Genomic DNA, 288,358 nt, shown 5'->3' with positions numbered 1-288,358 from the left:
CTCAGTACTATGACTTCGCAATAGAGCTGCTATTGTCTGAATAAATATTGATTTGATGAGAGGTATTGACATTAAAATAATGAATAATAAATTTAAACTTACAAAAAAATAGGAAAAAGGGCCGGGGATATATAGCTCAGTCATAGAACACTTGCCCAGGGTACATAAGGCCCCAGGTTCGATCCTCAGAACTACAAAAATAATAAGAAGAACAGAAGGAATTAACAACAGGAGTGGTTGGTTGCATTTGACTGCCCTGGGTGCTCATAAGTCTGTCTACTTCTCCACTGTTTCCCTGGATAGCTGTCTCTAGGAGGATTGCATAAGCCATCTCCCTGTTTATACCAAGAGTGTAAATGCCATCCTCTAGTGACACAGAGTCAAATTTAATTAAAGGGATAAGAGGCAAGGGTGCATGTTATTTTAGAAATAAACCTTTCTGTTTGTTATACCACTAACTTTATTTACAACATAAAACACTTACTAGATTTGCAGAGTTTGTTCTTGGAGCAAGCCACCTGTCACCTGAAGAAATCCGTCTGCATGAAGAAGAGTATGGCCTTGGCGGTGCTTTCTTGGAAGAGCAGCTCTTTAACCTACAGACTGACAGTCTACCTGCAAGTTGACTTCATTCTGGCAAGGAAGTGAGTAAAGGGTAGGGATGCAGTTAAAGTTGGGCAAAAGGGTTTTAAGGAACAGTGGAAAAAGTATGTGTTGTGGAGAAAAGCCATGCTGGAAAGGAAGACTAACCTATCTATATTAAAGGGAACTTATTTTCCTAGTAAGTTCTGCTACTTATTGTACTGTAGGTAGCCAGCAAGATTCTGTGACAGTTCATTGCCACTTACCTTGAAGTCTTTCATTAGGAACAAGGGAATCATGTTGTTCTTCAAGGGACCAGTAATTATGAACAGGTGACTTGTCAAAACCAAGGCACTAAATTCTTACTCCGCTCAACCTGGGCCAAAAGACTATTGTTCTTCCTGCATTCTATCAATACCAGTGATGGAAGAGACCTGAGATGTACTGGGCCTGTGCTTTCTAAAGTGTGATCCACAGGATAGCAACAAGTGTTTTAGTCAGTGAAAGGATTCTGAGGTTAACTAAGATTGATACAAAGTTAGACAAATATATTGTAGGGCTTCTCCAGGGCCTTTAATAATACTAATGCACATTGTGAATCTCCTAAACAAGGAGAAATTGTGTAGCAGTTTCTGCCTTAATTTGGTCACAGAACCCTTTTTTATGAGACTAATATTCCTTAGAACACATATTTGTAAAATGCTAATGATGGTAGAATTGAGGTTTGAGGAGGTTATATAACTCATCCAAGACCACAAAGCTATTTGAGGCAGTGCTGGTAGAGCTCCAGCCCCAGTATGTCCTGACTCAGAAGACTTCTTCAGACACAAACTCAGGGGCCTACAGTCTAGTTCTCACAATGTTGACATCTTTTTTATTTTTAAATAATGTACCTATTTAATAACTGTGATAAAGATAAACATTTAAAGTTTTGATAAGATTTAGATATATGTGTGGATTAGAAATTACTTTCTGTATTTTTTGTATGTTGAAATTGAAGAAAACCTTTTGTGAAATTTGAGATTCATTTTTAAAAATTGTTCAGCTGTATACATTTGTAATAATTTTGTACAAACAGATTTGTAATATTTTTTACAGAGAGCAAATGTTTGTTTCTTGATTCATGATGTTAAACTCCAGAGTGAAATGAGCAACTAACTAACTAATCCTTGACCCTAGCGGAATGATGCCAAAACAAGTTTGAGATTTTTAACACAGCAAAATAATTTATGGGTTAAGATGTTGATTCTCTTAAAATCAAACTTTGGCCATTTTTACTGTGATGAGATTATCAGGAAAAGGATAATAGGGAAGAGACAGAGAATTTTGTTACTGTAACTTTAGTAAAGCTTTTCTAAATTATCAAGTAAGAATGTAGCTATCTATTTGGAATTTTCTAGATCGATTTTCAAATGATATTTCCTCTGTGAGGCAGTATGTCAGTGTTTACAGGTCTGTTTTTGCCAGACATCTTAAAATATTAAGAACTGTCTCTTTAAAAAAAAAAAAAGAAAGAAAGAAAAAGAAAACTAGATTCAACTTGTGCCTTTATATAGACTTTGATTTTTTTAAAACTAAAAAACATATCCATTCTGTTTTATGATAACTATTTATAAGTATTAATAAGGTATAAAAATATTTTTTGTTAGTTTAATCTTATTTTTTATAATTATATTTTATTGATGATGTATTACAAATATATCAGATGTATCAATTCTTGTGCTCACTTAGTTCACCTCCCAAGAGGCAGTTTTTATAGTACAGAAATGTGTGTGTGAATCACGAACATCTGCTGGGGCTGCCAGGGCACGTCTCAGCTGGACAGCTGCTGGGCCCTTCCTGAGCCAGGTTGGAGAGAGGCTTCACTGGGAAGAAGCAGCTCCAAGTGGGCCAACAAGCCTGGGTAACCATCACAATAAAACACTACTAACAAAAGAGAAAAAGAAAACAATAATCTTCAGGATATTGTTCTTCATGTTCACTTTTAGAGGAAATTATGGATTTGTCAATTTCTGTAATGTGAATACTGTGAGAAGCTAAACAATTAAAAGTATTACTTGTGATATTTTTGGTGTATTTATGTTGTTTTCTTTTACTTTGGTGTTTTATAGTAATGATCACAATTTTAATTCCCATAAAGCAATGTACAGGTTTTTCTCTCCTTTCCTTCCTTCCTCCCTTTCCTGTCCTATCTCCCCTCCTCTGTTTCTTAGGAAATGTCCCTAAGGATAATGCAGTTGAGCAATGACTATATCTGTTGATGTTCTGAATTTGCCAATTTTTGTCCTTTGTAGCTATGTATACTGTAGACTATGATCCAGCTTGGTGCTTCTCAAAGTGTCTGCCCAGTTCATCATAAGTAATACTTATGTAAGATCCACCAAAAATAAGTTATTAGAAAAATGAAATCATCTTTTAAAAAAAAGACATAAAATATGAGGCCAACAACCAAGTGCCAGGCTGTCATGATAATCTCAAATTGCTATACATATTTTGAAATGATTTTATTTTAGTCAGCTTTGCATCACTGTGACCAAAGTTCCTAATAAGAACAGCTTAGAGGAAGGGAAGTTTATTTGGGGCTCATGGTTTCAGGGGTATCAATCTATAGACAGCAGAGTCCATTGTTCTAGGCCTAAGTTGAGGCAGGACATCAGGGCCAAAGGGTGCAGTGGAGAAAAGCAACTCACCTCATGGTGACTAGGAAGCAGAGAGTAAGGAGAAAAATGGAGCCATGGTAAGAACCACCCTTCTAGGGAACAACTCCAGTGACCTACCTCCTCCAGCCATGCCCCACCTACCTACAGTAAACACCAATCTGGACTGATTAGGCCACAGCCCTCACAATTTCATCTCATTAATATAGAAAGTAGCTTTTGGGGGACACTTCATCTCCAAACCTTAATGGTTTAATAGCTTTAATAGCTTCAATTCTGTTTTGTCACATACCAGCAATACTTCAGATATAACATCATCCCTAGCACTGGTCTAGATGTTATTTTTCTGAGATCCCATTGATGTTTTCCATTAACAAAAATTCCTTACCTTTTTGAAATATAAGTTTACATTATAAAAGAGTATCATCCTCGGATGACTAGTGGAGAAAACATGGTACATAACTTTTTAAGTGATTATACAGTTTTTGTTTATTTTGTTGATACCTCTTAAGAAAAAAATGGAAATTATGGAGCAAATGTATTATAACCTACTCCTTTCTGCAGACCTTGCATATTATGCAGTGTCATTACCTGTCATTTTCCCATCCTCTTCAACTTGTGTTTTAGTTAATTTTATCTTTTAACTAAGTCATATCTTTGACATTTAGTGTTTACGATGTATATCAGAACTGAAAGCTTTATTGTACAGCTTACTACATGTAGGTAAATATATTTAGCATGGTACTATATATTGTTTGAAGGAACATAATGATTATAGATTTAAATGTCAACAAAATACTAAAAGCAAGGCCCTAGAGAAGGAGACAGTACTCCTCCTTCCCAGGCTGTTCGTCACACAGTCATAATGGTGTTGTCATGGAACATACATTGTGTCAGGGATCTCTTTTAAATATTGGAACAATCTATAAAGCAGACTAATTAAAATGACCCCAGTTTTACAGAGGAGGGCCCTGGGGCCCAGAGAACTTATGTATGTATTTATGTATGTGTGTGTGTGTGTGTGTGTGTGTGTGTGTGTGTGTATTATATATGTTAAGTCCTCATTGGCAGAACTGGGACTTAATTCCAGTCATTCTGGATCCAGAGTCCATATTCCCAACTGTAGCATTATAAGGTCCCTGAATTGCCATGTAAAAACTGGGACTTTCTTAGAGCCCTGTGGAGCAAGTAGTCCTGTGTTAATTAGCTGCCCAAAGTGGAGAGGAACCAGGTGAGTTGGGTCCAGAGTGGGTGTTTACTGCTTCACATTTCCCATCCAGGACAAGCAGTGTGCTTCCAGTTACACACTTACCAGAAGCCACAGCTTGTTCTTGTATAAAGTACATTACTTTCCAATTTGAGGAAACATGCCCCTTTTCTCTCACCTATTTTGTCCCCTTCCAAGCATTGGTCTTTCTCCCAAGTGCCTAATGATTCAGAATTCTTGAATCAGGTATTCTTAAAGCTTCACTGAAATAACACAGAAGTGGTTTAGGGCTTCAGATAGCCTTTGTATATCTGATATAACATAACTTTATATATCTGATATAACATAACTTTAGGGTCAGCCTCTCATGCAGAAGTTGAGGAAACTGAGGCCCACATATCTCCCAAAGGTGATCTCTTCCTGTACTGTCCAATATGGTATAAATCTAATTCCTCAAATGCACTAGCCACATTCCACCTGCTTAATAGCCACATGAAGTTCACAGTCACCACACTAGACTGCACAAATAGAGAATTTATCATCTTCCTAGTAAGTTCTACTGGACAGAGCCATTGTACAATACCACTGTCACAGGATGTTGATCTGTGTATGTATCCGCCCTTACTGGCTCCCACGGCTCTGGTCTGGAGAGTCCCTACCAACCTCTGGGTTTTCTCTGTCATTGACAAACCATCCAGAGTGTAAAGGACTGGGTGTCCTCATAATTAGCACCAGGAGTTTGAAGATGCTAGATTTCTGGTTATCTGGAAATATCTAGAAATCCTTAAATAGAAATAAAACCACACACATGTATGTTTCAGGCACATGTGGAATGGTTCAGGCCAGGGCTGCTTTAGGCTTGCTCTACCATAACATTAGGTGGGGAATGGCCTCCCAACCCCCTGGGATGGAGGAAGGTGCTGGGTGGACCAGGACTTTGACATTAGGAGGATCTGACTTTGAATCCTAGTTTTGTGACTGTAATCCTATCATTTAAGCTCTGTTAGCTTCAGAATTCTCATATTTAAAATGAGGCCAGTGATATGTACCACAGAGGAATTTTGTAAGGACAAAATAATAATTTCTTTAGCACCTAAGAAGCACCCAATCACCATGGATGTGGCTCCTCTTTTCCCAGATTGACAGCTTAACCTCAGATTGGCTGAGAGGAATATTGCTTAAACAGTGGCCCCAGCAGCACTAGAAGTACTGAAAGGAACTGCAAAACCGTGGGAAGCTTTCAACTAACTGCTTCTTGGGGCCATGGCAAAATTCACAGGCCAGTAGAGGAGCACTGTCCTCCCTATGAGTCCTTAAGTTTTTCAGGAAGTGACTGCCATTGAGATGTATTATAAGCTATTATTCTGTTTAAGGCTTTGAGGACTAATTTAATAATTAGCAACCAGCCTCTTTGCATCCAGACGAACTCAGCACCCTGGGGTAATCTGCTATTTCTATGATCATAGGGGAAAAAGTAGAAAATAAGTCATTAAGGCAGTGATTACCAGCCTGGGTTTTGTGACACCCCTGAGTATTTCTAGGGATCTCAAGGGGGGTTATAAAATTCTCAAATCAAGATTTAATTTGAATTCACTTTAATGTTTTTTAAAGATGGCACTTTGAAGACAAGAAAAAGTCACAAAGTCCACAGACTCATGAAGGTGTCAGCTCAAAAGGCTGGAAATTACTGCATTATTGGATCAGTTCCCACAGTAAACATTTCATGACAAAGGTGTGTTGCATTTGGTCTCATTCATTACAGAGTAAAGGACTTTTACTTGTTTGGTCACATCTTTATCATTTAAGAAATATTTAAAAATGTGTTTTATTTTTACTTCAACATGTCCACTGTGCATTTCCAAAACAGCAGGCTTTTCAAAGAAATAAATCAGAACTGTAAACACAAGATACAATATAAGTTTTTGACTTCCTACAGTCAGTTTCACAAATCCACATACTGTACATTCATAGGCGAGGTTCAGCCTGTCACCCACTTCTTTATTTCTGTAATTACACAAGCATAATAAATACATCTGATTTTAAAGGTCACTTAAAATGAGTCATGATAATTTACAGTACAGTACGTTTCAGTTCAAGTGCAAAAATAACTATTTGCTTAACTCTATTTCTTTTTAAGCTATGTTTTGTGGTGAAGCTAGATATCCAAGTGTACAATTTCTTCTCCCAGATAAAGTACTGGGCAGAGCTGTGTCATGGGGAGGCCCTGGCTTTACCATGATCGTGTATGACCAGAGGCTAAGGCGAGAGCTGGCTTCTAACTGTTCCTTCCTCTCTCCCAATTGCCTTTCATTCAGCTGAAGCAGTGGCTCTCTCTCCCTAGTCCTCCACTTTCATTTTTAGCAGCAAGCGTTATGCATGATTCACCAAACCATTGTTCTGAAGATAGCTGAATATGTACAGTCTCATACCCAGATCTAATTGTCCAGTGTCTGACTATATCTTCTTGGGAAAGAGCACACTGAGATTTGTTTCTTTATTCTTTAGAAAGTACCTCTTGTTACACCCTTTCTATTCCCAATTTCTTATTTACCACCTCACAAACAAAACTGACCTACTAGGTAAGTTTTAAAAATTGTATCCCTCTCCCAGGCACTTAAATCTTATACTGTTCTTTGTAAATAGTACTGTGTAATTAAAGGAACCTTAGGAATCCAGTGATTTTTGTTTTATTATATAAGCTAACTAGAGCCCAAATCCCTCTAAAATAGTAAATAGTGATGGAAGCTATTTCCAGTATAATATATTTAGTAAACCCTTACCTGTTAAGCCACAGGATACTGACTTGGTCAGTTTCTTTGAAATATTCCCTCATTTCTAGTCATTCTCAAAGCCCATTTAAAACAAAAGGCATTTTAAAGCTCAATTTAGCTTGCAGTAGTCAATGACAGCTTTTGCTGCTCAGTACTATTTTCAATATATACCATACGTATATAAAAATATATTTGTTGAGATATGCAAAGCTTATGATGAAACTTAACTTTTTAAAATTTTAAACAAAAAAGTATAATTACTACTTTCATCTGATTACCTTTTAATATATCTTACAATTTTTTAAATGGTTCTCTTCTAGAGAAAAAAAATTATAGATGTACTCTATTTCTTTACAGTGGGCATTAAGAACACAATAATTAGAATAAATAATCAGAAGAGGGAAATTATACCAATATTCACCTTGAAATACTTGTGTTCCCTCTACTTAGTGTAACAGCTGGTTTCCAGCCTTCCTGCATTGGCAGAAATGTTCTGTGGTCATTCACCTAACCAACCAAGAACGGAAGTCCTCACTGAATGCTATTATCTTTCTGTGACTCCAATGGGACTATGGAAGTTCACCTTCTCTTGCCATATGTACTGTAGCTCAGGTGTGTGTGTGTTTATGTGTGTGTGTTTTCCATGTTAATGAGTTTAGATATTTAGAAGCGTATGCGGTGCTGGCTCCTCCGCAGGAGTTGTGATGGGGTCTGGCCAAGGAACCCAATTCCATGCAGGGTGTGAAATGAGCAGGACACGGTCCCTCAGCGTCCTCCAGTGGCAGGCCGAGTGTGCTGCTCCCCACTCTCCTCTGCACGTGGGTCCACACTGGGGTGAACAGAGCTAATCTGCGTCTGAGATGCTGCTGCGTCAGGGGATGGCTGGTTTCTAGGTGGGTCAGGGTGAGTCTCACGCGGGACAGGTTGGACTCCACCAGCTGGAGAATTTTCTTGATTCTCACTGGTCCCCTGGGAGGAAAAAAACAGAAAGAATGTGAAACCAACCCTTTATATGTTTTCAAGTAAGACACAGCAAACGTGGGGAGATCATCGTGAAGTGCCCAGGGACCAAGTAATAGAGGAATAAGTATAGAATGTCTTACCTTTCATTTCTTTTCCTATGTGCAACTGCCAGAGCCGCATGAAAAACACAAACACTATAAGCAGACATATCTTGTGGATAAAGGAACATTTTTACCAAAACACCCATCACTACTAGGTAAACAATTTACATCATCAAATATTTTAATGACTCCCCAGTCACTGTAAATCACTGGATGAGTACCAAGGAATAAGTGAAAGGCAGGCCACTTGCTAAGACCAGGGTGTTCAAGAGCTAGAAGATGTTTTGTCAATATTAAGTTAATGAGGGATTTTTCTGTAATGAAAAATCCTAATGTATATTTGCAATTTCAAAATAAAAATAATCACTAAAAGTTAAATGAGAAAGAACTTCTACATAAAAAAGGGACGTGTACTTATGTAACCAGTGGTGGGTAGCAATAAGTATGTGTACTCACTCCAGTATGTTTTGGTAAAATTCCATATTAGTTTTCAGGTCAGGAAACATGATTTTTTTTTTGTAGTTATAGATGGACAGAATGCCTTTATTTTGTTTGTTTATTTTTATGTGGTGCTGAGGATCGAACCCCAGCCCAGGAAACATGATTTTTAAAAAGGGTTACTTCTAATAGCTGAATAATAAAAAAAAGTTTCATTTTTGTTAATTTTGAAATATATGGGGAAAAAAACCCTTAGCACAATGACTTTTTCATAAGAACTACACCAAACCTGCTAGTTCTTGATCTCAACAGACACCAGAAAAAAAAAAAAAATTAGTGCTGCGAAACCCTCATGGGCTTCTGTGAAAATGAGGCTGAGCACAGACATGACAATGCTACGCCCTTGGCGGCAGACTCAGCTGCTCTCCCGCTCCCCTCCCTGCTGTAAGGTACAAAATCCTCCCTGTGCTCCTCCCACCCCAATGTTGAGTTCAGACCTAGCAGAAGATTCATATGAGTTTATTATCTTAAGGAGGATCATGCACAAACTGGCATGCATATGGTTATTAGTCAAGAATCAGATTTGCATGAATTATATAAAGATTTTAGGTTTGCAAAGTCAAGATACATTTAATGAAGGTAATTCAACAGATTTTATAAAAAGAAAATACCCAAATTATCCTTAAGTCTTTCTCCTTTATTTCTTTGTTTCTTCTGGGTCCTCTGAAGCTACTCTAAATATGGAGTTGACATAACTTATCAAGTAAGTGGGAGAGATGAATATAAAAAAGGGAAGAAAATTCATTCCTTTGGTCAAACTGTTTGTAGAAGTCATACTCATTTTCCAAAGTCTGGAAATAGCTTTTAGTTACACAGCTATTAACTTTATCAGCATGGTTTGACTTTTCTCAGGAGAGATCACTAGAGATTATCTAGGGATAAGAATAATTGCACTTTCTATTTTTCAGGTGAGGCCACTGCAGAACCATCATCCCCTGAGTTGGGGGTCCTGTCAGACCCATATAGTGGCTCGGTTATTAGTTAATTAATTCAACAGATATTTATTGCATTCCTATGATATGGCATGACCACTAGAATGTTGCAACTATAGAGCTTAGTAAATACAGTCCCTGAATGCAAGAACAATATACTCTTGCTGTAACTGTTATCCATCAACACTGAAATTTTCAAGGAGTATATAAGATTAGAATTTATTAAGAATTATCATCCCCTTTGTAAAGCCTTCCTAAACTTCATAAGGCAGAATTTTCCTTCTACGGGACCATGTACATATGCCATAACAGCTATCAGAGTATTGAAATTGTTTGCATGTCTCTTGTTTCCCACCAGTTTTTCGATAAATCTTAATGAATGTAAAATGAATAATTAAAATGAGTGAGCCCACTTGAAGTGTCTCCAGCAAAGGTGACATTGCTAGCCCACTGGAGGAACAATACCTGTAAAGGCTGTATCTCAGAAGCACGGTTGTTTCTTGTCAGTTGCATCATCTCTTTAATTTGGTAGAGTGCGTAGACCAAAGTCACCCAGGGGGAGGAGCTGACCCCCCAGGCTGGTTTGTTCACATCTTCCTGTTCTTCCTGGTGCTTGGTTTTCTTGGGTGGAAGTCTGGGCTCAATGCGTGGCATGACATCTTCTGTCTGTTGCTGTACCAAGTCGATGGTTGCTATGGGAACAGGACTGGAGGGAACAGGAATCCTTTCTGCCAACATTGTCTTGTCTGGAGAGAAAGTAATGTTTAAATTATTTTTCAGTTTTCTACATATTTAAATAAAGGCAAATAAGCCAGGTGCAGTGGTGCACAACTATAATCCCAGCTACTTGAATGGCTGCCTTGAGCCCAGGGGGTTGAGACTAGCTTGGGCAACAGAGTGAGACTCTGGCTCAACTAAATAAGTAAACTGACAATTCTATAAACCCATTCTAATTTGTTTAGCAACATTAATAAATTTTTGTTTACCAAGGATTTCTTTATGTGGTGCACGACTTCTTTGCTTGGTCTCCTCATAGGGCTTAATAGATATTAACTTATATTTATTTAAGAAATCTAGTTTTCAATTTAACTTAGATATAACATTGTATGGAGCATAGGTTACAGTTAATGTGCTTTAGGTCCCCTTGTAGGATTGCAATTTTTTTTCCTTTTTTTTTTTATTGATTATTTAAAGCATTACATAGCTCATGATATATCATCTTTCATACATTTGACTCAAATTGTGTTTTGAACTCCCATTTTCACCCCAAATACAGATTGCAGAATCACATCTGTTACATATTCACATTTTTACATAATGCCATATTAGTGACTGTTATATTCTGCTACCTTTCCTATCCCCTACTATCCCCCCTCCCCTCCCCTCCCATCTTCCCTCTCTACCTCCCCTGCTGTTGTTCAATTCTCTCCCTTTTTTTCCTTCCCCCTTGCCCCTCATAACCTCTTATAATTTTATGCATCATTGAAGGTCTCCTACTATTTCCATGTGCTTTCCCTTCTCTCTCCGTTTCTCTCCCCCCATTCGTCTTTGTTTACTGTAGTCTTTTCCTCATGCTCTTCCTTCCTGTTCTGTTCTTAGTTGTTCTCTTTATATCAAAGCAGACATTTAGCATTTGTTTTTTAGGGCTTGGCTAGCTTCGCTTAGCATAATCTGCTCTAATGCCATCCATTTCCCTGCAAATTCTATGATTTTGTCATTTCTTAGTGCTGCATAATACTCCATTGTGTATAGATGCCACATTTTTTTTATCCATTCATCTATTGAGGGGCATCTAGATTGGTTCCACAGTCTAGCTATTGTGAATTGTGCCGCTATAATCATTGATGCAGCCGTATCCCTATAGAGCGCTTTTTTAAGGTGTAGGATTGCAATTTTAAAGGTAGCATCAAAACAGCAAAAGCTATCTGGAAGCTTTTTACTGAAGGCTCAAACTGAGACTTGTAAGAGGTATGATCCATATGAGATTATAAAGAACAAAAGTAAGAAACCCAATATTGCTCTTTTTTTCTGAATAACTCAAAGAGATTAAAATCAACCTATGAGGTTTCTGTAATAAGTAAGTTTTTGTCCTGACAGAAGTACTTTGGATACTTGAAGCCAGGGCTCATGGAAGGATAGGACAGCCAAAGAAGACTATCCCTGCACAGGGACCAAGGAGCTGAGCAAGAGTTATTTGTATTCTACTGGTTGACCCTTTTCATTAAAAAGTTGATTTAAGCTGGGTGTGGTGGCACAAACCTGTAATCCCAGTGGCTCAGGAGGCTGAGACAGAAGGATCACAAGTTCAAAGCCAGCCTCAGCAAAAGCAACTCAGTGAGACCCTGTTTCTAAATAAAATACAAAACAGGGCTGAGGATATGGTTCAGTGATCAAGTGCCCCTGAGTTCAATCCCCGGTCCTTCCACTGCCAAAAAAAAAAAAAAAAATGCTTTAACAAGTGGTGCATGCCTGTAATCCCAGTGACAAAGGAGGCCGAGGAAGGCGGATCGCAAATTCCAGGTCAGCCTGGGCCATTTAGCAGACCTTATCTCAAAATAAAAAGAGCTGAGGACAGATCAGTGGTAGAGCGCCTCTAGTTTCAATTCCCAGTACAATCTCCAGTACTGCCATCTCCTTGTCCCTGACAAAAAGATTGATTTAAATTCTCATCTATACATTATACTTGACAAAACAATTTTACTAAAGGCCATATATATCTAGTTCAGGGAAAACTTCAAATTTCAGGTTTAGACTTTCATTTTCTTCAAATGAAGGTAAAGGCATAGATAGTAATACCACTCCCTACCCCTAGAAGTAAAATTACTATAGCCTTATATGTATTTGACTATTGAAATCCCTCCAGAATACCAGGGAAATTTAAAACCAGTACCATAAAACAAAACAAGAATGTTCAAGCTTCCTAATATAATTCTTTTTAGCAGAGAAGGAGGCTTCTCTCTAACATGGCACACACGAGTGCATCGGTACACCACTGAGGAAATCCACCCAGGTAGGCCCATTGTATACCATTACTACTTCCGGGTTTCTGAGGGGCACCTGTGGAATTCCTCATGGTCTGGACCATTAGCAACATCAAGAAAGAATGGAAATGTTTACCTTCTTCCTCATCTGGCACTGCCAGCCACTGGATCAGGGCAAAGAGCAGGAGGATCACCAGGCAGGCCATGCCAATGCCTCGGAAGGTTGCAGCAGCCCCTGTGAAAACAATCAGAGGACCGTAGAGAAATTCCAGGAAAAGCAGATAGCCCTCCTCCCAAACTGTCAGTGTTCTAAAGTTCAGGCACAGGAAGCACAGCTTTCAGTGAATCAGAGGACAGTGCCCTTCTGATAGCTTTTCCTAAAGGTGCCCCTGGCGCTGGCACTGGTTCTGTTGTTTGTCAATTATAAAACTGCATTTTTAAAGGATTACAAGGGATTGTTTTTCACTGCCTTCCATTGTAACATCTAATATTAATGGCATTCTCTTCTTTGTAAACACCATTTACCTACCTTTTTACTAACAGCCCTATTAATCTGTAGTGGGATGGCAGAGCTTATATAGTGTTATAAACTCACATGTCTCTGAGCCCAACTCACCATGACTGAGCAGTCACAGTCCCTAGAGCAGAATAATCTCATTTCCACCCTGGCCTCTATATTTCCAATAAAGGAGATCTGATGAGGCAGACAGGCTGTGTTAATACAGATGTACTAACATGATCAAAGTCAGTATACAGTTAGTTAGACTCTCCTGGTTCAAATGATGAATTTTCTTTTCTTTAGCTTTATCATCATCAGGTTTGGGGTACCACACTGTAAACCAAAAACATATGTGCTTATTCATTTTTTTTTTTGGCTCCTTTGAAGAATCTATGTAGCATCTCATTAAACTGTTAGAGGAGTGTGCACAATTATAGGCTGCCTTTAATCATCTTAACAACCTAACTACATGCTTTAGAATTATAACTAACCTGAAATTTAGAAACAGAATACAAATACTAGAATTTAGCTTCTGGCAATATTCAGTAATAATGTGAGTATTCATGAAGTATTGCTGAAAAATTATGTTTTCACCAAAGGAAAAAAGAAAGTCCTTTTTACCAAAATAATTGACTAACACGCCTCCAATCATGGCACCACATCCTCTCCCCAATCCCAGGTGAAGGCCCTGCAGGATGCCCTGTGCAGACGTCCTCAGCTCCGGGGGAACAGCTGCACTAAGGTAAGAAATACATGCTGCCCAGATGGCCGCGTGTGTCACTCCTGGAGAAGGAAAGAAACAGAGAAACAGGAGGCATCAAATGTCTGCTTAGAACTCCTTCAGTTACCCCATTTAGAATGTGAATTATTTAAATTTTAAACACATGCATTCTCTCTCTCTCTCTCTCTCTCTCTCTCTCTCTCTCTCTCTCTCACACACACACACACACATTCTCTCTCTCACACACACACACACACACACACACACACACACGTACATTGGTAAAGTATCCATAGCAAAAAGTTCACCACTTTAACCATTTTTATACATTCGGTTCAATGGAATTATGTACACTCACACCGTTCTGCAACCATCAACAACACCCATTTCCAGAACTTTTTCACCTGAAACAAAAACTGTACCATTCTATAACCCCTCCCCTTCAGGCCTTGGCAACCCCTTTTCTTTCTATTTCCATGAAGGTCATTACTCTGGGTATCTCATAACTAGAATCATACAGTATTTGTCCTCTTTGTTTCTGGCTTATTTCACTTAACATAATGTCTTAAAGGTTCATCCATGTTGTAGCAAGTTTCAGAATTTCCTTCCTTTTAAAGGCTGAATAATACTCCAATATATGTATATATCACATTTGCTCATGTATTCTTCTATTGGTGGACATCTGAGTTGTGTCCACCTATTTTGTTTTTTCATTTTGGGTACTGGGGTTTGAACTAATAAGGGTCATTTAACCACTGAGGCACATCCCCAACCCTTTTTATTTCTTAGTTTTCTCTCGTTTGGGAGACAGGGTCTCACAAAATTGCTTAGGACCTCGATAAATTGCTGAGGCTGGCTTTGAACTCATGATCCTCCTGCCTCCACCTCCCCAGTCACTGGAATTACAGGGGTACACCACCACACCCAGATATGTTCACCTTTTAAAGGCTAGTGTGACTAATGCTACTATGAACATTGGTATACAAGTACCTGTTTGTATCCCCGATTTCAATTATTCTGGATATACACAGCTCAAAGCAGAGCTTCTGGGTCACATGGTCACATGCTTAACATTTTGAGGAACCACTGAACTATTTTACACAGTAGTTGCACCATTTACATTCCCATCAGATAAGAACAAAAGATCCAATTTCTCTACCACTTATTTTTGGATTTTTTCCCTCTTAATTAATAGCAATCCTAATGAGTGTGAAGTAGTATTTTGTGTTTCTGATTTGCATTCCCCTAAATACTAATGATGCTGAGCACTAGTGATGCTTTTTAACCATTTGTGTATCTTCTTTGGAGAAATGGCTATTTGAGTCCTTTGCCCATTTTTAAATTAAGTTGATTTCTGCTGTTGAGTTGGAAGTGTTCTTTATGTTCTGTGTATTCATATCTTAGTGAGCACCTACTCTGACATTAAGATTATTTCCATTTTCCCCATTATGATTAGCACCATAATTTACAAAGCTGGAGATAAAGCTTTTTATGTACCTTAGATTATTTACACTGGCTATAATTCCACAATTGAGGTTAATGGTTAAGAGGATATGACAATTTGGGGGAGGGGAGTACCAAGGATTGAATTCAGGGGCTCTCAACCACTGAACTACATTGATTTCTCAGTCCTATTTTGTGTTTTATTTAGAGACAGGGTCTCACTGAGTTGCTTTAGTGCCTTACTATTGCAAAGGCTGGCTCTGAACTTGTGATCCTTCTCCCCAGTCACTGGGATTACAGTTGTGCACCACCACACCTGGCTGGAGATGACAATTTTTATGCTTGTGAATATACAGTTTTAGTTTTCCAAAAGAGTGTAGAGACAACTTACAATGCCTCATAACAACTGTATTTTAATTTCATTATCTGTTGGAGAGAGAGAGAAGTAACAGGTTTTTAAAAAGTAATTATTTTAATATATGGTAACTTCGCATTATCTGAATTAAAATATTAACTGAGACATTGCTTTAAGTGTGATTTTAAAAAATATATTATCACAACAGATTTTATAGCTAGAGAGATTAAGAAATCAGCTGGTTCTGCCTTGATTAAGTCAGGAGCTCCTTCCCTAAAAAAATGATCTCTTTTGGAGATAATATCTTCAGAAACTCACCCTAAGTTTTAGACTATTAAACTACAGAGTCAATATTCCTTTAAAATTTGATCTAACTTTTGTCTGCTTCTGACCAGAATGGATCAACAGGGTGTAGACTTACTCTCTTTCCTGAAATAACTGAAAAGCTATACAACATATATAAAGTGATGGTTCTTGAGACACTGTGCATCATCAACAAAACCAGTAACACCTGAGACATGAGAAATAAATGAGTAGCCCCAGCTCAAAGCCTGAGATATTCTGAGAGGTACAGGCACAGAGAAGAATCACCGAGTTGAAGATTCTAGCCAGGAGTCTAAAGAGACAAGGTGGCTGGTGTGTTGGGGCAAAACACCAGAGAGGAGACAGCCTTCAAAGAGAAAACTCCAGAGATCTACAGAGGGTTCCCAGCAGAGAACTAACTGTTCAACAAAAGCATGTATAGAAATTTTTCAAAGCCAAGGAAATAACCACCCAAGAGTGTGATAGAGAACATTCTGGAAACCATATGAGGTTGGAAATAGTACCTGCTTCCACCAGCCAAGGTGGAAAACCTCAGGATTTCTGGGACTTGTCAAGTACTCAAGAGGGTCTTGTGTTAGTAATAATCCCTAAACACTACTCTAGTCTCACCTGAGTAATCTTAAAAGCAAGACCCCAAAAGATGATACTATTTCCAAGTAACTGAGCTATGTCCCAGAACAAAGCTCAAGCTTGTTTCTAGGAATATGAAAATATCCAGCACTCAAAAAGGGAAAAGTCACAAGTATGCCATACAATAAAAAAATCACTGGGATAATCTTACTTACGTAGATCCATAATGCAATAAATGTCATTTTTACTGGGCACATTATCTCACATGTCTCATAATTGACTAAGAAACATCTAAACAATTTTCCTATCCTTTATATATGCCTCAGTCATCATTTTAACTGTTTTTTTTTGTTTGTTTGTTTTGTTTTGTTTTCCTAGTGCTGCAGATCCAACCCAGGCCTCCCACAAGCTTGGCAAACACTCTGCCACTAAGCTATATCCTAGCCCTAACCAGACTATTTTTCAACTAAAAAGTCAGACTAGATCATCAGTGGTAGCATGCACACTTAATTAATTTCCAAAGAAGTCAAATAAAGTATTTACTTTAGCTAAACAATTGCAATGCTCTCTATATAGTGCCACATTTCTCAGAAATGAATCATGTCTGGATAGAGTCTTCATTGTGAATGTTGATGCAGAGGTACACAATGGGAAGAGTTTCATTTATATCGTTAAAGGTGATGTTACTTCTATTTCTTTTCAAGATGTACGCTAGAATTCCACTAACACTAAAATAAAATTCGGAAGTATTCCAACACATACAATTAATTCATTCAAAATTGATTTGATTCAATAACAAAATCCAAATTAGTGATCCATCTTTAAGAAGTGGTTTCCCAAGACTTGAAACCATATCACATGGTTGCACATTAACTGCAATCAATTGCAGGATTTACAAGTAGACAAAGATGAGCCTCTTTGTGTATGGGACTGTATTAAAATATACTTTTTGGTTATAATTTAGATCAAATGTATTTGATCTCATTGATATTTTAGATTAAATATAATTCTTGAAGTTACTCTCAAGTGTGAAGGCTTTGGCATACACAAAATCTTGCAATAATAGGGCCTCCCTCTTTACACCACTTCAAAATTCTAGGTGTTGTCTAAAACTTAGACAACAAGGTAATCTAAGGTAATCAAACCATTTTCCACCAGGGTGACTCCAGTCTGAAGGCTTTTAAACTATTTTTAGAGCTGGCTGGCTAGTATTATGTGGCAGTTCTGAAATTCTCCTGAGTTAGATTTCTAGAGTCTCCTTATTGTTTTTAGATAATTGGGAACTACAGCCTTTAAAGTAACTAATGGCATTAGCTGAAGGGAAAAACAGTAAAGTGTACAATAAAAATGTCTTCTCTGGTACTAAAGATAGAAAAAGGAAAGCCAACATTTTCTAGGGAAGACGAATTGATTTCTCTCAAAAAAACAAACAACAACAACAAAAAAAAACTATTTCTAAACATCATGGCAATGGAAGAATCAATTAAGCCTACCCCACTTCCTAGAAAATAAACTAGCAAAACTAAGCAATCCATAGAAGGGACCGGTTAGTAATATCACCTTAAAGGCATTTGTAGAGCTATGGTTCTTATGCTTAAATTTGAATACACAACTCTCCAGTAATATTAGTAATCTCAAACTCTGGCCAATATGTTTATTACAATTGTGTTCTGGTCCTCTAATTTCAGAATAATATAAAAAGCTACCTTAGAAATCTAAAAACTTTCCACCATTTTCCATATTTATACGACAAGACTGAAGAAGCCTTAGCAATTGTGCTACCTAAAACAACTCTCCTGTAAAATTTAGGAGGTAAAATACTATCATAAACTAGGAAAAGAAAATATTTCTACTTTCTTTACTTTTTATTAGAGATCTGTGCAAAAGAGTAGATGATTATTCTTTATGTGATGAAATAAGAACATTTATTTTGTGACATGGGTAAATGTGTACAGCAGAGGTACAAAATTTCAAACCCTTAAGTATGAGATAATTATGTTGGAAGAGCCAACGGTGAAAATCAAAAGATGTTACCCCTGACTGCTAACAGTGAACACACAAATTGACACCTAGCCACACCTGTTAACCCTTCCTTAGTCACTTGTCATAAATCTATCGAGATGCCTTCAGTAGTCATTCATCACCAACTCACTAATAGGTGCTCAACGAATACTGCTACTGCGTGACTCACAAAGATCAAACAGGTCACATAAACTTAGTGTCTCAGTCCTCCCTTACTTCTAGTGAGGTTCATCAGCATTAGCTTTGAATGTGGGAAAGCATGAGGATGTAATATATAGTGCTGAGATACCGTTTGGATAATCTTGAATCACTAAAAATAATTGTTATTAATAATAAATTTTTTTATTAATAATATAGTATCATCACAGCAAATTATTCCACAAGGAATTGTGCTATTTTGCACAGCTTATTTCCTTTATTCTTGGGTAGCATGTTTTTCTTCATTTTCCAAAAAGGAAACTAAGGCACCAAGAGATTAGAGTGCCATGTTCAAGGTCACAGAGACAGGCAGTAGTAGGACATGGTATGAATCTTGGATATCCACATTCAGAACTTAAGTGCTTATGTGTTGCACTGTATGTCCTCATAACAACTATTTCAGTATTCCTCAAAAAATGTAGTTGTCAGCTTTGAGAGGTTTTGTTGGTATTTCCAAACATGCCCAACAATCTACCTTCTTGAAAAAAAAATTCCTATTCCTTCTTCCTTTTCCCCCTCATTCCCTAAAAGCTGATTTATTACATATAACATCAAGTCTTTCATATACCCTAAATGACTCTTTACCTTATAATATTCAACACCGGTATCTCATTCTGCAATATGTATTTCAAAACTGTTCAGTCCTGGCCCACAAGAGTGCTCTATTACAATAAATGGCATGTATGAGCAAGAAAAAAAAATCCTTTCTTCTCAAGAAGACAGCTATTCTTTGTTAAATGTTGCTTGGCTTGGGGAAATCACATCATAATGGCTGGGAGGAGAGAGAACTGACAAAGTACTGAGAACTAGAATTGTTTTGTTTTTCTTGTTTCTACCACTGATGTATTGCTTACCAAACAAAATATAATTATCCCTTTAGCACCAGCACACAGAATTAGCTGTCACAAACCTTTTCCGTGTACAGACCAAAGTTTACATTTCAATTACTTCATTGTACTTCTCATGCAGGGATGAAAGAAGCTTCTGAAAGATAAAACTTGTGAACATCCGTAAGACTGCTCTCCCTAAATAAAGGCCTCCACTGGGTAGGCAGTAAGAGGAGTCTGTATCAGTTAAGGTAATGCTAGCTGTAATAGATAAGCCTCAAAATAATACTGATTTCACACAGTAGATACTTTCTTGATCATAAATGAAGTCCAACTAGCAGGAGACGGGAGGAGTAGCAGCTCTGTTCCATACACTCATTCAGGGATCCAGGCTGCAAAGACTCTCCACTCTTCAATGCCTGGTACCCTAGGTTTCAATACCCAGGGGAAGGAGGAGAGGCAATCAAAGCACACAGGAAATTTTATGGGTCAAGTTTAGAAGGGATATACATCATTTTTTTGCTCCTATCTCACTGGTCAGAACCAGTTATCCAGTCATACCTAACTGCAAGGGATATTGGAAAATATAATCTAGCTGTATGTGCAAGAAGAAAGCCAGATAGCAGATGAACTATAGCAGGGAGCCTGGCTTGTTATTATCCCTCTTAGACTTTCCAAAAATAGCAGAGAATCTGACAGAGTAATGTACTTAGCAGAGGTGGCATGGAACTTGAAAGAGATTTTTTATAGGACAGGCAACAATTATTATTATAGGCCAACATTTCCACTTCTACCAGCACACAGCACTGCAAGAATCTCCTTCATGCCTCCACTTACACTATCTGTTGATAATGTTGATGTCTATACTATGGGCCAGATACCTTGTAGGTTCGAAGAATATGAAGATATCTAAGAAATGTCCAGTGGGTCAAAAGGGTGAAGATTTACCTGAAGAAGGAGCAGACTGAGCTCCTTGTGGAGAACAGACCTACCCAGCATCCAGCACAAAGCCTGACATCTAATGGCAGCTGAATAAAAGGATGATGAATTCAAACTAGGCAGGAAGTGGTCTGTATGCTGGCATATGAGAAAGAAGGCATTTATGGATAAAAGGTATTCTAGATAAGGCTGGAGAGAATTTCCAAATCCCATGTTGTGTAAAAGTAGAGAAGAAACAAATCTCTTCTATAAACTTTAGTTTGTATGTTTAAAAAAAGTGAGTTTCTAGAAAAATCCATATCTGATGTAACATTGTTTTTGGAGCCCTCATGAATTTTCTATTATGCTTTTGGCACATTTCAAACAAGTTTAAGGAGACTACCACCTAACACTGAGTGTGTTTAATGTCAAGACTTGGCAGCACTGTATATTATATCCTCATGCTTTCCCACATGAAGCTGCACACAGGGGCTAATTTTATATCAAAGCCAGTAAAAAATATCCCTTCCCCAAAGATGGTCCTGATTCCGCTATGTTTTGGTCATCAGGCCTCAGGTTCTAATTTATAGCCAGACTTTCATGTATAATTGCAGATTAACCTCCTAGGATAGAATCTTTTCAATTATATTTCTTCTGGTACTTGGGTTTGTTTGTTTCTAATTTACCTTATTGTTATTGTTTTTTATCTAACATCCACTGTACTCTATGTGTCAAATACTGTGCTAAATACTTTGCATAAATTAGTTTATTTAGTACTCATATTAATCTTTTCTATAATTCAAGTCTTAAGCTTAGAGAGATTAAGCAGCTTGCCAAAGACATGGAACTTACAGTCAGGGAGCTGGAATTCAAACCCAGATGGTCTAAGTCAAGCCTAAGTACTTTATGGTTTCCAGGTTATTGTATATTTTTGTAAACTGCCTCAACAAGCCTATGGAATGAGGTGGGAGTGTAAGTGAGTAAATGATTAAAATATATCAGTGTTTTTACAGATATGCCACAGATGGCAAGATGTTATTCTAGAAAGAAATATGATATTGAAAATATAGGATTTAAGTTTTGTTTTCAAAACCTCTTCAGATATTTATAAATTTTCAGATAGAACTTCATTATTCACAAGGGTTAAAAACTGGAAAATATCAAGTACAGTACCAGATACAGGGGTAATAAATCACAAGCAGTTATAACATATCTTTGTATAAGCATAACTCTTAGGAGAAATAAAGTGTAAGGCGTTGACTTTGTATTTAAGGGGTTAAACAAGGCAACAAAACTAGTATTTGCAAAATGACTTGAGTGCTATTAAGTGCTAACTTACACAACATAGTCCATAAATGTGAGAACAATTCAGAAAAGAGAGCTCAGTGGAGCATACAGATGCCAGAAAAGGATTGGACCAGAAGACATTTCATCAAATGAATACTAAATGGAAAAAATAATTTCTTTTTGAAGAAAAAGTTTTTGTAACTGTTTTAGTTTTATCAACTATAAAACAAGGGCAACAAAGAATAAAATTATTAGCTGAGTGTGGTGGCACATGCCTGTAATCCAAGTGGCTCAGGAGGCTGAGGCAGGAGGATCTCAAGTTCAAAGCCAGCCTCAGCAACTTAGCAGGACCCTGAGTAACTTAGCAAGAAGCTCTCTCAAAATTAAAAATATATCCATATATATGTACATATACATAATGTCATAAAAATTATATTTTTTATTATATATAGGGGCTAGGGGATGGCTCAGTGGTTAAGCACTGCTGCATTCACTCCTTGATACCAAAAAAAATCATTAAAATTTGTAAGACTATTCTGATTAAAAGTTAATTTTAACAGTAATACCAATGACTTTTGTGTGCCAATTATCAACTGAAATGCTTAACTTAGAATATTTGTCTATCTTAGGTATTCATGTAGCAAACTACTGTGTTTTTTTTTAGAGAGAGAGAGAGAGAGAGAGAGAGAGAGAGAGAGAGAATTTTTTTTAATATTTATTTTTTAGTTATCGGCGGACACAACATCTTTGTTTGTATGTGGTGCTGAGGATCGAACCCGGGCCACACACATGCCAGGCGAGCACGCTACCACTTGAGCCATATCCCCAGCCCAAACAAACTACTGTGTTTTAAGGGTTAAGCCACACAGAAAATTTTCAACCTGATAATAACAGATTGGAATCATGTCTAGAATTCCTACTGTCAGATAAGGACTACATAGTAATCCTCTTATAATTTTTCTATGTTCTTCAAGAACCTAAAAGGAAGGAAAACATGGGTCTTACTTGGCGGAAGAGGCATGCTATATAAACAGAATAAAGCTTCATAAATGTCATCTCAGGCCCTCCTACTGGTGACATTAAAAAACCATCTTTCATAAAAAATGTAACCCAACCCTCACTGGCAAAATATCCTACAGAAAGGAGATGACCTGGATTTCATTTCTATCTGTCAACACTAAAGTCATTAATTCAAGTAATTCAAAGTAACCTTTTAGTTATAGCAGCTCCCTGGGGTGGACTTACTCTCCTTAAATATATTTTAATAACCAGAATAATTTTGATCACATTCTTTTCTGAGTTTTGCAAATATTTACTATAAAATCAGTACCCACATAGAAAAGAAGTATAACAAATCTGAGCTTTATTTTTATCAAATGTTTATATTCCTGATCATAACCATAAATGTTCAAACGTTTCTTATGCAAAAGTAAAGGTAAAATTTCCATGAATTTTTAAAATAAGATCTTGAAAAACAAAAAACTAATCCTGCCACCTCTGGGATGGTACTTAGATCCAACTTAAAAAACAAAAATATAGACTCCTTATGGGCAGGAAATATGCCTTATGCCACTAGTTGCCTACTGAATAACATGTTAGCTGAATTGCTAAAAGGATAAGGCTGCAAGATAACACTGGCCACTGAATGTGAGAAAGATTAGAGAAAGAAATGACCTCACATTTCCATAATGGTCATACCTTGATCCCCAAATAGATCTGCGCAGCCTCTTCCCTATGGGTCTAAAGAGGAGAAATTTCCCTTTTTCTGCATCCCAAATGCTAATTAATGTTAATATAGCCCAATGAGAGAATGTTGACAGGATGATTAAGAACTTCAAGAAATCAAGGAAAACAAGGGATTTTTCTACCATGAGTTTCATGCAACCCCAAAGAGGAATAGATGGGTAGCTGGTGATACAGAACACAGTACAGCTTTTGTCTTCTCCACTTCAGCTGCGCATTAGGCAGAATTAGTTTTCATGTTGTTTTGGGGACTTTAATGTCATTTGGACAAACAATGTAAAGGCAACATAATCAAGACCACTCAAACAAATCTTTTCAGTCAGAACTGTATCCTGTGATGCAGGACTGACTCCACAGGGATGATCCACTGCTTTCCATGGGTGGGCATGGGTCAAATAAAGGAAGGAATTTTGGTTTTGTTGTACAGCCAAATACTCAGTATTCAGTCTGCCAAGGAATGAAATGATCTCCTCCAGTTTTAGAAACAATGAGCTCTGTGGAAACTGGTCACAGAGCCCTCTGTTGGAGGAGGAAACTATGCATTTACAGATCTCCTTTTTCTCTTGCTTCAATCAGTAACTAAGTTTCTCCTGGAACAAGAGAGAATAAAATGAAATATGTAAGTATAAACTGTAGCTGGCGACACGAAGCAGAATTCCTGTTTAGATTCAGAACATGGCCAGCCCCCCAAATCCTGAGATGACACACCCCGAGGTATTACAGGCATTGTAAAAACACAGCCCAGGTCTGCAGTTTGGGATGATAACTCCATGGAGCCCTAGCTGTGGCACACCACCTGTGCTCCTGAGGTCCTGCTGTGCTTTCTACTTCTGTGTTTTGGCATACAGCACTCTTCCCTATCCCAGAATGCTGGCTTTCTTTAGGCTACCGGGTGGATTCCTACTAGCTCTTCAATCCCCAGCTTGTATGTGATTTCCTTAGGGAATTTTTCAATAAAATCCTCATCCACCCACTCTCGACTTCACAAAGCCAATTATTTCCTCCACCAAGCTCCTTGTCTGTTACCTAGCACTTTTTTCTATGATTCCATCTAACACACTGTGTAGTAATTATATGTTTACACATCTGGCTTCCAGAACAGATGGTAAGTCCTTGGGGCATGAGTTAATTTTTTTTTTATTACATTCCTAGTACCCCACATGCTGCCTGGTTCCTAGTAGCCATTTAATACATCTGATAAATTAACAGGAAAAGAGGTTTTAAGTTCAAAATAGCATTTGTTTTTCCTTCTTATAAAATTCTTCCATGCTCTTTAAACCATTTCATGAATGCTCTTTTTTCTTCAGTATCTTATGTAAACTTTTCTATCTAATTCATGTTAAATTAAAAGGAGAAAAAAGCATATACATAGTTATTGCAAAATATATTTTCATAGGCACACAGATCTTTTTATAGAGTCTGTACACTGTGACATACCAATAAACAAAGCAATGAAGACAGACAAGGAGAGAACAGGAAATAGAAGTGAGATACTAAGAACTGGGTTGCATATAGCTTGTTATTGCAAGATTCTTTCCTGTAGCTCATGTTTAGCTCTTTGTTATTCTTCAATGATATAATACAAGTATGCCTCAAGACCCTTCTAGAATTCTAGTGATTATATATGATAATTCCTTATATGCTCAACTTTCTATATATTTATATATAAATTTCCTTTCACCAATTATACCATAGAAGTATAATTTCCTGAGTGAAAAGCACCTTTAAAATTTTGGGGTTTGGGGTTTTTTTTTTTTTTTTTTTTGGTACAGTACTGGGGATTTACCCAGGTCCTCATGCTTGCTAGGAAAGCACTATACCACTGAGCTACATTCCCTATCCTTAAAATATATATATTTTTAAATTTTATAATTTTAATATAAATATAAATTATATCTCATTTAAATTGGGATGTTCTTTTCTCATTGCCATGGTGTAATCTGATGAATGAGTGAGTTTACTTTTTTTTTTTTTTTTTTTTTTGGTACCAGGGATTGAATCCAGGAGCTCTTAACCACTGAGTCACATCCCCAGCCCTTTAATGTTTTATTTAGAGACAGGGTCTCACTGAGTTGCTTAGGGCCTCACTAAGTTGCTGAGGCTGGCTTGGAACTTGAGATCTCCTGCCTCTGCCTCCTGAGTAGCTGGGATTACAGGTAGGTAACACCATGCCCAGCACATTTTATACATTCTATTTAGACATACAGTTGTAAATCTTTCATCTTAAAAGATCAAAATCATGAAAAGAAATTAATTATATTAAAATGCATTTACATCCTTCAAGTTAGGAAAAAAGATAATGGAAATCTTTAATAAAGCTAACGAAATTATATATAACCCCATGCTGTCTAGTCCAATTACTGATTTAGGAACCTGGGCTGTCACAGAAGACTCAACTCCAAATGATCTTGTCTTGAGCCTGTATTTTAATCACAATGCCAATCAATAAATAGGACAGCCAAGGTAATAACAGTGGTTTTCAGAACATGTCAATGAGCCTCCTAGAAATCTTTTCAGTTCTATCTTGATAGGAAACAGTGTAGTGAAGCCAGGGAGGAACTCAGGTCAGGATATCTGAGCAAAGATTTAGGAGGTTCATGGAAAAACAATAATGTGACTATAAAGCTTTAGACATAAACCACTAGATATAATAAAAATAATGGAAGAGATAAATAATTATGACAATATTTTTTCAATAAACATAGTTAACTTAAAAAAACAAAAACACCTAAATTTTTGAAAAATGAATACTTTTACATTTTAAAACCACCTTTAGATGCCTGTGCCTAACAATTATATATAGGATTATTTTCTAGAGTTCTTCTTTCTTTGTTTAGTCACAAGGGTGTGGGTCAAATCCAGATCTGTTTGACTCAATGCAGCACTGCACTCAGGGTAACTGAAAAGCCAGCCCTTTGACGTCATCTCTTCCTTAACAATCACTTCAAAATCATATAAAACAGCAGGTCCACCCTTCCTTTGTAGAGTCAGATGCTGAAGGCCACATTGCTTGGTTAAGTAGAGAAATAATTCTAATTATAGCAGTTAACTTACCTTGAAGAACTTCCATGGGGAGGACAGTCCAGGCATTTTCCAGGTAGGAAATATAAATATAGCGAGCTGTATTGCAGGCCAGGCCAATGTACAGAACCCTATAAAAAGCAAAGGAAAGTTAATTAAGCCCCAAAGACTAAACACAAAATCTACAAATATTACCTACTTTTTACCCTCCATCATTGAACAGATAGGGTTCCAAACCTAGGGGAAGGTAAGCTATAGGACAATTAAATTTACCCATGATTTAGGAACAAGAATACTGCTTCTAATATATCTGTCTTCAGCCTTTCCCAAATGCTTAATATAAAAGCGAACATCGCCCTTCCTAAAACTTTAATTAGTAACAGAGACAATGTTTTTTTTTAAGATAGCCTGGGCACACTCCCATCTGTAATGACATTACTGGCTTCCTTCCAGGTGGCTGGAGGGTAAATATGCCTGGGATTGTAGCCACTTCACAACGACCGGAGAAAGAACAGGATAAAAATCAGAACATGTGAACATGATTGTGGTCTCACTTATAATACCCAGGACATCAAGCAGTGTCACAGGGAGACTCTTAAGGTCACTAAAAATGATCGTCTATTGATGGATAATAAACTATTTGGAAATCAAATATTTTTCCTGTCAGTTCAAGTGATAGATGTTCACTACTTTAAAAAATATCCATGACATCACACACTTACAAAACTAATATATATTAATCTCTTGCCTCCCCCACCCCCGTTCATTATTACTACAAAAAATATAAGTAAAAACAAAATAAGCAAAGGACTAAAGTGGTGCACCCAAGCATAAAGTTACACTCTCTCCCATTCTGAACTGGGCAGGCTGGTTTGGAAGCAAATGGTTCCTGCTTCTCTGTACTAAACAAACAGCCTGATGAGGAATTTCTCTTTCTCCGTCTTTTTTCATTTTCCTAACCTTAATGCTTTTCTTGTTTTCTGATGCCAACATGACAGTCAGTGGTATTTTCCTAATCCTGCTCTGCTAACTTTTTATATTACAATCATTTCTATAAAAATTGTCCTCTTTTTCCCATCCTTGAATCAATCACAAGACAGACTATGCTCTCAGGTGCCCAGCTGGGACTGATTTTAATTAAATGTGGAACAAAAGGATGGGGAAAAGACAAAAGAAAAAAAAAGGATTGGGTTTGAGGAGGGCTAGGAAATGGATATTAGAAAAAACTTAGGAGATCCTCCGTGAATTATTAAAAAGGCCTGGGTCACTTAGTTCTATGAATATTATATTCTTTATACTTGTGTGGTTTGATGAAATAAGTATATTTCAGTTCTGTTTCATAAAAATTTTGTTGAACATGCTTGCTACTGATCCATCTATCAAACTCCCTCAACTAGGCAGGAAAAAAACCCACAGGAAATTAAAATGCAAAATGCACTACAGAAACACAAAACAAGATCCAGGAACCTCTTTTTGCTCCTTTTTAAAGTTCTAAACCAACTCTAAGTTAGGCTAAGAGGATAGCCTCTACTTAGCCTAACTCAGGGGCCAGCAACATTTTCTGTTAAGGGTCATAACCTCTATAGTTTAGGTTTCCTGGGCCACATGGTCTTTATAACAACCACTCAACTCTGCTCTGCTGGTGTGAAAGGAGTGCAGATAATATGTAAGTAAATAAGCCTGTCTACACTCTAGTAAAATTTAATTATGAACACTGAAATTTAAATTTCATATAACTTTTATGTGTCAAAAAATATTATTCTCCTTGTGACTTTTTTCAGCCATTTCAAAATGTAGAAATGATTCCTAGTTCATGAGTCATACAAAAAGAGGCAGCAGGCCAGATTTGGTCCTTAGGCCATAGACCTAACCCCTGGCCTAAGTTGTTAATTCTTAACCTTGGCTATGTATCAGGTTTACTCTGGTAATTGTTTAGAACGACAGATGTCAAGGCCTACCCATCTCAATAAAGATCTCTAGGCTGAAATGCAGATATGGTGCTTCTGAAAGCTCCCCAGGTGGTTCTGATAACTGAGTCAGCCAGGAGAATCACTGGTGTAACTCATTCCAACCTGTCTTCAGTAACACTTTCCCATAATCCTATCATACAGTATATTTGGTAATCCACCTTCCTAAGGTTCACATTGCCTGTGTTCAACCTTTCTTTCAAGCCTGACTCTGAATCAGAGTTGCCATGACAACTGCTATGCAATCCAATGTGGGCCATAATACAAAGCTCCTGGCTAAAGTAACCCAAAGTCAATTAACCCATTTTAGGAAGTAGAGGATGCTTTGCCTTCAAACCTCTACCCATGTGCAATTCACTCACTGGAGCTACTGATCCATAGCTTCTGGGACTCTTAGGTCTCAGACTGCCACCAAGAGCTTGCTATAGACTTCACTTCTTTCCCACATTTCTAATGTCAAAACTGATATTCCTTTAGCACCAAACAGGTGCCCTAAAAAAGAAAAGCAAAATAAGAAGTATCCACAGCAAGGTACTCTCTCTCTGACACTCAGTTTCCTCATGTCTCAAGTAGGATAACAGTATCTCTTCTGCAAATTTGTGGAAACACTTATAATACAATGATTCACCCAAAATAATCACTCAAGTAATGATAGTATTTTCATTATTTTAGAGAAAAGTATCCAAGAAATTCCCTTTGGTTTTCTAAAAGAACTTTATCCCAGAATTGCAAAAGAGGAACCTGTTAGTATTTGAATCGCAAATGTCCCTTAAAGTCTCATATGTTGAAGGTGTGGTCCCCAGCTGATAGCCTTGTTGGGAGGTGGTGAAACCTTTAGGAGATAGGGTCAAGTGGAAGGAAGTTAGGTCATTGAGGACCTGCCCTTGAAGGGAATATTAGGACCCTGGCCCCTTCCATATTCTCTTTGCTTTCTTATTGCCATGAGATAAACACTTTTACTCCGTGGCCTGCTCCCTACCATGACTGCTTTGCTACAGGCCAAAGCAACAAGGACAACATGGACTGATATCTTGAAAACTGTGAGCCAAAGCAAATCTATCCACCCAACCTCCTACCCCCACCTTGTCCCCTTCAATGTTGGGGATTGAACCCAGAGCCTTATAATGCTAAGCCAATGTTCTACCACTGAGTTATATCCCCAGTCCAAACTTTCATCTTTTGATTTGTTATCTCAGGTATTTTGTTGCAGTGACAGAAAGCTGACTAATATACAGCCCAGCATTCTTCCTCACCAACTATTTTGGGGAGACCATGGTTTCAAGAAACTAGCACAGATAAAATTATGAGCATAAAGAAAGGCAGCATTTGGATCTATGAAAAGGCAAAGATAAAAAAAAATATTTATTCAATAATCATTGAAAAGTGCAACTAAAGAATTTTTTTAATATCTGAACTTAAGCTGCCATATTATTCCATTTTATAGACTGAATTTTGCCCAGAATTCATAATTCCTAACCTCTAGAATCTCTGAATATGACTATATTTGGAGATAAAGGTTTTGAAGAGGTAAGGTGAAATGAGGTCATATTGGTGGGTCCTAATTCAATGTGACTCATGTCTTTAGAAGAAGAGAGTAGGAGACAGGCATGGGGGAAAGCTGTGAAGTCACTGGAAAATGAGCCACAGGGAGGGGCCTTCGAAAGAAATCAACCCTGATGACACCTTCATCTTGGACTTTGAGACTCCAGATCCATAAAGAAATAAATTTCTGTTTTTTTAGGCCACCAAGTCTGTGGATTTTGTTATGGCAGCCCTAGAAAACTAATACATTCACTCTCACAAAATTAAGGATTTGCTGATAAAATGAAATTTATAATGTGTTTTACTAGATCATCTTATAGATCACCAAATGCTTCTTTATGTGTGGTGTAGAGCACATGTTCAGAGTCCCAGAATATCCCTGGGCTCTAAGGTCTGGAAACACAGATGAACAACCTAAAAAATGCTTCTCGATAAGACACAGATACCTATTAAACATCTGTAGTGATAAAGGTCAGTAATAACGTCACTCTTTTCCTTTTTCATAACAGGAAGTCAGTAATAAAAGTAGGCAAGAAACAAAGGCAATTTTAAAACAAGTGGTTGGTATAAGTAAAGTTATCTACAAAGAGGAATACAACTAGTAAGAGGGGATATATAACTATACCATGGAAAACCTAAATCGCTTGTTAGATATCTTTATTCTATATTTGTGCAAACTATAAAAGTATGAGAAAAGGTACTTATGAAATTCTAATTTCTTATACAACCACAGTTCACAGTATTAGCAGTTGGTTGGTAATAATCTGATAATAAAACTGATACTTTTAAAAACAGTCTTCAAGAAGTAGATAACAATTAATTGTGAAGTCACTCTGGAATTTCTTACAGAATGTAGGTTAGACATAATGCCCTATTTTTCTAAATTTAACCAACTATAGTGTGGCTGAATGCCCCATAAGAACCATACAGAACTATAATGTGTATGAATTTCCTCAAAAAACATTTATTGATACACCACTATATGCTAGTATACATTGTACTGGACCCAAGGGGAATAAAAATGAAGAAGAAATCTTCCTTGCCAGAAGAAACAGTCTACTGGGGAAAAAAAGACACATAAGCAGGAAAGTTAAATACAAGTAAAATAAAATATGCTAAGAGGGGGTGGGGTTGTGGCTCAGTGGTAGAGCGCTCTCCTCGCCCATGTGCGGCCCTGGGTTCGATCCTCAGCACCATATAAAAATAAATAAATAAAATGAAGGTATTGTGTAACTAAAAAATAAATACAAAATAAAATATGCTAAGAGTACATGGGAACACAAAGATCAGGCCCTTAGCTTACGGGAGTTCAGGGACACCCAGGGTAGGAGCAGCTAGAGACAGAAGATGGGGAATGCCCCAGGGAAGTGTAAACAAAGTGAACAGAGGTTAACTATAAAGCCACCTGGGTCTACAGCTAGAGAGGGGTTTCAAAGATACAAAAGGGGTCCTAAGCTAAGGACTGAAGAAGAGGTACCAGTGAACGATTCCAGTCCAGGCCCATTCTGGAAATTATTCCAGAGACAGCACAGGGTGTAAGCAGCAAAGAAAGGCCTAAGCAGGCCCTCCCTACAGTGCTCATCTGCCTCTTTCCATTCTCAGGGAAGGAACAGAGGTCATCACTGTGTTTCAATAAGCAGACAAGTAAATAAGGAATGATGCTGGCTCTCCAACCCAGTAGGATTATTATCTGGTTTTCTACTTTGTCTTTAAAATTGTGCAACATCCAACTAAATTCATATTTAATATCATTCCTGTATTAATAATACATTAGGAGGGAACTGGGGTTGTGGCTCAGTGGTAGAGCACTTGCCAAGCACATGTGAGGCACTGGGTTCGATCCTCAGCACCACATAAAATAAACAAAATAATACATTAGGAGGATGGATGTGAGTAAACCGTGGTTATCCAAGTAGTTTTCAAAGGCACATGACATAACCAGTGATGCCTTAATCATTTTCATTCTAGACAAAGAAACTGATGGCCTTTGGAGACAGCTTAAGGAAAGCACTCGTTTGCCACACAGATCATTAGAAAGCATATGTAATACAATGGGGCATCTGGATTTATAAAAACAAATGCTGATACACACAAGATTCTATTCTAAACCATCCTTCCTTGCAATCTATCTGGCACAATGCTCTGCCTAGCAACCTGTCCTCTGGCCCACGTGAACGCCAAAAGGACCCACTGGCACACAGTGTCCTAATCCTCCTCCAGCCATCACTCAGCTCCATCTCATACCAGGTCTGTGTCCTTTACCTGTGATCACTGCATCACAGGTTTGCCACATAACACTTATCTCCATTGTGACTACACATCCACAACCTGAAAGCATTTCCATGGAGGGTTCTATGTTATATCCATTTTATCCCCAGTGCCTGACACACAACAGGCAGTCAATAAAATATTCAAGATCTAGAGGGAAAATATGAATGCTCTAAATAAAACACCAGTTAACAAATATGTAACAAACACAATCTGTGCTAAGTGCTAGGGATACAGTGGTGGAAAAGATATATACTATGCACATATTGTACTTACAATTACATGTGTGTATTTATTTTAAGATTCCTAGTTATGGTACAGGAATAAGTTATGAGTTTGTGAAAGAATGAATTGACTTAATTCATTAAAAAAAACAGATGTATACAATTGGCAACATTTTTGACTAAAGTTAATAGACTTTGTTGAAGATAAACATGGTAGTAATTCAATGAAGAGCTGGCTATGGTTTGCTTTTTTGGAACATCCTGAAGCTCCATGCAATGTGCAAAAAGCAGATAACAGAGTTCTGTTCCCCACAGGCCTATCTCACCAAAAGAAGAAAAGCTAGCATACAAGCCACAAAGCATAGAGTCAATGGCATGCTCCTGGCACAACTGAAGGGATCTCCACTAGAGTCCTCAGAGGCCATCAAGCTTCTATTACCAACGGGTATTGCTAGCCACTGAACCACCCTTGTAAAACTGAGCATAAGAACCACAAGGTCTACAAAAGAGTAAAAGGGAAAGACACAACAGCCATTTAGCTATGTGTGTTTTTTGTATCTATTAATCGCTCCCTCTATTGTTCCTACTAGAAACCAAAAAGATAAAAGTGAAGCCTGAGTCTCTGATGCTCTTAACTCATTCTTTATTTTGCTACCTTCAGAAATCTCCTCTCTAAATGATTGACAAACTAAGAATATAATTATTGTCACCATCAGCATGGTCATTGCTGGTTCCCTGACATAGTTACATCTCTCCATTATTCTTTTAATTTATCTGTTTTCTTAGGGTGTGTCCATCATCCTGGTATAAAATTAATGATGTTGAAAAACAAATAAAACCTTGACTAATGGAACAGAACCACTTGGAAAACAGAATATGCTATTTCATTGTTATATTTTTCAATTAGGTGAAAGCTGAATGACTAAAAACATAACTCCCCCCCCCCAATTTTCTTTAAAAATTGTTCATGATAAGGCCTAAGTACACATACATGGACACTTGGCATAGCAATTAATTTGAAGAAGGCCTCAAGAGTTTCAGCTGCTCCTAAACTAAATCTGAGGGAACTAAATAAATTCATTAAAATTCAGGCTGAAGGGGGCTGGGGTTGTGGCCCAGTGGTAGAGTGTTTGCCTAGAACGGATGAGGCACTGGGTTGGATCCTCAGCACCAAATAAAAATAAATAAATAAATAAATAAAAATAAAGGTATTGTGTTTATCTACAACTAAAAACTATTTAAAAAAAAAAACAATTCAAGCTGAAAGAATATCATGACCAAATCAAAAAGTGACAATAATCCCACCATCCTGACTTTGGCCAGACCATGGCAGAAGTGAATACAATTAAAGGCACCAGATTTTAAGAGATCACTGACAAAAAGAAAGAGAGAGAGAAAAGAAAAAAGCCAGAATATAGAGGGGAAAGACAATAGAGGTGCTGAATAAGATGATCTAGAAGAAATCCCTGAGGGAACTGGGACCTTCAAGATAGTGAGGGGCCTTCCTGCTAAAGATAAGTTGGGCCCACAGTCACACCTGGGAGCAGGCAATACAGTAGAAGCTACTATCTTAGCTGCCTCTCTTTTCAGCTGAACTTGAGCCTGGAGATTCCTGGGACCTGCAGCACAGGCCTGTCCTACAGGAGAGTAGGTTATTAGAAGGAAGAACCCAGGGTCTGGTTATGTCACTTGAGACCTGGTTAAAGCTGCACCTAAGGCCATGTGCTGCATTTCTCAATTAGACAATATATTCCCTGTTCTGTTTAATTCACTTTGAGTAAGGTTTTCTGCCACTTCAACTGAGAGTCCTAAATGATACAAAATCCTGGTTGCCTTGGGAGGTAGCAAGTTCAATATCACCAGAAGTAGCCAAGCAAAGGCTAGGTAACCATGAGTCAAGGATTAGAGAGAAGGGAAGATAAATAGGAATGGAGCTAGTCCTGCATGACTGCATGAGTTTGCTAGGGCTGCCATAACAAATAGCATTCACTGAGTGGTTTGAACAACAGGAATTTATTGTCTCACAGTTCTGGGGCTAGAAGTGCAAGATCAGGGTGTTAGCAGGGTTGGTTTCTTCTTAGGCCTCCTTCCTTGGCTTGAAGATGGCCATCTTTTCCCTGTCACCACAAGGTCTTCCCTCTATGCTTGACTGTGCCCCATCTCCTCTTCTCATAAGGTCCCACCTAATTACCTCCTTTTAACTTAAACATTTCCTTAAAGGCTATAACTCCAAATACAGCCATACTCTGAGGTTCTAGGGGTAAGGACTCCACCATATGAATTTTCAGGTGACAAAATTCAGCCCATAAAATGTTCCCCAAGGTCACTTTTGACCCCAACATAGAGCAAAATTTAGTAAAGAGCTATTTACTCCATGGACTACCCATCAAGGATTGATAGCAATGGTACCTTCCCTGGGCCTCTGCAGTCAGACTGAAGCTGTATCTTTAGTGGAGGATTGTTCAGGATTTTGCACAACCTAATCTAGTCACATTTACTCATTTATTTTATCTGGGGGATTGCTATTTACTTTTCCAGTGGTTGATACAAAACAAAAGGCTTGTACAAACATGACTAATGAATGCCTTTTCACAATGAGCAGCACTGTGACATTGCTGCATTGGGCCGAGGTGGTGGAATTCAAGGCACCCTTGAAGTGGGCTTCGCTTAGAAGTGGTTATAGCTTTTCTGCTTATGAAAAGTTCAAGTTAGCACGCAAAGAAAAATTACAAAGCCTTGTACAAATGCATAAGCTACCATTAAATAAAATACAGCTATTTCAGCAAGAGCAATCATGCCTTTTACAAGTTCTGCCTGAGCCAGTACATAGAGAAGTGCCTAAGATTTGGAGGCCCCAACTTCCATTCAGGTCAATTAATTAAAAAAAAATTTGTACAGCAATCCAAGCACTGCTATGATAAATCACATCCCCTGTCACTGGCTAGACTGCTGTCACAGCATGGCATAAATAAGTTTGCATGGATGGCTTTGTGCACATTTTTGATTTAGCAGCAAAAACCATTTGAAGTCTGAGTACTGGGGTAAAGGGTAAAGGTAGGCAGGGAGTGGGAAGGTTTGATGGATGGTTTTTCACATACTAAAATCAAATAAAGCAGAAAATTAGATTACTGGAGACAGAACTAAAAGAAGCCATAGCATTACCTCCAATCCTCTCGTTTCATAGCTCAAGAAAAGAGAGGCCACAGTGTTAGACCAGTGGAAGATCCAGGTCCCTGTCCCCCTTGCATCACAGCACTCTATTGGAGGTAATAGCAATGTGCTATTTTTCTTCTCTAAGGTAGGGCCCTATTGCAGAAGACTGGCATCATTAGTGTGGATATACTTCTGGACACAGCTGTGCATTTGGATTAAGGATGCTGGCTGGATGTTCGTGTTGGCTTTAGAACATGGCTAACATTTTAAACTTTGATGAATCATTGCAAAGACTGGGCTAAGAGGAAACTAGAAAAGCAAGTGCCATGCAGCAGCTGTCTAATATCCTGGATCTCAAAAGAAAACCTTACCCAAAGGCAAAATTATGTGTTATGAGATGAAATGGGCCAAAAGACCATTTCTGCTGAAGTAGCCACAGAAATCACAGGTGTCAATGCTGAGCCAGAATAAAAGGTGGGCCAGGGTTTCCACCCCTACCTGCAGGCCAAATGGGGGCTGCATCCAGCAGGTGAACTTTGAGATGAAATAATCGGAGTTGACTGCATGGCTGGGAAAGAAGCAGAAACCAGGGACACTGCTTACATACACATAGCCAAGGGAAGAGTATTTTTCTTCTCCAAGGTAAGGCCCTATGCAGAAGACTGGCAGCATTAGTGTGGATATACTTCTGGACACAGCTGTGCATTTGGATTAAGAGTGGCAGAGGCAGGGTCTGATAGGAGTCTCCCTAACCACAGGTGCAGGCTGCATCCATCATCTAGGTCTTATAGGCCTCTATAGCAGGCTGGGAAGTAGCTTGAGCTGGGCTCACCCCTCATTCCATCAGGGGACTGAAAGGAGTCCTGATCTCTTCCATTCCCTGATTCCTGATGCAGTTCCACATGACTCACTGTGAAGAGTCTTAACTCCCCAAAGGCCACACTGGGTATTGAGTCACCTCCTCTTTTTCTTGAACTTGCTCTAGTTTTCAAACTTAATGCAATCCTAATTATGCTAAACATATTCTGTCTGAAGTACAATTTAAGGTGTGCATTTTTCAAGTAGGAAAAAATATAACATAATAAACTCCTACCCTAAGCCTGTCAATTAGTAAACTTTTATAAGAAATTCTGCTCTTATTTTTTTTAAATAGGAACTCCAACTGAATAAATTTTGTTCAAAGCATTCCTGTCCCTCTTTTTGTAACATTACAGAGTTATAACCCTCATACCAATATTTCAATCTTCTATCATATTCTCCTTTTTTTAAAAGCATTTTCCCAGTTAGTTCCCTGTTTATTCCTGTGGATAATCTCCTGGAAGTTTTATTGCAGAGGAAATTAAGGTCCTGAAAAGTGAACCAAATTTCCAGAGTCATGTAGCTAAACATCACAGAACAGCACAGCTGGGTCTTCTGCTGCCTTGTCCCAGGCCTCTCCACCACTGGCAAAGCCTTCCCATCCTGATCACAAGCCTTTAGGGAAATTTAAAAGGTGATCTTTTTCTTATACATTAATGATCACTTTACCTTAAAATCTTGTTTCACTTAGATTTGCTATAATATTCTACCTATATTTGAAACATATTATATTTTTACAAAAAATCATTAACAGAGCCAGGAATAAAATAATTAATAGTAATGAATTAATAGTAATTAATATTAATTCAACTAATAGTAATTAAATAATAATGATACTAGTCTCCATGTACTTCAATGACACTAATATAAGTGTCTGATACCTATAAAAGACCATGAGATTTGTAAGCCAGAGAACCTGAGCCGATATCCCACTTTCCTCTCAGAAAGGTAAATTTTGGACAAATTATAGTAAATTGGTTCTTTCTTAGACTTGCAGGGTGGATGTGCTCAACCAAGGTGCATGCTACCAGAAATGCACACACATGCAGGAACAATTAAGGATGGTCCTGGATTCACTCCTACTGGGTTAAGCCACAGGTTCCTATGCTAGTGACCTTTGACTCTAAGAATATTTGAGAATCCAAAGGCTCTACACCCACTTTAGCCTCTTCTTGCTGACTCTCTGTTTAGAGATGTATATTAGTTTGCTTGGGCTGCCACAGCAAGAAACCATAGACTGGGTGGCTTAAACAACAATTATTTCCCAAATTTTCTGGAGCCTGAAAACCAGACAACAGGGTGCTAATATGGTTTCTGTTTTTTACCATAAGAAAAGCAGAGTAAGCCAAGTGCATGCCTTACTGCAGGTGTGTGAGAGTTCCTCTAGTCTGCTGGGTTTCTGTTCTCGAGACTAAAAGGCTCAGGGTTTACTCCAGTTGAACTGAGCTGACTGGGCTGCGCAAAATAACCACACAAGAGACACAAATACCTTTTTCTTGGGGGTCACTGTGAAGGCTCCTCTGACCTTAAGGGTCCACAGGAAGAGAGAGCGAGAGCACACGCTGACCCCTTTTATTGAGGAGAAGCTATTCAAATGAGGCAAGGGGTCAGGTTTCAGGGGGCTGAGTCTATCTTCGTGATGTCCACTGTCAGCAGGTTGACTGACACCTGGGTAGGCCACACCCAAGGGCAGAGTAAGAGAAGGGGACACACACAAGGCACTTCCATGGAAGATTCTATCCTAAACAGAACAAGGGGTTATATTACAAAGGAACAGGTGAGCATAGCTTCACCCATGGGCTATAGCAAGACACACCCATGCACGAGACACTGACCCTTGAACCCAAGAAGGGTGGGGAAAGCTCTGCCACATTTCTGTGACTGAGCGCCTCACCACCCAGCTGGGGAGTGTGACTCAGTCACATGCAAGGTTGGTCTCCCACACAGTCTTTATCTTAAAATGCAATTTTCAGGCCATAAGTAACATCCAACTTCAGCATCAATACAGACTGCTAAATTGGCCTCTACAGTGACCACCTAGGTAATGAATGTGTCAGAGCATCTTTGCTCTTGTCCAGTGCACACCTTGACCATCACCTTGGCCTGTTAGGGGCCCTTGTTAGAATACTTTCTTGGGGCAGTCTGCAACCACAAAAATGAGGACACAGGTGAAGTTAGTCCTGCTCTTTTTAACTAAGGGAGTTGCCTCATTGACCCAGAAATTGAAGATAAAGAGAAACCAAAAGTGACACAACTAACTAAAAGCCCTGGATGCAGTTGCACTGCCTGGCAACAATAGCCTTTTGTTCTGAGCTATGAATAACTCGATTATAGGTAGTGTTGTTATAAGTCATCCTGGTAGCTATGATATTATATGGTAATGAATTTCTTTGCAAAACTGTTCTTTCAAGGAACTACAAAGACCAAATTACTCACTTCAACTCCTGATCATAAATTCATCTATTTTTTATATTCCATGGTTTATAATTCAATAATAAGAATCTATACTTGAAATAACTCTAAGAGGCTTTTCCTATGAAAATGGGTATCAACATCTTTGAAGGTCAAGTGGGAAATAGAAAAGTAGAAATCTACCCACATATAAATAATAATAGCTACAATTACAATTATTTTGCATGTAAGCAATGACAGAGATGGAAGTTTATAGTCACCAAGCCCTAAGGAATGGCATTAAGAAATATATAAAGAGTTTAAGATTTTTTTTTAGTTTTAGATGAACACAATATCTTTATTTTATTTTATTTATTTATTTTCATGTGGTGCTGAGGATAGAACCCCAGTGCCTCACATGTGGTAGGCAAGTGCTCTACCACTGAGCTACAAACCCAGCTCCAACAGTTTGATTTTTATATGGCTTATTTTTATCAACAGACGTTTTCTTGATTTTGTTTTGTGCTATGATATAGACTACATGTGTGAGATATGTCCTACAGGAATTAATTGAGACAAAAATAATCCATAATTGCTTATATTTTAACAACTCTGAAGTTTGCCAGTTTGTACAAAATGAAAAACAAAATCCAGTGGTGATGAGCTCACACTGGCCTATCCTTATGTTCTCATCCAACCATTCATGTCTAAAAAAAGGCTGCCCATTGCACTTTGAGCTTTAAAAAAAAAAAAAAAAAAAAAAAGATCTTGTCACCAGCTTCATGTTCCGTAACTAGAAAAGCTCTAATCAGCTCCACTCTATAATAGTCATTGTGTTGACATAATAATTCCACCTCAGAGCTCTCTAAATGCATGATAATTTTTTATACTTTGTATGTCAAGACATCCTTTTGAGTTATTTTTTACTGTGCCTGTGAATCAGGGAGAGAGCAAGTGAACATCTGTGTAGTTTCTTCTGAAGTTTTCAGGACTGCATTAAACAGGAGGTCTCTTCACGCTTGTGGTGATGGCTCACAACCTGCCTTAGTGGCTCACACAGGCCAGCCATATATTCAGAGAGCAGTGCAGGGGGAGTCCCTAAATCCCCACCCACCTAAGACTCCTGGGTTCCAAAATTCCTCATCTCCTAAAACCTGGCTCATTTTAAATTTGAACCAGTACAGTCTACAAGTCACTCTAGGTTGCTGATATTTAAGCTCAGCTTTTAAGACACAGTATAAATGCCAAATAGACCAGAACCAATTATTTCTCTCTTGTACTCCCACCAATGTCAGTGGGTTGGGCAGACCCAGAAGCATCAATAAATGTCCTGCCGCTATAGCTTTCCTATCTTTGGCCAACTTGGAATTTCCAGTTCATAGTCTATTTCATTAGCTTCTTTATAAATGGAATGTACCCTCACCCCTCCTCAACTTTGAAACATCACTGGCATTGCCAAATAATTTTCTTTCAAACTTATACCCCAAAGAGCCACTGGGAATATTTTACTACTGATACCTACCTCTCCCAGTTAGCTCCACCATCTAGCTGGGTTGTTTTTTCAGGAAGCTAAGGAGCCAAACTATAGCTAGAGCAGTAAACAAAGTTCAATGTCTGTGTCTTTCTGAAGGGAAGAATACTCTGCTCAAGAGTCTAGAGTTCTAGAAGCACCCCTTAAACTAAAGCTGTGGCTCAACCTGGCTTTCCCTATTGATACAACAGCATATTCTTTAGAGTTTATAACAATTCTGTGATGATTAGAACTCAGATGAAGCTTCGTGATGTTAATCTCAGCCTGATCTCAGGAAGTAGATCTTGTCACAGGACAGGAAAATCTTGGTCTTTGGATAGTGGCAAAAGCAGTACTACTTCTGGAGAGTGTTATTGTGTGGGTGTTTTTATTTTAACTTAAGTCACAAAGAAATTTTAAAAATATTAAAATTCATACCCTTTGATTGATCAAGAGGGAGGCAGGATAACTATTTTTTCCCTGGCACCAGTGCTTAATATGTGCTCTATCTCCTTTGGCTAATTACTTACCCACTTGAAAAAGCAGGTTGTTTTGAAATATCAGTTCTAATCCTTACAGTTCAAAGGGAAAGAGGAAAAACAATCTTCCTTTTGTCCACACAGTCAATCAGTTATAGGAAGCATTAACTCCTTCTGTACTACCATGTTATGAATAATTGTAAGTTATCCTGATGAAAAAAGAAGGATTTATCATTTTTTTCCCAACTGACTCTGCAAATACAATTTCAAAACCAAGACACCAGGAGAAGAGTCAGACCTTACATTCCAAGTCATCCACCATAGGAAATGAACTATTTTCTCTTTCATGCATCCACATGGTACTAGTTATGTACCATCCTTGGAAGACTTGAAGAACCAGTTACTCAAACCATTCTCTGTGTTCTATGGTTCTGAGAAACATCAGTTGAGAAAGTCTGGCAGCACAAAAGAAAAAAAATTCTACTCCTTTAAATGGGGCATAATGTGTTGAAGGAGCATAGAACATATTGGAGTCTACTTTCAATACGTGAAATACATAGAGTCTACATTCTCTCAAATATTCTGATGAATTTAAAATAACTTGCATTCAGGGTTGTCAGGGTTATGGAATACCAATACCACCACCACCACCAAAAACAGCAGCAGTGTTTTTGCTAATGCCTGATTCCACCGAGCTTTCATAAATTCTCTTGAACTCTCTCTAGCAAGACTGCCCAATTTCAGTAAGTCCCAATTGTTGATTCTTGTTATTAACTCTTGTGCTATGGGTGTCCTATTAAGGAATTTGGGGCCTGACCCTACAATATGTAGATCGGAGCCAACTTTTTCTTCTATCAGACGCAGAGTCTCTGTTTTGATATCAAGGTCTTTGATCCATTTTGAGTTAATTTTTGTACATGGTGAGAGGAGAGGGTTTAGTTTCATTTTAGAGGTAAATAGGGAGCCTACATCCTGGGAACAAATTTTTACTCCTCACACTTCAGATAGAGCCCTAATATCCAGAGTATATAAAGAACTCAAAAAATTAGACAGCAAGATAACAAATCACCCAATCAACAAATGGGCCAAGGACCTAAACAGACACTTCTCAGAGGAGGACATACAATCAATCAACAAGTACATGAAAAAATGCTCACCATCTCTAGCAGTCAGAGAAATGCAAATCAAAACCACACTAAGATACCATCTCACTCCAGCAAGATTGGCAGCCATTATGAAGTCAAACAACAACAAATGCTGGAGAGGATGTGGGGAAAAGGGTACTCTTGTACATTGCTGGTGGGACTGCAAATTGGTTAGGCCACTTTGGAAAGCAGTATGGAGATTCCTGGGAAAGCTGGGAATGGAACCACCATTTGACCCTGCTATTGCCCTTCTCGGACTATTCCCTGAAGACCTTAAAAGAGCATGCTACAGGGACACTGCCACATCGATGTTCATAGCAGCACAATTCACAATAGCTAGACTGTGGAACCAACCCAGATGCCCTTCAATAGATGAATGGATTAAAAAAATGTGGCATCTATACACAATGGAGTACTATGCAGCAATAAAAAATGACAAAATCATAGAATTTTCAGGGAAATGGATGGCACTAGAGCAGATTATGCTTAGTGAAGCTAGCCAATCCTTAAAAAACAAATACAAAATGACTTCCTTGATATAATGAGAGCAATTAAGATTAGAGAAGGGAGGAAGAGCAGGAAGAAAAGACTAGCAATAAACAGAGACATGAAGGGGGAGGGAAAGGGAAAGAAAATGGGAATTACATGGAAATGGAGGGAGAGCCGCATTGTTATACAAAAATACATATAAGAGGCTGTGAGGGGAATGGGAAAATTAATAAGGAGAGAAATAAACTACAGTGGATGGGGTAGATAGAGAGGATGGGAGGGGAGGGGAGGGGAGGGGGGATAGTATAGGACAGGAAAGGTAGCAGAATACAACAGTTACTAATATGGCATTTTGTAAAAATGGGGATATTTAAATGATATGATTTTGAAATCTGCGTTGGGGGTAAATATGGGAGTTCATAACTCACTCAAAGCTTATGTAAGAAATATGCTATGTCAAGAGCTGTGTAATGTTTTGAACAACCAATAAAAAAAAAAAAAAAAAAAAAAAAAAAGACTGCCCAATTAAGTAAAAAAGCAAAGGCAGGATGGAAGCCAGGTCAAGGCTCCAAGACCAACCCTGAAGGGTGGAAGGCTTAAAATGAGGGTCTGAACTATAGTCTCTCTGAATCTATTTCAAATTAGCATGTATTTATCAAAATACATAGTATAGAAAAGAGAGAGAAACCATGGATATCACCTCTTTCCACTATATGATTTTGTACAAAAAGATCAGAACTTAAAACAGAACACAAAACACTGTCTTTTATCATACAACTCTTTTGAAAGATGACCTACTTATCATGCATGAATATTCCCTTTCAAAATTAAAACAACAGAGTTAATACATAACAATATAATTGTTAAGTCCTATAGAAATACCTGTCTGATAACCAATTTTGGGACTAGTATTGTGGCTTTACTTCTTTATTTATGCTTCACCGTACATTTTATATAATGAATGAAAAATATGCCAGAAATAAGAAAACTGAGTTGTGTATAATGGCAACTTCAAAGAACCATGAAGTGTCCCTTACACGAAAAGCAAAGACACAGTCTCTGTTGGTCTGCAATCACCCTCCTGAGGTCTTTCGGGTTAAATCCCAACCTGCTGCAAGAGAGCACTCATTCATTCACATCCTAAAAACCCAGACAGGTGACACTGTAGAGCTGACGCTGTGGCTCCACTGTATTCTATTATATATGACAAGAACAATCACATACTGAGTTTGAAGCCACAACCAATGACACATACCACTCTGGCAGAGCAGATAGGGGCCAGTGTGCCTCATTTCACCAGTGCTAAGAGTCTTCACATACCATTTCACTAACTAGCCAGAATACATCAAATCACCAGTTTTGGATACATACCATACAAATTCAAATGATAAAAGTACTGATTAACTAGACTAGATTAATCTTTAAGACCATCTTATGTTTTAAGGAGAATAAAACATTCTCTAATACAAAGGCTACACCAGGTAGCATGATTCCAATTAAATATAATCTCATTTAATTTGTCAATCTACATTTGAAAATCATTATAAATTGTTGGAGTGGGATCTCAATTTGCCCAAGATGTTTGTTGAGGGGGAATGCTGGGTATTTTGAAAACCTCAAATGACTTGACTTGGCAGCCTTAATGATTTATATACTTATGATATTGCTGTCATTTGTATCTTTATTAGATTCAATGGATCTTAAGTTATGAGCAATGTAATATATCAGAAGATTAACATAAAATAACCAAAAAAATTAGCTAAATTCCTAATATATGCCAGTCACAACAATTGCCACATTTTATCTCATTTAGTCTTCATAAAAAAAGGTAAGAGACAGGTATTAATACTATGCCTATTTACAGATGACAAAACAGAGATACAAAATGTTCTGTAAATTGTTGATGGCCACATGGTTCCAAGGTACAGATATGGACCCAGAACCAGGAAAGCCAGCTCTCAACCCATACTGGTGGACAAACAACGCAATCCCCCATTAACACTGAATATTCTGGAGCATAGTGATACGCTTTGAGTAATAAAGTACAGACCAATATTTCAATAAGACCAGAAACTTAGAATGCTATCTTGGAGATAACTATAATTTATTTCCCTCAACCCACTGCTCTTCTTAGCCCACAAAAGTTCCTTGCTGATCCTATACATGTTTGCAGTTCTAACTGTCCCAAATATGTACCCCCAATCCCACCTCTCCATTAAGCTTCAGGCTTATGTCAGTACATGCCAACTGTCTGCCAAACATCCCCCATCTGACCTCTCTAAATGTTTCAACTTCAAATTAACCTAACACTAAATACAAATCATTATATGCCCCTTCTTCCTAATCTACATCTCTTTTCTGAATTTCCTATGGAATAATGAAACTACCATACTTAAGTCGGAAATGTGGAAGTCTCTACCTCATCTCCTATATCCAAACTATTCTATGAATTTTAACTCCCAAATATATCCTTTCCCTCAATTTCTGCTGTTACTGCTATTGTTCAGGCCTGTACCACATGTCACTTGAACTATTTTAAGAATATTCTTTTTTTTATATATTTTTTTTAAGAGAGAGTGAGAGAGGAGAGAGAGAGAGAGAGAGAGAGAGAGGGAGGGAGGGAGGGAGGGAGGGAGGGAGGAAGGGAGGGAGAATTTTTAATATTTATTTTTTAGTTCTCGGTGGACACAACATCTTTGTTGGTATGTGGTGCTGAGGATTGAACCCGGGCGCACGCATGCCAGGCGAGCGCGCTACCGCTTGAGCCACATCCCCAGCCCACTATTTTAAGAATATTGCTGGGATTGTGGCTCAGTGGTAGAGCGCTCGCCTAGCACGGGCGGGATCCGGGTTTGATCCTCAGCACCACATAAAAATAAAGGCACTGTGTTGCATCCATCTACACCTAAAAAAAAGAAATTCTTTATATATATATATATATATATATATATATATATATATTATTCTGAATGGGCTCCCAGCTTCAAAGTTACCCTGCACACTGCACATGAGTGACCATCCCATATGAAAATCAATGGCCCTACCCTGCTTTGAGCCTTGCTATGACTCCCTACTGCCTCCAGAGAAAGTTCACTGATCCTAGCATCCATCTAGACTTCAACATCTCCTGTATTTTCCATTGTCCTTTTCTTTAGTGCCTATTCTCTGCATCCTATTAATCTGGGATTCTCTAGGTCTAAGTAACTGTTCAACAAAATTGAACAAATATGGAGGGTTTTGATTTTAAATAATGTGGAATAATATTTGTGTCTCTAGAGCACATGTAATTTAAAATTTACTATGAAAATTAACTCTTTCAAAACATTTTTCTAATGGGATAAAAATATTTTTAAAGAACTAATTCTCCTTTAAGAAATCAGAAGGGAAAAAGTTGTTTAAGGTCCACCATTGTTTTGTTTTCCTTGCAGTGCTAAGTTTTGAACCCAAGACCTCCCACATGCTAGGCAAGCACTCTACCACTGAGCTATATCTCCAGCCCTTTTTTAGTTTATTTTGAGACAGGGTATCAATAAATTACCCAGGCTTGCCTGGAATTTGCAATCCCTCTGCCTCAGCCTTCCAAGTAGCTGAGATTTCAAGCATGCAACACCACCCCTAGCTCGTTTTGTTCCCCAATAAATAATTGAGTTATTCTATTTCTATGCTTTGGTGTCACAGTGGCAACTGCCATCAGAAGTCTTCCTAAACAAGTAAGTGATGGTGCCCAAGTCAGCATCTAATCAGGGAAATAGTCACCAATCTGTCTCAATTCAGGGACTTGTTAAAGAGGTGACAAGAAAGTGGAGAAGCCAGGGTACTACTCAACAGCCTCTCTATGACACAAGTTAGCAGGACACTGGGAGGAGATGATGATCCACAGTGGTGGATCCACAAGCAAGATGTGGCAGCTCACAGAGGCTCTGCCTAATGAGGCTGAGAGGTCTCCTGAGTTGAAGAGTCAGGGTAGAGAGTCTGGGAAGCTGGAAAGAGTACTGTAGTGGAGAGATCCGAAGAGAGAGCTGCAGAGATCTGCAGGGGGTTCCCTTGGAGCCTCCAGGTGAGTACTAATCAACACATGGATGTGAGGAAACTGTACCAGAGATCAAGGAAAGAACCACCTGGAAGGATGAGAGGGAGCTGTCTCTGAAACTCATACAAATATGCTGCATGAGCTAGAAAGAGAAAAATGCCCTCGGTTTTCCCATCTCCCTCCCTCTACTCCTCTTTTCGCCTACGCCTCTTATTAGTTGGTGTTTCTCAACCTAGGCTGGGCACAGGAATCAACTAGGGAGCTTTAAAAAGTGCAGCTGCCTGGAGAGTGTGACGTAATTGGTCTGGGTACAGCCTGGGCATCAGGAGCCTCCAAAGCACTGCTGATGAAACTACATTAGCTGAGCCCAGGAGACCAAATCCTGGGAAGCTCCAAACACCACCACCACCACCACCACCACCACAAAAACTCAGACATGATCTTCTCTGGGTCCTTCAGGGCCACCCAGCTCAAACTGATCACTCTAGCTGTGGGGTTTCCTCCTTCTTCTAATGCTTTTTGCTATTTCTCCAAAGTGTATGCTCAGCTGAGCTGTAGCCCAGCAGCTGACTCTGCTCTGGGTCTGCCTGCAACGTCCCCTCAGCAGAGCCTGGTGCTCCTCCTCTTCTTGCTATTTGCATCATGTATTTCCCTCTTTCCCAAAATGACTGGCTAGTTTGGATACATAGGTACTATTAAGTAGTAACTTATGGCTAACAATGGATAATAAATATATTACTCTCTCTGGATAACAGCTGTAGGCAAAACTGACCTTAAATGTAAGAACTTCAGTGTTAGATTGAGTAGATTTATGTGTGTTAGATTTATGTGTGTCCCTTAAAATGGAAATAATTTTAAATCAAATAACATAAGTCATGGCCTAATCTTAGATAATAACAATTTATAAGTTTACAGATTGTCTATTGCAATTTGTTTTGGTCATGACCCTACTCACAGTTATTGAAATGTTCTGCAAGGTGAATACACCCTTAAGACACATTTATATCTCTAGTTAACCATCCTGACATATATGGACCTAAAAATAAACTTGCTGTAAATCCCCAAATATTGTGATTTCAAATACAAGAAATTTAGTTTTTTAGGGTAAATATATACTATCCTATTTGCTAGAAAAAGTCATTGTTTAGAGAGGGACAAAAGCCAAAGTCAAAATCAGAAACCATTGACTCTGTGTGTGTACGTGTGTGTTTAGACTGAAAAGTTATTCTCTGAAAAACTGGGCCTGAAATACTAAATGGTTCAAAAGTGTACATGCTGTGTTAAAAACTGTTTTATGATGTGGGTTTTTCTTCATTCTAAATCTATATTAAAAATTTTTATGAAAATAGATTTCTGACTATTCTGTCCACAAACAACTCACAAAAATTTTTTTTTTTTTTAGTTTAAACTGTCACCACTACATATTTAAGCCACCAAATATCAACAATCACCACCTGACTGGGCTCCCAAAATTGTTATCAAGAGAAGCATATCTGTTTTGCCTGAGTACAAATGTAGGAATAATCTTACTTTAGCAACCAGAATCTTTTAAATATATTTAAAATAATTAATATTACTTTAGTGAACAGAATATTTGAAAGAGGCAAATGACCACATATTGATGAAATCCTGGCAGGCTCTTGGAAGCAACAAGGTGACCACAGGGGCCACCTCCTGTCATCACATCATTGAGTAAGAAAAAAAGAGAGATGCTTTTGTGTGTGTGTGTGTGTGTGTGTGTGTGTGTGTGTACATAATACCAAATAATTAAGGTTATGTGCACTATAGGTTTTAAGTAAGAGTGACTAATACTACTCAGGAAAGGAAGACAGAAGTGTAAACTCACTAACAAATAGTAGTGAAGCTACTAGGGCTTTATCATGAAAATACACCTCAGACAAAAGGCAAAGGCTGCTGAACTGGGGATGTGGCTCAGTGGTTAAGCACCCATAGGTTCAATCCCCATTACCAAAAACAAAAAACAAACAAACAAACAAACAAACAAAAAAACGCAAAGGAGGAAAAGAACTGTCTTTTGTAGGCATGAGAAAAACTTAATATCTCTGAAAGTAGAACCTATCTGTATATTCTGTACCGAGTCTGTGCTCAATTGATGCTATTGACTGATTAAATAATATGCTATCTAGGAACTCCCCTTCTTGGTAACACCTAAATGGGCACTTTTTAAGGAACAAACCCCTGATTGTTTGAGGAGGGATACTAGAGTGCTCTACCACTGAGCTATAGCTTAGAGCTATAACCCCAGCATCTTTTTTTTCCTTAAAGTACTGTCTTGCTAAATTACCCAGACTGGCCTGGAATTTGCAATCCTCCTACCTTAACCTCCTGTGTTGCTGGGATTACAGGTGTGTACCACCATGCCTGGCAGATTTTTAAAATCCTATTAGAGGTAAGATCCATAGGCTGCAGAGAAGTATCTAATCATCATGGTCAATCCACACAGCTCAGAGAATGTAAACATGGCCTGGAAAAGGCTAAAGGACATTCCAAGTCCTTAATGTTATAAGGCTCTTTTACAAAAAGGTCCCACTGGTTGTGCCTCAGGGACTCTATAGGTCAGAGAATCATCCACACTGTGCCTTTGTTTAGTGACAAGAAAGGCATCAAAGGATTTGAGAAAGAAGGGACAGGATACACCTCCCAAAGCAAAACCAAACCACACAAGGGAAAATATTCACAATTGTTTGGGGGAAAGAATGATTCTAGGTTAGAACTTTAAATGAGAAAATATTTTCTTCAGTTAGAAAGAAAATGAAAGGAGTAAAGATTAATATTTTCTAAATCTTGTCACTGTTTCTTTTTAATTTCTTACAGAAAGAACAGGTTTCAAGACCATCATGGACACACAAACACATACAGTTGCTTTCTTTTGATTATGGTAACTTGAAAGTTTAGGGAGAGACATGTCATACTTTTCTACAAGGCAGTGGTTCAATGCAGCTGGTTCCATATTTTGGAGTCAATAATAGAGCAGAAGAACCTATAGATAGCAAGGTGCGATTTGATCAGCTTTAGGTAAACATCAATGGTGACAAACGCTACAAAACAAAGAAACTAGAGGAATTCATAGCTTTTGTTTGTTTGAATAAAAGGAAATCATGAACGATTTTTAAATAGTCCATGTCTTCATGGCAAAGATACAAAGATTCATGTAACAATTAGGAAAAAAGTTACATAAAGATTTACTCTGTGGAACATCATGGATTAGGGATTATGGTGGGTCATGTCATACTTTATTAAATATAATGTTTTGTTTTTTTTTTTTTTTTAACAGCACTAAACCTCAGCATGCTAGGTAATTGCTCTATCACTGAGCTACATTCCTGGCCCCTGTTTTTTGTTTGTTTTGTTTTGTTTTGTTTTGTTTTGTCACTGTAGTAGGACTGAAGGCCTTTATTTTGTCTATTTTAAAAAATATTTATTTTTTAATTGTAGTTGGACACAATACTTTTATTTGTTTATTTATTTTTATTGAACCCAGGGCCTCATAAGTGCTAGGCAAGTGCTCTGCTCCTGGGCTACAGCCCCAGCCTTATGGTCATCTTTACACACCACATATTCAAGCTTTACCTGTTGTCATTAACTGGTTCAGAATAAATGGAGGCTGGAAAAATAATCTACAGAAACTTTCCTATATAAATGTTTGATTCAGGTGGACTCCTCAAAGTCCATGGAACAGTATAGCTCACTAAGCTCCCACACCTGAAAACACTTATTTTGAGCATCTCTTAGCACACAGATAAACAGCCTACTGATCTTTCCAGAATGGTGGGCAAGGGGAGGCAGCCATTTTTTGTTTGCCTGCTTATCTATAATAATCCATCTAGGTTATTCCTTCCTGGCTTCCTTTGGTTTCCATTTTAAAGAGAAAGAGCAAAGGATAGCTTCCTTGCCAACCCAACCCTACCCCCACACCAAATCAGAATACCTTAAATATGTTAAAAGGAGCTCTAGACTATAAAATGACAAAGCTCCACTGCTGAGGGCATCAACAGTAAGCATTTTCTTACCTGATGTGGCCAATCAATTCAATAAGCTTGTGACTAAAAAAATAAGCTGTCAGCTCAGACACGTGACTCAGGACTGAACAGACCCCAAAGAGGGTTGTAGTTCCATTCAGGTCTTCCAAATGCCAGTAGAGAAAGGTGAACACGAAGCCATATCCAAAACCCATGAACCAAGCCACAAACAACACTGAGCCATACTGCACGCTGCAGAGCAGTTTGATTAAGTCCCAAAAGTTGAAGGTCTGCAAGTGGCTCGTGGTGGTGGGCGTCTCCTCAGAGGACTCGGTGGAGTTGTTCCTTTCCACCTGAGGGATCTCCACCTCTTTCCCCTTGCTATCACTGTTTGTGAAGTGGTTGTAGCGGAAACGGAACTGGGTAGCCACAATCAAGGCCATCGTCATGAGAACTCCGAAGACGATGAAGACGATCTGGTAGTTCCGGTACTCAGGGGGCTTACACCCCTTGCCATCCACAAGAACTTCCATGTGGGTATAGTCAATCCCGATGCCCACGGACAGCATCGCCAGGCCCCAGCCCAGGGAGCCCCACATGCGTTGCAGTCCATAGCGGTCTCGGTGCTTTCCCAGATACTGGAGCGTTACTGTGTCTACAATCGTGACAGAAGAGGCACTGAAAAATTCTCCGATTATGACAACTACCAAGATCACCAAGAATATAGCTTCAACTTCTTGCTGATCATAAACAAGAGTGACTTGGTCAGAAGGTAAAGATTTGGTGGTAGTGACAATAGCAGTGGTTGTCTCCCTGGTTACATTCCCCATGGGGGTAAGGGTTGCTGTGCTTGTATTCAGGCTCAAGTCTATAACAAGGTCAGTGATTTCATCTATCTGGGGCTTCAGAGTGGGTTCATGGATCTTGGTTGAAGCTGTCGTAACGATATCAGCATCTAAGACGTTGGGCCCCGTTTCTAACACTGGTGGCCCACTGGAAGGAAACAAGTCCCTTTTCTCACGCGTTTTTGGTGATATAGTAAGGAAAGAGATAGCAGAAGAATTTGTTGGCAAGACGGTTAACAGGTGACTTGCATTGGTGGGGTGAGCTGTTGGGGGAATCTTTGGTACACATCTCAAGGTAGCAGGTTTGACAAACCCAATGCCCAGGTTGAATAAAACCCAACACAAAAGAGAAAAGAGAAGGACAATTTTGCCTTTTTTGAAGCGGTCTGCAACCACACCCCAAAAGGGGGCACTACAGAATTCAATGAAGTATCTAATACCAACCAACAGTCCACTCTGGCTTGGCGACATTCCCAGCTGTTTATAATACACAGGCAAAAGTGGGTAAAGAGAGCCATAGGCAGAGTAAAAGAAAAAATAAAAAACCTTGGAAATGAGAAGATCGTTGTTTATTTTAACACAATGTTTTTCTATCCAGTCTATTTCCTCCTCAGGAATAGCAGATGTTTCTGTGGAGGAGGGCGTTTCATTTGAAGGTGGTTCTGGTTCCCTGGAAATTCCATTGAAGGGATCAGCAAGCACATATTTTCTCTTCTGCTCCTCCTCATCATCAGTTAAGATAGCAACTTTATCATCTGCCGCCATGGCTTACCACCACCATCAGAAGGCTTATGACTTTTAAAATCTTGACTGTTGATCTGTAAAGCAAAATGTTAAAGACAGCTTAGTCATGAAAATCATAACATGGAAGCATAGGACTTCATCATGCAGGAAGATGACTTTCACATTAGAGCTAACAAAATAACCAGAGAGAGAACTAGCATTTATTACTTACAGCCATATAATACTGGTACAGAAAGATAGCTTTAAAATTTTAAATACCCTTCATGGCCACTGACTCATTACATCTTTCAGTGGCAGGTTTATAGCTCAGGATCATTCTCAATCTTTTCACCGATTCCCAGGGAAAATGTACAAGTAATAGGGATTATGTTTAAACCTAATACAGGGAGCTGAAAATAAACACTATTTAGTTTCTTAGTTTTACAATCACTTGATTTACAAAACCACTGCATTATGGAGTCTAAAAATCTTTAGTAATTAAAGAGAGTTAAAAACCTTCAGTTTTCAGAGAAAAACAAACAAGTGTTTAATCACCAGGACAAACAATGAGAACAAAGAAGCCAACTGTGTTCTGTAATGGGAGTTGGTTACAAGGACCATGAGAAGACATCCCAGTAAGGAAGCGGTAAGCAGTAAGGAAGCATTGCTAATGTTACAGACATCAGTCCCAATATGCTTTTAGGGTTTGCAGTTTAAGGGAACATCATCAAAAATAGGTAATAACATTCATTGTGGGCCGGTAGCAGACATTTATTGAAGGCTGGTTCAGTAGCAGAGTGCTTGCCTAATATGCATGAGGCCCTGGGTTTAGACCTTACCACCATCAGTCAATCACCCAACCAACCATAGCAAATTCAATCTGCTAATGTTTAAAAAAGAACATTTATTGGACACTTTCTCTGTGCCAGGTAACATTTTAAGATCTTTAAATGCATTAATTCACATTCATCCTAACAGGCCTATCATTCTGTCTGTTTTACAGATGAGAAAAATAAAACCTGAGGAGTTTAATTAATAATTGGCAAGGCCAGGATTTGAACCTTGAGATTATGGCTTCAGGACACATGATCTAATGTGCCCAAAATGCCAAAATGCTCAATGACACATTTTAGATAATATTTTTAAACCTTTTTAGGACACAGTTGTTTCATATGAAAGATCAGCAATGTACAGTGGTATAAATTTATAGGAACTGTGTCATATTACACCAAAATTTCCACTTTCTTCTGATAGACAAACGGTCAAAGAGTCAAGAGGTCTTGCCTCACAAGTTGTGTCCTCTAGTTCAATGAACACTTCTGAAGTTAAAAGGCATATCCACTAAAGTTTTGTTAACTCCTTTTACTTTCTCTGGTAGAGAAATACCAATTTTACTTGCCAATCCTTGTAATATCTTGCCTTCTCTTTTCTCAAATGAATTAACATTCTGAAAATATTCCAGAATAATGCATGTAAACATTTTTTAATGTCTACAAAGCCCCTCAGCAGACAACAGAAACACAAGTTAATGAGGTCTGTATAATTAAGTCCAATTTATCTTATTCTCAGAAGTGAGTTGTCAAATAGTTTCTAGCTTTGAAAATATTCTTGCATTTTGGTAGTTTTTTTTTTTAATTGAGGTAAAATTCACATAACATAAACTCAACCATTTTAAAATAAACAATTCAGGGGCATTTGGTCTATTCACAGTATTGTACAGCCACCACTTCTACCTAGTTTCCAAATCTTGATTTTCTTTATGGTAAAAGGAAAAGTTCCCCACCCTGAGAAGACATGAAGAAAAGCAAAGTCCAGCTTCTGCTGCACAACTATGAAAGACAAGTTCTTCCACACTCTAAGGTGACTTGGCTTCCATCATCAGTGCCTCTACCTTCCCAGTTCATCAGCTCCAATTCCACTTTGTTACCTCAAAATGAGAAGTAATTCCCCTTTGAACTATTTCCTAGTTTATTTTATTTCTTGAGCTCAGAACCAAAAGAAATGTTTGTTGTGTTTCAAATTCATACAGTTTTATGGCATTTCTGGGTGAACTGGGCAGATTAAACACATCTAATTTGGCTCCTTCCCTAAACCCACTGAAAGGAAAATGTGCGTGTGCACACCTATACCTACATTATAATCATAACCTAAGCTAGGAAGAGTTAAGGAACACATAACATCAATGAAATAGAGATATTTTGTACACGTGATTTCTCACAAAACGGATCTCTTGTTTTTCCCTTTCTCAAGGTTATGTTCTAGCACACCAATGGAATAAATCAAGAGAGTAAGACACAGAATGCAGCAAATAAGAGCTAGAACCAGGAAGACAAGCAAAGGGTGCATAGGGATGATGGTGATTGAAGATCCCAGATGACAGCTATGTGCCAGACACGAGAGACAATGAATCTAGCTGGAACAGTGGGGCCCAGGACAGACCCTCAGCTGAATAACACTGGTGTGGAACACCAACACACCTCAGCAGGTCCTAGAGGGTAATTTAGACAATTTAGACAATTGATGCATTCAGGGATGAATCAGTGGTAAATAAAGTTTAAAAAAAAGTTGCACAAGAAAACAAAAAGTTGCACAGAAAAAAACAATCATAGTTTACTACACATCTCCCACTGTGATTATAGTCACACTATGTAAACAGTGAATACTGAACAACCCAAATCTGCCACACAACTACACTGGAGAGGCAGGAAATGAGATGGCTGGGCAGATAAAGCTCTAAGGGCAGGAAGGGAGTCAACTTCACACCTTCCACAGCAAGAACAGATAATCCTCACATCCAAAAGTTGAGAAACAGGAATATAAAGACAATCCCCAAACAGGTAGAAAGCAGCTCCTGGGAGGATAAACCAGAAGGGAAGGCACACAAGTCTGAAGGGCTTTTTGTTTTTCATGACTGGTTTGAGTCAAAGTTTGAAAAAAAAAATCAAACTTTGTAAACTGGTTCATTTTTAAAAACTTTTGTGCATGAATAACTCCCATTTAAAATACAAAAGTCAATGAATTGTACATTTTAAAAAAGTAGAAATATAACGAAAGTTTTCACCATAAAGAAATGATAAATGAACTGGGCACAGTGATGCACACCTGTAATCCAGGGGTTCCGGAGGTTGAAACAGAAGGATCATGAGTTCAAAGCCAGTCTCAGCAATGGCAAGGTGCTAAGCAACTCTGTGAGACCCTGTCTCTAAATAAAATACAAAATAGGTGCGGGAATATGGCTCAGTGATTGGGTGTGCCTGAGTTGAATCCCCAGTACAAAAAAAAGAAAAAGGAAAAAATAAAGGAAATGATAAATGAGATATATATGCTTGAACTAGGCAATGCACACAGGTATCAAGTGACCCAAAGTACTCATTGATATGTAAACATTTGTGTTGTTAAGGGTCAGTTAAAAATAAATTTAATTTAAAAAAGAAAAAGAAATCTCCAGTTATATGAGCTTTGGCCCTGCAAGAGACAAGAAAACCTTTCCAATAGTACATAAAATATTTTTCAGAATTGCACAAAATATCTGACTACATGAATTCTAATCAGGGGCCCTTTGGTGGCCTTTAATTATCCCTCATCAATCAACTGCTGAGACTTTACCAAGTAGGTCAGAGAAGGACACAAAGTTCTCGTAAGAGGCATAATTCCTTAAACAGTCCAAGTGGTGATGAAGAACTGAGGCCCAAATGCTCATCTGAAGCTGCAAGATACCTTACATTAGGAAGTCAGTTTATACCTTGACAAATGACATTCTCTCAAACAGTCTTTCCTCTCTACTTTCTTCAATTTGGCCATCACAGGGTTATTCAAGGTTTCTTTGGTTACAGAAGTCCAGATGTTAAGTTAGTTCTCAAAGTATCAACAATTGCAAAGTAATGTCCCGTAACATAATATTCAGTACTTTTTATATGAAAAGTCACACTCGGTAACTTTTATATGAATTTCAAATCCAAAAATACAAACAAAAACTCTTGAGTTTAAATTCAGGACATTAATTTTTAGACTTGATATTTTCACATTTAGATTTTAATGAAAAGGAATCAAAACATGGGGAAATCATATTTAAACAGTAATAAAATAAAGAGTAATTATAGTCACCCATATAATCACAGGACCAAGGACAAAAGAAACAAACCAAAAACATTTCTGTATTTTAATGAGACTAAAATATGTTCCAAAGTAGTTTATCTTTTGCTGAATTTAATCATAAAATTTAACTCGTCATGTCAAGTACAGATAAAGCAAGTATAAGGAATGGTAAAATATTTATATTCTGAACAAGATCCTTCACATGTTTACAAAATGGGGGCAGATTAAGAGGCTGATATAGGCTGAATGTCCATGTCCCCCCAAATTTATAAGTATACCAAGGTGACTTTATATGGAGATATAGGACCTTAGATTTTAAAAATGGTCTTAAAGGTGGGATCCTCATGATGGAATTAGTGCAATTATAGAACAGGAAGACAGACAGATCTCTCTTTCCACATCATTTGATAAGAAAAGGCCATGTGAGGACAGTGAGAGAGAGACATCTAACAAGTCAGGAAATAGGCCTTTACCAGGAACTAAGTAACTGGCACCTTGATCTTTAACTTCTTAGTCCCAGCACTCTGAGAACAAATTGTTGTTTAAGCCACCTAGTCCATGTATGGTGTTTTGTTAGAACAGCTTGAGCAGACTGATTCAATAAACATGAATCCATTCAGCTTGTATTTTAAACTTCTAATCATGAAGCTTAAAAAAAAATAAGCCTTAAAAATAGAAGACATTTCAAATATTCAGAAACCTATGAATCTCTCTGGGAAATCGCTATTGCCAATTTGCAGTTGAACCTAATTGGTAACAGGGACTTTGGTTTATTTTCTAGATAAACTGAAAAGTTTTCTCATCTAGCACACTTGAATGATATTCATCAACACCACCACTGTGAAAATAGAACACAGCCTTTTAAAACCTGAAAAGTCATCCTACCAGTACCTATTGTGAATCATTCAAATAGCAGGTATTTTTGAATTATTGATGAGAGACAATAAAACCATTCTTGTTCAGATTGATAGCTTTCTTCATTAGGTATTTAAATTAAAAATGACTTGAACATGTATTGTGATCCATAAATATATGAGTATAGAAATGGATTAAATCTTTGAAAGGAAAAAAAAACCCTTAGACCTGAATATGTTATTTAAAATAATAATTGCAAAGATCAGATTTACAAACATAATGATAACATGTGCTATGACATAGCAATGAGATAACAGTGATATAAAGGACACAATCCATGGGGAACAGAGAAGGGGCATTCTTCCTGTGCCTCTACCATCATAACTCAAATGTTGCCCATAACTGAAGCTGCAACACAGGGAAGACTATTTCTTGAACCCTAGGAGCTAGCTCTACCTTGCCAACCGTTACTGACCATTCTCAATGTCTAGGAGCAGTGTGAATCCCAGAGCAGGACTCTAACAACCACTGTAATTTATTATCAGCACAGACTATGAGAAATCACTGTAAATGAGCTGTGAGAGTCCTGGCATTTACACACAACACTCCTGAACATTCAGTTCAACCCCTAGCATTTTCTAGAACAGAGCTTTCTTCAGAGGTACAGAATGCAATATCAACCCCACAGATCTTTATTTAAATCAGGATTGCTTTAGCATCTGCTAGACATTTGGCTGATGTCATGAAAAAAATTAAAAATTGGCTTTATAACAGTCACACAGGGTACAAAGACATCAAAGTATACAAGTGGCTATTTTGGAATCTTCCTCTTCCTCCCAGGCATTGTCACAAGGCTTCTTTATGGCTGAGAGAAACTGTGAAGGGCAGAACTGGTCCTACTTCTGTCAGTCCAGCTTTCAGCCTGAGCCCTCCAGGCACTTGGTGCTGCCCGCAGACTCTCTCTAACTGCTACCAATAGCATTGTACTGGGACTGAAACTCCTCCCAGAAACAGAACCTGTCACACTTGTCACTCCTGGAGGACCTTTCCTAAGCTCCTAGTCAAACTTGTCTGCTAAATGACAAACAGATGACAAATATAATGTTGCTCCATTTCCACAATATATTTGTATTTTAATAAGGATTTAGTGCACTATTTTGCCATCATTATTATTACTAACTACAGCATAACACTTAACACCATGGGCTTAACAGATGTTAACTCATTTAATGCTCACGGCAGTTCCCCAGGGTAGATATGATTACTGTGCTTCATTACAGGTGAGGAAATAGAGGTACAGAAAAGGCAAATAACTAGCCTATGTTTATACTGGAAACAAGTAGAAGAGCTGGGATTCAAACCCATATAGCCTATGCTTTTAAAAGATACTACCTCTCTATGCACTGCACAGTTATTAGGCAGAGATGCCAAATACTTGGTCTGAGGTCCCAATGACTTGCTTTATAGTAGACAAGATGAATCCAAAATAGAAGGAAACATTTAATGATGTGGAAAAAGTTAAATCACTAGAATCAGAGGAATAATGAAAGAAGCCAGCCACTTAGCACTGTGTAATGAACAACAGAAAAAAGGTGCTTCAGACTGTGGGAACTTCTGGAGTTGAGTGAAGAGTCCATACTTCAAACAGGGGGTGGCAACAGAAAGAGGGACTTAGACTGACCTTGAAAGATGGAAAGGGTTTTCCTTAGGCAAGTAGGAGTGGGGAAATTATTCCAAGATGCGAAATGAAGAAGAAATAGTGCTTCTTTAAAAGATTAATATTAGGATTGTGGACCTCTGAGGCCACCAGACAGCCACAGATGACAGAGGGTCTGTCAGGCTGAAAGAGGATTCAACACAAAGCACAAAGTTAGTAACTTACACTGAAAATGAAGATTTTTTTTTAACCCAACAGCTATAAATGTAGCAATAACCATTAGATGGCATATGCTGTTGGTGACCCACAGTTCACAGGGCAAAGACCATGCAATCCCTACTCTCAAGCCCAATGGTGAGAGACTTGAAGGCAAAGAACCACAACATCATGCCGTGTGTTAAACCAGAAACGGACACTGTAGTGCAGAAGTCCCTGGGGTAGGATCTTGAAGAAGCCTTACAGGATGTGTAGAGCAACCCAGAAGAGGAATAGGGTGCTGATCCAGAGACCTGTGTAAATGCCGAGGGGTTCCTGAGACGTGGAAGAGACTGGCACAGACAGGAATCACTGACTAGCTTTGAGGTTCTGGAAAAGCTTTTAACATCTCAGTTTCCTCACCTACAGGTGAGGCTCATCAGAACACCTTTCCTTCTCGACAGCTGTGAGGGTGAAAGCATATCATGCATGTTGGACTCTTAGCACAGTGCTTGATAAACACTGAGAACCTGTAGGTATTCTTTATTTTGAGAGCAATGGGGAGCCACTGATGTGAATGAAGCAGGAGAAGAGCATGACCACATTTACAGAAAACAGACCGCAGGGTTTTGCTACTGCAACACCTACTAAGAATTCCCTCCATTCAAATTCTTATTTAAGTGTGTGGCCTTAATTCTAAAGGCAAGAAAAACTTCCAGAACTTTGTAATTCAGGGGCACTCAGCCACAGAGCCACATTACCAGCCTTATTTTGTATTTTACTTAGAGATAGGGTCTGAGTTGCTTAGCACCTTGCTTTTACTGAGGCTGGCTTTTGAACTCGTGATCCTCCTGCCTTAGCCTCCTGAGTCGATGGGATTATAGGCATGGGCCACCACACTTGGCCATTTTACAGATCTCTCTTATCCAACCAAAAAGATTATAAACTCCTTGAGAGAGGAATCTAGTGCTTTGCATATTTCCATTTACTTCTGTAAGCTCTTGCAAATATTGGTTATTTTTGGTAAGCATTTGATGAAAATATAGGATTTTTATTAAAGTTTAATGTGATCAGAGATTAATTTTAGGAAATAGAGGAGAAAGAAGTTTCAGTATTTCTCCTGGTCTTGACAGATCAGTTCCTCTTCAAGCTCCATTTTCCTCATCATAAAATGGTGATTAAAAAAACACAAAACTAAGTTAATTGACCCACAGAGAAATTCTGGGCTTAAATGAAATAATGTATGAAAAAGTGTTTTGTTAATTCAAAAGCAACATTTGGTGGTGGTAGTGGTCACTGTGGTTTTATTCCAGGATATGCTATTTATTTTGCAATTATTCCAAAAGTGTTCTCCCGAGGGAGTATTCTAAAATTCTTTGGCACCATCTAGCATCTGACCTGTCAATGCTCACAGATTTGTGCACTTGTCTATCTCCCAGTCCACAGCCCAGTGTGAGGTGAGGTCACTGGCTTGCTAGAGAACACACTGTTGTGTTATGAATTTGAATTATAGTTGAGTACCTCTGGGCCAGAAATAACTACTCATTTAAAATATAAACGTCTGTAGAAGCATTTTACTTACATTTGTAACATCACAAATCTGCAAGAAAGGAGTTGAAACCCTCCCTAACATTTCCCTTCAATCTGCTGAGAGAGTAAAAAGGAATGAACTGTTTTGATCTCTTAAGGCTGAAAGATAGCTTTTAAATGTAATGGTGGCTTTAGGAATAAAAGCCAAGTGGATTTTCACTTTAACTTTGTTGAAAAAAATAATCAAATGCCAATGTTAAAAATTACAACTTGGGCCCTTTAGACTTAATTAATCATCATAAACAGACTCCTATTTATTTATTTTAGGCTTCTGATTAAATATTGTATCAATATACCACAGTTTAAAACATAAATCTGGCTAGGCAAGGTGGCACATGCCTGTAATCCCTGCGGCTTGGGAAGCTCAGGCAGAAGGATAATAAATTCAAAGCCAGCCCCAGCAAAAGCAAGGTGCTAAGCAACTCAGAGAAACCCTGTCTTTAAATAAAATACAAAATAAGGCTGGGGATGTGGCTCAGTTGAGTACCCCTGAATTCAACCCCAGGTACCCCCACCAAAAAATACATAAATCTGAAATAGGCCCCAGAATCACATTTCTTTGTACTTTCAAATAAACTTCCTGTCTTAAAACAAGCCCAGCCTGAGGAACAAGAAATAGTTCCTATTATAACATGAAAAAAAAAATGTTTTACAAAAGATACCTCTATTGAGGCTGGGGATGTAGCTCAGTGGTAGAGCACTTGCCTAGCACACACCCGGGGTTCAATCACCACCACCACAAAAAAGGGAAAGTATTTATATCTTGTGAGTTTCTCTAGCCAAAAAAATTCAACAGATGTTTAAGATAGTAAATTGAATTTGCAGTTGATACTGTGCATGCATTTGTTGAAGATGGAAAACAATGTAGGGATTTAAGGGGCACACAGAGGCCTTTGTGAACGTAGAAGCAATGTATTTTCATCATCTGTTCCTAAACAAAGATCAATAGCCAGGTGGGCAATGAAATGGCTTTTCATGGTAACTAAATGAACAGGCAGGGTTTCAAAAACTCATTGTACTTCAAGTATTGAAGCTTAGAAACCATTTCCCCATTGAACCAATATTACAAATAATAGGAGTGCTCGGGTTACTGAATTAACAGTGTTAAGAACCTAAAGTCTATATAATTTTTAAGGGGAAATTCTTTCACTTTTCCATCTGGGATGCTACCAACACATCTCTCTAAGGCATCTCCACTCAGAGCTTGAGATTCTACTCCTTCCTTTCCAGCCAGGAGTCACAGCAGTGAGCCTGGGGTCACCAGCCACTTGCTTCCCCCAGGACGACAATACCAACCTGTGGCAGCCATGAATTATTGCCAGGGATCTCTGAAAGCCCTAAAAAAGCATATCTCGTGTTCACGTTCTATTTGTTTTCAAATGTTTATTCATGCTACCATCATATATTTATTTCTCTAATAAATGTTAATGCAAATCTTATTATCTTTCCACCATCATGTACTTTCTCAGGGGACCCTAGGAGAGCAACTATGATCACATGGAAAATCTACAGGATGCTGTCTTCAAACTCCTCACAGGTAATCAGACAGGCAAGAGGTTGGGAGAGGAAGGGGAAGGATGAAACCTGACCAGCACCATCAAAGGCCACAGCAAAACCAGGAGCCCAGCAAGTTTACAAGGACCATCTGAAAGTTGTCTCTATTACCAAATTATTTGTTATTTTAATGAATATAAATTTCTTTCTTTGCTAGTAAACTGACATGGAAAACCTTAGATTTCTTGTCTTTTTTTAAAATATTTTTTTAGTTGTAGATGGACCCAATATCTTTGTTTATTTTTATGTGGTGCTGAGGGTCAAACCCAGTGCCTCACACATGCAAGCCATGTGAGCTACTGTCCCAGCACCTCTTGTCTTTTCATAATATAAAACAAAGGGTTTTTTAAAGATTGGCATTGAAATTGAAAACCATTATTTAAAGTTTTACAGGAATACCTTCCTCAATAAGTTTGTTATATCTTAAAAGTGAAAACAATTTATATAGAATGTATATCTGTTTTTAAAAAAGACAAATTACAATTCAATTGAATGATTTTAGGGACTTTTTTAAACTCAGTTATGTGAATCCCTCTTTCATACACAAACACACAATTTTTTTCCTCAAATCTCTTCAGAAAAGGACTGACTTCAGTAAATACAATTACTATAAGACTATGGGTCCAGGTACACGAAATACTAGGAACATAGAAAATTTATACTGCAAAAAAATAAAAATTATAATGAGAAATAAAAACATAATTCTAAGTATTAGTAACCTAACACTAGGTTATATTACTACCCTACATATTATTATAATACTGTATTTATGATGGGTCCTTAATAAATGCTTGTTCAATAAAAGACAGGTCTTATCAGTTGATTCTTCTGATACCAGACACTGAGGAAGTTAAGAGGCTTAAGGAAAGCATAATCTACTCATAGGACAAGACATTTTATACAGAAATGTACAGGAGCTTTAGAAGAAAGACACAACTGTTATGAGTTCACCATTTAAATCAGAATATAGACTTCAAAGTTTAAAAACATTTTCCTATAGATATGAAGCTACTGTCAATGATCTTTACCTTCACTCCCTAAATACACAACAGTCTAAGAGAATAATTTATATCCTTAGAACATTCCATATGTGTAATCTAACATTGTTTAATTCTGTTTATTATGCTATTAGAGTTCTGATAAATTGAGAGCTGAAATGTGCTATCAATTCTAATGACATAATTACTTTCAGAAAAATGTTTTATTATGTAGCCTACTAAATAAAATATATACTTCAACATACATGCTATACTGGTACTTTTTAAAATAAAAGTATTCAGTGCTAATGAGGTTGAGGATTGACAGGTACCTTCATTCACTAAGAATAGAAGTATAAACTTTCTAGGAAGCAAAGATTCAAGGTAACCATATTTACCTTAAGAACCTTAAGGTTACAGACCTGTTTAATAATCAAAACTGAAACAAGTAAGCAATTAATAATAGGGGAAGTTAAATGAATCTTGGTAGATCCATATTAGAGAAAAATTAAAATCATATCTATATGAGGGGAAAATATAACTTAATTACACAGGAAAATGTATCACACTAAGTGAAAAAAGCAGAACACAATCCTCCATGTAAAGTGAGAGTTTATATCTGTAAATTTATGCACTGCAAATGAAATATGTTTTAAAAAAAAACTTGAAGAAATAATATAAAAATGTTACTAGGTGTTAACTCTGTATATTAAAACTAGAATTTATGTTAATATTTTTTATACTGGGTTGGATTTTTCTTCAGTGAGCACTTCTCTCTTTTAAAATGCATATTTAAAAAGTCATTGTTAAATATGAGACATCTTAGTGACATCTGGGACATCATTTATCCTGGAGTTCCTGGCTAAAGTGTGATTACTCACCAATGCCTTGTGGTTCTTAGTAGAAATGACTGAAAGGGACAGTTACAAAGGCTCTGAACTTTGCAAAGATCTTACACCTGCGATAGGGAGACTCATTATATGGATAATAAAATGTGTGTCATTTTTATCCTTTTGAAAATATCACAAAGTCTTTTATTTAAGCTTTCTTAAAAGGTGAATTGGGTTATAAAGGTTCCTTTATTATAAAGGAACACAATTTTTCATGAAATACAATTCCACAGACATTATTTTAAACAGAATTAAAGGCCCTCATAATAGCTAAAGAAGTGTGACTCTCCGGATCAAGTCCTGCTTATCAAAGCAGTGCATTTCTTAAAAGTTCCAAGTAGTGTGCATGCCACTTTGTATGGTCTGGCTTTATTTGTTTAGTATGGGGGCTTCCTGCTTTGCTCTATATGAATGGAACCTCATTTTTCTTGGGCCCTATTACAGTCTATCTGAACCTCTGTCCCTAAAAGTGTCCAGAACAGTTATGAGAAAAGAATGGGCAACACAAGTCACAAGGACCCACTCCTCCAAGGTAATTCTTCCCTCTTTACCCACCATGACAGAGGGGCTCAGGGTGCATTTAGTGCATAGGTTTACTGAAGCTGATGCTGCTAGCCATGTGGAAAGTAGAGGGCACCTGACTTCGCTCTAGTAACCCTACACAGGCAGCCAACTACTAGTCCAGACTCGTTACTCACTTTCCCTTGGCATGGTTAACCCACAAATCAGGCTTGTTCAGACAGCACCAGTTCCTCTTTCTAATTCTCCTTTTTATCTTCCACAAAGCCACACCAGAGCTTCCCCTGCCCACAGCTGACTCATGGTGCTCCCATCTCTCTGTCTGTTTCCCCAGTCTCACTCTTGGTCTCAGATCAAAACACTATTAAACAGTTTGTCAGCGTCATTCAAAGTTGGAATTTCCTATTTTCTATTTGCAGAATGTTTCCTGAATTAGTCTCCCATTCTCAAGTGTCAAGGATTCCTTGTTTTGGATTCCTCGAACAAGTGTCAAGAAAGGTGTCCCTGACCTCCTTAACTCAATCCTTTTCACCTCTTTAAATATGGCTTTTCTACTAGTGTGAATTTCTTCCATCTTTGGAATTCTCTCTCATTCCACCCTGGCCCCCACATCTAAAATGCAGCAGGACCACAAGGTCATGAGGTAACACAGAGCTCTCATTTACATTTCCAAATGTTAACCTGCTTTCCACACAATTGTCAGCATATCCATGGCTCAGTTACACTTACCTACTGGACCAAGGCAGATGGCTGCTCCTTTGAATGTACAAAACAACTGGCTGTCAGGCTTAGTTTCTGTTGGTGCTGAAGTAGAGGGTGTACATGTGCTCTTTAGAGACACAAACTAGCAATCAGAGTCGCAATATCTATAGCAGACACATATTAATACATATCACCTAAACTCTGGATTTAGTTTTTCCACATTTTTTTTAAAGAAAGTTTTGTTTTGGCCTCTGTACCAACAAATCAAACATCATGTGTCTTAGCAAATGACTAAGTTGCCCAGCCAATGAACTTGAGACAGTGCCACTTCACAAAACAATTGATATTTTCCAAATATAAAAATCCAAACACAGCTACAAAGCAAAGGTTTCTCAATCCAACAATGGAGCTAAGTACTGGATAACTTGTCATTCAAGATTTAGGAAAATAAGTCAAGCTGATACAAATCTCTTTCACCCCAAAAATGCCAGTATAGTAAATTCCCATAGACAGCTAATGTTGGATAACTAACCATGGAGGGATTTTAAATCCAAATCGAACACTCTTGGTGAAGGCACTAAGGTGATTTCATTGTCCCACAGAGAATTCATGTCAGTTGTATATATATTTCTCCTAAGAATCCAAAATGTTGTGCCCTGGGAAATGCCTTGGTAGTTTTGCTTTGAGGAAGAAAGTTTTACACAAATTGAATCTGTGCTAGGGTTGAATTGTACACTAGACCTACAGAGTTTCCTCAATCAAGGAATATCACCTCAAATTGTCAATATCTCCTCTGCAAAATAACTTTATAATTATCTTTCTCAAGACTCCTACTATGTTTATAATGAACCAAGTTTATTCAGATTTCTTTCACATATAAAATTCAAGAAGCATGTGTTTTCTTGGTTCTGGAAAGTCTGAATATATTTGGTTCTAGATTTCTAAGTCCCAACAGGGAAATGTATGAATTTTTAAGGATTCTAAGAATTAATTTTTTTTAATTATTTTATTGTTGGTTGTTCAAAACATTACATAGTTCTTAATATACCATATTTCACAGATTGATTCAAGTGGGTTATGAACTCCCATTTTTACCCCGTATACAGATTGCTGTGTCACATCAGTTACATTTCCATTGATTTACAATTTTTATTAATTTTACATAGAACTGGGCAGAATTATGGGATTGTATTAAATAAATATGTATGCATCAGACTAAATTAACTTGATAACTTGCTGCTCCTGAAGTTGTTAGTAAAATTACATCTAAAGTCATCTGGAGTGTCAATCTCATAAGATAACACAATAGGTAAACTGATTCCTCCAACTCATGCTTCCACTAGGTTGTTCTGTAGGGAACAATAATGCTCCCATGGTTGTAGCCACCAGCAAGACCAGGAAGAAAGGAATTCTTACCCGCTAGTCTTAAACAGATGAACTGTGGTATGCACCAGAGCATTCATACAGAGGAGGAAAACTGGGGAGCTGCAGGTATGCTACACTTTAGAAAAAGTAAAAATCAGTTATAAGACTCTTCACTCTTTGCTCCCACATCTGCAGTTCCAAGACCACTGTCTTCCACTTTGATCTCCTGAGATTCATTTCACTTGCTTAAATTATAGAATTTAGGCACACTCAATTTCCTCTCACTTTGGATTTTTATAAAGTGAACTGATGCTATTCTTTGTTTCCCTTTTTAGTTTATATAATAAAAGAACATACGATTATTTTAAAATTTTAAAGCCCAAACCTAAGTTTATAAGTAAAAAAGGGAAAACACCCTTTTATTCCACCCCATCCCACTTGCTTAAGGTAGCCACTCTTGACAGTTTGGGGACAAGGAGATATATATGTACCTATAAGCAGGTTTAAGTAAATGTATACAAATCTCTTCGGCAAGTTGCTTTCTTCACTTAATATATCTTGATTTTTCCCATGCCAATGTACCAAAGTGACTAGCATTTGACTATGCATTTATTGTATTTCTCCCTTTCCCCATAATGAGAATGTTCAATCAAGAGTTAATGAAAAAGGTGGGTGCAGTGGCACACTCCTGTAATCCCAGCGGTTCAGGAGGATCTTGAGTTCAAAGCCACCCTCAGCAAAAGCAAGGCACTAAGCAACTCAGTGAGACCCTTTCTCTAAATAAAATACAAAATAGGATGGGATGTGGCTCAGTGGCTGAATGCCCCTGATCAATCCCCAGTACCCTTCCCCCAAAAAAGAATTAATGAAAAAAATAAAAAATAAATAAATAAAATTTAAAAAGAATTAATGAATATCAAAAGAAGCAAGAAAAAACCCTACTGGTCTAATACTAAATTTTTCTCTGGCAAATTATTTTTTACATTGACTGAAGTCTAAAACTAGAACAAATGGTAAAATATACATGTTCTGATATATATATATATATATATATATATATATATTTATATAGATAGATATAGATATCTCCATTATAAATACGTAGATTATCCTACATGAATGTTACCATATGTAATATATGTATGTTGAAATGAAGTTAATTTTCAAAGGCAAGAAGAAAAGGAAAGCATTTGTCTAGGTAGTAAGGTTTAATGGTCCTGAGTAGGGAGAGACACCAAGTGGAAATTTCCCACACTTTGGAGCCAGGACACACAGGGTCCAAACCTAATTGCATCTCTTCCTGATTGTGGTTAGTATAGAATTACTTAAATTTTTTGAGCTTCCTTTTAGTTAGAGAAAAACATTTTACAGATATTTAGAAATAAATGGTGTTAAGATGGTGTGTTGAATATCAATACTCAAAAATGTCTTATTGCCAGGTGTGGTGGCGCATGCCTGCAATCCCTGCAACTCAGGAGGCTGAAGCAGGAGTATCACAAGTTCAAAGCCAGCCTCAGAAACTTAGTGAGATCTTAAGCAACTTAGTGAGACCCTGCCTAAAAATGAAAAGTAAAAGGGTTGGGGATGTAGCATAGTGGTTAAGCACCTCTGAGTTCAATCCTGGGTCTGGGGGGAAAAAAGTGCCTTACTACTGTTAATAATCCAGAAATTATACATGATGAAACTGACAGTCCAATATTCACATGACCAAATACCTGCAAACCTTACTATTTTGTCTTTTTGTTTCAGTTTGCCTTCATGATTTTATACTTACCTTATTTGTACACAGAAGGTACCTTAAAAATAAGTTATTATAAACATGCTTAGTCACTATTATTTAAATTTTTATTGAAATAGTCTATTCCCCCAGAGCATCTTGTTGCACTGGGCTCATTAACGTTCCAACCTTTTTCCAAGCAATGCTGAATTTTACTTATAAGTTGTGATAAATACCATCCAATCAACTACCACGAAATAACTGAAAACACTCCCCTTGTCTGCCAGTGACCAAGTATCAAAAGTCAAGCTTCCCATTGAAAACTCTAACCTCTCCTTTTGTTTAACAAGGCAGTCAGAGATACCTACACCTTTAGTTGGCTAATGCCCAGGTCTTGGGGAAGAGATGTTCTGCTCACATCTGGGACCTACCAAATAGTCATCTCTTTTCATAACATTCTGTTAGTCAACTATATGTCCACCTACTCTTTACATCCATCTACACTAAAAAGGTTAGATTAACACAATATCATGAACTTCTAGAAAAAGCAAAGGAAAATTTAGTCACTACACTACCCAACCATCTTTTTTTTTTTTCCCACAAGTGAGAGAAAACTGGGACCCAGAACCCAAGGGCATCAAACTATTTGGATTTGAGCCTTCACTCTTAAAGATTCTTTTCTATTACTCATAAGCCAGATATCATAGGTTCCAGTTGTACTTGTGATACTTATTAAACATCTTTTGATTAAAGGAAATGTTTGTTGTTCCTAATGCATGTGGGAGTAGCAAAATGCATTGTGTGCCTGCTTGAAGGGTTATTAATCCACCTGTGTGTGTCCATGTGAGGAGGGGATAAAAAAAGGGGGAGGTGCATTTGGAATTGTTTACTACTTAAATTTACAGGTAAATTACTGGGTATGAAATAAATAAGACTCACAAGAACTAGCAACCCCCATTACCATCTCAAAAGGGCTTCAGGGACATATCACTAAATTCAAGTACAGAAGGAAGCGCGAAGGGTAGAATTTCTCCTAGGTAGCAGGCCTGAGAAAAGGCTTTTCCCCACCCCACCCCACCCACCCCCCGTATATATTCACCTGGGGAGACTGACAATATCAATTTCCCCCTTCTGCCAAAGCAGGGCCATGTCCTTGTCACTGGGGCTGTGTGGAGGTTCTCATCTCCGCCTTTCTCCCAGAGACGTTTGTGCCAAGGACGCAAGTGGGGCTGGGCCGAGAAGGGCCTGGACACCCGGGCCCATCCCTCATCCCCCTTCTCCGGCGGCAACTGGCGTCGGGCGAGGGCTCCCTGGGCAGCGCCTTTGTTTTCCCGACTCCAATTACGTTTGCGGAAGTGCTGCCGGCGCCCGGCACACGGGGGGCGCTGACGGCAGCCTCCCCCAGCACCCTACAAAGATGACAACAGACACCCGAGCCCAGGGGAGGGAGGGAGCCAGCGGCTGGCGACCAGGGTGGGCGCGGAAACGCCCACGCGCGCTCCCTCGGGCCCCTTCCCAAGCCCCCTCCCCGACAGCAGGTGTGCGCGGGAAGGGTCCCCGCCCTCCCGCGCGGCGCGTCCCCGCGGGGGAGGCCAGGGCGGGGCCTCCCCCGCCGAGCGCGCCCCCTCCCCGCGCACCCGGCACCGACTCACCTGCTGCGGCGGCGGCGGCGCTCAGCTGCGCGGGGCGCGGGGAGCCCTGTCCCCGGGGCGCGGGGCGGCAGTTCCGGGCGCCGGGGCGGCGGCTGTCGGGGCGGTGCGCACCATCTCTGGAGAGTAGCTCGTTCCTGGGGGCTGCGGCGGGCGGGGTGGGGCGGGGCGCGGCGGGGCTGAGGGATGCGGGCTGGGTGGGGCGACCGACAGCCGGGGCCCAGCGCGCCCGCCGGGGCGACCTGCCCCAGCAGCTGCTCTTCTTGGTGCTGGGTCCTCACGGTCGCTGCAGTCGTTCACTACCGGCTGGACCCGATTCAGGGCCGAGCGCCGAGGACCGTCCGCCAGGTGCAGCGCTCCGCCTCCTGCGGCGGCGGCGGATGCGTCGGCCTCCTCCTCCCGGCCTCCCGCCCGCCCTGGCGGCCCCGGGGGACCCGGGACCCGACCCGGCTGGGAAGCGCACTAAGAAGGGGAAAGCGGACGTCGAGGTTCCAGCCCGCCCGGCCATTATCACCACCACCACCACCTACCCACCCACCCACACAGGCTTCCGACCGAGACCCCTTCTCCGTATGCAAAAAATTCAGGCCACGGCGAGGAAGAAGACTTGAGATGGGGAGTAGAGGGACGTCTGATCTGAAGATAGTACTGGCCATGATTTATTGAGCGCTTATTAAGAGCCAGACACAAGGCTAACACTATAAAGGCTCTATCACAGTGTCTCAAGTCACAGTCTTGATCGACTGTCCTCAGTTGACTTGGGAGAGAAGGGAGGGAAAGAACGTGGTGAGTTTCACGAACTCACAGAGGCTAAAACACCCTCCTAGCAAGGCACTGCGGGGTATCTGGCGCTTTGCTGAAGAGATCCTGGGTATCGCACTAAGAATGTAATTTAAATTGTATTTCTGGTTAAACGTACAGCGAGGGCGGAGAGTGTAGTCGATTGCATAAAGTATTCATTCAACAAGAATTTTTGTGTGCTTGTGACTGGCTCTAGGGGATGCCATATCCTGTTCTCAGCGTTTATTCTGGCAACAGCAGAAAATAATGGAAGCTAACATTTATGAATGTTTATATATGAAGTACTATTTAAGCTTTTTCATGATCTTATGGGTATAGGTAATGATATTCCCATTTTACAACTAAGAAAACTGAGGCTGAAAGTTAATGTAATCTATCCAAAATTACTAGGTAGTAAAAGAAAAAGATGACTTCTTTTAGATCCAGTTGTTAACTTCCTAACCATGAAATCATACTCATGAGAACTTTTTAGGTCTTGGAGCTTCAGAATTTGGAGTCCCTTTTGGGGGAGAATTAAAACAATAAGAAATACTAAGTTGCTAGACCCTCTCCAGGAACCCATGAAATGTGCCTGAAGCCTACAACACAGCCTCTTGATAGATCCATTTACAATATCGACACATAAAAGCAAAATAAAGGTAGTGAGTGCTAAAGTTTTAAATGAAAATGATGAAGGAGATTATTGTTCTAAGAATGACAGATTGTTGTTTGATGTGACCTGGAGATACCTGCTTACTACTGCATTATTTTAAACTAAATGGTTCATAGAGTGCACAGTTGGTAGCTGTCACAATAGAATTCTCATTTTTCTGATCTATCAAACTAGTAAATAAACAACTTTTTAAAAGAGAACATAAGGGAAAAAAGCAAACAGACTCTCTTCTTTCAGGTCCTTTCCTTTATGAGAAAAGACAACAGAAAAAAACTTGGAGAAATATTAGATAGATCTTGATCTATAAAGTCAGCCCCATGTTGAAAAGTGAAGCCATGTCATCCCAGAGATCAAAGCTGGTGTTTGTATTTCAAATAGGACAGGGTAGGCTCAAGGGTCAGCACAGGGAAAAGGTGTTGTTCCAATTGACCTTGTTAAGGAAGGAATTTTTTTCCTGACAGCCACAATCCTTTAAATATGTCAGGGTTTTTGGCTCTGTCTAGTAGGTCATTATTCAACTCATACACATACTAAAGATCACAAAATTTTAAATTTTCTTAATTTTTAAAACTCACAAATAAATCAATAATATAAGGAGAAAACACAAATATGGATGAAGAAATAGTGATCTGCTATTCCTTCCCACCTTCCCACTGTCTCTGAGCTAACCAGTGGGTGTGGTGTGGGAAATTAGCCTGCAAGTACATAACCAGTCAGGCTAACCCAGAGGTCATTGCGCAGAGAGACTTCAGATGTTGAAATCACAAGGCTATTGAAGAATGCACAGCATGAAAGCCAAGAGAGAGAGGATGGAGTACAAATGGGTGATATATTTATGAAATGTGCATAGCTTCATACTCTTTCTCCAGTCTCAGCTACATCATTCTTTACCGCTGATAGAATAGTTACAAGGATCAGAGTAGAGGTTAAACAAAGAGGCTTGGTAGACAGAAGGTGCCTGGTGCCAGACCCAACACATACTTACTTGCTCCAGGAGACATAGGACCAAGTATGCCTGGCTCTAGTTCTAGCTCACCAATTAATCTGGTAGTTGCTATGGATTTTACCTGCATTTCTCAAGCAGAGAGGAGTGAAGCCTGCATGGGTATCACCAGTGGGTGGTCCTTTTAAGACTTCCTAGATATTGATTAACTTATGAATATTTAGTATATCAAGAATATTTGGGGACTGGGGTTGTGGCTCAGCGGTAGAATGCTTGCCTAGCATGTGCGGGGACCTGGGTTCGATCCTCAGCACCACATAAAAATAAATAAGTAAAAGGTATTGTGTCCAACTACAACTAAAAAATAAAATATTTTAAAAAAACAAGACTAATGGTAAAGCTTGGAGAATTAGCACTTAAAAAAAAAAAAGAATATTTGGCCAGGTACAGTGGTGCATGCCTGTAATCTCAGGTGCTTGGGAGGCTGAGGCAGGAGGATCACAAAGCCAGCTTCATCAACTTTGCGAGGCCCTAAGCAACTTCGTGAGACCCTGTTTCAAAAAGTAAAAGCTGGGGATGTGGCTCAATGGTTAAGCACCCCTGTGTTCAATCCTGGGTACCAAAAAAAAAAAAATTGATGCCTACTTGGTCCTTCTAACCTTTCCTCTTTCCTCTTTATGTCCAACTCATATATTCACTACTTTTTCTCATAAACTACTTTCTTCTGCTTCATTTACCTTCCTCATAATGTTTTTTCTTGTATTTCCTTTGACAGAATTGTTTATTCTTAAATAAGAAAATAAACACATTACATTGGGCAATAATAATAACAAATAACATTTATATAGGACTCACCATGAGCCAGGCAATTTGCAGTATATTTATTCAGAAAACCCTCACAGTAATCACATGATTTTACCAACTGGTGCATATAAAAGTGAAACAACTTGACCAAGGTCACACCACTAGTGAGTGATAGAATCTTCATTCGATCCCACATAGTCTGGCTTCAAATTCTGGCTCTTATTCATTCCTCCTTGCTCATTTAAATACTTCAAGACATGTCTAATCATACAGAGGGGTTGGAATTTTTTAAAATTTTTTTTAGTTGTAATGAACAAATACCTTTATTTTGTTTATTTATTTTTATGTGGTGCTGAGGATTGAACCTAGTGCTTCACACATTCGAGGCAAGTATACAATCACTGAGCCACAACCCCAGAGTGTCAACCACTCAACCACTTCTTTCTTCACCTGTCAGGAACATTGGACACTGTTCATGGTTTCTTTTTCTGTCTTTTTTTTTTTTTTCAAGTTGTCAATGGACCTTTATTTATTTAATTAATTTATTTATATAAATTATATGGTGCTGAGAATTGAACCCAGGGTCTCACCTGTGCTAGGTGAGCACTCTACCACTGAGCTACAACTCCAGCCCCTGGTGTTTCCTTTTTAAAACTTTCTTCCTTGAAACTCACTCCTCCTCTAACTTCCATGACCCATAAGCCTTGTGTTTCCCTTTTCCCTCAGGCCACTCCCCTTTGTATGATCCATGTGTTTTTTTTTTTTTTTTAATTCCTTGGATTTTGTTCTAGATCTTTTTTTCTCCTAACTGCTGCTGTTGTTATTTTGGTGAATGCTCCTTCTCATTCTGTTAGCTTCAATCACAGAATGTTTGAACATAACCTAACATCCTTCTCTCTGAGGCAGCTTCTCTCCTGAGGACCAGATCCATATGGCCATTGTCCAGTGGAATGTGTCACAGGCATCCCAACCTCACTAAGTCCCACATCAATGCTTCATTATCTTCTGTTCTCCCCCACTCTCCTCCCCTGTTCTTACTTCAAATACCATCTATCTTTCCCCCTCTCCAGTACCCCCATACACAGTATATTTATCTCCTATTGCTGCTGAAACAAGTTACCATATTATCTTAATTTTGGAGACAGAAGTCCAAAATGAGTTTTAGTGACTGCAGGGCTGCTGTGTTAGTTAGCTTTTTGTCACTGTGACAAAATACTGGAGGTAAACAACTTAAAAGGAAGAAAACTTATTTTAGCTCATGGTTTCAGACGTTTCAGTCCACGGTCAGTTGGCCCTATTGCTATGGGCCTTTGTGAAGGCACAACCTCAAGATGTTGGCTGGGAATGTGGGGGCAGAGAAGTGGAGAGGAGAGAGGAGAAGAAAGGGGCTGAGGTTAAGATATGCTCTTCCTGGGATATGATGCAAGTGACCTATTTCCTCCACCTAGGCCCACCTCCTACAATTTCCACTGCCTCCCAATAGTCGGTCCAACTATGAACCCATCAGTAGATTAATTCGTTGATGAGATTAGAGCCCTCAATCACTTTCCAAAAGCCCCGCCTCTGAGCATTACTGCACTGGGGGCCAAGGCTTTAACACATAAGCTTTGGGGGGACATTTCTGATCTAGTCTATAATAGCTTCATTTCTGTACACTATACAGGAGAATCCATCACTTAGACTTTTCCCAATTCTAGAAGCTAGGCACATTCCTTGCCTCATATGACCCCTTCCTCCACTTCCAAAGCACACCATTCTAATTTCTGCTTCAGTTTTCATGGTGCCTTTTTTGACTCTGACCCCTTTACCCTCTTATTAAGAACCTCATGATTTCACTGGGCTCACCCTAATGACCTAGGAGAATCTCTTCCTTTCCAGAGCCTTAATCACATCTGCAAAGTGCCTTTTCGCCATGGAAGGTAGCATATTCATAGGTGCCTGAGGTTGAGATTTGGACGTCACTGGGGGCTTTGACCACACCAAGTCAAACGCCAAACTCTCCCAGATCCATCTTTTGAAATCTCTGGAGCCCATCCTCCTCTCTCTATCCCTGTGCTATTCTAACCCATGAGGTTATCTCACCTCTTCCTTGTGACAACCATTTCTCTGACCTATCTGCTTCATTGTGCTCATCCATTCAATTAATTTTCCATCCGCTGCCGCAGCCCGGCTGCAGCAAAATAACTGGGGGGTGACGAGCAACTTGTGTGGATTGATACAGCAGGAATGGGAGCCGTTTATTGTAGGACAACAGAGTGTGTATACATTCCACACAGCTTATCTTAATTAACATAAACTAGATACAGCAGTCAACCAATAAGAAATCTCCACACTTAATGGCTCTCTGGAGTTACTTCACAAACCACTCCCTCTGGCATTTTGTCAACAGTATTGGTTGACAGGCGAGGCATTACTATCCACCTCCACCACTACTTTTGAGTTCTGGAGCTACTTTGGAGTTCTCATGGGGATTCCCGGGGATTCCCCGAGAGTTCCCATTGGTTGGGGAAGTGCAGGAGGAGGGATTTCCGGGAGACATATTTCCTGCTGCGGGTTCCTGGACGAGCCGCGTGGTGTTCGGGAGAATTCCCAGGGAGCGTGTGTGAAGTGTTTTCTTGCAGTTCAAAAATAAAGTTTGTTCCTGTTTCAGTGGCTCGTGATTTGTGCCCAGCCAGACTGCAGCAATCCGCAACCAAAGTAATTTTTAAAACCATCTGGCCATGTAATCTCTTTGCCATCCTTCAGAGTTGTGTAACACCATGGGGCACTCTTCACATTGTATGGTGTGTCTGGGATGTGCTACCAGCAGACCTTGCTTCCTCTTCTTAAAACACATCCAAGACCTCATTTATTGTAACAAGGAGACTCAAAATTCCAGTAGTTAAATAGAACTAGAGATTTTTTTTCTCATTTATTCCTTAAGTAGATGAATAGTCCACATAACACAGGAATTCCATCTCTGGTCCAGGGTAACTGCTTCAGGTCTCACCATCCCCAGCACAGGGCATGTTGGCTATAAATTCAATCAGTTAGGAAAGCACTAGCATTTACACACGTCATGCCCATTCACATTCCATTGGCTGGAACTTAGTCACATGACCACATCTGAGTGCAAAGGAAGAAAATATGGGCTTTAGCTGAGTGGCTATATGCCTAGCTAAGTTCTAGTCCTACAAAAGAAAGGAAGAATGAATTTTGAGAATCAACTGGAAACCTTCAACAGAGGAAAAAAGTGGAGGAATGAGATTTAGATTGGAGGATAAGGAATGCTTCTATGAGGAAGTAACACTAAACTGAAACCTAAAAGCATAAGTAAAAGATAGCCAGGTAAAGGGTTCTGGAAAGTTCTTTCTCCACAAAAGGCATATCTTGAGGCAAGAAAGAGTTAGGATCCTCTGACCGGAGCAGAATAAGGAGTGAGCTATGGGGAAATTTGATGACTTTGGGTAAATAGGCAGGAGCTAGGTGAGGCAAATACCTGTACATCTTATTAAACATACGAAATTTTAAACTTAAATTCAAAGCAAACCACTGCAGAATGTTTAGGAGAGCTGTGCTTTTAAAATATCACCAAGGCCTGGAGAGGGCTCAGATGGTAGGGGATTAGGCTAAGTTAGAAAGTAGTCAGTGGAGGAGAGAATGGCTAACAGGCTTGGATCACAGTGGTAGTAGTAGGGTGCCGCAGTCTTGGCTGGGCACAGAATCACGAGCCACCACACAGCTTTGTAGATTCAAACAGCAATTCTTTATTCCCGAACTCACACCGCCTCCACACACGTTCTGGGGCAATCCCAGTTCTGCTGCCGCCCAATTCACCTACTCCACGAGGCTTATTTCCCAAAAATGCTCTCTGAATCTCAGGAGAGTTCAACAGGAGCTTAGGCAGCAGGAACGCCCTAATTCCAGCAGCAATAATCCTCAACATCGAACTTCCCTAAAATCCAAGGTCTTAAACTTGGAACGCCTTGTCTTAAACCGGGAACGCCCTAAACCCAAGGATTGGGATACTTCCTCAAACTGCAGGATACACCCTAATCCTGGATCCACCCTCGTCCTTGGGCAGGGTCACCTAACATGCAATGTCAACAGCGAAATTAACATGGGGTACGCTGGCAAGGAAATTTCCTACTTGGTAATGGCCCTCAGCATCTCCCTCCTTCTGATTAATTAAACAACAAGCAATGTGGCTTAAGGACCGTGCCTGGTAGGTTGTCCAATTCAACATATGGTTCTTACCCGTCATGGGAAAACTGACCTTTAGGCGTCAGCCTCCTGTCTTAGGTTGAATCCACTGCAATCAGATCAACCCGTCACTGACTACCGGTCCAGCATTCAGCCAAGCTTGTGGAAAGGCCTATGCACCAGTGGGGGGGTGAGGTTTCTTGCCTCACCTCTGTTGGCCCCCAAATATCCTTGGTGCCAGTGGGGGGGTGAGGTTCTTGCCTCACCTCTGTTGGCCCCCAAATTTTAGACCATCACTAGTAGAAGGGAGGAGGATACAGAAATGCCACGACACCAAGCCAATTGACGGCTCCTTTGGAAAAATTGCGTCACTGGTGACACCATCAGCAAAGATATGCCAGCATTACCACAATTAACATGGGGTGCGCTGGCAAGGAAATTGCATCACTGGTGACACCATCAGCAAAGATATGCCAGCAGTACCACAATTCGCTGCATCAGATGATATTTCACAATGCATGCAACTGATATATAGTCCAGGCAAGTTCTGCAGGCAGTTCAAATCGGAGGAGTCTATCAATATGTCCATTTCCTCCCAAAGTAAATCGAGTCCTTGATTGAGCATAACTTGTTGAGTTATATTCATTGATGCATCAGTTTATACAGTTACTGTGATGGCTATCATAGAAGCTGTAGTTTGGTTTTATCTTAGTCTTCACCGGCACTTGGATGGAGATGGGAATTCTGGCAATGATGCTAAAGAGACATTATCCTGAACAGAATTATTAAATATAATGAAAAGGAAAGGTGAAAGTAAACAAACAGATCTGTTAACCTCCTAAAAAACAATCCTTAACAGCTGTTTACCTAATTTAAATTAGTAAGCAAACAGATCTGTTAACCACCTTTAAAAACAATCCTTAACAGCTGTTTACCTAATTAAAATTAAAGCATTTAAATCACGTGAATAAAAAAAAATTCGGATCCATTTTTTCATGAGCGCTCCTTATATATGAAATATGGACATACACACATACAGACATACAACACAAAACAGAAATGTGCACACATAACATACAACACATAAGACAATAAAGGCCTTGTAGTTTTACCTAGGTGAAATCTCCATTGCAATGTTTAAAAACTCCACAGTCAAAAAATAAAACACAGTCAAAAAATAAAACTGATCAGAAAAACATTAACCTAGGTTTGTATGAGCTCAAAAATAAAATAGAACTTTACGATGTGGGAAAAATGCAATAATAAAATAGATATTGAAAAAAGCACCATGGTTAATCACTGTCGCAGATGTAAGAATAGCCAAACTGGAGCTCTGGATATCAGCTGTTATGGATTTGAGTCAAATCATCTTCTTTTTCTGTAGAAATTGCTTTAGTTAATCTCTCTGGAATCCAAATCGGCTGCTGTTCTCCCTGCGGAAAAACACAGACGGAACCCCCGATTCCAGACAATAACTGGATCAGGACCTTTCCATTGTCCTGTTAGAACATCTTTCCAAAGTACCTTAGGCTTATGTACATTTTTCGGATACATATGTCTTTCCGCAGCACTAAGTCCTGATGAATCCAAATTTAAAAAGTTTAGAGTAAAAAGGGTTATTTTAAGTTTATCTTTGGGGGATATATACCCCTTACCAATTCCCTCTTTTTGCTTTAATAGGTACGTTTTAATAGTTTGATGAGCTCTTTCAACTATGCCTTGTCCCTGTGGATTGTATGGGATTCCTGTTATATGAGTAATACCGAATGATGAGCAAAATTGTTTAAAAGAGGCAGATGTATAACCAGGACCATTAACAGTTTTTAACTGTTTAGGAACACCCACAGTGGCAAAATTTTGTAAGCAATGAGCTATAACATCTTTAGTTTTTTCTCCGGCATGAAGGGAGCCCATCAAAAATCCAGAAGAAGTATCAACTGTAACATGTAAATATTTTAATTTTCCAAATTCTGGCAAGTGTGTGACGTCCATCTGCCAAATATGGTTAGGTATCAGTCCTCTAGGATTGACTCCAAGATTAACTTGTGGTAGAAAGGTCACACAATTTTGACATTGTTTTATTATATGCCTGGCTTGTTCCTTAGTTATTTTAAAACGCTTTTGTAAAGTATTAGCATTGACATGAAACCTTTTATGAAAATTTGTAGCTTCTTCTAATGTAGAGAAAATATGTACGTCATGTGTAGTTTTATCTGCTAAATCATTGCCCAAACTAAGGGCTCCAGGCAATCCTGTATGTGCCCTAATATGTCCTATAAAGAATGGATCTTTTCTGTCCCATATTAGACTTTGTATAGTGGAAAACAAAGAAAAAACAGTAGAGGAAGGGGAAATCCTACCAGCATCTTCAAGGGAATTAATAGCATTAACTATATATTGACTATCAGAAAATAAATTAAATACAGAATCTTTGAACATCACAAAAGCTTGTAAAACTGCATTAAGCTCTACCTTTTGAGCTGATTGTTTGGGTACTAAAAATGTAAAAGTTTGATCAGGGGTAACTACAGCTGCTGTACCATTATTAGACCCATCAGTGAATATATTTGGAGCATTCATGATAGGTGTTTTCCTTGTCATTTTAGGAAAAATTACAGGATGCTTAGACCAAAAAGACAACAAAGGATTCGATGGCAAATGATTATCAAATGAAACATTAGATTTACACATGATTATTGCCCAAGTATTTAGCTCATTAGCTAACTCATCAATTTGATCCATAGTATATGGAGTAATAATTTTATTGGGAGAAATTCCAAACACTCCTTTTGCTGCTCTTATTCCTTTGAGTATTAATTGTCCTACAGCCTCAGGATACCTAGTAAGAATAGTGTTAGGAGAATAAGATAAATGTATCCACAATAATGGACCTTCTTGCCAAAATACTCCTGTAGGAATATTTTTTGTTGGTAGTACAATAAATAATAAAGGCAAACTTATATCAATTCTATCTAAATACATATTTTCCATATAAGTTTCAATAATTTTTAATGCCTTTCTAGCTTTAGGAGTTAACATTCGGGGTGAATTAGGATCTGATGGACCCTTTAGAATATCAAATAAAGGTCCCAACTCTCCTGTTGGTATGCCTAGATAAGGCCTTATCCAATTTATGTCTCCCAATAACTTTTGAAAATCGTTGAGTGATTTGAGTTGATCTACTCGTATTTGAATTTTCGGTGGACGGACCATGGTTGAGGATAATAGAACTCCTAAATAATTAATTGGAAAATTTAATTGTACTTTATCTATTCCTATCTCTAGATTATAATTTTTTAATAAGTTCGTAAGTGTGGCATAACATTCCAGCAATATGTTTTTATCTTTATGTGCTAATAATACATCATCCATATAGTGAAATATTTTTAGTTCAGGATTTTGATTTCTAAGTGGCTGGATTGCTTTATTTACATAGATTTGACACATAGTTGGACTGTTAGCCATACCTTGAGGGAGTACTTTCCACTCATATCTCTCATCAGGACCTTCATGATTTAATGCAGGGATAGTAAATGCAAAACGTGGACTATCCTCGGGATGAATTGGAATCGAAAAAAAACAATCTTTAATATCTATAGATAAAACATGCCACGTTTTTGGTAAAGCAGACAATTGAGGAATCCCTGATTGAGCAGGTCCCATAATAACCATCTCATTATTAATGGCTCTTAAATCTTGCAATAATCTCCATTTACCCGATTTCTTTTTGATGACAAAAATGGGAGTATTATGGGGAGATACGGAAGGTTGTAAATGTCCTTCCGCTAATTGTTGTTTGACCAGATCATGGGCTACTTGTATCTTTTCTTTAGTCAAGGGCCACTGAGGAACCCACACTGGTCTTTCTGATTTCCAAGTAATTTTGATTGTCTCAGTGGCCCTTTCTGAAAATCCGACCCATGTCTGTCTGTTCCTTGATCTAATTGAATTGGTGCTGCTAAACCTTGTTCTTGTTTTCCTAATCTTTTTTCTTTCTTAACACCTTGTCTAGCCCTAGTAGTGGGCGCATTAGAATTGATGTTATTTGTTAACATCAAACCTAGTTGATCCAGGACATCTCGTCCCCATAGATTAATAGGAAGGTGATCCAAAACATATGGTTGTATAGTTCCTTCACATCCTTCAGGATCCTTCCAATCTAATACCATAGAACTTCTATGGGGATTAGTAGCCACTCCTAGGCCTTGAAGCGTTTGAGTGGCTTGTTGTAATGGCCAATGTTTTGGCCATTCTCGACGAGATATAATGCTAAGGTCAGCACCTGTGTCCAGTAGCCCATTAAACTCGTGCCCTTGAATATTTAGTTTTAGCATCGGGCGAGAATCTAAATTTAAAGACAACATAGCCCAGTCTACACCTGTGGAGCCTAATCCCTTAGAACCTCTTTCTACATTATGACTAGAGAACTTATTATGTAGGCTGGGTATTATTAACAACTGTGCTATTCTATCTCCAGGTGAAATTACTGATATACCTCCTGGAGAACTAGCTATAATTTTTATTTCACCTACATAATCGGGATCAATTACCCCAGGACTTATCATAAGTCCTTTTAATGTAGATGAACTACGTCCCAATAATAAGCCTACTGTTCCTTGGGGAAGAGGTCCTTTTACTCCTGTAGGAATAATTTGAACTCCCATCTCTGGAGTTAATACTGCTCTGGCAGAGGCGCAGATGTCCAACCCTGCGCTCCCTCGGGTTTGTCTGATGAGGGATTTAATGGACAATGTGTCCTGGGCACCACCCTGATGGTGTTGCTGGGTTCCTCCACTGCCCCGTATATTTGTGGTTTTGGGCCCCGGAGCATTGGGCCCCTTACTCCGTTTTTTGGCAATGAAGCCTGATGCCTTTCTCCACGATATTGTGGGTAAATACCTGATCCTTGTCTGTTTTTTGATAACGGAGTACCTTCTATGGTGGTTTGAGAACGGCATTCATTAGCCCAATGTCTCCCTCTACGGCATCGTGGGCAAATACCCGGTATTCTATTCCTTTGATTTCTAGTTTTGTTAAAACCTCCTCTTATAGGGCAACTCCTTTTAAAATGTCCTGTTTGTTCGCAATTATAGCATGTTTCTGGCCTGGCATCTAAAGCCTGTTGTACTGCAGCTGCCAAGACTTGCCCTTGTTCATTAATATCTCTACATAGTTTAATATATGTATTTAAGTCTTCATGTCTCCATGGTCTAATAACCTCTCTGCAGCAACGATTCGCTTGGTCATAAGCAAGTTGTTTTATTAATGGCATTGCTTGATCTGTATCCCCAAAAATTTTGGCGGCTGTTTGAATAAGCCTATCTACAAAGTCAGCGTAAGGTTCATTAGGTCTCTGTATTACCTTAGATAGCTGACCTTGTGAATCTCCATGTCCTTGTAAAGTCTTCCATGCCCTAACTGCGTCTACAGCAATTTGTGCATATACAGCAGGATCATATTCAATTTGTTGCCGTTGACCCTCATAAGGTCCTTTTCCTAAAAGCATTTCTAGATTTCTTTGAGGGTAACCAGCTGCTGCATTTCGCCTAGCTGTCTCCGTGCAAAATTCCTCATTGGCAACTTTCCATAACAAATATTGTCCTCCATTTAGCACAGATTTACACATGCTAGCCCAATCTGCTGGCGTCATGTCCAAGTTAATAATGGATTCGACCATGCTTACCGTGAAGGGAGCTTGGGGACCGTAGGTTGTTACAGCCTCCTTTAACTGCTTCACTGTTTTAAAATCTAAAGCACGGTGAATTCGCTGCCCTCCTACCTGTTCAAGTACAGGGCATGCTAATCTTTGAGGTCCTGTCTCAGGATCCCACTTATCAACTACGGGGTTTGAGGGCCACTCAGCTGTTTCCATCGGTGGGGCTGTTGGTTGAATTACGCCCTCTGGTAATAAAACGGAGTTAGTAACAGTCTCTTGTTGTGGCCTTTTTCCTAATAACCCCTTTTCCTTTAAATTTTCTTCCTCTGTCTGACTAGCTCGAGAGACCTTCTCTTTTGCTTGATCTAAAATGTCTTTCTCCATGGTCTGAATCTCTAACACTTTGCTTAACACCTTTTCGGTTTCTTTTTTACTAATTTCTAATCTTCTATAAGAATAACGCAACCCAATAAGATAACACAGAACAAAACTGAAACTGAATGAAACAAAAACTGAAAAAAAATTCGCTGTTTCAATTTTCTCTTTCTCTGGGCTGACAAACTTCAAACCTTCAGCCATCCATTTTTCCCAGTTTGCCTGAGAAATTTCTAGGGACAGGCAGCTTGAAACAAAAACGAAATAAATCAAAACAAGAACACATTGTTTTTTAAAATAGTCACCCATTCTCTCGCCTTCCCTCAGGGGCGAGGAATTTCACTTACCTCCAAGTTTCAGACGTTCCCCGTACAGGCCACCAAATGCCGCAGTCTTGGCTGGGCACAGAATCACGAGCCACCACACAGCTTTGTAGATTCAAACAGCAATTCTTTATTCCCGAACTCACACCGCCTCCACACACGTTCTGGGGCAATCCCAGTTCTGCTGCCGCCCAATTCACCTACTCCACGAGGCTTATTTCCCAAAAATGCTCTCTGAATCTCAGGAGAGTTCAACAGGAGCTTAGGCAGCAGGAACGCCCTAATTCCAGCAGCAATAATCCTCAACATCGAACTTCCCTAAAATCCAAGGTCTTAAACTTGGAACGCCTTGTCTTAAACCGGGAACGCCCTAAACCCAAGGATTGGGATACTTCCTCAAACTGCAGGATACACCCTAATCCTGGATCCACCCTCGTCCTTGGGCAGGGTCACCTAACATGCAATGTCAACAGCGAAATTAACATGGGGTACGCTGGCAAGGAAATTTCCTACTTGGTAATGGCCCTCAGCAGTAGGGATGGAGAAAGAAGATGAATTTGAGAGAGTTTTTGAAAGCGTATGCGCACACTTGGTGATACATTGGATGTGGGAAGCAAGGGAAAGGAGGTGTTAAGAATGACTCAGATTTCTGGTTGGAACAACTGGGTAGATTGTGGTAACCTTTACAGAGAAGGAGGAGACTGTGGGAGGAGCAGGTTGGAGGGAATAAAGAGTTCACATTTGACATAAGTTTGAGATGGCTGTGAGACTTGAAGGTGGAGCTGTGAAGCAGACAATTAAATATAAGATTCCAAAGCTCAGAATAAAGGACTCGATTTCGCAATCATCAGTGCTGAGGTAATATTTACAGTCATGAAGAAAACTACTTAAGGATAAAATATATTGAAGGAGCCCTGAGAAAGGTCAACATTTACCAGTTGGTATCTGAGGAGAAATTTAGAATGATCAGTGATAAAAATAGGAGGAAATTAAGGAGGATGTTGCCCCTGCAGCCAGTTGTTGTTGGTGTGCGTGTGTGTGTGTGTGTGTGTGTGTGTGTGTTTCAAGGAGTGGGAAGTTTAACACCCTACTCCTTTTTCAGATCCCAGATAAACCATTGTATCTTCCACAGACTAGTCTTGTTGTCCCTCAGTGGCTTCATTTGCTGTGCTTCTTCTCTATCATGGCACCTACCATAGCTAATGTAATGGCTTGTTTGACTTCCATGTTGGACTGTGTATTCCTTAATGGGACTCTGCATACAGGGAATGTAGGAATGTTCATCATTCTTATTAGTTAGCTAAAGGATGGTCCATTGCAACAGCCCACATATAGTGGTTTAAATAAGATAAAAGAATATTTATCCCTCATATAAAATTGTAGGTTAATAGGTGGCTCCGTGTGTTGGGAACCAGGAATTATGGTCTCTTGATGCATCTTCAATATGAAGCTTCCATCTCCAAGTCTAATGAGGCATCACCAAAATGCAACATCCAGCTCTCACCATTGTGTGCACGGTTTAGCCATTGAGCTATGTGGGAAAGGGAAGGCATGTTCCTTTTTCTTAAAAACATAAACAGAAATTGTACATATCACTTAAATATTACTGTTCAAATTTCAGTGCCGGAACTTGTTTATATGACCACATCTCTCTGCTGTGATGACTGAGAAATGTAGTCTTTGAGTATTCATGTACAGATATAAAACTTTTGCTATGAAAGGAGAAGGGAACAGACACTAAGTGTGACTAACAGCCCTGACCCACCTCTGTTACTGCATCCCAGAGCCTGACTGCCCTTTTCTAGTGTCCTGGTTATCATTCACCTCACACAGAGACTGACTCTTGGAATGTGCTTCTTTCAGCATAGAGAAAGGTGTGGAAGGACAGCACTAGCTTTTGACACTGATTATCACATGTGGGAGGAAATGGAAGGGGCATGGAGGGAGAGTTATAAATATTTGTTGACTAAATGGATAATAATAAATGGATAAATTCAATGGTGACAATTGTAATGAGGATGGTTCCTTTTAATTCCCACTATCTTCCCTTCTTTCCTTCTTCAGCATTGGAAATAGGACTTAGCTATGGGTCCAAAACATGACTTAAGATGTAAATAGTAACAAAGAAGGCTAATTTATTTCAATCCTTTATTATGACTTATTTTCACTTAGTTCTCTTGAGTTTTCTAGGCAGATAATCACATTAAACGATACATAATGATATTTGCTATCCCTTTTGATACTTGTATCTATTTTAAAATTTTTATTTTTTTATTATTTTTTCATTTTTTATTGGTTGTTCACAACATTACAAAGCTCTTGACATATCATATTTCATACATTAGATTGAAGTGGGTTATGAACTCCCAATTTTTACCCCAAATGCAGATTGCAGAATCACGTTGGTTACACATCCACAATTTTACATAATGCCCTATTAGTAACTGTTGTATTCTGCTACCTTTCCTATCCCCTACTATCCCCCCTCCCCTTCCCTCACATCTTCTCTCTATACCCCATCTACTGTAATTCATTTCTCTCCTTGTTTATTTTCCCATTCCCCTCACAACCTCTTATATGTAATTTTGTATAGCAATGAGGGTCTCCCTTCATTTCCATGCAATTTCCCTTTTCTCTCCCTTTCCCTCCCATCTCATGACTCTGTTTAATGTTAATCTTTTCTTCCTGCTCTTCCTCCCTGCTCTGTTCATAGTTGCTCTCATTATATCAAAGAAGACATTTGGTATTTGTTTTTTAGGGATTGGCTAGCTTCACTAAGCATAATCTGCTCTAGTGCCATCCATTTCCCTGCAAATTCCATGATTTTGTCATTTTTTAATAATGTGTAATTCTCCATGGTGTATAAATGCCACATTTTTTTTATCTATTCATCTATTGAAGGGCATCTGGGTTGGTTCCACAGTCTAGCTATTGTGAATTGTGCTGCTATGAACATCGATGTGGCAGTATCCCTGTAGTACGCTCTTTTAAGGTCTTCAGGGAATACTCCGAGAAGGGCAATAGCTGGGTCAAATGGTGGTTCCATTCCCAGCTTTCCCAGGAATCTCCATACTGCTTTCCAAATTGGCTGCACCAATTTGCAGTCCCACCAGCAATGTACAAGTGTACCCTTTTCTCCACATCCTCGCCAGCACTTGTTGTTGTTTGACTTCATAGTGGCTGCCAATCTTACTGGAGTGAGATGGTATCTTAGGGTGGTTTTGATTTGAATTTCTCTGACTGCTAGAGATGGTGAGCATTTTTTCATGTACTTGTTGATTGATTGTATATCCTCCTCTGAGAAGTGTCTGTTCAGGTCCTTGGCCCATTTGTTGATTGGATGATTTGTTATCTTATTGTCTAATTTTTTGAGTTCTTTGTATACTCTGGATATTAGGGCTCTATCTGAAGTATGAGGAGTAAAAATTTGTTCCCAGGATGTAGGCTCCCTATTTACCTCTCTTATTGTTTCTCTTGCTGAGAAAAAACTTTTTAGTTTAAGTATGTCCCATTTGTTTATTCTTGTTATTAAATCTTGGGCTATGGGCGTCCTATTAAGGAATTTGGAGCCCGACCCCACAATATGTAGATCGGAGCCAACTTTTTCTTCTATTAGACGCAGAGTCTCTGATTTGATATCAAGCTCCTTGATCCATTTTGAGTTAACTTTTGTGCATGGCGAGAGAAAGGGATTCAGTTTCATTTTGTTGCATATGGATTTCCAGTTTTCCCAACACCATTTGTTGAAGATGCTATCCTTCCTCCATTGCATGCTTTTAGCCCCTTTATCAAATATAAGATAGTTGTAACTTTGTGGATGAGTCTCTGTGTCCTCTATTCTATACCATTGGTCCACCCGCCTGTTTTGGTACCAGTACCATGCTGTTTTTGTCACTATTGCTCTGTAATATAGTTTGAAATCTGGTATCGCTATACCGCCTGATTCACACTTCCTGCTTAGAATTGCTTTTGCTATTCTGGGTCTTTTATTTTTCCATATGAATTTCATGATTGCTTTATCTATTTCTACAAGAAATGCTGTTGGGATTTTGATTGGCATTGCATTAAACCTATAGAGAACTTTTGGTAATATCGCCATTTTGATAATGTTAGTTCTGCCTATCCATGAACAGGGTATATTTTTCCATCTTCTAAGATCTTCTTCTACTTCTCTCTTTAGGGTTCTGTAGTTTTCATTGTATAAATCTTTCACCTCTTTTGTTAGGTTGATTCCCAAGTTTTTTTTTTTTTTGAGGATATTGTGAATGGAGTGTTTTTTCTCATTTCCGTTTCAGAAGTTTTGTCGCTGATATACAGAAATGCCTTTGATTTATGTGTGTTGATTTTATATCCTGCCACTTTGCTGAATTCATTTATTATTTCTAGTAGTTTCTTTGTAGACCCTTTTGGGTCTTCTAGGTATAGAATCATGTCGTCCGCAAATAGTGATAATTTAAGTTCTTCTTTTCCTATTTTTACGCCTTTAATTTCTTTCGTCTGTCTAATTGCTCTGGCTAGTATTTCAAGGACTAAATTAAATAGAAGTGGTGAGAGAGGGCATCCCTGTCTTGTTCCAGATTTTAGAGGGAATGCCTTTAACTTTTGTCCATTCAGAATGATGCTAGCCTGAGGCTTAGCATAGATAGTGGACTCCAGCCGTCCAGTCGCGCGGGCAGCGGGCCGGCTGTTGACGGTGGGTGGGCGATCTCTAGCCACCCAGTCGCGTGGTCGGTAGCCGGCGGGCGGGCGTTCTCCTGCCGCCCAGTTATGCGGGCAGTGGGTGGGCTGTCGCCGGCGGGCCTGCGGTTTCCAGCCGCCCAGTCACCACAAGGGCCTGGCCTCTAGTCCCCTGGTTTCTCCTGTTAGTCTTGGTTTCTCCTGCTAGACCAGATTTCCCCTGAGTGATGGCTCTCGGCAGTTCAAACTGTACTCTGGGCCTGCCGTTTTTTGGATGTGGAGGGTGGCTATTGGGAACCCTGGCACTCTATTGTTTTGTTTCCGTTGTGGGGGATAGAACTGTACCGCTTCCTTCCCTGTCTGAAATCCTGTACTCAGCTCGGGGGTCAGTGCGGGCTCAGCCGGCGGGATTCCACAGAATCGCAGCCACTTTTCTCCCTGCTTGCTAATTAATCGCTTCTCTGCGTCGCCCTGCCGTCTGTAGCCCCTGGACAGGCCACGCAAATCAGTCAGCCCGGATCTCCGGTTGCACAGTTGGCTATTGGGATCCCCGGCACTCTATCATTTGTTTTTTTCTGCTTTCCCCTCCCCCAGCGCTGGCTAGACAGGTTTCGTTTTGGCTGCTGATGGGAGGGGGAGTTGAAGGTCAGGTGTCTCTAGTTTTCCCCGCATCTTTATGCAGGCTCACTCTGATACTCCCTCCCCCGGAAAGCCTAGGAGAGATTTTATGCGAATTCCCCGATGTATGGGGGATGAGCTGAGTGACACACATCTGTTTTATTGTTGCAGTCTGTCGGAGAGTGGTGGTGGTTACTTCAGCTCTCCAAGATGGTGGCCGCTGATTGCCTTGGTGCTGTTTCCGTTGTAGGGGATAGGACTGTACCGCTTCCTTCCCTGTCTGAAATCCCCTACTCAGCCCGGGGATCAGTGCGGGCTCAGCTGGCAGGATTCCACAGAATCGCAGCCACTTTTCTCCCTGCTTGCTAATTAATCGCTTCTCTGCGGCGCCCCGCCATCTGTAGCCACTGGACAGTCCGCGCGAATCCTCTTTTTTTGTTTTTCTAATTAGTTTGTTTCTCCATGATTATCTTTCCCCCCGCCCTCTGTCTTTACCAAGGCACTTCCCACTGATGGTTTTGGTTATTGTTTTTCATTTCTTCCTTGTGTAGTGTTTTGCTCAAGATGCTTTGCAATGCTGGTTTTCTGGCTGCAAATTCTTTTAACTTTTGTTTATCATGAAAGATTTTTATTTCGTTGTCATACCTGAAGCTTAATTTTGCTGAATACAGAATTCTTGGTTGGCATCCATTGTCTTTCAGTGTTTGAAATACATTCTTCCATGACCTTCTTGCTTTCAGCGTCTATGATGAAAAATCCGTTGTTAACCTTATTGGTTTACCCCTGAATGTAATATGCCTCCTTTCTCTTGTAGCTTTTAATATTTTCTCTTTGTTCTGTATATTGGATATCTTCATAACAATGTGTCTTGGCGTTGGTCTACTGTGATTTTGTGTGCTCGGTGTCCTGTATGCATCTACAATTTGTATATCTGTTTCCTTTTTTATTTCTGGAAAGTTTTCTGTCATTATTTCATTCAGCAGGATACTCATTCCCTTGGTTTGAATTTCTGTACCTTCTTCTATCCCGATGACTCGTAAGTTTGGTTTTTTTATGTTATCCCATAACTCTTGGATGTTTTTCTCGTGATTTTTTACCAGCCTTTCTGAGTTGGCTAGATTCTTTTCAAGATGATATATTTTGTCTTCATTATCTGACGTTCTGGCTTCTACTTGCTCCACTCTGTTAGTGATACTCTCATTTGAGTTTTTAATTTGGTTTGTCGTTTCCTTCATTTCTAGAATTATTGTTTGATTTTTTTATAATCTCTATCTCCTGATAAAGATGCTTAACTTCTTCTTTTATCTGTTTATGTAATTCGTTTTCAATGTGTTCTTTCACTGTTTGAATTTGCTGTCTCGTATCCTCTTTAAGGTTCCATTCCATCTGTCTAAGGTGTTCCTTGAGTTCTTTATATGACCATTTTTCTGATGACTCTAGGTCCTCCTGAATATTTAGGTTGTCCTGCATTGTTTGTACTCCTTTTCTTCCTTGCTTTTTCATGCTGCTCATGTTACTTCTTGTTCTGTTTGACTGCTGAGTTACTGTTTACTCCTATAAATTTATTTGATGCTTGGGAGGAAAGGTATTAGAAGGGAAGGGAAGAAGTCTCTAAAGAAAATGAGAGTAAGCAGGTAGAATTCAAGGAAGGGGGAATAAGAAAATTGAAAAGAAATGAAAAGACAAAAGAAGAAAAAAATAGAAAATAAAAAAAGAAAAATTTTTTTTAAAAAATAATAATAATAATAATAAAATAAAAATTAGAAGAAAAAAATTAAAAAAATTAAAAAAATTTTAAAGACAACAAGAAAGAAAAATGAAATAAAAAAACCCAAATCAAAAAAAAAAAGAAAAAAAAAACCAATCTAATAAATGCAGTCTTAGAGTTTGATTAACTTCTCTTCCAGTAGGTGAAGCTGTGCCCACCAGGCCAAGCTTCTCCTGTCAATACACGGGAACCAATCACTGTGCAGCAGTTCTTCCTCGCAGACTGGGCGAGTCTCCAATCCTGAGTGCCTAGGGCCTCCTCTTGTGTCTAGTCACTTCCCCATTTTTCCTCAAGCCAGACCCCTCTCACCAGTGACGCTCACCACAATACTGGCTACACGCCAGGTCTGCTGCTCCTGGGAGCCCTATTTTCATGAACGACTGGGCATACTCTCCCTGTTTGCCATTCCCTCAGACCCTAAGTTTGTAGAGCTTGGGGCTGAGAATCCTCAGCGAATTTTACTTGCCCTCGGGTAGCTACGCCCCCGGTAGCTGGTGCAAGAGACCTCAGTTGTCAGCACTGGTGGGAGCGGTAGCCATGAGTTTTGCGCCGCGGATCCCGCGCCACGTCTGATTCCCTCAGTCTGGCTGTCGCGCTCACGGGAGAGCTGGGAGGGGCCCTTATGGGAGAGCTACAGATGGCGGGGCGCCGCAGAGAAGCGATTAATTAGCAAGCGGGGAGAAAAGTGGCTGGGAGGGGCCCTTAAGGTTTCCCCGATGTGTGGAGAGAGAAGGCTAAGAAATTACACACCTGTAGCCACAGGTTTCAATGAAGTTATCTCTTCCGCCGAAGTCTGGTGATGTCAGTTCTCTGCCATGGTGGTATCTCTTGCAAATGGCGACAGTTCGTTTCCCTTTGCCAGGTGACCAATGCAACCGGTGGGTCCTTACTGTCTCTCCCAAGCCCCGTTTCAAACCTGTGCCCACTACCTATGAAGGCTCGGTTGGCATTTACCTCCGTAGGATCAGAAGGGTCGACCAGTTGTTTCAGCCGGAGGGATTACTGCTGAGTCACAGCTGTTTGTCTTCGGGAAGCAGGTGAACGGGAGCTTGAATTCAGCCGATCCGGGCTCAGAGTGTGTTCTGAGAGGCCCAGACTGTTCGCCCCAGATCCACGTCAGCTCAGCATTGCCTAGCGATCCTGAGCAAACAGAAATTAGACTGTTTACGACTCCCTATGCCTGCACAGCTGAAGAGGTCAGAGACTTGATCTCTCCGCGCCCGCCGCCATGTTGGATCTCCCCTTAAAATTTTTATACATTGCTAAAATAATGGTAAATATTTATAATGGCCAGCAGTTGTCCCTTGTGTTGTTACTTTCTTTGTTGACTGCCTTTGTTACTTTTCCATTGAGTATGAGCCTGACTGTTGCTTTGGCATAGATATTCTTCATTAGGTTAATAAAGTTTTCTACATATGATCTAATAAGGTTTTTAAAAATGAATAATAGATGTTTTAATATAATTTATTTCATGTATTTTCTAATATTTTTGTCTATTTCCAATCCAGTTCCTTATCATAATGTGCTTTTTATCTTCTAATTGTAGTCCTAATGATAATGAATCTACCATGTCAGGACAGAGAGTTAAGCACTGAAGACAAAAGGAAGTATAAAACCGGGTCCCTCCCTTATGAGAGGCTTATAAGTTACTAGCAAGGATATGGCTATAAATAAATCAATTATAATTAGTATAATAACAGAATGTGGCATATTTTATGAGTGATACACAGACTAATTTTACAAAGTAACATTTTTTTTCATGTTCTTCCCCTTCTAAGAGAAATCTATTAGATCATTATGGCCTAAAGTATAAAGTCCAAAATCTTTAATCATCTTCAACCAAACACTAACTTTGCCAGTTTTATCTTCTGGCATTTCTCTAATGTGTTTGATCTCACCCATCCTACATATCCTTACACACATCCCATGGAACTCAGGTCTTAATGCGACAGTCTCCATAACAGCTTTCGTATCCTCAGTCTCACATTTATCCAACACAAAAACATCAACAGTCTTGTATCTTTAATTTTTAAAACTTTTAATGAGAGTATAATAACCATTCAGAAAAGTGCACACATCAAAAGAGCACAGTTCAATGAGTTAATCATTGTGTAATCATTGTGTGATCATTCCAATAGCAAGAAATTGGTCATTACCAATATCCCATAAAGATCTCTGTACTCCTTTCAAATTACTACCTTCTCCTGCCCCAAATTACATCATTTTGATTTCTAACCTCACAGGTTAGTTTTGCCTAAATTTGAACTGTATAATGAATAAAATCAAACAGTATGTAATACTTTGTGCTTGATTTCTTCAGTTCAAAATTACATTGCTATGTGTAGTTATTCCATTTCCAATACACAGATTGCACATTATTTGTCTTTCATTTTTCTGCTGAGGAACACTTGGATTATTCCCAAACTTGAAAATTACAAATAATGCTGCCATAAACATCCTTGTTCTGATCTTTTAGTACTCATGTATGAATTTCTATCATATGTACCAGAAATGTAATTGCTAAATCATAGGGTATGCAGATTTTCACCATTATTAGTTAATACCAAGCAATTTCCAAGGTGTTTGCAAAAAATTATACTCCAATTGTCAGTATGTCTCTTTAATCTCACCAAGTCTGTAACAGCTCCTTAGTCTTGCCCTGTCTTCTATGATCTTGACATCGGATAAAGGATATTGGTCAGGTGGCTTGTAGAAGGACCCTCAATTTAGGTTAATTGATGCTTTCTCATGGCTACACTCAGGCACGCATTTCTTGGAGAAACATAACATAGGCGCTGTGTCCTCAGATCACACATTAGGGGCACACTTGTCATATGTCCTAGTATTTGCAATACGAATCGTAAGTCCCCTGATTGGGGTTCTATGTACTGGATTTCTCCACTGTAAAGTCACTGCTCTGGTTTGAATTTTGTATCCCTTTCAAATTTCATGTTGACACATAATCTCCTGCAACAGTATTAAGAGGTGGAGTGTTTAGGAGGTGAAGTCATCATAGCCTCATCCTCATTGATGGGCTTAAAGGAATGGGTTTGCCCCTTCCATCTCCTTTTCCTTCTCCATCCCTGCCACCATTGTGAGAATTCAGCTTTTGACCCCTCTAGAGTATCCAGCAAAAAGGCGTCATCTTTGAAAAAGAGAGATGCCATCACCAGACCTCAAATTCACTTATTGGTATTCTGTCCCTATAGTTTACCTTTTCCAGAATGTCATATAGATGGAATTATATAAAATGCAGCCTTTTGGGTAGGACTTCTTCCACACAGAATTCTCTGTTTAAGATTCATTGATATCATGGTATGAATTATTGTATATATTGTATGAATCAATGGTTTGGTCCTTTTTATTGCTGAATTGTATAGATAAAGCACAGTTTTTATCCACTTATTGACTGAAGGGCATCTGAGTTGCTTCTAGTTTTAGGCTATTATTAACAAAGCTTCTATAAACATTTGCACACAGGTTTTGTATAAACAAAAATTTTCCGTTCACTTGAGTAAAATACCTAAGAGCAGGATTACTGGAGCACATAGTAAGAAATTTGTTTAACTTTGGGTTGGGGATGTAGCTCAGTGGTAGAATACTTGTCTATCATGTAAAAGGCCCTAGGTTCTATCCCCATCAACAGAATAAATGTTTAACAAAATTCAACATCAATTCAACAATCTACTACAGAGTCTATTTAGTGTAACAAGGCAAATAAATAAATAAGTATACAGATGAAAAGGAAGAAGTAAAACTGTCTTTATTCTCAAATGACATTTATTTATGTGGAAAATCCTAAACAATCTAAAATAAAAGCTGCTAGACCTAACAGAACTAATAGGTGAGAGTGTCAAGTTTGAAGAGTACAAAAATAAATTTTAAAATCAGTTGTATTTCTCTGTATTGGCAAAGAAAAACCAAAAACTTAAATTCATAAAACATTACTATTTACACAGCATCAAAATGTAAGATAATTGCATTTTTGAACTATACATTAAAAACTACAAAAGGTGGCTTATAGAAATTAATAAAAATCTAAATAAGTGAAAGTGAGATTAGAAGTCTATATATAATGTTACTAGATTAGAAGTCTAAATATTGCTAAAATGTCAGGTTTTTTTTCTAATCTACAGGTTAAACACAATTACACACAAAGTTCTAACAAGCTCTTTTGTAGGATTTGACAAACCAATTTTAAATAATTTAAAGGGTCTCAAATATTTGAAACAACTATGAAAAAGATCAAAATTGGAGGACTTACATTATTTGATTTCAAAACTTATAAATCTAGAATAATCAAGATACTGTAGTATTGATGTAAAAATTGTCATAGAGATCAGTGGAACAAAATGTGAGTTCAAAAATAGGCTCATACACATAGCTAGTCAATTTTTTAAAAAAAGCAGTTTTATTTTATGAAAACTTCTTATAATATTATGGCTTAGATATGAGATGTCCTCCAAAAGCTTATGTGTGAGACAACACAAGAACATTCAGAGGTGAAATGATTAGATGATGAGAGGTGTAACCTAATCAGTGCATTAATCCACAATATGAGTTAACTAGACAGTAAGTATAGGCTAGTCAATTTCAATGAAATGACTTTCTTAGTCTGTTTTCTGTTGCTGTAACAAAATATCTGAGGCTGGATACTTTATGTGAAAGAGATTATTTCACTCACAGTTTTGAAGGCTATAAATCTATGACAGATGGCATCACAGTTGTGGGAGCATATGGACGAGATCACACAGCAAAACAGGAAGCTAGATATGGGACAGGGGCCAGTCTTGGTGCTTGATAACAATCTTCTCTCACAGGAACTAAATGGGTTCCCACAAGAACTTCCAAGGGCAATACCCTCCCTGACTTTATTACCTTTCACTAGGCCCAACCTCTTAAAGGTTCTGCTACCTCCCAACACTGCCACACTGAGGAAGAAGCTTCCAACACAGCAGCACACTTGAACCATGTCCAAACCATAGCAGCTACTAAGGCAATTCAATAGAAGGATCATCTTTCCAACATAGATGCATTGAATATCTATATTTTAAAAGTGAATCTCAGGATCTGGGCATGGAAACACACTCCTGTAAGCCCAAAGGCTCCGGAGGCAGAGGCAGATGGATCCTTAGTTCAAAGCCAGCCTCAGTCACCGTGAGGCACCAAGCAACTCAGTGAGACCCTGTCACTAAATAAAATATGTAATAGGGTGGAGGATGTGGCTTACTGGTTGAGTGCCCTTGAGTTCAACCCCCAAAACCTCATCCCCAAAAGTGAATTTCAATCTTACCTCAAACTATATATAAAAGTTAACTCAAAAATTAATCAAAGACCTAATTATAAAAGGTAAAACAATAAAAATTCTGGAAGAAATGGGAAATGTTTACCTTTAATTTGTCGGGATTTTTTTATGTAGGATAGAAAAATACAAATTATAAAAGAAAAGAATAAATTAACTTATTAAAAATTAAGAATTTTTGCTTTTCAAAATACAAGTTTACAAAAAAGAAAAGGCAAAAATCTGAGAAATTATTTTCAAACACATATCCAACAAATGACTTGACATCTAGAATATGTAAGAACTCTCACAACTCAAGAGTGAACAACTTTTTTGTGTGAGTTCTGTTGAAAATTTGGCAGTTATATCAACATTCTTCTATATGTTCTATATTTTAAAATAGTATGATATGGCACATAGAGAATGTAAGAGGAACTCTAATTCTATTCACCTTCACCTAGCTTGATTGAAAATTGACTCTACTAAATTTAATATTGCTAAAATAAAGTAGAATTAAAGTTTTCATCCTTAAATACCATGTCATCATTTTTATCATTGATAATGAATAAGTAATGAAATATCAATAATTGAGTAATTATTCAGTTAATATTTATTAGGCACTCAAAGTTCTGGTACAGTCCTTATTGAAATGGAATGATTCAGAGCACAGAAAGAACAGGCTTGGGTATTAAGAAGACTGCAACCTCAGCAGAGAAATATATTTAAAGCATATTTCAGAAGTTTGTTACTTGAGGAAAAGAACATGTTTATATCCAAACAATCCAGGACTTTTAAAATAGTCTTCTATAATACACATGCAATAATTCTTTGAAGATAATTAGACATAGGAGACTAGCTTCAGTGTCTTAATATTTATGTCAAAAATTTGGGTATATTCCATTCACTCATTCATTTAACCAATATAGTATTTGTCAAGTGGCTATTTAGTAAATCACACCATTCTTAGTGCTAGGAAGCCATATATAAAACAGATAAGGTCTACCCTCACCTAGCTTACATTCTAGAAGGTATATAACTTTAGCCCAAATATTACTTTTTTCTTAATGAAAGGTATCAACATTTATGTCATTGTTTTCCTTAGCTATAATAATAATACTGGAAACAAACAACCATAATATAGAAAATTAATATAATTTTGTAATCTTATCCCTTGGTATAATTACCTTGAATAGTTCAGTATATATACTTAGACTTTTAAAAATACTTTTTAAAATTTACAAACTGGACCACACTTCCATAAATTGCTTTTTTTCCTCTTAGTAGTACAGTCTACCATAATTATCTTTTGCATCTAGATCTAACTCTTTCTTTATATTGTATAACATGCCATTTTACATACAGACTACAATTTATTTCAGCCATATTCTATTGATAACTCATTGGAGTTATTTCTGTTTTTTCCTTTATGATTAGTGCTTTCAGTGTCTTGTTTAAGAAATATTTTGGGCTGGGGATGTGGCTCAAGTGGTAGCGCACTCGCCTGGCATGGGGGAGGCAATGGGTTCGATCTTCAACACCACATAAAGATAAAATAAAGATATTGTGTCCACCTACAACTAAAAAATAAATATTAAAAAAAGAAATCTTTTCCTAGTCCATGATATTTTCAAATTTACCTGTGGCGGGGGGAGAGAGAGAGAGAGAGAGAGAAATTCCAGGTTTTAGCTGTCCCACTGGGCTGGGGAGGCAGAAATTGTGCTTTAGAGATTTGGGACAGCTAAAATGAGGGTTTTAAATCTCAGAATAAAAGAGAAATGCAGAGTGGTGAACTTGGCACTTTGCATACAATTTCTCTTCAAAACTTTTCTGATTCAGAAGCTGAATGTGCTCACAGTGAAAGGCTGAGAAACCTAGCATAAAGCAACGAGTTGCTAAGAGGCTTAGATCTAAGGACTGATTTTGACAATCTCACCGGTTTTCTTTTTTTCTTCATTTGCAGTTTTGCAGTGGGGGAGGCAGGAAGAAGAGTTTGTGTGCCAAACTAAAGCCTGGTTGCAAGTTACCAGAAGGTTTTTAGGGAAAGAGGACCTGAAAATCAATACACAATGCTCTAGCATCAGAAGGGCTTCCTGCGACTGTCCTGCAATGAAGAGACTGCTCAGGGATTGAGTCCCACCCACAGTCACAGATCATCCCCATCAACAGAGCCAAGACCACTGGGCTTCCTTAGACTGCCACCAGTGCCCCAAAGCCCTATTGGCCATGTGTGTCCAAGCAGACAAGAAGAGGTTTGGTCAAAAGTGATGACTTAGATGTTGAAAAAAAAAAAAAAAGGCTGTTGGAAGACAAGAAATAGGGAAGAGCAGGGGAAAAGAGACAAGGATGAGAAAGGGGCCCCAGAGTTTCCTTCAAGAAAGGAGACAAAAGAGGAGATCTTCCAGATTGATTGAAGGAGTCTAATGGGGTTGGGGGGCAGGTAGAAAAATGTGCTTTCGGATCTGTTAAGAACATGGACTGGCAACACAAGGAGGGAGAAATGGCCAGCAGACCATTGGAATGTGAGTTTGAGATTAGGGCTTTTCCCTATTCAAATCATGCCTTCCTTAATTCCTTCCTTTTGTAAATTAAAGAATTAGATATACACTGTAGCTGAAGCTATAGAGATAGATGGGATCTTTAGGCAGAAAATGCATAAAGAAAATAATTTTTATGCCAGGTAAAGTGGTGCATGCCTACAGTCCCAGCGGCTCAGGAGACTGAGACAGGAGGATCTCGAGCTCAAAGCCACCCTCAGCAAAAGTGAGGCACTAAGCAACTCAGTGAGACCCTGTCTCTAAATAAAATACAAAATAGGGCTGGGGATGTGGCTCAGTGATAGAGTGCCCCTGAGTTCAATCCCCTGTATCTATCCCCCCACACACACACAAAAAAAAATTGAAAATAATTTTTACAAAGTATGGCACATTCGAATTTCACAGCTAAAAACCAAAACCCAATATAGGTACTCAGATTCACCATGAAAACTAGATGTCATGGCTGGAATCTCAGAAGAAGGATCATCTGGATTTTGCTTGACTCTGTAGAATGTCTGTAAGGATTGATGGTAATTAGAATGTAGTTCATTCTATAGCTGAGCATTTCAAATCCCTCAACAGCTTCTTGTACTTGCTTCTCCGTAATTTTTGCTCAATTGATTCTATAAGCTTCTGATACTGTAAAGTTTATCTATTTTCTACAATAAAATGGTGTGGGAAGCCACCCATTAATTACTTGAGGGTCTTCTTTAGGTATGGCTTCCAGGGAGATTTTATTTTTAACCTTGGGAACTATCCATGGCTCTCCCAGGCAATAGATTGCCCAAGGCACATGACCTTTATCTCTGCTCTACTAGGAAGATCTCTCGTAACAGCTCAGAAGATGGGTGTAATAACCCTTTGGAAACTGGACAGCCCACCTATAACATTTTTTTTAGTGAAGAACATTCTATGGAAGACCTTTGATGTTCCCTGATATAAATAAAGCAAGTGTGGCTCCATTTTGCTTTTTAGTTAGAAGCTTGATCTGTATTATCGGCTAGACCATCCCACCCCCGCTTTCTGAAAATACTTTCTGTGTCCTGTGGTTTTTTCCTTGTTCTGTTTTTCTTAGCTTTTATTTTGCAGCCAGCCCATTCCACCGAGGCGAACCCCATTTCCATCACCTACGGGGGACACGGGTAAGAAAATGGTACAATTTAAGAAACACATTAGGCTTCCTTAATAACTCAATCAACCATTGACTAATTTCATCAGTATACAGTTAGTTCTAAAGTAGAGCATAGGCCTCATCTTTTGATTAGGTCAATTAGTACACCTGTTTTGGAGGACCCTTTGACAGTTAAGCACCCAAGTTTTAAAATATGCTTTTTTAATTTAGTAGTTCTACTTCTAAGAATTTATCATAATGATACAATTAGAGAAGAGCTCAAATGTGCACATTCATCTAATATAGTCATTGACTCATTTATTATATTTTAAATTAATGATGAATAACTAAATATAGTAAATAGATAAATTTTAAGTGTATACATCATTTTTTTACAAAACAAACACTCTCACATATCTGCCATCAAGGAATAGAACACTACTGGAACCCCCTGAACTTTCCCAGTCATTATTTCCTCCAAGGTAACTGCTACTCTGACTTTGCAGTAGCAAAGGAGTTTTAGGGAAACTGTGAAAAAATCATTGTTCAATTGGGACCAACACTAGGAGGAAGAAAGGGAAAGGAGAGAAGTAAAATTAAGGCAAGGTGTAAACTGGACTAAATAGAATCACAACAAATTCTTCCACAGGTCTGCAGGGAGCTCTGAAGCTGGGGTGGTCCTTCACAGTTCTGGCAAACTCTGATGAGGGCCTTTATTCTCAGCCCCAGGGCTAGGGATGTAATCTTGAACTTGGCAGCTCTCTTCAACTAAGGTACTTCCCAGGAAGGCCTTCATTCCTTCAGGAGGATTTTGATAGTATGTTCCATTAGTTCTGCTGTGTATGTACTCTTGTGTGTGTCAATTCCATGTATGTGAGATGAATCTATATTTTTTCATTCCTTTTTAGCCTATCATAATACACTTATTCATTCTACGCAGTTAAGCCCTTAATTAGTTTTCAAGTGCTGGCTGGTCTGAATAGCAATGCTATGGACATTCTTGAACACGTCTTTTGATATATATTTACATGCATTTCCATTAAGTATATACAGAGAAAGGAATCATAGAATAAGTATATAGTCAGCTTTATGAAATCATGCCAAGCATTTTTCTAAAGTAGTTGTGCAAATTTATACTCCCATTAGCAAACAGAAGAGAATTTTAGTTGTTCCAAATTCTCACCAATATTTGATATCAATTGTTAAATTTTAGTCATTCCGGTGGGTGTCGTAGCATCTCTATATAGTATAGGTGCATTATTTCTTATATCTTGTGATATGCTTATTGGCCATTGGAATACTCTCTTTACAAAAGTAAAGAGTCTAGCAGTCATTTCTTAAAAACTGGGCTTTCTGTCTTGTTCTTGTTGATTTGGAGATTTTTATTTCTTGTGGATACAAGTCCCTTATTATATATTTATCATTAAATATCTCTCCCATTCTATGGCTCAACTTTTTATTCTCTTATGAATAGAATAAAAATAACCCTAGAGAAATTATAGTATTAACAGCAGTTGTGTCTGGAGTGGAATTTTCCTTCTTCTTCATATTCTCCAGTTCTTTCAGGCACATGTGATGATCAATTAAAACATAATGAAAAGAATGAGGTGTTTAGGAAGGTGCTTATTAAAAAAAAAAAAAAAAAGTAACCCTTGGGAAGAGTTTGGCCCCAACATGCCTGTAATGTCACATATGCCTGTGCAAATCTGCTGGAGACACCTGGTGGACAGTGTTGAGTTGACATCAAATGTGGGAAGTGCTGAATGTGCCACTTTCTTGCCAGGTGACTACTAACACACACCCTGGTTTAGTTACACCTCTGTCATCTCAGTTTACAAACAAATGAAAAGAACCTTCAGTTGGTATGAACCTAGATCCTCAGTGGGTGGGTTTGGGCCTGACTAGCAAATATGACAAAAATTTAGATGGAACAAAAGACAGTAAGATTAGAAGTAGAAATGGAACTAATTCAGGACTGGGTACATAATTTGTGGAGCTCAGTGCATAGTGAAAATGTGGGACCCTTTGTTTTAAAAGCAGGAGGAAAGTTGCCATTAAAGGTTCCAAAGTAAAAAGTTTTTCCCATTTTTAAAAAATTTTTCTGTTTTTGTTTTTGTGCTTTTACTACTTAATGTCATTCTGGGCACAGAGAAATTAAACATTTAAATTATTATCACTCATATTTATATTGTGTAATACAGATAAAGGAGTGTTTAACTTATATAAAAAATCACCAAAAAAAATACAACTTTTTCCCCTCCCTTTAAATCTTTTCTTTGATTGTTGTTTTTATTTTTGGTTTTCGTGGTGCTGGAGATTGAACCCAGGGCTTTGCACATGTACTGGGCTGAGCCATACTCCAGTCCCACAATTCATTTTTCACAGCTCATGCATGTATACATGTTTTGTTGTCAGAACAGTGTAAACACACTGCAGAAAACTAACTCAACTGTTTTCACTTTACTCCTTCCTCATTTCCATCTGCTTTCTCCACACTGGGTTCACTGGAAAGCAAGGACTAACAAGGAAAGAAGCTCTAAGTAGTCCTATCTGTCCCTTTCCTTCTGTGCTCCCCTTTCTAGCATATATGATTGTCCTTTATAGAAAAATAACACAAACAGGAAGGGATGTGATAGGGTTCCTTGGTTGTCCATGTTTCTTAGGATGCCATTGACTTCCTTTTTTTTATTTTTTTAGTTATCCATGGACATTTATTTATTTATTTGTGCTGCTCAGAATCAAACCCAGTACCTCACACATGCTAGCCAAGCACTCTACACTGAGCCATAACCCCAGCCCCTGCCATTGACTTCTATTTGTTTCAAGCAAGTTCTGGTTCTTGAGACTCTTGGTGACTCCACTTAGTCATAAATAGAACTCACTTATAATGTACTTGCTCTGAGTTTCATTGACCCCCACACACCACAGGTCCTCAGGGTGCTATGCACGGGGGGGGGGGGGGGGGGGGGCGCTCTGAGCCCAATGTGAATGGAATTGCAAGGATAGGCTCTCCTCTTCTGTATGGTTATAATACAGAGATAATCAAAGTATAATTTCACAAATCACATAATTGCTCCATCAAAAGAAATCCTTTTTCTTTTTACATTGTTCAAAGGATGAGAAAAATAATGAGCCAAAATCTCACAGGTAATACACATACTAGATAAGGTGCATTAGCCACACTGTGAGTTCTGATTTGGTTTAGAATCCAATGACTAAAGTCTAGTTGCTCCCTTAGGATGGAAGCAGGTCTCCCTGGATATAAAGTCAAGTTGAAGTTTGAGGATACCTTTGCATGAAAGCTTCTCAGGAGACAGGATTTAGCTAACACAGCAGAGATCCCTGACAACATGCAAGAGCCCTGGATGCTTATGCTCAGTGCCATGTTAGTCGGCCTCAGAAAATAGCTTTATAGCTGTCAGAGTAACCCTGCCACAGTCTGCTCTCAATCTGACAGAATCTTGGGTTTATGTGTGTGTTGAAGTCTAGTTGCTGAGGCCAATCACTCACATATGTGATCTGATAGATACAACGTAACATTCTGGTGAAGGAGGATTATGCTCTGTGTTCTCATCACAGCAAAACATGTGTCACGCCACATTTGAAATCATTTCAAAGCTTCCTAACACCTCCATTCATTGTACCTTTGACTTAACTTAAAAAACACAGGTTTGAAGATAACATTTTTGAGAATTTCAACATGGCCATAGCAGAACATTAGACCAAGCTTGGTGGTCTTCTAAAACTGCCCAGGTCACAAACCCTTGAAACCAGGTCAGGGATGGTTTGCTTTGTTTTCTTTTTTCCTTTACTAGGTAAAGGGAGAAAAGTCATGATCATGGCCATGTTAGGAACACTGAAATACAGCCTACAAAAGAAAAACTTTGTTTAGAATTACAGGTATTTTATTGGAACCAGAATTTTGACTAGCTTGAGTATCAGATAGAAATAATAAGCAAATAAAACCTTTTAAGAAAGGTGTCAGGGATCGAAATAGCTACTTCATTGGACCATTTTCACAGATCTATTTGCATGCATACCAGGCTTCAAGTTCCTGGCTAATCTTAAGGGACATTTGCAGTCGATGAACATGTTTTCATGATTTTCACCCTCACTACCAAGCCAGACACAAGTAGAGCTGTCAGCTATAGATGGGAAAGGTTACAATTTACTGTTTCTACTCCACCTCCCTGCTTTTTTTAAAAAAATTATTTTTTATTTTTATTTTTTTAATTTTTAAACAGTACTTAGAGGAAAAAAATGCAGACAAAGCTTGGGACAAAGAAGAGAATTGTTAGAAACTTTTGCTTCTTGTTTCTTCTTTTGGGAAAACAGCAAATACATGCAGATGAATTTTGTCTTTTCTGCCATTTTTGGTAAGGAAGCGTTGTTTGAGGCTGGTTACAGTGACACCCTCTAGGCTGCAGATGCAGGAGAAGGGGTGACGGCCAGCTGCTGTGCACTGGACTGAGTGAACAGACTCCTAAAGTGGAATGGCTGAAAAAGGTATGCAAAGCACACATTTGACGCTAGTTTATCTGCCTTCTGAGCAGTTGACAGACAGAGGCAGGGGTGTGGCTTGATAAGAGGAGGCAACAGGCCCAGAGTTGAGTTGCCAGGGCCAAGAATCTCAGAAATTCCTCACAGGTCTCAGGAGAGGAGTAATTGTACTGGCATTTGCCTTCTATTTCCATGATGTGTTTGTTGCCGGGAAGCCCTTTGTCATCTTGAAGGATGTATGTGTTTACGGCACTTTAATTCTTTGGAGGATGAAGTGGATAAGTGCATCATAAGTAGATAAGTGAGTGTGGCTATCTATGGGTTGGAATAACCCTACTGGAAGGCTTTGAGTCCTCAGCCATAAGACCAGGGGGTGTATGATCAGAGGTCAGGCTGAGCCCAGACAGCTCTGGTACCCTGACTGATAGAGCCTGCTAGTTGTCCTCTTATACCTGTTTCCCATCTTCTAGAGATAAGACTTCTGGCTTTTGGCTGGGTACATGGCTCCCAGAAAAGAGATGTTTTCCAATTTTCCTTAGAGCTATGAGTAGTCCATGTGACTATGTGGGATGAAAAATTACCTTCCTTACCCTTCTTTGTCTTTCCTTCTATTTGATGGGAGATATAGATGCACTTGGGTAGCTCAGAAAAAGGTTATAGTCTGGGGGTAGGGGGAGTAGTGGGATGAAAGAAACTTGAGGTCTTCAGGGTTCAACACAAACCTCTTCACTTCACTTTTGGAAGATAGAAATTTCTTCTCTCTTAAGCCATTGCTATTTTGGCATTTCTGCCACTCATTGTTAATCCTAATGTTTACTGCAATGTAGTATTACTGCAAACTTATTCTGGCAAGTTCCCTTCTCGACACGAGGGCTATCTTATGGAGTGTACACATGGGTTCAGTGGCCTGTGTTTTTTTTTTTAAATTTTTTTAACACATTATAACACAGCAGAAAGCTCTTTACAGAATACTCATCCGTTGGCACTTCAAAATATCATACAGCAGTATAGGTATAGCTTGGGGGTAGAGTGCTTGCCTAGCATGCACATGGCCCTGGTTGGCCCCAGCACTGCAGTAGCAACAATAATGATGTCTCATAGGAGGAGGCTCTAACAAAGGGGTCAGAAGTCAGGGCAAAAGATTGGCCACATACAAGGTACATTAAAAGATAATGCTCTTCAGGTCCCATACTCTATGTAGGAACCAATGCTTAGGAAGAGTTGGGCTGAATTAGAGGTGATGGTAAAGTGAATCAGGTAGCTGGTGCAAAGAATAACAGGTGAAAAGAATGGGTAGACAATGTATTAAAAAGTGAATTTGTTGGGCCTGGGGTTGTGCCTAGCATGTGTGAGGCACTGGGTTCAATTCTCAGCACCACATATAAATAAATAAATAAAATAAAGATCCATTGCCAACTAAAAAGTATTCTTTTAAAATGTGAATTGTTAAAACTTAATTAAGTTAGAGCTTTTAAAAATGTAGGTAAAATATTATCAGGCGAAAGAGATAGTGTTATGTCACTTTGACTCTTATTTTGAATAATACAATGCAGTTCAATATCCAACAGAATTTGGAATATACTGCTCCATATGTTAGCTATTAATATTTTTATTATATTATAATAAAATAATTAAGCCTATTAATAACTTGTCTGATTATTGACTAAATAAGGTGTGTTCTTTCTATTTATTTCATGATGCTTTTGTTTCTGATAAATTTTAGGTTGACTACATTAAACATGAGTAATAAAAACATACTAGCTATTTTAAGAAAGACCCCAGTAGCACTTCCCTCCTCTGCACAAACTACTGCAACACAGATGAACCTTGAAGACGGTATGCTAAGTGAAACAAACCATTCACAAAAAGGACAAATGTAGGATTCCACCTATGTGAGAGAAGTACCTAAAGTTGTCAAATTCAGAGTGACAGAATGTAGAACAGTGGGTATTAGGGACTGGGGTGAGAGGAAATGGGGAGTTTTATTATGGAGTTTGGGAAGACAAAAAAGTTCTGGAATGAAGTAGAGTATTTGCTTAACATGCATAAAGCCAGGTCTTGGGTTCAACTCCCAGAATTGGGGGTCGGGGATGTGGAACAAAGTGAGCAAGGGGGAGAGTTTTTAGTCTGTTTGGGCTACTATAACAAAATACCATAAACTGGGCAGCTTATAAACAACAAAAATTAATTTCTCACATCTCTGGAGCCTGGAAAATTTCCAGATCAAGGCAGATTCGGTGGAGGATGAGCACCTGCTTTCTGGCTCATAGACTGCACCTTCTTCTTGTGTCCTGACATGGTGGAAAGGGTGAGAGGTATCTGTCAAACCTCTTTTATAAGGGCACTAACCCCGTTCATGACGGCATCAGCTTCTTGATCTGAGCATTTTCCACAGGCCTCACCTTCTAATACCATCACCTTGGGAGTTAGGATTTCAACATATGAATTTGGCAATGGATACAAGCATTTAGACCATAGCAGAGTAAGAGCAGTTGACTTCTACTCTGTGGGTAAGTGAGAAGGGTGAATGGTGGGTGTTATGGGCTATGTAAAGAGAGCTGTAGTTACCTGAGAGAGTTGAAGAGCCATTTGGTGGGTTTTGAACAGAACAGAGACATATCTGATACTTTTGAAAAAGATCACTCCGGTTTCTGCATTGAAAATAAGGTGCATGGTGGCAAGTTAGCAGTTTATCCAAGTGAGGCATAAAGAGGGGCCTGGAGCAGGGTGAGGGGTAGGCAGAGTGGTGAGGAGTGGTGGAATTCTGGGTATATTTTGAAATTGGAACCAAGAGGGTTTCCTGAACAATTGTGAGTTTAAGAACACTACATGAAACAACATTTACTTGTATTCCCAGAGACTGAACATGATGTGCAGTTTAAGCTCCCATTTTACTACTGTTCATCAAAGTAACCTGGCAGATTAATCTCTACATCCATTCTCCTGTAAAACCCATGGATCATCACCAAGATACCTGACCTTGTGGCCAAGGGGTTCCTCTCTACAATACCGCCCCACCATCCCCCCACCACTCTTCTTCCCAACAAATGAGTTCTCTCTGAACCAAGAGTCGCTGACTTCCAAAACTCTATATCCTAATTTTACTTTTTACAATTAAAGATGTTAATTAAATATAAAATAATGGAATATGAGTTTAAAAGCGAAGAATTGAAGGTTTGGGTAAGGGTTGACTAAGGTGGAACTTAACAAATTACCTTATGAGTCAACTGTAAAAATAGAGGGAAAAATTACAAAAATACAGAATGAATATGTCCTCAGATTGCTTTGCAAATATTTTTAAGTTCTTCTTGTAAACAAATTAAAATTAGAAGTCCTGCTTACCTGTGTGTGGTTTATGCAAGAAAAACAATGACCTATCAGCAGACACAGGCTCAAGGAAGGGCTGTGGTTTTCCGTCAAAGATTGACAATGAACATATAGTTGTCCCTCAGTATCAGAAGGGGATTCATTCCAGAAACCCCTATGGATGCCCAAATCCACAGAAGCTCAAATCCCATATATAAAACAATGTAGTGTTTGCGAATAATCTATGCATAGCCTAGCATATACTTAATATTTCATATATTTAATATTTTCCTAAATTCAATATAAATACAAATTATGTGTAATACCTAAATTCAATGTAAGTGATATTTAAATAATTGTTATGCTGTATTGTGTAGGGAATGTTGGCAAGAATACCGGACATATTCAGTACAGATTAAAAATATTTTTTGAATATTGTCTAGAGAACTATGACAAGATTACTGCATTGAGGAACTGTCTGGATCTCACTGAAGATGGCTATTCTGCTGTGTGTTCCTGATTATTTACATGCTCTGTCAGTGATGTTGGAGTCAGCATATGTCACCATTTTCTGTTTCCATGCCGATTGCATTTGGGAGTGAGGGTTTTTATTTCTATTGAGTTTTGTGAAGAATCAACTGACTTTGACTTCAAATTAACCTTTAAAGTTAGACTGTCAGTTGCAAGATAAAACTTGACAGCCCACAACCATAGGGCACAATGTCAACTTCTAAAAACCAATCATTAAATAAATCATTTAATCTTTTATATGAAAAAAAGGTGTTTTACTAAGGAAATGTAATTTCATATATGTCAAAGGGATACCTGCACTCCCATGTTCACAATGTTTATGATATGGAATCAATTCCTGCACTGGACGGACAGATAAAGAAAATGTGGTGCTTATATACACAATGGAATACTATTTGGCCTTTAAAAAGAAGGAAATACTATCATTTGTAACAGTGGGGATGAACTTGAAAGATAGTATAAAGAAAAATAAGCCAGACACACACATACACACAAAAGCCCAATAATCTCACTTATATATGGAATTTAAAAAGGCAACTCATAGAAGCAGATAGTAGGATGGTGGTTACAGGGTTAAGAATAGTTGGGGTGGGTCATTGGTCAAAAGATAAAAAATTTCAAAGAGATAGTTAATAAAAATGAATTGTATATTTGAAAATTGCTAATGGAGGATATTTTAAGTGTTCTCAACATACACACAAAAATAATGACAATGCAAATATTAATAGTTTGATGTAGACATTTCAAGATGTATGCATATTCCAAAGCATTATTTTGTACAATATTAAACATATGCAACTATTAGTGTCAATTCTATTTCTTTTTAATTTAAGGACAGAAGAAAAAAAAAAAAAAAACTTTGGAGGAACATCCTTTGGCCCCCAGAGGGCGCACAGTGAACAGCGCCAATTGATTGATTGATTCCCTTTGGTAGGCACTACAGGGTCGACAGGGCAGTTAACAAAGACAAAAACGAAAACCTAATAACCATGGTTCATGTTCATATCAGAGAATAATCAATATGGGAACTGGTACACACAAAGCTACCTCTTGTGTAGTGAATATACAAAAGTCATAGAAATCTCTACTCCATTCCTTATGCAGAAATGTCTCTCTTGGGTCTCTGTGCATCTATGGTCCTTGCCCCTCTCTCTCAATGGCACTTCCTTTCTCTGCATCCTGCCACCTTGCATCTCTCCCACTCACTGTGAGGATTTCTATCTAATTCCTTTTCTCTAATCACCTCACTATCTCTGAGCAGGTGGGAGGGGGTCCACAGTGCTCCCAGCCTTTCCTTCTCAAGAGAAACAATACTATTGAAAGTACATGGATTTTGCTACATTTATGGAAATTTACAGTTCTGAATGTTCCACACAGGCAGATTTTGCCTTCAGGACAGGAAACAGAACCCATGCAAACCCCTCCTGTATTCTCCCTAATATTTCAGTGACCGTTCTTCTGCAACTTAGAGGTTTAGAGTAGTTCTGTGAATTGAATAGGATTTTTCCTCTTTCTTCAATATTTTATTGAATAAGTTTCAAGCAACATTAACACCATATTCACTGTAAGAATATCATACATCAATTTACTGCATGAATGTCATTAATTTACTGAAATTAACATTATGAACACATAATGGAAAAATATTCCTCAAAAGAGGAAGGCGAATGTTAGCCAACAATAGGACAAAACTATCTTCAAAAGATAGAAATAACAGTTGCAGTTTGGCTTATATGTACTTTGAGGCCAGAGACCTCTATGCCTGTGTCTCCAAAGGAGCTAGGTTTTGGACAAGGAGGCTCAGGAATGTCTCCAGCCGCTTCCTGGATCTGTAAGCAATGAGTCCTCCCTTGTTGGCCCATCGATCCACCCCAGTGGCACCTTCATTTTCCAGGTGGTACAGCAGCTGGGGCAAATCCAGCCCAGAGTCTGGATGCCTTTCTAAGCATTCTTTCATGTCCACTATTCCCCCGCCCATGGCCCTCAGGATGGCATGAGCAGCACAAGAGTCCCACTTGAACGTGGTATCTTCTGAAAAGATGTAAATGTCAACGAGGCCTTGGACAACACAGAGGCTCTTGTAACCAGCCCCTGCTGCCCGGAAGATCCTCTCTCCGCACACGCGGGCTAACGCGGCCTTGATGGTCTCCTTCTCACTAGTGCTGATGACTGCTGAAAAAGCAGAGGAGGACTCTGACTCAGGGTTGGAGTTCTCAGTTCGCTTTTCACTGCCATTTCTTTTAGAGATGGCCTGCTCAAGTGAATGGATGTTGGTCCCCATGTAAGAAAGGCCCCAGTAGCACTGTCCTTTCCACCTATGGAAGAAAAAGTTCAGTTGATAAAGGCGATTTGCACATTTGTTTTTCATGATTCGTATTGCCTTTTATTGTTTTAAGAAAATGAAAACAAAAACCCAGTTGATCCTAGCATCATGAGTTTTACCTCCCCTAAGCTTAGAAATAGATCTTAAGTAGCCAATTCATTTTTAAAAGTTACTCTTATGCATGCATCTGCCTGCTGTTGTTGTAGAATTAGGAATGTTTTCACTTTTATGGCTTTATCACATCCATCTAGGACAACACCAAATTATTTGTTTGAATTCCACCCTCCAGAAACTCTGCAAACTTTTATGGCCACTTTTGGCATTTAAAGTTCAGTAGGGGAAAAGATGAACAGGTAAATAAATCTTCAAATCTCTTACAATCTTTATAACAAGCTTTTGGTCTTTTGGTTACTCCTTTTTATTTTTTGATGTATCAGCTCCATGTTGGCTTCTAACACCAGAAAGATGGGGCTCAAAATGTTACTATTTGGGTCAACAACAACAAGGACAGTACCTTCCATTCATTTGTTCTTAACATATATTCTATGTTGAAAAATTCACTGTTTACAGACTAGGAAATAGAGGCTTGGGAAAATAAATAACTTGCTGTGGCCCACCCAGATTGTAAGTGGTACAATCTGCTTTCAAACCCAGGTGGTCTCACTCCAGAATCTGCAACACAAAGTACTTTGTTGACTACCTCCATTTCTAGGCCATGAGTATGTCTCATTCTGCCCCAATTCTTTTTAATTTCTTAATTACCTTTTAAAGATGACACAAACATACTTTGGGTTTGGAAGAAAGTGAAGGGAAAGTCAAAATATCAAAATTCCAGAGTTGTAAAGAGCAAACTATTCTTATCTGAAGTGACTCAAAATTCAATAAAAATAGGTAGCCCTATATAAACAAAAAAATATGATCTATTTCAATTAAAAAAGAAGAAAAAAAAATTTAAAAAGCCTTAAACTGCTTGTATTTGAATTCTGCCTGCCCTGGAGTCAACCCAAAGCACAGGCCATGAGTCAGAGGCAACTCATGTCCTGGCCACCCTCTATGCTCTGCTGGGGAGTCAATGTAAACGGCAGAGAGAGAGAGGAGAAAGAAAGAGAAATGATGCTGACAGAATTTATAAGGAGAGATGCCCCAGAGGTAGGTTCTAAGCCTGGCCATAACTGTCAATATTGTTATTGGACTTTTTCACGTTTTGTTTTAAATTTCTTCTAAAATTATACAAAAGTTCAACTGGCTATATAGTTACAACAGATGACATATATCTTGGTCCAAAAGTATTAGAAGACAATTTTAGCATCATTCTAATTTATTTACTTTGTGATACTGGGGATTGAATCCAGGATTCACACATGCTAGGTAAGTGCTATACTACTGATCTATATCCCTGGCCCTTTAAAATTTTTTTATTTTGTAAAAGTGTCTTGCTAAGTTCAAACTTGTGACCCTCCTGTGTCAGCCTCCCTAGTAGCTAAGGTGACAGGTGCATGCTACTGTGCCTAGCAGCACCATTCTATTAATCTGGTTCTGAGTGCATTCTAGAAATGGAGAATAGGGTTGAATATCCCAAATGTAAACCTATGATATTTCTAAGATAATATTTCTTTTAAAATTTCTACCTTGTACTTGGGCCAAATAAAATCATGCCAAATCCAGGACTAAAAGTAGAAAGAACAGTTTTTGTTTTAATTTTTTTTTGTAGTTGTAGATGGACCATATGCCTTTATTTTATTTGTTATCTTTATTGGAGCTAAGGATCGTACCCAGTACCTCACATGTGCTAGGTAAGTGCTCTGCCACTGAGCTACAGCCCCAGCCCAAATAGAAAGAACTTTTAATTCAAACTTGCATACTTTTAGTGGGAACACCAAAATGTATCATGGGAATATCATGTAGTAATAATCCTGATTGTAAGCAAAGCTGAGGGAGTAAATTCCAAAGACGTACTAGACCAAAAATGTTCATCTTTTTACCTGAGAGTGTTTAGGTCTTGTGACACAAAAGGTTGATTGATGACTCCCATGAGAGGCACTCCTGTCTGTATGTCATAGACACCAATTAAAATAGTGACACACTGAAGTCCAGAGGGGAATATTCCTTGGTTGGATTGAATATCAGTAGAACCTTTAATATACTGATAAGTTGAATCTGGAAAATTAAGTAAGTGTGTTAAGGTTCAGGTAAAGATTATTTAGAATATAATACTGAATACATTTATAAATTTTGCCCTATATAATCTCTTTTCTTCTAATTGGAAGTAGCAGGTTTTAACTTTTGGATGTCACCTGTATCAAATTGTTACTTGGCCTCCTACATTTCACTCTTAAGCTGCTTATGTTTCCTTCTCCTGGCTAATGAAAATGAAGGAGAGCACCTGTCTATAATTCCTGCAGCATCTAGTATATCATCTTGCATATAATAAGTGCCCAAATATTTGTCACAGGTGGAAAGCATTTAAAAGTTAACAACTCAGAATAATGGTGAGGTTATTTTAGAATTGTTATTAATCAGAGGACTAGTACAATGAGAGATGGAAAAGTCTTCTTCCAGCAATCTGCCAGAGACAGAATTTTCTATTATTGTTAGTATTATTTGGTTCCTGCAGTTCCAAGGAGGAAAGACAATAATGGTGGCATAAAAAGGAAGAAATTAATGGTGTTTCTGTGAAAAATAAATAGAAGAGCTGTTTCCTCTTCAGAGATGTATATATGAGAGCTGCCTGCCAGTGTCTGGGGGGTGAGCACTTAGTAAAGGGTGCGACTGGCAGAAGATGCAGAGAGCTAGAAAATAGAATCAAGAACCAAGAAACAACCCGATGTGATGGTGCATGCCTGTAATCCCAGGGACTCAGGAGGCTTAGGCAGGAGGATTGCAAATTCAAAGCCAGCCTCAGTAACTCAGCAAGTCCCTAAGCAACTTAGTGAGACCCCCATCTCAAAAAAAAAAAAAAATTAAAAAGGACTGGGGATGTGGCTCAGTTAGATGCCCCTGGGGGTTCAATTCCTGGTACAAAAAAAAAAAAAAAAAAAAAAAAAAAAGAAACAGGAGATCCTTGTCCTTCAGAAATCATAATTGATGTAGTTTACCCTTAAGTAATCAAAAATTTTGGGAAAGGCTTAATTTGCATATATAATCCATTGACTGAATATTATGTAATTCTCTGATTAAACCCCTATTTCTCTCTTTCTCTTTTTCCTTGATGAGGTCATACAGTGTAGTCCAGGCTGGTCTAGAACTCCTTGGATCAAGTCATCCTCTTGCTTCAGTCTCCCTGATGGTTAGGACTAAGGCATGCACCACCAAGCCCAGACAATTAAATCCATTTTTATAACACTGGAAAGTATGGAGGAGTTTGTCTGCTTAGCAAAATGTGTTGGATGGAATATCACAGGGAGGTGGGAAAAAATGGGGTGGGAGGCACAATACCTGGGGCTTGGTATTAGTGGCATCACTGAAGATAAGAACCACATTTTTAAAATGCTGAGCTACAGATTATCTTCCTACCACAATAAGACAAAAAACAATGGTAAGGTCTATACAGCTTATAAACTGACAGTTCATAAGACACATTTGACTGTTATGCTTGATCAATACTGTTTTTGATTATTGATTTGTTTAACTAAATTAGTAATCAATGGTTAAGAATTGGGAACTTTTTCTTAAGACTCTGGATTTTGCTTTTTCTGCCCCCACCAAAATATCTGAAGATCTGACCTGTACTCCCAGATGGCCACAATCGGTTGGAGCTAAGTGCTCTTTAAGTAGCATGTGTTCTCAATTGTTTTAACTACTATTACTTCATGTTCTCACTTATTTACCAGTCTGCCCCTTCTGTGGGCCTGTGTAGTATATACACACACCTGTTATAGACCTGTGTACAAAGGTACATATGTACATAGCTGTTTGTATATTACATATATCCATAACATAACACATCATAATACACCTCAACTCTTCACTTAGCATTTTGGAACTTAAAAATTTTAAATCTTCTAGGAGAATTAAACTATACTTTCAATGATTTTTATTTTCCAAGCCAAAAAAAAAAAAAGAAAAGAAAGAAAAAGGATTGTGCACGGAACAAATACACAGGTAACAGAGCAAACATACATACCTATGGGATCCACCCAAATTCCCATAAGGTCCTGTGGAATGTTGATCACTATGGAATCCAGAGCTGCATCAGCAAAGGTGACATCCTGATGAACAACCTTGGCTAGTGCTTCAGATGCTGATTTGTTACCATTAAGGACTTTGCTAAGAAGCTGGGCTGTTTCTTCCTCTGTTGAACACAGCTTTATGATAATCTTTTCCCCTAGAAAGGACAAACTAAAACCATTATATCTTGAGAGTTTCAGTGGAGAAATTACCGAGGGGTAGAGGGAAGAGAAAGGAGGAGGGAGGAGGCTGCAAAACCCGTGCACCTGTATTAAGTGAGGTCAACATATTCATGCCTGATGACCTCCAGAATCACACCAGGAGCTTCACAAAGTCACAGATGCCCAGTGGCCTCATGTCCTTAATCTCAGGGTAGGATACAGGAATTGAAAGACTGGTTCTCCAGGAAAATGTCCACATGGACACAATTTTGTGTCAATTTTAAGGGGGCTCACAGACCAGTTAAACAATCCTTTAATTCTTGATAATTAATCCTTATTTATTTTTGTCTTTTTTAAATTTATTTTTTTTTACAAAGGCAAATTAATAGTACAAGAAGAAACCTCAATGGAGAAAACAAGAAACTCATTTAAAAAATTAAGAAAACATGGCATTTTCAGATATATAGACACATATTCCTCACAACCCTATCTGATTTAAGGACCAGCAGATTCTGTTATCACCCAGGAGTTTGTCAGAAATTCAGAACCTCTCTGGGTGTGGAGGCTAAGACAGAAGGATTACAAATTCAATGCTAGCCTCAGCAATTGAGCAAGATCCTGTCTCAAAATAAAAAATAAAAAGGGCTGGGAATGTAGCTCAGTGGTAGAGCACCCTTGGGTTCAATACTGAATACCATACAAAAAAAAAAAAAAGAAAGAAAGAATACAAAACAGAACCTCAGGCCTTCCACCAGACCAGCCCTACTGGATTTGAACAAGATCCTCATTTGATGATATAATCAGTAAAGTTTGGGAAGCACAGTATGAATGTATTTACAATGACGACTTTTTTTTGTGTGTGGTGGTAGTAATTGAACACAGGGACTCACACATGCTAGGTAAGCACTCTACCCCGACCTACACCCCTAGCCCATAATGATGACTTTGAATCAGCAAGAAACACTTAAATTTAAATTCGAATTCAATTATACTATTAAAGTTGAGGAATAACAATGCTAATAAGTGCCACACACTGAACTTTACTTTGGGCTTACTAAAAGTTACAGGATCATTCAAATGAGTAAATTATACCATATCACTCCTTTGCTTAAAACAGGCTAGTGAATCCCCATCACACTTGGAGGGCAACCTGAATTCCTGCCAAGATTGCCTCCTGCCTGAAATCACACTATGCACCACAGTCTCTCCTCTTCCCTGCTCTACATTTCTTTGCCCTTTCAACAAACAGGAAAGTAGATGTGGAATGGTTTTGTGTTTCTATAATTCTGGATAAATCATGTACTGAAATAACTTTGTAAAGTAGTCAAATGTAGGATTTTTAATGAGGAATTCTTATGAGTTAATCATAGGAGTTATTTTTAACCTTCTGCTAGTTCTCTCTTCCTACTGAATGTCTATTATGGTTTAGATAGGCGGGGTCCCCTGAAAACTCATATGTGAGATAATGCAAGGATTTTCAGAGGCAAAAGGAACAGATTGTGAGAGATATAACCTATGTCACTGGATTAATCCACTGATAAAAATACACTGGGTGGTAATGGTGGGCAGGTAGGGTGTGGCTGGAGGAAGTAGGTCACTGGGGGCCTTCTGCCATGATGTTTTGCCTCACCTGGGTCCCAGAGCTGTGGAGTCAGCTGTCTATGGAGCAAGGCTTCTGAAACCATAAGCCAAAATAAACTTCCTACTCTACCTTGTTCTTGCCATGTCTTTTGATCACAGTGACAAAAAATGCTGACTAAAACAGTATTATAGAACCAAGGACATTTTAATATATTGCTCATGTAGGGGACTTAAAAAGATTATCAGACGCTAATCCAGAAACTCATGTTCTTCCTTTAATAAATGTGTTTCTCAATATTTGACTATCTGTCCCATGATCAATGTTTAAGATTCACTATTTTAGTCTTCTAATCTTAAACAAACAATAATCCCAAACAAACTAAAAATGAAAAATGTCTCTGAAAATAATCAGAGGTTATGGTATTTTCCCCTAAACTGCCATAGAACATGGAGGTCACTGAAGGGGAATCTGCCCATAGGAAACTACGTAAATAAGACTAAAATCTTGGCATTGGCCTAGCACTGTGGGGTGCTCTGGTATCTCCAGAATTCTGGAGTCTGAAGCAGAAGGCTCACTTAAACCCAGGGGTTCCAGACCAGTCTGGACAACATATCAAGACAGGACTCTGAGATTCTGTCTCAAGCAAAATAAAAACATACAAACAACAAACAAACAAACAAACAAAAAACAGGGTGGAACTAAGTTACTTCAAGTACCTTTACAGAGGTTCTGAAACCTTGAGAAATAATGGCTCAAGATCACCCAGGATTTCAGGGAGCCCTTGGGACTTAGACCTGAAATTGGACTTAGACCTGAAATTGTCTGTACATACATGTAGCTGTGCATCTTTCTGGGGGCATCATTTTTTTTTTTTTTTTTTGGATACCAGGGATTAAACTCAGGGGAACTCAACCATTGAGACACATCTCCCACCCTATTTTGTATTTTATTTAGAGACGGGGTCTCACTGAGTTGTTTAGCGCCTAGCCTTGCTGAGGGTGTCTTTGAATCTGAGATCCTCCGGTGTAAGCTTCCTGAGCTACTGGGATTATAGGCATATGTTACCACGCCCGGCTCTAGGGGCATTGATAACCTCCTCCACTAGGTTCCCAAAGGACCATAGAATTTTCCTAAAAGGTAATATTATTAATTATTTAAATGCTACAGATTTATATTTAAAATGATGCATGGACATGTTAAATTATTCTAAGAGATCACATCTCTCTCAATTTAAATAGCATGATATTATGAGGTAGAGATTGAATGAAGCTTTACATTCAAATATATATAATACTGTTGACATTGAAAGGTTTCCAAACATCCACTTATTTCATGGTGTAAGTTGGAGATCAGAATACCATATGATAATTAAGTTACAAAAATACATTAAGATTCTCATACTTACCCAAATCATTAGTAAATTCATTGGATTCTTCTCCAAAAATATTTTTTTCCAAGCCTGGAAACTGAATGATTCAGAATATGATAAAAAGTAAAACAACAACTAAAACCTACACACATGTTCAATTCCCAATAGATTTCCATCTTACATTTCAAGTTAAACACAATTACATCTGAATTTCAGAAATTTCCAAATGTACAAACCAAATCAAGTATAAAAATGACACCAGCTTGGTCAGGTGCTTAGTTCTCTAATATTTTCCTGTCCCTTTGCCTCTCTAAATCCAAATCGTGGTTGAAGTCTGGTTTTCTTATGTCTTGTTATCCTACTGTAGAAAGGCCCTAAAGCTAGGATGCTTGCAAAGGAGATACTGTAACTATCATCTTAAACAGCACCCTAGTACTTTATAAAAGTTAATATTATTGATCAAGTGCCTGAAATTATTGAGACTAGATAGAAGAGATAGGAGGGTAATGTTAGATTTTGTTTTTCACTTTCAAGTATGTTTCTGCTCCTGTTAGAAATACCGTTAGTTTTCAGGATAGGAAGATATAGGAAGGAAGGGGGGGGGGAATAGAACTTTATTGACTGATAATTTGTGCATCAATATAAAGTGAATAAATGGAGTCAAGAATCTTCTCTCATCTCTGTATGATTAGGAAACTTTCAAATATATTTTTCTTCTGACCCTCAGTAGTGAGGATAACTTTTCTCAAAATATTTGCTGAAGCATGCCTATAATCCTCAGGAGGCTGAGGCAGGAGGATGGCAAGTTCAAAGTCAGCCTCAGCAACTTAGTGAGACCCAAAGCAACTTAGCAAGACCTTGTCTCACAAAAAAACAAACAAACAAACAAACAAACAAACAAAACGCTGATGTGGTTCACTGGTAGAAAGCCCTAGGCTCAATCCCCAGTATAAAAAAATTAAAATTAAAAAATAAAAATTGCCTTGTGATGTGCATGATGTTCTTAGGGAATAAAAGTAAGGAGATGCTTTAAATACTTAAGCCCAGTCATCTGCAGATGTCCAAAAGCTTTAATAATGCCCAGAACCACTTGGAGGTTTATTTTTTTGTTTATTTTGTTTTTGCTTTTTGTTGTTGTTGTTATTTTTTTCTGTTTTGCAAGATGGTACAAGCCAATGAGGGCTGGCAACCATCCTATTCTTCAAGGATGGAAGCTCAGTCTCCAAGCCTGCTTAAACATCTGTTTCTGAGGGACCAAGGCATAAGGGTCATGAAATAAAAATATTTCATATAATTGAAAAGGAAAACTATTTGTTCATAAGTTCTGACATTTACTTCATAAATGAATGACTATCTGAACTTGTTATAATGCTCTGTGGCAAATATTAGTCCATAAACTAATCAATGTCGATACACATCTAATCCAACCATCATTTGTACTCATTTATCTTGAGCAGTAATAAACAAAAATAAGTTTGCTTCATTTATTTTATCTAAGCCAGATATAACAGATATTACAGGGTATAAGAAAATCAAAGTTGGCAGAAATTTCATGGCGTCATTGATTCTTATCACCTGCCTGTGGTTAAGATTTCACTTAAATGATGCCCCATATTTTAAGCACTTCTTAGAAAATATTCCAATAATTTAAAATGTTTTATGTCACAAAGTTCTATCCTCCCAAGCTAAACAGAATTATTAGATCATCATTTAAAAGGCAATATTACTATTGAACGTAGACATTGGAAGTTGGGTGCAGTGGCACACACCTGTAATCACAGTGGCTCCAGAGGCTGTGGCAGGAGGATCATGAGTTCAAAGTGAGCCTCACCTACTTAGCGAGGCCTTGAGTAAAATATTAAAAAGGGTGGGGATGTGGCTCAGTGGTTAAGTGTCCCTGAGTTCAATCTCTGTTACCAAAAAAAAAGGAAAGAAGAAGAATGTAGACTCTGGAGCCAGTTTGCCTGCGTTCAAAAACTTGACTTGCCATTCATTTTCTGTGTAACCTTAGGCAACTTACTTAAGCTCTCTGTGGTCCCTTTTTTCATTCACTACATTGGGATAATTGCTCTTAAGTCATAAGATTGTTACAAGGGCTAAATAAGTTACCCTTTTCAAAGCCCTTAAAACAATGCCTGTCACACACTTAGCATTTATAAGTGTCTGTTATCATCATTAGTATTATCTCTACTACTATTATTACTATTACTGCTACCACTACTACTATTACCACTTCTACTTATGAATACTGTTTTGTGATTCAGCTCAAGATACCCAGAATCATAATCACTGTTAGTTATGACAATGTTTTCCTAGTAGTAGAACAAAGGGAGACTTCATTCAGCTACAAACCCCATAAGCAAGGCAAATATTAGATACATGAGTAAGTCCAAAAGATGAGACTTACTATACCAAGTTTAAAAAATAAACCAAAACACAGGCTACAAAACAATGTGCTTTCATTTCTGATGAGATGAATGATAGGAGTCATGCGCACACATACACAAAGAAAGGAAACATTTTAATAATATTTAGCAAAACATAGTTGTGGTTTTTTTCTAGTTGCAGGATTAAGAGAGCTCAATTTTGTTTGTGTTTCAGAGAACATATATTATTCACTAAGAAGAAACTCATTAATAAAAGAAAGGTTTTTGTGATTATTATTTTCTTTTCTGTACTTTAAAGATTTTCTGCAGTAAACATTTTTTCCAGCATTATAATCCTATCAAGGGACAGGGGGACCCAAGATATTTATTGAATCCAAGATGCTAATATTCTGAAAAGGAATAAAAGTCATGCTATTCTATGGTGGTGGGGGGAGCCACAGAGGCAAGTATTTTACAATTACCTTGGCCATAACCTCTCTTACCTTGTTCTCCATATTCTGTTTTATAACTTCCTGCACCAGTACATCAGCCAGGGTCTTGAAATCAACTGTGAACTTCTTGTTCTTTTCTCCCTCCTTCTTTTCTTCAATGAGCAGCTGGAAGAGAGCTTCCTGCTGCCTGCATGCCCGGGCGATGTTGGCAGCTTTCTCTGAGACACGGAGCAGTTCCTGGAGGACCTCTGACATTTCTGAACTTTGGTTTTCAGTGGCAGCTTCTGGTGGAATCGGCTCCCACTCTCTGGGCTGTCAGCTGTAAAGTGCAAGAATGTGAAAGAGAAAGCAGTTCAGAGAGTGATGTCAGGGTGCCTCACACTACCAGCCACTTGGCAGGCAGTCAACCTGGTCAGCATTGCTGAACAGCTAGTAGATAACATAATCACAGCCTCAGAGTGGAAGGCTGTACCTATAAGCTGAAATTTAAAACTTAGTGTTTAAAATCTTGAAAAAAATGATTGCATTCTCAAAAATACATTATACAAAGAACTGAATTATCAGTCTGAGAAAAATCCTTGAATGAGAATCTATATTATCTTTACAGAGTCCCACACAGACAGGTAGACAGAGCACAGTGTTAAAGGAAAGCCAGATTCTTGCAATGACCCTAGTCTGAGCACAGAGACTCAACAGTAGGACTAAAGCAGTGTTCTTTTTCTCACCCTGAAGGAAGAAGAGAGAAGTGGGACAGACTTATGCTCTCAGTTCCAGGGCAACTTTCTCAAGTATTAAGTAGCAAGGCAGCAAGCACTGTTGTGTCCTGCAAGACTCTAAGGCCACTGCTGGGCTAGCAGCACAAGCCATCTCCTAGCCAACTTATCCCTGCCCCATTAAAAAAAAGAAAGAAAAAAAATCCTATTATCTATAGACTCCTCCTACCAACTGAAAGTCTAAACAGCAAAACACTGAGACTTGCAACTTGTTGGAACTTGAAAAGTCCTGGCTTCTAAAGTTTCAGGCTACCACGCCTTGATCTATCTCTTGGGCCTATCTTGCAATTAGAGAAAATTTTTCACCCCTTAATAGTAGCTACCTCATATTAAAAGCTTGAATAAGTCCCAGTTTCTTGTTGTGGGAATGACTATGAGGATTTCCTTCCCTATTCTACAGTTTGAGAAACGGAAGCTTCGGGAGGTGAAGTCACTTCTTCAGGGTTACAAAAGACAAACTGTACAGGGCTCAGCAGTGGTCATACCGACACTTGAGCCCTTTATCATCATAGGAGACAGTTTCCTTCATAGAAAGAAGTTTCCTGAATGGACTCCCAGAGACTGAAAATTAGAACAAATATAAAGATACTAATGCAACAGGGTTAACTGTGAATTGTCACAGTTAGTTCATCTTAAGTTTGCAAACAAAATATGTTCTCCTCGTTGTATGATTATGGGTTAACCAGCATGAGAAAATGTGTCCAACCTAGACAGTAATAAAAGGACAGTGGGTAAACAATGAGACATCTTCTTTCTGGTTTTATATGTTTTAAAGTTAACATTCACCCTTGGAGGAGGCACTGATGCACGCATGCTCACAAACAAGCAGGTGTCCAGAGGGCAATCAACAGAAGGGTATCAAGGTCCCTACAGAAGACAGCACATTTTTAGTCTGTAACTCCAATCTTTCCTTAATTTGGATTAAGGAAATGAGTTGAGTTAAAGTATTTCTGCACACAGTGAGTTAATATTATTTATAGTAAGAAAAAGTTGAAAATAATCTCAAACATTGGTAAAATATAAGATAAAATACTATGAGGTCAGAAAAATCATGTTTATGAGGAATACTGAATAATATGGAAATGTGCTAATGCTACAGTGTCAAATGGAAAATCACCTATGATCATATGTAGAGTAATAGTATATTATCAATATTTGTTTACACTGAAAGAGTGAGAAAGAAGAGAGAATAGTAGGTGGTGGTTGAATGATAGTTTTTGCCGAGTAGTGAATTGCATATGACTTTTTTCCATTAGGATTTTCTATAATTTTCAAATATTCTATAGTAAACATATAATGCTTTTATAATAAGCAATGACATTTAAAGTATCTTAAGGTAAGTGTCCAAATAAAACACAACAACACTTTGTGGTAGCAACACAAAAAGCTCCTGGGAGGTAGAGAGGTGTACTTAAAACTAAAAAACATCTTCCTACTTTAAATGGTTTTTCTTTCGGGAATGAATGATATGTTGGAAGATTCACTTCAATTAACTTGAACCTACACATTAAGAAAAAGAGTTTCATTAGTAAGCTAAGGCACTTTTGAGAAATAATTTTATGGCATATATGACATGTATATGGCACAAATTAAAATAATGTATAATCAACACATGGAAATATGCATACATATTCCCAGTATATCATAAGCCCTGAGAGATAAATTATAATTTCTTAATAAATATTTTGCAGTTATATAAGTTAAGGAACAAGAACCAAAGAATCAATAGTATCCAATTAACTTTTTATCTTAAAAGGATGAAGATATTAAGGAGTCAAATTTGCAAGCTTTCAAGATAAACAATATCAGACCTGATATATAATCAGCTATTATACTCAATATTAAAACCAATTAATATTTTTCTGAAAAGATGCACTGTACCAACTACACTGTTAGATAGCCTCTGACACATTTCCTGCCCCCAGGAATTGAGTTCTTCCTCTTTGGACCGGACCTTTATTTCCTCAGTGACTGTTGTTCCCACCTGAGCAGTTGCTGCTTAGCAAGCCCGGCCACTTGACCAATGGGGGAGAACTATCAGCCACAGACTGTAGTCCTGTAACGAATAGATTACATATTTTATAAATTCTTAGCATAATAATCATGTTTTTCAAGTCCAAAGATATCCCAAAGTTCAACCTTAACCACTGTTTATTCCAAACTGAGGGATCACTATATTTTGTCAAGCTCCAAGAGGAACTACCCAGTTTTAGGTTGACACTACACTTTCTCCAGTCATCTGAACCAACCTAGCCCTTCTTCAGATATTTTTCCTTCTCCAGTTCCCCAGATCTCTTACAAAAATTATATATAAATCCTACAGCCCCAACACAAGACTTTCCAGGTAACCAATACAGTGATGCATGCTTGTAGTCCCCATTCTCCCTACTTGGGAGCCTGAAGCATGAGGATCACTTGAGCACAGGCATTTGAGACCAGATAGATGACATAACAAGACCCTGTCCCAAAACATTAAAAAAAAAAAGACTTCCTAATTAATTTTCACAGCTGACCTACTACTTTCTGATTGAACAAACCATTTCTTCCAATCAAGTCATCATACTATACTTCTCTGTAAGCTGTTTCCTCATAGCTCTCTCCATCTATTCTCAATTCAGTTCATGCAAGCAAGAAGGGATCCCTGGAGGGAAAAAAAAAAAAAAAAGAAAAGAAAAGAAAGAAAGAAAAAGGAAGAAGGGAACATTGAACAATTCATCCTGACCTTGAATACTTGAGAAAAACAGTATTCAATTAACTTTTTATCTTAAAAGGATGAAGATGTTAAGGATTTCTCTATAGAGAAATTGAGGGCTACATCCAATACAGGATTTCTCCAGCTTTACATGGAAATTATCTTTGAGATGATTTTAAAAAGAAAGGTTTTCACTTTACACACTTATTTTGGCTGTCATTTCAAGAGTAGCAGGTATCCTGGTGGAAACCTAAAGTTCTATTATTAGTTGTAGGTATAATAGATGCTCGTGGTTCTATTAGTAGCTATTCTCGTGCATGGATAGGCCAAAGTTGAAACATTTACTAGGTGCTTAATATATGTCAGGCATCTTCTAAGCACTTCAAATATATTAGCACACTTAATTCTCACACAACCCTATGAAATATGTATTATCTCCACTTTACAGATTAAGAAACTGAGGTATAAGGAGGTTAAGGAATTTGCCCCCAAATCACACAGCTAGGAAGTGGCAGGACAGGATTCAAGCCCTGCAAGCTGACAAAGCCTATGCTGTTAAGCATTACTCTAGCCAATGAAATTGTTCTCCACAAATTGTCAATTGTTAAAGAAATTAATGATTATTATATAATAATCCTAAGCACATTATTATGATGTACAATATACAGCAAAAAATGCACATAGCTAATGTCCATCACCAGTCAGAGCATTATAGCTCACTAATTGACACTTTACTTCCCTTTTACTCTCAGAAAAACCCTTTCTTCAGCTGATCCTCAGACTCACTGTAAAGTACCCTACTGAGTAATAAAAGTTCATCCATCAGTTCCACTGATGTCTCCCTTAACCATCTTCATATAAGTAGTGGTAGGGGCCTAAGAGGAATTTAAGGAACAGATTTATTTTCTCATAGTTTTGGAGACTACAAGTCCAAGATCAAGATGTTAACATGATTAGTTCCTGAGGTTTTCCTTGGCTTGCAGACATTCCTTCTCATTATGGCCTCTCCCAGTCTTTCTTCTCTGGGCACAAATCTCTGGTCACTCCCTCTTATAAGGATCCCAGTCAGATTAGATTAGGGCCCATCCATCTGATCTCATGTAGCCTTTAAACGTTCTTTCTCCAAATATACTTATTTCCTGGTAGCCTTGGTGGACTAGGTCTGGGATCCCTTTAGGTACTAAAATATGTGCATGTTCAAGTCTCTTAAATAAAAATGGCATAATATTTATTTGCATATAACCTATGCACGTCCTCCTGTATGCTTTCAGGGCTTCAATGTAAGAATGTCAGAGGAACACAATTCAGCTTGCAATACCTCTCCTGATAGAGAGGCCTCAATGATTTTAGCCAATGCCAACACAATCTATGTCTTTCTCTTTTGTTTTCTGGTCAAATAATAAAAGTTAGAGTTTTATTCCCCACTCAAGTGGTCAACAATTTTGTGAGATAAACTTTCTTCCCAGAGCTCTTCACTTTAACAGCAAAATACCACACGATGCAGTGAGCATTGAAACGAATTCTCTCATAAGCCATGATTTGTAACATCCTATTTTCAGTCACATTTCAGCAAAATAGGCTTAAAGAAATTTCATTCTTCACCATCTCACACTCAATGTATATCTACATGTTAATATTAAATTGTGTCATAATGTCAGGGTTGGTCTCTAGTTTTTGTGTTCTTGTCACAAAAGTAGTTGGAGAAATATTGAAAAAATTAAAGCATTTCAGAAAAAAAATCAAAATATCTCTACAAAGATAAAATTCAACTTTAATTTGTAGCCATTCTTTCATCTCATTGGAACAGCAGAGGTTTAAAAGTCACATCTGGGGCTGGACACTTTGTTGTACACCTCTAACCTCAGTTAGTTACTTGGAAAGCTGAGGCAGGAGGATCACAAGTTCAAGGCCAACTGGGCAACTAAGTGAGACTTTAATCTCAAAAAAAAATAATAAAGCTCAGTCATAGGTAGATGCTTGCCCAGCATGCATGAATTCTGGGTTCAATCCCCAGTACTGCCAAAAAAAAAAAAAAAAATCATATCTGGGACTAGGAGAGTAACTCCGTGGTAGAGTGCTGGTCTACCATGCACAGGCCCTGGGGTGGATCCCTAGCAACATAAGAGGAAAAAAAGGAGAGAGGGAGAAAGATGGTGAGGGGAAAGGGGGAGGGAAGAAGGGAGAGGGGGAGGGAAGAAGGGAGAGAGGGAGGGGGATGGGGGATAGAGAAAAAGAGAGAGAGAGAGAATATATCTTATCTGAATAGTTGATGCATATTTCAGAAGTGATAATTAACATAGTGGGAAGGATAAAGGTTTTAAGTGGACCTGACTCAAGACCTAGTTCTGCCCCTACCTGCCCTTACATGGAAATTATCTTTGAGATGATTTTTCAAGAAATTTGCTTAGTTTCTCTGAGCCTCTCTTCATCATAATATGAAGATAATACCATGCAGTGATGCAATGAAGATCTAATGAGCTATTGTAGATAATAATCAAAGGCATCTATGACAATTAAACACAACCTCACAAAAACCATAGTCACATGTCCTTACTTGAAAAAAAATAAGAGGTTGGCAAGTTTATATGGGTCACTGAAATCTTTTCTGAAAATGTATTAGTCCATTAAATCAAAAGCCTGGGAACTACTTGTAATTCTCTGAATAACCCTGAATGAAGTTCTTATGTAGGCCAGACCTGATTGCTTTGCCTTCTGGGCATCTGGGTGAAAACTCTGGTTCTTGGAGGCTGGGGGATTGCTCTAGCTTCATGGCAGACCATCTGCAGGGAGACACTTTTCTGTCAGGGGGATATTTTGCCAGGGGAATTTGTGAGGATTCCCAGGGCACTGTCTGTGCACTGTCTGTGCCTTTTTGTTGTCCACAGTGATAGAAATGTGACACAGAGATAAAGGCCCTCAACAAAATGAACTGCTCTCTAACAAATGGCAAGTGAATCAAAGTATTTTGTTGACATTCCCTTCTTCCAGCAGATGATTCAACACTTCTTTCTACAGAGCCTACACTTTTGCCCCACTGCCCATTCCTATCCTCATTCAGTCTTTCACTCATCCTCTCTCAGCAATGGCAATCACCAGGCATTATGCATGGCCCTGCCTGACAGCCATGGCTGCTGGGGCAAAAGGCCTGGCTTCCACAAAGTACATGCGTGTCTTATAAGAAGGTGCTTGTCCTGACCTCTCTCAAAGAGGCTCAGCTTTCTAGGAGTCTCCTAGATGGACACATGTGAAGTTGTGACTAGCGCTCTATTTAGTTTGAATTGCTATGATCCAGAAATTTTCCTTGTACACCTAACCCTAACAAAGTCACGCAAGTAAGTAGGGGAAGCAGATTTCATTCCATCTCTCCTTTGTTCCATACTTTACCTTCAGGGAGTAAAGATTAGAGGCCATCATGGCAAAAGGGAAGGGAATAGAAGCAGCCCCCAAAGACAGCATAGGCCTCAATTTGTTGTACAGCTTACTAATAGTCACCTCCTCCGATAGCCCTGTGACTGCTCATCTACCCACCCGGTTATCTCGGCCAGGGGAAAGTGGACTACAAGCATTCAATGCAACTCTTGAGTTCATTGGAAACTAAACTGTCTTTCCAGTGTACAAGCTTTGTTTAACTTTTAGGTACTTGACTGTCCAATGTTTCTCAGAAGCCAGTGAGTCTTATAGTATGGGACCACCTGTACTTTTTTGGTGTTGTATTACTTTAATGTGGGTGGAACTGCCATTATTGCACCCTAGGGCTGATTAAGTTTTACCTTTTAACAGCTGATTTCCCATTTTCTACCCACTTACTCTCCTGCTCTGAGGATACTATATATTTGTACTTGCTGTTCCCTCTGGTTGATGGGACTTTCCTCTTATTTTGTCTACTTAATGGTCACTCACCCTCTCAGAATCAGTTCAGGGGCAAGAAACTTTAAATAGACACTGCCTTAAAGAGGGTATCCAAAAAGGCAAAGAACATATGAACAGGCAGCCTACTTTATTAGTAATGAAGAAAATGCTACTTAAAATTTCAACAGGATACCCCCACTTAACCAATGGAATAGTTAAAATTAAAAAGTCTAAAATTTTTAAAGTTTGGTGATATACAGAGCAATGGGAACTCTTACACAGTGCTGGCATGAAATTGGCATAACCATTTTGGAAAACCATTTGTAATTTGTTGAATGCAAGTAAACCTGTGAGCCAGCAATTTCTTCTGGACACATATACCCAACAGAAGTTCATGCAAGTGGGTATCAAGAGATACATTCAAGGGTATTTATTAGCAGCATTATTCTAATAATCTAGCACTGATAATAACCCAAGTAACCATAAATAACAAGTGAAACTAGCATAAACACATTCATACAGCACTGCATTAATTAATGAACCACTGCAATTAGGCAACAACATGGATGCATCTCACAAAGGCACACTGTTCTCAAAGAATTCAGATATGAAAGATATACACTGTGCTGTTTAATTTATTCACAGTTAAAAAACAGGCGAAATTAGTTCATGGTGTTAGATGTCACTATGGTGGTTACCGTTGGAAAATAAGGAGGGATTATTGGTGGGGGGATGTAAAGAGACTTTCAGGCCCTGGTAATGTTCTGGATCTGAGTGGGTGCACTGACTTTGAGTGAATTAATTAAGCATATTTTGAGAAATTCTATACTTTCAAGTATGTATTTCTAACTCAACACATGTGTTTGCGTGCATATGTGTGCACACGTGTATGTTTAGTGTTTGTGTAGAAGGATGAGAATCAGTTCAATTGTTGGCTCCTGCAGGAATGCCATTCCAGATCCCTTCATCTTGGGCTCCTGGACCACAGGAGACCAGAAGCAGGCCAAATCTCGATCCCAGCTCTCCATAACACTATACACTGGTTTACGTGGCTATTCTCTGTCTAGCAAGAGATTCAAAGTGTGGTTTCTTAGGACTCTTAACACATATTTCAGAAGTGTTCAATAAATGCCAGCTGATAATATTTTCTCTTAGCTTTGTAAATACAGAATTTTTGTCATAATGTTTACTATACTTGGATTTTATCAGCATTACCCAAATGCTATTCGGCACATGGGCCTATATTTGTTACATAAAAGTCTGTATATTCTAAATTCATTAAAAAAAAAAATCCACAACTGTATCTGGATGACTAGCAACAGAACTGCATTTTTTGAGCCCTGAATCAGATTCTGAAATTATACCGTCTCAGCTAAAGGTGATTTATCCTTGACAAAACCAATTTTTGTTAATTAAATCACGTAAAAGAGTGAGTTTGGTTTGTTAGAACAGACATTTACTTAACATTTCTCACTCTCTCCTCCTTAACCTTCAAAAGAAGACACATACCATTTCTAATGTGGTTAGTTTAACTCACTCTAGCTTTGTTGAGGTTACTAATGAACTACATTAGTCAACATTTTTGCTCACTGATGCTGCTCAAAGCAATAAGCTACACAGAGATGACTGATGTTCTCAAATATTGTTCTGGTAGCTTCTAAATGAGAGCTTGTGCTAAAGTAGTATTTTCCAAATAAGTGAGATCGAGAAGTAATTGGGACACATTAAAAATACAGATTTTTGCATTTTCTTCAGTAGGCATTGTTTCAATAAATCTGGGTTGAAAAAAGTCCCTCAGCTGATTTTTATATGACAACTAAAGGAAACACCAGGTATGACAGTGAGTCCACCCTGTCCATCACTGGTTACTTAGATGCAGAACAGGGACTCTGAAGGCTACTGCAATGAGGACAGCCTTGTCCTCAGGCTAAGTTGACTTACCCTGCTTTTTGTAACAGAAATTAAATGCTGGGTGGCAGGGGAACAAGTTGGTCTACATAATAACTCTTCTACATTAGCAAAACACTTGGGAAAAGCAGGCATTTCAGACTTCATTTGAAAATTATCATAAAGTATTCCATTTAGAAATAGTTTTAAACTGATAGTGATCCATTTTTTCCCTTCTTTTCCACAGTTTGGAACATTTTCTGCCTAGAACCTTTATTTATTTAGGTTTTTTTCTATCTGCTGTATTTCAACTATATCCTTAAACTTTTGTATGCTAACAGATGTTTTTAGAACAACTGTGGTGTTGTAAATGAAATCTGAAATAGGATGGAATATGAAAAATAAAAGTAGATTCAGGATAACTTTGTTAACTATAGGAAAGAAAAGACTTTTTAAAGACAACTCAAGGCAGTGAGAGGGGAAAAAAAAAGACAAGAAGTATTCCTTATAGAAAGAACCTCTTCCAGTAAAATATAATTTATAGTTTTGATCAATCTTTGAGTCAATTTGACTGTTTCTTTCTGAATGTAACTTTCTAGGTCTTCAAGGGATTCCCAGGTCAATTTATCTTTCCTTCTAAACTCTTGCAACATTTACTGGATGTACCAACTCATTTAACATTTGCTTTTTATTGTCTATAGAGGCCAGAGGAATGTGTGGTAAGGAAAAAAAACTCTTGCTTAGGCTGCAGGAGAGCTGGTTCTTAGGCTCTGCTTTGTCCTTCACCTACTGAGTGTTTAACCTTAGCCATGTGACTTAGGCTTTGGGGAACTTGTACGAAATGTTTATTCAAGTTCTGTCACATTCTAAGAACATCATATTAATGAATGGTTAATGCAGGTTATACTGTGACTTGTAATCCACAGAAAAATATAGTATTGTGCCTGACAATTTTATATAACAAATTTATTTGTCACCTCTTCTGTGTTCCTGATTAAACATATGAAAGCTTGCAAACTTGAGTAACTTATTTATAAATTTTACTAAAATGACTCCCCAACACCCCCCCATAAAAATGAAACTTGGCCATAAGAAAATGGTCAGTTATACATAAAAACTAATAAAATATATTAATTAATTTGTTTATTACATTATTGTTTATTATTTAATATTAATTTACCATCCATTTTTATCAACTTTTAATGATTGTTTTAGATTTTACAAATATAAAAAAGAAAGAGAAAACAGTTGGATAGGATGATTTCAATGGTCTGTTCCACTTAAAAATTTCTCTGTTTTTTATATCTACTTTTCCTATAAAAGATACCATGCTAAGTAAAATAAAGCAGCCTCAAAAATACAAATATTTAATGATTCCAGTTACATATGAGGTACTCAGAATAGTCACATTCACAAAGACAGAAAGTACAATAGTAGTTACCTGTCTGGGAGGAGAAGGTAATGGAGAGCTGCTGTTTAATGAGTATACTGTTTTAGTTTGGAATGATGAAAAAGTTTTAGAGATGGACACTGGTGATGGTTGCATAACAATGTGCATATAATTAGTGCTGCTGAATTGTGCACTAGTAAATGGTTAAGGGCTGGGGATGTGGCTCAGTGGTAGAGCACTTGCATAGCATGTACAAGGCCCTGGGTTCAATCCCCTGCACCACAAGAAAAAAAAATGTTAAAATGGTAAATTTAATATAATACAGATTTTACAGAAAAATTACAGGTTAAAGGAAATGCATGTTTTCAAAAGCATTTGACATTTATCATTTAAATAATGAGCATAATAAATATACGTTAATTGAATGAAAAAAAAGGTTGGGGTTAGAGTATGAAAATTAGGTTGAGAGAAAGGCGCTATTACTCTTGATGCTGATTTTGCACCATAATCACAATGTTTTTAATATTTATACTGTATGTTTATACATAGTGGTTTGGGTATGGATGAAGCAGTTAATAAACATAGTGAGAGGGTCTCATGCTCCCACCAAGTTACCAATTGGGGCTCCATGGCACAATCTACTGCTGTGAGTGCCTTCAGAGTAGGTACACATTCCATCTCTCCATGACAAACAGTGGGAGTTCTATCAATTGTCTGATTTTCATTTCATTAAACATATTTAAAAGGATTTTCTCAAACCAAAACTAATCTATAAAGGATTATTCATTATGCAAATTTAGTGTTACAACTATTAGAAAACATGAGTCCAAATATTTTTTTGTAGAACTTTCTAGAAGATATTATTACTTACATCTGCAATGATAAATAACTGGACCTAAAAATCCCCAGAATGTTAAAGTTCCAAGCAGAGATCACAGATTATGTATCCTTTATATGCTTCACATCTCTCCTAGCATTCTATTTATTTTTTCATTTTGTGGAAGAAAATGTTTATCTTTAACAGATGTTTACAAAATGTTGATTAGAGCAATACAGAATACTAAATGTGATATTTGCTTTTAAAGGAACATGAACTGATTAAAAAATTGTAGAACCTTTTATTGGAAAAGTTCAAAGTACTAAAAAGATATGAATAGCTCACTAAAGCCACAGTAATATATAAATATACTAATTGCTTGTGCATTCTTGCTGATTCTGCAACCTAAATAAATATATAAGCGGGTTAATATTTAATTTTCTTAATCTTATTTTTATATCCCCCACTCTTTGATATTCATAAGGCTTACAAATACAGATTTTAAATGCAGACTTTTAAATTATTCCCAGATCAAACTGGGATTATACAGATTCTTGCAAATTCCCGGGAGGAATTAACTAGAGGGGTTTTCTGGAATTTTGAAGATCAAATCTTCACTTAAAAAACACTAATAATGAAAACTTAGGGCATCACTTTAACTTTGATCTGTTTTCCTTGAGCAATATCAAAAGAACAATTTCCTGTGTTCACTTGAATTTAACTCCTTTGGTGTTAATTGTTGCTCTCATTTGCATTGAGGGAAATTTACCATTGTCACCTAAGAAAGGTACACGTTTAAATATCTGTTGGTAAAGTTAGCAAATATTTAAATTAATTTAAACTTGGATAATTTAGGAGATTTTAAATATTTCATTGATTAAGATTAAAACAAGCTAATAACTACATTCCCCTAAAAGGGAAAAAGGAAATAAAAAATAAAGAAAGGCAAAGAGAAAGAAAAAAGGGAAATATGTTTAATCCTCTATGTTGTCAATTTGTTTTTATGTACAACTACTATTTTCTTATGATCAAGTTTTTTTTTAATGGATTGGGAAGTCATTTTAATAAAAACTACAATTAAGTTACTTAAAGTTGCATGCTTTCCTTCCCTTTATTTAATCAGGAGCACAAGTAAATCTGACAAGTAAATCTGCTACATGGAAGAAATTATCAGGCACAATACTTTATTTTTCTGTGGATTACAAGTCACAGTAATCTGCATTAAATATTCATTAATACAATGTTCTTAGAACGTGACAGAACTTGAATTAACCCTGCATACCACGTAAAGGAAACTAAATTTATATGAAAATATGTTTACCAAACTCAACCACCAGAGGCTTGACTACAAAAGGATATAAAAGTTTGAGGTTTCCTAAATTAGTGATATCATCATATTAATAGAATCATCTTTCATTTAAGAATATTTTATGTAAAGGAATCTTAATAGGTTTTCATTCCAGCAACAGTCATTTTTTACCTGTTTTCCAAATCTATCTTTAAAAAAAAAAAAAGAAAAACTTACAATTTTAACATCTTTGCCTAGTTTAAGTATTCCCTCTCCCTTAGAAATTCTGAGTCAGGAAGCACCAAGCTGCAACCTGGGAATCTTTTTAAACCCCTCCCCCTCACTTGCCCATAGTCCTAGGTAATTTTTTTTTTTTTAAGAGAGAGAGAGAATTTCAATATTTATTTTTCAGTTTTTGGCGGATACAACATCTTTGTTTGTATGTGGTGCTGAGGATCGAACCCAGGCCGCATGCTTGCCAGGTGAGTGCACTACCACTTGAGCCACATCCCCAGCCCCAGTCCTAGGTAATTTTAAAAATCAGACACATTTGTGAAACACTACACTAATTGTGGGAGATGGGAAGCAAAGCATTTATTTCCAAACTCTGAGCCAAACAGGAATATCAACAGGAAGAGAGAGAGTTCCATTAGCTTCATTACTTATAATGAATTCAAGGTATTTGCATTAATTAAATTCAAGGTATTTTAACAAGGACATTAATAAGGACTTACATCTGGAAAAAGTTCTCATATACACCATCCCCACCTTTAAAAATGAAGATGTTTGTTTTTATTGATCACTTTATATAATTATCTTTTAAGCAATGTCTGTAAAACACAAAATAGAATAAGACATTTTCTAATTGTTTTTAGAGATAGAAATAAAAAGGGAAATACCTGTAGGATAAATTGCCATTTATTACTTGTTTCACCTGCCTTCTATGCCCAGTAAGAAATTACATTTTTAAAAAAGTGTTACAACAAATATAGTCATAATTTAAATTTGTAATACGCAGGTGGTGGTTTAGTTCAAAAGCTTGAAGAGGTAGTTTATTCTGTGCAAAAAGTAAAGTGTAACTTATATGCATCTTATGTAAACCATATGACTAAGAGTTAACTTCAAAAGTAGCATAAAAATTCTCAAAAACTTAAAGTATGTTCTGAATAAGATTACAAAAAATACTTGTATGGGAAAAAATGTTTCTTCTATTGCCTTTATTTTTCTCCTCATAGGGATATTTTTAAAGTTTAGAATGGGATCACTTAGCTAATTCATTAGTCATAGTAGTTGAGTGGATTATTTTCACCTTTTATATTATTATCAGGCTGGGCAAAGCCAATTCTTATCTACTTTGGTTTCAAACCCAGGAATTAAGGGGAAAGGGCCAAAATATGTTTTATTCATCATATAGTATGCATTTAAGTGGTCTGTCCACAAGGCCATAATCCACTATGCTTTTCAAGTAAACACCATCCACCCAGTGGGAACACATCTCTTTATTCAACACTTGAGAACTAGCTTTAAAACTGGAAGTCTCCAAGAAACACATGTGATTGTTTATAACTGTTTTCGTGGATGCACTAAATAATGTAGAGAAAATTTTCTTTCACGCTTTGTGTCTAACCTTCTACATGATTAGGCCAAACCGGGTTTAATTTTTTCCACCTATGCTCTGTCCATACCAACTAACTGCGCGTCTCACAAAACCGCCTCTCAAAATGCAGAAAAAATGTAAAGCAAGGAGGTAAAGATTTTTTTCTAAATATAGTTCCATCATGTTTACTTTACACTCATCAAGTAGGTCACGAGAGGCAGCCAACAGCTATCAGCATTTAGAAGCATCTCTCAAATGTACACGCTGCGACCAAGGGGCGCATGACAGTTATGCCATCTACCTGTTGAACCTGGGCTACTGCTCTCCACGACTGTCAAATCGGCTAAATCAGCTTATTCGACCTAGAAATGCTAATGATTGGATTAAAATAATAATAAAGTTGCTTGCTGCTCTGCCTTCCCGTCTCTGATTACTTTCGGGTCGCTACAGCAGAACCAAGGGCGCCGCGAGACCCGCGAGCTCCTCTGCTCTGCTGGCTGCAGCGGCGTTGCTGGGTGGGCAGCGCCAGGCCGGGGGCAGCCTCGCTGCAGGGACGGAGGACCTCACAGGCCGGGGCGCATAGGCAAGGAGTCCTCCCGGCCCAGATTGACTCACCTACCCTCCGGAGAGGCGATGGAACGCGCGCGGCTCAGCCAGCCCCAGCCCCAGATCCGAGGAGGAGGGAGATGGTGGCGGGGGAGCCGGTGGCTGGCGTAAAGAGGAAAACGTATTACCTAAGCCGGGGATGAGGAGCCGAGAAGGAGGCTACAGCCTTTCTCTTGAGAAACGGAAGAGGCGGGGGAGGAGAAAAGGAGGAGGAGGGAAATGATCCGGGGGAGGAGGAGGTGGCCCGGGTGTTGGAGGCTAGGAGAGGGGCGCCAGGCGTCCGGCCGCAGGCTCAGCTGGAGGACGAGGGGCGGGGAGGACGGCGGAGGTCACGGGAAGGGAGGGTGAAGCCAGGCCGACGCGCTGCCTAGCTTGGCCTCGGATTGCAGTGCTCAGCATCCGCCAGGTCGCCGCCCCCTCGTTTCCCCTCTAACTGTGGCGTGGAAAAGCGCGGTGACGCCTGCGGGCTTCTGCCGAGGGCTAGGGCATCCATGCCTGCCAGAGCCAGGCGTCCACCACGTCACACAAGTGGAGCGTGATGATTCGAATCCGAGGGCCAGGAAGAAAAGGACTCCCGGGGTCACCTCGTTGGCCGTTTTTGTTGTTTCCTTGTAACCGCCCACAAATTCATTTTAAAAATCTTCCCCTTTCATTCATTCATTCTCTTGGGGGATGATGGGTTTGACAGATGGGTTAGCAGCTGGGAAGATGGACTTCCTGCCCCGTGGTATTCAGGTCTCATTCTTCTAATAGCAATGTCAGGATGATCTGGATGTTCTTGAAGCCATAGCAGTCTGTTGTGGGCGCATGCCTCTTGAGGTTTGGGCCCAGGGCCACCTACGCCAAAAGTATCATGGGCAGAGAACTCACCTTCAATCCTGTAAACTGTGGTAGTTAGTGTACCTTAAGGAAGGCTTTTTTGAATGGTAGGTTGGAATAGGAATGGGTGGCAGAGGGAGACCAGGGTAGAAATTTTAAAAGGGCAACATGACACTTTTGAATATAAGGGGCCTCACAGAGGCTGATGTTTCTGAGTGCATTGAGCTTCCTAAAGCAGTGCTTATACTTCATGAGACAACTAGGAAAGGATAATATTGCAAAGTCCCAAATGGGTCATTAGAAGAGGTTGCTCTTGCAGGAGGTGCCTAGGCCCTTCCACCTAGAGGGCTGAGAAGATCAGCCTCCATATACCTGTAACTCAGTCCATAGCAAAAATTGGGGAAGCTCTGTTTTAAAGTTGTAGCTAGCATGGTTTCTTTTCTACATTTTCCCAGCCACTCAAGACTACCTCACTAAGTTGTCACCACTTGGTCCTCAGAACAGTCAGGAACAACCAGACAAGAGCCTGGGGTAATGCTGACATACTCCAGAAAATGGTGCTTAAAACTTATACATCTCTCAAATAACTCATTTCTCTGCTTCTGTAGTCTGTGAAACAGCTTCTCTCTCATCCATCCACTCCCCAAATTTTGTAAAGGTGAGATTGCAATAAATCACTGAATCAATCTTAAAGCAAGAGATGGAATCTTGATTCACCAGCTGGTGGTCTGGATCCACCAGCCAGCAGGCCAAGGGGTAGGCTGCAAGTCTACACCCTTCGACCCCCTCCTGAGGTTTGAGTACATCTTTTATAGTCCAAAACCATATTAAAGCATAAGTGTCTGTTGCTATGATTCAAAACCATAAACAAACATCATCATATCTAAAAACAGAAAAGGGAGTGGGCCAAAACATCCCTAGTTGTATACAAGTTAAAGAATGGTTACTAACATCTAGGCAATCAATCTCTGACAGGGTACAATGTCCAAAAAAATGGAACCAAAGAGAGGACACTTTTACATTGTAAAAGAATTGCCATTTTGTGTTGGCAAACATGCTATGTTAAGCAACTGTTGATGGTTACAGAGGTGGGCTTTCTCCTGGAGAAGCATTTCTTACATGACATGGAATCTCAGGGCAAAATGGAGTCTGTTTTGATAATTTTTATTTGTCTGGCCCATAACACTTTCACTCACTAGCAGATTCAGTTGATTTTACTTTCTCAGATGCATCTCTTAGGGATCCCTAGATCCATCCCTGCTGCTACTGTTTATTAATTATATCCCTGATGGCAAAAATCAAGAAATAGTTTAAGCACCATATTTACAAGTAAAGAGATAAGTACCTGAAGAAGTAGTTAGAAGTGGAAAGAATTTACCTCTAGGGAGTAGGATTTGGGCAGGAGAGAGCAGAGGAGGGACATAAATCTAGTCCATTTCTCCCCTGGCTACTGCAGTGATCATTTTATACCACACATCTCAATGCAGTTTCTTGCTTGTTTAAAAGCTTTCATTGCCCTCCTCCCCATCTCTGGTTGTATAAAACTTCTTCCCAGGCACAGTGACACATTGCTGTAATCTCAGCTAATCAGCAGGCTGACACAGGAGGATAGTAAGTTCCAGGCCAGAATGCACCACTTAAGTAAGAATCCCCATCTCAAAAACCAACCAACCAACCAACCAACCAACCAACCAAACAAACAAACAAACAAAAAGCTTTTGTGGACATGGCATTCAAGGCCCATTTTCTCCTCTCATCTGTCCATCCTGCCCCTCACATTTCATGCCCTATTTTACCATAACTCATCTAGTTTCCTAAACCCACAAATTGATTCCATACCTTTGCACATTTATACATGTTATTGCTTTTACCTTAAAGCATTCTCTTGCTGCTACAGTAAGTACTAATGACACTGTGCTAAGTGCTTGACATGTTTTATAGCTGTTAATTTTTGCATCAGTCCTATGGTAGGTATTGTTGTTATCTCCATTTTATAAACAAGAAAACTGAGACTTAGAGAGGTTAAGTAATTTACTAAAATATGTGGTATACGTTGAAGCTAAATCTGAACCCAGCAATTTGACTCCAGGACTCACATAATATTACCTACTTATCCCTTTAAAACTGTTTTTTAGGTACTAAATTTGGGCAGGATTGAAAGATTTAAAAAGTCTTAAAAGGGCAAGGAGAATATATGAGTGAATTGCTTTAATCTCAAAGTAAGTATGGAGCAAATATTGAAATTACAAAGGTAAAGTGACAGAGTTGACTACTGAACTTTAATTTCTTTCATCTAAAATATCCATAGAATAAAATTAAAATATAAATAAAAATTATCAAAATATGTAATATATGTGAACAATAAGGAAATAGCATCTTTTATTAAACAAAGATGTCTTATAAGCAAAATTAAAACATCCTATTCCAAGAAAAATGAACAAAAATGCAAATCAGTTAAATTGTGAAAGAAAAATATGAATAATGGTGAAACATTTTTAAGGAAATTGAAAACTTAAAACGATGTACCGTCAACTTGGCTGAGAATAAAATAATACTCATAGCTATTGATTTGAGCCAGCAACCCTTGGGGCAGAATGGGTGGCAAATGACCAAGCTCATGAATTTCTGAGAAGAAGTACAGGAATCAGCTCAAACATTCTGAGGGTAGTTTGGCAGAATGTAGTTAAAAAGCCTCAAAATGTTCACACCCTTTGACTACAAAATTACATTTCTGGGAATTTCTAATAAAGAAATACTCTATAATGGAGGTTTGCAAACATTTTCTGTAAAAGGTCAGAATGTAAGTACTTCAAACTTTGAAGGCTGCATTTGCCTCCATTATTTTTCTTTCACACACATGCTTCTAAAAAAAAAAATCTAAAAATGTACAAGCTATTAGTTTGAGAGTTGTAGAAAAACCAGTAGTGGCTTGAAATCACCGTGAGAAAAGTAGTATGTGAAAAAAGTAACCTACAGGAAAGTTTGTCATGTGTATTTGGTAACAGCCACAAGAGAAATCAAACTAAATGTCTGTGAATATTTATGTAGTTGTTATAATCAGATATAAACAGACAAGTTGGACAAGGTTTTACAAGTTTAAAATGTTGCAAAATGGTATCTATTGTGTGAAATAGCTGGTTGCTCTCTTCTATGTTCCTTGATTACATAAGGGTCTTTTGAGCACCATTATTTACTTGATTGCAGAATGGTTAATACCATCATCTAGTTAAGCTTTTCTCTGTTCTTAGGCATTGGAGTTCCAAATACTCTTCTATTTTTAAGTATGCTGATGATTCTCCCACTTGCTCTGTGCCTGGTCCACTTACCTCTCTCTGCTGGACTCTGTGCTTCTAAAGACAAACTTTCATTAACTATTTCCTCTGGACTCTCTTACCAGCTGGTATTCACTGATGGGTGACACCAATGAGATACCACGTAGATTAAAGTACAGAAAAGGAGAAACATTGGGGGTATTGCTTCTCATCTCTTTTCCTGCTTCTGGAGGGGTTCTGCAAGGCTTTGAAATTCTAAGGCTCCCACAAAGGCAGAACCCCCTCCTAGTAAGAAATGGACTAGATTTATACCTTCTTTATATCTCCCTTCCCCAAATTCCCAGCTTCCACTGGGCTCTGCCAATGTGATTTCCTACCCCTAGACCCTCAGGCCAAGCCTAACAGCTTCTTACTCTTGCAAGTGCCTGAGTACTCTATGACCCTTGTTTCCTTTTCCCCAACACTAACCCTAAATCTAATATAACTTCTGTAAATAGTCTGTACAATAAAATCTCTTTGGTTGAAACATCTGAGTGGAAGTCAGTTCCTGTTATGACAGGCTGACATATATTAAGGAACTCTGTTGATCATCACAGAACACAAATCTTTTATTCTTTATTGCAACAGCCCTGGAAATTCTCAGATTTTACATCCAAGGTAATTATAGAATGATTTATATGTTTCCTGAGCAGGAATTTGAATCACTACTGTGAGGCCAGTGTGTGTGAATGTAACACTATCATTTCTCACTTCTCCAGTAGTTTTTGAAAAGTAACACTTGCATTTTAGTGAAGAAATCATATACTAAGTATGGTGGTATTCACATTTTGATATTTTTATTGCAGCATTTGCCCCTTGCATCTCTTTTATGTCAAAGTGACTCAATCACAGGATGTTAGGTAGCTAATAAAATGTGAGTTACAACAAGAAAAAAATTTCCTTTGCAGGTCTAACATACAGATTAGATAAAAATTGAATTGCTCCAGGAGACAGGGTTGGGAGTAACATTCTCCCTACCTTTGAAGCACACCTTGGGAACCTCTGAAAAACCTCAGGGGACCTTATAACACAATTTGAAAACAGATTTGGAGAGTACCAGAAGCTAGAAGATACATGATTTATAAATGTCAAGTGTCTATTGTATTCCTTTTGATTAAATTCCTAGTATTACATGATCAACAATAGGATTTTACCAATGACCCTTTAAGACCCTAGTCACAGTGAATAATGTTCCCTCTCTCAATACTGCTTCTATCAATAAATACACAATGCCAAAAAAATTTACTGAATTTATGAATATTTTCTTTGTTTATACAATTAGAATTCACTTTAAACCAAAGATCAGATCGGTGTTCATTTATATTTCCTCTAATTTTTATACCATTTTATCATTAAAGTTTAAGTTTTTAATAACCTTGAATTTTTTGTTTTTTAGGAACTCAAACTGATCCCTTGCCCCCAAATAGTTCACCAAGTTTCCTGACATTGTTATTGGATAAACATCCCCTTTTCATTAAATCATGATGAACAAAATATTGTTCTTTTATGCAAAATTTTGTTCTATTTTGCTTCATCCTTCCTCCTTTGGAATATTGTGCTCATGGCATAGCTTTGTAATAGTGATAAGGTAACTATGCTATAATTCATTTTTTAAAAAATATTCTTAATATTTATACTTTCAGGTGAAACTTGTTTATTGTTTTGAATGACTTTCTCTGTTATAGAAGTAATGCATTATGAAGAAAAGTTTGTGGGAAAACATGAAAGAGTAAAAGGAAACCAAAAACCCCACTTCCCTATAACTATTAACATTTTAGAGTATAACTTTCTAGTCCTCTCTGCATGTAGGTATATATTATTTTTACAAATATTACTAAATATTGTTTTATAAATGGTTATTTAATCACATACAAGTATTTCGCCATGTCATTAAATATTCTTTTGAAATATGATCTTCGATGGCACATTAGCCAATTTTGATAAGAGTCAATAGCAGCAGTGTCAGTACAACTCTTAGCCTTTCTGGACTCAGTCATCTCTTTTATTTGAACTAGCACTGATGTTACCAATTGTTGTTACACAGATCAGCGTTGTGTGCTTGCCACTGCTGCACCTCATAACTTGAAATCAGCTGCTGTAAACTTGAAATTGGTTTTTGGCTGTAGTTTACTGTATCATAATGAGTTTTGCAGCATTTGTCACCTGCATCTCTTTTATGTCAAAGTGACTCAATCACAGGATGTTAGGTAGCTAATAAAATGTGAGTTACAACAAGGAACAGGCTAGAATTTGTTTGGTTGTAAGAGATCCTTAACTTCATATTGCATAATCTTATTTTTGTGTTCCCTTTAAATCATTAACTAATATAAATCAATCTTTTAGTTATTCAACCTTAGAAGAGATTAAATAACTCTCAAATTCTTAGGAAAGACTGACTAACTCTCATGAAAGCAAAGTGTATCTATGATTGTTAAAAGATTTCAGAGTTACCTTTAACATTTGTGATAGAATACTTAAAAGTCTGAGTTGTTTTTTCAAATACAGTGCAAGTTTGCTAAACTATATAAAGTACAGGGAATCAAACATGATATTAAGCTACAAGTAGCCAAGATATCAAAAACAGAATAAATTTCTAGAATAAGTCATGGTAGATATATTTACAGTTACTTTTCAATGCACAGGAATATAGGCCTCTATCTAGCAATGTTTCACTGGGCCTTGAGTATTTATTTTTTAAAATTGTGAGGTTCAAAATAATAGTACACTGCCCAAATATATTTAATATGCCTACAATTATTACCTAAATAATGAAGCACATTAGATCACAGAAGGAAGTTATTTAATAAAAACTCTTTTTTTCCCCACCACTTACCTTACACAGAAGAGTTGCTTACTGAATCCCCAGATGTAAAATACAGTACATGCTAAAACTTTTGAAGTATATGGATCCTTAGGATTTGAGTTTCTTCCTTTCTCAGGGAATTAATGGCTGGAACCTGAGAGTAAAAACTCAGGGAAGGGACATTGTATTTCCTTTCCTTGTGCTCCATTTGAACATGCTTACTAAACCGCCAAGCCCAGCCTTTGCTGATTAGGTGAAGAGTTCTCTGCTATCCAGTACAAAGGTTATCCTCTGGAGCACACACATATCGGCCACTCATTTCCTTCAATTCTTAAATTTCCCTGGATATTTTCTAGTTTACTTTAGCTTTCCACAAATGACTCTAAGATGAACTCATTGTTCTATCCTTCCTAATGCACTTTAGTTCATAAAATCAGTTTACTGCATACTTTGTTATCTTGAATATTTACATCCTCACTGGTTATCTCTTTGTGCATTTGGCTTTGAACAGGTTTGCTTGATTTTATTTTTAGAACTGTAAGTAATTTGGTAACCTATCTTTTGATATTTTGTGGGAAGTCTGAATATAAATTTACTTCATAGAGAAGAATGCATTAAAATAATTACATTTCTTAAGCATTAAAAACAGAACTTTAAGAAACGTCTTTAAAAAGTCTAGTGCATATAGTCAAATTCTTTTCCTATACCATACCATCATATCTCCTCCATACCTTTTGTTACCAAATCATTCTGGTAAAAACCTAAGCCAAGAAGAAACTGGAAAGGCAAGAGGAGACAAGAATTATATGCTAATTGTACTCTTAAATGTGTTTGTAATAACTCCTTCTGTGATCTGAAGGACCTCATTATTTAGATCATCGTTGAAGAAATAGTAAATATCTGGGTCCTGCACTATTACTTCTAACACCTCACAACTTAAAAATAATTTTACTTTTCAAAATGCTTTCACACATATTGACTATTTGATCCTAAATGCTTTTTTGCAAGTCTTTCAATAGTACTGACGCTGAAATGTTTGCTCAGTGTGATTAACCCAGTGTTTCCACAAATGAACTGTTATAAATAGAAAGAAAACATTGGAAAATCAGAAAGAACACACATTCGACTTCAAATTTAAATAATTCAAAGTTATTTTTGAACTTACTTCACATAGTTCCTTTTTTCATAAACATTTTTCCTCCTCTTCATATTTTTTCCTTCCTTTACTCTTTCCACAAACTTGTAAAGAAAAATTAAATATATTACTTGTTATATGCAGTAAATTTTGTCTTGGAAATAACAACAAATACAGTCATTAGATGTTTCTGTGAGGACCAGTGGATTAAATGAAAGTTGCAGATCATTTCTTGACACCATAATCAGAAAAAGCTATGTAATGTTTTGAATGACTAATAATAAAAATAAATAAAAAAGAAAAGAGATAACAGTATAGTCATATGAAAAGCAGTGTGGAGGTTCCTCAAAAAATGAAAAATAAAACTATCATACGATCTAAAAAAAAAAAAAAAAGAAAAAGAAAATGCTGATACCCAGCCACCACTTACTTCTCTGTTGCCATCTCTGGGGTCCTAATCCCCATCCCTTTAGATGAGTTTTTACCTCAATATACTATAGAAGGAGATCTGTGTACAGAAATAGCCATCTCTACCTTGTCATAATTATCAAAGTCAAATCCCAAAACTTGAAGAAAAACTTTGATGTTATCATTTACCATAAATCTCTTATTAGTTGCAAATTATTTTCTACTCCATCCATTCTGAATTTTTAAAAATTCTTTTAGATGTAGATGGACACAATACCTTTATTTTATCTGTTTATTTTTATGTGATGCCAGGGATTGAACTCGGTGCCTCATGCATGCTAGGCAAGTGCTCTACCACTGAGCCACAACTCCAGCCCCCCATTCTGAATCTTAAAAATACATACCAAACATAGCTGTCCTGCCTTTCATTTTTTTCTCTCAGTGACTCTTTTTTTCCTAAACACAGGCAGAAATTACATATACATGTACATGGATATCTGTATGTATATACATTTAAATAAAATTTACCATTAGTATTGTGGGTTTAGTCAATTTTTATGCTTTAACTTAGGATTTGAAGAGTTTCAATCGAGAGTTTCTGAGCACAGTAGCTGAATATCAGAAGCATAATATTAACAATTTTCTCTTTGCTTGCCTCTTTCTTTATTTTCAATAGGGAAGAAGAAAAAGTATTATTATGAATAGTAGAAGGTCTTCAAATACCCAATAGCAGAACAAAATAAAAGACACTCTGAAAAGAACTTGAAAGTGTCTCATGAGTGGAAAAGCATATCGTTTCAACACTCATTTGATGTTATTTCTCCTCCCCAAAAGAAATATCAAATATTTGGAACTCTAATATTTATCAGAGGGAGGTATATGCATACTATAAAAATATATTATGCTACTTATGTACTATTTTTGTGTATACACACCTACAAATAAGTCTAGGGAATCAGAAGATCTTAGCGCCATAATTATTACAGAGGATCTTCTTATTTTCCCAGTTCCCTGTGGGACCTGCTAACATTACAGAATTTGTAAACAAACTTAACAAACTTGTAGAACAAGTCAGTTTATTTACTTACTTGAGTATGTCTTAGTGGTAATTTTAAATATTTTTTGCTAAACTGAAATTCTCAAAATTGTATCCGTATAATATATATTTGTAATCTTGAAGATGAGTTGATATAACATGCAAATTATTAAAAATCTACAAATAGATTTTGTACTGTTATTGTATACCAAGGCTTATGTTCTTTAATATTACAATGCAAGTGTCAGTATTAATCTTATGTTGTAAATGTATTATGTATGTTTTAGTTTTAATTATAAGGGGAATAATATGGCATGTCATATAATCAAATTGTCTTGAACCCAGGGATGCTTAACCATTGAGCAACATTCCAGACACTTTAAAAATTATTTTTATTTTGTATTTTGAGACATAAAAGTTGTATAGGGCCTCACTAAATTGCTGAGGCTGGCCTTGAATTTGCCATCTTCCTGTTTCAGCCTACTGAGCCACTGGAATTACAGTCATCAGCCACCGTACCTGGAATGTCATATATCAAAATCAAGTGAAGTATTAATGTTTTTTTCCTAAGAAATCTGATTTGGAGGGACTATCTTGTGGGGAAAAAGACAAGCATTTCAGTCTTCTTTTATTTGACATATTTACCACTTGCCAGCAACTCAGTGGCAATCAAGTACATATAGGAAAGAAAAAAAAATGTACCCAAAGTTATTTGGGGAATAACCCATAATGAAAAATACAGCATATTACATGTAATCACCCTATATCCTTTAAAAAAATCACATTTATTTTTGTTACAAAACAGCTATCTATTCTCATGTAAAACAATAGGAAATAGAAATGACTCAAGATAAGAAGTGAGTCATGCATATTTCCACCACCACCCAACAATAACCACTGTTGACATTTCTTGTATGCATTCCTCTAGAATATTTCTGCATACTTACACACACATTTCACCTAATAGAAACAATCTTATTTTTTTTTAAAAAACTTCCCACTTTATTAATGTCTCTATCTTATAGCTGCTATTTGAATCGCTGTTATGAGCATGAATATTGATTGATGACCTGAGAAATAAGCCATCATTGCCTGTTGCACTCCCATAATCTTGGAAACCATGATCCAAACAGACAATTAAATCTCAAGGCCTCTTGACTCAATGTGGCCCATTCATAGCTCAAAAAAATTTTAAGATAATTTTGCTAAGTCCCCAAAATGGGAAACAGATTGGCCAGTTATCAGGTGTGACAAAAATATGTAAATGAGTAGCTATTTAAAAGTAATTTATGGGATGATGTAATAAGGTAGAGTTAAAATGAGACAAAGCAAAGCAAGTCAAATCCTTTGCAAGTCAAATTCATATGAAGGTAAAGAAAACATACAGGGAGGAGTTTGGAGAGCCAGATGTGTTTCCTCTGATCCACTGGACATGCTTCAAAGTGTTACTGATAGAATAGAATTAAAATCTGATTGTGTCATATTTCTGCTCAGATTCTCTTATGGTGATTCACAGATCCTTGGTGACCTACTCCATCTCTTTATTTCTCCTCCCCAAAAGAAATATCTCCAGCGTCACTGTCAGAATGTTGGAGTTACCTGTTTCGCTCCAGTAGTAAAGAGTTTCTCTATGTAAAACACTCACTTGTTCTGGGAAGTTTTCTCTGATTCTTAGCTTATGACAAGTAAGCCTACTATGTGCTTCCATAGCACCATGTAAACTCCAGGGACCAGCTCCTAACATAACAGCTGGATTGTAATAGTCCTTTTATGACTAGACAGAGCATTAAAAGAGAAACATTCCACAAGTTTGGATAAGAACCTGCACTGCCAAGGGGAGAAGGAAGTATAGACCAGAGGCCCTCCAGATGTGGCACTCCTTCTAAAGTTTTCATACAGTTTTGGTCTATGTGATCCTTTCAATAGCTCCACCACAGTGCGTATGATCTGGTCCTGGTCTTTGTGTTATGCAAAATAAAAGGGCATATATAAGAGCCAGAGTGATCTTCAAAATATTCAAGTTATTGCCTTGACAACAACTCTGTGCCTGCTGGCCTGCAGCAGGCAGTCTCAGCCTTGGAAAGATGAGCACATGCCCAGGCCTTCTGGTACACCATGTACCACTGCCAGGGGTGCCACTTCCCCCCAAAGAATCTGGGTCTACTTTGAGTACACAGAGATGGGATCGAGAATAGACAGTTGTATCCGGCTAGCTAGCAGATGCCACATGATTTCTTCAGCCATGTCCACTTTGAGGCTTCTTGGAACCAGGGTGACTGAATTGCCTGGCAGTTGGCACTAACTCTTTATTAATCAGTTTGAAAAGCATTTCAATGTATTGACAATCATATGGCTATACTGATGCTTACTTGGTAAATATGAGCCCTGCAGAAAGGCATATTTAACTTTCTTTGGATACTGAGCAATAGGAAAGAGATCAGAAGATTTCCTTACTCAACCTCACTTAGCACTAAAACCTTGGAATCCATAAAGTGTCAATCCATGCCAATGGTATAAGACAGAAAATGACAGATACCTCAAGAGGAGTGGTATTGTGTCACAGGTACCACAGTATTCCATACCACCCATCCTGTGACATATAAGAGGGTTATATCAATAAATTGAGATCAACATTGTTGTCTAGTCACTGAAACAAGGTATCTTTTCTATAATTCTTGTCTTTAAGAGCTGTGAAATGTCCTTACTTCTTGGACTCTAATCAAATGACCCAGATCCCCTTGTTTAAAGACACATGAAATTTCATGCAGGTATTCCCATCTGGGCATCCTGTGGTCAGCCTTGGCCTAAGAGGTACACTGAGACCATCACACTCACAGCCTTGAGTTAGAATTAATGATCATTATAGGTCAGGAATTTGCCCTGTGGCTTGGCAAAGAACATTGTAATCAAAAATGCTGTTTCCAGCCAGGTGTGCTGGCATATGCCTGTAATTTCAGTGACTGGGGAGGCCGAGGGAGGAGGATAGTGACTTCAAAGCCAGCATCAGCAATGCTGGTGCTAAGTAACTCAGTGAGACTCTGTCTCTAAATAAAATATAAAATAGGGCTGGGGGTGTGGCTCAGTGGTCAAGTGCCCCTGAGTTTAATCCCTAGCACCCCACCTCCATCCACGCAAAAAAAAAAAAAATGCTGTTTTCCCAAATGACCACTTTGCAAATTTTGGGAAACAGTGAAAAGAAAGGGAAAAAATCAGGTTTCAGTACATTTTCAAAAGTTTTTTAGAAAGGCATAGAAGGTTAACATTTGAGACTTCCTACTTAAACTATGAGTAAGAAATCAAGATAGAGCTGAGCAGGTAAGACAACCCCAGGCAGTTACAGTTAAGAAAGGGTAGGCCCTGAAGCTTCTTTCAGAAGTGGGTTTTGGTGGGGCTGCGGTTGTAGCTTAGTGGTAGAGTGCTTGCCTAGCATGTGTGAGGCATTGGGTTTGATCCTCAGCACCACATAAAAACAAATAAATAAAAAATAAAGGAGTTGTATCTGTTTACAACTAAAAAATTTTAAAAAAAGAGTGGGTTTTTATGACAGAATAAGCATCTCATTTCTGGCTTTGGCAGACATCCTTGATCTGCAGAGGAGCTTGAGGGAAAGGGCAGGGATGGGTGTGTTGAGGATGCCTAATTCAATGATGGTGACTGGCAGGCTCTCCAGGGCTCTTCACTGGTTTCCAATCACTGATTTCCAATGGGGGAAAGTAGGAGAGAACCCCTTTTCTGACCTTCAGTCCTGGAGTTGGTTCTGGATAATATTTGACATGTTGTAGAATTAATTCAAGGAGTACTTGCATTTTGACAAATAAAATTTGCAACCTTATTTTTAATACCAAGGCCAGCCTATGAGAGTTATTTCCATACCATACAAAATATTAGAGTTATTTATACATAAAATTTCCTTTGTGGTTAATTAGAATACCAAATTTGCAAGACTACTTACCATATCCCAGTGATAGGTTTTTAAAAGATTCAGACAAAATATTAAGAGTTCCTATCCTCAAGGAATGCACAGTTTGCTTGTATGAGAAAATTAGCATTCAGCAAAGAATTAGGGAAGAAATAAGTGATGAATTGTGGTATTGATTTGAAGTGTAGTTTGAATTCAGGAAAGGCAAGTTCAGTACAAGTTGAATAAAAGATTATTGCAGGAAGATTAGACTTAAGCCTTTGGAATGAAGAAAGTTTAGAAGAAGATAAAAAGAGAATGAATGGCTTTGTGGTATGAAGAACCACATGAGTTAAGGCACAAAGGCAGAACATTAATATCATGTTATCAGTGACATACAGGATATGTGTGTCTGTAATTGGAGCAAGTAAACAGGAAAAAAAGGTTGGAAAGTTGTAAGGTGGATCACAGTTTTATTACCTCAAAATTCAGTCAGTTTGAACTGAATATTATAGACAACTGTTGTCTAATATAGATGCAATGTAAGTCATGTGTATAATTTAAAAATTTCCAGTGGCCACATTAAAAATTTGCAAAGAAACAGGTGAAGTTAATTTTTAACAATGTAGTTTCTCTAATTCAGAGTATCCAAAATACTGTAATTTTATCATATATTAAACATAAAAATTTAGACTACTTTAGTGTTTTAATTTAAATTTTAAGAACTTCAGTTCTTCAATAGCTGAATTTCAATAGCTCAATAGCCTTGTATAAGCATTGAACAGCATAGCTATCGATAAATGTGAGATTGTTTATTTTCAGAATAATAAAAATGGTACCTTAGGAAGATTTGTTGTCAGTTATATAAGAATGAATTTAAGGGTGTCATGGTTGGGGGAGAAGATAAGTTAGATCTGGAATGAGTTCAACATGGGTACTAGAATGGTAGCAGTGGGGAGTTGAAAGAATAGGGCAAATCTGAGAAATATGTCAAAGAAAAAATAGATATGCTTTGATGACTATTTGGCAATTAAAAAGAAATCAAGTTGATAGCCAGCTTCAAACAATCCTTAAAGATCTTTGCCTCCTGGTATTCATTCCCTTCCATGATAACCCAGGGGTGATGTTTTTAATGAAATAAGCAGTAGTTATGGCACGACACTTCCAAGATTAGGTTATAAAAGACACTGTGGCTTCTGCATTGGTGGTTCTCTCTCTAGGATCCCTAGCTCTGGAGGAAGCCAGGAGTTAAACTGTAAGCAGTTCTCTGGAAAGGCCCAGGTGGCAAGGACTTGAGGCTTGCCGGTGTCATGAGTTTGGAAGTGGTCCCTCCCTTCCCAGGTGAATATTTAGATAACTGCAATCCCAGCTACCACTTTGCAGCCTCATGAGAAGCTGAGCCAGAACACCTGGCTAAGCCTCTCCCTGGCTTACACAACCTGTGGAAATAATGTTTATTGATTTATAAATTTGGAGGTAATGTGTTACAGTAATTGATGATTGCATATCAAACAATAATAAAAAGAAAATCAAACCTAAAAATAGGCAATAAAATTGAACAGGTACTTTTACAAAAGAAAGTAGTAAACATGAAAAAGTGCTCAACATCTTAGACACTAGGAAAATGAAATGAAAACCACAACTTGACAACACTCTACATATACTAGCATGACTAAAATTAAAAAGATTTCAAAGGGGCTGGGGTTGTGGCTCAGTGGTAGAGCACTTGCCTGGCATGTGTGAGGCACTGGGTTTGATCCTCAGTACCATATAAAAATAAACAAAATAAAGGTATTCTTTCCATCTACAACTAAAAAAAAAATCACAAAATGATGATGAGTATATGGAGAAACCGGAATTATTTTTTTAAAGGCAGATATAATTAACATACCATATAATTCATCCATTTAAAGTATATTATTAAGTGTAATCAGTCCCATCACTAGCACACTTTCTCAAATGGTAAAACAGTTTCCATCTGGCCCAACAATGCCACTCATAGGCATATGCCTAAGAGAAAGGAAAACAGAGCCCACATAAAAACTTGTACATGGTTAATCACAGCATCACTATTTTTAATAGCCAGAAAGTGGAAACAGTCTTGTCCAGGCACTGACAAAGAGATATTTTAAAAAAAAGTTGTACATCCATACAATGAAGTATTATTGAACAAGAAAAAGAAATGAAGTACTGATACGTGTTACCACATGAATGAGTTATGCTGAGTGGAAGAAGCTGGTCACAAAGACCACATGTTATATGATTCCATTTATGAGTGTCTATATAAGCAAATATGTAGACAGAAAGCACACCAGGGGTTGCCCAGGAAATGGAGGACTAGAGGGTGACAGCTAAAATTACAGACTTTCTTTGTGGAATAATAAAAATATTTTGAAATTCATAGTGATGCTAGAGCCAGAACTGATTACATAATTTGCTGGCCTAGTGCAAAATGAAAATGTGGGGTCCTTTATTAAAAAATTAACAGTAGAACATTAAACCAAGCAAGGGACCTTGTGAGACACAGGTAGCATTGTGAGACACAGAAGCTAGAGGGACAAGAAAACTTTGAATCTCAGGTCATAACAGGAAATCCATGTCTTTCTAGTATACTATGCTGGATAAGATGACCCATTCATTTTTATGACCAAGTAAGGAAGCAAGATGATGGTGATTGCCTGTAGCTAGAGACTGAATCGCAGTTCAGGAATTTGTTGTCTGTTGTTTTTCCTTTGTTTAGTGGGAATTTAGTTATTATATTTGACATAGATCAGAAGGTAATTTTTGATTAAAGATTTGATAGTGTATCTCCTTAAATACAGAGGAGCTAAAAATAACTCCTTTAGGGCTGTGGGGTACAGCTCAGTAGTAGAGTTTGTGGAGAACGTGGGAGTAGTAGAGTTTGCCGAGGCTTCAATCCCCAGCACTGAAGAAACAAAACTCCTTTAATTTCCCCTCTTAAACTCTTCACTGAATTTTTTATTTCTCATAAATACAAATACTTGATTGGTGATGAAATGTTGGCTGCTAGACTTTTGGGTGGATCTGAGAGCAACTCTACAGTGTATTCTAGTGGTTTAGTTAAATCTTGTTTTAAGTTACTTTTTGAATATAATTACTCTTTCGCTGATAAAGTAATTTTTAGTTTAGTTAATGAGGACATCATAAATATCCTTTTTTTTTTGGTACCAGGGATTGAACCCAGAGGCTCTTAACCACCGAGACACATCCATAGCGTCCCTCGCCTTTCAAAGTTGCTTAGGGCCTCACTAAGTTGCTGAGTCTGGCTTTGAACTCTTTATCCTCCAGACTCAGCCTTCCCAGCCGCTGGGGTTACAGGGGCGTGCCACCGCTCCTGACCTATCACCTCTGAATCAGATATTTTTGTCTGAGAAAGATTGGGGGATGTATAATTGATCCCAAGAAAATTGCAAATGTTCCAATTCTAGCATGAAAGGATTTCAACTATATTGGGTTAAAAATAAACTACATCGATATTTCATCTGCTTTATTCTCAAAGAATATTAAATAACATTTTTAATTTAAAATCATTAAAATTTCAGAAAAGTCATTGACATCAATCCCAGCTGGCCAAGACTGTTTGGGCTTTTCCCAAGACCGCCTCTGGAGGGCAATCTTCTTTCCTGCTAATCCGACAGAGTCAACTCTAGCCTCTCTCCTACGGCTGCGCCTCAGCTCTTTCTCTCTGCTTTCGCTTTGGCCCCGCCCACGACCCTGGCCTCGCCCCAGCCCGTCGCTCAATCCATTTCCTCCTGTGGTTGCTCTTGCCCCGCCCCTCAGCGTAGCGTAGAGGAAAAGACGCCGTGGGCCGCTCTGGCATCTTGGAGGACTTGTCCTCTGTGTCGGGCGGCTTGGGACTGTTCAGGTCTGTCGTGAGGCGCAAATCCCGTGCATCTTTCTAGCTGCCTTAGCTCCGGATTTTTTTGGCGATGCGACAGCAGAACGTGTGGAGGCTAATGTCGAGGTAAGTGCCAAGGGCAGGCTCATCACCTACTCTCGCCCAGGTGAGAAAAGGGTCATGGGTGGCCGACTGTTTGGCTTCCAAGTTTCGAGTCCCACTTGTAGGCACAGCCTTCAAACCCGGCTTGCATGCTCTGATGCCCCCACGCCCTCTGCCCAGGTTTCCGCTTCTCTTCCTTCAGCAACATCTTTGCAGCATTACCTCCATTTTCTGTCACTGGCTCCTAAATCATAAGCCACGGCGTTTTTTTCCTTTTGGCCTCTATTTCTTTCATTTATTAAAGGTGGGGTACAGTTTTGGGTCATGTAGGGATTCAAGTTAGAGTAAATTAACGTGTGTCACGTTTTATGCAGCTAACAGACGTGCTTTGCTAGTTGTTGCACCTGTGCTGGTGGTGTGTGCCTTGGTTGGCTTTATTAGATAATTCCAGCGTTGTTACAGGGGTCTGGAACTTGGGGAATAGTGTTGAGGATATTTGACGTGACTTAGTGGGGAATGTGTGAAGACGTTAACTTTTTAAAAGTGCTCTTCACTGCAGGTTGGGCTCAGCACAGCAACTGTGGTAGCAATCATTTTAATGATAGGAAATTAGGCAGCATCAGTTTTAAGGCCTACTGCCTGCCCTTAAATAATACCACGTAGCAGCTGTGCCTCCTTGAAGGGGGATTTATTATTTCCTCCACAAGTTATTTCTGCTTGAGAATTTGCTTTAGGGATTTTCTGCAAAGGGATTCATAGCGTTTCTTTGAAGAATAGTTATTGTTTCAGTAAAAAGTGTCTTTTGGTCTGACATTGTATCCATTGACCTGATTCTCAAATGTTTGTTAGGCTTTGAAGAGTTACATTTTGTTTTCTTGGTATCTTAAAATTCCTCCCTGTACTTCTAATCACCTCATGGAGAAACTTAGTAAATACTAAGAATGTCAGTACATATTTCATTGCCTCTGCTTTTTTGATGTAAGCAAATACCAAATTATTTGATAAACAAGACAAGTTTATTGATCTTAGCTTAGTTGGGTAAGAATATGTTCCCACTGTTCATCTTGGGTTTATTCCCCCCACATTTCAAGATGCAGACTGGATTAGATGAAGCCAGGACTAGTTTGGAGATTTTGTTTAGATATGCATTTTCCAGATCCAGCTCTGAAGTGGGTATTATACTAACAAAACAGGACCTGAGGCTGGGTCATCCAGTCTAAGTTTGCCTAATCCACAAATGTATAAGGGAATAGGATGCCCCAGAGTGTTTTTGAGAGGTAAAAAGGCCTGTGTGCCATGGTTGATATTGTTGGGCAATCCTTCTTGAATTATGGCCTCCTTTGGCTTCTCTAGCATTGTCTTATGTTCCTGCTACCATTCTTCCACTGCTTGTCTTGATTCAGTGTCAGTTCAGTCCTTGTACATTTTTTCGTCCCCAAATCATCTTTAACGATAACTTACATTTGTTTAACCTGATTTATCCTGAGCTCTTGTGCTAGTTACAACTATCTGAATGTTTTGATTGCCCTTCGAATATAAGTTTGTTCATAATTGCAACCTTTACAACTCATTTGTTTTTCTTGGCACTATCAGTCTTCTAGATATCTAAAATTATGTAAATTCTCCCATACTTCCAAACCTTACTTCTTCCTGCTGACTCAATTTATCACTTGCTAATTTTGCAAAGAGTTGATTGATGAATTTACCCTCATCCCAGTTTGAGTAGGTTCATACAAGACTGTTAGATTCATCTTACTAAATTTTACTTTAGTGCCTGCCATTCTTCTGCTCAAAAGCTCTCAGAGGTACTCTTGTGTTCATGGACTTGAATAAAATTTTCTGGCCTGGATTGCAAGGATTTGGCTTCAATTTATTTCATGAATACAACATTTTACCGTCATTCCAGCTGCAGGAGATACTGTTCTAGGCAATTCTATTATCCTATAGCTATCTGGACTACTTGGTATTCTTACTGTTCCTTATCCAAGTCCCTTAAAGTCTGTAAGAATAGCATATATGATACAGATAATTGGACAAAAGTGGTATTTAGTTACCAAATCTGATAAGCATCTTAAAGGAAAGGCTCAGATATGAGAGAGCCAGATTTAGATAGAGGAAGTCAAAGTCAATCTCCTAAATGGATTGATCTTTAAGTTGTTAATAGAACTCATTGTTTTTTTTTTTTTTCCATCTGCTCTGCTTAACTAATACGTTTGGGTTCTTGCTCTTTGGCTGCTTCTTTTCTTTTTTCCTTCTACTTAGGTGTCCAGAAGCTCAATTATGTGTTCCATCTCTCCCCACCCCAGTGTTCTAGGAGGCACATGTCCAAGTGCAGAGGCTGAAAATATGTGTTTAGTGATTCTAGATGATGGCAGTTGGGTGCTGGTAAGCTAGGGAGAATGCTCTGTCTAAAGGAGGCAGTTCCTTAGCCCCCAACATTGTTGTCATTCCAGAATTTAGATAGTGTTTCTATATCTACTTTTGGTTTTTCTGGAAAAGCTGGAAACTGCATGTTTATGTGAAATCTTTTGGTTTTTAAATATGTATAATTTTGAAACACTGCTGAATGAAAAAACAACAACAATGATAATGACCAAGAAGCACATTTTCAGACCTAGATAGCAACTTCTGGCCACTAATTTCCAATTGCAGCTTTCTTTTTATTTCTTACCAAAACTTGATGCCTCCACAATTGTCTGTATATGTGAGTTCCTGCCTCTAGTCTTAACTTTTCTTTGAGGCTCCAGTCTCTTTTCTCCATTTGTTTTTGAATGTTTCTCCTTATTATCAGTACAAATTGAAATAAAAAAATCAAGTTCACATTTTATCCTACAAACCAGTTGTTTTCCTTTCCAATCTTTTCAGTATATTCTTCTAACTATCTTTATTTGAAATCTTGGAGTCATTTCTGAAATAAGTCTTTTATTTTTCACTGTGTTTTTACTTCATAACTCAATAAATCATTCCTTTCTATTTCTACAGCTGCTCTCCTTCATCAGCTCCTGCTTGAATTACTTGGTCTTCTGGACCTGACTTTCTGCCCTATTTACATCTTGCCTACTTCTGGTGTAATAACCTTAATTCTGGTGTGATTACTTATATAATGATATTATCTTCTTGCTTGGATAGTTTCATGTGGTGTTGTTTAATTTTGTAAGCCTATTTTTGATTCATTGGCTTAATCATGTGAATGATTAAGTTCCCGTACCTTTAAGACAATTGTTTTTATACTTCAGCATGCAACATAATCACCTGGAGAGTTTATTAAGCAGATTTCTGGGTCCCACTCCCACAATTTCTTATTCAATAGGTCTGTATTGGGACAGATACTTTGCATTTCTAATAAATTACCAGTGTAGAGTGACACAATTTGACATCACCTGAAAGAATTGAAATACACCTGTTCATAGAATTAAATTAGCAGTCTCTGAGATGTGCATGGCCTCTTCCTGTCCACCAGATGGCAGTTTGGGAACCAATAGAAGGAAAAGAGAAAACCATAAATTCAGAATTACTTGGAGACTCTAACTTTTCAAGTACTTACTTTGAGGTATAAAAGCTAATACCAAATTTTATTTTATGTTTTTACAGCGCTGGGGATTGAACCCAAGGTCTCACTCATCTAGGCAGGTGCTGTACCACTGAACTACATCCCCAGTCCCCAAACCAGATTTTAGGTACTTTGAATATAAATTGGACTAGATGGAAGCAATATGATTAAAAATAATCTGGCATGGAATTTAGTAATACTTAGTTTTTTGTTGATTTCCTGTAATAATTGGTCCAGGGATTTTTGTGACCCATAAATGCTGTACAGAGTGCTTTTGCACTTGGGTTTGGTAGGTTTAGATTAACTTTTCTATGAGTGAAATAAGATTCTATCTCAAAACTGAGACTTCACTTCAGATAGAGCCCTAATATCCAGAGTATACAAAGAACTCAAAAAATTAGATAATAAGATAACAAATAACCCAATCAACAAATGGGCCAAGGACCTGAACAGACACTTCTCAGAGGAGGACATACAATCAATCAACAAGTACATGAAAAAATGCTCAACATCGCTAGCAGTCAGAGAAATGCAAATCAAAACCACCCTAAGATACCATCTCACTCCAGTAAGATTGGCAGCCATTAAGAAGTCCAACAACAACAAGTGCTGGCGAGGATGCGGGGAAATGGGTACACTTGTTCATTGTTGGTGGGACTGCAAATTGGTGCAGCCAATTTGGAAAGCAGTATGGAGATTTCTTGGAAAGCTGGGAATGGAACCACCATTTGACCCAGCTATTCCCCTTCTCGGTCTATTCCCTAAAGACCTAACAAGAGCATGTTACAGGGACACTGCTACATCAATGTTCATAGCAGCACAATTCACGATAGCAAGATTGTGGAACCAACCTAGAAGCCCTTCAATAGATGAATGGATTAAAAAATGTGGCATTTATACACAATGGAGTATTACTCTGCAATAAGAAATGACAAAATCATAGAATTTGGAGGGAAATGGATGGCATTAGAGCAGATTATGCTAAGTGAAGCTAGCCAATCCTTAAAAAACAAATGTCAAATGTCTTCTTTGATATAAGGGGAGTAACCAAGGACAGGGTAGAGACGAAGAGCTGGAGAAGAAGAATAACATTAAACAGGGATGATAGGTGGGAGGGAAAGTGAGAGTTAAGGGAAATTGCATGGAATTGGAAGGTGAGCCTCAGGGTTATACACAATTACATATAAGAGGAAAGGAGGAGTAGGAGAAAAATTATATAAGTGGAAGAAACGATTTATAGTAGAGGGGATGGAGAGAGAGAAGGGGAGGGGAGGGGAGGGGTGAGGGGACAGTGGAGAATGGGATAGACAGCAGAATACCACTAGAAAGGCAATTTGTAAATCAATGGAAATGTAACTGATGTGACACAGCAATCTGTATACGGGGTAAAAATAGGAGTTCATAACCCACTTGAATCAATCTGTGAAATATGGTATATTAAGAACTATGTAATGTTTTGAACAACCAACAATAAAATTAAAAAAAAATAAAATAAAATGTATTAACACTACAAAAAAACAAACAAAAAAAAAACTGAGACTTGAAGATGGGCCTGTGTTTACCTATTTCTTCTTTTGTCACAGGTAATATTTAAACTGTTACTTAGATTTGCTATGGAAACTCCTTCTTTAACTTTGAGCTGACTTTGGGTGCTGACCTCATTTGCTGACCTCATTAAGGAATTCAAGGTCATTCTGCATTGAAAAAAAAAAAAGCTCTTCATTTTCCTTTGATTCTGGGAATTGAACCTAAGGCCTTGAGCATGCTTAGGTACATTCAGCTCTTAAACTTTTTAGTATTTAAAACTTCCAAAAAGATAAAATTGATTCAAGTTTAAAAAAGCTTATGTTAGTCCAATTGTGGTTCAGATTTTAAGTCTGTATGAAAACCCTATTTAAAAAATAAGCTAGGATCTGTCACTTCAGTTTAATTTTTCTCAAGTGTTCATTTTAATGATAATTTGTCTGCATGTTGTTGTCATATCTATACCTATAACCCACCTCTCAAGTTTCATTAAGTGGTTTTTGGTGTGACTTTTTTTTTTTTTTTTTTGAATAAGAGTCTTTGGGTAAATTCTAATGTGAAAGCAGACTGGAGTCACTGGACTAGGATAAGAATATTTGTAATAAGGCAAATTCAAAATATGCTACTCCAGGAGTATGAAGTGTAACTGATTTGAACAAATAGGCAGTTTCCCCTCTTTTGGCTTGATTGAATTGAATATAATATAAAGGGAAAGTAAATATAAATTTTGAATAGTCATTTGGATTATAAATATTTTTTATAAATTCAGGCATCTTCAGATGTGGTTATAGGTGGAAACAATTATCATATTATCTTTTTTTTTTTTTTTAAGTCTCAGGCTATTGCTATTGCTCCTCCTATAATCTCCTCAGGCTATTGCTATTGCTCCTCCTATAATCTCCTCAGGCTATTGCTATTGCTCCTCCTATAATCTCGAAGTATCCTTGAAAAACTAAACTGGAAAATTATTAGTTCCACTAGATAGTGTATGTATCTGCACGTATGCCCTTCTCAGTCTGCTGTGGCTGATTCCAGCTTTGACTTCTCTCCATATATCTTAAATCTGACTTATTAAACAAGAAGCATGTATCTCAATACATTCTAACTTCAGTATTTTTATATGTACTGTCACTACATTGTGAGTTTTTCAAGGGCAAGAGATGTGATTTGGGGGAAACTTTTTTAAAGGGCCCAAAGGATAAAGATACAGTTTGATGAGATCTTCACAAACTAAACATTTCTAAAAATCACTGGGGATCAGGAGACAAGCTAACAACATCATCCTGGAAGCCCATCTCATGGCCCTTCTAGTCACTACCTTCCCCCCATGTTTTATATTTTCTTAATCATGATTTAAATAAGGTGCTTAAATGCACCATTCTGAAGTTTGTAGCTTGGTGAACTTTTATGTGTGTAGGTCATTCTCTAATCATCCTTTGGATATAGTTTTCAACATTACATGTTTCTTCGTGCACCTTTCCAGCTTCCCCCACCTTCTGCCACTCTGAAATTTGTTATTGATCACCTTTTCCAAGGTGTATATTAACTTTGTATTCCTATACTAATATTTTTAGAATTAAAAAATTAGAATGTCTTGTTATTGTTTTGTAGCTTGCTTCCTTTATGTAATTTCTGTCATACTTTCCATGTTATATTATTTAAATATTTTTAAATAAGTATTTTTAGTGTTCATGTAATTGTTGTATATAAATGACACAATTAAAAAAATTACTCTATTTACTTTTTACATTGCTTCTAGTTTTTCATTTTTGTAAATAATTGTTGTGAACATCTTTATAAATCAAACCTTGCAAATGTTGGTGGAATTACTAGGTAGAAGATAATTTTTTTTTAAATATTTTCAGTTATAGATGGACACAGTGCCTTTATTTATTGATTTTTATGTGGTGCTGAGGACCAAACCCAGTGCTTTATACATGCTAGGCAAATGCTCTACCATGAGTCACATCTCCAGCCCCTCAGAATGTTTTTTTTTCCTTATTAATATTTCAGGGTCTCTGCATGTTTTCCAGGCTGGCCATGAATTCTTGGGCTCAAGTGATCCTTCTGCCTCAACCTCTTGAGTGCTGGGACCATACGCAAGTGCCAGCATGCCCAGATAATCTTTTTAAAGATTGTGGATCTATATTTACATAACTCCTACTAGAAGAGCAGTACCAATTTATATTTCTCTCAGCAGTGTCTGAGAATGCCTATTTTATTGCTTCCATACCAAACTTTAAAAATTAATACACTTTATTTTTTAGAGCATTTTAGGTTTGTAGAAAAATTGAGCAGAAAATTTTGATAAATGTATAATGCCTTGTACCTAGTGTAACAGTATAACATGATCATTTTCACTGCCCTAAATGTTTCCTGTCTCCATCTATTCATCTTTCCCTTCTGCTCCCAGACCTCTGGCAACTAATGATCTTCCTATTCCATAGATTTGCCTTTTTCAGAATATCATACACTTGAAATCATGCAGTATTAGTCTTTTCAAGTTGATGACTTTTACACAGAAGTACACACTCTCCCCCCCCCCTTTGGGTGTGTGACATAATAATCTCTCTTTATTATTGCTGAATAATAGTCTATTTTATAGATGTCCCAAAGTTGGATTGTACTTTGCTCATTAAAGGACATTTTGGTTACTTCCACATTTTGAGCAATTATAAATGAAGCTAACATAACATTCATGTGCAGATTTTATTATAGATAAAAGTTTTCAACTTATTTGGTAAGACACAAGGAGTGGAAGCTGGGCACAGTGGCACACACCTATAATCCCAGCGACTCAGGAGACTGAGGCAGAGAGGATCACAAGTTCAAGACCAGCCTCAGCAACTTAGTGAGACTCTGTCTCAAATTAAAAGGGTTGGGGATATAACTCAGGAGTAAAATGCCCCTGGGTTCTATCCCCAGTATTGGAGAAGGAAAAAAAAAAAAGGAGTCAAGGAGTGGGATTGCTAGATCATATGGTAAGAATATATTTAGTTTTTCAGTTTTGTAAGAAATTGCCAAACTTTTTCAAAAAGGCTCTACTGTTTGATTGCTAAACTTATCAGCAGTGAATAAGTTAAATCTTTTTTCTTTAACTTTTTGTTCTAATAATTTCTAGAAGAGGCTTAAGCAAAAGGCAATATAGTATTTGTAGATTGAGATATGACTGTCCACATTACTATGCTCATTGTATTCTACATTTGTTTCAGGTTTAACTCATTCAGAAGAACCAATATCATTTTGCAACATTTGGTAAGTTTGGCCTTTGTTTAGCTGGCCTTATTGTTTTGTGATATGTAACTTAAAATGTCATTTTTAGACAAGTAGAAAAATACTGGCATGGCAGGTTTCCTTGACCTTGGTATACCATTGTTCTCAATGAGTGCTGGGACTCATTGAGAACAATGAGTCCTCATAATCTTATGTCACCTCCTATCATAAGGTTATGATAGGTGACATAAGGTTATGATAAAAAGCATGGAGAAGCATGAGTGTTTGAGTTTAAATAATGGGTCTACTTCTTCATCTTAGGCAGATTACTTAATTATATATATTTAATATGCATTTCATATATAAAATATATATAATATATCTGACACATATATATATTTATATATGAATAAATAAAATCAAGATAATATTATCTAAAGAGTGTTTATAAATGATAAATATAATAAATTTAAAAATCTAGCATAGTACATGACATGTAGTCAATTTATAAGGTAGTAATTATTGTACTGATACTTTGCAAACGTAAATGGCCTTAGTTTATCAGTTTGTAAGGAAGAAATTCTCTTTTTCCCTTTCATATGTCTTATGTAGACTGACAAGTACCTTTCACATAAGAAATAACAGGTTATAAAAATAAGTACTATAGGGGCTGGGGTTGTGGCTCAGCAGTAGAGCGCTTGCCTAGCATGTGAGAAGCCCTGAGTTTGTCCTCAGCACCACACAAAAATAAATGAATAAAATAAAGGCATTGTGTCCAACTACACCTAAAAAATATTAAAAAAAAAATAAGTACTATAGCACTAACTGTACTCCTGGTGCTGTTCTAAGTACTTGGTATTTATTAGCTGAATTAATTCTTATAGTCCTGTGGGGTATACTGCAGTTTTAAAACCTCTAAACTAAAATATTTTGTTAGTTTGTCATAAATGCATTTAGTGGCAAAATTGTACCTGAATATATATATTAATATCTTTATTTTGTTTATGTGGTGCTGGGGATCGAACTCAGTGCCTCACACATGCTAGGCAGGTGCTCTACCACTGAGCCACAATTCCAGCCCCGATCTAAACATATTTGAAGCTCTTTTTATCTTTGTCCTAACTAGTGTGACTATTCATGGTTTGGTGCAGAAACACAGAAGGATTTGATCATAATGTTCTGACCCAGGCTTCATTTGGAGTGGTTTACATAGTATATGATATGTACTATATTACTTATCTAAAAAAAGAACATTTTCTTGAATTAAAGGATTGTGGCCTCATCCTATTTTATGAAACTGACAGACAAGGAGACTAAGTAACATACACAGTGTCACACAGCTAGTAAATATGAGGTGTGATATGAATCCAGAAGACTGGCTTCATTGACTTGCCTACTGTACTGTATAGCTTCTGAGAAGAGTGGGCACTCAGTAGCTATTGCAAATTGTACCTCAGTTATTGCTAAGGTGAAGATGGAAATGTGAAGATTATGTTATCCCTTTCTACTCTTATTTTAATCAGTTGACATACATTGGGACTGAGGAGTTTCCTTGAAAAAGAACTTATCAGTGTAGTAATTCACAAATTTAGACATGTGTACAGAGGGGGAAAGACATGACAGCCAGATCACATGGGTACTGTGGTGACATGGGGCATAAACTTCCCACTTTGAGGTAGGGAAGATAAACTGGACTGTCATCAGAGCCTGAAGACTGAGTGCTTTTGGGTCCCAGTGTTAGCTTTGACATGATCCAGGGATAGAATCCCAAGCAGTCCTTCTGTGACCCTTCTAAGAGAACCAATAGAGTCACAGTTTTTCTTTTTTGGGGGAGGGGGGTATGAGGGCATGAGAGTACCAGGGATTGAACCCAAGGGTGTTTGTGTTTTACTTCTGAGTTACATACTTAACACTTTTTACATTTTGAGACAGTGTTTCACAAAAAAAAAAAAAAAAAAAAAGAAAAAGTTGCTGGGGCTGGCCTTGGATTTGCAATCTTCCTGCCTCAGCCTCCTGAATTGGCTAGGATTACCGGTGTGCCCAACTGGATTCATGCTTTCTTTTTATTTCTTTGAGTGATGGAAGTATATTACTGATGGCAGTATTGCAGGCAGGGTTATGAAACAGGACTAATAATTCATGATAATAGTGTAACATTCCAGGCCCCCTCCGTTGCCTCCCTTCCCCACTGCACAACACATACACACACACACACACACACACACACACACACACACACACACACCCTGCGCTGAGCTGGTCCCCCCAATCCCTGAATCCTTGATAATTTTGAGAATTAAGTGAAAAGTTTCATATGTGCCCATGGAAAGCATTAAGAATAGGGAGTTAAAATAATAAGCAACTTTATCTAATTGCTTAAGAAAATATTTGAAAATAGAAATAAATGTGAACCTATTACTTTTATTTTTAAAAATGTTTTTTAGTTGTTAATGGACCTTTATTTTATTAATTTACATGTGGTGTTGAGAATCAATCCCAGTGCCTCACACATGCTAGGCAAGCATTCTACCGCTGAGCCAAAACCTCAGCCCCAAATGTGAACCTATTATTTTTCTTTAATGTGCAGTGAAGATTTAAGGAAACCTTAACTAACTTTGAATCCCCTTTCCTCCTTTTAGAATGTAATGGTGCTGGCTAGAAACATTTCTTCTTCCCTTTCTTTATTATTCTTACCCTTTCCCCACAACATCCTTTCCTCATATACACTTTGGATTGTATGAGAATTTTGTTTCTGATTCTAGTGTTTAATCTTTCCTGACATAAGTTTCTTTTTATAGAAACCTTTTTTAGGTTTTATTTAAAAATTGTTGGTGTTATTTTTGTAGAAAAGAGTGGGTTTTTTTTCCTTTAGAATTAATGAAAACATATATAGATGAGTCTAACACTGGAAAGCCCATGTTTTTCCCCTTCTCCCCTTTTGCATGAATGATATTGATTCATGAACCAATAGTTGTTTTCAGGTTTTGAGAGTGCCTTGTTTTTCAGGTAGGAAGAAATATCCTTTCATTTGTTAATTCAATTACATCATCCTAATGGCATTGATGTGAGAAGATTCTGAGATAGTTTTTGTTCAAGACCTGATCTTTGTAAATGTCCTGTACAAATATTTAGCCTAAGTGTGTCAAAATCCATACTTAAATGTTCTTGCATCATTATAATAGCAAAAATTGAAAATTATCCAGTACCTATCAATAGGTATTGATATGTAATAACATTTTACACACCTGATAAAAATAAGTAGATGGACTGAGTATGTAGTCTGCAAAATACATATTGAGAATTTGTCACAAACATTGGTTAAATGGTCTGGTTTCTTCAAAAAATGAAAGGAAAAGAAAGGAATGGAGGAGAGCCTGTAGATTAAAATACTTGAAAGATAGTGTATCTGGATACATGCTTAACATTTATTATAAAACCTAGGAGAGGGGCCGGGGTTATGGCTCAGCGGTAGAGCACTCACCTCACACGTGCAAGGTCCTGGGTTCGATCCTCAACCACATATAAATAAATAGTTACCTAGGAGAGTTTTACTTTTCTGGAGAGGGAGCAGCTGTGATTGGGGGTGGGACAGCTGTGATTGGTGAAGGACTTTGGTTCTGTCTAAAAAGCATTGATTCTAAGATTTGATTTTTACCCCAAATAAAAGGGTCAGTACATCCAGGATGCTCCAGCAAATTACCATAGACTGGGTGATCTAAAAGCAAACATTTCTCTCAGTTCTAGAGAGGGAGGCTGGAGAGTCCAAGATCAAGGCACCAACAGATTTAGTGTCTGACAAGGGCCTGCCTTAGAGTACATTAATTGGCCATGTTGGCTTTCTTTTTGCTGCATCTTCACGTGGTGGGTGTTGGGTGGGGAGCTTTCTAAATGTTCTTTTATAAGGGCACTGGTACCACTCATCAAGGCTGTGTCCTCGTGACTTAATCAATCTTACCTTCCTAATATAGAATCTTGGAGATTCGAATTTCAATGTATGAATGTTGGAGGGACACAAATGTCCAGTCTAGAAATACAAACTAATAGCTTGTTATGAATTTATGGATGGTGGCAGAAAACATAAAACTCTTGGGTTAGAGACAAAGGACTTTATCATTTATTATGATGGAAGGAAGATAAACTGGAGTGTCCTCAGGGATTGAGGGCTGAGTATTTCTGGGCCCTGGTGTTTGCTTTGACATGTACTTCAGGCAAAGACAGAATGTATTTCAAGCAGTTTTTCTGTGACTCTTCTAAAAGAACCAGCACTTTTTATTTTTTATTTTGAGACAAGATCTCTCTAAATTGTCTAGGTTGGTCTCCAACTTGTGATCCTCCTACCTCAGACTCCCAAGTAGCTGGGATTACAAAGGTGTGCTGCCATGCCCAGCTAAAACAGTTTTCTAAGTCTCTTAATTTAGTAGTTTCTAAGTCTAATCTATCATTCTTTTAAAAAGGTAATTAAAATTTTGTTTTGAATAGGTAGTATATGGATACAGATGGTACAAAATTGAGGGTTCAAAGGGCTGTCCTGCTCCTGTCTTTTAGATGCCAGTTTTCCTTCCTGGAAGTAAATATTTTCTAGTTCTATGAAGAATGCTTGGTATTTTAATAGGAATTGCATTAAATCTGGGTAATGCTTTTGGTAGTATGGCCATTTTGACAATGTTAATTCTGCCTCTCCAAGAGCATGGGAGATCTTTCCATCTTCTAAGGTCTTCTTCAATTTCTTTCTTTAGTGTTCTGTAGTTTTCATTGTAGAGGTCTTTCATTTCTTTTGTTAGATTTGATTCTCAGCTTTTTTTTTTTTTTAGGCTATGGTGATTGATGTAATTCTAATTTCTCTTCAGTTGATTCATTATTGATGTATAGGAACACATTTGATTTATGGGTATTGATTTTATATCTTGCTACTTTGCTGAATTCATTTATTAATCCTAGTTTTCTGGTGGATTTTTTTTGGATCTTCTAAATATAGAATCAGCAAATAGTGATACTTTCAGTTCTTCTTATCCTATTTGTATCACTTTAATTTCTTTTGTCTAATTGCTCTGGCTACAGTTTCTGGGATTATGTTGAATAGAAGTGGTTACAGAGGGTATCTCTGTCTTGTTCCAGTTTTTAGAGGGAATGCTTTCAATTTTTCTCCATTTAGAATGATGTTGGCCTTGAGTATAGCAGAGACAGCTTTTTCAATGTTCAGATATGTTCCTATTATCTCTAGTTTTTCAAATGTTTTGAACATGAAGGGGTGATGTTTTCTGTCAAATGCTTTTTCTGCATCTATTGAGATGATCATATGATTCTTGTCTTTAAGTCTATCGATGTGAAGAATTAAGTTTATTGATTTCTGTTTGTTGAACCAAACTTGCATCCCTGGGATGAACCCCACTTGATCGTGGTACACTATCTTTTTAATATGTTTTTGTATGTGATTTGCCAGAATTTTACTGAGAATTTTTGCAACAATGTTCATCAGGGATTCTTTTTAAAGAGTCCCTAGCATGTGCTCATATGAATGACCATATTTTGTTTAAGTATATTTTCTCACTGATGAACATTTTAAGTCTTTCATGTGAGCCCACATAGTCACTTTCTCTCTTTCTCTCTTTCTTTTCCTTTTTTTTTGGGGGGGTGGGGTGGGGTGGAGCTGGGGATCCAACACAGTGCCTGACACATGCTAGGCAAGTACTCTACCATTAAGCTACTTGTGCTAGGGACTGGACCCATATTTTACTACAATTTATAGTGTTAAGTAAGTTTGAATTTCTCTAGTGAGAAATTTAAATTGAAAAGATACTCTTTCCTGTTGTTTAATAGCCTTTCCTAAAACTTTTTAAATGCATATAAATTATATTTAATATGATAATGAATTTTAATAATTAGTTTCAATCTTAAATATGTAGCATGATTTTATAAAGGAGAACTTAAGCATTCTGTAAACGTTGAATATGCTTTCAAAATATGGACTCCTGAATTTTATTAGATCTTAGTAAGTGTGCTGTTTAGCTTTAAATGACATACTTCAGTTAATTTTTTTAGTTCGAACTGACTTTTAATTTTATGTTGCACATTGTTCCCATTTAAGGTTTAAGTAATTGTCCTTGGATAAAAAGTGTTAAGAATGGTAGTGCCATGAGCCCTGATATTTATGTGTGACACAAATCTGGAAAATTGCTGTTTAGTTAAACCCGTGTTCTTTAAGGAGTTAAATTAGTACTGTATATTACAGAAATGGAGATTTGGTGATAACTTATAGGCAACTTTTTTCCAAACATATAACATGTAAGTCTGAAATTTTATAATCTTGCCTCAAATTTCTTTTTCTGCCTGCCATCAATCACATCAATCATTCCTTTAACTGGTCCTTTTTTTTTTTTTTTTTTTTAAATACTGGGGATTGTTGAATCCAGGGCTTTACATATACTAGGCAAGTGCTCTATCATTGATTTATAGCCGAAGTTGTTTAATTTTATTTTATTTTGCTATCAGGGATTGAGCCTAGGGGCACTTAACCACTGAGCCACATCCTGAATCCTTTTTATTTTTTATTTTGAGGCAGGACCTTGCTAACTTGCTTAGGGCCTAAGTTGCTGAGGCTGGTCTTGAACTTTTGATCTCCTGCCTTAGCCTCCTGGTGCTGTTGTGTTGTTGTTGTTGTTTAATTTTATTTTGAGATAGGTCTTGCTGAGCTCCTGGGGCTGGCCTAAACTTATGACTCTCTTGTTTCAGCCTTCCAAATAGCTGGAATTACAGGCATTAGCCCCCATACCTGGCTCTATTCCACTCATTTTTACATCTTCATATTTCCAAATTTTCATTGCTTATGGCTTAGCAAGTGCTGTTCCTTCTAGCTGGAATTCTTACTCCCTTTTTCTCAATATACATTAAAATGGCCCAAGCCAGATATTACCTTTAAAAAACAAAACAAAACAAAAAACAAAACAAAAAACGCTATCTATAAGGTAATGTAGTCAGATTTTTTTTATTTGCTGCTTTTTTCTATTTTAGTTTTACTTTCTCATTGCCTAACATAGAGCTTGAAAAATAGTAAGTTAAGAGATTTAAGAGTATTTTATGGTCCAGGAAATTCTAGTATTAGGCTTTATTATAAATCAGTTGATTCAGAAAAAAATTCAGGAGATATGTGTAGTTTGCTTTGGAATTTGTCCATCTATACAGACTAAATAACTTTAGAAATATTTGCCAGATATACCTATTGATTCATTCCTTTGGTAATTGTTAACATGAAAGGTTTTTGTGTGTGTTTTGATGTGGACTTGCAACAAAAAGTGAATTTTATCATGAAGTTTTTCTTTGCCTACACAGAGAATGTCCAAGCACACAGAAGCTGCAGAGGATGTACTTCTGGAAAAAAAAGGTTGTGCAGGAGTGATTACACTTAATAGACCGAAGTTACTCAATGCACTGAATCTTAATATGACTCAGAAGATTTACTCACAGTTAAAGGTTTGTAATTTCTGAAAGCATTTATATGGATCATTTTAAAAATGTATCATAATAAAATATTTTATCCCACAGAATCTTTTACAGTTTGGTTGTAAAGATTCTATCCCATTTAGTCATAGGACTCTTTTGATTATGTACCCAAGCCCCAGTGATTCTTGAGTCCTTGGTGCTTTCCTGTGTGATTATCTCTGGGACCTTGGTGATAAGAAGTCTACTCCCTTACAGGACAGCCCCTTCCACTTTTTTTTTTCTTTAATATTTTTTTAGTTGTAGTTGGACTTATGACTTAGCAAGTTGTTTATTTTATTTATTTATTTATTTTATGTGGTGCTGAGGATTGAACCCAGCACCTCACATGTGCTAGGTGAGCGCTCTATTGCTGAACCACAAGCCCAGTCCCCCCTTCCACTTTTTTAAAAAAATATTTTTCTAGTTGTAGTTGAATGTAATATCCTTATTTATTTTTATGTGGTGCTGAGGATCGAACCCAGCGTGTCAACTGCCCAAAGCGGGTGCTCTACCAATGAGTTACAGCCCCAGCCCCACCTTCCACTTTTATATAGCTCTGATTTTTAACAAGTCCTTTTTGTATTCTGTCATTCTTTGTTTCTCTGATCTTTGAGCCAATGATACAGCTCTGCCTCATAGAACATGAGTGTACGAATCTACTTTGTCTGCATATGGTAGCCTTTTGGCTAAAAAACAGCTGTTTTTATCTGCCTGATCTGACTTTTTTTTTTTTTTTAAACCAACAGATTTTATTGAGGGGGCTCCCGGAAGGGGAAGAAAAGGAGAGGCAGAGAGCAGAGAAAGGAGAGGAGGAGGGCAGAAAGAAAGAGCAGAGAGGAAGAGGGAAGAAAGCAGGAAGAGGAAAGAAAGAAGAGGAAGAGAGGAAGAGGGCAGAGAGCAGAGCCAGGCCTGCTTTTTCTTAAAGAAGGCTATAAACCTTTCTAAGTACATTACATAGGGTGATAGAAAAATGTAGCACTTAAAGTCAGATTACTGATGTTACAAACTTGGATTTCTACTTGTTAACTGTGTACATTGGAAAATTGATTTCCTTATTTCTCCCTTTTTTCAGCTATGAAATAGGGATGATGATCTTTTATAGAATGATCACAAAGATTAAACGAAATAGTATGTGGAAGTACCTAATATGGCTTGCCATGTAGGTGTTGAACAAATGTTAGTTCTCTCCTGGCATTTAATTTCTTATTCTTCACTTCATGGTCTCTTTCATTCTTGTGTTCTGTTTGAGACATAGTGTGTCCTAAATTGCTACCACAGAAATTATCCAAGTATTACAGGTCAGAGTTGGACTAGAGTGGAAGAAGGTAGAAACTTCCATGTCAGAATAGCATATTTTTATTATTGTAGTTCAGAATTGCATTGCTCTTTTGAAAGTCATCTATCTGGCTATATCTCTTTCTTGTGCACTTATCATTTTATTCTGTAAAATAGAGTTTATAGAATTCCTGTTAATTTTTCATTGGACTATTCTAACCTTTTGAATTTCCATTGGCACTTGATGCAATTATTCTATTTATAGGTGGTGGTAGGAATGAAACCTAGGTCCTTGCTCATATGCTAAGTTCTGTACCACTGAACAACATCCCCAGCCCCAGATCCTGCTTATTTGTTAGTGGTTCTTACCAACCCCCAGAACTTGTACATTTGATTAATATCATAAGTGGTTTTGCTCTATTACTTATAAATGTTTCAGTAGAAAGTGTCATATTATACTATAGTAGAAAGGTTATTCCTTGGGCTGGACTTGTGGCTCTGTGGTAGAGTGCTTGCCTAGCATGTGTGAGGCACTGAGTTTGATCCCCAGCACCACATAAAAATAAACTAATAAAATAAAGGTATTGTGTCCATCTACAACTAAAAAAAAGTTATTCCTCTGTTAACAATCTTTGGGTTGATTTATTTACCAGATTTATAAGTTTATGTAACATATTACCTTTAAGTCCATATTTACTCACCTTGGTCTTAAAGTTATGGTTTATATTTCAGATGCTATCATGAAATTTGGATCACAGAATGTATTCATTTAGCATCCTTGTTGAAATAGCCTCTACTTTATCTTAGAAAAGAAAATGAAGTTCATTCCATGATGAAATGGAATGAATGAGATCCATTCCTCTGGATATGCTTTATAAAAGGTTGTATTTATATATGTACATGTATAGATATGAATGTGTGCCTTTGAGTTTGTATTACAGTATGCTTATACCATCTTCTTTTACATTTGGATAGAAGTGGGAGCAAGATCCCGAAACTTCCCTGATTATTATAAAGGGAGCTGGAGGAAAGGCTTTCTGCGCTGGGGGTGATATCAGAGGTAAAAACTCTCCCTACCCCTCATGTAAATGCTTCTTCCCCACTAGTACTGATAAAGTGTTGGCAAGTTTTTGTGGCAATTTGTAATATGATATACTTTTTTAGAATTTTTTTTGGTTACAAGTTAATCTTAAAAATGCAGAAAAATTTAGAGACTTGCCTCTTGGTGGTAGTAGTAGAAAATGAGGAGAATAGAGATTTTTTTTCTTCACTACACATTTACCCTTTGGAAACTTGGATATTATATCTCTCCTTAAATTATCCTAAACAAGGTATCCATAGTGGTATGTGAATCCACTTTATATATGACCTACTGTTATATATTCCCATAACTTTCATATTTTCCTACTATTTATGATCTAAAGCAAACACTTTCTATATACTTAATGGATTTTTTTCTGTTTTTGGTACCAGGGATTGAATCCAGGGGCATTTTACCATTAAGCCATATCCCCAGCCTTTTGTATTTTATTTAGAGACAAAGTCTGACTAAATTGCTTAGGGCCTTGTTAAGTTGTTGAGGCTGGCTTTGAACTGAAAATCCTCCTTCCTCAAAAAATGTAAGACTTTAATTCAGACTTAAATCCCAAGATCCTGGGAGTATAGGCATGTACCACTGTGCCAGGCTTATTTCTACTTTATATATAGTGTGTATTTATATATTTACATGTGTATAAACATACAGAGATAAATAAAAGTTACTTTTCAAATTGTTTGGGTCAATCTGTACCTGTTTAGCTGTTTAAGAGAGAAGAAATATTTCTTAGGATCAAAGTCATGTACTTACTGTTACCACTATTCATTGTCCATGTATTATATATACATATAGAAAACTGTTTTTACAATTTATATTTATTTTCTTATGGAGTGGGCAGGATCCAGGGACATTTTCTCCTAGTACTCTTGTTTTGCATATTGTTTTTTTTTTCGTATTGTGATAAGATGATAATATTTGGGTTGATTTGTTCATCAAATTTACAAGTTAATGTAAGTCATTAAGAACAGGAAGAAACAATCTGGATTTAGGATATGATTTTAAGTATGTATTAGATTTGAAGTAACTGAGTTTTAAAATTGATGTTTAATATAAACTTTGATTACTTAAACTGATTTGTTAATTAAATAGTTTTTGAATTTGTTGTTTTACCTACAACATGAATTTTTTTTTGTGTGTATGTATGGTGCTAGAGATTGAACACAGGGCCTCATATATACATGTATGTTTTCTGCTTCTGAACCACACTCCCAGTCCCCATGTGAATATTTTTTTAAAAATTTCTTAAATTTGTTCTAATCAGTTATACATGACAGTAGAATGCATTTTGACATATACAGATGGAGCACAATTTCTCATTCTTCTGACTATACCTGGTGCAGAGTCACACCAGTAGTGTAATCATACATATATTTAAGGTAATAATGTCTGTCTCATTCTACTGCCCTTCCCTTTCCCAGACCCATGCCTCCCCTCACTCCCCTCTGCATAATCAGGAGTTCCTTTATTCTTCCCTACACTGCCCCCTGCAATGGATCAACATTAACTTACCAGAGAAAATGTTGAGCCTATGGTTTTGGGAATTGGCTTATTTCATTAGCATGATATTCTCTAGTTTCATCCAGTTACCTGCAAATGCCATAATTGCATTCTTTAAGGTTTTGTAATATTCCATTGTGTATATAGACCACGTTTTCTTTATCCATTCATCTATTGAAGGGCATCTAGGTTGGTTCCATAGTTTAACTACTGTGAATTGAGCTGCTATAAATATTGATGTGGCTACATCATTGCAGTATGCTGATTTTAAATCCTTTGGGTATAAACCAAGGAGTGGGATAGCTGGTTCAAATGGTGGTTCTGTTCCAAGTTTTCTGAGGAATCTCCATACTGCTTTCAATAGTGGTTGCGCCACTTTCCAGTCTCACCAGCAATGTATAAATTTATTAGTTCTGGAAGTTTTCTAGTAGAATTTTTTTGAATCTTCTACATATAGAATCATGTCATCAGCAAATAATGATATTTTTAGTTCGTCTTTTCCAATTTGTATCCCTTCTTGTTAGGAAGTCAGGTCCTAAACCATTTCCCCCCACATCTTTGTCAACATTTATTATTGCTTGTAAAATAAATAAATATATAAATATAATATATATATATATACACTTTATTTATTTATTTATTTTTTATGTGGTGCTGAGGATTGAACCCAGTGCCTCACCCATGCTAGGAAAGCTTAGAGTACTTTTGATTTGCATTTCTCTAATTGCTGAAGAAGATGAGTATTTTTTCATATAATTGTTGATGGATTGTGTTTCTTCTTCTGTGTCTGTTCAGTTCCTTAGCCCATTTATTGAGTTATTTGTGTTTTTTTAGTGTTAAGTTTTTTTTTTTTTAGTTCTTTGTATATCTTGGAGATTAGTGCTTTGTCTGAGGTGTGTGTGGTAAAGATTTTTTCCCATTCTGTAGGCTCTCTCTTCACATTGTTGGTTGTTTCCTTTGCTGAGAAGAAGCTTTTGAATTTGAATTCATCCCATTTATCGATTCTTGCTTTTCCTACTTGTACTTTAGGAGTCTTGTTCAGGAAGTCAGGTTCTAAGCCAACATGATGAAAAATTGGGCCTACTTTTTCTTCTTCTAGGTGCAGGGTCTCTGTTCTAGTGTCTAAGTCTTTGATCCACTTTGAGTTGATTTTTGTGCAGGGTGAGAGATAGAGGTTAAATTTCATTCTGCTACATATGTACTTCCAGTTTTCCTAGCAACATTTGTTGAAGAGGCTGTCTTTCCTCTAATGACTGTTTTTTGGCACCTTTGTCTAGTATGACATAACCATATTTATGCGGGTTCGTCTGTGTGTCTTCTATTTTGTACCATTGGTCTACATGTCTATTTTGGTACCAATCCCATGCCATTTTTGTTTCGATTGCTCTATAATATGGTTTAAGGTCTGGTATTGTGATGCCTCCTGTTTCACTCTTGCTAAGGTTACCTTGGCTATTCTGGGTCTCTTCTTTTTCCAAATGAATTTCATGATTGCTTTTTCTATTTCTATGAAGAATGTCATTGAGATTTTTATAGAAATTGCTTTAAATCTGTATAACAGTTTTGGTAGTATGACATTTTGATTATATTAATTCTGCCTATCCAAGAGCATGGGAGATCTTTCCATTTTCTGAGGTCTTCAATTTCTTTCTGTAGTGTTCTATAGTTTTCATTGTAGAGGTCTTTCACCTCTTTTGTTAGATTGATTCCCAAGTATTTTTTTTGAGGCTATGGTGAATAGGGTAATTCTAATTTCTCTTGCAGAATATTCATAGAGTGCATTTGATTTATGGGTATTAATTTTATATTCTGATACTTTGCTGAATTCATTTATTAGTTCTAGAAGTTATCTGGTGGATTTTTTTTTGATATATGATTGTCATCAGCAAATAGTGATAGTTTCAGTTCTTCTTTTCCTATTCATATCCCTTTAATTTCTTTCATCTGTCTGATTGTTCTAGCTAGAGTTTCAGTAACTATGTTGAATACAAGTGGTGAAAGAGGATATTTCTGTCTTGTTCCAGTTTTTAGAGGTAGTGCTTTCAAAATTTTTCTCCATTTAGAATGATGTTGGCCTTGGGTTTAGCATATATAGCTTTTACAATGTTGAGGTATGTTCCTACTATCCCTTGTTTTTCTAGTGTTTTGAACATGAAGAGGTGTATTTTGTCAAATGCTTTCTCAGCATCTTTTGAGGTAATCGTGTGATTCTTGTTTTAAGTCTATTGATGTGAAGAATTAAGTTTATTGATTTCTGTATGTTGAACCAACCTTGCATCCCTGGGATGAACCCCATTTGATTGTGGTGCACTGTCTTTTTAATATGTTTTCGTATGTGATTTGCCAGAATTTTACTGGGAATTTTTGCGTCTGTGTTCATATTGGTTGGAAGTTTTCTTTCCTTGATGTGACTGTGTTTGGTTTTAGAATCGGGGTGATACTTGCCTCATAGAATGAGTTTAGTAGGGTTCCCTCCTTTTTATTTCTTGGAATAATTTGAGGAGTATTAGTATTACTTCTTCTTTGAAGGTCTTGTAGAACTTGGCTGATAATCCATCTGGTCCTGGGCTTTTTTTGGTTGGTAAGCTTTTGACAGCGTCTTTTATTTCCTTGGAGCAGAGTCCGCTCTTGGGCCCCACCTGGGATACCAAGTTTGTTGCTGAAAGCTCAGTACTTGTCCCTGATGAGGACATGATTTTGAGAAAAAGGAAAAGAAGGTTTATTGTTTTGCTAGCCAAGTAGAAACACAGGAGATTCTGTCCCAAAGGCTGTGATTCTCTTGCTTTTGTTTTATCGTGTGTGTGTGTGTGTGTGTGTGTGTGTGTATGTGTGTGTGTGTGTGTTGCTAGGCAGCAAAGCAGGGCCTTGTGTATACTGTGCAAGCTCTCTACTACTGAGCTATATCCCTAGCCCTTTTTATTTTGAGATATTATCTCACTAAATTGCCCAGGCTGATCTCAAACCTGTGATCCTCTTAAAGCCTTCTGAGCAGTTGGGACAACAGGTATGCACCACCATGCATGTTCATGTATCCCCTTTTATGGGAAAGTATTATCTAAGAATTATTGATTGGATTTTGAGACAACCTCTAGAGTTCTGATATATAGTCATCCTTCAGTATCCGCCTCCTGAAGGATTGATTCCTTTCACCCAAGATCCCCAAATCCACAGATGCTCAAATCTCATATAAAATGGTGCTGGGGATGTAGTTCAGTGGTAAGCTTGCCTAGTATGTGCGAAGCCCTGAATTCAATCCCCAACACAGCCAAAACAAAACACACAAAAAACATGTATATATCATACAAGTACATTTAATTTATATTTTAGATTATTCTCAGAATTTAAGTACAGGAAAGGCATATGAGTTTGCAGTTTATAGAAGAAAAACTATAGAGATTGATTGCAGTAGGAGCATAGGAGGTGTGAAATCTGCATACGAGAAAATTGCAATAGAAATGAAAGTATTTGATAGTGTTCATTACTCAGCAAATATCTACTGAGTGCTTGTCAGGCAGCAGAATGCTATAGCAATGTCTTTGAGAAGTTATATTTCCATTGTTGTTACTGACAAATAAGAATGTTACTGTCTTATTTACCTTTCTAGCCTCACCTTTTATCATTTCCCTTTAGTCTTTTAAAACAAATTTATTCTTGATTTTACCTTTGCATCCTTGCTTTTCTGCTTTTGCAGGTACTGCTTCCTCCATTTAAAACTTTCCTCCTGACATTTCTTAGGAACTTCCTACCTGTCTTTTCTTACTTGGTTCAGACTTGCCTCTTCTGGAAAGCCATCTTTTAATCACATCCCTCCTTGCTCCCATTCCCAGAGCACCCCATTCTTATTTTTGCTATCTATAGAACCTCCCACTTTAGATAGTAGTTGTAAGCCCTGGGTTTATCTGCACTCTAACCTGCACTTTGATAAATCAGGTTCCCACAATTCACTCCTCAAGTTGTTGATTTACTCATCAACTCATGGAACTCAGAGTAACACATTTACTGATTTATTATAGAGAATATTATAATTAATACATATGGATTGATGCATAGGACAAGGACAGAGTTGTGGTACTTCCATGCCCTTATTGGGCACACCACTCCTAAAAATCTCTACATGTTCACCTGTCCGGAAGCTCTCCAAACCCTTTGCTTTTGTGTTTTCTTGGATACTTCATTTTTTTTTAAGCATTGTTGAAGCATAGAGAACCATGGATTAAAAAGGGTGTGATCTAATGCTTGTACACCTAGTGGCAGGGCTTATCTGTTCTGGTGCTTTGTGGCCTCCCTGTGCAGCATTCCTCCCTCCCACATCTGAGCTAAGACTTCTCAAATGGGGTCTGTGATCTGCTGTCAGACAAAGTGGGTCAAAGAGCAACTTCATGACCAGCTCCAAGATAGAAATATAGGGAAAGGTTTGAGTATGTGACCAGCTTTGAGAAAGAGAAGTTCTAGTTTCTCTGGTCTGTTTTGGAGAGGGAGTTAAGGGGCCTGGAACTGGGGATAAAAACCAATATATGTGTATTTCATAATACCAAAGTAAGTCAAATAATAATTTTATCTTGAAACTTTGATACCGGACTGTAGATCTCTAAATATAATATTTCTATGGTATGATCAGCTTTAATTTTACCAAGCCATTTTAGAGTCCCCCACCCAGTACTTAATTATCACAGTATTTTTAATATGTCAACTAGAAAATACATTTTTTGATTTCTAATTGTTCTTCCTTTTCTTTCAATTTCTAATTTTTTCCTTTCTTAGCAATATCAGATGCTATAAAGGCAAAACAGAAACTTGCTGAACTTTTCTTCAAAGAAGAATATATACTGAACAATGCCATTGGTATGTGTGTGCTCTAGAAAGCTTTGAAAATGGAATCAAGAAATGGGGTGGGCAGTATGATTTGCTAAGATGTCATCAGTAGACACTTTTTTTTTTTTGGTACTGGGGATTGAACCTAGGGGTGCTTTATCACTGAGTCACATCCTCAGCCCTTTTTATTTTTATTTTGAGGCAAGATCTCACTAAGTTGTTTTGGGATTCACTAAGAGCTAAGACTGACCTTGAACTTAATGATCCTACTGCCTCAGCCTCCCAAGTTGCTGGGATTATAGGCATGTGCCACCTTGCCTAACTTATTGAAACTTTTATATACTATGTGTTGGACCTAAATAAAGTTGATTTAAGTATTTGGACTGCTTATTACAGAACAATTATATATTAATATTTGTAGGCTATACTTCACTACTGTCTCATGAAATCAATTTGAAAACATGGATTTCTAATCATACAGTTAGCTTTCTTATTGAACAAAAAACTTGGGTCTCAGCTTTCTATATAAAATGTATCATTTCCTAATTCTCAAGGAACTCTGAAATGAAAATTTTTTTATAGTCAAAGTTCTAGTTTCACTGGAAGCAAAGCAGTATTTACTTTTATCAAACATGTGTTTTCAAAAGTGAAGTTATAGGGAATAACAGTAAATCCTTATGTACCCACCAGTCCAGCAATAACAGATATCAATATATTATTTTTGCTTGCTATTGAAAATTTTATTTAAAAGAAATAAAGTATTTTAATTTTTAAAGTCACAATTCAGCCCATTTTGTGGTTTTCCTTCATGTCATTCCTTTATCTAAGCAGAAGCAACCATTGGTTGTGTGTAGTGATGCAACCATAACTTAACTTTACTAAATGCTTATAAACTTGTTAGAGTTTTGAAATATACATAAAAACTCTTACTGTGTATAGATGTTCCCTGACTTAGAGTGGTTTACTTTAATCATTCACATTTACAATAGTGTGAAAGCAGTACGTGTTCTAGTCCGTGTTCTGTAGAAACTGTATTCAAATTTAGAATTTTGATCTTTCTTGGGCTTGTGATATGTAGTTCAGTACTCTCTCACGATATTGGGCAGAGCAATAAGGCTCCCAGTCAGCCATGAGTTCACAAGGTGAACAGCTACTGTGATGTTTGCTAAATTAGATGTCTTAAAATGTTATTTTACTTGCAATAGTTACAATTTAATAGTGGTTTTATTGGATGAAAATTCATTGTAAGTCAAGGAGAATCTATATGCTGTTCTCATAAGTTGTTTTTAATAACGTGAGTGTAACTATATAATAATTACGACTATATGCCCATATTATTTATTCTAAATTTATGGATATCTTATTTCTAGTTTTTACTAATGTAGGTGATTATAACCTTATGATGTCCATGTGTTAAAATTTCTTTAGAAATAATTATGTGAAATGGACGGCTCATAGAATTAATACATCTTTTTTTCCAAATTCTTCCCAAAATGTTTTTTCTGTACATCTTTTGTCATGACTACCCTTGGATTTTTCATCTTCCAGAATTGCTAAGTGGATCAAAACATTGAAGTTTTATATTGCCATTTGATAAGGAGGTAATCTTAGCAAAAAACTATAGTTGAAACTCAATGATTTATATTTTTGTTATATTCTGGCCAACTTTCCCTCTCACAGGAACAACAAAAGAGGGAATGGATGGATGACAATAAAAGTTCATATGATTACCAAAATTTTCAACTGGGAAAGGACATCTGAGGCCATATGTTAAGTCTCATCATCTTTTAGATGAGGATACATACACATACATACATACATACATACATATACACATACACACTTATCTGTCATGCATATATATTATATATAATTTATATCTATGTATTTATCATTTAATACCTAGTTGAATTGCCAATTAATGATAAAGCTGAAGCTAGAATCTGGGTCTTCTAATTCTCAGTCCATGCTTTTTCTTGTATGCTGTACTTTGTTGTATGTATCCAGATACTTTAGTTATATGAAAAACAAATATGTTCTTTAAAATACAACTGTGAATATAAATATCAGTGACTTATAAAATAAATATTATATTTCTTAATAGCTGAGTTACATGATAATTTGTTTCAAATTGAAGTTTGAGTTGTTAATGAATAGCTAATCAGGATTGTGTATGGATTGACATTTAAAAAATATTTTATAAGCTTTACAGTAGTCCTCTTTGATATTTCTTACAAAAACTTCCTAGGAATAATAGAGTCTATATAACATGATTTTTGAAAAAGTGAATATATTGTAAATATTGCAACTAAAATTATAGGTCTGTTTCTTTTAGCTTCTCTCCAGAAACCATACATTGCACTTATTGATGGAATTACAATGGGTGGGGTAAGTAGTCTTTTTGCTCTCTCCATTGATGAGTGAGTTGTATTAAAAATAAGTTACGAATTATTAAATGGAAGTGAGGTGATGAAAATAATAGAACTCTCTGAAACAAAATCATATGTGGATTAGATTTTGAATTTGCTTATAGCAGTTTTAGACTTATCTCAACCCACAAGACTATTTTATGTTCTTAATTATGTTATATATTATTTTAATTTTTTTTGAATTAGCAAAATTTCTTTTCTCTCTCTCTCCCCCTCCCCCTCTTTCTCCCTCTCTCCCCCTCCTCCTCCTCTCTCCCCGCCCCTTTCTTTTTGTATCAGATATTGAACCTGGAGTACTTAATCACTAGCCCCAAGGTCTTGCTAAGTTGCTTAGGATCTCACTAAGTTGCTGAGGCTGGCCTTGAACTTTAAATCCTCCTGCCTCCTGAGTTGCTGAGATTACATGTGTGCATCACCAAGCAACAAAAACTGCATTTTTTTTTGTTCATATGTAGAGCCTTTTATTCTACTTACAAATCAATTTCTTGCTTTCAACAGCTTCAGAAGAGAAACAGGAATGTAAAGTTTTTCCCTTAGGCTATTAGTGATGGAAATGTTGACTAAATTTTATCTATTGTATATAATTTCACCTTGGTGGAAGTGCTTGTAATCTTTAGGAAATTCTCTAAAACTGCATTTTTATCAGTTGACACAATTATTTTGCCTCTGCTATTATAAAGAATTCTGAAATGTAACTGACTTTTAATTACTTGATTTGGAGTTGGGATGAATGTGAAATAATTACAGAACAAAAATAGTAAATTATATGGTCATGACTATAACAAAGACAAGCCTTTAAAGAAGTGAGGGTTCAGAATGGATCTTTATGTTAGAAAAGGGGCTTGCTTCATGGAAAAGATGGTGAATTTAACTCAGCTTAGAAAGATAGTATGGGGAGAAAAAGTAATATCTTTTGTTTATCCAATTGCAAGGGTCATGGCTGACACACTAGAACAAAAGATTAACAAGAGAGAAGCTTAACATTTATTTAATCAAAGTTTTACAAGATGCAGGAATATTAAAAACCCAAAGACCAAGGAAGACTGTATTTTATAAGGGTTTGATACAGACTGGATGGTTTGGAGAGAATATGATTGCAGAAAAGGTATACGAAACAGCGGTGCTAGACTGGGGGACTTAACAAGGCCTGTTGCTCAGGTTCTTCTTGGCCTCCCTGATAGCATTCCTTCCTCTAGCCATAATGCAGGATGCTCTTCACTTGACAGTCTAATGATATACTTTTAGGAGAGGTTGCTCAGAGAATTCCTTTATTGCTAGCTGTTGCAGAAAGACCTTGAAAATATGGCCCTTTGGGACGTGTGATCTGAACCCTAATAACAGATAGAACTTAGCCTATCTAAGGCTAAAGAGTAGAATTTCAAAAATTCTACCTGCTGGCTGTAGATTGTAGTGCCATGCCTGTGATCCCAATGACTTTGGAGACTGAGGCAGAAGAATTGCAAGTTTGAGGCCAGCCTGCGCAACTTGGTGAGACCCTCTCTCATAAATTTTTTAAAAAATTGAAAAAGGTATGGGGATGTAGCCAATGGTAGAATGCTTGTCTGGTTTAATCCCAATTTGGAATACAGATTTCCCTCTCCTTCCTTATTCTTGTGGAACCACCATAAATTAGGCCTCTTGGGTATCAGGAATTGCTTAGATCCTGTACATCATTTTTGGGGGGCTGGTTCCACTAGTAGCTGTGTGGTTAGAAAGCAGAATCAAGGACAGCCTAATGGTCTCTTTTTGTTGGGTGATATAGGACATGGTTTAGTTTACTTTCTTTGTCATGGAAGTGTTAACCTGGGAAAAATAAAATCTCTTAAAAAATAAAAATAAAAAAACTTGTCAAATAAGGGAAAAGTCAAATAATCTGATGTATTGAGGGAGAGCCACTCTGTGAATATAGAGAACCAAGAAAAAGTGAAAAGAAAAGCAATAGGCATACCCAATAGCATAGAAGAAAATGTGGCCCCAATGAAACAGGAGATAACCCCATAAGGAGATAGCAAACTCAGATGAAAGGGCTTCCAGTTGAAAAGGAGAACAAGTAATATAAGGAAGGATGATGAAGAACTAAAATACAATAGCAGATCTGACATTTCATTTTGAAAGCAATAGGTGAGAAAGAATTGAATATTACAAATAGTGAAGTTGTATCTGTGGAGAACAAACTTGAGAAATTCTCTCAAAACAAAAATGTTCAAAAAAAAAAAAAAAGGATAAAAATGATGAGGATTGGGGATGGAATATAGCTCCGTTTTAGAGTGTGTGTTTAACATGCTAGAGGCCCTGGCTTCAATCCCCAGAGCCAAAAAAATGGACTAATTTTAATATGAAAAGATTGGTGAAGTGTCCTGTAGTGATATCAACAGGCATAATGTCCTCCTCTTTACAGAAACCTGGGAAGAATCTTTGCACTACACCTTATCTGAACACACTGGTTGTTCCTTTTGTAGCAGCCTTTTTAAACTAGAATTACACCAATTAAGTGTTAGTATCTGAAGGCCATGGCTTTCCAGGTGTTATCTCTGCAGTAGCAGCAGTAGCAGTGTTTGGGAACTTATTAGAAACGCATATTTTTCTATCCCACACCAGGGTCAAACCAAGATCTTAGATGCCACAGTCTGTTTAAACAGGCCTTCCAGGTGATTCCAGGGATGGAGAATCATCGCCCTAAAGCAGCCACTGTGTGTAATGAATTAACTTCTATCCCATTTTTGTCCTGTGCTTTTTAGAATGGTACTCTGTTCCATCCTTGAGAGAATTGAGAAAATAGTCATGTCATTACAACAACCCATGGTTGAGATGAAGAACCCTTAGGAGAGAAATTTTGTTTTACGTTACATTTTATCTGCTCCCCTAAAACAAACAAACAAATAAAAAACTTAAGTGTCTTTTCTCCCAGCAGGTCTGCCTTAAAAACTTAAGTTCTAATTTTTCTTTTTTTTTTTTTGACAGTCTAAAAACTATTGCAATTAGATGTGATTTCTTCCTTCATTTGATTCAGTATATTAATTTGAACTCAAAATTTGGTGTTTTTTTGTTTTTTTTTTTTTTTTTTTTTTTTTTTTTTTAGAAAGAGAATCTTTTTTGTAGATGGACACAACACACTGCCATTGAACCTGGGTCCCGCCTGTGCTAGGCGAGTGCTCTACCGCTGAGCCACAATCCCAGACCAATATTCATCTGAACTCAAAATTTGGTGTTTGTACCTCATTGTTATTTTATGATATGGCTTGTTTTTCTAGGAATATCAGGTGATTTGTAAAGGCAATGTTCCCATAAGAACATGCCAATGTGTGCACGTGCATAAAAAATACATTGTTTATTAAAAATCCTGTTCTGATAATGTCTTGTATAGCCTTTTGAAAGAGTAAAATGAACAGATTAGAGTGAACTGGCTTTTTTTGTAATGGAAATTTTTTATGTAGCTTGGTTTTGAAAGCTAAATTTTTATGTTTCATTTACAAACTAGTTAACCTAAAACTTTTCATGAACTTTAGCTTTTAAATATAATTATCTAGACCAATGACTCTCAACTTTGACTGCACTTTAGTACCATTTGGGAGTCTTTAAAATATTCTCATATTTTATGACCTGCAGAGTGTGCTGAACCAAAGCGACTGAAATAACAAAGAAAATTATATCTGGCTCATATAGGCTCCAACTACCAAGGAGAGAAATCTCTCTGTTGCTGGTATCCCACAAGAACTTTCAGGAAGATACCTATAGCTACCACCCAGGAGTGTCTGCACTCCAGGGTCGATAACTGGTAATTCACATTCATAGCACTGTAGGTAAAACCTGTGGAGGGTTAGTTCCTATTCCCTAAAAATGGATTTTACGAGGGCCCCCAGAAATCCAGCCACCTAGCAGAGATTGGCATTTCCCCAGCAATAGGAGGCATGGATCAAATCCCAAATACCAACCAACAGAGTTCCACAATTCACCCAAGACAAAACTGCAACTACTAAAACTTGCTATTTAGAGCTCTGTATCATCCCTGCTATAGGATGCCACAATTCATCAGAACTCCCCAGTCTTACCCAGGCTGTCACTGGGAGATTAGAAACTAAGAACTAGTACTCTTGGCTGGCAGCTTGGTGAGAAACACAGACATTGGACTTAACAACCCTTGACCTAAGGGGTACAGAGCCAAAAATAAATATAAAAAATGAAAATTCATTCCTGCCAATAGTTTTGACCACTGCAGTGGAAACAGACCCTTTATTTTTCATTAAATTTTCTTTCTCTTCTTTTTTTCTTCTTTTTCCTATTCCCATTTATATAATTATGTAAAATTAAAAAATCTTTAACCTTTTTTCAAACATCATTTCATCTTGTGTATTTTTACTTTTTTCCATTATATATAATTTTTTGTGTGTGTCCTTGTTGTGCCAATAGATTTGATAAAATATATAATTTCATGTTCACCTTAATAGCTTTCTTCTGCACCTATTATTTAGCCTTGATTTGAATTTGGTGGGATATAATTATATGAAGATTTGAATTGTTTTGATCTTATATTTGTGAGTTTGTTTGTACCTTGGTTTGTGTAGAGTGGTGACAGAGAATAGGAAAGCAGTGGCTGAGATTGGGGGTCTCTGTTGACTTCATGGCTGTCGCATACCCTGAGAATGTTTCTGTGAAAGGGCACAGGATGCTTAGCTGCTATGGTAATGCTCCACCTGAGGAGGCTCTGTGCAAGAGTCTTACCAGCTTTGACCTGATCTCAGATACTTAAATCCCAGGTATAGAGGAATTCTCATGCAAGACAATCACAATGTTTCACCTGCTCTGCTACTTCAGAGCCTGCCCGTTTAACAATAACTTTAAAGAATGGGCCTCCTTGAGCACTACACAAACTCCTAACATTGCACATTGCAACTGTGGAAAAGCTGCATAGATGTTTCTAGTTCTTTAACTTTTCTGAGTACAAAGAATAATGCTTACAGTCTTTAACCTGATAATGAGACATATATAAATAAAGATTGCCATTGTAACTCTTTAGATCTGCTTTTCCATCAGAGAACATCTGATGTGCCATCAGAGAGCAGCCCTCCATCTGATCCCAGCTATTTATCTTCATAAGCTGCATGTGTGAGTCTCTTCTAATTCCCCTATCACTCCTCGCTGGTACTGCAAGTTTGGCTGTGCAGGATGCAGCACTGGTTCTTGGCCCTTCTATCTCCCTTTCTTCACTCTGTTCCTCCATTAATAGCCAAAATTCCCTTTTCCCTCATCCTCTCTTCTTTTTCATTGCTTTCAGTTTTTTATTTCTTCTGTACAGTTGACATCTGCTTCTTGCCTCTCTTCTGATCACTTTTTTTAAAATCTATTTCAAACTTCCTACCCAATTTTTCTCTTACTTAAGAAACAATAATCTCACTAATTTTATACAGTTTATTTAATTCCTATCCCGTTCATGTTGTGATTATTAACATGGTGGATAATATCATAGACACCTGCTGTCAAATGTCTGATCTAGTTCACAGATTTTTATTGTTGGTACTGATGTTAATTGCTGATTCCTTATTTATACCTATACCTATACCTCTATCTATCTATCTATCTATCTATCTATCTATCTATCTATCTATTCCTATATAGGTGGCAGGTAGTATTATAGATGTCAAAATAGACAACCTGACCTTCATCCTAAGACTGTATTCTGTTGCTGACATTTGTGCCATCTTTGATTTCTCCTCCCTTTAAAAGGGGCTATAGAGTGATTAAGACATATCAAGAGCACAGGGTAGAGATATTGCTGCTGAAAAATACAACTCAGCCAAGCAACAATGAATCCACACATGATTCCACACATGATCTAGCCCCACTTGAGCTTCAACTCATAGAACTGGGGTAGCAAAAACCAGGCTCCAGGGAGGAAAATCAGAGGTGGACTTCATATCCTACCCTTTAATATCTACTTATATATCAAAATCAGAGAAGTCCTAGAACAAAAAAGATAACTGTACTCAAGAGGACACACACAGAAAAAAGAAAGGGGAATCCATTTAAATAGATGTACAAATCTAAGACCTCTGAAAACATGAGGAAACAGGCAAACAAATATTCCCCCCCAATTCGCAATCCTCTAAGGATTCCAAAGATGTGGAAGGGGATAGAATTCCAGAGAAAGATTCTAAAAAAGTGATTATTAAAATGTTTAGTTGAATTTTAAAAAAAACTAAGGCATGAATTAAGAACAAGCACAGGAGATGAAAAATCATTTCAATAAAGAAATAGATATATTGAAAAGACACCAGTCAGAATTTTTGGAAATGAAAGGCACAAATTAAAAATTCAGTTGAAACCATCAGCAGATTAGATTGCATACAAAATTGAACTTAAGCCCTTGAAGGTAGAGCTTCAGGCCTTGAAGATAGGGTACATTAACTTGAATATGCAATAAAGGGGGGAAATGACAACATGATAAAAATATATGAGACCAAACCTGAGAATCATTGGGATTAAAGAACACATGGTGATACAAACTGTAGGCATAAAGAACATTTTCAGTGAGGTAGTCGCAGAAATGAGATAGATCTTCCCATATTAGAAATAAAATAGACATTCACACAGGAGGTATACAGTACAGCAAATAGACCAAACCAGACAAGAAGCTCCTGAAGACACATCTTAGTCAAAATGCCTAACAGAAAATAAAGAATATTAAAAGATGTAATAGAAAATCATCAGATCACATTTAGAGGCAAACTAATAACGCTCACTTCTAACTTCTCAATTTAGACCCTGGAATGAGATATTCCAAACTCTTAAAAAAAGAAAAAAAAATTGCCAAATAAGATCTGTATACCCAGCAAAGCTCTCTTTCAAATTCAATGGGAAAATAAAAACTATCCACGACAAGGATAAACTACAAGACTTCATGACCACCAAGCCAGCACAATAAAGACTACTGAAAAATAAACTGCAAAAAAATTAAAATGGCAGGAAACCATAAACACATATTCATACTAACACTGAATGTAAATGGTCTCAACTCCCTAGATAAAAGAAATAGGTTAGCAGAATGGATAAAAAAAAAAAAACAAGATTCAACTATATGCTCTTTGCAAGAGACTCCTCTCATAGGCAAAGAGACAGGCTGATGGTAAAAGGATGGAAAATTTTTCCATGTGAATGGAATCTGAAAATAAGCCAGAGGAGCTTGCTTTTTGTAATAGCTGACAAAGCAGATTTCAAGTCAAAATTAGAAGAGACAAGGCCACTACATCCTGGCAAAAGAAAAAAAAATCTAACAAGAAGATATAATGATAGTAAATATATATGCCCCAAATGTTAACACACCCAGTTATATTAAAAAAAAAAAAAAAAAGTACTCCTTGGGGCTGAGGCTGCACCTCAGTTGGTAGAGCGTGTGTAGAGTTGCCTTCCACGTGTGAGGCACTGGGTTCGATCCTCTGCACCACATAAAAATAAAGATATTGTGTCTGTCTATAACTAAAAAATGAAAAATTAAAAACATACTCCTTGCCATTAAATCTCAGGTACACCCCAATATAATAATACTGGGTGGTGTTAATACACCCTTATCACCAATCAAAGCATAAGATCATCATAAGATCCTCAAAATATAAGATCAGTAAGGATTTCCAATCTAATACTCTAAATTAAATGTTCTTAATAGACATCTACAGAGTATTTCACCCCAAACAGCTGAATTTACATTCTTTTCACCAGCTTATGGAACCTTTTAAAATAGACCATATTTTGGATCACATTGTAAGTCTTGGTGAATACAAAATTGATATAATCCTATGCATGCTATGGGAGCATAATAGAATGAAACTAGAAATCAATATCACACAAAAAACGATAGAAACCACATAAATACATGTAGATTAAATACTACTCCTTTAAATGAAGAATGAATCAAAGAATAAATCAAATTCTTTTTTAAAAAAATATTTTAAAATTGTTGATGGACCTTTATTTATTTATTTGTATGTGGTGCCGAGAATCAAATCCAGCGCCTCACGCTTGCCAGGCAAGCGCGCTACCACTGAACTATAACCCCAGCCCCAGAAATCAAATTCTTAGTAGCAAATGGAAACAGATAAAACATCAAAATCTCTGGGACTGTATGAAAGCAGTTCTAAAAGGAAAATTTATAGCATTTAGTGTCTACATTAAAAGAAAAGATCACAAATAAGCTTATATTTCAAGGTCTTAGAAAAGGAAGGACAAACGATTTCAAATCAGAGGAGAAGACAGGAAATAATAAAGATTAGAGGCAAAATTAGTGAAATTGAGAATAAAAATACAACACACAGGATCAATGCAATGAAGAATTTGTTCTTCAAAAAGAAAAATAAGATTGATGAACCCCTAACCAAACTAATAAAAAGAAGATCCAAATCAATAAAATTAGAGATGAAGAAAGAGATCTCACTACAGATAATTCTAAAATACAGAGGCTCAGAAACTGTTTTGAAAATTTATACTTCAATTAATGCAAATTCTAGAAGTCATTGACAAATTTGTAGACACATATGACCTTTTCAAATTGAACCAGGAGGATATAGAAAATCTAAACAGACCAATATCAAGTAATGAAATTGAAAGAGCAATTAAAAAGCCTTCAACAAAGCAAGCCCAGAACGAGATGGATTCTTACTGAATTCTACCAGACATTTAAAGAAGAATTAATACCAGTCTTTCTCAAATTATTCCATGAAATTGAAAGGGAAGGAACACTCTCAAATACATTCTCTGAAGCTAGTATAACCCTCATACCCAAATAAGACGACACATCAAGGAAAGAAAACTACTGACCAGTATCCCTGATTACTAAAGATGCAAAAATCCTTAGTAAAATATAAGCAAACTTCATTCAAAGACACATCAAGAAGATAATACATCATGATCAAGTGAATTTCATCCCAGGGATAAAGATTGTTTCAACATATGTAAATCAGTAAAGGTAATTTACCACTTAATTAGAATTAAGGACAAGAATCACATGATTATCTCAATAGATTCAGAAAAGGCCTTGGATAAAATCCTGCACTCATTCATGCTAAAAGTACTAGGAGAAGCTGAGGATTACCTCAACATTACAAAGGCTGTCCATGACAAACCCAAAGCCAACATCATATTAAATGGACAGCAACTGAATACTTTTTCTCTAAAATCAGGAACAAGACAAGGGTGTCCACTGTCACCATTTCTGTTCAATATAGTTCTAGAACCACTAGTCAAGCAAGAGAGGGAAATTAAAGGGATCTACATAGGAAGTTATCAAGTCATCTCTGTTTGCTAAAGACATGATCCTATATGTAGAAGACCCCCCAAAAACTCCACCAGAAGCCTTCTAGAGTTGATAAATAAATTTAGCAAAGTAGCATGATATAAGATCAAAACCCATACACCAATAGCTTTCCTATACCTCAACAGGGATTCTGCTGAGGAAGAAATTAGGAAAACCATTCCATCCACAATAGCCTCAAAAAACAAAACAAAAAACTCTTGAATTTATCCAAGGAAGTGAAAGATCTCTACAAGAAAATTTATAAAACACTGAAAAACATCAAAGAACTTAGAAAGACTTCCCATGTTCTTGAGTAGGCAGAATATTGTCCAAATGGCCATACTACCAAAAATAGTACACAGATTTAATGTAATCCTCATCAAAATACCAATGACATTCTTCACAGAATTAGAAAAAAAAATCCTTAAATTTATTTACAAGAATGAGAGACCCAGAATAGCCAAAGCAATCCTGAGAAAGAGGAGTGATGTAGGAGTGATGGCCCAATACCTGACCTGAAATTATACTGCAGAACTATAGTAACAAAACAGCATGATTTTATCAACAAAATAGGCATGAAAACCAATAGAACAGAATAGAAGACATAGGGACAAACCTACATTCTTAAGGCCATGTGATACTTGACAAAAGGTGCCAAAAATACTTGGAGAAAATGTCTTTTAAATAAATGATGCTGGGAAAACTGGGTAGCCATATTGTAAGAATGAAACTAGACATCTATCTCTCTCACTGCACAAAAGTCAAATCAAAATGGACCAAAGACTAAGAATTAGATTAGAAACCTCTGCAACTGCTAGAAGACAAGATAGTGTCAACACTCCATTACATCAGTGTTGCCACTGACCTTTAACAAGACTTTTAAAGCTGAAGAAGTAAAACCAAGTGGAATGCTATCAAATTGAAAAGTTTCTACACAGCAAAGGAAACAAGTGAAAAGAGAGCCTACAGAAGGAGAGAAAATCTTTGCCAGCTGCTTTTCTGACGGGGGATTAGTATCCAGAATATATACAGAACTCAAAATCAACACCCAGAACCCAAATAACTCAATAGATGGACAAAAGATCTAAACATTTATTTCTGAAAACAAGAATTAGAAATGACCCACAAATAAATGAAAAAAAATTGACATCTCCAACAATCAGGGAAGTGCAAATCAAAACTAACATTAAGATTTTATCTCACTCCTGTTAGAATGGCAAATTATCAAGAACACAAACAATAATAAATGTTTTTGATGATGTGGGGGTAAGTTTCACTCATGTGTTGCTGGTAGGCCTGCAGAATAGTACAACCACTCTGGAAAGAAGCATGGAAATTGCTCAAAAAACCAGGAATGGAACCATCATATGACCCAGCTATCCCAATCCGTAGTAGCTATCGAAAAGAACCAAAATCAGCATACTGTAGCACCTCAATGTTTCTAGAAGCACAATTCATAATAGTCAAATTATGGAATCAGTGCTGATGCCTGTAAATAGTTGAATGCATTAGGAAATTGTGGGAGTTTCAGCCATAAAGAAGAAAAAAATATGCCATTTGTTGGCCAGTGGATAGAAATGAAGAACATCATGCTAAGTGAAATAAGAAGTCTCAGAAAATCAAGGGTTGGATGTTTTCTCTCATGGAAGCTAGAGAAAAAGAAGGAGAGGAGGATTGGATATTATAAAAATATGGGGAAGATGAGTAGGAGGAGGAGAGAGGGAGAGAACAAGTATGGGAATGGAGATTAAGTACAGAATGAATTTTTAAATATCGTGCTATTTGTACATATAAATATACCATAGGAAATTTCACTTTTATGTGTAAGTAAAAAAAAATAATAAATAGATGAGTAAAAAGATCTGTATAGTAGAGGAAGAAGAATCGGGGGAAGGAGGAAGGGAAGAAAAAGGGAATATCAACTGAAATAGAATTCCACGCATATGCAAATTTGTGGAGATGAACTCTACTATGTAGAACAATAATGCTCTAATAAAAAAGGGGAATCCTTAAATTTTTATTCCATACATGAAGTAGCATTTCTGTTTTCCTTCCCAGTTGAAGTGGATTTAAAGAATGGCTAAGTTTGTTTCTTCCTTTCCTTTCCTCCTCCTCTTTCTCACCCCGCGTTCGTTTTGTAGTAGAAACAACATTGGCTCCTTCTAGCCAACTAAAGTGGGTGGAATATAGTATTGTTTTGTGTTTCTCAAGGTATTTTTAAGATGCTGCTAGCAGAAGGGTTTTGTGATTGTAGGAGACTGGAGGTATGCTGTCCCAAATAAGCTGCTTTATTATAAGAAGTATTATTTTGAGAAATAGCAGACATGGTGAAGCCCTGAAAAAACACAAATTTCCCATTTGTAAGGAAATTTACACAGAGGTGGAAATATCCATTTGTAAGGGTGTTTTACTGGTTGAAACAGGAAGAGAAGGAGGACTAAATTATTAGAGATTCCTATCAGTGAAGAAGGCAACTCAAGTCTTTAAAACAAACTGTATTCTTGTTTTCCATGCTTTTTCTGGTCACCTTCCTATCATTTGCCTCCCCTACATATTTCTTTCTTTGAAGACCCTGTATAAGCTAGAGTTTAAGACCACTTCTTGGAGAACGTTTCCCTGTGTGTGCACATATTTGTTATTCTCTTGTTGATTTGTCCTTTGTTTTGGGAGCCTTAGCTAAGAACTCAGAAGGGTCCAGAGAAATTTCTATTTTCCTTCCACTTCATGATCAGTAATAGAAAAATGAGTTTTAAGCATATTTTAGAAGGATATGTTCTGATTAATTGGGAAGTGGGAATTGGAATGGAAATAATAAGATACATACATAACCCATATGATTTTATTAGGACACAGGCCATCCAAATAGAATGTTGACTAGTGCTCAGTTAGATGGGAGCTATTGAATCAGATTATATTTAGCTACTGATTAATGTCACTTGAGACATGTCCTTGTGATGAAAAGAATGAACAGTCCTCAAAAATTAAATTATGTTAATATATTACAAAGATCTGTTAGATACAATAGATACTTTTTTCAGTTTGAAAAGGTATTCTGTTTTTGCTGCTGTTAGTGACACTTGAAAAGGAGACATTTTAAGAAACCTTTTTATAGTATTGTGAAGTGCTGAGTTTTTCTTAACACAATTTAGTGGAAACTGAGATCTTAATGAAACCTGAAAGAAAAGAGAAAATAATTTTATGCACTAACATTGAACCTCCGGGCTATAAATAACCCAAGAACATTGCTTACTGATCCCAAAGAAAGAACTTGAATTCTCAGTAAAAAGGTTTTGGATATTTTATTTCTCTTTTTTTTTTCTTTTCTTTTTTTTTTTTTTTTTTTTTAAAGAGAGAGTGAGGGGGAGAGAGAGAGAGAGAGAGAGAGAGAATTTTAATATTTATTTTTTTTAGTTCTCGGCGGACACAACATCTTTGTTTGTATGTGGTGCTGAGGATCGAACCCGGGCCGCACGCATGCCAGGCGAGCGCGCTACCGCTTGAGCCACATCCCCAGCCCCGGATATTTTATTTCTCTTGCACTCTTCAGTGGTGGCAGCTGGGATACAGTGGAGCGCTACACTGCATCTACGAGCTGGAGGAATGTATGGAGTGGGTTGCATGTTCACTGCACAGTTGGATTTATTGAGATGTTTTATGTGAACATTATTTTACTTTAGAACCAAAGTCACTCTGCTTTGTTTCTCACCCGAAGATTGGAGATCAGGGAAGAGGACTGTTTTCCTTCTCCAGTTCCTTTGTTATTATATTCTTCAGAGTCCTTATCTGCCTGCAGACTGTCCTAGGATTAGTGGATTAGAAAAACTTATGTGTATACTTTCCTTCTGCTCACTCCCATGTCTTTTAAAAAATCATTTAAAAGCTCTTTAAGATCTGAATAGAGCCCTGTTTAAGACAGAAATGTTAGTAATACAGGAGGAGATGTGATAGGGAAAAGTGAAATTTCCCTTGGATTTCTAAGTGTTTAGGGTGTGTTTCTAGGTATTCAATTTGTGTTCACTGTTGAACTTTCTCCAAGTTGTGGCTGGATAGCTTCTTTTTCTTTACAGAGAGAAATCCCCCACTAGGACTCTCCCTATTTAAAATTTGCTTCTGTCTTATTAGGGAAGAAGGATTGCCTTTAGTTGCAGAATTTCTCAAAGTGATTTTTTCTAATTTTTTTTTTTTAGTTATAGATGGACACAATAGGACACAATACCTATATTTTATTTTATTTTAATGTGATGCTGAGGATTGAACCCAGTACCTCATATGTGTTAGGCAAGTGCACTACCACTGAACTGCAACCCTAGCCCATCTCAAAGTGAATTTTTAAGGTCATTTAGTTTCATCTTTTCTTCCCTTTCCTTTTCTATGCTCATCATCTAACATGTCTTATGCTGATTGGCAGGCCGCCTCAGGTGATCTGTTTAACTTTATCTCATCACTTGTTTGTCTTATTAGATAGAACTCTTTATTCTCTACCTTCATCTATCTCCCCAACCCATTTTAGTCTAAGTACAGAATTGGGGCATGTTCTCATTTTCATACCAAGAACTTGGCTTCACTGCCTTTACTCCCCATTTTAAAGTATTGAATTCTTGGAAATAGAACTTTGACTTTCTAGAAGTATAAATATTCTTGACAATGTTCACATATTTGCAAGTTGTCAATTGACAGGGAATTCTTTCACTTGTCCATATTGGTCAGGTTTTTGGTTCATTATGTTTTTGGTTGTGAAAGTGCCCTATGTTGTAGGTCATATGGCTGGCATTTCTTTTGCCATTTTCACTTTTCCTGAATCTCAACCCAACATGTTGAATTGGTCTAGAGAGTTCTATTCCTTATGGAGCATCAAACTATTTCACAGAAAAGAAAGGGGGAGGAGAGCACCTTTGCCTATAAAATAAGCTCATTCTTCTAAGGGTATATTATATTAGTTTTGAAACTAACTAGGGCTTATTATGACTTTAGCCATTATTTGAGATTGTTCTCAACTATTTTACCCAAGTAGCAAAACTTTTTAGGTGTGTACTATATATTTGGTACTGGTTAACCTGGGGATAAAATAGTGGGCAAGGCAGATGTGTTTTCTTTTATCATGGAGCTTTCTGTCTAAATAGACAGATACTGGATGGTCTGGGAATACATGAGAGTGCCAGCCTCAGCATGTATGCCAGTGTGAGTGGTTTAGTGATGGGCATGAGGTAGGGCAAGAATTGTGGAGGAAGTTATGTTTAAGCTGGGACCTAATGAAGGAGGGATTAGCCTGGGAAGAAGTTCAGAGTAGAAGACAGAGTATAATTGGTGCCACTGTGCAAGGGTTTGATACAGTGTAGAAGGAAAATGTACAAGTGAGAGATAATATTGTATGTGAAAATGAGATGGGAGAATGCTAATTTTGGGAAAGTTTAGTGTGCTTAAATTTTCAAGTGTCTTTTTTGGGAAGATGGCGGCGAATAGAGTGCATCACCCCCGTGTACCGTGTCACTGCGCAGGTGAATAACAAGTTAGAATGGCCAAAAGCTATCTTGTTAGGAATTTCCAGCAAAATTGGGGTGCACCAAAACCTAGAGGAAGGATTTCCAGCACCCGAAGATCAGTTACTGGGGCTCAATCGTGAGTGAACTGTGCGCCCGGAGATTCAGGCTGATTGATTGGCGGCCCGCCCCACAGCCAGAAACTGCGGCGCGCTGAGAAACGGCGTGCCAGCAACACAGAGAAACGGTGCTGTGGATTCTGTGGGGTCCTGCCAACTGTGCCCTCACTGTGCTCCAGGCTGAGTTCTGGGTTTGAGACGGGGGAGAGAAACAGTCCAGGTCTGTCCTCCACACCGGACAACCCACCGAGGAAGCCAGCGGCCACCATCTTGGAGAGCTGACATCACCATCGCCAGGTTCTGACAGATCGAAACAAGTTCAGCGATAGAACAGGTGTGTGGCATTTAGCCCTCCTCACATACAGCCGGGGAAATCACATAAAATCTCTCCCCAGCTTTCCGGGGGAGTGAATATCAGAGTGAGCTTGAATAGATGCATGGGGAAAGGTAAAGGCACCTGACCTCCAACTACCCCCTCCCACCAGCGGTGGAAACGAAACCTGTCTCGCCAGCTCTCGGAGGAGGGGCTAGCAGAGGGAATCAAAACAATAAGGGGCCAGTTCCCAATAGCCTCACTCCTCATCCAGGAAACTGCAGGCCCAGAGTGTAGCTTGAACTGCAGAGAGGTATCACACTGGGGAAGGCCTGTCTGGCAGGAGAAGCGAGGAGACTAGAGTCCAGGAATAAACCTAAGCTAACAGGTTTTGAGAGACACGGGGCGGGGGGTAGGAGGGAGCAGTCTCACATGAATTTTTTCCTACAGCCGGAGGGCAAAATCTTGGCCCGGAAGGCACAGCACCACCTACTGGAAGCGAAGAAAATAGAAGCCTAACAGTGCCTTTTTTTTTTTATTTTTAAATTTTAATTTTTTTCTTTTATTAATTATTGTTTTTAATTGTAATTTTTATTTTACTGCATTTTATTTTTTTATCATTTCTTTTTCTTTTCTATTCTTTTCTCTTTCTTTCTTCTCTCCCTCTCTCTTTCTTGGTTTGCTTTCTTACCTTTTCCCCATCTTTACTCTTAAGCATGACCACCCAGATTACGTATAATTTACTAAATGCAAATAGATGAATACTACGAGTTGGTCTATAGTCCGCCTAAGCCCTTAACTACCCCCACGTACTCCTGTCTATTCTCTTGTTAATATCCACCTGCATTTGAGCAACCCCCCAAAGAAGCTAACATATACTAACCATACTAACCTCCATACCATCAAATTGCCCTACCTTAACATAAAATCCTAAGTTCAAACCTCAATTCTCTATATGCCATCAAAATCTGTAGGACTTTAATGAAACTAATGAATTTACCTTAAATCACAGTTAAATCCAACATCTCTAAACATTGTCTCCCAACACAAAGGAGAGATATTGGAACTATAAAAACCAAAACAAATTTAAAGGAGAAAACAGAAAAACAGCAGTCAAACAGAGTTGGAAAGTAATGTGAGCACCATGAAAAAAGAAGGGAAAAAAGGATTACAAACAATGCAGGACAACTTAAATTCACAGGAGAACCTAGAGGCATCAGAAAAATGGACAGAGAAAGAAATCAAGGCATACCTAACTCAGATGGAATGGAATCTTAGAGAAGACATTAGACAGCAAGTCCAAACAATGAAAGTATACTTTGAAAACGAATTACATAAGCAAATTCAAATGGCAAAGAATGAGCTCTACCAGGAGATAGAGATTAAAAAAAAAAAATCAAACAGTAACCTAGAAATTCAGGAAACCATAAACCAAATTAAAAACTCAAACGAGAATATTACAAATAGACTAGATCAAATAGAAGTCAGAACATCAGATAATGAAGACAAAGTTTATCAACTTGAAAAGAATATAGTCAACACAGAAAGGATGCTAAGAAATCACGAGCAATCCATCCAAGAGATATGGGATGTCATAAAAAACCAAACTTGAGAGTCATTGGGATAGAAGAAGGTATAGAGGTTCAAACCAAAGGAATGAACAATCTATTGAATGAAATAATCTTAGAAAACTTCCCAGATATGAAAGATGGAATGGATTGCCAAATCCTGGAAGCCTACAGGACCCCAAACATACAAAACTGTAATAGACCAACTCCAAGACACATAATTATGAAGATATCCAACATACAGAACAAGGAGAGAATATTAAAAGCTACGAGAGAAAGGAGGCAGATTGCATTCAGGGGTAAACCAATTAGGTTAACAGCTGATTTTTCATCACAGATGTTGAAAACAAGAAGATCCTGGAACAACGTATTTCAAACGCTGAAAAATAATGGATTCCAACCAAGAATACTGTATCCAGCAAAACTAAGCTTCAGATTTGACAATGAAATTAAAATATTTCACGATAAACAAAAGTTAAAAGAATTTGCAGCCAGAAAACCAGCAATGCAAGGCATTTTGAGCAAAACACTACAAGAAGAGGAATGGAAAAACAACGCCCAAAACTAATAGTGGGAGGTAACTCAGTAAAGGGGGGAAAAATAACCCAAGAGGAAAAACTAGCCATATTAAAATAAATAAATAAGCATGACTGGAAGTACAAACCATATATCAATAGTAACCCTAAATGTTAATGGCTTAAATTCACCAATCAAGAGACATAGGCTAGTAACCTGGATTAAAAAAACAAATCCAACAATATGCTGCCTTCAGGAGACTCATATGATAGGAAAAGACATACACAGGCTGAAGGTGAAAGGTTGGGAAAAATCATACCACTCACATGGTCCTCGGAAGCAAGCAGGAGTGACTATACTCGTATCGAATAAAATCAACTTCAAACCTAAGTTAATCAAAAGGGATAAAGAAGGACACTATATACTGTTAAAAGGAACCATCCACCAACAAGACATAACAATTATCAATTTGTATGCACCAAACAATGGTGCTGCAATGTTCATAAAACAAACTCTCCTCAAGTTCAAGAGTCAAATAGACCACAACACAATAATTATGGGTGACTTCATCACACCGCTCTCTCCATTGGACAGATCTCCCGACAAAAGCTGAATAAAGAAACTATAGAACTCAATAACACAATCAATATCCTAGACTTAACCAACATATATAGAATATATCAACCATCATCAAGTGGATACACGTTCTTCTCAGCAGCACATGGATCCTTCTCAAAGATAGACCATATATTATGCCATAGGGCAACTCTTAGTAAATATAAAGGTGTGGAGATAATACCATGCATCTTATCTGATCATAATGGAATGAAACTGGAAATCAATGATAAAAGAAGGAAGAAAAAATCCTGCATCACCTGGAAAATGAACAATATGTTACTGAATGATCAATGGGTTACAGAAGACATAAAGGAGGAAATCAAAAAATTCTTAGAGATAAATGAAAATACAGACACAACATATCGGAATCTGTGGGACACAATGAAAGCAGTGTTAAGAGGGAAACTCATTGCCTGGAGTTCATTCCTCAAAAAAAGAAAAAACCAACAAATAAATGAACTCACACTTCATCTCAAAACCCTAGAAAAGGAAGAACAAATCAACAGCAAATGTAGCAGAAGGCAAGAAATAATTAAAATCAGAGCGGAAATCAACGAAATTGAAAGAAAAAAAAGATTGAAAAAATTGATAAAACTAAAAGTTGGTTCTTCGAAAAAATAAATAAGATCGACAGACCCTTAGCCATGCTAACGAAGAGAAGAAGAGAGAGAACTCGGATTACTAACATACTGAATGAAAAAGGCAATATCACAACGGACACTACAGAAATACAGAAGATAATTAGAAATTATTTTGAAAACCTATATTCCAATAAAATAGAAGATAGTGAAGATATCGATAAATTTCTTAAGTCATATGATTTGCCCAGATTGAGTCAGGAAGATACACACAATTTAAACAGACCAATAACAAAGGAGGAAATATAAGAAGCCATCAAAAGACTACCAACCAAGAAAAGCCCTGGACTGGATGGGTATACAGTGGAGTTTTACAAAACCTTCAAAGAAGAATTAATACCAATACTTTTCAAGTTATTTCAAGAAATAGAAAAAGAAGGAGCTCTTCCAAATTCATTCTATGAAGCCAACATCACCCTGATCCCGAAACCAGACAAAGACACTTCAAAGAAAGAAAACTACAGACCAATATCTCTAATGAACTTAGATGCAAAAATCCTCAATAAAATCCTGGCAAATCGAATTCAAAAGCATATCAAAAAAATAGCGCACCATGATCAAGTAGGATTCATCCCTGGGATGCAAGGCTAGTTCAATATACGGAAATCAATAAATGTTATTCACCACATCAATAGACTTAAAGATAAGAACCACATGATCATCTCGATAGATGCAGAAAAAGCATTCGACAAAGTACAGCATCCCTTTATGTTGAAAACACTAGAAAAACTAGGGATAACAGAAACTTACCTCAACATTGTAAAAGCTATCTATGCCAAGCCTCAGGCTAGCATCATTCTGAATGGAGAAAAACTGAAGGCATTCCCTCTAAAATCTGGAACAAGACAGGGATGCCCTCTCTCACCACTTCTATTCAATTTAGTTCTCAAAATACTGGCCAGAGCAATTAGACAGACAAAAGAAATTAAAGGCATAAAAATAGGAAAAGAAGAACTTAAATTATCACTATTTGCAACTGATATGATACTATATCTAACAGACCCAAAAGGGGCTACAAAGAAACTACTAGAGCTAATAAATGAATTCAGCAAAGTGGCAGGACATAAAATCAACACGCATAAATCAAAGGCATTCCTGTATATCGACGACAAATCTTCTGAAATGGAAATGAGGACAACCACCCCATTCACAATATCCTCAAAAAAAAAGAATACTTGGGAATCAACCTAACAAAAGAGGTGAAAGATTTATACAATGAAAACTACAGAACACTAAAGAGAGAAATAGAAGAAGACCTTAGTAGATGGAAAAATATACCCTGTTCATGGATAGGAAGAACTAACATCATCAAAATGGCGATATTATCCAAAGTTTTCTATAGATTTAATGCAATGCCAATCAAAATCCCAACGGCATTTCTTGTAGAAATACATAAAGCAATCATGAAATTCATATGGAAAAACAAAAGACCCAGAACAGCAAAAGCAATTCTAAGCAGGAAGTGTGAATCAGCCGGTATAGCGATACTAGATTTCAAATTATACTACAGAGCAATAGTAACAAAAACAGCATGGTACTGGTACCAAAACAGGCGGGTGGACCAATGGTACAGAATAGAAGACACAGAAACCAATCCACAAAACTACAACTATCTTATATTTGATAAAGGGGCTAAAAGCATGCAATGGAGGAAGGATAGCATCTTCAACAAATGGTGTTGGGAAAACTGGAAATCCATATGCAACAAAATGAAACTGAATCCCTTTCTCTCGCCATGCACAAACGTTAACTCAAAATGGATCAAGGAGCTTGATATCAAATCAGAGACTCTGCGTCTAATAGAAGAAAAAGTTGACTTTGATCTACATACTGTGGGGTTGGGCTCCAAATTCCTTAATAGGACACCCATAGCACAAGAGTCAATAACTAGAATCAACAAATGGGACTTACTTAAACTAAAAAGTTTTTTCTCAGCAATAGAAACAATAAGAGAGGTAAATAGGGAGCCTACATCCTGGGAACAAATTTTTACTCCTCACACTTCAGATAGAGCCCTAATATCCAGAGTATACAAAGAATTTAAAAAAAATAATAAGATAACAAATAACCCAATCAACAAATGGGCCAAAGACCTGAACGGACACTTCTCAGAGGAGGACATATAATCAATAAACAAGTACATGAAAAAATGCTCACCATCTGTAGCAGTCAGAGAAATGCAAATCAAAACCACCGTAAGATACCATCTCACTCCAGTAAGATTGGCAGCCATTATGAAGTCAAACAACAACACGTGCTGGCGAGGATGTGGGGAAAAGGGTACACTTGTACATTGCCGGTGGGACTGCAAATTGGTGCAGCCAATTTGGAAAGCTGTATGTAGATTCCTTGGAAAGCCTGGAATGGAACCACCATTTGACCCAGCTATTGCCCTTCTCGGACTATTCCCTGAAGAGCTTAAAAGAGCGTACTACAGGGATACTGCCACATCGATGTTCATAGCAGCACAATTCACAATAGCTAGACTGTGGAACCAACCCAGATGCCCTTCAATAGATGAATGGATAAAAAAAATGTGGCATTTATACACAATGGAGTATTACACAGCACTAAAAAATGACAAAATCATGGAATTTGCAGGGAAATGGATGGCATTAGAGCAAATTATGCTAAGTGAAGCTAGCCAAGCCCTAAAAAACAAACGCCAAATGTCTTCTTTGATATAATGAGAGCAACTAAGAACAGAGCATGGAGGAAGAGCATGAAGAAAAGATTAACATTAAACAGAGACATGAGGTGGGAGGGAAAGGGAGAGAGAAGGGAAATTGCATGGAAATGGAAGGAGACCCTCATTGTACATATAAGAGGTTGTGAGGGGAAAGGGAAAAAAAACATGGGAGAGAATTAAATTACAGCAGATGGGGTAGAGAGAGAAGATGGGAGGGGAGGGGAGGGGGGATGGTAGAAGATAGGAAAGGTAGCAGAATACAATAGTTACTAATATGGCATTATGCTAAAATGTGGGTGTGTAACTGATGTGATTCTGCAATCTGTATTTGGGGTAAAAATGGGAGTTCATAACCCACTTGAATCTAATGTATGAAATATGATATGTCAAGAGCTTTGTAATGTTTTGAACAACCAATAAAAAAAATTTTGAAGTGTCAAGGTGATAGGGATTCAGTTCTGAGTCTAGAGAAGTAAGCAAGGAGTCACATCAGACCTCTAGTATAAGACAGGTTAAGTAGTATATTCTGATAGCAACTTGGAGAAGCGTTTAAGACTTTTAGCAGAGCCATTGAATAGAACAGATTTCCATTTTAGAAAAATAAGTTCCATGTGGGAACAATGAACTGGAAGGGGGTAGGATTGAGATGAAGAAGTTACTTAGGAAGCTATTGCAGAAATCCAGGTGAGACATTATCATGATTGGAGCTGGAATAGAGGTAATAAAGAGCAGAAAATGGGTTATATTTAAGACAGATATTCAGGAGGCAATTTGGTGGAATTTGATGATAGATTGTATTGACAGATAAAGAGGGCACTGTCTACTAAAATTTGGGAGGAGGAATGCCATGGAGTGAGCTGGTGATGGTGAAGGGAAATGAATTTAATTTGGGGTTTGTTAAGTGAGAGATGCCTGTGGGAAATTTAGTGGGAGTAGTTATTTTGAACAAAAGTGTTTTGTTGATTATATAAATCTGAAATCTGGTTGCTTTCTGGGCAAGGAGTGTTAACTTTGGGATTCATGTAGGTATAGTGAGCTTTAGAGTAGATGCTTCATACTATAAATTAACTCATAAGTGATTGGTTAACTGGGGAAATGATTTTAATGCAGAAGTCTGGTACTTTTTTTTTTGTTTGTTTTCTGGGGATGCTGAGGTAGGGTGTTGGGAATAAATATATAATTTTTAGCTAAGCAGGAAAATGTGCTTGGCTCAGTTGTACTATGAACAGGAATTCTTTGGTCTATATTTTAAAAAAGTAAAAGAAAACAAAAGCCTGTTCCTAGGGCGTCTTCCACCATCAGGTAAATCTCCAGGTCTTGGCAAACCCTCTAACACATAGCTGCACTTCTACCTGCATTGTGTTAGCACCTGATAGTCCTATTCTGATTGAAGTATTGCCCTTATTTCTAGTTTATTTCTGTGTATTTAAAATGTCTGCTCTGGTAGTCCTTGTTGCCATGGAACTGCCTGACTGATTTGTCTAAATCACATTTCCAGGACCATTTATAGTTTTAATTAGCACTAAAATTATTAAGTTGTTTAGGTTCTGAACAGACTGCCCCAACTCTTTTTCCTGTAGTCTCTGTGCAGTTTTGTAGAACATTGGGATTTGTTTTAAGAAACTCATCATGTTACAGTAGAGATGTCATATTGAAAATTTGTCAGTACAAAAGATTATACATAGAAATGTGACAGAAATAGTGACCATCTCTGCTTCTTTTTATATGTTTGCTTTGTTTTCTGTGTTGTACAGCCTCAGCCTTCTCAGATTTTTGGTTTCCAACCCCATATAATTTCAACTTTTATTTGGCTCTCATATCTTCTGTAACCAAATTTCAAAAGACCTTTTAGCATATTTGCCTGTCATCAACTGACAACTGCCCACTGTGTTTCTTTTTAAATACCTAAGAGTAAGAACCTTGTCTAATTCACTTCCCTCTCTTTTCTCCCCAGGCCTCCAAATTCTAAAAAAAGTCTACATTGGCTGCCCTTGAATCCATTGTTCATCTTCTGTACAGCCCATGCTGAGGGAAGGGAAAAAAAGTTTCTAGGCAGAGCCAATTTCCATAGAGAAAAGGCAGTAATTGGGCATGCAGTGGCCTTCTCTTGTATGTCTTTGTTGCTTTAAAATTATATGATTTATTGAAATTGTAAAAGCTTAAAATTGTGGAGAAATGGCATGAACCCCTGTGGCTAGTGGAATGAGAGCACGGAAGAGCTGTAGAAGCTAAAGTCAGAGAGGTAGCTTGGGCCAGATTACATAGAGCCTTGCAGGCTGTGGAATAGAGTTTGTAATACACACTTCTGCCTATGATATATATTATTATATGTAAAATATATATCTGATTTATTCAAATATATCACATTTATTCAAATATACGAGATACATGGAGAAAAGTCTAAAAGGATACTTACCAAATTGGTAATAGCTGTGTGTCTCTAGGGAAGCCTGGCAAGACTAGGACTGAGAACTGTAATGTGTGAAATTCAAAGTTAATTAAAAAAAGGAGAGGTCAGCCAGGGGAGAACTGGAGGTCGCCTTCTAGGAAGCTCTTGTGGGTCCTAAAGCTCAATAGAATATAATCTGAAACTGTTAATTCAGTCTCTTTTTAAAGTTTTTAGCAGCATGTTCCTCAATAGGTATAAAATTTCAGTTATAATATGATAGAAGTAGACAATAGAATATAAGGCAAAGGCCCTTAAAATAGTAAAGGAGATTATTAGTGTAACTAATTTTTTTACCAGAATCGTATGATTTTATTATAGTTTTGAAGTACATACAATCTAATATGGGCTTATCTTGTCAGTTGACTATGTCCTAATGCAGTACCTATAATATAAATAATCACAATCATAATCTAACATTATGGATATAACCTAGAAATGTTTATAGCCAAGGTCGTTGTAGGTAGCAAATAAAGAATTTTATTCATTTCCATATTTACGGACATGATCAATTTTAAGCTTGGAATATGGTACATGAAGTTTATAAGAAATTGTGTGTGTTTCTAAGTATTTTATAATGAAAGAAAGTTTTTAAGAAATTACAAATGGCTGAAATGAATTTGAAAACAAAGGAGATAAGAAAAATTTGATGAAAAATTAAAAGAATCAAAGAAATGAGTCCCTTTCAATTTTCAAAGATACACTGATTAAAAAGAATTGAGAAGTATAACAATAAAAGAAGTTCTAAATAATGTGAAAAGAGTGTATGTACCACAGGAAATTACCATGATGGGAACTAACATAAACTTGGATGCTTTGTTATCATGTGTACTTCATGTTTCAAATATGCTTGGTATTCAAATATCTGTCATATTGCCTTTTTCTATGACATTCAGTAGGTTTGAAATACTTTCAGTAGAATCTTTTAGTAATAAATTTTTAAGAGTTTTGTAATTGGTCTCATTAAATGTTTTTTTTAATTGTTCTAATTTGTTATACATGATGGCAGAATGTAGTTCAATTCATATTACACATATAGAGCACAATTTTTCAAGTAACTGATTGTACATAAAGTATTTTCATACCATTTGTGTCTTTATACATGTACTTAGGGTAATGATGTCTAACTCATTCCACCATCATCCCTACCCTTTGACTGCTCCTTTCCCCTCCTTCCCCTTTGCCCTATCTAAAGTTCTTCTATTCCTCCCATGCTCCCCCCATCACCATTATGAGTCAGCATCCTCATATCAAAGAAAACATTCAGCTTTTAGTTTTTTGGGATTGGCTTATTTCACTTAGCATTATATTCTCCAACTTTATCCATTTACCTGCAAATGCCATGATTTTATTCTCTTTTAATGCTGAGTAATGTTCCATTCCATTGTGTATATTTACCAAATTTTCCCTATTCATTCATCTATTGAAGGGCATCTAGGTTGGTTCCATAATTTAGCTATTGTGAATTGTGCTGCTATAAACATCCATATGGCTGTTTCCCTGTAGTATGCTGGGTTTTTTTTAAAAATATTTTTTAGTTGTTGATGGACCTTATTTTATTTATTTGTATGTGGTGCTGAGAATGAAACCCGGTGCATCATGCATGCTAGGCAAGCGCACTACCACTGAGCCAAAACCCCAGCCCTAGTATGCTTTTTTTTTTTTTTTAGAGAGAGAGAGAGAATTTTTTAATATTTATTTTTTAGTTTTCGGTGGACACAACATCTTTATCTTATTTTTTATGTGGTGCTGAGGATCAAACCCAGCGCCCCGTGCATGCCAGGCGAGCACGCTACTGCTTGAGCCACATTCCCCGCCCAAGTATTTAAGTTTTTAAGTCCTTTAGCTATAAACCAAGGAGTGGGATAGCTGGATCAAATGGTGTTTCCATTCCAAGTTTTCCAAGGAATCTCCATACTGCTTTCCAGATTGGCTGCACCAGTTGGCAGTCCCACAGCAATGTATGAGTGTGCCTTTCCCCCCATATCCTCGCCAACACTTATTGTTGTTTGTATTCTTGATAGCTGCCATTCTGACTGAAGTGAGACAAAATCTTAGACTAGTTTTGGTTTGCATTTCTCTAATTGCTAGGATGTTTAACATTTTTTCATGTTTGTTGATTGATTGTATATCCTCTTCTGATAAGTGTTGGTTCAGTTTCTTGGCCCAGTTATTGATTGGGTTATTTGCTTTTTTGGTGTTAAGATTTTTGGGTTCTTTATATATCCTAGAGATTAGTGCTCTATCTGCTGTGATTGTGGTAAAGATTTGTTCCCATTCTGTAGGCTCTCTGTTCACCTCACTGATTGTTTTTTTTTTTTTTTCTGAGCAGAAGCTTTTTAATTTGAATTCATCCCATTTATCAATTCTTTGTTTAAATTCTTGCAGTATAGGAATCTTATTAAGAAAGTTGGGGCCTAATTTGACATGATGGAGATTTTGGCCTACTTTTTCTTCCATTAGGCGCAAGGTCTCTGGTTTAATTCCTAGGTCCTTGATCCACTTTGAGTTGAATTTTGTGCATGGTGAGAGATAGGGGTTTAATTTCATTTTGTTACATGTGGATTTCCAATTTTCCCAGCACCATTTGTTGAAGAGGCTATCTTTTCTCCAATGTTTGTTTTTGGCATCTTTGTCTAATATAAGATAACTGTAGTTAGGTGGGTTAGACTCTGTGTCCTCTATTCTGTACCATTGGTCTACAGGTCTATTTTGGTGCCAATACCATGCTGTTTTTGTTACTATTGCTCTGTAATAAAGGTCTGGAATAGTAATGCCACCAGCTACCCTCTTCTGGCTAAGGATTGCTTTGGCTATTCTGGGTCTCTTATTTTTCTAGATGAATTTCATGATTGCTCTATCTAGTTCTATGAAGAATGTCATTGGGATTTTGATTGGGGTTACATTGAATCTCTATAGTGCTTTTGGTAGTATGGCCATTTTGACTATTAATTCTGCCTAACAAGATAGATCTTTCCATCTTCTAAAGTCTTCTTTAATTTCTTTCTTTAGCGTGTTGTAGTTTTCATTGCAGAGGTCTTTCACCTCTTTTGTTAAGTTTATTTCCAAGTATTTTATTTTATTTTTTTGAGGCTATTGTAACTGAGGTGGTTTTCCTCATTTCATTTTCAGTGGATTTGTCCCTGATGCACAGAAATAGCTTTGATTTATGGGTGTTGATTTTATATTCAGCTACTTTGCTGAATTCATTTATTAGTTCTAGTAGATTTCTGGTGGAATGTTTTGGGTCTTCTAGATATAGAATCATATTGACTACAAATAGTGATAATTTGAGTTCTTCATTTCCTATCTGTATTCCTTTAATTTCTTTCATCTGTTTAATTGCTCTGGCCAGTGTTTCAAGAACTATGTTAAATAGAAATGGTTACAGAGGGTATCCCTGTCTTGTTCCAGTTTTTAGAGGGAATGCTTTCAATTTTTCTCCATTTAGAATGATGTTGGTCTGGGGCTTAGCATAGATAGCCTTTACAATGTTGAGGTATGTTCCTGTTATCCCTAGTTTTTCTAGCGTTTTGAACATGAAGGGATGCTGTATTTTATCAAATGCTTTCTCAGTGTCTATTAAGATGATCATATGATTTCTTATCTTTGAGTCTATTGATGTGATGAATTGCATTTATTGATTTCTATATGTTTAACCAACCTTGCATTCCTGGGATGAATCCTACTTGGTCATGATGCAACAGGTTTTGGGTTTTTTTTGTATTCGATTTGCCAGAATTTTATTGATAATTTTTGCATCTATATTCATTAGAGATATTGGTCTGAAGTTTTCTTTCTTTGATGTCTTTTTCTGGTTTTGCAATCAGGATGATATTTTGGCCTCATAGAATATGTTTGGAAGTGTTCCCTCTTTTTCTATTTCATGAAATAGTTTGAGAAGTATTGGTATTAGTTCTTCTTTAAAGGTCTTGTAGAACTCAGTTTTGTATCCATCTGGTCCTGGGCTTTTCTTGGTTGGTAGGCTTCTGATGGCATCCTCTATTTCCTTACTTGAAATTGATCTGTTTAAATTGTGTATATCATGGAGTTTGGGTATATCATATGCCTCTAGAAATTTGTTGATGCCTTCAATATTTTCTATTTTATTGGAGTACAAATTTCCGAAATAATTTCTAATTATCTTCTTTATTTCTGTAGTGGCCATTGTAATATTTCCTTTTTTTCATCATGGATGTTAGTAATTTGAGTTTTCTCTCTCCTTCTCTTTGTTAGCATGGCTAATGTTTTATCAATTTTACTTATTTTTTCAAAGAACCAATTTGTGTTTTGTCAATTTTTTAAAATTATTTCTTTTGTTTCAATTTCATTGATTTCAGCTCTGATTTTAATTATTTTCTGTCTCCTACTGCTTTTGGGGTTGATTTCTTCTTCTCTTTCTAGGGCTTTCAGATGTAATGTTAGGTCATTTATTTGGCAACTTTTTCTGCTTTTAAGGAATGAACTTTATGCAATGAACTTTCCTCCTAGAACTGCTTTCATAGTGTCCCAGAGATTTCGATATATTGTATCAGTGTTCTCATTTACCTCTAAAAATTTTTAAATCTTCTCCTTGATATCTTTTGTAACCCATTGTTCATTCAATATCATATTCTTCATGAAATTCATATGGAAAAATAAAAGACCCAGAATAGCAAAAGCAATTCTAAGCAGAAAGAGTGAATCAGGCGGTATAGCGATACCAGATTTCAAACTATATTACAGAGCAATAGTGACAAAAACAGCATGGTACTGGTACCAAAACAGGCGGGTGGACCAATGGTATAAAATAGAGGACACAGAGACTAACCCACAAAGTTACAACTATCTTATATTTGATAAAGGGGCTATAAGCATGCAATGGAGGAAGGATAGCATCTTCAACAAATGGTGTTGGGAAAACTGGAAATCCATATGCAACAAAATGAAACTGAATCCCCTCCTCTCGCCATGCACAAAAGTTAACTCAAAATGGATCAAGGAGCTTGATATCAAATCAGAAACTCTGCGTCTGATAGAAGATAAAGTTGGCTCCGATCTACAGATTGTGGGGTCGGGCTCCAAATTCCTTAATAGGACACCCATAGCACAAGAGTTAACAACTAGAATCAACAAATGGGACTTAATTAAACTTAAAAGTTTTTTTTCAGCAAAAGAAACAATAAGAGAGGTAAATAGGGAGCCTACATCCTGGGAACTAATTTTTACGCCTCACACTTCAGATAGAGCCCTAATATCCAGAGTATACAAAGAACTCAAAAAATTAGACAATAAGATAACAAATAACCCAATCAACAAATGGGCCAAGGACCTGAACAGACACTTCTCAGAGGAGGATATACAATCAATCAACAAGTACATGAAAAAATGCTCTCCATCTCTAGCAGTCAGAGAAATGCAAATCAAAACCACCCTAAGATACCATCTCACTCCAGTAAGATTGGCAGCCACTATGAATTCAAACAACAACAAGTGCTGGCGAGGATGTGGAGAAAAGGGTACACTTGTACATTGCTGGTGGGACTGCAAATTGGTGCGGCCAATTTGGAAAGCAGTTTGGAGATTCCTGGGAAAGCTGGGAATGGAACCACCATTTGACCCAGCTATTGCCCTTCTCGGACTATTCCCTGAAGACCTTAAAAGAGCATGCTACTTAGGGACACTGCCACATCGATGTTCATAGCAGCACAATTCACAATAGCTAGACTGTGGAACCAACCCAGATGCCCTTCAATAGATGAATGGATAAAAAAAATGTGGCATCTATACACAATGGAGTACTATGCAGCAATAAAAAATGACAAAATCATAGAATTTTCAGGGAAATGGATGGCATTAGAGCAGATTATGCTTAGTGAAGCTAGCCAAACCCTAAAAAACAGATACCAAATGTCTTCTTTGATATAATGAGAGCAAGTATGAACAGAGCAGGGAGGAAGAGTAGGAAGAAAAGAGTAACATTAAACACAGACTTGAGATGGGAGGGAAAGGGAGAGAAAAGGGAAATTGCATGGAAATGAAGGGAGACACTCATTACTAAACAAAATTACATATAAGAGGTTGTGAGGGGAATGGGAAAATAAAGAGAGAAATGAATTACAGTAGATGGGGTAGAGAGAGAAGATGGGAGGGGAGGGGAGGGGGGATAGTAGGGGATAGGAAAGGTAGCAGAATACAACAATTACTATTAGTGCATTATGTAAAATTGTGGATGTGTAACTGACGTGATTCTGCAATCTGCATTTGGGGTAAAATTGGGAGTTCATAACCCACTTCAATCTAATGTATGAAATATAATATGTCAAGAGCTTTGTAATGTTGTGAACAACCAATAAAAAAAATGTAAAAAAAAATATCATATTCTTTAGTCTCCAGGTGTTGGAGTAGTTATTTTTTATTTTATCATTGATTTCTAATTTCATTCCATTGTTGTCTGATAGAATGCAGGGTAGTATCTCTACTTTTTTGTATTTACTAAGATTTGCTTTGTGGCATACCATATGCTCTGTTTTAGAGAAGGATCCATAGCTGCTGAGAAGAAAGTGTATTTGCTCATTGATGGATAATATGCTCTATGTATGTCAGTTAAGTCTAAGTTATTGATTATATTGTTGAGTTTTGTAGTTTCTTTGTTTAGCTTTTGTTTGGAAGACTATCTATTGGTGAAAGAGGTGTGTTAAAGTCTCCCAGAGTTATTGTGTTGTGATCTATTGACTCTTAAACTTGAAAAGAGTTTGATTGATGAACATAGGTGTTCCATTGTTTAGGGCATATATATTTATAACTGTTATATCTTGTTGATGTATGGTTCCCTCAAGCAGCATGAAATGACCGTCTTTATCCCTTTTGATTAACTTTGGCTTGAAGTCTATTTTATATGAAGATGGAAACCCCTGCTTGCTTACGTAGACCATGTGAATGGTATATTGTATCCCAACCTTTTACCTTTAGTCTGGGGTGTCTTTTCCTATGAGATGAGTCTCCTGAAGGCAACATATTGTTGGGTCTTTTTTTTTTTAATCCAATCTACCAGCCTATAACTTTTGACTGGGGAGTTTAAGCCATTAACATTTAGGGTTATTATTGAGATATGATTTATATTACCGGTCATTTTGTTTATTTTTGATATTTAGCTTGACTTGGTTTCTCCTTTGGTTGGCTTTTCTTTTATTGTACTTCTTGCCTTTGCAGATTTTCATTATTGTTTTTCATTTCCTTCTCATGGAATATTTTGCCAAGAATCTTCTGTAGTGCAGGCTTTCTTGCTGTAATTTCTTTTAAATTTTGTTTATCATGGAAGGTTTTTATTTCATTGCCAAATTTGAAGCTTAATTTTGCTGGATATAAGATTCTTGGTTAGCATCCATTATCTTTTAGAGGTTGGTATATGTTGTTCCAGGATCTCCTGGCTTTGAGAGTCTGGGTTGAAAAATCTGAGGTCTGAATTGGTCCTCATTAAATGTTTATCTGAGAAAAATGATGTTGCTCATTTTATTTGATGAAATAAGTAAGTAAGTAGAATGTGTTAAATGTTCTTTTTAAATCATTGAAATTTGATAGAATAGCTTGGTTGTGCTTTTTGGATTATGGTGCCACTAATAAGCAACACTTGGTGGTTCTGAGAAAAGTCAGTATTCTTTAATACTACATCTTTGCCACATTTGTTTTGAAATGAGAGGGAAGTGGGGAAGAGAACATGAAACACTACTGATTGAAAACATCTAAGTTAAAACAAATTAGTTTCAGATTTCAGGGATTCCCTTTTTTTTGGTCTGGTAAGTTCATCTGAAATTGTGTGGTTTGGGTCTTCTCTCCAACCCATTTTCTGGAACAAATTCCTATGAATATAATTCACTTGCTTTGTATTATTTGTTTTTATGCTTTCAATTTTTACGGTGTTTTTTAACCAAAAAGTTTTTCTTATTTCCCTAGGGAGTTGGTATCTCAGTTCATGGACAATTCCGAGTGGCTACTGAGAAGTCTGTTTTTTCAATGCCAGAAACAGCAATAGGTAAAAAATCATTTTTTATGATTACTTTCAGAATCATCTTCCTTTGAAACACTTAAGCTTATACTGTTGTTGAAGGAATGAAGTAATGGAATCTTATGTGAGATATAACAAAGAAAGGTTGGAAATATTATGAACAACTTTATAAAGGAAAGCAAGCAAGAGAAACCTCACAGTAACTCCAGGTTTATACCTTGAGTTTCCAGCCTTGGTGTGGTCCTTCATTTGGGAAAGTTAAGCTAAGAGGCCAAGGAGACCAAGGCGTCTAGAATTCCCAGAAGAGAGGACCACAGAGGAGAGAGTTGCAGAGAGAACTCTGGAGCTCTGAGGGATTCTTGTGTAAGGACGAGGTAGCCTAGTTTCAGGTCCAGGCTTTGCAATACTTAGAAGTCAAGCAGAGGAAGTAGAGCCAGCAAGGGAGACTGGAAAGATGCAGCCACTGGGGACAGTGGGAGAATGTGTGTGTATGTGTGTTGTCCTGGAGGGAAGAATGTGTTTAAGGATGGGAGGGTGCTTTCACTTGGGCAGAATACCATTGAGTCTCTGGGCAAGAAGAAGAGCAGAATGTTGGGCAAATGTAAGAAGGCCACAGTGGCTGGAGTTTAGTGGCTAGTAAGAGATACAAAAAGTGGTCAAGGGCCCTGAAGGATTTTGATAAAGATGATTGTTCTTATCCAAGACAATCAGGAAACTGAGAGGGTTTTAAGGAGTGCAATACTCTGATCAAAATTCGTGTTTTAGAAAGATCACCCTGGCTAAGAGAAGGTATCAAGGTGGATGGTTGTTTCCTTTACTGAGGTGGGTAATGACAGGAGTGGGGAAGGTCAGGAGTTCAGTTTATTTTTATGTACAGTAGCATGCTGCTTATTCTCTTAATTATAGGAATCTTTGTCAAGTAGAACTAGAAAGAATTTTTGAGGTTTTGTTTTTATCTCAACTTCATTACATTAAGTAACCTTAAAATAGCTGTATGAATTAAACAGCTAGGGCATCACTGTTGTTTAAAGAAGTTCTTAAACACCAAAAAATAGTATACTGGTAACTAATTGTAAAGTATCCAATTGTTGTAAGTAGAGAGGGAATTTTAAAAATACTGATGGCTAAGGAAAGCAGTAAATGCATGTGATTAGTATCAGCTACATACTGATGGTTTAATAGAATGAATGGTATTGCACTAGTCTTTAAATATCTAGAATATTAGATAATTGATTAAGTTTCAGAGATGATTTAAATGTTGGTGATTAATTTTCCCATAATAACCCTTGGATTATGTATTTTTCCCCTATGCTTATCATTTGGAAAGAATATTTTTTCCAATTTTTATCTATTTCAGAGATTCTTAGAAAAGTAAATTGATGACAGGAAAATTTAGGTAGAATTATTGAGTACTTCAAGTACACAAAACAAGTATCATCCGATACTTTCTGCCTTCTATAGAAATGAGACATGAAGATTTTGAAAATACCCCAATCATCACAACTTGTAGTAAGTTCTTTGTGACATTGATTAAATTTAGTATTTAGTTTAATAATATTTGTAGTATAGATTTATACTCCAGAGAGAAATGGCTATGTGACTTGAAGGAAGGAGGTTTTATTCACTTCTTATTTGAGTCATTGTTATTTCTCGTTGTTATGTTTAATTCCAGGACTGTTCCCTGATGTGGGTGGAGGTTATTTCTTGCCAAGACTTCAAGGAAAACTGGGTTACTTTCTGGCATTGACAGGATTCAGACTAAAAGGAAGAGATGTGTACAGAGTAGGAATTGCTACACACTTTGTAGATTCTGAAAAGGTAATTGGATGTTGACATGGAATGTGGAGGTACTATAAATGGTTGAAATAACAGGTTTTTGGTAGACATGGGTGTGAATTTTGATTTATTGCTTTTAGCTGTGCAACTGTTTTAGTTAGATTTTTTTGTTGTGACCAAAAGACCTGAAAAGAACTTAGAGAATGAAAGGCTTATTTTGGCTCACAGTTTCAGGAGTTCCATCTATAGCCAGCCAACTCCATTCCTCTGGACCTGAAGTGGCAGAACATTGCGGCAGAAGGGCATGGCAGAGGAAACCAGCTCAAGACATGGCAACCAGGAAGCAAAGAGAGGTCTTTGCTCACCAGGGACAACCCCAAAGGCACATCTCCAATGACCTACCGCCTCCAGCCATACCCCAACTCCCTACAGTTACTCCATAAGATTAACTCTCATAATCTAAATATTTCACCTCTGAACATTCTTGAATTGTCTTAGCTTTTGGAGACACCTCATATCTAAACCATAACATCAACCTTGGAGAAGGTGCTTAAAGTTTCCAATTCTGTTTCCTCATGCAAAATGGAGATGATAATACTTGGATTCAGGGTTGTTTTGCCTGGCATCTTTAGTGAATATTTTTTAATGAATAAATAGAATGTTAAAGAAATGTTAAGGAAATCTATGTTAAGGAAATCTTATCTATGTTAAGGAAATCTAATTATATAATATCTAAATTTAAAGATAGGCTTTTATGAAGACATTTCTGAAAGATTCTGTTATGGTAAGTTTCCCTAGTGCATTTAAAATAATTGCATTTGTAAAATATTAACTTGACTTCTATCTATTTATTTATTTATTATGTATTGGGAATTGAATCCAGGGCCTCACACATGCTAGTCAACTGCTCTACCACTGAGCTACATCCTCAGCCCTTGGTCTTGACTTTTCTTAAACATATCTGTCTTGTGCAAGGAATACATGTTACTTATCTTAATTTTTTTTTCTAGTAGTATGGCCAATTTTCTTAGGATAGCAAAGAGTATACAAATAGACTGAGTTTAAAACCTACCCTGAATTTAGCCTCTCTGGTTTCCTGGTTTTCCGTCTGCAAAAGGGAGATGATAATATTTCCATAATAATCAAAACTTGTTGTGTTACATGTAACAAACCTAAACAAATTAATTTGAGGTGATTTTGTCCCAGAATTCTCAATAAAAGGCCTGTGATTTATTCTACTTCACCTTGCTTAGTTCACCCTGACTTATATTATATATATTTGAACCATATGGGTGGGTGGAATACACTGACTGCCCCATCTGTTCTGGGTAATGCACTTCATCTTTGGAACCAGAGAGTGAAGTCCACTTCTCAGGAAGCATGTGGTCTTCAATGACTATCTGATCTTGAGGAAAAGGTGTTTGGAGTTAGAGGAAGGAATGTTATAAAAGTTGAATTAGAAAATTTGTGTTTCATGCTTGGCTGTATAACTGACATACAGTAAGCATTCAGATTTTAACTGTTAGTATTTTAACACAACTTTCTCTGTGTATTTTTTTTTTTAAGAGTTAACCAGAATTTTCACTGAGAATTTCTTGTGTTACACAGGATATCCCATATGTTCCCATGTGTCTACTTTATAACATTCTATTTGGGGTACTGATACCAGAGATTGCATTAATCATTGGATTATTTTACAAATGCCTAAGGACTGTTAAAAAATATAATTCTTTAATGTCATGCATCCTCTTACCAGCCATTAACATAAACCAGTTGGATAGCATAAAAATGTATCATTTGCTTGCTAATAGAATTCCCTTTATTAACTTTATAAATTGGCTGTGCCATTTTTTATGTTAGTAAACCTTGATCTTGATCCATTATGGATCCTATGAGGTATGTGAAGTGTAAGAAATTGAAGTTGTTCCTGTACACTGTTATGAGGGCCTTCCTTCCCATCTGGTTGAAGTTGCAGATCTTCCTGTTGTGGGTATCTTCAGTCACATTGAGTAAGCAGCTGTTTCATCCTTCCCTTGAGCCATGGACATTCCATTGTCCACTCTGGAAGGATATTCTTGATTATAGTAGAACTTAGCTAAGGATAGAAGAGGGAAAACTGATGTGCAGTGCTTTTCTGTGTCATCTTGCCCATACCTGTAGCAGATAAACAGCCATTCTTAGGACCTATAGGAAATACAGAAATGAGTAATACCCAGTGAAGATGGGTTTAGAAGTGGGTACAAAAGGTAGATAAACATGTCTCATCTGGCAGTGTAAAGCATGACACATATAAAAACAGGATACATGCTAAGAAAGTACTCAAAGGATTGAAAGAAAGAGCATACCTGTAAGAAAGGATTAGATGGCCTTCCCATGAGTATCATCAGAAAAAGGCAAATAGAGTATATAAACATAAATAAAATAAATCAACCTCATGGCCAGGAAAACATTAGCTATGTTTTGGAAATAGTGAAAAGTCGCATTTAGTTGTAGAATAGATATGTGAATGACTAGATGGAGAAGTAAGTGGCAGTGATGACAGTAGCCCCTAGTTAAGTGTGGTAATTTTTCTTAGAATTAATTTAAAATAAAATTTATAAATCAAATCTTTGATTATAATACAGGTTGAGTATCTTTTATCTGAAATGCTTGGGACTAGAAGTGTTTTCGATTTTGGATTAGGGATACTCAATTTGCGACACATTTCAAGTGCTCCTTAGTATCTTCCATCTCTTATCTGTTCCTGCTAAGGCAATTTGCTTTGTGGGAATGACTCAGTTTAAGAGAGCATTTTAAGATAAGATTCTAACAAAAGAAAGATTTTTAAAAAAATGAAAGTTAATTTAAAAAAACCTTTCTGTTTCTATGGGTTTCAAATGTTTATCTTTTTATTTCCCCCGTAGGTGAGCATGTTAGAGGAAGATTTGGTAGCTTTGAAATCTCCTTCAAAGGAAAATGTTGCAGATGTCTTAGAAACCTACCATACACAGGTGATCTTGTCAATGCTTTTACCCTAGGTTTTAATTTATGGGGAAAGTGAAGTAATTAAAAACTTATCAGTTGGTACATAATATAGTTTGTAGATGTAAATAAATATACTGGGGATTGTTTTACTTTAAATCTTGGGGAGAGGACCAATGCTTTGTTATTAGAGTAGTCATCTGATAAGATGACTTCTTACTGCGCACAGCTCCTCTCATCACTGCTGGAGAACCTCAGCACAATGTCTTCCGAGGGCTTTTCACAACACAGTGTGGCATTTCTGTAATGGAGATTCAGTGTTCACGCTGCTTTATGGAGCTGCTAAATATCTATCTATAATAATATATTGCAGTGTTCGGTTTAATTCTTAAGTTATCTAACTTGATTTTTCTTGTAAAAGCCAAGTATAAAAGCACTATACAACTCTAATTACACATCTTATTGAATACATACTTCTTCCAAAAAACCACTAAAATTATAATTGGGGAATAAAAAAGGCATAAAACCACAAAGTCAAATGGAACAGGAGACAGTGGAAGACATGTCAACGTACTAGGAGCTTGAATTCTAGGATTTGTGTGTGTGTGTGTGTGTGTGTGTGTGTGTGTGTGTGTGTGTTTTGGTGGGCATTGAACCAGGGCCATACACATGCGAGGCAAATATTCTACCACTGAGCTACACCCCCGGCCCAACATTCTGGGAGCTTGAAATCAGCAGGCTCAGGTAGTTATACCTGAGAATGCTAAAATCATCCTTCAATGTGGGAAAGACAATAAGAAATCAGCTGATTCCTGGTATAGATCCTTTCTAAGGAGTCAGGGCCCTCTGAAAACTGGGTTATAGGGCTAGGGCTATGATTCAGTGGAAAAGTTTTTGCTTAACATGCTCAAGGTCCTGAGTTCAATCCCCAGCATCGAAAAGAGAAAATAGATTAAAGCATGGAGTGGGGAAGAAAAACAAGAAGTTTTTTTTGTTTGTTTTTGTTGTTCTTTCGTTTTTGAGATAAAATGTTTCACTATATTGCCCAGGCTCTGGGCTTAAACTACCAATTCTCCTGCCTCAACTACCAGGAGCTGGAGTTACAGGCATATACCACCATGCCCAGCTAAATTGTAAGTTTTTAAAAGCAGAACTCTAGAAGTCTTCCTTCTGTATAACCCAGAGCAACTGTCTTCACATAGCATGGCAGCAGAGTAGAATCTTACTCCGAGGACAGGTGTGGTTGAGATCCCCCTGTATTCTTAAGAGGTGGAATGTAACTAAATGGGAAGACCCACAGCTGCAATTGGCTTAGAGAACCAGCATATACATATAGTTTCCTAACTTCAGATCTTCACAGAAAAACAAGTATTGATTGCTAGGGCAAGAGTAAGAAATTTAAATACAATAGCAAAAATGGAAAAATCCTACAACAGATAGATTAAAATTGACATTGAAGAAAACTCCAGGATAAGAGGAAGAAAAGGATAATGAGATGGAAAAGGAAGAGAAGGGAAGGCCAATGTGTAATTATTAGGAATTTATTACAGAGAAGACAAAGGATGAAATATTGAGAGAATCCGAACAAAAAGTAACCGAGAAATAAAGAACTCAAGTGCAGATTGACAGGGTCACTGAGTACTTGATGTAATAATGTGACTATAGAGCTTATGAGGATTCTATCCATTTTCGTCAGAGCACTTAACAGTCTTTCACTTTATCAAATTGGATAAACATGAATTGGATTATGGTATGTGGAGATTGAGAAGCCTTACCAAAGAGTTCTGTTAAATGTGTAAGTATTAGTCTGTAGGAAAGTCATCTTGGATTTATTCAGTACTTTTGTCAGTGATTTAGGTGAGAATGTTGACAGAATTTTGACCAAATTGATTTGAAACTAAGAAAATAAGTTAGGTAAAAGTACATGAATGTAAAAATACTTTGAATTTAGAGGAATCTATTTAATAGTAACTATTGAAATTTAATGAACATACGTGAGAACCACCCAAAATACCAAATTTATAAGTACTGTTTTCTTTTTCTGGAGGTCACAGCTGCAGGGACACTAGTAATATAGTAGGAATTTCCAGATCGGATAGAAAGTTGGCAGGATGATCTCTCAGATCCCTTGAAATCCTTAAACTCACAGATACATTTAAATGGAAATGTATCACATAAAAGTAAAAATATAAGAACATTTTGCCTTAACACTAGCAAGAACTAGAGTACAACATATCATCTGCATTTTGAGCACTTAATGGTAGGTATTTGAGATTGTTAGATATAATTTGACTGAACGTAATTATTTGTCACAAAGTATATCATTAAAATGTAATTTTTATGGATTTAAAAAATTTTTGAATTCAAATTATTTCTTTTCAAACAGTCCAAGATTGATCAAGACAAGTCTTTTATTCTTGAGGAACACCTGGACAAAATAAACAGGTACTTTAAAAGACATCTTTATTATATTTATTCCTTTGGAAAAACTATTAAATTGAATTTGCTAACATTGTAATTATGTTGTATTTGGCAGTATACTTAAGTCTGTGATCATATAGCATAGTGTGTGCTTTTATTTTCACTTAAATTTTTTTTTTAAAGAGAGAGTGAGAGAGGAGAGAGAGAGAGAGAGAATTTTTAATATTTATTTTTTAGTTCTCGGCGGACACAACATCTTTGTTGGTATGTGGTGCTGAGGATCGAACCCGGGTCGCACGCATGCCAGGCGAGCGCGCTACCGCTTGAGCCACATCCCCAGCCCCGATTTTCACTTAAATTTGAAAGTAACTTCTTGCCCATCTCTTTTAGAGGGAAATAATAATCATTTATAATTAACTAATCTTCCATGCTAATTTAGTTTAATTCAAATTCCTTTTTTTTTAAAGAAATGGGGAAGAAAGGCTAGAAAATAATAATTGAGCTAACTTATCTTTTATCTTTGTAAAATCATCTTCTCTGAAGGTCTTATTAAAGCATCCAGCAAAAGGTTTTATAGGAGAAATCTGTCTGAAAGATTTGAGAAATTGACAGACTGGCCTAAGGAAATAAGAAGAAAACTATTGGAAAATAATAAATCCATCTCTTCATTTCACAAGCTTCAGGTTTTCTTTAGTTGAAATATTTATTTACATATAAGTACTATGGATGTAAGAAAGCAAATGAAAAGAGAAGATTTAGGTTTTGTTTTGCACTAATGATGGTAGACTGTGAAACCCTTACCCAGAGGAGTAATAATTCTGTTTTGTTATCCTATAAAATAGGTTAAGAAATTCTTCATTATTGCAATGGGTCTGGGGGAATCTTGTTTTCATATTCTTGATTATTCTGGAAATGGGAAATCACTTGCACATTGGTGAAAACATGTTTCCTTTTTTTAGATGTTTTTCAGCCAACACTGTGGAACAGATTATTGAAAATTTACAGCAAGATGGTTCACCTTTTGCCCTGGAGCAGTTGAAGGTAATCTATGGATTCTTTCTTCTCTCATATGGTGAAGTCTTAGAGTGCGTAAGTCTCTCTGAGGGGTGTCAGTGGTCTGTGGTGGTCCTAACCTAAGGCCTGGGAAGCAGTTCTAGTAAACATTGGCCTGCTCTTGAGGGCAAAGTCAAGCTGGGATTATATCCTTTGAATGTAACAGATAGGGATTTTTGTAACCCTGTTTCATTTCCAAGAAGTCCCCTTTGTCCTATGGGAGTTTTTAGGAAGATTTTTATCATAAAGTTTGGGTCACTGACGAATAGTCACCTGATGATATTTTGAAATTATGATATTAATTGATGAATTCTGTTTAATATGAAGTATTTTTTAAGCAAGAGGTTTAATGGAAATGTGATCCTATTTAAACTAGTAAGAGATTACATTTATTTATAATAGCTAAGTCTTAAGTAGTATTTCTGAGTTAAGGACTCTGATTTTTCTATAGAATAACTGATAATAGAAGAAAAGCTATTTTTATATAAATGTGTATACAACTGAGTTTAGCCTGCAGCCAGCACAGACTTTATATGTGAAGGTTCGGCTTTGTGAGAAATCCTAAGGGAGGTTGAATTAAAGAGACAGACTCTAATTACCTTTAAACCAGCTCCAGGACCGCTAGCCTCTAGCTACCCATTAAAGTAGTGAGGTTTACTGAAGAGGCTAGCAAGAGAGAGAGAACACGCTAGGGAGTGCACTTTTATTGGGGAACAAAAAATTCTGCCTCCCATACAATGAAGGGGGGCAGTGTCCCAAGGTCAGGTGAGACGATTGGGTCTTTAGGGGCTGAGGTCAGGCACTCCTCCACTGAAACTCTATTAGATGAATTAAACAACAACTCTGACTTTCACTCTCCCTATGGTTGCTGGCAATAATCCCACTCTCCTTTGAGCTTCTGTGAATTTTAGTGCTCATGTAATTGAAATCATATAGAACTTTTCCTTTGGAATTCCTTTTCACTTGGAATTTTGTCCTCAAGCTTCATCCATATAGTGACAGGTGCCAGAATTTCCTTCTTTTTGAAGGCTGAATATCACTGCATTGCATGAATATATTACATTTTTTGGCTATTGTGAACAATACTCTTGTGAACATGGGTGTCTCTCTTTGAGGCCATGTTTTTAATCTTTTGGATATGTACCCATATGGATTATAGGGTAATTCTGTTTTTAATGTTTCAGGGAGTAACTGTACTATTTTCCATATAGCTGTTTCATTTTATGTTGCTACCAACAGTATAAGGGCTCCATTTTCTCCAGATCCTCACCAACACTTGTTATTTTTGACATCCCATTGGCTACCAATCTTAATATTTATAAGATGATAGCTCATTGAAGTTTTTTTCTTTTAAGTTGTAATTGGATACAATACCCTTTATTTTATTTATTTATATGTGGTGCTGAGGATTGAACCCAGGGCCTTACGCGTGCTAGGCGAGTGCTCTACTGCTGAGCCACAACCCTAGACCACTCATTGTAGTTTTGATTTGAATTTTCCTGATGATTAGTGTTCTTAAATGTCTTTCCATATATTTGTTGATATACAAATATATGTTTTCTTTGGATAAATTTCAAGTCTTCTGCCAATTTTTAAATTGTGTTTTCAGAGTTTTTTGTGTTGACTTATTGAAAGAGCTCCTTGCCCCACCCTCCCGCCTCTTTTGGCCAAGCACTCTACCACTGAGCTAAATCCCCAGCTCGAAACTCCCTCTTCTTTTTGAATCTCTCATTTCTGATGATGAGACTACCAGGCTCTCCAAAATAAAGAAGGTTCTTCAAGTATCCATTTGCAGTGTAAACAAAGGAGCACACAAAGAAGAAAATCGAAGTTTTTCTTCCTACCCTTAAGCCCTTGGTAAGAACACTAAGCCAAGGAAGGAGATCTAAATGGACAACCAATCCTTAGGAGAGCTAGGTCTATGAAGTCCATGGCCAGAGAGTCAGAGAAACAAGAACTGGGAACAATAGATTCTGTTTATATCCGGGAAGATGGTCCTGAGTGAATGGCCAAGGAAACCAGTTATCTTTAACTCATTTAATTGTATTCTCTGTTGTTGATAGGGGATGGCCTATTGTGTGAAGGCTTAGAGAGAGGGCATATAAGTTCTTCTTGACTTCACATATGGTGTGAATCTACATCATGTACAACCAAGAGAAATGAAAAGTTATGTTCCATTTGTGTGCAATGAATCGAAATGCATTCTGCTGTCATGTGTAACTAATTAGAACAAATTTTAAAAACAAGATAACTGTGATTCTTCTTTCTAGTTAGCAATGTGAGATTATGTATTTGTTTAAAAATACCCATTTTGTGAAGAGTAAATGATACACAATTTTGTTCCCAAAGAAGTTAACATACAGATTTATGCACCAAAAAAAGGAGAAGGGATAGGAAAACTAAGAGTGATAACCCAAACATAGATTTTTAAAAAGAGCAAAATACTAAAAAGAGAAATTCATCCTGAAAGTTTCATTCATCTTTTTATAAACTTTGAGAATTATTCATAAAATATACTGTTTCAACATAAAGTGGTAGGCTTTCATTCATGAAGAATTAACTGTGAAAGGAACTTTTCTTCTGCTGTAAACAAGTAGAAAACTGGACAAAATATATGAAACAACTACCTATGTCCCTGAGGGAAGGGAAAAAAGGTTTTATTGGCTTTCTTTGTGGAGGAATTTCCAGAATATTCATCTGTATGTGTTTTAGGTAAAACTCCACAAGACCAAGGGAAGAGTCACAGAAAAGCAGTGGTCTGAATAAGGAACAATGCTCATTCAGGTCTGGGTTGAAATCACTTTCCTATGAGGCAGATGGCTCACACCTGATTTAGCACTAGGGGGAAGGCTACTCTAAAGTCCTCAGGTAATTCAGTGAGGGAAAGATGGTCTTTTCAACAAATGGTTCTGTAATGATTAGATATCCATATGCAAGGGAAAAAAGAACTTGACTCTTACCTTGCACCACATGCATTTCAAAATGGATTATACATCTGAATGTAAATGCTATGGCTCACCACTTAAAAAAGAAAGCAGAAATGAATTCTGTTGTGAATTTGGCTTAGCCAAGATATATATATATATATATATATCAGAAAAAGAATGAACAGAAAAAATAAATAAGTTGGTAAGATGATCCTTAATTTATTTTTTGCTGTACTGGAGATTGAACTCAAGGCCTTACACATCTAGACAAATGCTTTGTCACTGAGTTACATCCCCACCCCTAGTAAGATGATCTTTAATATAATTAAATACTTTTGCTCTTTAGAAGATACTGTCAATAAAATGAACATAATTTCAACATACATTTCTGGGGAATGGACTTTAATTCACTATATAAAGATAAGAATATAAACAGCTTCTGTGAATGTTTTTGTATGTCTTTTGGTAGCAAAGTCATCAAATATGCATACATTTTTATTACTGTCAAATAATTTCCTAATATGATTGTACATTTACTTTTGAGCATTGGTTGGTTCTACAGCCTTATCATCTCATGATATTATTTCTTTTTCATTTAGTCATTCTCTGTGGCTTGCCTTTTCTCTCTCTTTCTCTCTTTCTCTCTTTCTTTTATTTTTTATTTCTTATAATTTTTTTAGCTGTAGATGGATACAATATCTTTACTTATTTTTATGTGGTGCTGATGATCGAACCCATCGCTTCACACATGCAAGGCAAGCGCTCTACACTGAGCTATAACCCCAACCCTCTCTCTCTCTTAAATAGTGCCATATGATGAACAGAAACTGTTAATTTTAGTATTAATCCAACTTATCCTTAAAGATAAAAATTTTTAAGAACATTTCTTAAAGAAAAAAATCTTTAAGAACATTAAAATTGTTAATTACTATAGGTTTTCTTTTATGTCCTGTTTAAGAAATTATGGCCATCTCTGTAAGCTTTTATATTAATAGATGTGTTACTAAGGCTTCAGGATCCTCAAGAACATTGGAATCTAAAAAGCAATATAGGTCATTGTCTTCTATATCAAGGGTCCCCAAGAACACCCCCAAGTTTGGATATCTGCTAGAAGGATTCTGGAGACTTCCATGTAGCTGTACTCATGTTATGATAATATACAAAGCAAAATCTGCAAAGGGAAAGGGAAAGGCACATGGGGTGAAATCTGGAAGAAACCAGGTGCAAGCTTCCAAGAGTCCTCTTTCACTGGAGTGACATGGGACTTGCATAATTCCTCTAGCACCTGGTTGAGACAAGACTTGTGAAGGACTTTACAGACTTGGTGTACAAGGCTTTCACTAGGGACTAGACCTGTAGGCACTGTGCCGAGCACACACCAAAATTCCCGACTTCCAAGGGGAAAGCAGATTGTTGAGTTTTCAATTCCACAGATAAGGTGTGGTATTTAGGTGCATTAATTTCTCTTAGTGATGATGTAACTTTCTTTGTAGAGGACTTGCATTTACATCATGCAATGAATTTATTCCTAGATATTTAAATGGTTTCAATGTAAATGGTATCATTTTAAAAATTCATTTTTTGTTGATATGTAGATGTAAAATTGAAATTAAATTTTGTATGTTGACCTTATATCCAGTGACTTGTCTAAACTCATTGAGTCATTTATAGTTTGCAGATTACTTTGAATTATTTGTACATATACTTTCCTTCTTCACTTTTTTTCCCTTTCTCCTCCTTTAGTTCTTTTTTCTCTTCCTGTCATTCTCTCCTTTCCTTATTCTGACTGCCTATCCCCACACACTGCCCCAGCTTCCTACACTGCTTCAACACCTCTAGCAGAATATTCAGTAGAAGTGATGAGATGATAGTCATCTTTGTCTTATTCCCAATCTCTGGAAAAAAAATCTTTAAGAACATTAAAATAGTTGACTACTATAGGTTTTCTATGGAATTTTTCTTTAAATCAATATAAGGAAGATCTTTCTAGTCTTAATCAGCTAAAAGGTTTTTTGGTGATTATTGGTTTGAATAAAGGTTGGATTTTATCATTAATACTTTTTTGCTGCTATTGGGATGATCAGATGATTTTTAAAAATTTTGTCTGTAATATGGTATGTTAAAAGTAATTATTCTTTTTCTTAATGGTGCTGGGGATTGAACTATTTTAAATGCATTTTAAAAAGTAAAATGATCGAAATATACATGAATTCCAAAGTTTAGAATTCTGTGTTAGGATTCTCCAAAGAAACAGGACCAAAAGGAGATAGGTGTTTACGTGTGTGTGTGTGTGTGTGTGTGTGTGTGTGTGTAATCCATATAATTAATATATAAAAAGAGTTGTTTTATAAGATATTGGACTCAAGCAGTTATGGAGGATGAGAAGTTCCATGTTTTGTAGTCTGCAAACTGAACACCCAGGAGAGCCAGTGCTAGAGTTTGAAAGCCGGAGAGGAGAAGAGTCTAAATTTAAAGAGCCTGAGAAGATTAATATCCCAGCATAAGGAATCAGAGAGAGAAGCCTAACCCATCTTCCTCTACCTTTTTTCTTTTCTTCAGTCTCTGAGTGGATTGGATTTATCCACTCATATTAGGAAGGGTCTTCTGCTTTGCTCAGTCTACCAATTCAAATGCTCATCTCATCCAGAAACATTCTCACAGACATTCCCAGGAATTTGTGTTTAATCCAAAATCTGGTCATCCCTTGAGACAGTCAAGTTGACATTTAAAATTAACTATAACAGATTCTTTCTTTGAGGATTAACTCTAGACTTTTAGAGAATGTTATAAATGGCATCCTTATTTATTAATGGAAAAACCTGAACATTTTCTAAGTTCACATAGTGAAAGAAAAAATAGGGGCATACCTATATACCTCTTCAGTCAACCCCAAGACCTACTTGATAAAACGTTTTAATTGTGTTAATAGATGTACTGAATATTCTAGTTTTATATCAGCCCTTATTGCATATTATTTTTCTATTGAAAGTGTATGTCACAAGATGTGTTATTGGGTTTTCTAAGATGGGGGGAGGAGGAAAGACAACATCTTGAGTTTTTCTATTGTTGAATTTTGATAAGTCTTGAAAGAAGGGTTCTTATCCAGCAGGCAGTGGTTATAGTGATATAATGCTCTTCGAGAGCAAGGACCATGTCCTGTTTATTATTGTCTCCTCAGAAGTAGACACTTCTACTCCTCAGAGTAGACTCTAATGATCTGCAATTAAAATGTGAATCATTCTGATAAAAGTAAAGGAAAAAAGAAGTTGGTTCCTTGATGTATAGGAGACAATCTTTAATGGGTCAGATAAATTGATTAGAACACTGACCAGTATTTTACAATGAGTAGAAACATGTTCACTAGGTTGTGTGGTACAGAATTGCATCGATACACATTTCTGGCATAGCCAAAGATGCAAGTCCTAATTGTTCATCAAATTTTTCAGAATAGTCTGTACTAACAAATCCATGGCTGCTTTGACTCTCTTCATCTTTCTTTGATTCGAATACATTTCTCACTTCTCTGCCAAGGGAAAAGTCCCCATCTGTGTGCTCATTCCATCTTTTCCTTCCTGTGTAGGAACTAATTGCATCAGTCATTTCCTCCTTTCAGTATCTTCAGGTTTACCATCTTGAGTTATTGGCATATTTTCTTATGCCATTATTTTCAAAGCTTTTCTACCCTTAAACAAGTTAAAATGCCTTCCTTTGACATTGTCTTCCTTACTTTGTCTTCCACCATCAAAATTACATGAGTTTTTAGTTGTTTCTGTTCATTACCTGATGTGATATCCTTTTTCTTTTTTAATTCTCTGCAGCTTTTGACAATCTTGACTACTTTTATAGCCTTGTATAGTAGGAATTGGAGTTAGTTCCTTTGGGTTTGGTTCCTAACTCACTTTCTATGTCACCTTGGACAGATTCATATCAGGGTTTGGTTTCCTCATTCCTCATCTTTCCCATCTCCTTTCCCAAAGTGTAATGAAACATATTAACATACTTCCCTAAGAGCTATGGGGATGTGCTCAGTACATCCTTATTCTACTGTGTTTCTGATGCGTTGCAGTACCCTTATTGCCATGCCATTTACAAGGCAAGTGGTAGTATTAGCCTGATTTTTACAAATGAGGAGACTAAGGTCAGTCATCTAGGAAGTGGTAGAGCTGGGATTCCAACTCAGAGCTCTATGGTCCTAGAGCCTAACCCCAAGCCTCAATGTTAAATTGCTAGCATACTAAGAATAGTTAAACCCTTAGGTTGTCAGTATGCCAGTTTTTTCTTATGCAGTATCAGTATTACAGAAATATTTTTCAATAGTCAATATTTCATAAAATGTCTAACAGCTTTTTGGATGAAGCATTTCCCCTCGTTTTTTCATGTGTGGGTGACAAATGGGGCCCTTAGTGCCTTTCTTATGGAATATACCTCCTCAGCCAACTGAGGAAGTATAACAAAAGACAGACTTTTACAATTTGCAAAATCAAAATGGAAACCATAAGCAGTTAGCTTTTACAGTTTTGCTGAGGAATAATTGTGGGCTCACACACTACAATGTTGTTGATGAAGGAGTTGTGGTTTCACTGACCTTGTAGACAAAAAAGCCAGAAGGTGGCTTTTCCCTTCAGTATAATTTTCAGCATTGTGAATAAAGTTCTTCCAAGTACTCACTTCCAGGTACTCACAACAATATGGGTATTGCTCCTACTAAAAAAAAAAACTAGTAGATTTGTCAACAAAATGGACCCATTGTCTGCTTGCCAAAGGAGAGGCCTCCTGGCACAGCATACAGACTGCTGTGAGGTATTATCCTTATGCCCTGTGACTAGAAAGGCAGGAACAGGCAGTAGGAGTAAGTGGGATGATGTCCACAAAGCACCTAGCTCAGAAGGGTGAGTTCCCTTGAAGAACCAGTTTCTTAAAATCCCTTAATCATTTTTATTTCTGTCCTATCCACTTTTCTTCTCTTCTACTCTTCTCTCCCCTCCCCTCCTCAATTCTCTTCTCTTCCAGGAAGTATCAACAAGGTAATAGCTCTCTTGTCTTCTCTTCAGCAGCACTGTGGTTGTATGTAGGTCCCTGATCTTTCCTAGACTTTTCCTGTATGGTAGTCATCTACTTAAGCTCTGCCAACTGCTAGGTAAGATGCTGTCCTAGCCACTCAACCTGTTCTTTGAATCTGTTCACCAGACTTAAGGATAATACAGAGAACATAGGCTCTTGAAGTGGGGAATTCTTTGAATTCACAAAGTAAAGTTTAAACCTTTGAGCAATCATTGAACAATAAGCTGGAAACTATATATTGCAATTATAAAGGAAAATGTAGGCATCGGGTGTCTCTGACAAGGAATGGACTCTTTCATCAGCCAGGTAGTTACGATTATGCTCATGCATTGGAACACTGGTAATAGCATCTCTAAATTCAGAACAAATGGCATAGCATTGTAGTAAGAAGTCAGTCTATAATTCTTATTTTATTATTTAAATACTATAGAAGAGTGCCTCATAGTAACTTGGATCATTCTGTCTTCTCTCTTCCAAGGTAAGTAGGTTTATTTACAGGTGAAGAGTTCAGATAAGACACTTCTAGAGTCACATAGTGGGAAGGAAAAGCTACTGCCTTTCTTAACTCCTTCACTTTCTTTACATTGTAAGAGAAAGTGTCCACTGAAAATATTACTACTTTGTAATATGCACATTAATTTTATTTAAATATAATCACTGGTTGCTTAGTTGGGATCATAATTTATGCCAGGTACATTAAGTTGTAAGTATAGAATTTACCCCACTTGTGGAATGATCTCTTTTTGTAACAGAACTCTTTTTTTTTTTTTTTTGGTGTTTTGGCAGGATTAGGCTAAGGCATAACCCTTTGTGAGTCTTTGGCATATGAATTAACGGGCATATTCTAATATGACTTGCATGGAAATTCTTCTGGCTTGTTATAGACAATAAAGGAACTATTTGGCTACAACTAACAACTATTTTTTTCCCCAAAAGGTAATTAATCAAATGTCTCCAACATCTCTAAAGATCACTCTAAGACACCTCATAAAGGGGTCTTCCCAGACCTTGAAGGATGTATTAACTGAGGAATATCGTATGAGTCAAGCATGTATGGTAAGAATTTTTTTTAAAAATATGGTTTTCTCAGAGGCGAGTGGTGGGAGGGAAAGGGAGAGAGAAGGGAAATTGCATGGAAACGGAGGGAAACCCTCAACGTTATATGAAATCACGTATAAGAGGTTGTGAGGGAAAGGGGGGGAAAAACAAGGGAGAGAACAACAACAGATTAGGTAGAGAGGGAAGATGGGAGGGGAGGGGAGGGGGGATAGTAGGGGATAGGAAAGGCAGCAGAATACAAAAGTCACTAATATGGCATTATGTAAAAATGTGAATGTGTAAATGATGTGATTCTGCAATTTGTATTTGGGGTAAAAATGGGAGTTCATAACTCACTTGAATCAAATGTATGAAAGATGATATGTCATGAGCTTTGTAATGTTTTGAACAACCAATTAAAAAAAATAAATAAAAGTTGAACCCAGGACACCAAAAAAAATATATATATATGGTTTTCTAGTTAGGAAAGTAATATATGCTCATTGTGTAGAACATGTAAAATACAGAAAAAGATAAATAAGAAAATCAAAACTGCCCATAAATCTACTCCATGAAAACAAACAGGCCAATTAATTTTAGGGTTGTGGAGGTATTGCTACCCAGATTATCATGAAGCCTTTATCACATAGCAGTTGCATTTGCATGTGTATAAAAAGGCCTCTGACCTCATATGGAATTAAAAATGAAAACTGTCTATTTCTTAGGCAAGGTCTCTGTCACCTTGGGCAATGAGCATAAATGTTCTAAATCTGAATTCTTTCTCTGCAAAAATGAGGAATATTACTTATAAGCTGGTATATGCATAAATGGAAAATATTAGTTTTGTTACATGTTTTATTTGGTAGATTAACATTGAAAGTACTATTGTAAATATAGACAGCAATCAAAGGCAGTGTGAATATCATGAAATATTTCAGTCAGATTTTTTTTCCATATAATAAACTTTATAAAGGCAGAATTGTCCCTTATGTTCAGAGGGCCCTTAAGTATCATATTATTTAGATTAATATAAACTTATGGTGAAGGGAATATTTAGTTTAATTACAGAAAGCAGACATGCCTAATGGGTTTTAATGTCTTGAAATAGTTATTAAGACATCAAATTTGTTAATCTAATCAGAAATAAAGCTCTTTTTGACCATGTCTTAAAGTTACTTCTTGAGGAGGCAATGGTAGCTAAAATCTATTGAGTGTAAATACTAAGGAGAAAAAAAACAGAAAATAGGATACAGAATGCAGAGCCATAGTAGGGGTTAAACTATAGATAGGTTAACCAAAGAATTGCTCTTTGAATGAAGACCCTAAAAGTAGTGAGCCATGTAGATTTCTGGAGGGAGAGCATCCCAGGCAGAGGGAACTGCACATACAAAGCTCTGAGGAGAGTGCACCTCCCTGTGCTAGGAAGAACAAGGAGGCCATGTGGGAGGGAGGGGTAATGTAGTGGTGAGTGAAAAATGAGGTCAGAGGCAATATTGTGGGGAAGGGCCTGGTGGAGCATACAGGGGCTTCAAGCTGTAAGATCTTTGACTCTTGTTCTGATTAAAATGGAAGCCACTAGATGGTTTTTAAGCAGAGGAGTGCCATGATCTTTAATAGAGCTCATCACTCAGGCTCATGCATTAAGGCAGTGAGTGATAAGATCATCTAGAAATCAAGAGATCCCAAAACTGAGCCCTAGGGAACCTCCACCATTTTAAGGTGGGGTAGAGAGAGTGCAGTGGTACTGTCAAAACATCTGGCAGATGAGCTTAGAAGTAAGTATTCTTTGAATCTGGTGACCCTGAAACCATGGGTGATTTTGTCAAATCTTCAGAGTAGTGGTGGAAGAAGAAGTTAGAGTGCAGAAAGTTGGAGAGGAAATGAGCAAATGAGATGTGAAAGTAGACACAATATGTGTATACAACTTTTTTTTTTGTTATTGAAATAGAAATAGGTAGAAGCTAGGACTGTGAGGTTCATTTTGTAACATGGAACGGACTGGAACATGTTTGTAAATTGGGAATGATCCAGTTGAGAAAAATGGTTATATTGATGATACTAATAATAACTTATGAACACTTAGTATGTGTCAGGCCCTACTGGAATATGGATTAAAAGAATCCTGTGATGGATGTATTGGTATCGCCATTTCATATAAGGAAACTGGGGTTTAGAGAAATTTCTAGGCAAGGTAACATGGTCACTGTGTAGTGGAACTAGAAAGTGACTTGAACTGCATACACTCACCCACTCAGTTATGCAGTTGCACTGGCAATGTAAAATACAGAAAAAGATAAATAAGAAAATAAAAACTGCCTATAAATCTACTCCATGAAAATAAACAGGCAGAGGAGTAGATGACTTTCTCAAGCAGACTCTTTGAGAAGGCAAAGGAGATGTGAACTGGAGTGTAGGGAAGGGACTGGCCTTGCGAGGAGAATGGTCCCTTCCTCCATAGTCATGAAAAAGAAGGCAGGTTCAGATGGCTGCAGTTGGCTATACATGTTTCAGTGGTGAGAACATAAGAATGTTCATTCATGAGGGCTTCTCTGTTTTTAATAAAGTAGGAGGTTAGATCATTAGAGAATACTATAAGAGGGTTCTCTAGGGGAAGAGGCAGAGAAAGCAAGAAACAGTTTAAATTATTATTTTGGGGAACTGGGAAGAGATTGGATAGTTTTCCGTGCCTGTTTGAGAGTTGTGATCATGAATTTTAAACAAAACCACTTACAGTTGTATGATTTTTGTTCAGCTAGATTAAGCTGCTCAAATGCAGACAGAGATAAGTGGTTGGGTTCTGCTGGTGCAGGGATTTTGCTAGAATAGTATAAAAGAGAGGACATTTGAGGAAGATGAGGCATTTTCCAGGAAAAATGACCTATGAATGGACTGGGGGGACTGGACTGTACGAAGAGCAATAGGAAGCCAGTGTAGGGGGAAGAGTTATGGAATCAGGGGACCTGAGGAAGACCAAGAGCATCACAGCAGTGAACAAAGTTTCACAAATAAAATTTGGAGATGATGATCAGAAAGTTGTCAGGCTCTAAATGTCATTGGTTCAGGTTATGGTCATGGGAGAGGGAGGTTGCAGCGGCTGAAAGAGAGACATAACCCAGGATAAGGATGCCTAGAAATCTCCTACATTAACCTCAATTTTCTTTCAGAGAGGTCATGACTTCCATGAAGGCGTTAGAGCTGGTAAGTAACAAATAGCTGTGTTTCCTTCTTAGATATCAGGGAAATAGGATTTGTGAGCATACAATGTTACTTAAAGTTGGTAGTTGTTTTATTAGTGAAAATTAAACTTTTGTAAAAATTGGCAAGTTGTGTTTTTAAATATACTGGATATAAAGGGAAGTTCAGTCTTGAAACTAATATTGCTCTTAAAGTTCACCTAACTTGGTTACTGCTCCCTAATTTACATACAAGTAGTAATCCTGCTTTTACAGTCATATGGGCTGCCTTATGAGCTTGTAGACTCACCCTGCTGCTGACTCCTTGCAAAAGCCCTCAATTCTCCTTCCCTTCTTCCTCTTTTGTTACTGGCCTGGTTAAATTGGGCAGTGGTTGAATCCTACCATCTACTTTCCTTGCCTGTATCTGAGCAGTTAAACATTGCTGGAGAAAAAGCATTTGACGTTATACTTTCCATTTTTACTTCTCACCTCTAAAGTCAGCATTTTTAGAAAAAGCAAGTAAAGTGATATTTTTTTCCCAACAAACTTGCCACAGTTCCTTTTGTGAATAGCCCTCATCTTTCTAAGGAGTTTTTGTTTATTGTATAAAATGAATTTTTTCTCTGCATATATTTTGTATATCTAATTTTCTTATGTTTTTATTAATCATCTTGATATACTCTTAGATATACATTTTTATCTGAATAAAAGGTTATGTTCTCTGAACTCAAAGCTTTGGTAAAAACCAGTGACTATTGTAGAATTCTCTTCTTTTCTGGCATGATATAACATTGTTAGAAATAAGCACCAAGTACGAATCTGTTTGGAAGACAATGGAGTTGAGTCAGAGCAAATGGCTATGTTTTATAGAAATCAAGTACAATATGCGTTTTTCCCACTAATTCCTTGCCAGTTCTCACTGCATGCGATTAGTGCCTACATCTCTGATTTTAGGAGGACCTGTGTACTACCTTGGATTGTGTTGCTAAAGTAGTCATGATATATTATGATAGCTCTTCTTCAAAAAGGGAGGTATTATTTTTAGATAAATACTTGCAGTTATTTTAAGAAAAAAGTTGGAAGTCAAGCAGTGTTATCTAGAGTCTGATTCATAAAGCAAGTGATTATCAAGCTACTTTTCAAATGAGAGAAGGTGTGTTGCCTCTTCTTTAGCACAGCTTCTTTATTCAGAAAGCAATATTTATTCTAGCTAAAACTATTTCATGTTCTTGCTACAATTTTCTAACTACAAAAATGTGTTAGCAAATTAGAAGAAATGAGTTAGCAAATTAAGAAAAGTTGCAAAAATTCTTACTCTTAACATCTAGAATAAACTTCTGTCTAGTTATAGAAGGAAATAAAAATGGGTTATCTTAGTAGAACTAAGTAGCTACCAAATGGAATTTAAACAGTATCTTAGGAGACCTTCTGAAAAAAACAATTGCCTACATGGCAAGAATTTCTTTCTATCCTAGGCAAAAATTTTTGTTAATTTGAAATAACACCCAGATTTGATTAGTATTCTCTTTTCTTTTGTCCTTCAGTGGAACTTCAATGAGGGTAGGTAGTATTGGTCAGAAGACTCAAAAGTAGGCATCAGAACATCAGTGTTTAACATCACCACTGATCTGATTGCAGAATCCCAGACAGCCATGCCTAACAGCCTCTAGCACAAACTGGATGTGATGGTGCATGCCTGTCTGTAGTCCCAGCTACTCAGAAGGCTGGTTTGAGATCAGCCTGGGCAACACAGACACACCCCATCCGAAAACAAACAAAACAAACCTCCAAAAACAAAAGATTCTAACAAGGCTTCCAGTGTCCACATTTAATTGTATATAAAGCTTCCTTTTCTCCACCTACCAAGAGAAGCTTCTTCCTTGGTTCCCAGACTGCTTCTTTCATTAGCTTAAAAAATTAGTTTTTTCCAGTCTTTGTAGAGTTTGTATATTTAAATATTTCTATTATTCACCAGAATTATGAACATTTTTTTGAAATACTTTTTCTTTAATTGTAGATGGGCACAGTATATTTATTTTTATGTGGTACTGAGGATCGAACCCAGTGCCTCACATGTGCTAGTTGAGCGCCCTACTACTGAGCCCCAGCCCCAACCCTAAATATGCACATTTTAAGCATAGTTGAAATTTGCTACCCCAACCATAACATTTAAAAAAATTTTTTTTTTGTAGATTCACATCTAGTTGTAAGAAATAATGTAGAGATCCTGTATACCCTCTACCCAGTTTCCCAAACGAAAACATGTATAACTGTAATGTGTTGTCACAACCAGGAAGTAAGCATGGCTCTTCTTATTTTTTAAGAAGAGGTTATAGATTGCCTCATCCTTACAGTCCTGTGGGGATATTATGTGGCTACACTAAGTGATGACCACACTGAAACAAGAGAAGAACAAGGCTTCATGATAGTCTGATTTTTTTTTTAAATTCAGAGCTATCTGAGCTAGAGGATTTGGCAGAATAGCAATGTCCACATTTAATTATGCATAAAGTTCTTTTCTCTCAACCTTAAGTAATTTTCCTCCCAAAACTAAGTGTGGTGGAGGTGAGGTGGCAGATCTGAGTCATTTGCTGAGTCTTCCCTTTCAACCATACCAACACTAGTTTTATCTTATTATTTTCTTGAAAGAGGAAAATGAATGTTTAAATCACTGAATTAGTTCAGGTGGCTTTATTAAATCTGCAGACATGAAGCTTAGTAGGTGAGAATATACCCACACCAGTCATCAAAGGTATATTGCTGTCCTTCCATATTCTCTGAGGGTTTAATTTAGAAGAAAAATATACAAAAATATATACTGAAAGGAAACAATGTACCTATAGCAAAATATGCCTACTACAAAACAGCTTCTTTAAGTAATTAAAGAAATATCCTAATATCTATGTCTTCTTTTGCCAGTTTTAGTTGATAAAGACCAGAGTCCAAAATGGAAACCAGCTAATCTAAAAGAAGTTACTGATGAAGATTTGGACAATTATTTTAAATCTCTGGGAAGCAATGATTTGAAATTTTGAGGTGACTGTTACTTTTAAAATTTATTTTGTAGCAGAGGTTGACAACTAAACACAGAAGCCCAGTCTGGCCTGCTGCCTCATTTTATGTAGTCTACAAACTAGAAGTGGTATCTTCATTTTTGAAGGGTTGGGAAAGGAAATAAAAAATTAATATTTCATGACTTCTGAAAATTACATGAAGTTCATGAGTGTCTACAAATAAAGTTTGATTGGAATATCACTGTGTTCATCTGCACGTATCATCCATGGCTGCTTTGATGTGAGTAGTTGCAGCAGAGATTGTATGGCTTGCAAAGCCTAAACTATTCACTCTCTGATCTGTTTTTCTGAGGATGGGACAATTCAAAGATCTCTTGAGATTCTCAAGTTATTATATCTATTTGAAATGGGAAATTTGGCTTTCAGTAAGTAGTGATTTATGATTTGGCTAAACAAACTTAGGTGTGGATTATAAAAAATAAAGACCCTGATATTTTTTTGAGGATTCTGTGGTAATGCATCATAGAATTTCCTTTTTTATGAGTGTATTTTGCAGTAACTGGGTTACTATAGCATAAGAGTTCCTTTTGTATATATTAGAAATCTTGGTCAAAAAGAAAAAGTTCTTATGAGGTTATCTCTCCAGTATGTTAACTCAGCTTTGATCTTCCCATGGGTGAAAATGAAGGCATTATTTTTTACTTACGATATTTTCTGATTTGGCAGAATAAGGACCCCCAGTCTCTAAGACAGAGATGCTCTACTTTTTATTATTTAAACTTTTGTGTGATAATAGTTAAAAGTAGTTTAAAATATAAGTATCTTCAATAATTGGTACTATTGACAAAATAAGTGTTTTTTAAGGTATGTAAGGCTTTAAAGTTCTAGTTAAGAATAATTTTTAAATTAAAGGTCAGTTTATCATTTATTTGGTAACTTGTTCTAGTTTTTCCTTAATTCCACATCCATCAGAAACTAAAAAAATTTCAGGTGTGTAAGAACAAAAACATAGAAAGACATCAAAGATTATGGATTATACCCTTCTTATAGATGAGATTGAAGCCCAGAAGGTATTGCTCAATTCTTAATCTACTTGACATGGTTTCTTCCAAAAAATTCAGGAACAGATCTGAAATAAAAATGTCATGATATCGGATATTTATATTCATATCTTTAAAGCTTCTAAATTGAACCCAAATGATTCAAGAAATTATTTGTATAAGTGGATTTTTATTCACTTTACACTTGTTAGCAATACAGAAAATGTTGTCTTTTATGTTAAAAAATGTCAAAGTATACAGCATTGAAAAGATTTTCCTTCAATTAAATAAGAACTTATAGCTATGTAATTGCAACTGGACTTTTATTGTATAGTTACCAAAAAAAAAATTTCACAAAAGTATTTGGAAAAAAATATACCACTTTATAACTAATTCTTACAGGGAAGAGAATTTGTTAACAAAACTTGGGTTTTGTAAATTAAAGTGCAGGTAGTACTCCTGAACCAGTGCTCCTGGCTCCAAGGAAGGCATGGCTTATTTGTTCATGTAAAGACAGGATGAGGGCATTATGATTAAACCAGGTATTTGTTAGAACTTTTCTTTGTTTTGGGAGGTGCTGAGGGTTGAACTCAGGGGCTTGTGCATGCGAGTCATGTTGCTCTACCACTGAGCTACATTCCCAGCCATTTTATTTTCTTTTAGGTTCCCAGACTAGCTTCAAACTTGAGGTCTTCCTGCCTCAGTCTTCCATGTGACTGGAATTATAGGTGTGTAACACCACAGCCAGCAAAATTTTATTTTTACTGTTTCTTGACATTACTTAAATGCGTCTGTAACTTTTGATTTCTACAATGTGTCATGCAAATGTACACTTCCACACCATCTCAGAATACCAATGATTTTTGAGTAGGATGTATGAGTACCATGCTATTTTTATCATACTATAGTATTAAGGCGGTTTGATATAAATTGTTCCTTTGGGATTAAGATGATAATCATTTTTGTCGCCTTCAATATGCCTTAAGTGCTGATAACCACAGGCAGTTTGCAAGAAACTGATGAAGCAACTCAAAGTGGAGAATTCTAGGTCCAAAGGCATGAAAGTTAATGGTATGTAAGAGACAATTGGGAAAGCAGCAGTGGGGCACATTGTGGGGTTGTGTGACTCTGTAAATAAAGGATTGGTGTGCTTGTTTTCTAATGATCAGCCTCCACAGTTGCCACCTGGAGGGTCTTTGTTGTGCTGGTAAGTGTGCATGGGCCCTTACACCACTAATGCTCCAAATATGTCCTTTTCCAGTAGCTAATAATTCTCTTCAGTATTCTATTTTATAGGTCTTCTTTCTCAGTTGCCCTGTTTTTTATGAAAAAATGAAGTAAAGCCCATGTTTCAATATGAATGTATGAAGAAGGCAAAATTTTACCAAAACTGTTCTTGTCATCAAGGCCAAACTCTGTCTTAGTAATTGTCACATGCACTATAAATTGTTTACTTAGCTGTCTTCCCATCTGGTTTATCCACTAACTCACTGATTATGTAAGCCTGTGGCTCCTTGTTCATGGGTTGACATATAATACAGCAGCTTTTAGATAACTCTTAGATGATATATACATCATACTCTATGGAAATAAAATTCAGGGCAGGGGTGGTGCTCAATGATAAAATTTTACCACCATAGTGCTGAGAGAGGGTGACAACAGAGATCAGACTTCTAGCTAGATATGGATCTTTCAGAGATTCCTATTACACTCTGGGAAACAGGGGCAGAGGGCAAAGAAGGAACCTGAAGTTAAAATATTTAGTTAGACCCAAACCCCACTAGTCTATGTCCCGTATGTATACTGAAAAATTTAGTGACATACTGCTTTGTTTGGCTTTGTGTTCTTACCACAGTATTATAGTATAGATTTAATTTATATCTTTCCAATAGCAAATGACCTTGCAGCAAAAGCATCCTTAGTAATATATAAAACAGAAAACATCCTCATCTAGGTTTTTGTCTGTGTCATTAGTATAAAATCGAAAAACCTCAAAATTTTCATGAGCTACAAATGTACTTTGTACTTAAAAACTTTCTGTTGGACTACGACTTCAGGTCTTTCTATGAGGAGGATTGGTTGCTTTTCTGTTATACAAATTGCAAGATTACAAGTTGAATAATCAGGCATTCCAAAACCACTGAAATTTGGGACATCACTTCATATCCCTTCCTGTGCTCATGTAACTTGGAGAATTCACTGATTCAATTGTTGGTTTCAAAGTATTGCTTTAAGTTAGAGGTGTAGCTTTCTGCCTGCATACAAAGCCAAATATATATTGATCTTGAAGTCACAAGCCTTCTTCTACCTCCTTTAGATTTCACTGACATTGGTGTATCTTAATAAAAGGATTTTCTTTCTAATTCAATTAAACTATGTAGCAAATATTAATAGAGATAATTCTACAGACTCAGTCCCATTTTTCCTAAAAGTTTTGTCTTCTCAGTATCTTCCTCCCCCCTCCCAAATCATGTTACCATTGATCTTCAAACAGTTATGTAATGTTTTTTTTTCTCTAAACTGTGTACGTGATAACAGTAAAAAGAGAAAAAAAGCCTAATTTATGAAAATCGCATAGTGTATGGCTAAAAATGCCCAATGGGCACATATTACTACTAAAAAACAAGTACTGCTTCTTGGAGGAATGTGTTTCTTTGTTCTGTAACACAACTGTAGATCCTCATGCATTATTTGGTCCCATGTAAACTGAATGGAATTGCTCTACTGGTCAGTAAAAGTCTGGGAATAAGTGCCACCTGTACCCACATCTGCATCTCTGAAACAAAGGTTAACACACAATTAATACCAGGTTTTGCTTTCTACCTTACTGACTTGGCTTCTGTTATTTTAAAGATTTACTGGATTGTTGTTTGTAAAAGGAACCTAGGACTTCTTAATACAATGCAATAAACATTAATGTCATGGCTTCTATAAATTATATCTTTAAAGATGGCTTTACACATAGTCTGACTCATTCAATAACGGTTGTAGTTAGGGCCCTGAGGTTCAAGGTGGTAGTTATGCTTTTCATCTACAAAAATATATTAAGGACAGGGTTCAAGGTGGAACTTTTCTACACAGGTTGTATTCTAATCTTAGGTCAAGGTGTTGAGAAGTGGGGATCCTTGACAAATGGTTTTGGCAAACGATCCACAATGAATCACTATGATCTGAGTGCCACTCCCTTGCCAAGGTATTATGGGGAAAAACCTTTTCACATCTGGGCTTTTTTTTTTTTTTTTTTTGGTATAAATTAACAGACATGGTTATTTTAAAGAAGAGACTTTAACCATTTAGAACCTGGGATACTTTTAGCATTTTCTTTGGTGGTGCCATTATGCCTCAGGAAGAAAGTGGTGTGACCTCCAGATGATTACTGGGTGCCACAGGACCTCGTTTGGCCCTTCCATAACCAAACTCCAAAAACCAGCAGGTAGAAATTACTGTTAACACAGAACTGCTTAAAACACATTTCATCTTAGGTTTTCCTACACCAGTGACATTATCATAGACAAGTTTCTACATCCAGATGGAGTTATTTGTACTTATATGCACACCAGCGTTTGCTTCTGTTTCATGTATTTAAGCTAGCACCAACTATATCCACAGGTCAACAAAGTTGTCATCCTACAGCATCAAGGCTCTCGCTGTCACTCTCAATGTATGGGATGTCATAGTACTTGATGTTATTGCGTGCCCACTGCTGCAGGGCATCATGCAAAATTTCCTGGGATAGACGGTGTGCATATTCAAGCACCACAATGTTGGGCACTGGGGGTTTCTTCACTTCCTCATTGACATGAACTGGAGAAGGCATCCTAGGTAGAAATTCCTGTTCTGGCATAAAGGTTTCTTCATTCTCATCTTGCTTCTCTGGTGCAAATGTGGTAGGAAATGGAAAAGCTTGCTTTGATTTCATGCAGCCCATGTTGTAGAGGTGTTATGACTGAGTGAAGGAGAGCAGCAGCAAGACTACTTCAGCAGCATTTTGGGAAGACAGTGAAGGTCTCTCCACCACAAGATGTGGACTAGTGCTTTCTCTTGCCAGGCCACTTGGTAATCAGTGCTCCTTTTCACCACTCTTCACTCGTAGTGTTTATCTGTCAAGAAAAGGGAGTTTTCAGTTGTTGATGGATTTTAATTTATTTATTTATAGTAGTGCTGAGGATTGAACCCAGTGCCTCACACATGCTAGGCAAGCGCTCTACCACTGAGCCTCAGCCCCAGCCCCAAGAGAAGGGAGTTTTCATTTTTAATTCATAGAATGCAAAATAATGTAAGATTCATTGACATATTGGTACCCTGTAAAAATTCTTTTCACCAATTTGGTCCCTTGGAGGAAATGTGAAGTAACAACAAATAGCTTTATCTTATCAACTGAAGGGAAAAGAAATCAACAAAAATGGCAATTTATAAAACAGGAAAACGTTTTTTCAAGCTTTTGAAAAATTTATAAAACCAAAAATATTTAAACTCATTTATAAGAGCAATATAGCTCCTGGATCAAATTCTAGACACCTATTATCAGAATGCAGCCCTGCTCATTTGTTTTATGTATTATTGCTGCTTGATTTCATGCTACGATGGCAGGATTGAATACTTGTGACAGAGTGTGGCCTGCAAAGCCTAAAATATTTATTACCTAGCCCTTTACAGAAAGCGTGTGCCAACCTCTGATCTTTCTTTGTCAAGGGAAATAAACATATCAGTCTGATTTTGTTGTGAACTTACAAACCTGCATATCTTGGACCACTATTAGTCAGGCTTTGTTCCCTGGTCAGATATTCACAACTCAGTGGTCCTTATACTAGGGCCAATCAAACAACACAGGTTAGACACAGCAAAGCCAATTTTTTTTTAATGAATTAAATGTCTCTATGAGATTATATGTAAAGCTTATATTTATTTAAAATAGGTGTAAAGGTTTCTCCTAAGTATCCTACCCTTACCTGATGTTTGGACAGTAAGTAGGCAACAATGCTTCTGTGCTCCCCAAGTAGGTGCTGTCACTGGATAACTTCTCTTAAGCTAGAACTTCATGAAAACTAAAACAACACTGAACAGCTTCACTGTAGAGAGAGCCAGACATGTGAGAGCACAAGAAAGTCTCTCTGGATGAGGTTAACTGTTCCCAGTTCTTTTTAATTTTAGGACTCAAGACAATTCAGTTGAGTGTTTCTGATACCAGTGATCCCTAAAAGGCAAAAGCTAGCATATGCCTAATTTGCTTTTCTAACTAAGTGTATAAAAAATAACCTTTACCATGTTTATTGCTATATACTTTTTTGGCTTTCTATGAATTCTACCCAATTTTCTCATTATATCTGTTCCTGATAAAGATGATATACTGGTAAAGGGTCCTTCTGCTAATTACCTTTAGTTCTATATTATACCCTTCTTCCTGCTCAATTTCAGAGATGTATTTCAATGGGGAAGAAAGAACATGTGTGATATCTGCTTTGTTTACTGGACTGAACTGCTTGAAGAGAACTGTCTTGGTTCTTCATCTCCAGCATGTATCTATTTTGTACTGTGAGGAACAGTTCAGGGACCCAGACATGGTTAACATGAAAAAGTTTACTTAGAAAACTCAATGGGTGTCATAAATAAAAGGCTGTGCATAGAATCATCAGATTATCCTGTATATTCTAGGATCTTTGGTTTTGTATAGGCAGCTTTTTCTTGCCAATACACAGTAACTAGTACCAGATTTGCCCTCTCACCTGGACAAAATATGTGAGCAGGTATTTTCAGACAATGAAGGAAAAGCTGCTCAGTACTGTGATTCCTTGAGGAAAGGAGGACACAAGACATTTAATCCCATAATTGAATATCCTAGGGTTTTACTTGGGAGTATCTTCCTTAGAATTATCACAGAGAAGTTGAGCCCAAAGACAGACAGTGTTAATTCTATTGAGCTGAGGAAGCAGAGGTTTGGGTTACTGAAGCATCAAATTTATAAGACAGAGTTTATAAGAACCCTAGGAAAGGCAGAAATTTGCTAAAGGACTAATAAAGGATAAGGGCTGGGATGTGCATATGCAGGATAATGATCTGCAGGGCCTAGTAAGAGATTGCCTGCTCTGGGACTTCAGAGTTGAACAGTGATACCAGATGTTCTATAGTACTGGGAATCCTTGGAGTTGCAGAGCACCCAAAGTGCAGAGACCCCATCGAACATTTGAGGTTTTAGTTACTGCCCACGAAATATGATGCCTTAGGAATCAGGGGTATACCGTAGGAACAGGGGTTGGCAAAGGTTTTTGTAAAGAGATAGATAGTATATGACAGGCTTGTGAGCTATATTGCTATAATCTGAATATCCTCCCCCATTTATATGCTGAAACCTAATCCTCAAAGTGATGGTATTTGGAAGTGGTGTCTCTGGGAATTAATATTAGGGCATCAGTGCCCTTATAAAAGAGGCCCCAGGAGCTTCCTTGCCTTCACTGTGAAGAAAAAAAGGCACCATCTGTGAACCAGGAAGCCAGCCTTCAACAGACAAAATCTGAGTATACTTCCCAGTCTCCAGAACTATGAGAAAAAAGTTTGTTTCTAACCACCCAGTCTATGGTATTTTGTTATAGCAGCATGAACAGATCGAGACAATGTATATCACATTGAGTAGGACTCATCTCTACTACTGCACAAAAGCAGCCACAGAAATATATAAATGGGTATTCGATAAAACTTCATTTGCAAAAATAGCTAACCATAGGCCATGTCAGAGTAAATTCAACAGAAATAGTCTCACTCTAACAAAGAATAAAAATATTTATAGAAAGATGACATAATCCAGGCTCCAAAGTATTATTTTCGATGTAAATAATTAAATGCAAAAAGGCAGGAAAATGTAACCCACAATAAAAAAAAGCTGTTAGAAACAGACCCCCCAATGGCCCAGAATTTTATAATTAATAGAGCTTCATAGAACTTACTAGAAACTTAAGTATATAAATATATTCAAAGACATGAAGGAAAGAAAATAGAAACTCAAAACCTAAAATATACAATATCTGAAGTGAAAAATTCATTGTATGGGCTATTGGATGTTGCAAGAGATTAGTGAAGTATAAATGTGTATACACACATATATAGATAATCTGAAAACTGGGGGGTGTGGATTTTAAAACTGAACCGAGCAAAAAAGATAACGCACTAAAAAGATAATGCAAGTATGACCTTAAAGCAGTGGAGAATGAGTATGTTTAACCCAGAAGAAGAAAGGAAAGGGGGGAACATTGGAAGAAAATGGAGCAATTAAAAAACAAACAAGGTGACTAACTTCCACAAAAAATATACTGTTTGAAAGGGGAATGGACTAAAAATTCCAATTAAAAAGCAGATGTGATCACATTAGTTAAACAGGATCCAGACCATTCAGATATGGTCAATAGATCCAAGGCCATACATTGAAGAAAGCATAGTCTTATGAACAAATAATGTGAGAACTGAGCATCCACATTAAAAAAATAAAAAAACTGGACAGATATTATAGCCTTCACAAAAATTAACTCAAAATGTTTCCTAGACCAAAATACAAAATGTAAAACTGTAACACTCCTAGAAACCAACATAGGGGAAAACCTTTATATAACCTTGGGTTATATAATAAGTTTGACTTTGCTAGAATATGACCTCATAATACATTGTCAAGAAAATATGAAGACAAGCCACAGACAGAGAAAACATTGTAAAATTATATTTGTTAAAGAATTGTTATACAGAATAATCCAACAAGAATATGAACAACCTAATTTAAATTGGGCAAAAGATCTGAAGAAGACGTGAAAAGTAAACAAGAAAAAAAAACATTCAACATCATATGCCACTAGGGAATTGCGAATTAAAACAAAGAGTGATACACTACTACAACCTGTTAGAATGAAGAAAATCCAACACACCAAATGCTAGTGATGATGTGGAACAACAGAGCTCACATTCATTGCTGGTAAGAAGGCAAAAATGGTACAGTCACTTTGGAAGATAGTTCATCAGTTTCTCACATAACTAAACATACTCTTACTACATGATCTAGCAATTGCTCTTCTTGGTATTTACCAAAGGAGATGAAAACTTGTGTCCTCCATCTACATACAGATTTCTTTATTCAAATTTCCAAAACTTAAGAGCAACCAAGACACCCTTCAGTTGGTGAATGAATAAACTGTGGTGTATCTAGATAATGAAAAATATTCAGCTTTAAAAAGGGATAAATAATTAAGTCATGAAAAGAAGGAACCTTAAATACATATTACAAGGTTTAAAAGGCCACCCTGAAAGAACTACATAATGATTCCAACTATATGAGAAATAAGGCAAAACTACAGACAGTAAAGAGACCAGGGGTTTTGAGGAGGGTGGAATGGATAGATTCAGTGTAGATGATTTCTGGGGCAGAGAAACTATTCTACATGATACTATAATGATGGATACATGCCGTTATATGTTTGTCAAAATACATGAACTCTGCAAAACCAAAAGTGAACCTTAATAAAGTATGACTTAGGGTTAATGTGATGTGTCAATGTAGGTTCATCAATTAAATGTACCGCTCTGATGTGGGATGCTAATGGTGTGCACTTGGTGGATACATAAAGTTCAGTTTCTCTGAGGGCCTAAAACTGCTCTTAAAAAAAAAAAAAATCAGCTTTTGGGGGCTAGGGCTCAGTGATAGAGCACTTGCCTAGCATGTGTGAGGCACATGGTTCTATCCTCAGCACCACATAAAAATAAATAAAATAAAGACATGCTGTTTATCTACAACTACCAAATTTTTTTTTAAAGTCAACTTTAAAAAACAAACCATGTGCTCTCTATAAGAGGTGTACTTTAAATATAAATATGTACAGAACTAATAGCTTCAAAATACATGAAGAACTAAAAACTGATAGAATTAAAGTAGAAACCCCAGCATAATTGGATTTAAACATTGCTCAGTCAGCAAATGATACAGAGTATCCAAAGAATAAAGGTTTGAACATTATGATCCAATGTGAGTTAACTGACATTAACTTAACAGTTATATTAACAGTATCTCAACAACTAATACATATCCCTATCAAGTGCTTATGGAGCATTCATCAAGACAGACTGAGTATATAATGGTCTCAACAGATTTCAAAGATTTGAAATTTTAGAGTATATTTCCCAACCACCCTAGAATTAAATTAAAAATAAATGATAGTGAAATAGAAAGGCCCCAAATATTTAAAAATTAAACACTTTAAAATAATTAATGGGGAAAATAAGAAATCACAAGGAAAATTAAAATCATTTCAACTATATAATAGCCACAATATAATGAAGTTTTGAAATGCATCATTAAAACTCAGATGAAAATATTTAGACTTAAATGCTTGAAATAGAAAAGGTTTAAACCAGTTATCTACGCTTTTACCTTCAGCTAAAAAAATAAATAAATAAAATAAACCCAAAGTAAGCATAAGAAAGGAAAGAACTGGGGTGAGAAAAATAATAGAAAATCTAATAGCCCAATAACAAGAGCAGAAGTCAGTGAAGCAATGGAATCAATAGTATTTATTTTAAAATATCAGTAAAATACACAAATCTCTATTCATAAACTGTTCAACAAAAATAAGAGGAGTTGTTATCTAAGATTGTGTAGTGAAAAAGACATTGCTACAGATTCTGTGTACATTAGAAGTATAAGAAATAATATGAACAATTTCATGCTAGTACCAAATTGCCAAAACTAGCACAAGAAAAGAAAATTCCATAGCCCAATATCAGTTAAAGAAATTGCATTTGTAATTTAAATCTTTCCTCAAAAGACCTTCTCAAATGGCTATACTAGAATATATAGAATATATATTCTATCAAATATTCAGGAAGAACTAATATCAATCTTACCCAAATTCATTCTATATAAGGCCAAGATGACCCTGTACCCCAAACCAAAGATAGTACAAGGTTGGGAGGCTGAGGCAGGAGGATCACGAGTTCAAAGCCAGTCTCGGCAAAAGCGAAGCGCTAAGTAACTCAGTGAGACCCTGTCTCTAAATAAAATTCAGAATCGGGCTGGGGATCTAGCTCAGAGGTCAAGTGCCATGAGTTCAATTCCCTGTACTCCCCACCCCCCCAAAATAAACAGACCTACACAAATACAGTCAATTGATTTTTGACAATTGTGTAAAATTAATACAAAAGATAATCTTTACAATAAATGAAATAATTAGACATTTGTATATCCCCAATCCCTGCCAAAAAAAAAAGTCTACCTCATCCATTGTACAGTCATCCATTGCATCTATAGGAGATTGGCTCCAGGACCCCCTGAGTATACCAAAATCCTCAAGCCTCTTATATAAAAATGATAATATTTATTACATACATCCTCTCATACTCTAAATCATCACTAGGTTACTTGTAGTACTTAATACAAATGTAAGTGCTATGTAAATACTGTATTGTTTTGGGAATAATGATAAGAAAAAACTTGCATTTGTTCATCACAGATGCAAATTTTCTTGCAAATATCTGAAAATCTATGGGCATGACACTTGCAGATACAGAGTACTGACTATATAGTTCAGACTATATAGTCTAAGCCACAACTCCAGCCCCAAAATTTTCAGTTTTGATGTAGTCCTGTTATCAATGTTTTCTTTCATGGTTCATACTTTTGGTGCTCCGTCTAGAAACTGTAGGGCTAACTGTAGGACTGGGAGTGGTGGCACACACCTGTGATCCCAGTGGATCAAGAGGCTGAGGCAGGAGGATCCCAAGCCTCGGCAACTTAGCAAGGCCCTAAGAAACTTAGCAAGATACTGACTCACTGAAAAATAAAAAAAAGGGCTGGGGATATGGCTCAGTGGCTAAGCACCTGAGTTCAATCTCTGGTACCTAAATAAATAAATAAATAATAAATGTAGGGATCATTAAATTAAGTGTAAAATGTAAAACTGTAGGATTTAAGAGAAAAAAAATGTGATCTTGGGTTAGACAGTTTCTAGACAGAACACTAAAAGTATGAACCATCAAAGAAAATATTGATAAACAGGACTACGTCAAAACTGAACACTTTTGGCTGGGGTTGTAGCTCAGTGGTAGAGCACTTCCCTAGCATGTGTGAGGCACTGGGTTTGATCCTCAGCACCACATATAAATAAATAAAATAAAGGTCCATTGACAACTAAAATATATATATGTTTTGTTTTTTTTTAAAGAGAGAGTGAGAGAGGGGAGAGAGAGAGAGAGAATTTTTAATATTTATTTTTTAGTTCTCGGCGGACACAACATCTTTGTTGGTATATGGTGCTGAGGATCGAACCCGGGCCGCACGCATGCCAGTCGAGCGCACTACCGCTTGAGCCACATCCCCAGCCCTATATATATGTTTTAAAAAACTGAAAACTTTTGCTCTGAAGACAAATGCAGTTTAGAAAATGAAAAGGCCAGCAAATATTTAAAAAGTTTGCAAATCTATTCCAAAAATGACTTGAATCTAGACTATATAAACACTGAAACTCAACAGCAAGAAAACAACCAGGTTTTTAAAATGAACAAAAGATGTAGATGAACATTTCACCCAAGACCAACTACGGATGGCAAGTAACATGAAAGATGCTTAATATCAGGATTCTAATAATCAAATAGTTAAGCCATAAGGGAAATGCAAATTAAAGCCACGATAAGATGCCACCTAATAGAATAGGTAAAGTAAAACATGTATAATACCAAGCATACTGAGTACCAGTACAACTGGAACTCACACATTGCTGGTAGGAATGCAAAATGGCATGGCCACTCTTGAAAACAGTTTGCAAGTTTCATATTATAAAGTTCAAACAACCATTTACCATATTGCCCAGCAATCTCACTTGTAGATATTCATCCTAGAGAGATAAAAATCAGTGTTTGTATAAAACTTTTGTACAAATGTCTGTCACGGCTTTATTGCCAAAAGGTGGAAGCAATAAAGACAGTGACACACATCAATATAAGTCTTAAAGTCATGCTAACTGGAGAGGCCAGTCTTGGTAGGTTACTTACTGTATGATTCTATGTGTAGGACATTCTGGGGAAGACACACCTCTAGGGACAAACATCAGATCTGGGCCCAGCAGGGGCTAGGGTAGATTGCAACTATAGAGGCAGCAGGAAGGAGCTTTTGAGGGGTAAAGGAACTGCTCTTTTTCCCAACTGTGATGGTGGTTATAACAAATCTACACATGTACTAAAACTCTTAGATTTGTTCACCAAAGTTACTTTTACTGTATATACATTTTAAAAGGTATTTTCCAAAACCACAATAGTATTCACACTAAGATTGCTAAAATTGAAAAACCAGAGTGCTTCATGTTGGTGAACATGGAATGCATTTATTGCTGGTGGGTGTAAAATTTTATATCTACTTTTAATAACTATTTGGCTGTTTCTTAACAAAATTATCCATGCTCTTTAACCTGTGAACCAGCCATTTCATTTCTAGGTATTTGTCTAAGACAAATGGAATATGTCTGTATATCGGTATTCATGGCATCTTTATACACAAATAGTCAAAGCTGGAAATGATCCAGATTTCCCTCAGTAGGTAGATGGATGAACAAATTGGGGCTATCCTTAAAATGGAATGCTACTTGACAGTTACTAGAGAATGAATTATTGACATATGCCACAACATGGATGAGTCTCAGAAACACATCAAGCTGGTACAAAAGACTGATTATATTTCTACGAATTGCAAGATTGGACGACACTAACTGCACGAAGAGAAATGACAGCAGTGGTTTCCTTTGGGTGAGAGGTAGTAGGGCCTACCTGAAAGGGGGAATGAAAGAACTTTCTGGGTGATAGAAATGTTCTATATTTTGATTGGGCAACTGATTACATGGGTATATACATTTGTTAAAACTTACCAAATGATAATACCCTTGACATCTGTTATTTCATTGTAATTTTTATTTTAATAAAATGTAGAATCAATTTTTGAGAACATTCTGGGATACCCAAATCCAGGGGATTGATATATATTTATACCTCAAAAAGACTGTTTGCTTGAATTGGTCATACCAAGTGTTAAAATCTGTCTGAAGTTCCAGTTGTTAAAGTGATTGGGCAGAATCCAGAGCACAGACCAACTCATGGTGCCATATGCCTCTAAGACAAGGCCTGTTGTTTCCTTCCCACTGGCCTAAATCCATCCCAAAACTCAGCAGTGATATTCTGGTAGGAGTCTACTCTTACCTCCAGTTACCAGTGTAAGGATTTTTTTCACTTCCTTTGGGAACATTATTGCTTTGGTTTAGAATGATGGCAATAAAAGAGAAACCAATTTGAAAATCAGATTTGAAAGTCCTTTATCCTAAACAGTGCTGTTCCTGAACTTGCAGCTAAAGAGTGTGGGTGGAGTGGGAAGAGGAATATAGAATCTCATACAAAGAACTAGATTAGTAAGGTCCGTAAGATTTGACCTATTACTATATTCTTTAGTTGGATCACATTTCTGGATTGTTTATAAGGCATAGTACCTACATAGTAAAATGCATTGTCAACCTTCAGCTAGTTTTGCTATAATGCAAAAAGGATAGAAGACTACTGTTCTTCAGTTTTTCACCACTTTAGTGTACTAATTTATGTTTGCCATCTCTAACTAATAGATGAAATAGGTAAATATGTTTGTTTCTATGACAAGCAATTCCATTAGCTTGTGACTGAGGCAGTTGTTTAAATTCATTAAAAACATACCTTGGTTCCTTAAGAAACAGAACTGAGTTTCCAACAGCATGTTTGTCATTATTCTCTAATAATGGGTACTAAGGGTATATTTTCTTTCTTGAAGGGGTTCATGAAAATTGGACATTAAATGGAGGACCTCTGTACTGGGAATATTGAGAATCACTGGCTTGGGGACTATAAATTCACAACATGGTCAAATAGATATGGACTCAATTTAAATTTAATGTTCTTTTTCATCAAAAAATGCAAAAGCTAGAAAATATGCATATGATTTCAATCAATTTGGAGGTCACCAAAAGAACATCACAGTAAAGTCTTTGGAAATCAAGTAGCTGGTTTCCTCCTCTGGCTTATTGGGCACATGCTGTGTGCAGCTGCTCACCCACAGGCAGTCTCTGTGAGATAGCTCTTCATGTGTCACACTTGGGCTAAAGAACCCAAGTGGAGGGGCAGAAAAAATAACATGGTTAAGTGAAAGGACAATGTTTGAGATTCTGATAAACCTAAGTGGAGGTTGGGTGTATGGTTTTATATGTTTTAAGCTGGGCTCCACCTCAGATGGTCATAAAAATTGAGATCCAATGTTTACAGTATCTAGAACTCCCTAGGAACAGAGAAGGTTTTCCATGTTGTTTGCCTTCCTTGTCTCTCAAGATTGTCCCCTAAATCTACTAACATCAAATTATAGTGCATTGTTTATATTTTAAGATTATAATTAAGGAAGGGAATATAATCTAAGAATGCCAACAGTCATTCTGAGATTAGAATCAGGTGATACATGTCCTAAATCAGGGGTGAATACTTCGTCTCACTTAGCAGGTTCTCCAGGTGGAGAAAAGAACCAAGCCGGCATTTCTCTCAGACTGTCTGTGCTTTACTCTGCATACCATATGGCTTTACCTGACCACTCCTATTTATGATGACAAATATTGAACTTAAACTGTAGCAGTTCCCACAGTATTGTAATATTAATCCTCACAGGAAAATGAAAAGTAGCTCCTGACCAACTTGTTAGGAAAATCTGATCTAAGCCAGGCACAGTGGCTCATGCCTGTAATCCCAGTGGCTCTGGAGCCTAAGGCAGGAGGATCACAAGTTCAAAGCCAGCCTTAGCAATTTAGAGAGGCCCTGTCTCAAAATAAAAAAATAAAAAGGACTGGGGATGTGGCTCTGAATTCAATCTGTTACAAAAAGAAAAGAGAAAAGGAAATCTGATCTAGTACCTTTGCACACATTTTGTCCATTAAGATGGTTAAGATGGTGCATAAGCCCCGTATTCTTACTATCTTCTTGAGTCATATTTCTTTTGTGAACTCCTGTGCATACATACATAATTAAATCTGTGTTTTAATCATACTCTCCAGCTTTTATCAGTTTGATTCATAGGCCTGAGTCACTCAACCAAGCAGAGTAGAAGAGGTTTTTTTTTCCTCCACTTAAATTAAATTGTAGTCTTTATGTTATGTAGTGAAACCAATTCAAATACTTCAGAACAGTAGGAGGCATAAATAATAGAAGAGTATTAAGTGCTATATACTAAATTAAATTTCAGACAGCAGTGTGTTTAATTTTGAACACCAAGAAGAACCCACTCTGATGTGGAGACATGCGAGAGCACAGTATTCAAAGACACTTGGTCAAAGAACCAAGAATTCAGAAAATTTTGCTATTTAAAATTTAATAATTTCTTTATGATGCATATAATACTATACTTTTTTCCTAGGGAGTTATTACAGTTTTTATGCCCATGGCTGATGGTTCGGTATTTCAGGGGAGGAAAGTTAATTTAAACATGTTTAAAAATTCTTTTACCACTGGATTTCTCATTAATCCAAGGAAATGTCCTCTTGAATCAACCTAATCCTGCCACACTCAGGCTCATTTCCTCTTTCTAGCCTTTTCTTAAGCTGAAATACCACCTCCCCCTTATCTCCACCCAGCACCTTTCCCTTCTTCCGTACTTAAACCAAAGTAGCAAGCTTCAAAGATATGGACACCCCCATCTCCTCCATGCAAACTTCCTAGAATTCTAGTAGCCTTTCTTAGAATCCTCTTTTTGAACTGATGTCTAGACCAATTACTTTATAAATATTGTCTTCCCAAATGAGATTAAATATTCCTCACAAGTAGGAGTTGCTTTTTCTTATTTTGCACAGAACAGTTCTCTACATTAAGGCACTTAATGAATACTTATTACTGTTTGGCCATTTATCAAATATCCATGAGCATGCAGTGTGTGAGACACTGGGAATAAAACACTCGACTTCACACAGCTCTACCTTTCCCAGAGCGCTCACATGGAAAAGCCATAAACTTGCAATAATGTTTGGACCAGTGTTTTGTGTGGCTAGTGCAATGTTTAAAGTGCTCTGAATTAGGATTCCTCTGAGCTGGGCATTTCACTCTCTAGTCACAGGCCTCTGTTGCACCCTTGTGCACATTACCAATCCAGCTTCACTAATTTGTTACCTTCAGCCCCTTGTGAAACACTCCTAAGGAATAAATTAATTCTTAAAATACAAGGTTCTTCCCGTATTAGATGATTAGAGTTATTTACTACTATCAAAAATTTAAACATCATAAGACCCTGAGTGGTTTTCTCTACCACCAATTTGGTCCATATTGTTCATTGTACTCTTGCTATGGAAAACAGGCCCCCATTAAAGAATTCTCAAATCCAAAGGCAGATGGTATATTAGTTAATTAGAGAAAGAAAACAGAACTGTTTAACAGCTGTTTTGCTGCCTTAAAAGCAAATGAGCTTCAAACTGAAAAAGATAGAAACCTCATTAAGTGAGAACTAAGGTTCAAGCAGAAGCAGCCACTTTAAAGACAACAGGTGACTTCTAGTGACTCATTTCCAAGGTTGCAAGAGAACCTGCAGGTGTGAGCACAAGGATACAGCTAACCTGGAGAAGGAAGGAGGTGTCCAGAGGCTGGAGTCACACACACAACCTCTCATCCCAAGTGTTTTTATTTTGTAATACTCAGAATTGAAGAAAAGAGAATTCCTAAGCATTATTGCCAGTAGTCTGACATCAATCTCTGGCAAACTCCAAGACTTAAAGATAAATAGGCAATACTTTTTTGGGGGGATGGAGATTAGAGATATCCAAGAATTAGCAGTTCACTAAGAATCATTTTAAAACTAACATCATTAAGTTTTTGTTATAGATTAGGGAATACCCAAGGTCTTTATTGTTAGCAAGACATTTGATTCAAATTTTTCTCATGATATCTTTATGGACAAGACCAGTCTGTGGACTAGAATAGTTTATGAACTATAACTGACTGACTTATTAAAATAAGTCAAAATGCTGAGTTCAGCTGATTCATTAATTTCAACAATATCTACTAAGAAGCAACTATATCTCCAACCAGTACTATATTTGGCATTTTCAGTATGCTGAATTTTCACAACCACTCTGAAAGGCAAATGTTACTAACTTCGTTTTACTGATATGGAAAAGAAACTTCTCGAGTATATCAATCTAGTAGATTTCCGGAACAAACTCCAAAACCAGGTTCCAAAAATCCAGGGCCATTTCTACTATGCTGTAGGCTTCCAGATGAGCCACCTTCATAGCAATATGTTATCAGTGACTTGAATGTCTACTGAATAAACTCACTGAATGTCCAGAATTAATATGATGAATGTCACAACTATGGCTAAAAAATATCTAACAGAGTGGAGATTGGAGAGAGTTTCAAAGTAATATAAGTTCAAAGTAATATAAGAACAAAAATTTCAGATTTGAGAAATGTTCAATTGCACAGTTTAAAAATTAACAAAGCCTACCTTAACAGCCAAGTGTGGGGGTTCGGTTTTTAGTCAACTTTGGAGTATTTGTTTGAAGATGGGAATTCATTATACTCTGAATAATGACTTATTTACTTCATTGTGGTCTAAGGATCTTTAGCACAAGAAGGGTCTTAGGTAAGGAAGGAAACAATGATCACCTATTAAAGATAACATTTTCTGACTTCTTGGCACCTAATCTACGTACTTTATGAAGATTTTTAATTTCATCTTCACAACCACCCTCTGAGCAGATGGAGTATATTACCATTCCCATTTAGCAGATAAGAGATCCAAGACCCAGAGATCTGAAAGGCTGTCAAATAGACAAAAATCTTAGTTTAGACCTTTTATTTCTTAACTATTTTTGGTCGTGGACCCTTTTCAGACTCTAGGTGAAAATTTTAGATCTTTGCAAAAAAAAAAAAAAAAGGCCTTCAGATAATTTCAAAAGTTGGAAGATTATTGGCAAAAGTCAGACTAATGAAAAACAAGTCCAAGTAAGCAGTTGTTGGGTGTAAACAAGGTCTTGCTAATACTAACCTTCAGGAGAGATACCTCAAATTATATTTAACTCCCTGGCACTGAAGTGGAGTGTGGCTGGACTGTCAGGAATGCTGCAAAGGGAGATTAAAATGGATTGGAGGATAGTGTATGATTTTAAAGTATTCTTTTGCTGTAAGATTGTGGGCCTAAGTAATTTTGCTTGATGGCAAAGTTAAAAACTCAAGTTACTATTTTTCCAGACCATTCTGCCATACCTAAACAATGTAATTTCCCATTTATATATTATAGCTATATCAGGTAATAGAAAGCAATTTCACCCAAAGGAAAAAAAAAGGATTATCCAACTGTTCATCTTGGTTTGATTTATACTTTGTCATAACAAAATAGATTCCGTATTCCTATGAATTCTTATTTAACAATCTCCCTAAGAGAAATATTATATACATCAAATCCCCCAAAGATGGAGTCTTTGATATGAGTATTACTAGTTTACAATTTTATGTTAAGGTACTTCCATAAAGAATGGGGAGAGGGGTGTCGGAACAGAGACAAGGGAAACAACGCCCATTGCTCTGCTTTGCTCCTCAGTTCCTTTGCTCATGGCTGAAGATCTAACCAGTTTACCGGCTTGCTTTCTCATTGGCATTATTTCTTCTCTAGAGTCAGCCTCCCACAGCTCCTAAGAGCACAAGAGCTAAGACTTTGTTTATCATATGCCACTCAGAGCACAAGCCTGACAGCTTGACATACGAATAAAATGTTGACGGACAAACCTTTTAGCCGAAAATCTTCACTCTTCACTCTTCAGGTGGGAAGGAAGGTGAAACTGTAGCTCATAAAGAAATACCTCTAATTGGGGGCTTAGAACAAGATGGAAGGGGTGGGGGCTAACTCTCCGCAGTTCGGGAACTGAGATGTGAGGCTCAATCCAACACAGTTGGCCGAGAAATATCTGATTTAATTAAAGCCTCCTGTAACTCATGGGTTTCTGCCATTGAAAAAGCAATAGGGTACAGCTGACGAGCACAGACCGACAGACACGCGCGCGCCCGGGGGACCCACCTCCCAGATGTTCACTTACACCACACGTCACCAGGGCAGCTGCGCGGCCATCGCAGGTGTGCACCGCCCTGGGGGCCCTGGAGGCATCCGGCGCTCGGAGGGCTGCATGCCGGGGTCAGTGCCCGAGCTCCCGAGCGGGCGCAGCTCTTGGGAGGGGGCTTGCTGGCGTCAGGGCGGGCGGACGCTGAGGCCGAGCAGAGGCAAAGTGCAGTCTGTGGCCGGGCAGTGGCGCCGCCTTCCCACAAACGCCGGGCTCAGTCAAGTGGCAGCGTTTGGAGGACGGGGCGTCCTTCGGTCGCGCTCCCGGCCCCTCCTCCTGCTACTGCCGCCGCCGCCGCAGCCGCACCCGCCGCGCGCTCGTCACCGGTTCGCGCCCCGCTCCCGGCCGGCCCCGCAGGTGGCAGCCGAGGGGCGCGCGCTCCCCCGTACGCCCTCTGCGGGCGGCACGCGAGTTCCGGGAGGCGGCGGGGTGCGGTGGTGAAGTCCGCACGCACTAGGTCAGAGCGCGCGGGACAGTGGGTCCCAGCCACCGCGCTCACACCCACCCTCAATACACTATCTGTACTGCTGCCACTTCCCCAGCAGGAGCTAGACCGCCCAAGAAATTATGAAAGCTGAGAGAGCAAGTCACTTTACTACCCTGTTCCCTTTTTGGAGCCACCTGAGCTATGATTTCACTTGCTCTCTGCACTGGTTTAGAGCAGTCGCTGTTCCCAAGGCCCCTTCGAAGTCAGGTGGCCCTTGGGGCGAACAGGTGCTCGGCCATGGCGCTGTTCAGGTGAGCTCCAGCAGCCTCGTTGCAGCCTTCCTTTCTAAGCCAAAGATTCTGGCTCCCTGGTTCAGGCTACAAGCCAAACCTGCTTTGACCCCAGGCCCACAATAGGCCTAGGCCAGGACTGCCCTTCCTAACTAGTTTGCACTGTAAGTATGCAGAGCACACGTACTTAAAAATTTACAGGATGCATCCGTTTTGCATTTTTCAGGCGTGTTTCTCCTTAATAAAATGTCTCGAAAAGCCATTTTCTCACCCTGAAGAACTGAACCGCCACTACCTCAAAACACGGCCACTATTCAGTTACACTTCTCTGCACATTCCATGTGATGCCTGCATCTGTCCAGCATGATCCCCAGCAATAATAACAGCCCCAAGAGAACTACAAAAGAACCATTATTTTCATCGTGTTCTACAATGAATTAGTCAATGCAAAATTCATGCCTGAAGGGACCTTAGTGATCATTTCACTTGACTACTTCACATTACAGATGAGGATGCTGAGACCCAGAGTCCAGCTGCAAAACTGAACTGGGAAAAGACTGGAGCTTAAAGTCTGCAATCTGAAAACTTACATGAGATTTAACTCTTTGAAACTACAACATATAAAGAGTAAACTTAGATAGCAAAGGAGCTGAGAAACAGAGAAAACCTTGTTCAGAATCTTTAAGACTTTTTTGTAGAGGAGAGGGGTCTCTAGTTATTGAACCCAGGGATGCTTTACCACTGAGCTACATCTCCTGCCCTTTTTATGTTTTATTTTGAGAGGCTCACTAAGTTGCTAATGCTGGCCTTGAACACTTGATTCTTCTGCCTCAGCCTCCTCAGTCACTGAGATTACAGGCATACACCACTGTGACTGGCTTCTTTGAGACTGTGAATGAATCAAACATTCTTATTTTTTTTAAAAGGGAGAGAGAGAGAGAGAGAGAGAGAGAGAGAGAGAGTGAGTTTTTAATATTTATTTTTTTAGTTTTCGGTGGACACAACATCGTTATTTTTTTATTTTTATGTGGTGCTGAGGATGGAACCCAGCACCCTGCGCATGCCAGGTGAGCACGTTACCATTTGAGCCACATCCACAGCCCAAGCATTCTTATTTTTTTACTATGCCTAAATTAGTTAAGGTTACTTATATATTACAGAAATGTAATTTTTATTATGCTAAATGACTAACAGAATTGAAATTACTACATTCTAACGATCATAGAGCATCAATACACTTATATTGATGCATCTGATAAGTATCAATTTTTAATATAAACAAATTGATTATACTTAGATAAAATATTTAGTTCTACAAATTTCAGGCACACATTCTAGATAATTATGATCAAATGCAAGGTTCCACCTTGCCTAATTCTTCACTGATGTCATTTGCTTGCCTTCTCCCTTCCCTAGTTTTAAGACTCTGTCAACCTAGTGCTGAAATCATCCTTAGACAACCTCTGGCTTCCACATTGAGAGATGGGTGTCAGTCCTTGATGTTCTCTAGACAAGAAGATAAACAGTAATTTGTAATTTTTGCTTCCCAGTTGTCAGGGTAGAAGGAAAAAGTGGGTGAAGAATCAGTCTCTGGCTTCTACCAGAAAAGGACCCCAGGTATATGACCCCCCTTCTTCAGATCCTCTTCCTCTCTGCAGGACCTCCCACTATCACCCATGAAGACTGGCTCAGAATCCCAATTCTGAGTAGTGGGTGGGAGTAGGGGGTGGGGAGAGCCTTGGTCTCTCTCCTCAGGACTGCAGGCTGTGCTTCTGGTGAAGATGGTGCCATGGTAATCCCCAGAGGGGAGTGCTTAGGGAGAATGTGGTGCCCACCTGCTGCTGGGATTTGGAAAGATTGGCTTTCCTCACAGATACCCCAGTCTGGAACTGGAAGTCAGGGCCTAGCATTCCTGCCCTCCTATCTTCCTCTCAGCCTGGCTTGAACAAGAGTAGAGGAGGTGAGAACTCAGAGCTCCTCAAACTGGTGGTGACAGAAACTGTACAAGTTTGAAAGAGGGTACCTTTTAAAACATGAGAAGAGGAAGGGCCACAGATAGGGCCTGATATCAGTGTGGTTAAGATGACAGTTCTTGGAGAATAACAAATTTCTTGTGGGTTTTCTTTTGGGGAGAAGGCCATGGAAAATAAAAATTTTAAGTATCAAAATACTGATATTTGAATATGTTGTCAATAAGGAAGAAGTTTTGAGCTGGATTTGGACTGCATGCCAAGTAGTAGCCTTCAATTAATAGAATCAAATCAAGGGATCCCCATACACTTTTCCCTTAAAGAACTCCAATTTCACCCCCTAGGTCCCATAAAACTTCCGATTTGTACTTCAGAGACAGATGGATCACAGAGAGGTATGCGGCAGACTGCTTCCATTCTCATCCCTACTTAGACAAGAGCACCTTTAATTTCCATTTTTTGCTTCAGAAAGACCAACCAGAGCTTGTTCCTCAGGGAGAAGCAAAAAAACTCCTCACCAAAAGAACTCTAAATAGTGAAATGATGTGACCTGTCCCTGTCAGGAGAGATCTGCACTCTGGGCTCACCTCTCCATCATGGTGCTTTTACTACCTATCAGAGAGTCAAATGTCACAATTTGTTTTCTGATAATGAGGTGAAGAGATGAGGACAGGTTAGGTAGATGGAATAGCTCTAATCACTTGGAGATTAGAACATATATGTTTGTTCATGAGAGATATGAAAATCACAGAAAAGATTTATAAAGAATAGATGACTCTTACTGCCCACCCCCCCCCCCACTCCTACCCAGAAAACATCTCAGGTTATGAAAAAGAGGCCAAAGTCAACTGGGCAGGTAGAAGAAAACTTAAATGCTCAAAAAATTTATTGCAGAGACAGAAAACATACCATTTTGGGATATAAACCCTGATAGAATTAAGGATGATCTATGAGAAAACACATTTTGAGATTTTACGATCTCTTTTCTCATATAATAGTGGTTAAGGGGAAAACTTAGTGGTTATTGAAAAACAAGGCTACTTCTACGTTTCTCACTGATAACAGGTTTTATGTGTGTTTTTAAAAAATGTATTTTGGCTACAATGGTCTCTTTAAAATAGTGAACTTATGTTACATGTGCTAAGATTTTATTTAGATTTGGCTAAGAGACCCAGATATCTTCTCTGAGTAGGCAACAGACACATTTTTTGTGTCAGACTCTAGACTAGAGTTTTAGGGTGTAAAACTTCAAAATTTAAGAAGCAGAAATGGTTTACTGATTCTTTAACACTTTCTGTAGCCCAAGACATCTAAGAGTCTTGATACAGAACCAGCTGTAGGCTGTTTTTTTTTTTTCTATAAGTTTTTTTTCCTTTTTTTCCCCTATAAAATTTTCCAGCATCCTCCCTGGTCTCTCAGTTGCCTCTATGCCCAAACAGGCTTTAAAACCCTGTCAATCTTAATCATATTGTTGCAAAAGACCTCTTCTTATTTAATACTTTTCCAGAATCAAAAACCAAATTGCCAGATTACCTGACATTAAGATGGGACCAGTTGTTGTTTATGAATAATGTGTGTATAAGACATTGCTAAGAACCAGATAAATGTTACAGTAATCATTGCTCCAAAATTTATGATTTCAATTGTCATATTATATTGAATGTTTTTACTTAGGGCATGTGTGCCTTTCAGTATAATTCATTTTCCATTATCTCCCTGCCCTGATTGTTACAAGCAATCTGTCCCAATTGGATGGAAACAGTTCAGTTTTCTCCTAGGATTCTGAATTTTCACATATTTATTTAATAGCTCATAAGTTTTAAGTTCAAACTAATATTCAACAAATATACCTTGAAAGCAGCATAGCTACATAATTAAAAATAGTAGGATTTTTTTTTCTGGAAAAGTTAGGGGAAGTTAGAATAGATGACCTAACACAGAGTCATATTCTACATTGCTCTTATGGGCAGTACTAGAACCAAAGGAAAGATGACACTGCAGGAAGATTTGGATTTAGTTAACAGAGGTCTGACTTGTGGTTATACCTTACAGCAGGAAGGTCTGGTTTTTGAAATAAGAAACTGTTTCTTCAACCACAAGTTAGATGATCTTTCTGGGATGTTATAATGGAGGTTTCTAAAAAGAATAGTAAAATTCCATATCACTAAGAACATTTAAGGCAAGATTCTATAATTTTAGGAGTTGAGTTGAAATTTAAGGCAAGATTCTATAAGTTTAGGAGTTGAATTCATGAACACTTGGCCTTTGGACTGTATACATCCCAGCACTGCAAGGCATCATCTTGAAGTCTTCCTTGTACCCTCTACAAGGACAATATTGCTGTTGTCTTTGGCTAAAGAGGCATTTCTCAATCATTTAAAGAGTTTTTCTTAGAAAGCAAATTAACTGCCAAATGTTGAACAAATTGGTACACAAAAAATTCCAGCTAATTCAACATAAGAAACTGGTTATCCATGTAGGAATATTTTATGGCTTGTGATATTTCACTTAACTGCTAACCTCCTTTGACGGAGTCAGATGCTACTCTAACTTAGAGGCCATAATGATAATTATGATTTATGGAGCATCTACTATGCCTTGGAAACCATAAAAGCCCCTCTCATTTAATACTCACAATGTCACTGTGAGGTATATATGATTTCTGTTTGAAATATGAAAAAATAAAAATGATAAAATCAATGATAACATGTGTAGAACTTGAATTTGAGCCCAGACCTGAATTTAAAGCCAACACTCCTTTTATTATTCCATGTTGTGTTCCAAAGTCATAGCCATCTTCACCATAGCCTATTAAATCTGTCCCTAATTCTAGGCAACAATCCTCCTATATTCAACTCCTAATCCCTCAACTCTTATGGGTAGCATCCATGGCCAAAGTATTGAGGTTTGGAAAGAAGATGAGTTCCTACCAAAACTAGTGAAGCTCTAGGGGTAGAATACCAGGCTTGAACAGGGGATATAGAAAGTATTCAAAACAATAATATTTTCCATCACTTCTGGATTCTTTAGTAAGGATCTATTTCATGTACTTTCTATTTCAAATCATGCAGGTAATACTTATGAAGAGCCAGCCACACAGATAGTCATTTTATGAGCGTTATAAATGACTAAAGTATAGCTATATAGCAAACTAAAAAAGCTCATGTGTGAGACAATGCAAGAAGGTTTAGAGGAGAAATGATTGGGTTATGAGAGCCTTAATCCAACCAGTGAATTAATCCTGTGTGGGAACTGAGTGGAAACTGAAGGCAAGTAGGGTGTGGCTGGAGGAGGTGGGTCATTGGGGGTGTGCTTTGGGGGTATATATTTTGTATCTGGAGAGTGGAAGTCTCTCTCTACTTCCTGATCACCATGTGAAGTGCTTCCCTCTGCCACAGTATTCTGCCATGATGTTCAGCCTTAACTCAAGCCCTGAGGAAAGGAGCCCGCTGCCTATGAACTGAAACCTTTGAAATCGTGAGCCCTCTAAATAAACTTTTCCTCCTCTAAAATGGTTCTTGTCGGGTCTTTAAGTCACAGCAGTTAAAAAGCTGACTAAAACAATATGTTAAGAAAAATAACAGATGCACACTGAAAGAATGATGTAATAAAATTCTTTCTCAAATAGAAGAGATTTACAATTAATAGTGCAGTACTAAGCATGAAGGTAGTGATTAGTGGCACAAACCAATCATGCTGCAGAAATACAGATGAAAAAATATAATGTCCTGTCTTACCACAATGCCAGAGAAAAAGAATTCATAGATGTTTTGGTTTTCCTAACAGCTTATTTCCCCTCCATAAACTTAGCCTATCCGTGGTTTTTCTTGCCAGCAGGCACCAAGATCTGAAGCTTTTAGAACTTGATGGAAGCCTTCCTGTCCATTGAGTTTACATGCTTCAGTTAATAGGGATGTTTTTCTGTATATAGCAAACCAACAGATAAAACAAAACCTACTAATTCTGTATTGATAGAGTAAAGCTGAAAAAAGAAAGGAATCACCTCATTTTGCTCAGAAAAGTAAGGCAAGAGTATTGGCTGAGTCAGAGGAAATGAATTTAAGAGAAGGAATTATATTTTTAGAGCAGTTAAATTTTTTACAATGAATATTGATTATATTTATAATCAGAAAAAATCTGATTAAATGATTTTCATTTTGAAAGACTGAATAGAGAAATTTTGGAGTACCTCTAAAGTACAATGATCATTTTAAGGAGTCCTTGGGTGAGAATTAGTTATTAGCATAGTTCTGCCACCTCTTTTGGTGTATAAACATTTCATTGTTTTTATCTTTTTCTATTTTATTTGCCTTTTGCAGTAGACAATGGGAATTATTGATGTAAGTGGCAAATATGGATAGTCTGTGTTTTAAACAAAGGAAAATGGGGTGGTTTAAATCAGGATGTTCTCCTAAGAACCAACATGTACTTTCCAGTTTTAAGCTAAACAACAACCTTAATTTAAAGAAACTAGCCTTTTACTAAAGATGGTTACTGGGAATGCCATCAGGCATTTAAACTGAAATTCTTTCCCAAGAGAGTGGCTAGCTTTGTTCCAAAAGGATTTCAGTTCCTGGGAAATTGCTACTTTATCTGATCTAGGAACACCCAGTTTTAATGTACAAGGGATTCAGTGTACATACTCTGTTTTCTCCTACCCAGTCTGCTCTAGGAGCTGAGATTGATTCTTAAAGTCCAACTGAGTGAGGTACAATAGAACATCTTTACTACAATTGCATTATTTTGCATCTGTATTGGATTATGAACTATTAGGTTTCTCTTTCGTCAAAAGAAAAGCTTCACATGGATTTTCTATGATTAATATTAGTTACCTTCTCTTTTCTAAGAGCAAAATTAAAATTCATCACTATTCCATTGTCCATCTAGGGATGGGGAACGGGGAGAAACAGAAATGGGAAACTAATATTGCATGGGTTATATCATCCACAGAAGTGGGGAAACCCTGGAAAACAGTTAATAATACATGAATAAATAGAGATAACCGTTCAGATTCCAAGTTTGTCTCTACCCAGTTCCAGTGCTCTTGGCAGAATACCACTGGTGGAGAAAAATTTACACGTCTGATCTTCATAAATGATACAACTGGGATTCAATCTTGCAGTACTGCTATGGCGTGAATGTTTGTGTTTCCCCAAATTCATATGCTGAAATTCTAATCCCCAATGTTATGGTATTTGGAGATGGGGCCTTTGAGAGGTAATTAAGTATTGGGGTACAGCCCTCATAATGAGATTAGTGCTATTATAAGAGACACTAGAGAACTTTCTTCCCTTCTTTTTCTCCCCATTTTGTGAGGACACAGCAAGAAGACAACCATCTGCAAACCAGGAAGAGGGGCCTCACCAGAACCCAACCATGCTCCCACACTGCTCTCAGACTTCCCATCCTCCAAAACAGTGAGAAATAAATTTCTGATACTTAAGCCACCTGGTTTATGATATTTTTATTGTATCAGTCTGAACTAAGCCAAATACTAACTTTTTAGTATTTGTATAGTTTTGAATAGCTCCTGTCTTATGCTCTTATCTTCAAAGACAAACAAGAAGAGCCTCAGTAACCTGGACTTATTTCAAAGGAAACTTCACAACATTAAGCCTTTTGAAGAGCCTCATATGATAACAGTCCTACTGCTGGAAAACCATTTGTCCTACTGAGGGTATTCAGCTAATATGCTGCATCTTAACCCAAACAAACTAGTCCTAACCAGTGTTACCAGTGGAGTCACAGTTAATCATGTCCATAAGCACAAATGCATATTACCTCACAGAGGGTGTAGTTGGCCACATTTCATAATGCCTTAAACACCCTGAAATGTGGCAGGATAAAAAATGCAAAAATCTAACCTTATTATCTGCTCATAAGGAGCCTGACACCTATTTTTCCAATGGTCAAGGCTTGCTGAAGATCTGAGAGACTGTTCTCTCTGAAACTGAGAAAGTCAGACCCTGATCTTATTAGAGTGCCCTCATACTCCTATAGAGAGTTCCTTACCTTCAGGCCCCCTTACTATCCTCAGCTGTAGGAGGCAGATTACACAGAAATCTGTGCATCAAGTATTAGATGATATCTGAACTTGCTGAACAATAATTCTAACAGTTTATCTAAAATTCTTTTGGAATTACCTTATGTAGACAATCGTGTCCAGTCTGAATAAATGATTTTTCTTTATTTTTAATTCTTTTTTTGTCTTTTCTTGCTTACTATAATTGAATTAAAGTAGCAAAAGGAACATTCTTTTTTGTTGCTGATTTTAAAAGGAAAGTTTCTATGTTTTACTATTTAAAACAATGTTTGCTCTAGGATTTGGGAGGTTTAAAAAAAAGAATCAGATTAAAGAAGCCCCCTTCTATTCATAATTTTCTAAAAAGACTTTTTTCATGAATGGGTGATTCATTCTTTTTAAATGCTTTTTCTCCCATCTGTTAAGATGATTGAAATTGCTCTCCACTTTGATCTGCTAATGTGATACATATAAATGGATTTTAAAATGCTAGACCATTTTTTTCATCTTTAGGATAAACCAAACTTGGTTATAATTGTTTTTAATAAATTGCAATATTTGGTTTGCATATATATTTTCTTGGTAGTTTTTAATTATGTTCATGAGTGGTATCAGTCTATAATTTAAAAATATTTTTCCTATGTTAGCATTGATGTTATAACAGTTTCATAAAATGAATTGTGAACACTTCATTTTTTCAGTCTCTGGAATATGTTGATTAAGACAGGAAAATCTATTTTTCAAAAAAAATTATCAGACCTCACAAAAAAGATTTTAAAAAAATGGATTTGGTGGGTTAAAAAAATCCTTCATATACTTAAGTTTCATACTTCTTGAGATAATTTTGGAAATTTGTGTATTTCTAGAAGAGTGCCCATATTCCCTAAGTTTTATAATTTATTAGAGTTGTTGTTGTATTTTATTTATTCTATTATACTATTATTAGAATTATTTTGGCAGTGCTGGGAATGAAACCATGGGCTTTGAACATGTACCGTACCACTGAACTACATCCCTGCCCTATTCTCTTCTACTTTAAATAACTGCTGTACGTGTTTCTCTTTTTCATACTTAGTATTAATTTCCTTTTCACTAGTGCTTCTTACATTATATTCCTTTGTTCTAGGTTTAAGATTCCTTCTGCTGTTAGTACATCTTGGAGTTAATCTTTCTGTCAAGATCTAGATCTAAGCAGAAAACTCAGTCTGTCTAAATATGACTTTATCTGACCTTCCTCTTAAACCTTCTAAATCAAAAGTCTGAACAGAAAACCCCAGGAGTATTTGCTTCTGCCACACAGTTCAGGATTATCAGTCACCTGGGATAGGTTCTCAAGCTTATTTATTGGTTTAGGATAACTGTGCCACTCGGGTGTTATAAATCAGACTCTGAAAACAATAACTGCACAGACTTGTGCTTTTAGTTTATCAGATTACACCCAGGCCAGGTCTACTCCAACAGAAAGCAAAGCAACCACAATAACACAAACAGAGACAGCTCTTAAGCTTTCTCCTTGGGATAATATCTTGAGTTTTCAATTTTCTCTCTCAAAGATGCAGCTTATCAAAGAGTACCAGTTTTATGCATGAATCTTGGCTCCCATTTCCTTCTTTGGATAGTCCAAGGTCACCTACTCTGTTCCTGTGTGTCAATTATGACCTAAGCTCCCAGGAGCCCCTCTGCATACTATTCTAGTTTTCAGTTTTCTCTTTTTTTTGGGGGGGGGGAGGAGTATCTGATAATTGTTACTTCTTATGAGGACACTATATATTTAAATTTGGTTTTGGAATTTAGCCTGCTTAGGTGTTTAGCAAGTGATATATAGCGATATATGTAGTGATATATATATTAAGTTCAGTTCTTAGCTTGCTAGCACTGTCCCCATTGGCTCTTTGGCATATTCTATTCTGGCTTCTAAACCCACCACTTTAAGATGCCTGTTTTTTTCAAAGTCACCATTATTTTCTTTTTTTTTTTTAAAGAGAGAGTGAGAGAAGAGAGAGAGAGAGAGAGAGAGAGAGAGAGAGAGAGAGAGAGAGAGAGAATTTTTAATATTTATTTTTTAGTTCTCGGCGGACACAACATCTTTGTTGGTATGTGGTGCTGAGGATCGAACCCGGGCCGCACGCATGCCAGGCGAGCGCGCTACCGCTTGAGCCACATCCCCAGCCCCACCATTATTTTCTGTATGTCAAATTCAATGATTATTTCTTACTCCATATTTTACCTTTTTCCTCTTCTTCGTGAAACACTTTCTACTTTTAGCCTACATGGCAATGAATTCTTTTGGTTTTCTCCCTTTGCCTGTGCTGCTCCTACCCTCATATTAATCCTTAAATACGGTCATCTCTCAGGGCCTGATGTATGTTCTCCTCTCTTTTTTTTTCTATATAATTTTCTTAGGTGTGCCGCACACCTGTAAACCCATCGGCTTGGAAGTCTGAGTCAGGAAGATTGCAAGTTCAAAGCCAGCCTCAACAACTTACAGAAGCTTTAAGCAACTTAGCAAGACCCGTCTCAAAATAAAAAGTTTTAAATAAAAGGAGCCGGGGATGTGGCTTAGTGGGTTCAATCTCTAGTACCAAAAGAAAAAGGAAAAAATAGTTCTTTAGGTGAACTTACCCATTTGCACTGCTTTAGTTATGATCTTTCTGCCAGTGAACCCCAATGTTACATCTCCAACCTTAACCCTTCTTGGGTGTCTAACAGCCATCTCAAACTTAACATATCAAAAATAGATTGTTGGTTTTATCTGAGGCCAGTTCTTGCTATGTTGCCCAAGTAGCTCAGATTACAGGTTTACGCCACCCCGCCCAGGTAAAAATTAATTTCTTGATACTTGTTCTCCAAATATGTTCCTCTTTTGGTTTTCTCCAGCCTAATAAATTAGTAACTAATAGCTCAAATCAGAAACTTAGGAGTCATTTTTTTGGTCATTTCTCTCATTTTATTGTTCTGCTTCTCCCACTACACACGGCTCACCAGCTATTACTGGACACTTCTCCAATCTTATCTCATACAACCAACTCCTTCTCTCTCACCAAGTTCTAGCCACACTGGCCTCTCTTCCACCTCAGGGCCTTCATACTTTTTATTTGGTCTTCTTTTCATAGCTTTTCACGTCTTTCATATCTCAGTTCAAATGTCACCTCCTTGGAGAAGACTCTCCTGATTACTTGGTGTAAAGTAGCCTTCTCCCCATAACCTGCTCTTCTACTGTTTATTTCCTTCAGAGTCTTTATCACAACTTGAAATCACCTTATTTGCTTATGTTTTACTCACCTGTTCTAGAATGTGAGTGCCATTAAGAGAATACCTTCTACAGCATTTAAACACTATACTAACATTGCCTAGAACAATAGTACCTTATATACTGTAAGTAAAAAAATTACTTCTTGAACAAATGAATAACAAGATATTTTCACTTTCAATTATAGCAGTCTATAGAGTTTGTATTACACCAACTCTCCTAATGAGAATAACTAAAAATTTTGGATAGAATGTAAAAAACAAAAAAAAAAATCAGACTGAAGGTATCCAAGATCTATCAAGGCAGCCAAGACTGCAGGAGCCAAGATCCTAACTAGAATGGAATTGCTGAGAAATGAGTTTGTTATTTTGTGCAGCATATCCATTTTCATGCCTTTGCCAATTTGCAAGTGACAGCCAAAAGGCTGAGAACTTGACTCAGGCTTTTAGCTGTCTCATAGAGTTTGGAAGAAAAAAAGAAATTAGTTCAGGACTCATCAAAGTAGGGGCCCAAGAAAACACTATTGTCTTGTAGTTAAAACTATTAAAAAATAGACTAGGAATAACCAGATAAGCCAGGAACATACAGGAAATACATCAATTCTCACAAAGACTAAGACCCATCTATGATTAGTTTAATTTCATGCCGCAAAAGCATCTCAAATTATTGAGATGTCTTAAATTATTGTTCTAATTTTCAATTCACAATATCTGGCATTCAATTAAAAATCATCAGATACCCCCTGAAGACAAAAGACTGAGAAAAATGTAAAAAAAATGATTAGGTATACAGTATATTCAGATACTACAGTTTCAGACACAAGTTATAAAATAAAAATTAGTATGTTTGAAAAATAGAAGATCATATAGAAATTGTTTTTTTAAAAAGACAAAACTGAATTGAATGCAGAATAGAGTCAATTAATAAAGGAATAGTGAAAAGAAAGAATATACCATAAAATATCCAGACTAAATCATGAAATTTTTAAAATATGGAAAATAGTTTTAAAATGTAAGAGACATAGGACTCTGAAAATGTTGATCATAGATGAAGTGAAAATCCCAGAAAGAGAGAGGTAAAATAGACCATAAATAATATTTGAATAGATTATGGCCAAGTATTATCCAAAACTGATGAAAGATTCAAGAGCCACTATAAAAACCAAGCAGATAAAATTTAAGTAAAATCACACATAAGCATATCATGGTGAGACTGTGGAAGACCAAAGATAGATAGAAAATCTTGAAGAAACAGAGACAGATGAGAAAGATGTATCACCCTTAATGGAGCAATAACAGGTTTGTTATGGGCCCTTCAATAGAAATAATGAAAGCTAAAATACAGTGAAATAACCTCATCAAAGAACCAAGGGGAAAACCTACCAACATATTAGTTTTTCAGACCCTGAGTAGGCAAGTATTTCTTAAACAGACTCCATGAGAGGAGTTGGTTGTATGAGATGAGATTGGAGAGGTGTCCAGGTAATAGCTGATGAGCCATGTATAGTGGGAGAAGCAGAACTATAAAATGGGAAGAACCAAAAGATGACTCCTAAGTTTCTGATTCGAGCCATTAGTTAAAGTTACTATTTATTAGGTTGGAAAAAAACAAAAGGGAACATATTTGGAAAACGAGTATCAAGAGATCAAATAATAAAGAAAAGGTTGATATATAGTATGAAAGGACTTTTTTTCATTAAACTGTATCATTAAGAGTGAGAAATGTAAACGATATCTTAGGAAAAAATAATAATATCTTACATAGGAACTCATGTATTAATTGAAAAGAACTTCTACAATGACAGATAACTCAGATTTTTAAATGGGCAAAAAACTTTTAATAAACACTTTACAACATAGGCTGTCTAACTAGTTAATAAATACATGAAAAAGTGCTCAAACTTCTTAGTCACATCAGAAGTGCCAGTTAAGACCAACTTAGGACAACAATACATAATTGCCAAACAGCTGACACAAGTGTCAGGATGAGGAGTAAGGGAGGAAAACCTGGGATGACCACTTTGGAAAATGGTTCATGTTATCATCTGGAACTAAAGATATGCTCACAGTATGACTTGGAAATTGTAATTCCTAGATGTTCAGGTTGAGTATACCTTATCTAAAATGTGTGGGACTAGAAGTATTTCAGACTTCAGATCTTTTTGGATTTTGGAATACTTTCATAAACACAACGAGGGACCCAAGTCTAAGTATGAAATTCCCTGGGTTTCAGTTCTTATACCTATAACCTAAAGAAGTAAATTTATGTTTCTAGTTTGTCCACATTTTGATTGTGACCCACCACATAAGGACAAATGTGGAATCATTCAGGGCTTATGGTATCATTTCAGGGCTCAAGAAGTTTGTATTTTAGGTCATTGTGGACTTTGGATTTTTGGATTAGGAATGCTCAATCTATATGCCTAATAAAAATACATGCACATGGGCACCAAGAGAAAAATATTCATGGCACTCATATTTGTATAGCTCCAAGACTAGAAATATTCAAGAATATTAAAACTACAATTGGTAAATATTGCACCCCCAATGAGAGTAAGTTTTATTATAAATTTTTATTAGGCTATAGATGTCTTTTTGTATTTAATAGATTGCAAAAATGTGCCCAGCAGACAACCAAGAACATCTTCTCAGAAATATATGATTAAATATAATTGAAAATGCCTAAATAAAATAATTATTACCTCAGGCATTGTTACTAATCGATGGAAGATTTATTCACTGAATTTTTTTTTTACTTTTAAGTGCCAATATTTGAAGATCAGGCATAAATTAGACTTGACTTTACTCTTACTACATTGGGATAAAGCCTCTTCTTCCTAATGAACTGCAGAATTAAGCTTTTCAAACAGGTATCTTGCAAGGAGACAAAATAATTTTTTTATTATTGCACTCTGAATTCACCAATTAGCCCATTTTATCTCACAGATGAAAGTTGAGAAAACAACTTAAAATTACCAGGTTCATTAAGTTAGCACGACAAGTCTTATTCAGTAGTTATGAAGCCAGCTGTTTGGTTTCTACACAGATCTTAGTTTGTGCCAAACTTTTTCAAAGCTTTTCACACTCCCTTTCTAAATGAAGATGGGAAAAGATTTAATAGTGCTCCCATGTGTTCAACATCTTGAATAAGAAAAACCCCAAAGATACCCTCTTATACATCTATGAGAATTTAAGTTTGAATTGTATTTATTATTATTATTTTTAAGAGAGAGAGAGAGAGAATTTATATATATATATTAGTTTTCGGCGGACACAACATCTTTGTTTGTATGTGGTGCTGAGGGCCGAACCTGGGCCACGCGCATGCCAGACGAGCGTGCTACCGCTTGAGCCACATCCTCAGCCCTGTATTTATTATTGATAAGCCTTAAACGCAACTCTTAAATAGCCATCTTAGTTATTTTCCTAGTATTTTGTTCAATAAACACAGTAATATCATCATTATAATTTTACTGATTGAGAAAACAAAAATTATAAAGTCTTATTGCCTTATCTCAGGAGTCATAAATACAGTTGCAGATATTATAGTAAAATGTGTGTCTCTCACATACTGTTTTTGTAGCTCTATTGGCAATTCTATTTTCTTTTCAAAGCTTCTTTCCATAGGATTTTTAAAAATATTTATTTTTTAGTTGTAGATGGAAACAATACCTTTATTTTATTTTCATGTGGTGCTGAGGATTGAACCCAGTGCCTTACGTGTTCTAGGCGAGCACTCTACCACTGAGCCACTTTAACTATAAATTTCTCTTCTGTAATATATTCCACCTATAGGCTTGTTTTCCTTCAAAAATTCTCACTCCATTTTTTTCCCAAGTACTTCTATTACCTAGAGTGGTTGGGGTGATGATTATTCTGCTTAAGCAAAGTTATCATAAAACACATATGTGCATAACAAATTTTTTAAAAAGGCAATGTATTAGAATAATACAATATCTTATTGTTCTCTTATTACTATTCATATTCATAAAGAAAATAACTTCTCAAATTCCTAGAACCTATTCTAATCAGTTGTGTTTATGCATAGAGAAGGTGAATATGGCATTTGGGGAAGTAAACATGTTTGCTCACTTAGCCATCTTGACCCAGAGGTATTCTCTGGGTTTAAATCTTCTATCCTTTGCAAGAGAAAGGAGCATTCTAGGTTGCTCTCAGTTTGAGGAAAGTAAAAAAACAGAACTATCAATGATAAGCCAGGAGAGATAGCTACCAAAAATAAAGACCTTGATTTTGGAATAATTGATCTGCAGCCATCTTCTTTTTTTTTATTTTTGGTTGTTGATGGACCTTTTATTTTATTCATTTATTTATATGCGGTGCTGAGAGTTAAACCCAGAGCCTCACATAAGCTAGGCAAGTGCTACCACTGAGCCCCAAGCCCCAGCCATCTTCTTTTTTTCTGGCAGTGATTATAGAATAGGATTAATAGTTCTCTAAGGCCACTCCTGATTCCAGATAATAAATCCATATTATCTGAACACAGGTCTTTTCTTTTTGGTGGACAAGAGGGGGAAAAAATGTTTATCCAAAAGGATGCCCAGAACATAATCCTATTTTAGTGAACTGGTAAACATTTTCTTATCTACCCAAGAACACTCTCACAGCTCAATCCCTGCTTTTGCATAATCATCTGGAACAGAGGGGTCTATATTGAGCTGTTGCATTTTATCTAATAACTTATTCTTGCTCCAGGATTCAAAGACTGATGAAAAGTCAACAAAAGTAAAAATGTTTTACATTGAGTCTGATATCTCTCTACAAAGTGACATTACAATAGTAAAAATGAAAAGGGTATGCATAGGGTTCATTTGTTCTTTCTCAGAATGTAGGCATAAAAGCCTGGATGTTTTGCTTATGGAAAATAAATCTAGTGGGAGTTTAGAAGGAATTCTATTAAATTAATAGAGTAGAGAAATGCCTTTTAAAGACTGTTATAAACTACATTTGGATTTCAACCCCATTGGACCATCCAGAGGAGGCCAAGAAAGACAAATGAAGTAACAAAGGTACTATTGTTGATCATTTCTGGAGGCAAGGATTTCCCTGGATAATGTCTGCCTCAGCACCAGCACAAAGACCTCACTGAAAAGAAAGGAATCCCTTCTCAAGAGGTTTCAGCTACAATTTAGCTTCTCTTCCGTAGCTGGCTCCCTTCTGTTGACAATGCTGGTAGACATCTTTGACTATCTAGTAATTCCCTTATCAAATTTATTCAGGATGAGAAAAGCAAGGCATAAATCACATTTTATGATTATGTAAGAAGCAACATCAGAAAATTACCCTTACTATAAACAGAAGATGGTTTGAGAACTCAAAATAATTGACCACTAATTAAATTGTTTCTTCTTTATATTTGCGTTCAATTTTCCACCCTATATATTTTTTAAGAAAAAGTTTAGCTATAATAATCAATCCACAGAGCTAAATTGAAGCCTTTATTTTGTCCCTAAACAACTGAGAAGCTTTAAAAATGTTCAGGTCTCTTAGAAACTTTTTGCTCATCTATAAATCAAGATTTCTTAATGAATCATCTAAGACCAACTATAAAGTTAGATTTTAGCATTTTCTGTCAGTATTAACTTCACATTCTATTTAAAACTTTAATAAGAAGGTGAATTAATTCTATCAACTCTCGATTCCTTTAAGATTAAATAGAATAAAACAGATCAGTATATCTTTTAGAGACAAACTGTTTTAACATTTTGATGCTGCCTTTAAATCTCTTATACATTTTATAGTAAGGAGATATATACCCATATTTTACACAGTGGTTCTTATGCAGTTGAAACATACTCATTTTATTGCATGTAGCATTAAAAATAATGGACTTTTTCTATGAAATCAACTATACATTTATAAATTTAACTGAAACCAGTTTTCATTCAGAGAAATAATCTGATATATATTTCTTGTTGATTTAAAGCAAATATGACTAGATTTTTATGCAAATGTAAATAGATATATGGCATCATTAAAATTGTCATTTTTAATGCTTTAAAAAAAGCAAATGATGCTGTTAAATAGATGGAGGTGGAGAACATCATGCTAAGTGAAATAAGCCAATCCCCCCAAAATCAAAGGCTGAATGTTTTCTCTGACATGCAGATGCTAATTCACAATAAGGGGTGGGGGGTGTGGAGCTAGGGAAGAATAGAGTAACTTTAGATAGAAGAGAGTGAAGGAAGGGGAGGGGATTTGGGGATAGGAAGAATAGTGGAATGAAATAGACATTACTACCTTATGTACAGATATGACTGCATGACCAATGTGATTCTACAACATGTACAATCAGAAAAATGAGAAATTATACCACATTTATGTATGATATACCAAAGTGAATAAATGCATTCAACTGTTATGTATAACTAATTAAAAGAAATTAAAAATTATTTTTTTATAAAAAGCAAATGAATTGCCAGTAAATGGATGAAACTGGAGACTAGTTCTATGCTAAGTGAAAGAAGCCAATCTGAAAAAAACAAAGGCCGATGTTTCTCTCTGATATGTGGATGCTAACACACAATAAGGGTGAGGGATAGACCAAGAGAATAGAAGTTCACTGGATTAGATAAAGGGAAATGAAGGGAAGGGAGGTGGGATGAGAATAGGAAAGACAGTAGAATGAATCAGACATAACTTTCTTATGTTTATATGTGAATACATGACCAGTGTAACTCCACATCATGTACAACCACAAGAATGGGAACTTATACTCCAAGTAAGTTTAATAAGTCAAAATACATTCTACTGTCATGTATAACTAAAACAAAAAAAAAAGCAAATGAAGAAAGAGAGCTAGTTAATAAAACATTTTGCCTTATTTCAATTTAATGAGTACAATGATAAAGATGAAATGCACTAGGTTAGGGCTGGGGTTGTGGCTCAGTGGTAGAATGCTCACCTAGCATGCACAGGGCACTGGGTTCGATTCTCAGCACCACATAAAAAATAAAATAAAAATATTCTAGCAATGCAAAAAAATTTTTTAAAAATTAAAAATAAGTAAGCAAATAAATAATTATCCAAAGTACATGTATTAAGACATAAATTGGTGTCAACATACTTTATATACAAACAGAGATATGAAAAATTGTGCTGTATATATGTAATAATAATTATAATGCAATTAAAATTTATTTTTTAAATCAATAAAAAAATATTGTGTCCACCTAAAACTAAAAAAAATTTTTAAAATGCACTAGGTCATATGCAAAAATCTAGTAATACTTGCATTGAATAAAAAAGAAGTATATCCTAATATTTCAGTTGGCTTCCCATTTCCAGAGTAAAAAACTAGTTTCATTTAGTCATACTTTATCAATATCATGGGAGGAAACAAATTTTAAAATATACTTTCAGTACAGGATATGAGTTACCCAATTTTCACAATGACTAGAAATAAAAGGCAATATTTGGGGTTTTGCATTTTGATGTGGGGTTTACCAGAGAGTAACATGGATTGGCATGCTTAGGATCTTATTTGTTTATTTACTTATTATCTTTTTCTAGGAGTAGTGCCATCCAGGAAGTAGAAATAACTGGACAGGAGTAGAGCTTGGGAATTCTAGAACAGTATTTGACAACACTCCATAAAATAACCATATTTTCTACCCACTTTGAGGATTTTGAGTATGTAGCTCTTTGCAAAGTAAGTCGATTTAAAAAACAAAAAAATTATCCAAAAAACCTGAGAGGGAGAGTCAGATAAAGACCAGATGGATGAAAAGGTCTACTGGATCCTGAATGTCGCTCTTCAGAAGTTCATAATTATGTCTTCAAACATGAAACTCCAGAGAAGTAAAGATGGCAAAGTAGAGGAAGCCTGCACTTCCTAGATGTTCTGTGGCTCAGAACTGAAGCAGTAGAAATACTGCTTCTCTGAGAGGTGGGTGACTGAATCCAGACATTCAATATTGGACAGAGACTCGGAGAGACCCAAATATTTTGGTGTTTCAAACAGAGGACAAGAAAGAGTGTGCTGGAGCCAAGCCAATCCCAGCAGCAGTGCCAGCTCACCACAGAGGGCTGGGGTAACACCAATGGAAAGAGAGAAATACAATGGACAAATTTGGCTCAGAAACACTGGTAGAACAGAAAACCAGCCTGAACTTAGCTGAATCAGAGGCCGAATGGCCTCGTGTTTGAAAAGCACTCTGTGTATCTCAAATTATAAACAGAGGGTTGAGTGGGGAGCCATCTTGAGGAGGTCATGCTGGAGTTTGCTGCTATGGGAGATCACAGCAAATATTGCCACACTGTCCCAGCTAGCACCTACCCTGTGGCTTAGGGTACACCTGGCAGAACACAGCTGAAACAGGCACTGATAAGTTTGTACTCAGAAGGATTCATGTCAGAGATAAGGAGGAGGGACCAACTTGCTTTCCCGTTTAGTCTGGTGGCTCACAAGACCAGCTAAAGACAGTCAGGAAACTAAACAGGCATGCATGATTACATTTGGGAACTGAGCCATGGAAGACCGACCATATTTGTGGGTGGTGGAGTGTGCAGACTTACCATGCCCCCTTCACCCAGGACAGTAATGGATACTCTATCTTATAAGTAGATTTTTGGAGGAGGCCCCTGAATTCTAGATGCCCAGCAGAGATCAGCATCTGTCCAACCCTATGAGTGTGTTGATCTAATCTCTCCAGAGTAGATACCACTGGACAAAGTCCCAAAGTTATGATTAAAGCTAAATAATAGCTGTTAGAACTTTCCATTTGGAATTCTGCATCAGCCCTGGTCGGGGAGTGCATTAATCTAATCTGTCCAGACAAAACTCTAATAGATGGTACTTCCCATTCCATCCTAGCTTGTACTGGGGTAGCAGGGAAGGTGAGAGCCATTTCAACAAGTTTTGGTTTCAGGCCACTACAGCTGGCAGCTTGGTGAACAGCACAAAAGGAGAAAAGCCCTTGCTTTTCTTGCTCCCTTGCTCCCTAAAAGGAGTGCATTGCCCAGGAAGAAATATAAATAAGGGAAGTTCAGCATAGGCAATCAATGAATATCCATATTTGTCCACAATTTCAACCACCTAATTAGAGACAATTCTTTCATTTTCATTAAGGATTTCTTGTTGTTGTATTTGCTGACTGGTGTGTGTGTGTGTGTGTGTGCGCGCGCGCATGTGCGCGCGCACGGGCAAATGTATTTCTTTTTTATATCATTTTTTTAAATTTTTTTTATTGATTATTTAAAGCATTACATAGCTCATGATATATCATCTTTCATACATTTGTCATTTTTTTCTTGTTATCATACTTTTGTTATTTTGGTTGGGGGGTGGGGTACCGAGGATTGAACTCAGGAGCACTCAACCCCAGAGTCACATCCCCAGCCTTATTTTGTATTTTATTTAGAGAAAGGGTCTCACTGAGTTGCTTACTGCCTTCTCTTGCTGAGACTGGCTTTGAACTTGCCATCCTCCTGCCTCAGCCTCCCAAGTAGTTGGGATTACAGGAGTGAGCCGCTGTGTCAGCATGTTTTATTTTTTGAGGGCTAGTGGTTTGTTTTTGTTTTGTTTTTGTTTCTTACTCTTTCTTTCCTTTATTCTCCCTCCAATAGCCAAATTCTCTTGTTCTCTCCCTTGTTATTTGGTTTCTTTTATTTCTTTATTTTATCCTCCTTCTTTATGACCTTCATTTGCTACCTGTCTTCTATTTATTCTTTTTTTTTTACCTTTTGAATAATCTAAACTTTCTCTTGCCTTTCTACCTATTTTCTCTTTTCTTGATGAATTATATATGTATTTTTTACCATCTTTCAAAACTATTTAGTTTATATAATTTCTGCCCCTAGAATTCATGTGGCTGTGTTTATTAGCACTGTGAATGTTATAGTTGACCCCTGGTGTTTAATGTTATATCGAATTCAGGGTAGTTTGTTACTGCTCCTGTTGTTAACTGCTGACCTCACCATCCTATTTTTATGGTCATTAGTGTTATAAATGTCATAATAGGCACCTGATATTTTAAAAATGTTGTATATTCTTTGCTACTGCTGCTTGCTATTATTTATTTCCCTTTTTTGTGAGGTGCTAAGAATCTAGTGTGACACTATGAGTTCTTGGAGTAGATGCTGTGCTGCTGAGCTACACCCCCAACCCACCTAAGAGACATCACAGCCTTCCTTCCCACACAACTGAACTTCAGTAATAATTTGACACAAAGGCAATAGCAGACAAAACCCCTAACCAGACAACCAGACCCCAAGTAGAAACTGCTGAGGGAGGACCCTTGGGTCCCACTCATGGACATCTGCTCCTACAGCAACAGCAGAGAGAAATAACACAGACTATGACCACTACACTAAAAAGGGGCCTTCATCGAGATCAATCACATACCTTTATATCATACAGAATTGTTGAATTTAGAAGAGCAGACACAGAGGGTGTACCTCATATACCCTGTCCTATACAACACAATTGCAATCTTGTGCGATATACAGAGAAATTAAGGTCTTCAAGCTGTAACACAATACATACTGATCAAAGTACACTAATCACCCCCAAAGAACTAGGAGGGAAATGATAAAACAAAACCCACTTGAAAATACATTCAACAGTTCACAACACCCTATCTAATCCCAGAACAATTAATTAATCAAGAGAAGGCTTTTCCCACAAAGGTCCTCACATAAAAGTGGAAGAGAAATCCATCCCCATGTATGCACAAATCTCAACATAGAAATGCAAGAAATACAAGAAACCCATGGATGGATTTAGTAAGTCAGTATAAGATATGAATGAGAAATTTAGTAGATATATTTAAAAAGAACTAAAAAAGAAATTGTGGAAATAAAAGACATTAAATCACATTACAGTTCAAAATCTCCAAGAGTACAGTACATAGAAGACAGAATCTCAGAGGTAGATGACAAAAGCAGCCAGCCTTAAATATTCTAACAGTATTAAAGAAAAGAAAGTACGTAAAGCCACAATGAGAATATATAGGAACTCTGGGACAACATTAAGAGATCAAATTTAAAAATCATTGCAAATGAAGAGGGATCTGAGTTACAGGCTAATGGATAACTTTTCAGGAAAATAATACAAGAAAAAACCTTGGGAAGAAGATGGACATGTAGATGCAGGACACACTAAGAAACTCAAATAGACAAGATAAGAAAAAGAACTTTTCCATAACGCGTTACAATTAAAATAGTTAACATATAGAACCAAGATAGTATTTTAAAAGCTTTTAAGAGAAAAACATTAGGTCAGATTTAGTGGTCAGAAATTACTTCTGATTTCCAGCACAAGCTCTAAAATAGAAAATAACTCCCTCCCACTCCTCTGCCCTATCTAGAATTCATCTATTCCTCCCATGTCCCCCTCCCTACCCCATTATGAGTCAGCCTCCTTATATCAGAGAAAACATTTGGCATTTGTTTTTTTGGGATTGGCTAATTTCACTTAGCATTATCTTCTCCAATGCCATCCATTTACCTGCAAATGCCATGATTTTATTCTTTTTTTTATTGCTGAGTAAAATTCCATTGTGTATATATGCCACATTTTTTAATCCATTCATCCACTGACGGGCATCTAGGTTGGCTCCACATTTTACCTATTGTGAATTGTGCAGCTATAAACATTGATGTGGCTGTGTCTCTGTAGTATGTTGTTTTTAAAGTGCTTTGAGTATAGACTGAGGAGAGGGATAGCTGGGTCAAATGGTGGTTCCAGTCCCAGATTTCCAAGGAATCTCCATACTGCTTTCTGGGGATAGCAAGGATGGTGGAATGTGATAGACATCATTATCTAAAGTACATGTATGAAGACACGAATTAGTGTCAACATACTTTCTATACAACCAGAGATATGAAAAATTGTGCTGTATATGTGAAATAAGAGTTGTAATGTGTTCTGCTGTCATTTACTTTTTAAAAAAAATCAATAAAAAAAGAAAATACCTCCCAAGGTTTGATATCCAGCAAAGCTATCCCTTCATTTAAAATATATTTTCATAAAAAAGTAAAAAAATATTTGTGCCCCAAATTAAATTTATTCTTCAGAATTGAAGAATAAATAAAAATCTTACAAGCAGAAACTAAAAAATTCATGACTACTAAACCAGCACTACAGAAAATACTTAAACACTACACACAGAAAAAATTAGAAACAAACTCCAGAGCTCACAAATGGATGAATCTCATTGAAAGAGTAGCTAATCAAATGAGAAATAGGGCTGAATTGAACATTATAAATAAATCAAAATGCAGGGGTTAATAAACATCTCTCTAGAGTAACACTGAATGTAAATAGCCTCAATTCTCCAATTAAAAAATATAGACTGACAGAATGGATTCAAAATTCTCAACTGTATGTTGTTTGCAAGAGACTCTCTCAAAGGCAAAGACTGTCAGTCACAGGCTAGAGGTGAAAGGATAGAAAATGATATTCTGTGCAAACAGATCCTGAAATAAAGGAAAATTCTAAAAGAAATGAGCACATTTCTAGATGCATATGACCCCAAAAATTGCACCAAAAGGATACAGAAAACCTATACAGAAAAATAAAAAGCAATAAAATTGACATAATAATAAAGAGCCTCCAAAGAAAAGCCCGAGACTAGATAAATTCTTAGCTGAATTCTACCAGACCTTTAATGAAGAACTAATGCCAGTGCTCCTCAAATTCTAAACTCATAAAATTACTCCCAGTTAGGCATTGGAAAACCCTAGTTCAAAATAATGTTTTCAGATACAAAGACTTTAGTTTAAAAACTCAAAGAACAGAATTGGCTAGCTATTAAGAATGGAAAGCTGCAATTTGAACTTGTTCACATTCTTTCTTCTCTGGCTACTTTGATACTTTCCTTTCCCAAGTATGCCAAAAGTTTGCTTTTGAGTCATAAGTTCAGCCTTTTTTTCTTAAAGTGATCGCTCAGTCTGAGATACTGAATGATACTGGTAAGCTCTGTTACTTTGTAGTCATATTGGCTAGAAATATGTGGTTACAAAGCAGTCATCAGCCAAGGACCCTAGAGCCAAGAGAACTTGGAACACTGCGCCTCACAATACAAAGGGAGCTCAAAGAAACAAGTTCCAGTCACAGCCAAATAGAACCACACACTCCAGCAACTCTGCTTCACAAATGGAATAGGGCATGTCCCGAATTCAGAGAAGAATGCCAAAGATTCCCAGAAATTGAGTCTAAACAGTTTAGCTCACAATCTCATAAAAAGGATATTTTATACTCACAAAACACTATTGTTAACAGTGATTTATGAACAAAGTGAGATATAACCGCTCAACACAATAGTACCCATCAACATAGAACTCCCACAAACTTCCTGGGCAATCTTGCCCTTCAGTCTTACCACATGGTCAGGCCCACAGGCAAGACTTCCTGGGACCCCAAGGCAGTTACAACACCAACATAACTTTTACCAAATTGGGTGGAGGTCAAGGTCTGCTAATCATAACTTGCATGTAGAGGAAGATAGACAAATGCCCAATCCCAAACCAGGACCCCTATTTTTTAGTGCACTACCCACTCCCGTTTTCTCAGCTTTGGCGAGTCCCACTAACATTATTCTGTACATCAACCCCATCCTAATATATTCTAATCCTCCTGCATCCTCATCTTGGCCCAAAAGTCTCTCATCCCCAGAATCACTAGGCCTCCTCCTCAAGGAGGCCTGATTCTCCTATGAGGAAACCCCACCCCACAAAATGGATAGCAATGGTAGATTCTCCTGCCTGCTCCTGTTTCCAAATGTTCCTCCCCTGCTTTGGTGAGGCTTCTGCCTGTGGTTGTCCTCTGCCCTGCCTGTTGCACTTTAGGTCACCTCTGCTGTGTTCTCCCTGGGTCAGTGAGAACTTCGGGATCTGGGTTTGTTGTTCTCCTTTCTGCCTGGAGTTTGCATAATGCGAAGGACAAAAATTATCCACTGGGGATAGAATCAAAAGGATGATGGACTCTTTTAATGACAACATCATGCTGGGAATCCCCTCAGGAATTTATAACTTGATCTGTAACATTGAAAGCAATGTTGATTATAGCTTTAATAAAATTTATTTAAAATATATAAATAACTAAGATTGTAAAGACAAATTCTTACCATTTCTTATTCAACAGGTACAACCTTGTTGAATTTACTTCAAAGTATTTAATGTGAGAAATAGTTTGTCCCCAAATTTGTAAGTGAAATTATTTGTTGAAGGACCTCTCTATATAATAAAACATAGGTTAAATTTAATCCCTGCTAAAACCAACCAATGCTATATGTTTAAGTCTTATATATAACCACTCTACCTTCTAGATACATGGGAGACATAATCTAAATGTTAATTTATAGAATTATTGTCCTTATTATATACATTTTCTTCACAATGGAGATAGCTTCCCCTTCCTTCCATCACACATTTCCATTTAAAAATAATACAATTAAAAATTTTTTAAAGTCAAAGAAAAACAAAAATGTATAGAACCCAACCATTCTTTTACACAAATCTATATGAGATTATATTCTACATTATTTTAAAATATCTTGTCTATTTATAAATAGTAAATTTAGTTCCCACATAAGTAGCAATATTAACAAATCTGTTAGCATTGTAACCTCATGTGTAACATTCCTTGTTTTTCTGGAATATAAACATACTCTATATAACTACAGCATGCTGTGGTGTGTGTATGTATGTGTGTGTGCATTAAGGAGTCATTTGTTTTATAATAATGTCATCTCTATAATTTAGTTTCCTTTTCTGTAGAATTATCACTGTCTACTTCTCATAAGTTTGTTAAGGATCAAACAAGGAGCTAACTCAGGAAATGCTTCACAAGAACAAAACTGACTTCTTTCAGTGACTACATGATACTACATGACAAGGGTGTGCCATGCCATAATACTGAAGGATGCTCTGTCTTAAATCTTTTACTAGTGCAAACAAAATAAACATAATTGTGTTATGCCTTAGCTAGCAATAATTGTGTTTCTGGGGGATAGATTCCTAAGAATGGGAGAGATAAATGTATTTTTAATCTCAATGGACAATATCAGATTGCATTTTTAAAAGGCTGAAACAATGAACATTTCTACATGTACACAGTACCCTTCTCCCCAAACCTCATCAGCAGGAAGAATTTTCACTTTCAACTTTTCTAATCCAATTAGTTGTTAGGATTGTTGTTTCATGTTTTCATTTTCTTAACTCCTTGCAAAGTTGGGAAGGATTTCAAGTTTATTGACCATTTGAATTTGCTTTTCTGCAAATTGCACTTGTCCATTGTTTCTGTTTGGTTATTTATGTTGTTTCATCTGTTTGTAAGGTCTTTTGTATATTATACTTTGGATCTTCTCTATCATGTGTTTCTATTATCATTTCGTTTTGAAAGCTCTTGTTGAGTGTAATATTCCTTTCTTTTTGGCTTAAGTTTAATTCTTTGCCTGCCATACAGATTTTTAAATTACCTGTATTTTTTCTTTGTAGCTTCCAAGTCCTATCTTGGTTAATCAAGATTAATTCATGTGTAAATAAAACCTATTATTTCTTTTTTCTTTTATTTTATCTATCTAGAACATATCTCAATATATATATATATTTCAGATTAGTAGGCTGTTGGATCAGTACTATTTTAAAAATAACCCATCTTTTCTCTTTTTATCTAAAATACCATTTTTGTTATGTATCAAATACCCACATGTACTGAGATCTATTTCTGATCTCTCTATTCTGTTCTGACTTTTCAAAGTCAAAATCGAAGCCAACAAGGAGGTCACGAAATACTTCAATCTAGTGAAGCAAGTTACTGCTCACTAGTTTTCTGTTTTACATTAATCATTCCATATATCTTTTAAAATCACTTTATCCAATTTCTTCCAAACTATTCAAATTCAGATTGTATTATGTTTACTGAATTTTGAAAGAATTCACGTTTTTGTTACTAGGATTTATATAAAAACATATTATTCATTGTCATTATATAATATTTTATTTTTTACCAGATGATCCTTTATTTTTTTTCTTTTATAGTTTGTTAATAGTACAAAAAATTATTTGTTTCTGTTCACCTTTGGTCAGTTTCAGCTTTAGTATTCTGATCATTCTAAATCTCGTGCTATTCAAGCCGCCTTCATTAAGAAGACTTCATTACAAAAAAAAAAAAAAATGTTTTTTGAAGATATTGACTTTCCAAACTCTGGTCTTCAAAATATTTTTTTCCCACATCCAATCTTTATATCTTTTCCTTCAATGTTTCCTATTCAAATTCTGGCTCTAATCCTTCCAAGTCCATGCCTTCTATTCCAGTATGTTATTTATATCCTATTAACTATGCCTCCTTCCCTCCTGCATCATCTACCTCTGATTCTTATTTCTTTCCTCACCCTGTCATCTATGCTCTGTTAAATCCCCCTTTCTTGTTTTGGAGAGATTTCTTTAACATCATGGACAGACTCTATAGCCACCAGTCATTTTCAACCTTCAGAAATACATCTTTCTGAGTATTAGCTCTTCTTTAACTTAGGTTAAGTCTATGACTATTATTAGGTTACAGTGAGAAGGAAGGCAAAGTTCCAGTTCCCAGAAACCTTCCTTCTCTCTATTCCATATCTGGGGGAAAAGACAGGAAAAAAGGAGAGAAACTGTTTCCTTCCTAGATTAAGGAGAGCTGCAGTCCTCTGTCCTAGCTGTCCTTGTTCCTGTGGCTAATGCTGAATGGACATCAGTGTGCTGAGAAGCACTTGTCCAAATCCTGGCTTTTTCTTCCAGCTCATGAAGAGTTCTAAAATAAGCCTTGGAAAAGACCAGAGAGTCTCTCCATCCCATACATTTTCCTCAAGTGGGAGATCTGCCTTCAGGCAAATATCTCTTTAGCTCTTTATATAGGCAATTTGCCTCATGATCTGGAGTAGATCACTTTTCTATCCAAATGGTAACAGTTACTTGTAATTTCTATTTAAGAGTGGAGTTTATGTCCATTCCTTGAATCTGGATTGTACATGATACAAATAATATTTCTATCATAAAGCAAAACCCTTTCCTGTGCTGCATATGAGAGTGATTCCTAAGATAACATAATTCATTAAAGAAAAAAATAAAATATGAATTATTATGAACAAGAAGAAAGTACAGACAGTAATATTGATATCAGTGAATATAGGATTCAAGCAATTTATTAGGACTTTTATTTTAAGCTAAGACTTTTAAAATATATATATATATATATATTAAGCAACTCTATAAATTCAGGCTTTCCCCCGCTAGTTTAAGTTCCTAAGTCTCGATGCCCACAAAACAAAACAAAACAAAACCCAAATTCCTTCTCCTTGTGGTTGTCTCATGTTTATCTTTCCATCTTTCTTTCCTACACTCTGAAGGAGTGTGGTAGGAAGTAGAAGGATTGAAATTGTAGTCAGAATATTTTATTGGCATTTAAGATTTTATTATTTTTTAAAAATTTGAGACAGGGTGTTACTGTGTTGCCCAGGCTGTCCTCAAACTCACCATCCTCCTACCTCAGTCTCCTGAGTAGCTGGGATTACATGTGTTTGCCACTGTATCCAGCCACTGGCATCCAAGATTTCACAGGTGTGGGTGGTCCCTGGCCCTGAGAAATTAATTCCTGAGTGGCCCTTGGAGTTGTGAATGTCAAGGCGGTTTTGAAGTAGGAATGTTGGCTGAGCTAATCAAAAGGTAGTGATAAGAGTCTAGTGAAAGATTGGGAACCTGCTACACTATACTCAATAAATATTAGAGAGCAAGGCCTATATAAATACAACTTCATTTACCAAGTCAGCTATGGTGCTCCAAGCACTGTCCTCAAAGAGATCTCTTAAATGGATAAATGATGTTATACCCTTGCTCAAAATTATTGATTCTCATTGTATTTAAAATGAAAATAAAACTCCTCATTATGGTATTTGTGATAGTTGGCTTTTTGTCGCTGAGATACCTGACAGGAACAACTTAGAAGAGGAAAGATTTATTTTGGTTCATGATTTTGAAAATTTAATCCATCGTCACCTGGCTCCAGGGCAGAAACATCACAGTGGAAGGGCACGGCAGAGGAACTCTGCTCAGCTCATGGCAGCCAGGAAGGGGGTGGGGGAGGAGCAGGGCATTCCCCTAGTGACCCACCTCCTCCAACTAGGCCCCACCTCCCAGTAGTCCATTCAGTATAAATGCATTAATTCATCAAATGGATTAAACCCACTGATGAGATCAGAGCCCTAACCATTGCCTCAAAACCTAACTTATAAAACTTTCTACAGTGGATTTTGGGGGACATTTCAGATCAAAGCCATAACAACCTTCATATTCAGTTCCCACAGTTGATCTCCCTAGCCCAGTCTCTATCACACTCTGTGACACACTTACTCACTATGGCCATTGTTCAGGCTCTGGAATATGCCAAACTGCCCCTCTGTCTGCAGTTTCCTCTTTCCTATCCCCTACTCCTTTGCCTGATCCTTATTTATCTTTTGTTCTCATTTTAAATGTTACCTCCTAAGGCCCTTCCTCCCAACACCTCTTCCATCTAAATTAGACCTTCAATTAAACCTTCATTGTATTTTTTTCATATTAGATTTTGGAAGTATGCTTTCATATTTACCTTTTCAAAGAATTTATTCCCCCATGAGATCACGCGTTTCATGAGGGCAGAAATTGTTTTGTTGGGTATTTTAAAAATTCCTGGCTCATAGTAATCAGAAAAGATTTGTAAAGAGAATGATTTAATGATTTAATCCTTATAACAACCTTGCAAAATGATATTCTTGTTCTTGCTTCCTCTTTTCAATGTGGAAACTGACACTTAGAAATATTTGTTGATATATCCAACATTCTCAAACATGGATCCAATCCAAATCCTACGCACTTAATTTGTACATTGTCTCCCAAATGAAGAGAGACTTCTCATGAAAATATCTGTAAAAGTTAGCAAGTGGCATAGAGAGCAGAAGAAGATGACAGTCAATCCCTTGGTTCTGGTTCATGAGGACAGAGAGCAGAATGTTTAAGGACAGTGAAAATAAAGTATGTTCCTTGGGATTTCAACTAAAGTGAAGATGTGGTGGAGTATTCTGTAAAAGTGGTTGAGGGTATAGAGGAAGGGATTTTGCAAAGAAATGGGACTTTTAGAGGATCTAGTGACAGTAAGAACATGGGCACGGAAAGAGGGTGGGACTTCTTGGCAGCCATGGGGAAAAGAGGATGTGGATGGTTGCCTGAATGTAAGGGTATATATACATTGGGAAGTATATAGGGCTCTAGGAACAGGAAACATGGGCAGAATTAGAGTGGCAGGATTGTTCAGGAGTATCATCAGGAAGTGCTTGACCAGTATGAGAGTATCATTGACCACATTCCTCCATTTTTTTCTGAGTACTCTTCTCCCTGGAGAGTCTTCCACTCAATAAGGCCTATCTGCTCCTCCTGGAGGCCCCCACTTGTTACTCTAGAAACTCTGCCTCACTGCTGTTAACTTAGCATATCCGGAAGCAAAGGACAGGTGCAAGTCAATATTATCATAATTGGTAGCAGAAGTAGAAGAAGTGACTCCATCAAGAAGAGTAGCGATGGGTTTTTCAGAAGTTGAAAAGGTTCTGGAGTATGTTTAAATACCACATCTTAGACTCTTAGAAGTGGGCATAAAGCTGGGGACAGTCTTTGAGAATGTGGCAGAGCTTAGGTCTAAAACCTATGGGTTGAGTGGTTCTTAAAACATGGCTGCTCCTGACTTTGACATTATATTCCATTGTAGTTAAAAGTCTATATATTCATTATATTCAATTATGGAATGAAAGTAATAATATTGGTTTTATTGTATCAATCACCACAAAACAAAATATTTAGAATTAAGAGTTGCTGAGAAAAACTGTACCTTAAAACTGGAATCCAAAACAGGTATCCTGTAAGTGTGTAGAAATCGGCTGCTGGCTCCTGAAACGCAGCAGCAGCCAGTTCCCAGCCACTCTCTGCCTGGAAACGGTTGCTAGGCAGTCCTAGATTTGCTCATAAATGCACCTTTACCCAATGATCAGAATTATGATAATACACATGCCACCTCCCAATCACTTTTTCTGCTTCTGTTTCATTTACAGGCAAGAGTCTCTGGTACAATATTATCTGGGCTGGCGAATAGTCTCATGGACAGTGAATTGTGCTAGAACAAAAATGAATATCTTTGCCACCTAGGTCTAGGAGTACTTAATAAAAGTCTGAAAGCTACATATTTTACTTCTTTTGCTTTCTTTCAGGCTGAATATAAATATGTTCCTGGGACAAGAATAATGGACTGAGATTCGTTTCTTTCAAGGTCTTTCATTGATTCATAGAAAAAGCAACACTGCAATTCATTTCATTTTAGTTTACTTTTAAGAAATATTTAGAAGATTTTGAGAATTTCAAATAGACATAGGAAACAATTTTGAGGTTTTTCCTTCATCTTGCCTTTTCTCACTGCTCATCATAAATTTGAGGATCAAATATTTTTGGAGTCTTAACCAATTCCTGCAGTAATGGCATTTTTAGGATGAAGCAAAGCTAGGTTTCCCACCCCACTGATAATATGAATGACACAGTATGATAATTTTAAGCATTTGATGCTAGTAATGAGCTCAGTAATATAAAGAATGAAAGGTAAGAGTATGATTGCTGCTTTTCTGAATACAGTACTTTCTGCTGCGCCTGCTGCATGATTTGCTGGGGTACAGCATTTGGTACTTCCGAAAGCAAAAATACCTGAACCTGAAAGCAGTTATATTCCTGTGTTCCCATTTTTACCAAAAGTACCAGCACATTGCTTCAGACTCGAAATCCTGGAGCTACAGTTGCTTCTTCTGTAACATATTCTCTAACACCCAGTCCTGCTTCTTATTCCGTTTTTTTTGTTGTTGTTGTTGTTGTTTTTTTTTGCTTATGGTGCTGGGGACAGAACCCAGGGTCTCATGTGTGCTAGGTAAGTGCTCTTCCACCGACCTACATCCCCAGACCTTTGCTATTCCTTTTGCTCTCTTATCGACTATCCCATTCTGCCTACTGTTTTCCTACTAGTTTTTCTACTAATTTCCTGCTAATTTGCCTACTGATATTTATTATATTAGTTGGTAAGAAAACAAAGACAGAACAAAGACTATTTTTTCTAGGTTTCTTGTAGTCAAGTCTTTTTTTTTTTTTTTTCCTTTTTTTGGTCTGGAAGTATGAGGATCCAATCTTAGCTCCTAACAAGCCTTCTGGCTCTATCCACCTTATGCCTTCCTCAAAATTCCTGGCACATAATACACACCAATATATTCATTTATTCTTGCTTCTAAGTCTGTTTCCCCTTGGATGCCCTTAATGCTTTGGTCTCTAGTGATTCCCAACTTAGTTATTCCATAAAATTGTTCTAAATTCCCACTTCCTCCATGGAACTTTCCTCAACTTTTTAAACTCATATTAATTAATAGAATGCCCCCACTACTATCTTTCAAGTCAGTCACTGGCATCTCCAAATGTTCTAGAATGCTAGTCAGCAAAGAATCTTAAGTCATAATAAGAGCTAATACAATAATTGTATAGTTCTTTTTCTGTACCAAACACTAATCTAAACA

The 288,358-nt window shown here is 37.2% G+C and overlaps 5 protein-coding genes across 12 annotated transcripts in view; 2 read left to right on the top strand and 3 right to left on the bottom strand.

Annotated features, from left to right (window-relative positions):
- NEMP2 (nuclear envelope integral membrane protein 2) overlaps positions 1–1,716 on the top strand; it is a 124,383-nt gene extending 122,667 nt beyond the window's left edge. For both annotated transcript variants that reach the window (XM_081261521.1, XM_081261520.1), the window contains one exon: positions 488–1,716. In XM_081261521.1, coding sequence (XP_081117647.1) covers positions 488–626 — 139 coding nt within the window. In that variant the 3' untranslated portion in view covers positions 627–1,716. The remainder of the gene's footprint in view (positions 1–487) is intronic.
- A 4,314-nt stretch (positions 1,717–6,030) lies between these two features.
- MFSD6 (major facilitator superfamily domain containing 6) lies at positions 6,031–70,131 on the bottom strand. Of its 4 annotated transcripts, XM_081261645.1 has the most exons (8): positions 69,993–70,122; positions 69,440–69,749; positions 50,708–52,319; positions 26,654–26,751; positions 13,813–13,974; positions 12,829–12,927; positions 10,177–10,457; positions 6,031–8,186 (listed from the first exon to the last, which is right to left on the bottom strand). In XM_081261645.1, exons 3-8 carry the CDS (start codon positions 52,264–52,266, stop codon positions 7,983–7,985), a joined length of 2,403 nt encoding a protein of 800 aa, XP_081117771.1. In that variant the 5' UTR covers positions 52,267–52,319; positions 69,440–69,749; positions 69,993–70,122; the 3' UTR covers positions 6,031–7,982. The 4 variants fall into 4 exon arrangements, with proteins under 4 accessions (XP_081117771.1, XP_081117770.1, XP_081117769.1 ...); XM_081261644.1 differs by lacking the exon at positions 69,440–69,749 and having other exon boundaries at positions 69,993–70,131; XM_081261643.1 differs by lacking the exon at positions 69,993–70,122 and having other exon boundaries at positions 69,440–69,977.
- A 38,597-nt stretch (positions 70,132–108,728) lies between these two features.
- INPP1 (inositol polyphosphate-1-phosphatase) lies at positions 108,729–142,499 on the bottom strand. 4 transcript variants are annotated; one of them, XM_081261951.1, is made up of 6 exons: positions 142,334–142,499; positions 120,523–120,790; positions 117,690–117,750; positions 114,498–114,698; positions 112,357–112,531; positions 108,729–110,366 (listed from the first exon to the last, which is right to left on the bottom strand). In XM_081261951.1, exons 2-6 carry the CDS (start codon positions 120,724–120,726, stop codon positions 109,808–109,810), a joined length of 1,200 nt encoding a protein of 399 aa, XP_081118077.1. In that variant the 5' UTR covers positions 120,727–120,790; positions 142,334–142,499; the 3' UTR covers positions 108,729–109,807. The 4 variants fall into 4 exon arrangements, with proteins under 4 accessions (XP_081118077.1, XP_081118075.1, XP_081118076.1 ...); XM_081261949.1 differs by lacking the exon at positions 142,334–142,499 and adding an exon at positions 135,384–135,831; XM_081261950.1 differs by lacking the exon at positions 142,334–142,499 and adding an exon at positions 135,499–135,830.
- Positions 142,500–152,583: 10,084 nt separating this feature from the next.
- On the top strand, positions 152,584–234,924 carry HIBCH (3-hydroxyisobutyryl-CoA hydrolase). Its single transcript, XM_081260477.1, has 14 exons — positions 152,584–152,765; positions 161,028–161,070; positions 168,355–168,495; positions 170,755–170,839; positions 177,134–177,214; positions 179,520–179,572; positions 211,210–211,288; positions 212,934–213,079; positions 215,941–216,027; positions 218,385–218,443; positions 219,379–219,460; positions 228,397–228,516; positions 231,663–231,696; positions 234,594–234,924. The coding sequence occupies exons 1-14, from the start codon at positions 152,731–152,733 to the stop codon at positions 234,707–234,709; spliced, it is 1,161 nt and encodes a 386-aa protein (XP_081116603.1). The 5' UTR covers positions 152,584–152,730; the 3' UTR covers positions 234,710–234,924.
- Positions 234,925–239,026: 4,102 nt separating this feature from the next.
- LOC308631227 (small membrane A-kinase anchor protein) lies at positions 239,027–254,942 on the bottom strand. Its single transcript, XM_081262215.1, has 2 exons — positions 254,817–254,942; positions 239,027–239,828 (listed from the first exon to the last, which is right to left on the bottom strand). The coding sequence occupies exon 2, from the start codon at positions 239,654–239,656 to the stop codon at positions 239,351–239,353; it is 306 nt and encodes a 101-aa protein (XP_081118341.1). The 5' UTR covers positions 239,657–239,828; positions 254,817–254,942; the 3' UTR covers positions 239,027–239,350.
- Positions 254,943–288,358: the final 33,416 nt, after the last annotated feature.

This window comes from Spermophilus citellus, assembly GCF_964194105.1.
Source record: "Spermophilus citellus genome assembly, chromosome: 11".
Taxonomy (NCBI): Eukaryota; Metazoa; Chordata; class Mammalia; order Rodentia; family Sciuridae; genus Spermophilus; species Spermophilus citellus.
Note: the sequence above shows the minus strand (reverse complement) of the source record. Positions and strands in the feature narration are given on the sequence as shown.

Coding starts and splice junctions, on each gene's coding strand:
- INPP1 (XM_081261951.1), bottom strand. CDS start 120,726: ATGTCAGAGGTCCTCCAGGAACTGCTCCGTGTCTCAGAGAAAGCTGCC. Junction 117,751..120,522: donor AACAGAATATGGAGAACAAG/GTAAGAGAGGTT, acceptor TGAATCATTCAG/TTTCCAGGCTTGGAAAAAAA. Junction 112,532..114,497: donor AATTTGGGTGGATCCCATAG/GTATGTATGTTT, acceptor TTAATTTTCCAG/ATTCAACTTATCAGTATATT.
- HIBCH (XM_081260477.1), top strand. CDS start 152,731: ATGCGACAGCAGAACGTGTGGAGGCTAATGTCGAG. Junction 152,766..161,027: donor GTGTGGAGGCTAATGTCGAG/GTAAGTGCCAAG, acceptor CATTTGTTTCAG/GTTTAACTCATTCAGAAGAA. Junction 219,461..228,396: donor TTGCCCTGGAGCAGTTGAAG/GTAATCTATGGA, acceptor TTTCCCCAAAAG/GTAATTAATCAAATGTCTCC.
- MFSD6 (XM_081261644.1), bottom strand. CDS start 52,266: ATGGCGGCAGATGATAAAGTTGCTATCTTAACTGATGATGAGGAGGAG. Junction 26,752..50,707: donor GAATTGATTGGCCACATCAG/GTAAGAAAATGC, acceptor TGCTTTTTATAG/GGTTCTGTACATTGGCCTGG. Junction 12,928..13,812: donor CGTGTTAGTCAATTATTTTG/GTAAAAAGGACT, acceptor TTGTTTTCACAG/GGGCTGCTGCAACCTTCCGA.
- LOC308631227 (XM_081262215.1), bottom strand. CDS start 239,656: ATGGGCTGCATGAAATCAAAGCAAGCTTTTCCATTTCCTACCACATTT.